Here is a 288358-nt window from a genome sequence, read left to right on the forward strand (position 1 = left end):
TCCCGAAGTAGTTGCCTGGCAATTAGCGGTTGAGCGTAGGAGACAACCAGGAAAGCTAAGAATAATCAGCTGAACCTTTGCTAACGCTACGTATATCCTGGCATAGCCGAGCTAAGCCACTGCAACTTTTTTGTTTCGGGGTCGTATTCAAACACCCAAGTCTTGTCACCTGTGATGACATTGTCCAAAACGTGGGGGTCACTTTCGCACAAGTCCCAAACCTCCTGGCATGTTTCAACTCGGCTCGATTGTAGGTCGTCCATTAACATTTTGCGCAAGATCTTCGCGCACACTTTTCGCATCTGAAAATTATTCGTCAAAATCTCGTGAACGGTACTTTTTGCAATGTTTACTCTCTGTGCCACTAAACGGACACTCAAACGAGGGTCTGAGTACAAAAGATTTCTCGCGCGCGTCACATTTTCGTCGGTGATGGTCGTTGACGGCAGTACAGCGCGGGCTTCATCGCTGACCTCTTCACAACCTTCTAAAAATACCTTGTGCCCCCGGTAAACCTGATGTTCCGACAAACAATTATCACCAAAAGCTGTTTTTATCATAGGAAAAGTTTCCACTGCAGACTTGCCGAGTTTCACACAAAACTCGATGGCAATCCTTTGTTCCAACGAGCACTGCATTACGACTTGCACCGTAAATGAAAATGAGTTGACGAAAAACCTTGTCCTTACTCTCCAGATGGTCGCAGACGACTGAGCGACCGCGCGTGCGTAAGCTAACTTCCCCCTCCACGAATCCAAACTGGTCTTAGCGCACGGCGACGTATAGTCACTTCACAATGGGGCTCTTGCGTTGCCCAGGGGGCGCTGCAAAAATGGTGCTAAAAAGCGCCCTCAATCCGAAACTGGGTAGTACCAAGCTCGGTCGTCTGCTTCGGGAAGCACGTTTACAGTATGGACCCGCCACTTTCGGTTGTGTTGTACCACGGCTTGCAGCGAATATAGGGCGCCGCAGATTTTTGCATGGGTGGCATGCTGCCTAAAGGCAAGAAATTATGCAACGCCGAATACGTGTACGCCGTTCAAGAAATAAGCGGTGAAGTTTTAGCGCGGTGTCAATCGCAAGTGAAGCGAGTCAAGCACGTGCGAAGTTGAACTTCAGGTAAGGTTTCACGCTGCTAGATTCAGGCGCTCAAACGCGAGGAAATGCTTTCTATAAATGAACTCACAGCAGCGATAAGCAGACATGTGTACGGAACTGCTCGAGCGCACGACGGTACGCGCCGCGACGGCAGCGGTCTTTCAGCATGCCGCGGTGTACGAACTGCTCTAGCGCACGATCGTACGCGCCGCGCTGGCAGCGGTCTTTCGACATGCCGCGAAACGGCGGGTCTCCTGCGATCTTTGTTGACTGCATGCCGCTAGACAAGTAGTTATGCCTGCGCTGTAGTAGCGGCCATCTGTCTAGCAATTGATAAATAACTGATGCAATGCATATAAGCTCGCAGTAGCGTACGTACGTGCGAATCGCGCTGCAGCGCGCGCTCGTTCAGTGCTCGCTTGATGTAGCTTTTAATGACAGCGCTCGAACATCGATGTGCTGTAATAAATATTACCTTGCTGTGCTGCCTCAACGTGCTGGCTTGAGGTCAAATATGAGCACATTCAACTCTCTAACCTGTGCTGCTCGTTGTGGGGTAGTGAATTTTCACCGAATCAGCCCGACCATTTGTGGTCATTTGCACACAGCTGGTCACTTCACGACTTCGCATCGGTCGAATTATTAATTGTAGCTGTGGCCGGGTCTCGAATCGTGAATCACCAGCCATGCCTGCTGCTATGTCGGCCTTCCATTTCGCTTACCCAGCGCGACGAACTGCAGTTATCCAGTATGCCCAACGCTCCGCAGCGTGAGGCCTTGAAGGAAAACGGTAGAATCTGATGTTGGGATTCAGGCCTTCTTGTTCATGGCAGCCCACGACGCAGCAGTAACGACGGTGACGCTTTTTCGAGGCTGAACTAGCTCTCGCCGGATCGGCGTCGCCGATGTCTTCTGCTTCCAGCATTACGTCCCGCGGCACACGGAGAGTCCGTTTTCGTAAAACTATAGGCGGCGGCCAGCTCGCAGCCTGGTCGCCATGGTCTGTGAGAAGTGACGAGCGTTTTCGCACTCGAAACAAGGCAGAAAAAAGTGCGAATCGGCGCAAAACGCGGGCTAGAAACGTGCTTCGCCACAGCCAGGACTCAATAGTATCCAAGCTGGTACTACCCAGATGACGTTTTTCGCCGCCACCAGGCGCCGCTACTATACCTCAAACTCCAGCGCAAGACGCCCATATAATCACTGACATTGCTTTTCGGACAAACCCTGTATATGAACACTTCAGCAAATGATCTTTTTCATTAAGCAGGTTGGTCGCGAAAGCGATGACAGCCAATGAGGCAAAAAAAAAAAAAAATAACCGATCACACCCCAAAGGGCAACTAAGTTGATCAGGCGCGAAGGCGCTCGCGCGGACATCGCTGTGCTTGGCAAAAGGGACGTCCCCTCGTTCATTCGACGCCACCGACGGGACGAGTAAGGCACCGCCGGCACCAGGAGGTCCAAGGTGTTCATGAGAAAAAATAACTACGGCAACTTCGCGACACCACACCCGACGGAATGCAACTAAGTTTTTGTGAGCGAGCTAGCTTTACTTCTACATGGCGGATATCACTGGTACTCGCGAAAAATACTTTTGATGATGATGATGAAAATGTATTTATTGGAGGAATACTTTTGAAAAATGCTGGTGGCCATATTTTTTTTGCGACAGGGCCATCCCCCTGTCAGCGAGGGGGCGATGCAGAAATCTGAGGGGGGGGGGGGGGTCAGGACATCCGGACATCCCCCCTGGATCCGCGCCTGGTCGTAACATACAAGCCAGGAGATCTCGTGTAGATTTGGACCCTTATGCGTCTACGAGGCCGCTCAGAAAAATTACTGCGCCGTTACTTTGGGCCCTACATAGTTCTTCATCGCATAAGTCAAGCCAACTACGAAGTTGTCCCAGCAGAATCATCGCACCAATCGCGTAGACCACGCTCCTCCGGCATTGTTCACGTCTCCAGGATGAAGCCCTACCACTCGCGCTGACGCCAGTTCACAAACTTTGTGGTGCGGTGCCTGTGCTCACTTCCGTTGTCTTTTTCATTTCTTTTATTTTCTCCCTGTGGTATTTAACCCGTCACCCACTTTCGTGGCTTAACTTTCACTGTTCTTTCGTGCAGCGGCATCGAGACAATGCCTCTTTTTTTTGGAGGGAGGGGTAATGCCACGCGTTAGTAACGCTAGAGAACGAGGACGAAGAAGTGTTGTTGGATGCTGCGGCCAAAACAGTAAACAGCCGTTCGCTCGGAACTGACTGCCTGCCTTTTCCTCTCGCGACAATAGAAATGTGAGCCCGGCCTGTTACTTACACGTCGTGCTTTGCCGGGCGTAGACTCACTCAATCGTAGTAGCTGGGTCATGAGAGTCTGGGAAGCCTGAAGTCGCAGAGGGCGTGACTCAGCTTCGTAGAGCACTTTCTTGTTCGATGCCGGTTGAGGGACTCCAAGGCAAAGTCGAATAAATTTTCTGATGATGGCTTCTAAGTGCTCGTATTGGCTATCTGAGGGTGGCATCAGACGTAGCTGGTACAGGATCCGACTGGTAACCATTGCTGTATGTAGCCATAGCATCGACGTCGGTTGGTTGCCCCAGCGTATGCCAGCGACTCGCTTGAGCACATGTAGCCTCTGTGACGATGACGCCACAACGTGGTCAACAGCGCTGCGCCAGAGCAGCCTGTGGTCCAAGGTAACACCAAGAAATCGGACGTTGTTGACTTGTCGAATCTGGTATCCGTCCATATTCAGCTTCAAGCGTGTAGATTTTCGTTTCACTCCAGGAAATAGTACGAATGATTTCTCTGCTGATAGTGATAATCCAAGCGTTGCCAAGTGGCCCTCAATGGCATTTACTGCTCCCTGGGCTATTCGCGCGAGGCGCCAATGCTGGTAGCCGGAGACAGCCGCCAAAAATGACAGTGACCCCGCGAAAAAAGATTAACACTCAACAAACAACTGAACTGGGTTCGAACGTGAGTACTAAGTGAAGGAAACACTAAAGGATGACGGTAGAAGTCATATTCGTGAGCATGACTCAACAAAAATGACAGTGACTCAGCGAAAAAAGAATAACACTCAAAAACCCATGGAATGCGTTAGGATGTGGTACTAGTTGAAGGAAAAGGCTAAAGGTTGATAGTCGGAGTTAGAGTCATAAGCATGACTATGGCTTTCGCCCTAAGATCTTAAGCATAGCTAACGGGACTCTTGAGGACTGGTCATTCATGTCATGACATGCGTGTCATGACATGAATTGTGATTATGATTATGAGATGGTTATGAAACACGTACCGCCTACGTCGTGTTGCTCTCATGGTCGTTTCGTTAACTTGTTAGGCTCCCTGCACTTTCCTTAGCATAATATCGATTTCGATTCCCACAGGTTTGTTTAATAATATTGATTCCCATCTGCCGACTTGTTTCTGAAGATGCGGTTTGTTATAAAGCAAGATGATAGTCAATTTAAGATAAAACCTGGGAATAAAAGAAATCAGTCGACACGCCTGACAAATTTTTAATGCCGTAGCGCCGAATTCATTTATGGATGTTAAAATCGGGTTATGCGCGAGAGCGCTAGTAATGCACATCCTTCACGTCAATAAAAAACAGACAAACCGATGTTGGAACATAAGCTCGCCAATTTCAGCACTTCTTCAGAACTTCTAAAAAGCAAAGAATCATCAAGTTTTAACTATTTTTACATCTTTGCGCTAAAATAGCTCGACAGACTTTTGCCAAATAGCCTTGTATGAAAATATGGCCTGCAAACCATACCTAATTTGCGCAACTGAAGCTTAAATAGACGCCAGGAAGTCCTCTTTGACACTAGATATAGATTTCACAATGCGTTTAAAATTGAACTTCAGGCTTAGTAGCTTGCATTTAGCTCCTTACACTTAGCAGGCTACCATACTTTTGTTGTTCCCGTTTGTTCAGTGCAGGCCGGCATTGCACGCCTGCTCCGTAACAGCACTAGTTCCTGCGCGTTCTGGAATTCTACTTTGAATGGAACACTGCAAAAGACGGGAAAAGCGAGTGGAAACATACGCACATGGAGTTCTCTGCGTGTGTTTGTGTTTGCGTGTCTTTGCTACTCGCTTGTTCTATCTTTTGCGCTGTTCCCTTCAAAGATGTTTCCTTTGTGAACATCTTTGTGCAGGCCCAAATAGCACATAAAAAGCGCATGTACTGGGAAAATATTCATATCTAAATCTTGTCGCTTTGATTGTGAGTCACTTCTACTGGGCCTTTATTGCCTGTTTGGTTACTATGTGCAGTGTTTAAGCCAAAGTGCAAACTGTTTTTGTGCCGTCACGTAGCGGGTTCACTTCTTTCATTGTTTTTGACAATGTTTTACATCAGGCATGTTGCTCAAGTGACTGAATGATGACTTTCAAAGTATGTTGAAGCATAAATCGTTCATTTTCAGACATCTAACGCTTGTTATACAGTTGGCACATCGAGTCAACATTTGCAAATTTGACAAAGATGAGGGGAGAATGGAAAATTCCTGTTCTGGTGTCCCTATTGCAAAACCCAATATCCAGTCCCTGTACCATGCCTGATTATGGGCCCAGTATCGCGCACTCGATGCTGGGACGCTGGCAAGGCGCGGCATACCGGGAGGCGCTTGGCGTGGGGTACTGGTGTGAAATTCAGCTCTGGAATATGAAATTCGCGGTGCCTGGCTACCGTATATATGTATATATATTTTCAAATACAGAAAGCAACATAGAGCGTTTTAACGCAATAATAATTAAAAAATATACAGCAACATGATTCGATCATCGTACCGACAGATCCCAAGCTCAGTATCTTACAACTACGCCACGCCAGTACGTGGTGACAGATGCACAATTTGCCATGTCAACACGCAGCCACAGTTTCAGCTGCGCACAGGCATGTCCCGCACAGACATGATAGATGCGCTATCGCCCCGCAACTAAAACTTACGTCTCTATCAGAAAAAAAGTTGTTGTCTCTTCAATGGTGCGCCTAGAAGTGCTGTAACACTCATATGTTATTGCGATTGTTATTGTGACTCCGCAAAAAGTCTTAAATGAACCGCCGACCCTGGATGTTGTACGCGCTGTTACTGCTGATTGTGATAGCCGTTTCTTGTTTTTCGCGCAAGGCAAATGCAACATTTCCTTAGTAAAAAAATGCATTTGAATGGACACGTCTGTGTCGTCACATATCTCCGGCAGAGAAGCGTCGGTTAGTGTGTCTGGCAGCCTTCGGCGACAACACATATACGTATGTTTAAAACACGTCACACCGGCGCTCATCGCTTGTTGTGCCGACACTGTAGATAGGAAAGAATGGTCTGTTTAAAAACACCGATGGGAAAGCTGAAATACAGAGTTATTTATCCTCGTTAGACTTGTTGATTCCTGTGCTCAGATGGGCCGATAGATTGTAGACGGACTCGGCGGGTACGGTAGACCTAACTTTCGGTGGAAGCGAAGGAACTCGGTGCGGGTACCTGATGAATGCGAAATTGTTTGTACTTGAGCATCAGAACCTATGAACTGTTATTTTTAGTACACTATGGAAAGTGGAAGCGCATGAATCGGGTCAGCTTTGCTATGGGTGCGATAATATGAATCAGCGGCAGGCTACCTGGGGTCCGTTCGAACGCGTCAGAACGGCTTTTGGGTTTCGTATCGACTGCACAACACTGCGAGAACTCGCGATCATCTGTTCGGTACAAACTACTAGAAAACTAGGCATTATTTGCGTTTGCATAATTTCGTTCACGAATACAGCTATCCATACAGTCAAAAGGGAAATGCACAAAACGAAGGTGATCTTCAGTGTTGCAGAGGCAAGGGCAGCTCACCACCTTTATTCCGAGCTGCAACACCACCGACACGAAAGAAACATGTATGACCCCAAAGTTTAGCGTTATTTAGGACAGGAGACTAGTACCTGCCTATAAAATTATATCAAGCATTTAATATTCAACAGCGCCTGTACTCGAGCAGTGCGGCACAAACGCTACCAGAACAGTTACCAGTACGAGCCAGCGAACTCCAGCGACAACCAGTGCGTGTACAGCGCACACCAGTGCACCCCAGCTCCATAGCAGTGAAACCAACGTCTCGTCCAGTCTCACCCAGCTCTTATCCCGCGATCTCACCACTCTCTCAGTCACTCCCAGCGTCAGCGTCCCCAGTTCAATCCAATGTCAAAAAACGCGCTGGTTTCACACTGGAAGGTACTGGAAGACGCTTGTTTTTGCAATAGGGGTAGTCCGCTTTTATGATTTATTGGTCCACTATTATGCGTGAAAACTAAATTTTGAATGGACAGAATTATTTAACGCCTGAAGGGAACATTATTTATACTCATTCCTTTCATTATATGGTTTGAGCTTCATTCTTTGGGCTTACTGCCGCTTTCTTGTTACATCTGGTAAATCTTACTATTTACTTTTACTAGACTGTGTGTGTATGTTGACGTGGGTTTGCGTGATTAACGCTGGGAGCAAGTTGGTAAGTGTATGACTGCACCAGATATCATTGTGCAGCCTGTACTACCTGCTTGGTGGTGTATCCTGCTTGGTGGTCCTTAGAGATCTCTTCTAACCCATCTGCACCGCATTGTTTCCCCACAGGTGGGAAGTTTAGCACGTGACCAGAGCAGAGGTGCTCCGAGGTGAGAGCCATGCGCCTGGCCCTGATTCTGCTGATGTTCCTCCTAGCGACGGACGCCGTGTTGCTTCCCATCACCATCAAGATTATTGTGCCCAAGTTCATTAAGCCCTTCCGCCTGGGAATTCCACTAACGGCACTGTTCACCTTCAAGGCGGTCAAGTACGCCAAGGCAAGCTGAACTGACATTCATATGCTGTGCTCTTCGGTTTTGTATGACATGTATTTACTCTTATACAATTTTATGCTCACATAGAGTTATCCATTGATTTAGGTCGGGGTTCTCCTTTGTTATTTGGTCAGTCTTTACACAGCAGTCTGTGTGAAGAGCCATTTTGATCTAAACAAGCATTTTTTCATAGAAGAGCATTCTTAGTAAGGCATGAGGTGAACCTCTGTATGGAAATATTTCACAACTATTTCATTTCTGACAAACCTCTTGATCGCGATAGGAGTTTCGCCGGGACAATACGTTCCCACAGACAGTGTAGCACGCGTAATCAGGATGATTCAAGACATAAATGTTCGTTTGCTTTACTGACTGCTGTTTTACCTGCATTTTTTCTGCACGGGTGGGTTTTGCTGACTGAGTTTTAAGGACGATGGAAACTAAATTTTTGCTTTGCTATTGCGTACAACGAATTCACATACGACGAACGTGTTGAATACTTCAATACCGTCCATAATCAATGCTATGTCATTTATTCGCTACAACAAGACCTTACGAATATCTTGTTGCAGGTGAAGATCTAACATCCTCTAAACTACGCAGTTTCACTCACTCATGTCGTGAAATATGAACCACAAGTCGTGGTATTAGATTTCCTAGCAGGCATATATTACAATAACTTTACACACTGAAAGCGAAAACCTGGTTGTTTCAATGATTTAAAACTTTTAGGAGGACATATTGACATGCTGCTAAAGCAGAATTTCGGAATATGTACAGTTGGTGGCTGTCAACGTCGCAGCGCTGCAACCGGAGCTGAAAAAGTATGATCTGTGAGTGTAATGAAAATGCGTTTTACGAAAGAAATCACATGCGTAAGTGTACAGATTACCGTTGCGGCCACAATGATTTCCTGGTCGAATTTATGTACCAAAAGGGTTGCAATATTTAATGCAGAAAATCGCTTTTTTTTGCTGAAGGGACACCCGCGGAGCACCGACGCGAATAATTTTTAGCATATGGCCGCTCTCCTCGAATGACGCATAACAGCATATGGAAGCGTTTTTCGTCGGGCCTGTTTTTATTCCTTTCGAACAGCCAACATGCCTAAGGGATATCATCAGACCTCATGAATTGTTCCATTCGAAGCACAGTTACATTGTCTAGTGGCAATGGATATGCATAAGTCAACGCGTGAAGAACCACCGGTGGCAATATGGGCCGACTGGTTTGAAATACTTTACGTATATAGCACTGCCATCAAGCCGAGACGGTCACTGGTCTGTAATATTTTTTGTCCCGTCACAGACTGAGGTAATCTAGTAGCCGACTGCAGTGGGATGCGTGAGTTTATTTCTTTAATACTAAAATTGAGTATGGTGGACTTTATGCTTAGTTGCTATAAAGACGGTGGTGTGGGGAAGTGATCAGACAGAATGGAGTGTGCGGAATGTCTGTGTGTAGTATGCAATCGTAAAGAAATGTTAAAGCCATATAATATAAATTGGTTCCTAATATTTGGAGTTCGTGTATGTCTTCGAAATTCTGTAAATCCAGTCACACCCTTTCATCATATTTTGGTAACTACGGGTTTGGAAACGCCGATGACTAACACTGAATTAATGGCATCAGAGGTGCATTGGTCTCCTTTCAGAAATATTGGAATTGGCGATTGAACTTAATGTTCTTTTGTGAACATTCCCAACGCGGTGGCACTGTGTTTTTTTTTTCTTCTTTTTTTAGAGATTGCTTGCGGTCACAAAATATCAAACGAATGGCGCATACCTTCAATAAAGCTACCTTTTGACTTCTAGCTTGCTAAGTACGTTGTGGGGAACACGAAGTATTAGCAAACACTTGAATTCAATTAGCCTTGGAATTCGCTCGGCGACCTGCTGTTCTCGACCCTAACGACTGGGAGACGTACGCATTTTTTAGGTTGCTGATCAAGGCACTGCACGGGTGCTCACACTGCATATTATTTTCAATGGTATGACCCCTACGACAGTAATCAGCGTCAGACGCTGCGCAATACTTATGATTTCTTCGTCAGCTATGTAAGAAAAGACGGCGACAAGACAAGGACAAGTGAACGGTACTCGCCATGTGTTTGTTCGTGTTCTTCTGCCCCGTCTTCTCGGCCATAGCATTAGAATAAACTATGAACAGCCATTAACACAGACCTTTCATCACCCTTGTGAGATTTATTTGCATGATCAACATAGAGAAGCAATACAGCCTCTTCCTACCTTTTTCTTTCCCAACCACCAAGAATCACATCACACATTGGAAGACACAGACTACGTCACGTTCATTGAAGGATGTAGACCTCCGTCAGACAGCTCTGACTGCCGATATCTATGCCTGCAAATTCTGTAGCTGCCTCAGACAATTAATGCCTCCGCCTTCGTTGTCTGTGTTTGCGATTTCTTGGCACCCATTATCCTGCTTTAATGTAGCCGGTTATTTTCTCCCTAGGTTACATTACTTATACGGGTCCATTTAGTTATCGTAACCACTACGGTAATTCAATTACACCTATGTACTCTCCAATAGATATCGCCGTCTTTCAGTCTCTTGTATCACCTTTAATTTTTGTTCTGGGTCTCTCTGCCCTGTGCATGGCGTCTTCTGAAGCTTTTTCCTTATTCTTCAAGTTTCCTTCCACATGTTAGCACTAGTAAAACATATTCATTGGACGCAGTTCGGCTCAAAGGTAATGGTAATTTGCACAATATTATGTGAGAGTACTCTGCGGTGCGCACTCCCACACATTTTTGTTCATTTAAAAATTTGCCTTGCGTCACTCATGCCACCTCGCAACACCCTGTTACTTCCTGTCATAAATACTTGTGTTCTTGCAAACTTCTACAAAGCGACTGCCAATCATCCAAGCTTAATGCTACATCATTGTCCTCAAACGTACCTTAATTTAACGCTTGTTAATTGCAAGTTACTTCTCGCCTTTATTAACACCAATATATCATGTGCAAACCGCAGGTTTATATAAACTCAAATCGGTTTATATTTATTTTTTGCAATAATGCATGTGGTAGGACTGCATAAAAAAGCAGCAGTTTAACAGCTTCAGGAGGCACGTTGCTCTAAAATTCATTTGTTGCCGACGAAACGGTATAAGATGTATTTACATACCATACTAAACCTACATAAATAGCCAGACATGACAGAAATCAAACCAGGGAAAAGAACAACAATGTAACACAAAAGTATCTGTGTATAAACGTACACAAATCAGCATCACATCAGGTTTGTGTATACATTTTGTCAAGCGTACTGCTTGTCAATAAAATGAATATATACCCGTTACCTGACAATCTTTCATGAGAAGAGGAAATGTATAACTTAGGCACTGCTGTTACCTTAGAAGGTGACACTTTGGGATGATACAGCCCTTTCGTTGCGTTGGTAGGTTGTGCGGCACCCTTTTTTGTATATATTGGATAGAATCTATAGGCTTGTTCCTACTTGTTTGAAGCATACTATTAAACCCCTTACTGGATAGTAATATATATATATATATATATATATATATATATATATGGGGGTAATAACCACGTCGTTTCTTTTATACATGCCGGGTATATTTTCTCTGCACTAAAAGAATATGCTGCATATTCTTTTAACACGGCTGTTTCCTGTAATAATTAGCGTTTGTTAAGGTGAAACAGAAAGGAGAATGTACTAAGGCAATTTTACTTACTTGATAGTATCGGTATCTTTACACCTGATAATCCCTATTCAAAAAGCTTGAATACAGAAATACCTAAAATATTTGATTGGCCCTTTGTTGCGGTGAATACAGATTTTCTGGGCATAGCTATGCTTCTGAGGCCGATAATATGCTAAGAAAGAGGAGCGTATGCAGGCTGAAGCCCGTCACTATATATTACGGTACGGTCAAGAATGAGTAGCTTAATTTATGTATTGCTAGAGCGACAATCGAACCTTGCGACAGAAGATGGCGCTCACACCCCGTCGCTCGCACCCCTCTTTTCGTAAATAGAGCCGACTGCTGCACCGGAACATCTTGGCTCCGGGCGTCGTCCTATTTAGCATGTTGGTGCCCAAAGCCGCTTTCTATCGGGAGCTGTCCGACCTATGGGGTTCGAGCAGAATGGACACCCTGTTCCCGACCCAATGGGCGCAACCCTACAACCAAGAGGCACTCGGATACGAACTACCAGTGCAGGATAGCGTTGTGGCCATGGTTCCAATTATCGGTGAGCGGTCTCAGTAGTAATAGCTAAAATTTAAAGCCGAATGCGTGCATGGATTCGCAACATTTAGCCAAGACAAATTATATAGCGATGATGACGAGTAGTGTGATGGAATATCAAGCCGAATATAAAGACAATGACAAAAAAATTCCAATGGATTTGAATTATTGTTTTTATTTAGCAGTATATCCCAATAAGAGATTCCCTCCACAGATTTCAAAGCGACATCGCAGAAATTTTAGCCCCCGGTGATTACCGGTGCTTGAAACAAGCAAAAATATGCAAAATTGAGATTATGTCTGACTGTGCGCATGAAACCTCAATGTTGAAGGCTACCTCAATAAAATAATAACCCAAACTTGTAGCGAAACAATATAGCTAGGGGTGCAAATTAATGTAACTATGTCGCGCATAAGAAGTCATCTCTCAAATAATCAACTACTTGATAACTGTGAAATTTTACTCATGTTGAAGTACTTGGAACCTCTCAAAAATTAATTGTCACTTTTTGTCAAAGGTATTCTTTGGCCTGTTATATACAGATCAATTAGAAAAAAAAGATTGACTATAACGCAGACTACTACTAGCGTTTCGGGAGAAATTCACATATGAACCCAGGTGCTTGCTAACAGTGTACAAGTATATGAACATATTCGACCACCTCTGTGTATTTTAATGTTCCTTCTCATAATAACGCCTCAAGATGTCTGAAAATCAGCGTGCTGATACAACTTTTATTGAATATTATTTCTTTGTATTCGGGCGTCTTAAGAAGTAGTATACTGGAATAAAATTATTATTCCGATATTTCAGACATTCTCAGCCAGCCTCGGCAAACAGTATGTTCGGTAAGCTAAGGAAAGTTATAGAAAAGTCCAGGTTCATTTCAAAGCACCCATTCTTTATGAACATCCCAAAAATTGTTGCCGGAGAACCAGATTTTAGCAGGTAACGATTGTTTGCGGGCTCCTCTTGGATGTCTCTTCATCATCTTCCTCTACCTACGCTGACGAATTTGCCGTACTGATGTCTTCCTGGGGCGGAATCATTACTACGATGTTTGTATTACGATCCCTATTAACATAAGACGAGGACCAGGAATCAGATGGTGTCTGTTTATAAGTACTTGTGTCCCGACCTGCATTTCATGATGGCAAAATATATTTGTTGAGCTGTTGCTTCTTAAACACTTGCTGCAATCCTAAACGGTGACGGTCTTGTAGTATAAGTGGGGTGAGAATTCCTAATACCGAAATAACATGACTCCTAAATAAAATCAACGTTTTCAGGTTTTAAAAACATGTGAGGTTTAGTGTCGCGAAGCTGCACAGTGTGCTATGAAAGACGCTGTATGGCTCCGAGATAATGTTGGCCACCTGGGGTTCTTCAACATGCACCCAAATAATAGTACACGGGCACTATTGTATTCTGCTCTATTCAAAATGCAGCCGAACCGCAAGGAATCGAGCCTGTATCATTGTGCTGAACACCAGGGGGCCACATGGCCATTGCGCCACCACAGCGTGTTTAAGCCTTCAGTAACCAACGCAGTAGACCTTGTAGAATATCTAATAATGCACAGTGTAGCGCAAAAAAGTTGAAGTTTTTAACTCATAAGGTTAAAATGAGCGAGAGTGCTTGTTATAGCTTATACACTTTACTGAGGGTCACAACCGTTCAGGATTCAGACCCTAAATTTGGAAGCAAGAAATTTGAAACGGAAAAATACGTTTTCAATAGAAGTCTTCAAGCACTGTGCGTGACGTGTGGTGTCATTTGACGTTGTGGCTGGTAACGTTGAAGCCACATGCATATTTAAAAGTATTGTTAGTTTGTTTGGTACAAACAGTCCGCGGAAATTACGCATAGTCGAAAGACCGTGTAAGGACCACACATTGTCGAATTTCCCGAGAAAAAGTGTAGCCCTTATAAAAGTACGTATGGTATTCAACCAGATATATTTTCATTGAAGTTTTTATTTGAAATAAAGACACAGTCGTATGAAGAGAACATCTGGCATTCCTACATCCTAATGAGGAAGTAGTGTTATATGGATGACGTAATTATGAATTATAGCAAACCAGCGACATAAACACAGAAAGAAATATGCAGTTCTGAGAGGAGGGATCAAAGAAAGCAAGATCCACTGATGTAGGACGAAATTCGTCAACATGTACAATAATTTAGTGCGATGCCTTCTCGGTTATGTGCCGGCCATTAGCTGCCCTAGTTTCAAGAACTTTCAATTAGGAAGGTCGACAGGCCCTGTTATTATGACGCGTATTTGGGGCATTTAGTCGTAACGTCCTTGCTGCGTCGTAACAGAATTTTGGTCAGGAATAATACACAGCTATAACACCGCGGGCAAGTTACGAATATGTGTCGTAAATACGCCCGGTATTAGAATGGCGCACCCTCTCGACATAGTTGCTGGAATTCAGGCGACTTTTCGGCATGTCATTATTAAAAACGCTGCCCTTTGGGTTACACTGGTATATTGCGATGAAGCTCGACAGATAACAGAATAGCCGATGTCTGAAATTCCTCCTTATGATCTCCGCGCCGTTTTTTGGGGCATTTAGGACATAGCTGACGAACATTACGCGATTTTTTTTTCGAAATCGTTAGCATGCCTCAGTCCAGTCGCGATAATCTTAGTGGTAGTGATGGCAAGGAACGCACTCCTTTCGTTTTCAGAGAGAGATGGAGAAAACATTTATTAAATTAAAAATATCAGAAATGGGTAGCCACATATAAGCCAAGGTATCCAAACATATTCTATTCGATTGCTTTCTAACGGCACCAGTAGTACTTTATCGTGTTAAACTGCGGCGCTGGCGAGTGAGGCTTGCTCTCCATTCCTAGGCTGGTTACGTTTTTGATTAGCACGCTAAGGAACACACGTTGTATTCTCAAAAAATATTGCTTTCTCAATGCCACAAATGAAGCAAACTGGTCATGTCACTGAGAGTTACAGGATTGGGCTTGTAATTTATTTATTTATTTATCTTGCATTTCTACTTTATCCCCAAATAATTACAGTAGGAAACGCTACATTCAGCATTACAACCACACAATCACATTGATAGTGTAGTTGTAATGTTGAACATACCAGTGTAACTCAAAAGACAGCGTTTTTTAAATGATATGCCGGAAAGTAGCCTGAATTTCAACGACTATGGGTTAGCAAAGTCGAGAGGGTATGCCCTCCTAATACCCTGAGCAAGACAGGGGTAATTAGAGATCACAGGGAGAGGCCTTCGTTCTGCAGCGAACATAAATATAGGCTAATGATAATGATGATCATCTTGATAATACGTATCATGGGTCTGTTTCATCTTACAAATATCTCGGTGTTCTTATTTGTAGTAACCTATCATGAAACCATCATGTGAAGTACATCATCGACCAAGCTAACCGATCACTTGGGTACTTTCTAAGGAACTTCTATATGGTACCCCCATCGCTTAAAAAGCTTCTCTACATCACTTACATTCGTCCGTCACTTAAATACGCATCATCTGTCTGGTATCCCGGTGGTACTACGCTGATAAACGAACTTTAGTGTCGAGAACTAAAGAATGCATAATCGTTCCGTTCGCTTCATTTTATCCAATTATGACCGCACAGCCAGTGTTACCATGATGAAGTCACTACTTAACCTTCCAGAACTTACAATTCGGCTTAAAATAGCCCGGCTCACTCATTTTCATAAAATTTACCATCACAACAATCATCTTGGCGATCAGTTCATTAAATCCCCTCCTTTCATTTCATGTAGAATTGACCAGCTCCAAAAGCTGATGTTCCTCGTTATTTGCATGAATTTTTACCTCTAACCACATCCGAATGGAATCAGCTGCCAGAAACAGCTACATCTATCACGGATACAACGCGCTGTAAGGGTTTTTTGAATAACACGCTGAACATTGCTTAATTATTTGTATTTAATTTGCTCTTCTGTTTCAGGTTGTTGTTTTAGGTTCAGATGTTCAAATTACTCTGCTTTATCTTAGTTTCAGCTGTTTCATTTTTGTATTAATTTTCCGATTGTTCATGCTCCTTATGGTTATTGTATCAACAGTTTTTTTTTTCAATTTTAGTGTGTAATATTCCCCTACACTCTGTAATATGCAAACCCTGAGGTCAAAAATAAATAAATACTCTAAAACAACCACTAAAAATGAAAGAAGAGTTATGGCCTATAAATCAAGAGTATATGCACTTCGCTGGAAAAATTCTGCGGCCGCGCACGTAATACACGAACAGACATATATAGGTATGGCGAAGTTAGGCTTTGAAACTTGAATAACTTTTGAGTTCTAACTGCCTGCACACGTGCTTCTTATATGTAGAAATATTGGGCGACGTTGGCTGCGAGTATGCCATGATATAAATTCCTCACATTTTTTTCGTTTATTTCAAACATCTTCGGTCACCGAAGCTTCGAAGAGGGGGGTGGGATTAGAATTGAAATCGCAGGAGAAAGCTGCGAGTCATTAAACAGTAGTTCTTAAGACAAAAAAAGCGCCAACTCCAAGACAATTTTCTTTATGGCATTGCAGCAAACAAAGAAAGCACCGAGTGATTAACAACATACCAAAAAACGAACAAACAAAAAGCGGTATCTAAGATGCATACATATCTCACCTCAGTGTCTGGTCTTTGTGGCTACATGATAAATGTAAGCACAGGGGTGCGGCTACAATAAGAACGCTGGCAGAATAGAAACGGCAAACGTACAGAAAAACCTGTACATGTAACACGCGCCATAGCTGCTTCATGTTCCGTACCGTCTTCTTGGAGTTTATACCAGCTGGAAACATGCAACAATAAAAACGCTTATTACATCAAAATGATTTAGCGGGCCGACTTCACAATAGGAAAAGGCAGCAAAAATGATAATTATTACTTTATTTCGTCTATAATAAATTTCGATGCATCTATCGAATTATATACAAAATATATTACATAAAATGTCAAATTTGTTCCTTCTCTATTGTTAAATCAGCTACTGCTTCGTTTCTTCAATTTAGCTAACATAGTTTCTTAATGAGTGTTCCTATTGCCTACCGATTTAGCATATGTGTTTGTACTCTAATGTCCTTCTGTGATTTTCTGCCGATTTTTCGAGCATTTGGTTTCACAAAAGCCATAGCACATATAATTTCCTTGCAAGCAGTTGTCATGCGGAGCGTAATAGGACTTGTTCGCTGCTGCACGCAGCTTTTAACAGCGGAGCTGTTTATGCTCTTAGTTGCACCGCGTAGCATAGACCAGAAACTGCGCCTCGCGATGACGTCACCGCGCGTTGCCTAGCAACCACTTGGCACAGCTGCGCCTCGCTTCGGCTAGCTTCGGGAACGCTCCTCTGCCGGCGCGCCAGCTACTACGACCACGCACCTGCTCCGTTTTGCCATTACGTCACTTCGCGTCGCCTAGCAACCACCTGGCATAGCTGCTGCCCCGCTTCGCCTACGCCAAGCTCTTCACGCTGCCCTTCCCAGCTAACGCGCACATGCTTCGCCTAGCCACACCGACACAGCGCGCCCGCCGAGGGGTCACGTGACCTCACCAGTACTCCGGCTCCCGCAAAAACCCTGACGTCACTGCGCGCCAACAGGGTTCGCGGCCTGTGTGGGCTTTGTATAGCTGTGCCCGGCAAGTGTGCAGGCGGAGCTTAGTCATGACGTCATCGGGAGATAATAACTCGGAGCCGCCGCGACCGCGGCACAACTCTCCTTGACTCTGTGGCGAGTACATGTAGCCTTGACATCCGGACCAAAGAAGATCCGGACACCCAAAGAAGAAGCCGATCATCTTGAAGCGCGTCACGCGGCCGAGCCGATTCGGAATACTGTGCCTAGCAGAACTCAGCATTTCCTATCCAAACTTAGCCAAGCCTAGTGAAACCTGGAAGAAGCTAGGTTGATAACCAGCTCCGCTGTTTACTCCAGCCTTGCACCTCTAGTGCAAGCTGCCCTCATTTTTTGTTTAGTTCCAATATACCAACATAACTAATATTGTCGCCTCACCTTCTGCAAACAACATATTTATTACAGAATTACTTACGCATACCAGGCAACCACAAAAAATTGCGCCGAAGATGGCCGCCATTTCCGCAAGGGTAGAATCTTTGCTGCGTAGAATAGCTTCTTTTTGATGGTGTTGCGAGTAGCACCGCACTGTTACGTCTCCTGCAATCGCTTTGCCATTGCGATTCGGCCATTTGCATCGTACTGTTTGAAAAATTGAGTCAGCATTATCAATTGAATTCTTAATTGTTTGTTTATTATTGATACAAAAAACAGCGGACGTAAGGGAAATATGGGCAGCTTGCGCTAGTGATGCAAGGCTGGAGTAAACAGCAGAGTTGGTGATCGACCTAGCTTCTCCCAGGTTTTACTAGGCTTGGCTAAGTTTTGCTCGGAAATGCTAAGTGCTGCTAGGCACGGTATTCCGAATTGTCCGTGCGACGCGCTTCAAGAAGAGCGGCTTCGTCATCGGGTGTCCGGATCTTCTTTGGTCTCCCCATGTCAAGGCTACATGGACTCGCCACAGAGTCAACGAGAGTTCTGCCGCCGTCGCGGCGGCTCTGAGCTTTTATCTCCCGATGACGTCACGGCTAAGCTCCGCCTCTACGCTTGCCGGACACAGCTCAACAAAGCCCACACAGGCTGCGAACCATGTTGGAGCCCAATGACGTCACGGTTTTTGGCTCCGCCTACCCGGCGGAGCCAGGATATTTTTGCGGGAGCCGGAGTATTGGTGAGGTCACGTGACCCCTCGGCGGGCGCGCTGTGTCGGTGTGGCTAGGCAAAGCATGTGCGCGGTAGCTGGGAAGGGCGGCGTGAAGAGCTTGGCGAAACGATGGCATGCCTAGGCGAAGCGGGGCAGCAGCTATGGCAGGTGGTTGCTAGGTGACGCGAATTGACGTCCTGGTGGGACGGAGCAGGTGCGTGGTCGTAGCAACTGGCGCGGCGGCAGAGGAGCGTTGCGGAAGCTAGACGAAGCGAGGCGCAGCTGTGCGAAGTGGTTGCTAGGCAACGCGTGGTGACTTCATCGCCAGGCGCTGTTTCTGGTCTATGCTAAGTGGGACAACGAAGAGCTTAACCATCTCCGCTGTTAAAAATTGGAAACGATGGAACAGAGCATTCTTCGGTAGTCAGTTTGGATAGGCAGCACGTCCACTACAGGGAAAAACTTTGTCTGTCCGCTCATAAGCTCTCACGGACTTCCACCATCAACATTTACACTAATGCGCGAGCACATGGCTCACGAAGCCAGCAGTGAGCCCGGAGCGTCGGCCTGTGGGTCGGAGCCATCGATGATGACGATCATGATCATAACGACGACGACCGATTATCGCTAATACGTGTTGTTGTTGGAAATGTCTTATCTACAATAAATGACATTAAATTTGAATTTGTGTGCCGAAAAATAGTCACCTATAGGCTGGGTGAGCTACTAGCGCTGCCATTTATATTTCTACTTACTTGTTACAACATCTAGGCTGATTTATGTTGTGCTGACTTATATTTCGCAGATACTGGTACAGACTTCATCTGTGACACCGAATTGGCGTGTGCAGCTGTTATTGTATGTTTCAGGGGTACAACGGCGACAGTGGCAAGCATATACTAGCGACAGAGCCGTTATTCAGTCAACAAACCAATAAAATTCTTAAGCTCTCGGTGCACCCCATTGTTTGTGCTAAGCGAAGACTTTATTGCCCCCTATCCACGTTGGTGTTCCCGTCCACAAGACAGTCGTTGGGCGAGTTGAATTGCCGTATTGTCAAAAATGATTTGCAAATACTGAATGATGGACCACGTGCATTTGTGTACCGAAGACAAGTGCATTCCTCCATCGACCATGTGGTATCAATGAGAGATGTGCGCCTGGCGTGGGAATGATAAGCTAACCCATGGAAATCAGATCATCTATCTTCTTTGTTGGCATTGGAACACACTTGAGCCGCGTGGCAGCCGTCTACACAATGACAAACTGGAAGAAGTTCCGTAAGCTGATTTCAGAGGCACCATCACATAGTCTGTTAAAACTACTGAGAGACTGTCTACGAAAAGCTAAGATATGACGACGGGGGAGCATAGGTAAACCAAGCTTTGATTTTAATATCTTGAGGCTCATCGCCTGTCCACGTTGCGCATATAGAATGACCCATGGCTCTAGAAGACGCACATACTGGACGTTGTGTAACCGCCTTGATGCAGCCATACGGCTGCACACGAAACAATTTTGCCGCAAGAGCTTGATAGCCCTATGTAGATTATTACATGCTGCAAATTGGTTTGGTAGAGAATGTCGCATAGGAAAGGCTCTCCGCACTTCTGGAGCCTGTAAGAACACAACTGCTAAGTTGAGCATAAGAACTAAAGTTCCTCGATAATTTGAAAGTACTTTGCACTGTGCCGCCGCCGCGCGACCTCCTCGCCTCCTCTACGCCCCATGCGGGTCCCCTCTGCGGGAACCGGTTTTGCGCCCGTTTTTCTGCACGACGATTGGTCTCCCTGCCGTTTCCCTTGAAAACGCGCGGATCTTGCGTTCTGCTAGCGCTTTTCTTTTTCGATGGCACCGTTTTTTTCCTAAGCTCGGCGGGCTGGGCGCAGCGAACGTTGCACGCTGTGTTTTCTGTGGTGTTGTGCTAGCACTACGCCGTGCTGTAGCGCATATAACTGCAGCAGAAGCCTCAAGATGGTGTTGCCGCTTTTGTGATACTACAAGGAAAGCATGCTGCCTTGCGCAAGAATCACTGGCTGCACAACATTGGCCGAAAGAACTTTCATCCGACAAAGAACAGTGTCTTTCTTATTGCTCGTATCAAAGCCTCTTGATCGCATTTTTCGTGATTGTTAGGGTCAGCTGCCTGTTCTACTGAAAATCGAAATAGCCAATTGTAGAGGAGCTTTCTTTCCAGCCTACTTCGATGTTTGCGTCACTCACTTAGATACAATGAATGCAGGCTCTGAAAAAAATAATGGCATGTTCACCCGTGATATTTCGAGTGATGAGCGCTAGCTAGTCCAAATTGCGCGTTTCCAGTCCTTGAATTTGCTTTGCATTGGGCGGCCACGCACGCATGAGTGGGTTTTCTTATGAATACAGGCAGTGTGCAGGTAGTGTTCACATGATTGTGCACACTTTCTCGCACTGAAATTGTCCAATCGTCCAATTCAGTTTAAAGACCAGAGCTCAAAAGCAACATTCAGATTGAGAAGACAAACACAAACATTGAGAAGTCACGCTGAATATATTACCTGCGGTGCACATGCGCGCACAGGCAAGGAAAAAAAAGCCAAACACAGAGGGCTATGCCACAAGCAATATTAGATCAAATGCACAGAGTAAAGCATCTTATCATGTGGCCGAAAAGATGCCTGAAGTATAGAACTCGCCTCAAGGCTCCTTTTACATCAGTAAGCCCCAGTAACACGGGTTTAAGAAGAAACCAACTTCCTCATAAACGTTACCTTCAGCATTCTCGATGCTGTTATCACCATTTTCCAAACTTTTCTACATCACTGGGGCGCGCAACTGGCCAAGAACCATGCGCCTTCATCAAATGCTGTGGTCTGTCAGCGGGAGCCAAACAGAAAAAAGCGTGCCGTGCGCATCGCGCGCAGCCGACGCGCGAGCAGAATCGAAGAGGAAAGCGCCGCGGGAAGGAGAGTGTCGCTACTTTCAAATTATCAAGGGGATATGATAACAACCGGCCAGTCACCGAAAAATTGGACCGAAGCATTAGCAGATCTTTTCATCTCTCCAATGTCTAGTGCCGTTATGAACCGCCACTTTTCTTCGTTTGCATAACACTTTTGCAAACACTTTTCTTGGTTTGGGTAACACCATGGCCGAATTAATCGAAGCCTAGAAAGTCGGTCAGATCGAACGACTGAAACGTACATCGAAAGGAAGGCACGTACACAGACAATTACGTTACCCAACAACAGAGTTTGCCCCACGAGAGCCCCTGTCAATCGCCCCAAACATCAAAGAAAACATTACAGTGGCCCCCATACCTCGGAATATGCACCCCGAACACCATAAAGGCAAGCGCACTGCACGTGCAATGGCACTGCACCGAGCATACGGCAACGACCTCGACACCTACTATACAGACGCCGCGTGCTACCCCGACATTAGAGCCAAAGTGGTAGCGGTGGCCGACTGGAGGGGCGAAGCACTATTATCAGTCATAATACGCACTGACAACTACACGGAAGCGGAAGAATGTGCCATAGCCCTCGCCATCAGCGCTCAACCCCCAGATAAGATCATACATATTCTTACAGATTCCCAGCAAGCATGTCGAAACTACGCACAATGACGGATTTCACCGATCGCTCATAAAATTCTACACAAGAAGCAAAATATTCCACTAGTTCACCTAGTCTGGACACCTGGGCATGCGTCTCTCCCTGGTAATGAGCGAGTTCATGCGACAGCCCGAGGCTTAACCCTCCAGGCACCGGTGGAAGACCAGTCCAACCCAGACAAGGTGGAAACGATACCGCTTACATACACGCATGTACTACAACACACAGACTATCCCGTAGAACATTCCCTCCACCACACATGAAGCTAAACCGTGCAGATGCAGCCGCTTGGCGCCAGCTCCAAACTAATACGTTCCCCAGCCTTGCTCTCCGCCACACTTTTTACCCTAGCCAGTACCCCGACAAATGTACTTTCTGTGGTGGTCACCCAAACTTCTACCATTCTACGTGGGAATGCTCCAAACCACCCGGCTTACCTAGAATACCCAAACCCTCCCCATCCCAGTGGAAAGCCGCTCTTTCCAGCACAGCCTTCGACGACCAGCGATACCTGATCGACCGGGCCAGCCGGATAGCAGCGGCAAATGGGGCCCTGGACTGAGGGCTCCACCCTCTGGGACTTCGTTACAAAAGATCAAATATAGTTTTCTACTACTACTACTACTACTACTACTACTACTACTACTACTACTACTACTACTACTACTACTACTACTACTACTACTTTCTTCTTTGACAAGTCGGAGTACCATAACGTGTTCGTATGGTCCTGCCTGCCAAACAGTTGAGCCAAACTTCACTTTTGTCGCACTGCCCCATGTGAAGACGGTGTCGCATACGAAGGCTTACGAAACATCGATAAGACTTTTTATGAGTCTATATTGGAAAAACATAAAGACTGGCGGCGAACCTGTCTAATCTACAATTATTGTAAATCATGCGTGGTGGTGCCAATTTTAAAGCCCGAGTACCCTCAAGACACTTCCGAGTCCTACCGGCCAATATTACAAACTTCAAATGTCATCACCGTTATGAGACAAATAGTCCTGTTTCGTCAATATTACAGAATGAAGAAGCTGGATTTGCTTCCTCATGCCATGAGGGGCTTGCGTCGCCAGTCGTTCAGCACTGGACAGCGTCGCAGACTTCGCGGCATCGGCCTAAGTTGCTCGCGCAAAAAAGCACTCCCTCTGCATTTCTGGAAGTACAGCAAGCTTTCGACTCGGTACCACATAAAGCGACAATTTTTGCTCTTACGACCGCTGGACTTTCGGGTCACCTGCTACATTTCGTGCGGAATATTCTATAGGAACACAGAATGAAAGTGCGCGTTGTAGCAGCAATAAGTGAATTATGCGCTTTGCAGCGCGGTGTCCCCCAAGGCAGCGTCTCCGTCACTCCTCTCTAACCGCATTTTTTGCGGTGCTCCTAAGTTGTTTGCCTCAGGAATGTGACTTCCCAGGAGGGATAGCAATCTATGCTGAAGACATCGCTCTGTGGATCAGTGGCCACTCGTTTCTTGGCCCTCCTTCACGCAAGATTACAGAGAGTTCTGAATGCGTCTTCATAATACTTGGGAGAAATTATCCTGCAGATTTCATCTGCTAAGCCGGCTGAAATTGCCTACCATATTTAAACACGCTCGTCATACCATGATTCGGCTCTACCTTTGGGAGAGGACGTTAATCTCGGTGCGACATCATTATTTGGGCTTAACAATCGATGATCCCATCTCTCGGCATCCTTCCGGCAAGTTAATAGAACGCAAATTGTATTTCCTTCTCAAGCATGAGGCTGGCTGGACAGCTAAGGGCGCCGGCTGTGACCAGGCGATGGTTTTGCAGGTGTATCAGTCATGTGTACTTTCTGGCGTGATGTACGGATTACCAGTTCTGAACGTGCTTCCCAGCTTGCTGGTTCAACTAGAACGAGATCATCGCATTACCTCCGACTTATGCTTTTGTTGTCTCGTGAAAAGCAATCTGTTGCATTAGTCACTGAAGCAAACTAGACACCTTTTAGGATGCAATAAGACCAAGGCACTGAATAATATATCAAACATCTTCATCGTGCATCGGATGGCTAGCACTTGTTAATCAGCCGATTCAGCACCAGTTCTAGACATAGGGAAAGTAACGGCATTGATTTAGCCATTGCTGGCATGCAGTTCCGAAGCTGCGACTTCAGTTGCACCTCCGGAAAATTTTCAACAAATGTCTATTCACCGTTAATCTTTCAATTCCGGAAACACACTTATCTGAACAGCCTGTTCTAGCTTTTTTAATGCGAATAGCATTCTTTGCCTACTTCAGCCATTTTCGAGCCTATCTATCTATCTATCTATCTATCTATCTATCTATCTATCTATCTATCTATCTATCTATCTATCTATCTATCTATCTATCCATCTATCTATCTAACTCTATTCACTAATCGTGAATATGCCACCCTTGTCATATTCTCATCGTCAGACAGCCGCTACCATGCCTCCAGTGTGTGACCGTCGTTGTAATGCAGTCGCGGTCGTGCCATCACCGTCACTGCAGCTTCGTCGTCTGATTCTCGTCATGTCGTTGTCGTCATGCCGTCGTCGTCATACAGGTTTCGTGATACAGTATGCGTCTCGCCAATCTCATGACATCGTCGTCATGGATTCATTGTCACACCAGTCGCCGGGATGCCGTCGCGGTCCGTCATCATCACTGTAGCTTCAACATCCGACTCTGCGGTCGTGCGATCGTAGTCATACAGCTTTCATCAATCTATCGACGTCATTCCTAGCTCGTCAGTCTATGGTAATCGCGTTGCCATCACTCACTTGTGAGCACGCCACCATTGTCATATGCTATCATAGTCATTTCGCGGTCATCACCTATGCAATATCATGCATCCTTTGTCATACCGTTGTCATACCGTTGTCATCGTGCAGTGTTCGTCGTGTCATCGCCATCATTCCCGCTCCTTCATCTGGTTGTCGCCATACAGTCGTTATCTCATTGCCCTCAAGTCGTCATCGTCATCGTCACGTTGTCGTCCTTATTCCACCGCTATAATTTAGGAATCTACGTCTCATTATCATCAATGCCGCGGTCGTTATATGCCTTTGTCCTTCGATCAATATCATTGCTTAGTCATTTCATCACTGCGTCATTCTCATTCCTCCATGCTGATGCGCGACCTTGGCAAGCGAGTGCCAAAGCAAAGTGGGATGATAACGGAGTACTGGGCATACAATGGAAGCAACGAAACTTTTAAAATTACCATTACACGGGTCAAATAAACGTAGGTTTAGGAATATGGTCTGTCGCTGCATTGTTCGAGTGATATTCGTGTTACCCTAAACAGTCATCGCGAGATGAGTTCTGCCATAATTTTCCCGATTTGTTCAGTGAGGCTTATTCGACATATTTGTACCTTAAAGTGTTTGCGGATACATCTGAACACACCGACAGCCTAGGTGCCGCCGCAGCTTTTTAAGCCCTTTGACTGAAATCCGACGAGCGTTCACCATATTGCTTCCAGCTTCGTGTATATTAGTTGAGCTCAGCGATTGATGTATTGTAATCATGTAATCATGATTGATTTATTGTAATCTTGTAATCACTGAGCGCGGCTCAGCGATTATATGAAATAGGAGTTAAGCACATCGAAGGTTGGCATTCTTGCGGGCTTTCGCGCTGCCCTCCGCCTACTATAGAGAAGTGACGCTGATCGTCCTGTTTTGCGTAAGATCCTTGAGTCTACCAGTTGAATTACACCTCGTGGTGTATCCCTCGTTGGAGAGTTGATCCCGTCCCGCGTGAGTATCGCTGGTTATGAAGAGACCGAGCGAGTCACTTCCATTTGTGCGCACAAGGAATGCGAATTTCCGTAAATTGTGGGTAGGCTTGACGACGCTCATGTGTTTGTTAATCGTCAAAGCCTCCTCAAGGAGCATCACGACTAATGTCTTACGAATGGATCGTTTCCTCGCCATGTGCGTGGTCGTTGATTGCCTTGTAGTGCTATAACAATATTACATAAGTTAAGGGTTGGCTCTGTCCTCTTCTCTTAACGTTTATACCGACAAGGACGTATGGACAGTCCGTCGTGTGCACCTCGTGGTTTCTGCCAAACACTGGAATACCTTACATTAAAGTGTGCTACTTTTATTGGGCAGCGCAAGTCGCTACTAAGGATGATAGGGTGCTTGGCCTGCACTGTACGACCTTCGCAAGTTTCCTGTATCCGAATGGTTCTGCTTCTCGACATGACCACACTCTACTCCCCCTGTTTACGTTCCCATAAGAAACTGACCTGGCTGTGCGTTTGAGTCGCATTCTTTTTCTTTGTGAGGGAATAAACTTTTTTTGCTATTTTGGTTTAGTATTTTTTACGTTATTTGTAATTAGCGCTGCCTGCGTGTTTCCTTCTTTTCTGTTTTGTTATTACTGACGCAACGTACTCATTGTCGTTGTTTCGCTTTAGGCTTTGCGACCTACTAGCTTGATTTTTATTTCCTCGTCACTTCGCTTCTCCCTATTTTCAACTTGTTTGTCAACTCGCTTTTTTTTAAAGAGCAGGCAGGCATTGTGGTCTGCTCCCTCTCTATTTTCCTTTTTGTCCATGGTATATCCGTTTTCATATCGATTATTAATATTTTTCTTATGCCTGTGACAATCCAACCCCAATCTCTTCCATATTTTCCCCAATACCCCTCTTGATTTGCTCGACATCTGGCCAGCTAGAGTTCCCATCAGCTGTGAACCCCAGCGCTTCTGAAAGGTCACCATTTTCTACAGTTCTGGCAGGCGTTACTATGTTCTGAGTGGTCTGAAATAAATTTTATGCAGCAGAAATATGACTTAACCAGTCTGGAACATTTGCTTCTGTATAAAGGGTGTCTCAACTATCATGCGCCAAGATTTAAAAATATGCAAATGCCACGTAGCTCGACAGAACCAAGGTAATGCTATTTGCCGCCGCTTGGAGATCCTCAGATTATTTTTTGCATTTCGCCTAATTGCGTAATTAGTCTTATTTAATTATTCAACTTCTCAAACATTATACTTAGATTAAAACCGTAAATGAGAAAATTCTAGGGCAACATAAAAAATATGAGAGCCATTCCCCTGTCAAGGAAATAGGGGTAAGCTAAGCTTCTGACAAGATGACGATGTCGCAGGCGTTCCGCTTCGTTTTTCCTAAACTCAGGATCAGCGGCTCTTCGCTGACGTTTGGCCTTAACATCGCGCTCCCACAACTCATGGTCCGCGGCTTTTCGCTGACGTTTCGCCTGGGCTTCGGTAACTATCACTCTAAAATCGGCACGTGAACGACGAGCCCTTTCCCGAGCAAGTTCGCGGCACCGTTGCTCAAACGCAGCCTACTCCTCGGCGGAACGCAACTCGCGGGGCCTTCCCATCCGATCACCGAAACTGACCTGAGGCGAGGGAAGCCCGGTGGAGCGCGCGCCAACCCCATTTCCTTCCCCTTCCCTCCTCGCGACACACCAAACGACGCTGATTTGTCGCGCGCATCACGTGATCCGGCGCCAGTGCAGTTTTCTCCGCACCCTACTCTTTGTTTCTTTCTTCTTTCATTCCTTCTTTCGTTTTTTATTTCTTGTCCCTGGCTCATACTCGCATATTCCTGGCTCATACCCGCATAAGCAATGCGGGTATGCGCCACATATGACTTTTTGCATGACTACGCCGCCACAGAAATCGCTAACGCAATATAAGCTTCGCTTGAGAACTACCGCTACAGCTTTCTGTTGCTCAATAGGTGCTACATAAAAGCGTTTTTGCGAGCGTGAGAGAAGCCCGCGTATTCACGCAAAATCACCGCGCGACTGGCCCCTCGATTCACATCGCGTGTATTAGCGGGCTTTCAAGCTCGTAAAAGCGCTTTTATGTAGCACGTACTGAGCAACAGAAAGCTGTATCGGGAATTTTTCATGTTACCGTACAATTTTCTCATTGAGACTTTTCATCTAATTATAATATTTGACAAACTAATGAAATAAATAATACTAATTGGGTATTAGGAGGAATGCAAAAAAATAACTTGAATATCTCCGAGCGACGGCAAACAACATTACCGTGGTTCTGTCCAGCTAAGTGTCACTTGCATATTTTAAAATTTTGGTACATGATAGTTGAGACACCCTGTATATTCTTGCCCTCAAGCAGGAAGCTTGGACCTCAAAGAGCACGGCCTTGACATTTCTATTGTCGTGTTAATTTTCTTCCGTGGTTTCTTGCTTGCCATCTCCGAGGTAGTGCCACAAACAAGCGTAGAATGCCGGCTGAATCGGTCTTCACACCAGAAACCGACGAAGGCGCTGCTGACGTTCCTCCTGTCAAGCGACCTGTTTGTTTGACCGACTGTGGAACGCGTGCGTGCGCATGCGTGTGTTTTGTCCTTTTTTTCATCTGCCTTTCTTTCTAGGTTTGTGCATTGTTTCTTTATCTTTCTGTCTCCCCTTACCCCTTCCCCAGTGCAGGGTAGCTAACTGGATATCTACATTCCGGTTAACCTCCCTGCCTTTGGCATCTCATTTATGTCTCTCTCTCTCTCCCTTGTACTCAGCAAGCAACGCTCCTAGCGCTCTCAGATTCGCGCTAGGTCAGGCGGCTACTGTTGTATTAACAAGGAGGCACAAATGACGGTGTTCGATCTCTGTGGCCGGCGGGATGATTATAAGTAGCCACTTTTGTTCCATCGCGTTTGCAGCTGGCCTTCCTGACGAGCCTGTTCCGGAAAAAACGGGACCTCTCTTCGCCAGCAACGAAGCCGCGCACGGTGACTCTTCGCCACGACGAAGCCGACGCGCACATCGAGCAGCTCTTCGAGGTTCTGGAGGCAAACGATCCCAGTGACTGCTTTAAGCGCGCCATCTGCCAGCTAGAAGCGGCGAAGCACCAGCGGACCTTAAGTGACCTCGAGCAATTCTTCGTCGGACTGTTCGGGTGAGGAACCGTGTATTCTATGAATTATTATTTGCTTTCCGACTATTGCAAGTTCTTCTGCGACTCACGTCTTAGTTGTTGACTAAACTTCTGCAATCAAGGTCGCCACTATTTTAGCACAAAAGCTGAAGAAAACCCCAGTTACAGCGAAAAATAAGTGAACTATAGCGACTGTTGTTTCAGAACTGTAGTACTCAAAGCCATACGCGATAAAGAAATACGTAGTCATATTCAAGCGATGGGGACAAAACTCTAGATTTCGAGGCATTTGCCGCATAAGGTCAACATTTTTTGTCATAACGCATTAGGTGTATTTGGCGCACTGGTTACTAACTTCAGATGCCCTCGTGGCTAGTCTGCAAGCAAAGGCCGTGTTCCCTTTCACTATTTACTAAACAGCCTGAGCAACGGCGACTGAGACAGACGCCACACTAACGCTGCTAACTACTGTCTTTATTAATTGCCTCGGGCAGTAAATAAATTCTATGACGACTCATAGTTCGCCGCATAATGTCAATTTCTCAAAAGAAGTTGCACTTTCGCCCGAAAGATCACGCACTGATTACGATAGTAAGCTCAAGCATAGCACTTGAACTTCTCGGACGGTGTTCTGTCTATACGCAGGTCCGACTAACGCGTACGCGATACACGTGGATGCGTGAAAAATTTCTGGCACGCTTAATAGCTTTAACACGCCGTGTAGGGCCTGTAATGACATCGCACAGGCGCCACTACGCTGCCCGTAAACAGCCGCGTCAGCAAAATTACATCACGTTTTCGTTTTGAACTTTTAACTTAATAGTTTAGGAATATTTAAGATTAAAGGCATGGGCTGTGAATGTTCTGTTTCATAGCATTTGTTTGTGGAGTGCTTTTCTCAAAATTCTGAGGAGTAATTTAGTCAAGAACGTAAGACCCGGTATAAGCCACTTTAGCATGCAGTTGAATAATGTACCAATATAACCTGCATATATGGCAGCGATAAGCATATAGCATACACATAAATAAATATAAGCGGAGACTTACGACAATGGCGACGCCGGCGGCGACGACGTAGGGTTGGTAATATCGATTAACGATTAATCGATTAAAAGTATCCCGCAAAACGATTAATCGTCATCGATGTCCACCTTTCATTTAATCGACGTAATCGATTAGGCTTGTTCGATTATTCGTGTTCGAGAGTTCGAGAGGAGTGGTACGAGAATTTTGAAATCGTACTGGAATGGCGGCCCACGAGCAATGTATGTGCGGCTGGGGTGGAGCGACTGTCGACTGTCTTTCCGAGTCCAGAGTGATGCTGAGCCGAGCGCTTCCTCTCTCTTCCCCCCCCCCCCCCCCCCCCCCGCGCACACGCCACCACGCCGCGCGAAGCCGGAGGCTTGAAATGCGCTCATAATTCAAGGCACACTATATAGCAACCCAGTGATTGATCGTAGTACCACTGCCAGTCCACTAAAAATGTTTCACAGCATGCGCGCTGGCTTAGAGCATGTATTTGCCATAGCGATGGAGTTCTATATTCTCGCTGCCGGTTGTGTGCCATTCAAAGTAGGGGCGCTATAACGTAAAATGATTCCGAATGGTTTTGATTCCAAACTCCTGATGTCAAATTTACGCAACCACCGACGCAAGCATCGGGCAGTGACCCACAGCGTTGTCTGAACAACCGAATCAAACACTCTCCTCGTTTATAGGAGGTCACCTTTTTTCGCTTTCAAAACCAATAACATTGTCTACACTCAGCCGTTTTTCTTATCTAATTGGCTGACAAGAGGCGAGGAGCACGCTCTAGTGGAGAGGGTTTTGATGGGGCCGAGCCAGCACAGTGAAAATAGATGATCGCATGAAGAGGGTGGTGCCGGCTTCTCCGATTGGTCCGCTTCTCCTTACTTAGCTTGCGGTGGCTGGTGGAAAATCGCGGCGGCGTGCAACAGAATGATAAGAATGCCGCTAAAACCGATCCTCAGCAAGGAAGAGTTGGCAGAGCGATGTCATATGCATGCCGAAAGGGCTCGATAACGTTTTACTGCCGCGCAAAAAGGTTTATCATGCGCAAATAAATACATGCTCACCGGCAGGTGCGAGTAGCGAGGGCCTGAGTGATCGGCGGGCAGCCATCTTCCATTCCTTTTGGGACGGGGCAGTCTGTGGCTATTCAGAAAAATTTTCAGTTTTGTTCGGCATATTAATGCATTTTTTTCGCGTACAAGTCACTTTGACGTGATAAGTTTTCGCGGTTTTGTGACGTCACGTGACAGACAAGTGAAGTGGGCGTAGCCAGAAAACATTGGACCAAAAGCAGAGGGCTAATGGGAAAAAGGCGTCGAATCAGGAATGATTATTTTTCTTTTGTGCGGTTTAATCATGCATAATCAGTGTGTACACGTTATATCAGATGGGGAGCTATCGCGGTTTTCCTGACGTCGCGTGAGAGACAGGCGATGTTGGGAGTGGCCCGAAAATGTTTTGACCAATCGTGGAGGCGGATTGCAGAAATTGGAATCAAAAAAGTTTGGAATCATTTTACGTTATAGCGCCCTAGGTGTCGGTTTCACCTAAACATGCCAGCCAATTGGCATTCCTTCGCTCTGTAGAAAGGTTTATGCGGTTTAAAATCCTACACCACTGACTTTCTTTTCCCCTGTGTACATTGCAATTTCTTGCATATTTCGGTCAAAGTTCACCTTTCACTTTTGCCATTTTTCTTAATTCTTCTTTAACTGTACTGTACTGGGATTCAGTAGTGCAATGTACCTTACTAAAGCGAAGCTTTATATGTCTATAGTGGGATACAACTTAAGTCTGCAGTGAAGCCCCGCCCACGCCCTCATAACCGCCAGCCACTGTTCCTCCGCGTGGCTGATAATAGTTCGTACTTCAAAGTTTCCCTGTTACCTAAATAAGGCGGTAGCCACAAAAATCAAATTTTAAACGCGTAATTTTGTACGTTTTCACTTAACTATTATAGTGGAAAGTACGAGTACGACGCGTACAGTCGTATCAAGTATGACGCCATTTTAAAACGTCGCATGACGACGATTTTGTTTGCTTCTGTGATTGGCTGGTGGAGTAACACAACCCCGCGCGGTCCCTCTACCTTTTTTGCCAACTGCTGTTTCTAAATTTGTATCCTACTATAGGCGAAATCGTATATGGCTAGGCGAAATCGCATGTGTACACAAAATTATCATTATCAGCATTGGCTCGAGTGACGTCGTCTTCTTCCGCACCTGGCTCGTTGGCGCCCATCCAGCTGCGCTCGTGCTCGGCGTGCGCTCCTGCCACTGCTCCCGCGTTCGTCGTCGTCGTCTGCTTCCATTGCTGGCTGCGTTGCCGCTAAGCATTCCAGCGTAGAATTTCACTTCTCTTCTTTCGTCGTAATGGGGAGGCCACGTTTACGGCGCTATCAGCCATTTGGCGCTGAGCCGTGCTCCCTCAAGGGCTGCAGAAGATAGCGTCAACCTTTCCCTTTCCACACGAACCACTTACTACTTACTAAGGGGGTATCAGCCAATCATTGTCTTACGTGATGGACAGATTTAATTTTTGACGCAATTTAATTTAGAAGACTCGCAAGCGGCAGTGGTGGGCGAATGCTGCTAACAACGCCGCCGAGCAAATTCGACACATGAACGCAAGCGACAACGGCGAACTGTGGGCATACCGTCAGTGGCATTCTATCCGTCGCAACCGAACGTGTGTGTAACATCATAATTAAGAAATACTTTGATGAACCCTAGGATCCAACCCAGTGATAAATACCGGGGCTGCACGTTTCAGCTTCGCTGGTTAACCATCTTCACGGAGTGGTAGGGCTGCCAAATTTTATCATTCTGGACTAAGTGCCATTTTATAACATATATTGTTTATCTTGTCAAAAGCCACTAGTCTTGAACAAGGTAAAGATTACCTTTATCAAACGTTTATGCACTTGTGTTTCAAACTTGGTTTCACCTCTCAAACATCGAAACAGGACCCTACAAAAGTAGATAACTGCGTTTCAGCCTTTTTAAAAGTGCCCGGCAAAAATTTAGATTAATCGATTAATCGATGAAAAACCCTGCATCGAAAGCGATTAATCGATTAAAGGCTAAAACGATGAACGATTAATCGTTAATCGAATAAAATAATTCATCGACCATCCCTACGCCGACGATGGCCAAAATTCGCTTTGAGTATCCATACATTTGCTATCGCAATAAAACACTAACAGGAAGCGTTATCTCGGCGCCTGCTATCTAGATACATGGGAAAGGAGAAATAGCTTTTCCCGGCAACCACCGCACTTAATTTCAAGACGTTTGCTGCATTTAAATAAAAACGTTAAAATCTAGTCACTGTTCGTTGCGACTTTTATCTTTGAGCTGTCAATTTTTGAATAGTAATTGATGAAAATCGCAAATTTTCAGAAGGCAGAACTATCAAGTTTACAACTCTGGAACTCATCAATGAAAAACGATATGACAATTCGGTAAATTGCACCTAATAGTGCATCTAAAGCGCACAAAATCAATCTGTTATACATCACTCTTCAATAGACCTCTAATTTGAGAATAGAAGTTTTGCAAACCCCTTGTTAGCAATGTAACAAATTCACGTAGGATATAAATTCACATATCAAGGTTGTACGCTTTGGATGCCTTAATAGATGCTGTTTACAGAACTATGGCTATCTGTTCTAGGTGCACAGCTCCAAATTTATGAAATTCGTGCTTCTATTTTTCAACCATAGCAAATTCAGAAAGTTCTATTTGAAACAGTCAGGCCATAAATCGAAATTCGGCTTCCAACTGCGGCTGGAATTTAATTTTCGCTCTCAAATACAAGAAATTTCATTAAAATCCGGCCAAGTGGTTATCTCAGAAAAGCGTTTCTGCGTATTAAATGTACGATTTGTGCCCGAGATAAAGCTTCATCTTAAGGAAACAATATTTCTCATGAGTGTACTTACCATTTCTACAAGACCAGTAGGTCCTAATTATGTATATCTAATGGCTTGCAGGCAACGGCCGAACCTTCCCGACCCATCAAAGTCCAGGCTTTCCAGCTTCCCATTCCAGTACGCCGCATTCATAGGGCACGCATCGCGCAATGCCCGAACGTGTAGCGAGACCTACGGCCGCTGTCGGCTGAGACCGGGAGAGTTGATCGAGATGTACGCCTCTCGGGGACAACCCAAACTTAGTGTCCAAGGTTCCAGTGCTGCGCTGTCGATCCTGCCGGCTAACGCTCCTCTTGGCACAGCAACAAGTGCGCCAAGCGTTCTGGGACACAGGGACAACGCGAAGAAAAACGCAGTGAATGTTGCCGTAGCGTCCTCCGTACCATGGCCTGAGCACGGGTTCTTCGGGATACGACATGCTCAAGAAGATGCTCAAGGATGTTCTAATGGGTCGTAAGTCCTTCAAGCGGCCATCCTCAGCTCAGGAGGACGAGAGTAGGGCACTCATCACAATCCAGTTCTCCGGTCGGTAAATAGCCACGGCGAGACATCTTGAACGAACACGTGGATGCGGTGGTGTGTCAATGCCAAGAAGTGAAAGGTTTACAAACTGCATTGTGGAGCTGGCAAAGGACATGTGCCTTTTCATGAGGTGGACATCACATCCGTGCTGGAGGCCCGCTACCTTGACCTAGTTCTCTTATAGTTCCTCTCAATCGTAGTTACTAACCTATCCGGGTTCTTCTATACTCGGCGATGTGCGCAATTGCGAACACAATTACTTCACAGAACGGCTGCGGACTGTGGAGGTTCAAAATAAGTGATGCAATAGGCTCCATCCTTTTACTGCAACATCAATTATACAGACTTTACAGGCTTCCTAGCACGGTAGCTGCCACCGTGCTATATCTGGTTTGGCGACACTTCCATGGCCGAGCTCGCGGAGTGCTAGCGATTATGGGATGTGCTGCGGGTGCTATGGTGACCATGTGACCGCGAGAGCGAGCAGCTTAGAACTCGGTGTATTGTCGCGCGCAGTGTTGCCGTGAGCCAAGTGTTCGAGGTAACGTGTTCCGAAGACTATCGTTGAGTGCTGCTCAGTGAAATAGCGAAAGGAACGGTATCACGGAATATTGGCTTTGGGACAAGCATGACCGCGAGTGCTAGTGTGGTGTTCTAGTGAACTTAGTTCACGTTTGTCTTTGAGAGGGTGACACCACGCATGTTTAGTTAGTACCTTTGTCGGAGTTGGAGAGCAGTACATTGGGGAAATGTACTGCCTCAGAATGGCGGTGAGGGGTCATGGATAAGAATGACCTTACGCGAGAAATCGAAGCGCAATAGTAGTGTACGAATCAAAATCCACCATCAGGTCAAGTTTCTCTCCAAGTAGTCGTATTTTTCTTTCAGCAATTTCAAATAATAAATGTGTTGGAATTGTGCAATTACAACTTCGTAGTGTCATGCTTGTAGAACAAACGGAACGATGCATTCAAAGCCATTTTCCTTTACACACAGTCAACGTTTCAACAAGAAGGCTTGAGTTTGTTAAGGCAGCAACTGCTCTCCTTAGAATCTTTTACATAGCTCACTATCCTCGCCTTCAATGCGCACGGATAATAATTAGCTTTGTATACGGTGGGGACAGTCGAATTGTTGAAACAAAAATACTGAAAAAATACTGATCATGAATCTAAATCCAAAAACGTTCACTTTTCACTCTCGCATCTCATCCTGCTTGATTGTAACCTAATAATGCAGGCTAAATCGGACACTTTGTCTTCCATGCTTATGCACCGCTTTTTAGTGCACTACAGTTTTGACCATCATTATATGAAGTTGTGATACCCGGCCGCAACTTCCGATTGAAGGACACAGCAAAACAAGCATGATAAAGTTGCGAAACGCCTGATTTTATAGAGGCGTTGGAGCACACGCGCCAGCGAAATATATTGAATAATATACATTGGATAAAAATATCCCTCATTGAGCGCAAACCGTTAGCCTGAAGTGTTTTACTTTTCTGCAGTTTTCTCAAAACTTAAGCGCGTGCACTTAACGTATTATTTTACCATACGTTGCCTGAAAAGGGGCATGCCACCTTTCAAATCAAAACTACATTTCTATTGTGGCGACTCTCCAGAGCGTATATACCGTACAGTACGGTAATCTGAAGCACGCGGATATGGTTTTCACTTTTCTTACTCCACTTATTTGGTGAGCGCGAAATTAGAGCTGCGGCACCAGTTGAAAGCGACATGCTGCTTCGCCTGATTTTTCAATGGGTGCGCGTTCAGGCCGTCAAGGGCAGTATTTATGATTGGTGAAGCTTCATTCCCTTTCAACGAAATAGTGCAAACAGGACAAGGTTATTGGCAAGAAAACACATAAAGAGCTGCCACGCGCGTTGTCCCATCTTCTGCGCTGTTTCGTTCAAATATGTGGCCTTAGTATCAAGATCCAATTCATACCTTACTGAACAGCACGTGATCTCGACGATAGTGAAGCGGTATTCAGACACTACACGCTAAATGATGATTTCTGCATGGCTTCACTTGCTTGTCGATATTTGCTTTGAATAACAAATATGTCTTAATACGTTTTCGTTCATTCTCCTTGCAAACGTAGTGGGTGAAGAAATATTACGTGCTCCAGTTAGGTCACAGGGGAATGGCTGAAGTTTTGTGATTGTTTTCAGGAAGTTGCACATTTTCAAAGTAATTTACGTCATGCGAGCCTTAAGCCGTATCTGTGTTGTCGTGTGTTTAATTCTGTGTTTTTTTGCGCTAAAATTGACTGCCATGCAGAATGATTTTTTTTTCACCTGATAGTGTGGCTAACTTCATCAAAAAAGAATTGAAGTATATGTTTGTGTTTGAGAGTATATTTACATTCCAACTGGCCGAGTTGGAAGGTACCCGTGATAGAACTACGCTAGAAATGAGTCACATTATAAATGAGTCATTATTTGAAACCGGAGGTTCAAGCCAAAAAGATTTAGTTCACTTTGGGCTGAGGAGCAACACACTCCAATACTGTTCCGGTTGATTTCCAGTTTGCAGAACAAAAATACACTATGGCTATTCACGACTCGGTGTGCAGCATCGGTACATGATTCTGAGCTTCTTACGTTGTTTCTACGCTGCACGCAGGCTATTGTAATATCCCAGTCCGAAAATTTTTGTCGTGTAACTGCAAAGATGCACACAGCGGTCCGTATGGGGCAACGGCTGATGTTCTTACATGAATATTAACAAAATAAATCCGACGTCAACTAGGTAAGAGGGCTTGCCCAAACAATCTGGTACACTAAGAAACGGAATCGCTTCATTATCGGACCAACGAAAGTACTCTGTAACCCGTGCACCACAGCAGGCACGGCTCACTATATCACTAGATAAAATAAAAACTTTCGAAATAATTAATGTGCCAATTTTAAATGCGTAAACATTTCTATGCCTATGCAACGAGAAACCTGTGCGTCCGTCATGTAAGACAAATGCAATGGCTCATACCCCCGTAAGGTTGAGGCTACAAGTGCTCAGCAAAGTGAAGTGAACAGGCCATACATTCATTGAAATCATCCATACAACACATAGAACAGCATACGTTTGAATAAAGAGCAAGCTCAAAACAAGCATTCGAACCATAAATAAAGCATTGCAGACCCCCCTCAGCAGTTGTAGTCGTGGTTTTGCAACAGATTCGCTGGACATTTACTTTCGAAGACTGATAACTGTTAAGGATGATAACCGATAAGGGTTGATAAGGGTCGAATGTAGTCCGATAAGGTTGATAACGACCAATAAAACTTGATAAGTGTGTATGCTGTTCGGATCAAGTTTGACCGGATTTATAATGACGCCGCACTGTAAAGATGAGCAAATGGCACAATACTTACGCATACTCAGACAACTCCAGTGGAGTTTCTGCGTGAATTTTTTGCAACCAGGCCTAATTATTTTCTTCTGAACTATGCCTACTTCAATGGTTCAAGTCGCATTGTGACATTTTTCAGAGAGAAGCAGGTATTAATGCCACGAAGTACATTATTATGAGGGATTTTTATTACAGCCTTTGGTATTAGTATGCCCGCAGTTCACCGTTGTCGCTTGCATTCGATGTTTCTAGTCTGCTCGGCGGCGTGGTTTTCAGCATTCGCCCGCCATTGCCGCTTGCGATTCTTGGAAATACAATTGCTTCAAAGCTAAATCTGTCCATTACTTAAGACAACTGAATGGCTCATACTCCCTTCAGGAATGACTTATACCCCCGTAAGCGCGCTCTCCCCATTGCGACGACAGAAGAGAAGTAAAATTCTAAGCTGGAACGATATTAGCGGCAACGCAGCCAGCTGTGGACGAAGACGACGACGAAGGCGGGAGCAGTGGCACGAGTGCGTGCCGAGCACGAGCGCAAACCGAGGGGCGCAAAGGAGCCAGCTGCGGAAGAAGATGACGACGCTCGACCCAATGCTGATGATGATATGTTTTTCGCGTACATGGACGGCACCGAAATCTGTGCCTTATAGCTTCGCTTGAAAAAGCATTCTTATGCTAAAACTGGATTTTTTCAGCCAATCGAGATGTTGTACATATCAGTGGAGTACCCGGCCAGTGGCTAAGAGCACTTATGAACAAGAAGCTTTGTGAACACCGCCCCAGTTTTAATTAGAAAGCCTGATATGCCCCACTACGAGAAAATCCGTCGGCGAGACCGAAAGATGGTACCAAAAATGGCCGAAACCGCGAAAGAGTAAAAACGCGTCAAATAATGGTCGGATTGACGTTACATTTATCAGGGACGTTCCCGTAAGCAAATTATATTAATTAATTGCTTTGAAAAGAAAATTTGGGATATTTTGTCTGGTTGGGAATCGATCCCGGGCCTCGGGGGTGCGAGACGAGCACTCTTCCTCGACGCGAGCCTAGTGCGTGCGTGATTGCACATGTCACCTCGCTGACTGAAGGTGTGCTCTAGTGCGTGCGTAAGTTATTGGCATGCGATGGCGGAGGCAATGGAGAGGAGGTGGCGCCACGTCATGAGTGTGTAAAATGAGCGCGTTCATCGAGTTCCGAATTCTAGAAACAGTGTAATGCTTTCACATTCCCCCAAGTAAGCAGTCTTAAGTATCTTTGCCGATTTGTTTTTCTCTTGTTTTAGATCATTCATATAACAGAAATGCGGAAAATGTCTAAACGCAGTTTAGAAACGTCCCCCTTTTACGAATATTCAGGTTCGGACTAGGCGCCAAATATCCCTGGTGAAGGAACGACTCAATTAGTCTCCATGTGAAAGCTTAGATTAGTGAGAAACTAAGAGAAGCTGCCTCAGGTAAATATTTTTTTCTTACTACTGATATAGGTGAAAAGCAAGATGGGCACATATGAACACAACTAGTCCAAACAAAAATATATAAAATAAGTTGCATGAATCGCGCAAACAACGTATTTAATTCACGACCTAATTATTAATTTCACAAACCCTGCATAGGTATAATAAGTGATTTCAGGAAACACAGGATTGGATTCACAACTCGAATACCAGCAAGAGTGCTTCGCAAACGATTAATACGTTCATATGGGATAGCCTGTTCGCAGGGGGCGCTGCTGTGGAGAGCGCAAAATTGTGCAGGAAAAAAAAAGCATCCGAACATAAGCTGTTGAAACCACACCAATAAATTATAAGTGTACAATTAGCGTTAAAGCATGTATCCTTGATCAACTTCCAATAGTATTTTACGGCAACAACAGATAAAACCTCGAAATTGGTCTGTCTGCCCATGTGTAGATTCGCTTACGCCAATTTCGACTACGTCAGTGAATCGTCATCGACAGGACATCTCATAAACAGCTTCATTCTCGCCATAACAGGAAGAAACAAGCTTTGCGCACCAGCGTCACTGCGATTCAAGCTGTTACACTGGAACAGGACACGCTAAACTCTGACCTGTCGAATAATTTCATGGGTTGGCAGTATCTTGATTTTCAGGTGGGCGGCCTTAAGGCATCGTAAGCAAACTATTCTAATCCCGCATTGTGCAGGGAGTCCAGTACGGCTATGTTATAACATTCATCTGGACGACATTTGCGGAAGTCAGTATGCCGGTCACTCCGGAGGCCAAACTGTCTGAGCAAGAGTAAGTGTCGTGAGCCTGGGTAAGTCCATGGGCACTCTAGGTGGTACACATCAGTGTCTCGTGCCAGGTTCGCACAATTTGGGGAAAAAGCCTCGTCCTTGATGAAGCGCTTCCACTTGCAGGCGAGAGCAGGGTTGAGGCCTACCTGAGCCCACATTCTGCTCAGAGAGAGATTCTTTAGGAAAACAAAAAATTAGTTGTATTGGTATAGGTTGACCATGTTGAAATTTAGCGCAAAAAGAACGGAGCACTGGATAAGAGGATGCCCACACGAGTTGTGAATGTAGCGACGGAGTGTGTGCATATTCTTCTGTGCTCCATTATTTTTTTTTGTGCGCTACAGTGCAAAATGTTTAAAGAGATTCTTGTTGTTGGAAACGAAAAGATGGATAGATGCAGTGCAGTAACAGTCTCTAGGGTGAGGAGGGTCAGGAAAGTTTCCTTGAGGAGAAGGTGTCTCTCGGATTAGGACACATTCGCCTGAGCAAAACTTCAGTCACCCTTGAGAGGTTGTGGGAAGTGTGTATGCACGTCGGGGAATGGGTGCAGGTGTGTCGTGTCGGAGGGAATTTTTGGGAGCGTAGAAGAACGCACAAGAAGTGCTGTCGAAATGTGTTCATGCTGTTGTATTGTGCTGTGTTTGTGTGTAAGGATTTTGCACACGAGACTGACTCAGCGAGTGGTGGTGTCTGTACATGTATTCCGGAGGACAAAACAGCCAGTACTGTAAACAAGGCGGAGGTTGTGATGTGCATCCCTAACAAGTTCTTAAAAATTAAGTGGATTTCCACATTGAGAGCCTACAACTGTGGCTGTAAATAGAGTAGAAAAAAATTTGCCGCGTATCTGCGTGCTTCGCTGCAAATGTCGTCGAAAGACGATAGTCTTCTGCCGGCCGTACTACATGAGTGCTGGTCTGATCCGCGGCCACCCGTGATGCTGTTCTCGTACCATTTCCGTCCTGGCAGGAAGGTTTGTTTGAACAGATTTCATTTTACCGCATTATTTCATCAAGGGGCCATTTATGTTTTGCCCTGCCTCAGACAGCGCTTCCTTTATGTTGAATCGGCCGCAACTGGCTGGCATTGATAAAATTGAGGAGGCGCTGCGTGAGACATGGACGCCGTCTGGCAATACATCGGGAAACATGAGCTTGTGCAGAGGGTTTCCTTCCTCCATGGCAGAGGGCGCTCGTCGGCGCGCAGTCGGGGAACGTCGTTCGTCGGCGCGCATAGCATGGCATTTTCAGCGCAGCTTAAGAAACTAGGGTCTTTAGAGTTACGTATCTATGTATTTTCTATTAAAGAAACACACCTCCTAATACTTACCTAGTGATGTTGCGCCTCAGATATGCGTCATATTTACTTTGTGATCGATAACGTTCACAAGTATGAACAGCCGTACCAGTTTAAGTAGTGTGGGCGGTAAGCAAGTGGTCCAACTTTGGCCGGGTGGCTGAATCGGGTGACAGACAGACAAACAGACAGACAGACAGACCAAATCTTCAGCGTTTAAGTTCCCCAAGAAGGACTATCGTCTTTAAAAGATTCTGAAAGGAATGGGAACTACATATTGTGCTGCCCATTTGGAGGCAGAATTAGCAGAAGTAAATGAGTTCAAAGCACGCGTATTTGCTCCAGTGTCCTGATATTTATTTTTAACGCGACAGCGTTAAGGGCCCCGCGTCGCAGAAAATTCGGCGTCGGCAACCGGCGTCGGCGTGCGATGCGGGTGGCAGAGAAAAACATCCCAAACGACCCCGGCCGCGCAGGCCCTCCACGTGGTGCAAGGTTTTGGTGAACAAAGCTTGAATTTCTGACAGTCTAATCCGTTAGGAAAATGGTAAATTACGACTTTACCATTCGGCGTTGCATTCGCCGTCGGATTGTTTACCAATCGGCGTGGGATTGTAATTTGAATGTACCAGAAAACCTAATTATGCTACTAGGAAACTCAAACAAACCCCTTTTCCAGCATTTCTACCAGACCTACAGCCGCTCGTTGCAATGCGAACAGGTCCCGATAACGCTATCGCGTTCTACTCTTAAGGCTAAGTTTAGGCGTCCTCCAATTTTTTTGTTTGTCGATGCAAGAGAGAAATCTCTGCGATGCTCGGGCTCTCGCCTTTGGGAATCCGGACAATCAGGCCTAGCACTCCGATCTCCCAGATGTTAGCCGCCAAGTTTGCACAAATTCCCCAGGGGACCGTCGGCAAAATGAAGACCTTGATATCCCTTGTGCTTTCACATTTCTTGCAGCATTGATTAGCCAGGTGATCAATGTGCGAGTCAGCCTTCCATTGCGTTGACAGAAAAAGAGATTTCCTAAGATGTTTGCTGCTGTGCGATTGATTTCGTTACAATGACGTTGATTATGGATGCCGTTTATTGCACCGATGCCTGTTCGGGAATGACACAGGTATCGTTTATGGCGGTTTTTGGTGGTATCGTTTATGGCGTGTTTCTGGTGTTCTTTTTGTTTTTGTTTTGTTTTTTGCAGTCAATGGTGTCGACTGCTGCGTAATAAATGTTCTTGGGTCCCCTGTGTGCACCGCCTGTCTCATTTTTCGCTCATTATGGTCGTTCTTACTGCACCTTTGTCGAAATGAAAAAAAAAGGTCTGACAAGGGAAGTTCAGCCAGTAGCCAACATTACGGCGAGAGTACTTCCAGAAGCATTCGACTGAAAACGAGTGTCTTTGTGGAAACCTTCACTCCAGCTATCCCTTGTTCGCCCTCAAAAGTGCTTCAATGCCTGTCTGGCTGCTTTGGTCCAACTTACAAGTAGTCAGCGTCTAGGAAGCTGGCTTATTCTTTAAATAAACGTTTGTGTTTCTTCCATTGCTACTTTATGCATGCGTTGCTTTCTCTGAGCCGCAGAACTAGGTAGCACATCTTTGTGTATATTCTACGGGAACCTATAGCGCCCTTACTCCCTAAATCAGAGCTAGTCTGAGTACAACCCGCCGCAGAGACGTAACCTTAAATGGAAGACCAGATAATTTGACTACGTGGTTCGCTAAGTCTTAAACACTGGAAATTAAATATAGAAAACAAATTGAAAAAGACATGGGACTCTCAAGGAGCACAACGGTCTTAATAAGTGAAGAAAGAAGGGACATCTAAAGCTCTTGCATGAAAATACATAGCAATTAGTATTGTAAAATAAGGAAACGTCCCGCTAACACGCAAACAGTGCAGATGTTATATTACTTACATAGGGGCTCTAGAGATGCGGCACCATTGAGGCCGTGGTCCATCACTTCAGAATAAAAATGCTCATGAAGTGTTTTATACGCTCAGGCCATCACAAATAAAGTGCTCATTTCAATAGCCGACTTGTTGCAGTTTTGAAAATAACGTGAATTTGCAGCGTTATTACACACTTCACATTCACCATGTACCGCTTTCAATTTTTGAGAAGTTAACAGTGTAGCTGATAATTACTTTTTTATTTATGTAGTTAAGATGTTCCACAGCTACCCAGTTACCTAACACTGTGTGCTTGGAGTTGCCAGGGAACTTATGTGATGAAGAAAGCGAATAAAATGAATTGTGTAGTATTGTTCATTTGAGCACAGTCGTGATGTTGGTGATTTCGCAATCCGTATCCATTGTAGGTTCAGAGCACTTTAGTAGACGTAATATAAGAACGACATTAAGTACTTTGCTGCATCGCAACCCTGCTTAACTTGCCACCGTAAGCACTTCATACTCTTCACAAAGAAACCATAGTTTTCGGTGATCACTGCCATATAAGATTCCTACGAGAAGTAAATGTGTAACTGTAGCCAAGGTACAGCCGTTCGCCCTCGCCTGCGAATACAGCTCCTTAGGTCTAAAGCGCAACGCCGCCATGCTTGCACACGCATTACCGACAAGGTGTCCTAGGGTTGTTTAATATGATTCACGGCGCAGGCGACTGCTACGGACGTGAAAACTTGAAGTGCGGCGTTTTAGAACGCCACCAGAATGCTTGACGTATTACGAGATGCTCCATGTTGACCACTCGGAGGAGAGCGACCATGTTGTACACTTCGGGCCGTAATCCCTCAGCATGGGACGCAAACTTATTTTTAAATCTGCGAGATCCAATAGTCGGCACCTGTCTATAGGGTCAGGAATGCTTGTTGAAAGCTAGAGCTCCGAAAACTTGCACCTGTTGTTGATATGAGGCACTGCCTACTAGCCATCATCATAATCATCAGCCTATATTTACGTTCACTGCAGGATGAAGGCCTCTACCTGCGACCTCCAATTACCCGTCTTGCGCTAGCTGATTCCAACTTGCGCCTGCGAATCTCCTAACTTCATCACTCCACCTAGTTTTCTGCCATCCGCGACTGCGCTTTCCTTCTCTTCGTATCCATTCTGTAACTCTAATGGTCCACCGGTTATCCATCCTACGCATTACATGGCCTGCCCAGCTCCACTTTTTTCGCTTAATGTCAACTAGAATGTCGACTATCCCCGTTTCCTTTTTCATCCATACCACTCTCTTCCTGTCTCTTAGTGTTAGGCCTAACATTTGTCGTTCCATCGCTCTTTGTGCGGTCCTTATCTTGTTCTCGTTCTTCTTTGTAAACCTCCAAGTTTCTGCCCCATATGTTAGCACAGGTAAAATGCTGTGATTCTACACTTTTCTTTCCAATGACAGTTGTAAGCTCCCAGCCAGGATGTGCCAATGCCCGCCGTATGCACTCCAACCCAATTTTATTTTTTGCAAATTTCCTTCTCAGGACCATGGTCCCCTGTGAGTAACTGACCTAGATAAACGTACTCCTTTAGAGACTCTAGAGGCTCAATGGTGATCCTGAATTCTTATTCCCTTGCCAGGCTATTGAACCTTCGCCACGCTACTCTTACACTTTCTCGGTTAAGGTCCTGAATCATTTTTCGTAATTCGTCCCCATTGTTGCTGAATAGGACAATGTCATCTGCAAACCGAAGGTTGCTGAGATATTCGCCGTTTATCCTCACTCCTAAGGCTTTCCAGTCTAAGAGCTTGAATACATTTAAGCATGCAGTGAATAGCATTGGATAAATTGCGTCTCCTTGCCTGACCCCTTTTTTGATAGGTAATTTGCTACTTTTCTTGTAGAGAACCAAGGTAGCTGACGAATCCTTGCAGGTATTTGCCAGGTTATTCACGTATGCCTCCTGTACTCCTCGATGTACGCAATGCCTCTCTATGACTGCTGGTATCTTTATTGAATCAAATGCGTTTTCATAATCTATGAAAGCCATATAGAGAGATTGATTGTACTCCGCAAATTTCTCGATTACCTGATTGATGACATGGATAAGATCCATCGTAGAATACCCCTTCCTGAAGCCAGCCTGTTGTCTTGGTTCACTGAAGTCAATTGTTGCCCTGATTCTATTGGATTTTTTATCTTAGTGAATATTTTATACCATACTGTAAGCTAGCTAATCTGTCTCTAACTCTTCTAGTCTGTAACGTCTCCCTTCTTATGGATTAGTATAATGTTGGCGTTCTTCCAGCTCTCTGGTGTACTTGAAGTCGGGAGGCACTGCGCATAAAGAGCCGCAAGTTTTTCAAGCATGGTATCAAGCATGAGCCTTCAGGTAAATAACTATAAAGGTAGCGCAACATTAATGTGGAGGGTCTTTATTATTGTGGCACTTACCATTTCGAAGAGAAATGCGAGCCAGCTATTTAGTGCTCTAACCCGAGGAGCGTCTCACTAACGAAGAAAACAAAATATCCTAGAACTGTAGGTCACGTTGTGGCTGTTAAAATATCTCAAAAATGATGAAATAGAACCCAATTGTTCGACATTCTGTGTCAAGAATAAGTTTTAAGGTTGATGGTCGGTACGATATCAGAAGGCGCGTATAACAAAAACACCCAGAGATGTTTCACCACCACAAATTACGCTTCGTAGAGGCAGCGGAACCTTTGTTAGATATATCTTTCTTCATTTCTCACGGAGAAGATGGCAATGGTGTTATGATGAACCAATAATTTATTTTCGCAGTCGCCCAGGACAGCTAGATACGTATTGAGTACGACGTATACTGTAAGCCTTGAGAGCGAGAATGAGCGCCTATAAGGCGCAGTGATGCATTTCAGCCGGTGATCCATGTGCTCAGCTGCACTTTGTGGCTGAGTTGCTTGAGCAGCGCAGAGACGCCATGGTGGCCATATACTGACATGTCGGCTAAGATCTCTGGAGAACTATGCGGGTGATATTCTTATTCAGCTGGGGTGGATTCTCTACGCTTTAAATGCATCTTAAAATCTTATGGCGCAAAGCATTAGTTGCTTCAGTTCAGGGCCACCAAGGTTAGAGAGTTTAATCTCTAGCGTGATAACAAAATGGCAGTTGGCAATAGATATCGAAAGCTCTCGCGTTCCCACTGCCTTTTCGGTTGGGACACTCGATGCTAGTGAAAACGAGTATTGCATACCTCACACATTAATGTAGCACTAGGATTACCGTGTCATTAGAAAATGGAGAAGTCTTTCTGCCTCGACTCACCATGGCTACATTCAGAACGATGTCACATCCGTCATTCAAATGCTATTGGAGACACCGAAAACACTACTTCACCCGACACCAGCCTGGAGAAAAGCGCCTTGTCGCGTAAATTCATTTTCATACGCGTTTATTTGCACATGTCTAACGTGATTGCGCACAGCTAGAGCTCAGCATTACGCGGTGTAAGGAACGCAGCGACTGCGCGTCCACCGGTTACGTTTGTTCGGTGCATAGAGGAAAGAAACAAAACAGGAGAGGCCCTGACGTCACGTTTTTGAAGCCGGAGGTGCCACCATGTTGGTGTGCCATCAATCTTTGCGCCTCCAATCAGGGGTTCTGCAGCTCGGCAGAGCCGCTGGGCGCGAACTTTGAACTTGCATTGTTACGAGCCGACCCGGAAGTGTGTGCTGCCGACGCGCGTCAAAACGAAGCCTACGAAACTTCTGTAGCCGTTTTAGTGAAGACGACGTGCTTCTGTGTTTTTCCATGGCACGTTGAAGAAGACGACGAAGACCAGCGCCGTGATTGCTTGGCTGTTGTTGGCTGACACACACACTCACAGACCCAAAACACAACTTCAAGCTTACACACCACACTCCAAAGTCAGCTTTTCTCGCGAACAAGAGGTACTGCGAGAAAGACACCGGAGGAAAAGTGTTATCTCACTTTTCAGAGACAGAGAGCAGCAGCGAAAGCTTCAGGAGCGCGGTTGCTATGACAACGTTGACATTTCGGGTACCCGTCCCAGTGCTTCTTTGCGAAAAACAGCACGTGACTTCCGCCACACTTTCTCCAATACGTCCGTGCTGGCCAGAGCCTCACCTGGGTTTGCTTCCTCCATGGTTCGGTGCAACTAGTTTTATGAACCTAACTTCCCTGGCCCGTGCGCGTGGTTATATGCGCTTCTTCTTCCTCTGTTCACAACACACTGACACTCGCGAGAAACGGACGAGATGATCGATGATGACAGCGGCGTCAAATTGTGTTCTAAACTTCTTCGAAGTTGCACTGTTCTTGTTCGCGAAGTTCTCCAGCTGGCGACTATTGAATTGGCTCAACTCATTGCCACTCGCGTAGTAGCTCTTGGGTCAACATTCTGTCACGTGGGCGGCGGCGGTTGCTGCTGGCGTCCCACCAGGCAGGAACAGAAGCCCAGACTTCACGTGACGGCGCGCAGATTACCAGAGGAGCCGTCAGAGGAGTTTCTTTCATTGTCTTCTTGGACCTGCACATGAAGAGCAGGTTGTTCATGTCCGTCTTGTTCTTGATGTAGGTGCCACGATGGCGTCTTCTGGTATATCGGCGCGGTGTATACCGGTAGGTCACGACAGTACCGGTGGAGTTGCGCATGTTTCGTCGTTTTTGGATGTTGTCAAGCTTGTAGTCGTCAGGAATATCTGGCGGACTCTGCGGTGTAGTTGGCGAGAAATAACGCGGTCGGTTGATGAATGTGAGCCCTCTGGTGGAAGACGTCGGCGCTGTCACGTAGGATCGGGTCGTTGACGCTGTGCATATGCTGGTCTCGGTGCTACGGTTTCGAGCACTTCTTTGCCGGTGATGGTCGGTCTCCACGCAGTGGTGGCGGTTGTGCGAGGAGCAAGAGCGATGGCGATTCGGTTTTCTGTTTTGTATTCGATCTACTTTGTCGAGGCTCAATGGCTTGCGCGTTTCGGTTTCGGGCAGCTTTTCGGGCAGCGTTTTGTTTTCGGGCAAGTCGAATTGTCATCGGTTCTGGTCGTGATCTCAGGGCTCGTGTAGGCGCTCGCCCTCTCGTTGTCCAGGATGATCTGACGCTGTACTCTCCCCTCTGTCGGTAGCTTGGGTTGCTGTATGCACAACGTCGGTGGCCTGGCGTTTACGCTGACGATCGCCTGCTTACCGGTGCACTGCCTGCGGTCCTGGCAAAGGGCTGGCGGCAGTCGATAGTGATCGGGAATGAAGGCGAAAACGAACCTGGCTGATGGCGTGGCGAATCATCTCTTGACATTCGAGGGACTCGGTGAATTCCGCTTCGTATTCGTTGTCGTCGATCACGAGCTCTTCGATTCTGGCGTCTATTTCAGTGAGGCCACGGTCTCTTGTTATCAAGTTCGTTCAGGAGCACTTGCAAGTCGGTATGCGTCGGTTCAGTTTCTTGCAAGGCTTGGGTTGCGGCGGCGATGACACGGGTAGCGGTGCTTCGAATGGCGCTTCGCGCTGATGGCGTAGTCGGTCCATGGTCCATTGTGCGGACGGCAATCTCCTTCTCGGGTTTCAGGGCACCATAATGTAAGGAGCGCAGCGACTGTGCGTCCACCGGTTACCGGTTGTTCGGTGTGACTACATTTATAAACCCAGTTTCCCTGGCCCGTGCGCGTGGTTATAGTGCGCTTCTTCTTCCTCGGTTCACAACACGTGGTTTTCTTTGTTACGAAAGACAAAGAGATGTATAGTGGCAAGTGATTGAAAAACAACACAAACTACATTGCACGAAGAAAATTCTAGCTTGAGTGCAATGAATTATCTCCTATGTGACACCATGGTTGTTCTGAGAGAAGTTGATTGATGCGCGGGGCTTATTGTCCTAACGCTACTCTGGAAATATGACAGATGCCGTAATTGAGAGCTGCGGAGTAATTTCCACAACGCCGGCTCCATTACCATGCCCCCAATGCATGGTACACGAGCGTTTTTTTTTTTTTTTTGTATTTCTCCACCATCTAAATGCGGCCACCGCGGCCTGGAATCAAACCCGCCACTTCGTGCTTAGCAGCAGAACGCATGAGCCAGTGCGCCACCACGCCGGGTGCGACATTTTGTCACATGGGAAACTTCGGTGGAGGCCGAGTGAGAGAATCTTCCTCTATTAGGACTAAGTTCACGATAATATAACGGCGTAGAGGAAATCTACACATGGAAGATAAATAATGTACATGTACTTTAGAAAGCCACTTCAGATGCTTCAATAGGATGCAGTGGAATATAGGACACTTTTTACAGAGTGTAATGAAGCACCACTACCTGATAACCACTACATAATGGTCGCAAAACATTTATTATGGACATTCTGTGCCGACAGAAGAAAATCAGGGTGCCAATAAGCGCATATCCCGGAAAAAGTTAGCGGAATAGAACATGGCATGTTGTGATTAAAAAATATCTGCTCTCAGTTGGCGTGTTTCACAAATTCAGTTAAGCATACTATTTAGCTCTCCCCTACTATATATATTGTGGGAAAACGCCTCGGTCCCACGGTCCACGGCCACAGCTCCTGTCTCGGCCGGACGCGCCCAATGGCACCCAGCCGCAGGCTCGAGCGTCCCTCGCACCACTGCTTGCGCGTCCGTCATCTTCCTCGTCCCCATTTGGCTCTTATGTAACTATTCACGTCACCGTTTCCACACTGCCCCTCCCTCTGCGAGGGCGTTGACGGTACTGGCTGGCAACACGGCGGTTGAACCCGGCGGCATCGACGACGGGAATGCCGAGTCGCCATGGGCGAGGACGCTACGCGCGCGCTGAGCACGGCCACGATCACAACGCAAGACACACAACAACAAAGGACACACACACACACACACACACACACACACACCGTTGCTCCGCGTTGCAAAGTCACTCGCTCACTCCGCCACGTCGTCACAGCAAGCGCACCGCAAGGTACAAAGCGAAGAGGAGCAACGAGTGGACGAGTCGGCGGCGGGTGGTGTAGTTGGTCGTCGTCACAACGGGTGCATGCATTCGCTAGCGCCATTCCTTCCTCTAAGGCCAGCGCTTTTCCCCGCAGCTGTGCTGCGAACGCGTTGATGGCACAGGCCCACAGTGTCTGGCGGCAACGGCATGACACCCATCCAGCGGGCGAACCTTGGAGACTGATAATGCACCGAAGGAGGATCGGCGGAGCCGTTAAGGCTGAGTCACCGAGGTCTTCCAAGAACCCGCAGGCCCTAAACCTGACTGGCTTCCATGACGGACTCCTCGCGAAGATTGAGCAGACCAGATGGTGCAACTTCGGGGTTGCGTACTTGCAGGAACCAAAGGCCCTAAACTGTTGTGTTGCGTGGTTCATGCGAAGGAGCAGACATGTTTCCAGGGCCGAAGCGACATTTATTGCCGCATGTTCATCGGTGCGTGGCTGGTCGAGATAAGCCCACGCGCAGGTTGCGGCGCACGCCTTTTATTCGTTTTGCGCGCCTGCGCATTAAGCACTGCGGTGATAGGCCGGACACCACATGTTGAGGTCTTGCAGGAACCTAAAGGCCCTAAACCGTCCCCTGGCGCAGACCTGGGGCGCTATAACGTAAAATGATTCCAAACAATTTTGATTCCAATTTCTGCAATCAGCCTCCACGATTGGTCAAAACATTTTCGGGCCACTCCCAACTTCGCCTGTCTGTCACGCGACGTCACGAAAACCACGATAGCTCCCCATCTGATATAACGTGTACACATTGATTATGCATGAATAAACCGCACAAAAGAAAAATAATCATTCCTCATTCGACGCCTTTTCACCATTAGCCCTCTGCTATTGGTCCAATGTTTTCTGGCTACGCCCACATCGCCTGTCTGTCACGCAACGTCACAAAGCCGCGAAAACCCACCACGTCAAAGTGACGCGTACGCAAGAAAAATGCATTAATATGCCGAACAAAACTGACAATTTTTATGAATAGCCACAGACTGTCCCGTTCCGAAAGGAATAGAAGATGGCTGCCCGCCGATCGCTCAGGCCCTCGCTACTCGCACCTGCCGGTGAGCATGTATTTATTTGCGCATAATAAACCTTTTTTGCTTGGCACTAAACGTTTTCGAGCCCTTTCGACATGCATACGACATCGCTCTGCCAACTCTTCCTTGCTGAGGATCCGTTTTAGCGGCAGTCTTATCCTTCTGTTGCACGCCGCCGCGATTTTCGACCAGCCACCGCAAGCTAAGTAACGCGAAGTGGACTAATCGGAGAAGCCGGCACCACCCTCTTCATGCGGTTATCTATTTTCACTGTGCTGGCTTCACCCCATCGCGACCCTCTCCACTAGAGCGTGCTCCTCTTCTTTTGTCAGCCAGTTAGATAAGAAAAACCGCTGAGTTCAGGCAACGTTATTTGTTTTGAAAGCGAAAAAAGATGACCTCCTATAAACGAGGAGAGTGTTTTATTGGGTTGTTCAGGCAACGCTGCGGGTCACCGCCCGATGCTTGCGTCGGTGGTTACGTAAATTTGACGTCAGGTGTTTGGAATCAAAACAGTTTGGAATCATTTTACGTTGTAGCGCCCCTGGTCTAGTTTTCTTCTCCGACCTCGTTCTCACGAGTGCACACAGCAGGTCGCCGGAAGGTACCGCCGCCCGCTGAATGCCTTGCCACCAGGGACCACACTGCACCGCAGCAGAGAACCAGAGAAACACGCACCGAGGGACGGAACCGCTCTTGAACTGTGTTGACGCGATCGCGTGCATGATTTCACCTGGGCTGGCGATGCACTTACCGAACGGTGGCACCGGGAGCTGCAGCAGCGCGTAGAAGACCCACGCCACCACGAGGACCCACGCCACGCTCTATGACGGCAACGGAGGAGGAACCGGCGGAATCGCACATCATCGAACGCCAGAGGTGCAGCTCGCACCGCGGAAATGGTCACGCGCCATGGCCGGGTTGGAGTCGCTACTAGCCGTGGAACGGGTACCTCCAGCCTTCCCCACGAAGATGCTCCGTCTCGGAACGCGGCTAGGGCCCCACGTTACGGGTGGTGGTGTTGGTGAAAAACTTTTATTTGTACGACAAAACGTACGAGGAGGTATGCTCGGGACGACCCTGAAGAGGCCGCCCCTTACAAACACTAGGTGGAGTCCCTAGTACGGGACCCCAGTGGCAGTAGCCGCCGCCTGGGCGCGCTTAACCAGGGCCTTTTGGGCCCGTAGGTCTGAGCAGCCAAGCAGGGCAGCCTCCCAGTCCTCCCGGGTAGGGTTGGGTAAGGGGGAAAAGGCAGGGTTGGATGGGCAAGCCCACACCATGTGGTAGAGGTCCGAAGACTTCTCCGCACAGTGCGGGCAAGCTCCAGTAAAGGCCGGATCGAAATGTTTAAGAGCCGCCGGGCACAGCATCGTGTTCGTGAAGAGACGGAGCAGGAGACGCTCCTCCTCCTTTTTGAGGCCTCTACACGGGCGGGGGTAGAGTTCGTGGCCGGATTGATAATAAGCTGTAATTTCTGTATACGAGTAGATTGGGTTTGGGGTGGAGTCCTGATCGGCGGGGTCAGAGAAATAAGGAGCCCGGTGAGAAAGCGCGCGGGCGGCAGCATCCGCTGCCTCATTTCCCTCTAATCCCATGTGAGCAGGAGCCCAAACGACGTATCGGGGGTCGGGGTCCCCGGTTCGGCAGCTAGATTGAAGGACGCGATAGGCCAGGAATGGTATCTGACCCTTCTCGTAGTTCCGACAGGCCCCTCGCGAGTCGGTAATGATGGTTTGAGAGCAAGAATCGGATGCAGCCAACGCGATGGCGACTTCCTCCGCATATGTTATGTCTCTAGCGCGAAAGCTAAGGCCGTTAACAGTTTTGCCTTCGTGGACCACCGCGGCCGTAAACCATCCCCCATGGTGTGGGCCGGTGGCATCCACGTAGAAAACGCCGGGTTTGGAATCATAATGGCGCGCCAGGGCCTCCGCCCGAGCCAGGCGTCTGCCATCATGGTGTGTGCATGCCATGTTCCGGGGAAGAGGGCGCACGTGCAGGGCATAGCGCCATTCTTGTGGCGTACGTACGCGCTCTTCCATCTGTCTGAGAGGTTGGAGGTGTAGACGGGCAAGGAGGCGGCGACCCGACAGTGTCTGAGAAAGACGTGTGATTTGGTTGGTAAGATGAGCTTCCTTGAGCTCCCGATACGTATTCACCATCCCCAGGCCCAGAAGGCGCTGGTTAGAGGTGCTGACCGGGTGATCAAGGGCCCGCTTAATTATCTTTCGGAGGATGACCTCAAGGGCGTCCTCCTCATGCTTGCGGAGATGGAGGTATGGAGTCGAATACAAGATTCGACTAGTCACAAATTCATTAGCCAGCCGCTAGGCATCTTTGCATCTGAGACCCCCGCGCTTGTTGGAAACCCGGCGGACCATGCGGCCCACCTGGTCCCCCACCTTCCGCAGCTTCCCTCGTGTTGTGTCGGACCGGCGGTGTTGGTTGATGAAAAGTCCGAGGACTCTAATTTCGTGTTGTTCAGGGATTCGACCATACTCTAGAGAGAGAGCAATTTTGGAGGTGCATTTGGGCGAGGGGCGGAGATGCACGAATTCAGACTTTTGGGGGGAACATTGGAGGCCACAAGCGTGAGCATATCGGATCACTATGGTCGCCGCTTGCTGCAGGTTGGCCTGCATGTCTCCCAAAGAGCTGTGCGTGGCCCAGATGGTGATGTCGTCCGCGTAGAGTGCGTGTTGCACCCCTGGGACAGCCTCCAGCTGGGCAGGCAAGTTCTTCATGGCCAGATTGAACAATAGGGGGAGAGGACAGTGCCCTGTGGTGTACCTCTGAACCCTAGAGTGTATGGGCCATGTTCGGTGTCCTGTATGTGCAAGTATGCGTGTCTCTGTGTTAGAAATTGTAAGACGTACTGAAGAGCGTTACGCCCGCAGTTGGTTTGAGAGAGATGAATTAGTATGATTTCATGAGTGACGTTGTCGAATGCTCCCTTAAGGTCCAAGGCCAGAACCACCTTGTCGTTATGGGGGCATTCGATGGGGTCTAGGACTTCACGATTAAGTTGGAGGAGGACATCCTGTGCGGATCTGTGGGGGCGAAACCCGAACATGGTGTCCGCAAATGTGTTATGGTCTTCCATGAAAGTAGACAACCGGTCCCGCACCATCGTCTCCATTAACTTGCCCACACAAGAGGTGAGAGAGATGGGGTGGAGGTTGTCCGGATTTACGGCTTTGCCAGGTTTAGGAATAAAGGCGACAAGTGCTGTCTTCCAATCGATAGGGATAGGCACTTCTCCCAGCCAGATAGAATTGAAGTATGCCAACACTGAATTGTACGGCGAGTTTGGTAGGTTTGCCAGGAGCTTGACTGTAATTTTGTCCCGTCCGGGTGCAGTGCCACGTTTCATTTTGGCCAGGGCTGCCTTCAGGTCATGGAGCTGGAAAGGTTGATCCAGCTCGGCATTCTCAGAGCCTGCATATGAGTATGCCGTCCCTCGGGTATCCTGGGTAGTGCACAGGTATTGGTCCCTGAGCTTGTGTGCTAGCTGAGTTGTGTTACCAGCAAAGCCCTCGATGGCGCGCTGCAAGTGTTTCTGCGTTTCAGTGCGGGTTTGTGTGGGGTCAATGAGGGCGCGAAAGAGACGCCATGTGTTTCGGCTGGACATTTGTCGCGCAGCCGTATTGCAGCGGCTAACCCAGTTCGAGTCGGCGAGCTGGGCCGCATACTCTGCCGCCTTCTGGGTAAGCTCTGCTATGCGAGATTTTAGTTGCCTATTGTGTTTCTGATGGCGCCATCGGCGGACGAGGCTGTGCCGGGCTTCCCAAAGGTGGAGGAGGTGGTTATCCACATCCGATACCGCCTCTGAGAGTTTGATGTGTGTTTCCGTAGAACGCAAGCTAGAAACCAATTGCTGGGACCAGGCCTGGTAGCCGTGCGTGTGTATGGGAACAGTGTCCTGCCAATTTTGTCTGAATTTCGTCCAATCTGGGATGTGGGCTTGTTTGAAGGGTCGTGCCATGGGGCGTGTGCGAATGGTTGTGTTGATGAGACAATGGTCGCTACCGAGGGTTTCCTCAGTATTGACCCAGTCGGCGAACTGAATGTTGCGTGTGAAGGTCAAATCCGGACAGGTGTCCCTGGTCACGGAGTTGCCAATCCGAGTTGGGTGGACAGGGTCAGTGTGAAGAGTGAGGCCCAGCGTGGACGTAAGCTCCGCCAACTTGCGGCCACGCTTCTCTTCACGGCGGTACCCCCAGACCCGACTGGGGGCGTTGAAGTCGCCCACAATCAGGAGGGGGTCCCGGCCCGCAACTCTCAGCGCACGACTGAAGAGGTCCGCGAATGAGACGTTTTGTAGTTTTGGAGAGCAGTATACGTTGAGGATGACGTTACGGGCGCCAATGTGGGTAAACGCCTTGGTCCCACGGTCCACTGCCGCAGCTCCAGTCTCCGCCGGCCGCGCTGAAGGGCACCCAGCCGCAGAACGCGCGTTTCTCGCACCACTGCTCGCGCGTCCGTCACCTTCCGCGTCCACAGTTGGCTCTTGTGTCACTATTCACGTCATCGTTCCCACAATTATTTATATATATATATATATATATATATATATATATATATATATATTCATTTGGTGTGACCATCGTGCAAGGAGGCTCGCACAGCGATAATTATTCGCGACATGTGCACTTTTCAGGGAATTTCTCATGAGGTGATGAGAGGGAAGGGGGTTACACTTGTTATAATATACAGGAACAGTGCTTCCGCAGCGTTTTCATGGATACTTACTATTTGGTGAGTTTATCGCCTGCAGGCGCATGCTTCAAAATGAAGGATAACTTCTCAAGAACACTCCAATCCTTCGAAGTGTTCACTACACAGAGCCCTGCCCGACTCCTATCAAAACTCCTTGGCACCCAAAATCGTCCAAAAGTATGGGCTAGCCAATTTGACGGTATTTGAGAAGCAATTCTAAGTTGAAACAGAATAGCCAGACACCTGAAACTGAACCTGCTGTTGAGCGCTGTGTGCTTGGCCACCTAGTGCTTTCGACACAAGCCTGTTTCACATGCAAGTGATTGAGCGAACGGAGCGAACAGCGGCGCGGCGCTGCGAAGCTTTTCGCGAGGTTTCGTTTCACATGCATTGGCGCCGCGCATTTTCCACCGCTGCGAATATAGTCCTACGCGCAGGCTTTCCCGACTAGTCCTCCACTGGTCACGTGGCGAGGCGAGCCGTCATTGGTTCGGAAGCGGTGCTGCCGCGCTACCACTCCTGCCGCCGAAATGAAATTCCAACTTGCTCGAACCTCGCCACTCCAGCCGCTAGTGCCGCCGTTGCCGCTCGAAAACGGTTTCTGCGCCGCGGCGGCAGGAATCGCGAGCGTTTTCGCTTGCATGTGAAACAGGCTTTAAGCATTGTTTTGCACAAAAATAAACCACACGGAATATGAATGCACATCATTTTATTGCACATAACAGTGTAGCGACACGACCACCTCCTCGGCTTAGCACTCATAATGTAAACGTGTTTATCAGTACATACAACAATATAGCCACTTCGAACAAATTCCGTGCACTACATGCTACAATACTGTTATGAGATGTGTGCTGCTGCTGCATACATAGGCTTGTTGCATGTGTATTCTTACTTTCGTTATAAATCAATGCATGTGTTATATCATCATCATCAGCAGCTTATATTTATGCCCACTGCAGGACGAAGGCCTCAGTGTTATATACCCGTAACATATGAAAAAAAAAATACTACCTACGAAATCCTACGTGGCTCTTCCTAACTTTGCCAGATATTGAGATCGCAGATGTCGTCGCATGTACTTTCCCGTGTCCGTCTTGGGAATGCTGTCGACGAAGATGACTCCTCCGTGTAAATGTTTGTGGAAGGCGGCTTGTTCTGCGCAGAAAAATAAAAGCCCGCCTTATGCCACCCTTTTGAATGTTCGCGTGTATGTGAGAACAAAAAAATATACCTATTCATTGCTCTAAGCGTTCAACGAGCAAAGCAAGTTGTTTGTTTCGGTTACTATAGTGACGCACGTTTATAGCTGTAGCGCCAAAGCAAACAACCGGCTGCCAAGGCGTGTGTTAATCCGTATAGTGCTGCACTTATGAACGGCTGACGAACTTTTCTAAAAGGAGGCGCTCGGGCGGAGAAATTACCTGCATATACCTTGCAAGGCTAGATCCACCAACAGCCTACAACATCCTCCTTTTCCTTGGTGGCTACGGCGTTCCAATGTAGAACACGTAACCACGGTTTGAATTCCCTAGTACGGAGGCTGGATTTCTAAGGCAGCGATATTCAAGAATGCTCGTTTGCCTAAATTTAGGCGCACATAAAAAAAATCAGAGTGTCGAAATTATTCCGCAGAGCAGCACATGGCGTCTTTCGTTTTCAAATTGTTGCTTGACGACGTTAAACTTTACGAGTCAATCAATCGGTCGATTAGCAGAAACCACATGTAAACAATTAGAATGCGCATGCCACTACCTTTTCTGTCAGGAAAAATAAGAGGATGACATAGTCCGCGTACTCGGGGCACTCTAAAAAAAGTTCTCAAAAGCATTTCTAGGTATGCTCCTAAAGCTGCATCCATATTACACGAGCGATCTACACGTTAATCGACAAGCGACTGCAACAAAGAAAGCTGAAGTGCGTACGGTCTATCAAAAAAGTAATCAGCTCTGTATACAACCCCAAATTTAAACAACCTGTGCGTGACCTATATTTTACCATTGTTGTGGATCTGCGTGTACGTTTTTTGGCGCAGTTTATATGGATCACTATCCATGGTAGAAGCAAAGAGCCTGAGTTTAGTATCAAAGAAAGAATAAATTGATGCCTTGACAATGGACATGGAATTGTTCAGAACAAGATAATAATTCTGATATAGAGAAGAAGAAACAGGGCAGATAAGGATTTGTTTCAGACTCTTAAAGAATTAGGTAATGAAATTGAGTGGTATTGCGACCATCACGCTATAACGACTATGTATTTCCAGGAAAATCAGCTATGGGTTCAATGAGCTTGTGACTAGTCTCTCTTGAGATTGGCGCCCCAGAGGTTTGTAGAATTTATTGGAGAAGAAACTGAAAGGACACTGTGAAAATAATTGCGCATTGACCAAAGAACACCGTGCCAGGATGGTTAGGGAAGCCACAGTGGAATATTTAAAAAACTTTATAAAAAAATGTCGCAGTTTCACACGAAAGGCGAAGCATCAATTGCGATAGCAACTTAGAAGAGAGCTATACGGAGTAAGGATAGTAGTTTTATCAGCTGTACAAACTTGGACATGCAGCAGACCAGCAACGCGCAGAACTGTTGTCGACGCCGTCGCTGTTTTGCCCGCGTTCGCACCGAACGCGCGCATCGTTGGTAACTGTTGCCAGGGCCTCTGGGGGCGGGCGGCTCGGAGGTTTTCGACGAGATCAGAACGGGAAACTCGTCGAGCAGCGTCGGAAGTGTTTATCACCTTCTCGCCTCGCAACGTTTTTATATAAATACGCATTTGGTGCCGCAGCTAAGCGTCGCCTCCCCTCACTTCCGTCCCCCCACGGCCTTTCGCGCGACGGAAGAAGTCCCATTTGCTCTATAAATATGTTGATTATAAAGGAGGAAAGAGACGCTTAATTCTGCAGCCCTTCAGGGAGCACGGCGCAGCACGCGCGTTTGTTCTCCGCCGTGCGTTGGCTCCCCGTGAAAGCGCGCTTCCCTCGCGCCCTTTCACTCGCACACACAGCGTCCGGCGCGCGGCGACGATTTCATCGCCATTGACGTCATACGGAACGTCACGGCGACGGCGACAGCGACACCGACGGCAGAAATCCTCTTTTAGTGTCCATACAATTGCTATCGTAATAAAACTTCAGCACAATGTTAGACTTCTTGAGGCAAGCAGTGCGAAAAATTAATTGCTCAGCAAACTGTTCCCCTCAAGTATATCACAAGACTTCTGCCTGTTCGTAAGTATTTCGCGCAGTCCGTAGTCGTAAGCTTTCCCGACTTGTGATTTTTCTCCTTTCTGAATAATTGACACAAATTGCAGAATTTCTCTTTATATCTTCGTGACCATACTGACGAATTTTAATGATAGAATGGTAGCTTTCACCACCATTTAGTATGCATTAATAGAAAATACATCGATACTTCAAAATTCCTACTTTTCCACGTGAGCTCCCCAAGGGAAAAGCCACGGACATGCATTATTCAAGGACAAGCAGGCCGAATTTTGTAATGACGCTCTACCTGTTTCATACTTTCTTCCTTCATCAATAAATCAGATGCCCTCTCAACGCCGTTGTCATCTTTGCTGGCGTCTAGACTTTTACGCATGATAAGAAGTAATAAGAACGGAAAACGAAACTGTTATAGAAATGAGCTGTCTCTCCCCTGAGCCATTTTCAAACAGCAGTGAGTCTCTTCGCCTTCGCGACGACGTGATGCAACATGTAGCCACTCCATTAATGATGGGATGCCTTATTTCGTAAGGCTTGTTAAGGCTGGGGTCCACATCAGGTGCTAAATTTTATGTTCTTTTAACATCACTTCAGTGTCTAGTTTGGCTGGCTGCTCAATTTGTCGGCGATAAAGTGCACCAAAATAGCGAGTAGCCGGTGGGTGGTTGCTGTAATTGCTGACAAACTTTTGCCATGCATCAGGTTAGGCACTCTTTTCTCTTAGCTTGGCGTCTCACTGCGTGTATTTACCTTTCATTTTGGTCAGTTTATGGTGGCGCTCTCCCTTTTAATCGGCCATAATTTACCAGCGTGTGCACCTATGTATAGTAATATACTTGTCAAACGTAGTTGGCTGTCACTGTAGCACTTAGGATTATTCAGTATTATTTCTTTATTCTAGCCTTTTCACCGACAGTAACCTTCATGCATATAGCTCACAGAAACGTAAGGAAGTGTGCTGTACGTGACTGCTTCTTTTGTGGAATTTGTCGAAGCCTAAAAAAATTCCACTCGGCTTTAATTACATCATAATTTGCGATACATATTCTTAACTACCGAGGTACCGCGCGGATATAGCCTCAGTGCTCATGCCATCGCTAGCCCAAATTAGGTACTCGTAATTTGGGTGAAAAACTGGGTTTGCTAAGTGACGAGACAACATCAGGCCAGTGATAACATAGACGTACAGGCTCTGTGCGATTCGACTGAGGATTAATTACAATGAAGCGAAAACTAAAACACGCACACAGGAAACAGAATAAGCCTGTACATCTGGTTGATACTGAATAAGTGACCTAAATTCGCGTCATTGACTCCCGTTGTGAGTAAATCACTTCTGCGCGCAACAAGTCAGCTCTGTAGCTCGCGCTGAATTTTCAACGTGCATGGAAACCAACTTTCTCAGGTTACTCAGTCGGCTCCTAAATACAACGTGCTCCTAAATGGCGCATACACACTAGTTGAAAGAAACGCCTCCGTGTGTCTGCCTTGCTGCGCTAACGCATCTTTACTTTGTTCATTCAAGGCATGGCCACAGCTGTCGTGTACCCTGTGGCTGTTTGGATGATCTGTTAGGATCGATCTCTTGAGACTACTCGTTTGGTTAGCACAATACTGAAGCAAAATAATAAGCGGGCTGGTTGGTTAACGTAAATTATGAGAACTTCGTAGAAAAACAAAAGGACAAACGACCACATGATAAAGCACTGATTCGCAACTGGGAAAATTATTCAAGAAGCTTCATAAATATTTATTTCATTTACTTATTTAGTAAATACTGCGGACACGAGGTCTATGCAGCGAAGACAAAAATAAACAAACGAAAATAATGAACAATACATGTGAGCACAAAAGGTACTGAAGTGCGAATACAATTGCACAAAGCAGCGTGCGCGATTACTTCTATTTGTGTGTAAGTTAAGATTCTTCAATAAATGTTTTAGGTGATAGTTCTTGTGTTTCTTCCGCCTTTTCGTTGTGCTAAACAAATGCCCATAATGAGTAATACTGAACTGGATTGAATCAACGCTGAGTGTTTCTCTTTGATGTCATCAACCTTCATCGCACCTTTGCCTCGTCCTGTGCAAATTCTAAGTTTGCCTAGAGTGCAATGCAAAGCGTAGACACAGACGAGAAACAACAATGGACAGCATTGCGTTATTGCTTGTCTCTGTCGGTGCTAGCCTTGCGCTGTAAACGTATTTAGAATGACCCACAAACTAGCCCAGACCTTTTGCCTTGCTAAGTTATACCTCCTGTGCAAAGTAGAAGACTAGAGTGCATAAGCTAATGCTGACCTCATACTTTCCTTCCTTCAAGTACCCTACCCTTTTTAATGTGTTGTGCTAAAAGTGTAATAACATCAATACTATGAACAAATTAAAGTGGTAACTATATACCCTGTGAGGACTGTTTCTCACCCGCCACGAGTTGCCTCAGCTCCTCTTCGATGTGTCCATGTGCGGATGATTCGGCCACCACAAAGGCGGTCGGTGCCTCTCCAAAGTCGGGGTGCTCGATCCCCACTACCGCCGAGTCCACAACGAGAGGATGGCGAGACAATAGCGCCTCTATTTCCGCTGGCGCCACCTGCTGGTCGAGACACTTGATCATGTCTTTGACGCGCTCCACCACGTGCAGCTGGCCATTGTTGTCATAGTAGCCAGCGTCACCTGGGCCATCACAAGGAGAGAAGAAAAAAAAATTCGTAGGCTCGATACCTTACATGATGAGCTGTCCCAGCGGTTTCTAATGTGCGACGATTTTTTCGAAGCCTTCCAAGCGTTCTGCAATCGGATATAGCACTGTTTTTAAATGAAGTGGAAATCTTGGCCTCTCTATCGGCATTGTTAAGACATGGTTACAGCGCAAGAACTGGTAGAAGCATTGAATGGTGTAGTTTACTTCTACTGCGTACTCATTGCCGTCATGTATTCAGGAATTTGATGCCGATGCGCGTTGTGACTAAAAATCCTATGAGAATGTGAGCTACTTGATCGCGTTGCAAAACGCCGCAATCACACGTGTTTATGAAAAGAATAACAGTCGAGATCGCAAAGCAACTAAGAAAAGTGCGCTTTCCTAACATGTATTTTTTATTTATCCTTGCTTTTTATGTTGCCCCTAACCATTATTTGCTAAAGATTTTGGAGGGGATTGCTCCAATTCTACAAATTATAGTAGAAAAATATAGCCATAAGCCAATCACTAATTACTAATGATATTTTCATGCATGGTACGATACAGCAAGTAATAAATAGAACTCGGCTCTTTGCGACACGGAAGGCTTCGGTTGGACGTTTATCCGAGGGAGACATGTAGTGGTGTGTACAGGTCATTAGCGATGCCTTCAACAATTGAACAACGGCTATTCTTCCTTTTTCAGCGACAAAATTGACAGGTATTTAGACATTAATGGCTGTTGTTTTGATGTGGACGAAGATGTCACCTTACCATGCTCGCAAATTTATCCGACCTTGGGGTTATTTCACGCGACAGCGAGCACAGCCATCTCCCTTATCAAACAACACCCCAAGCCTTGGCTTCTGTCTGGGATCCTTCTTCAGCACGTGCTAGCTTGTTTTAAGGAATGACGCAAATAAAGACATGGAAAGAAGAGAGACAAGGCGCATGCGCTAACTTTCATTTACTCTGTGTTTATTTGCGCTACTTTTTTCCTTTTGTCGTACCTAAAACACTTATACTCTACGTTCTCACGTTTTAAATATTTCGTGTTTTTATGTTATAGATGTCGCTGTCATTAACTACCAATTCGACTTAAACTACTACGTTAGAAAAGGCTACCCATAAGAGTAAGTAAATAAATAATTGAAATTTGGGTAGTATTCAACCGATTCCACCTTCCAAACGCTTTCTACGGATATCGGTGGTTGTTTCGTTTTTATTACTGTTTTCTTCCAGCTGAAATAAAATCAAGTTTAACAAATATGTTCAATTGTTCCACTAACAGCATACAGCATCACCAACTATAATCTATAATCTTGTATTTGTATACAAGTAACTAGGCTGGAATAACATACTTATGTTCTGGGGGTTTTACGTGCAAAAAGCATGATATGATTATGAGGAACGCCATAAGGGGGAATTCCTGATTAATTTTGATGGCTTAGGATTATTTAACATGCGCGCAATGCATAGTACACGGGCGTTATAGCATTTCATCCTGCGCCCTCGAGCTTAGGAGCGCAACGCGGTAGCCACTACCCCACCTCGGCGGGCAGCCGCGGTGGCATAGTAAACATAAACAAAATTGCCGTCGCAATGTTGGTTTACGTTTTTTTTTTTTTTGTACTCTCTTGTCGGGGCACCCGCCGTGGTTGCTCAATGGTTATGGTGATTGGGCTATGAAGCACGAGGTCGCGGGATCGAAGCCCGGCCACTGCGGCGTCATTTCGATGGGGGCAAAATGCAGAAAAACACCCGTGTACTTAGATTTAGGCGCACGTTAAATAACCCCAGGTGATCTAAATTTATCTGGAGTCCCCCAGGACGGCGTGCCTCGTAATCAGATGGTGGTTTTGGCAAGTAAAACCCAATAATTTTTTTTTACTGTCTTGTTGGGGCAACTCTTCAAAGCATCTTCAGAGCACTCTTGTTCCAAGAACTTGTGGAGCTTACCACTTCGAAACCAGCGATGTTCATCAATCACCTCTGTAGTTGCATCGGGTCTGTTGTGATAACCTCGCATCAAATGCGGTGACCTAAAAACAATCTCTCCTGTTTCACCAGGTCCCAGTGGCTGCCCGGTGTTGCTGTCCACTACCTGCAATATGCAATTGCAATGAAAAGAGTGGACAGTAAAGTGAGTTTCTCATATTCCGCTTTAAACGAGAGTGCGAACAACACGGCAAGCAACCATAACAGAAAGATAGATATTTCCAACATGAACTGGCTCAATTATGCGTACGGTCAGTAACACGTAAGCATACGCTGTTTCCTGCAAGCACGTGGTACTCAGTGATCGCACAAGTATTACAGATCAGCGCACAAAAGTTTAGTTTCGACTTCATCGCTTGTCAGTCTGTCTCACCTGTCGGGACTAGACGGCTGTTGTTTGAGCACAGGTGCTTTAATGTTGTTTGAGATACAGACATTGTTAGCTCAAATGACAACGAATGCACTTATAGTGTTCCTGCAGAAAATAGGCCTCAGTGGTACTCCGTAGATACCTTTATGAGTTGGAGCATTTTGTGCGCGTACATGTGTTATAGCTCATTCACGCTTGCGATCAAGCAGCGAACGACTGACCCAAAAATGTTGGTTATCGAGGAAGGCGACCATTTGCGGCCACATCAGCTTACCATTGTCATTGCACTGAAAACAAAAGTCTACAACCACTGCATTCTACCGGGGCTAAAATATTGGGCCGAAACTTGGAGGTTAACAAAGAAGCTGGAGAACAAGTTAAGGACCGCACAAAGAGCGATGGAACGAGAAATGGTAGGCGTAACGTTAAGAGACAGGAAGAGAGCGGTGTGGATCAAAGAGCGAAACGGGGATCGCCGATATTCTGGTTGACGTATATTAAGAAAAAAAAATGGAGCTGGGCAGGGCCATGTAATGCAGGCAGATAACCGGTGGACCATTAGAGTTACACAATGGCTGCCAAGGGAAGGGAAACGCCGTCGAGCTAGGTTGAAAATTACGTGTGGTGTTTAAATTAGGAAATTTGCAGGTGCAATTTGGAAACAGCTAGTGCAAGATATTGGCAATTGGAGGTCGCTCGGATAGGCCTTCGTCCTGCAGTGCACATAAAAATAGGTTGTTGTTGTTGATGATGATGATCATCATCATCCTCATGCGGCCAGTTGCTTGCTTGGTCGAGCGACGTTTGTGAGTCGCTAGTGTAAATGAGCCGGCAGTGTGTGTGGGTGGGTTTTGTGTTTGTTTTTCTCTCACTCACTTGCTTTCACTTCTCACGAAATGACCTGGAGTATCATGTCAAGCCTGTCGCTAGGCTAACCTCTCCAGTTGTAAGTAATGTTACTTTCGCTATCTACCTCAAATAACCCGAATGGCATAAGGTCGAGTGAGTGCGTCAGAAATTAAAAAACAACGTAACAAAACAACCAAAATAAGAATAAGAGAGACGCATAAATGCGAACACGTAACGAATGCGTTCTTTGAAGGGAGCCTCGAATTTATTTTATATACATTGCAGCATGGGAACAGGTTCGTTTATGAAGTTCGTTAATGTCGGCTGTGCTTAAATTCTAGCGTCAGTGGGCCCTGTTATTTTCCCTTTACATACAAGGGCCCATCTCTGCTGCAGAGAAAAAATAGAAAATATATTCAAATCCAAGGCACACTTTCGAATATACGTGCAGCAAAACTTCCCTAAAGCTGTTCATGAAATGCCATAAATTTGCCAATTTGAATCCTGCGTCATTGGCGTAATAGAGACTGGCGCGTGCATACACGTGCTCTCGTGTGCCCTTGCTACTCAATGTGACAACTTTTATAGGACCTTGTATTTCTTCATTTGTTCTTATTTGTTTTAAATGTACTTCCCGCCTATATCCCTTTTACCCAAAGTGAGGGACGACCAGTGGCCCGTTGTGACTGCATGCCATGGTATCAAAATTGTTATCTTACCTACACGTACGTGGCTATCACCAGAAAGAGGTAGGTGGCGTTGGCACGATAAAAGTAAGCGTGCCATTGTAGCCTAATGTTTGGAAATGTAGGAATAGAAAGGCTAGAAAGGTTCACTTAATTAAAAGAATCGTGCTCCTGATTACCTATGTTTTCTGCAATGAGGATATTTAGGTATAATTTGTTTTATCGGTGAGTATTTCCGTAGAAAATAAGGCCAGCAGCCTGGGTACCTAAAAGGGTGTCAAGATGGTAGTTCTGTCCTGCGTGCGAGTTATTCAGCAAGACAACCGGACCCAGCCTGCAGCCACGGTCAGGAAAGTCCCAGATGATTCGCAAAGAAAGTTTAGCTTGAAAATGTGCGTGATTTCTCGCAGCATGAAATCTGTTGACTACGGATTTTTGTCAAGTTAAAAAAGGTCGGAAGGAATGATTTGAGAAACAAATCAATGGTTATTGCGTTTAAGAATTTCTTGGAAACGAACATCTGCGTCGACAGTTTGGTCCATGCTGAAGGTACAGGAAAGGGCACCCTATTGCAAAACCCAGTATCCAGTGCCTAGTGCCATGCCTGATTATGGGCCCAGTGTCGCGCGCTGGATGCTGGGACGCTGGCAAGGCACGGCATACTGGGAGGTGCTGGGTGCTGGTGCGAAATGCAGCTCTAGAGCGAGAAATACGTGGTTCCTGCTACCTTGTATATTTTTTCAAATACAAAAAGGAACGGAGAGCCTTCTACTGCAATAAAAAAATACAAACAATAAAATTTTTAAAGACTCGAACCCGCCCCCCCCCCTACAGATCCCAATCCCAGTATCCTATACCTACGCCACGCCGATTCGTGAGTATCGATTCATAATTTGCTATGCCAACACGGAGACACAGTTGCAGTATTGCACAGTCGTTTCACAGTCGTTTCCCACAGACATGGTAGATGCGCTATCGCCCCGCAACTAAAACTTACGCCTCTATCAGAACGAAAACGTTGCTGTGCGTATTGCATAGTATGCCTGGAATGCTGCAACACCTATTTGCTTTTGCAATTGGAATATTAACTCCGGAAAAAGCCTTAAATGAACCGCCGACCCGGGACGCTGTACGGGCGGTTACTGCCAATTTTCACAGCAGTTTCTTGTTCTTCGCGCAAAGTTAATCCAACATTTCCATAGCTCGACAATGCATTTCAATTGACACGTATATGTAGTCACATATCTCCATCACAGAAGCGGTCGGTTAATGCGGCTGGCAGCCTTCGGCGACAGCACATATACGTATGTTTATAACACGTCACACCGGCGCTCATCGCTTGTTGTGCCGACACTGTAGATAGGAAAGAATGGTCTGTTTAAAGACACCGATGGGAAAGCTGAACTACAGGGTGATTTATCCTCGTTAGACTTGCTGATTCCTCAGCCCAGACGCGCCGATAGAGTGTAGAGGGACTCAGCGGGTAAGGTAGGCATAACCTTCACTGGAAGTGAACGATCTCTGCGCGGGTAGCTGATGAATGCGAAAATGTTTGTATTTGAGCTTCAGAACCTTTTAACTATTATTTTTAGCACACTAAGGAAAGTGGAAGCGCACAAATCGCCTCAGCTTTGTTGTCGGTGCGATAATATCAATCAGCGGCAGGCTTCCTGAGGTCCGTTCGAACACGTCTTAAAGACAGTTGGGTTTCATGTCGACTGCACAACACTGCTACAACTGGCAGTCATCGCTTGCGTACAAAGTACTGGAAAACGAGGCGTTATCTGCGTTTGCAGTAATTTCCTTCACGAATGCAGCTATCCGCAGAGTCAAAAGAGAAATGCACAAAGCGAAAGTGATCTTCAGTGTCGCATATGCATGTGCATGCAGCGCATGCACCTTGATTCCAAGCTGCAACACCGCCGACCCGAAACAGACATTTATGACCCCAAATTATAGCGCTATTTAGGACAGGAGTCTGTTTTTTGCACAGGACATGCCTATAAAATTGTATCAAGCATTTAATATTCAACAGCCCCTATACTCCGACAGTGCGGCTCAAACGAAACCAGCGCAGTTTCCAGTACGAGCCAGCGAACTCCAGCGCGTGTACAGCGCACACCAGTGCGCCCCAGCGCCATAGCAGTGAAACCAGCGTCTCGTATAGTGTGACCCCGCTCTTGTCCAGCGATCTCACCAGTGTTGCAGTGGCAGTGCACCAGCGTCGCCAGTGCCATCCAGTGTCAAAAAACGCGCTGGTTTCGCACTGGAAGGCACTGGAAGACCCTGGTTTTTGCAATAGGGCATGTACTTATTCGAGAAACAAAGGACCTAATAAAGAAACGACAAAACATCAAAGTGTCCAACTCAAGAGATCAGATAGAATTCGCTGAACTGTCAAAACTGATCAACAAGAAGAAAGTAAGGGATATTCGATATTATAACGTGGGAAAGATTGAGGAAGCCGTAAAATATGGACGCAGCATGAAATCAGTAAGAAGAAAGCATGACATAGGACAAGGCAAGATGTATGCACTGAAAGATAAGCATGGTAATATCATCAGCAATTTAGATGACATAGTAAAAGCAGCGGAAGAATTCTATACTGACCTGTACAGTTCCCAAAACAATCAAGGTACTTTCGTTCGAAATAGTGATCAACCGGATGCAGAAGCTCTTTCTATAACTAGCGATGAAGTTAGAAGGGCCTTTAAAGACATGGCCAGGGGAAAAGCGGCTGGAGAAGATGGAATAACAGTAGATTTAATCAAAGATGGAGGAGATATTATGCTTGAAAAGCTTGCGGCCCTTTATACGAAATGCCTCACAACTTCAAGTGTACCAGAGAGCTGGAAGAATGCCAACATTATACTTATCCATAAGAAGGGAGACGTTAAAGAATTGAATTACCGACCCATTAGCTTGCTTTCAGTATTGTATAAAATATTCACCAAGATAATTTCCAATAGAATCAGGGCAACACTTGACTTCAGCCAACCAAGAGAACAGTCTGGCTTCAGGAAGGAATATTCTACGATGGATCATATCCATGTCATCAATCAGGTAATCGAGAAATCTGCGGAGTACAATCAACCTCTCTATATGGCTTTCATAGAGTATGAAAAGGCATTTGATTCAGTAGAGATACCAGCAGTCATAGAGGCATTGCGTAATCAATGAGTACAGGAGGCATACGTGAATATCATAGCAAATATCTACAAGGATTCCACAGCTGCCTTGGTTCTCCAGAAGAAAAGTAGAAAGTTACCTATCAAGAAAGGGGTCAGGCAAGGAGACACAATCTCTCCAATGCTATTCACTGCATGCTTAGAAGAATTATTTAAGCTCTTAGACTGGGAAGGCTTAGGAGTTAGGATCGACGGCGAATATCTTAGCAACCTTCGGTTTGCAGATGACATTGTCCTATTCAGCAACAATGGAGACGAATTACAACAAATCATTGACGACCTTAATCGAGAAAGTGTAAGAATTGGGTTGAAGATGAATATGCAGAAGACAAAGATAATGTTCAATAGCCTGGCAAAGGAACAAGAATTCAGGATCACCAGTCAGCCTCTACAGTCTGTAAAGGAGTACGTTTATCTAGGTAAATTACTCACATGACACCCTGACCATGAGAAAGAAATTTACAGAAGAATAAAATTGGGTTGGAGTGCATACGGCAGGCATTGCCAAATCCTGACTGGGAGCTTACCACTGTCGTTGAAAAGAAAAGTGTACAATCATTGCATTCTACCGGTGCTAACATATGGGGCAGAAACTTGGAGGTTAACAAAGAAGCTCGAAAACAAGTTAAGGACCGCACAAAGAGCGATGGAACAAAAAATCTTAGGAGTAACGTTAAGAGACAGGAAGAGAGCGGTGTGGATCAGAGAACAAACGGGGATAGACGATATTCTAGTTGAAATTAAGCGGAAGAAATGTAGCTGGGCAGGCCATGTAATGCGTAGGATGGATTACCGGTGGACCATTAGGGTTACAGAATGGATACCAGAAGAAGGGAAGCGCAGTCGAGGTCGGCAGAAAACCAGATGGGATGATGAAGTTAGGAAATTTGCAGGCGCAAGTTGGAATACGCTAGCGCAAGACAAGGGTAATTGGAGATCGCGGGGAGCCAATACAAAAATACTTCCTCACTTTCTTTAGAACTCTTACCAACTTTCTATCAACTTTAGTAACACTCTATGTACTTTTACTTTCTATTAACACATGTTACAAGAAAGTTGGTAGGATCTGTCTTTACTTCGGTTTGAAGAAAGTTTGTTTAAAGAATGTTTAAAGAAAATTGTTAGGCTCTGTTTTAACTTTCGTTTGTAGGAAGTTTGTTCAAAGAATGTTTACAACAAGTTGGTAGGCTCTGTTTTTACTTCGGTTGAAGAAAGCTTGTTTAAAGCAACATTAAAGAAAGTTGATAGGCTCCATTCTTGTTTTCACTTGAAGCAAGTTCGTTTGAAGAAAGTTTAAAGGAAGTTTAAGGAAAGTTGGTAGGCTCTCTCTTTACTTTTGTGTAAAGAAAATTATAACAACTGTATTTGTTTCATTCATGTGCTCATTTAACACCGCAATAAAGAAGCATAACGTGCAATATCGGTAATACAATAATTAGTACGAATAAACTAAGTGTCATACTGACAATTGCTTCCTGCAGTTTAAGAGAAACCGAGGAGACAGAATAATTTTTGTTATTAGGCGTGCATATATAATTAGCAGAAGCTAAGGTAAAATATCTTAGCCTGTCCCAGTGAAATTGTATATAACGCTTTCCTACTTCAAAAAAAAGGTTGTTCTACACTGACTGGTACTCGAACTCGGGACTTCTGCGTGTGAGGCAGAGACGGTACCACTACTCCCATATTACAGTAGCACTAGCAGGAACTGTGCAATACCTAGACTTTCTGACATGTCGCAAGGCCATTTATTTGTTTTCACGACGCTTACCTTTTTTTCGGAATTCGGCTTCTTAAGAAACCTTTCCTTTACGATTTGATGCAAACTATACACAAAACTCTCGCAAATGCAGTACCTGCGGTCACTGTTAAAAGAGCCTTTCTTTTCAAAACTGCGGGTGATTGTTGTCTTGATATTGTCACGTAGTAGTGACGCTGAATTCAACAGTCGTAAAACTGTGTATCACGAAACTAATTCTTTATTGGGCGAACCTGTGCCCACAAAAGCAAGCTACACTCGAAGCACAACGAAAGCGGCGAACACAGTCGGCGATCGTCGAAATCTCATCAGCGGCTAAACGCGTCGTCTTTTATACCTGAGTCATCGAAGGTTCCAGATTAATCCCTGATGCCCGCGGGCCTTCCAAAAAGTTCTAGACAATTCGCGTCGGTTATACAATCAGATAACATAAGCGTCGGTGAAAACAGGCAACGGAAAGAAGCATCGATAACGTTCTAGAAGCTTCCGATGCATGCGCGTCCTGCGCCGAGCGATAACGTTGAACACTTGTTAGCCGGTGGAAAGCGGCCACCGGTGAAAGATAAACATGTATACGTGTCAATATATTGGCGGGATTCGTGCGGCAGCAAGGATTCCGTAAATGCTTGCAAGGCACACAAGTGAATAATTTACGATTGTCAGTTTACTGAGTAGTCAGTTGTGTACCTGGCATGGCCCTATCTGTTTGTTTACACGTGCGTGCAAGCAGTACGCCTGTTGCACTTCAGCCGAAGCTTCAGCTGCTGTAGCACGCCAGCCATCGCCACGTTTTGTAACCTTTATTCCTGACGCTAAGAGGAAATATGGTCTCACCAATTCAAGATGAGGGCACATATTCTCGAAAACATTACACTTGGCGCCATAATTATCGTGTATGTGGGTGGTGATCACGGATATGTGCTCGGTAAGTGTCACATTAGCCCGTAGACCGTCCGTCATTTCAAGCAGACGGAGCCGCACGGGCGGCGCGTGGATTGGCTCATGCTTCAGCTACGACTTCCCTTGAGTGACAAATGCGAATCTCGAAGGCTATGCTCCTGAAGCGATGCGAATCGGGGAGGCAGGTTCCTTTTCATTAACCGCAGTGTGGCGCTGCTGCAGTGTTTGTTCAATAAATCCAATCCAATCAAAGTTGCTGTAGCTAATGGACCACGTTGGCTGTGCGCGAGTGCTTGTTGCAGTGAGGCGGTAGTTGAATTTTATATTAGAAGTACCTAGACAAAATGTGCTTCTTATCGTGTGCATTAACCATCGCACAACCTCTGGACTCGTGAAACACCGTGTGTTCGCCGTGTGTTTCGAGCGATACGCCAGTGTCAACAGTGTCTTACAGCGCCCGTCCGAGCTGCTTTTGTTCCCGCCTGCCTGCGCTCTCTCGTGAAAAGCCTGGTACTGGGGCTTCATCACAGTGTATGGAAGAATTTGTTGTAGGTTGTGCGTTCGTCGTGCTGTAGTTCATCGGCAGCTCTACAGTGTTTGCGCCCGAAAGAGAGTTGGTGCCAAGGTACCTGTGGGACGAAGGAGTGTTTGCTGACTACGTCTTGAAAGGTAAGCAAGTTTGGCGCTTGTGCGCGTTGTTGTAGCTTATGGTTCATGTAATGAGCTTTGTGTAACTAGAGCAGAGCGCATTCTGAGCGTAAGTTGTCCATGCTTTTACAAAGGTGCGTACAAAACGGTCATTGCCTTGTGTGTTGTAGGATATGTTTCTGTAATATGCAATCATTTTATTGTGTGTGCCATTTTCATGATTTCTAGTGGCAAATCACTTGCAATTCACTTTTGGTCATCTGGAGGGCCCTCAGTTTAATGAACTTACCTTTAACTAGCCTCCTCTGAGCTAAATATAACTATGACTTGAGTAACTGCATGATATACTCTGTCAGATTGCCTTTTTAAGATAATCGTTGAGAAGCATGAGGTCTCGAGGTGTTTCTCTTTTTGTCAATTTTATTATGCATTATTGTGAAGCTCACTTCTCACACTATTGCCTGTGCGCCTATATTCTTCCCTCTAATCGGTCACACTTATGTATTGCGTACCGTACTTCATCTCTTAAAATTAGCATACAAAAAGCAAGATTTTCTTTATTAGGTAGCTGCTGAATCCCTAGCCACTGTATGAGCAGGTAATTCCTCAAGCATATAACAAACCAATAACCTTTTATGTGACAAGTTCCATATGCACCCGAAGTGTAGGTTGGCTTCAAGCAGGAAGCTGGTATCCTTTGTATTTTACAGAAATTTGAGGTGGTAACGCAAACTGCTAAATCACAACAATCCGCACAGTGCGGTATAGTTGCAAGCCACCACGACAGTGCAGCTGAACGCAGAGTGTTCATAGTTACATTGGCACTTTTTTGTCTGTGGGCAGTAGTTGCAAGCCACGACAGTGCAGCTGAACGCTGAGCGTTCACCTTTACATTGTTTTTTTTTCAGCGTGTCTCTGCCCTTCTACAGTTGACATTGGATAAAGCTTGTTCTTTGCTGTCACTTATCTGAAATGCAAACAATCCCTTTTACTTTTTCTTTCATATTACTTGTCAGCTGCCTAATACACAAGCTTCCGGTGACATGGTAACAGTGCTGACTACTGCCCAGAACATGTGTGCATCTGTGGTTTGTGGTACCACATGCTCACTACCTCGGATTTACTGAGATGTCACAAGGAAGCTTGCTGCATGCTCAAGCTGCCCGGCACTTGGTGGAAGTATTGAAATAGTCACTTTTTAATATAATAATTTGTTGTGGTTTTACCAAATTGAGTTTTCAAACTGTGAATAATGCACACTAGAGGGTCTATAAAAATGTTTTCTACGTCCTAAAGACATGGTTTAGGCAAAAAGTGCATTACACATGTCATCCTATTATTGAGTTCGGCATATCTCGCGGAAGCCGTTCTAAAAACTTTGACTATCTTTACTGCAACTGATTTACAGGTACTTTACACAAGTGTACGGTTCCTACATGTCACACATGCATATTATGTGCAGCAGTTCTGCTTCAGCAAACTTCAGTCATTTTTTGGGTGGCATTCCAATACCCACCAGGACGTCATCCAAAAAGAAGCTTTGCACCCCAGAGGTGTGAATACCATTCTAAGTATGTGTGGCAAGGCAGTCAGTTGAAATCTTCGTTTTGATTGTGGGTCATTTGAAGTCAAATTCTTGTGTATGACTGCATCATGCTATCTCGTCCAGATACAATTCACAAGGCTAACTATTATTGCATTTTTCCTCCTTCAGGCTTGCAGCAAGAGGGATATCAAGAACACGGGAGATGTCAAGACCGCATTATAGTCACTGCTTGCTTGTGGTTTCTGAGGGCATGTATGAAAGGGTTGGAAAATAAACATCAGTGTTTGGAAAGATTGGTGTGTTTCGCCAACACGTACATACTTTTATATGTACAAGGTTGCATCAGAACAGTACCAGACAATTTTTAAAAATGCTGGAAAAAGTGGATAAATGTCACCAGGATGTTTCTAGGGCGAGTTACAGAAAGTTGGAAACAAGTTTCAAGAACGTTTCTAGAGCAAGCAACAGAAAGTTAGAAGAAAAGTTACAAGGATGTTTCTAGGGCGAACAGCAAAAAGTAGGAAAAAAGTTACTAGGATGTTTCTAGGTCAAGCAACAGAATGCTGGAAAAAAGTTACAAAGATGTTTCTAGGGCGAACAGCAAAAAGTAGGAAAAAAGTTACTAGGATGTTTCTAAGAAGTAAAAAGATGCCCTGCTTTTAATGTTTGAGGATGTTCATTCATCGTTTAAGGAAAGTTTGTAAATAAAATTTTAATTGAGTATCGGTGGCCAATAGTCGACAGGATGTTGGTATGAAGTATTGAGGAAGTTTATAAACGGTTTGAGAACTTTCAATAGACCGTTGGTACGTTTTAGTAACATATGTCTAAAAAAATTTAATTGAAAGTTACTAGAATTTTTTGTAAGGGAGAGGCCTTCGTCCTGCAGTGGACATAAATTTAGGCTGATGATGATGTACTTATTCTAAGGGTGAAAGTGTTTATAAAATGATGACACCACCGCAAAGCGTATTATTCTCATTGAACAATGCGAGATGCGCTTTTCTAGGTTCCTAGCTTTCCTTAGCCCTCTAAGTTAGACAGGCACGTCTAATATCCTCTCCTTGCATCAACAGAAAGCAGACTGTGCAGTACCAGAATTTAATTTACCAACTCATAATGGCTCTTGTCCTACACTTATACTTCCTAACCTATTTCTATGTTTCTTAGGCTCCTAAGAATGAAGCGTAGCTCTGACCGCTACGAAGCGGATCATCCGAAATATTATGAGTGTGAACCTACCGAGGAAATTCTCTTCGCTCATTCGCCATTGTTCGGCAGGGGAGTGGAAATAGTGCTACCGCCGGAATGCGCAAGAAAAATAAAATTGCTCGTAGAAAGGGAAGAAATACCCCTGCACTATTAAGTGCAGTACTCGCGTTAAGTGTAACTGAATAATACGTTTTCCTATCATTATCTCAATTAATTGCTGTGCATGCGGTTTGTACTCAGTACCAACTTTGAATGCCAGCTTGACGGCGGCGCAGTTCTTCAGTAATCATAGATTCGTTTGCTATATCGACCATGTACAAGCCAATGGTGAACCGATCATGGGTGTCATAAATTTGTGTCGCGAATAAGAAGTTAAATTGCTCGTGCGATCATACATCACTTTCCTACCTTGTATTCCACCATCGGCAGTGGATGACCTACGCTGAGGTGGCTGTGGGTGTTCGGCGGAGTGATGCAAGCAAACCCGATGATTTCAGACAAGCCGTAACCATTCCGTAAGCTCGTGAGTTGGAATACCTGCAAGAAATTTGCCCGATTTTCGTCACAACCGACATGTGCGTATAGAAGCTTAGGAAATAAACTCGATGAACAAATTTGCAGACAAGACAGCAGTTCAGTGCAAGAAATCATTTGCATCGACAAGTACGATAACCGGATAATAAAACACCATATTGCCGAATCCAGAAAGAAAAAGATGGAGCAAATTGTAAAGATATAACAAGTGCTCAAATACGCCGCAATAATTTCTTCTGTGTGAAAAAACTGTCCACTGTAGTGAAAACCCCAGTTGCTTCATGCTTGCTACATGTAGGCAACCAACATGAAGCTTTTAACTAAGGATCAAAACATTTTACTATCATCATCAACAACGATGGATTATGGGTAAACACTATAATGAGAACCTCCCGGCTATAATGATGAGTTAATAACTTGAATTTCCACTTTAACGCGACAGCAGTTAAGTGCTCGATATTGGGTTTCTCTTGTCCGTCCTGTCCATCCGTGTGTCACGTTAGTCCGTGCAATCAGTTACCTTGACGACGGCCGTTGTCGTCGTACACGACACACAATGACGATTTCGGTCGTCGCAAGCCCAATTCGCGATAACCAGCCGAGATGGCTAGTGCCTTCATGCACGCTCTCTCCCGCGCGTCTGCTTTCGGAGGCCGTGTAACCAATGTTTCACAGACGAGTTGAAGCAAGCGGCAACACGAAGCTCCCGGAGATCGGCCCTCTTCTTCAGGCCAGCGTTGTGACAGAGAGTGCTCGTGGTCATCGAGTGAGGTCATAGAATGGGTACACGCCACGCTAAGCTATGCTTAGTTATTAAGCGAAAGTTTAGCGCAATTTATACGGCATGTGTTACTTCGAACCTTCGTGTAATGGATTAATAATTTGCTATGGTACTCAATGCTTTTTCTTCGAAGCAAAACTGTCTTTTAATTTCAATACAGCCATAATTAATCAGTATATGCTTGGTTCTCAGGGAAAGTGATGGGTGAAAAGCGTTGATAAGGCTTCGCTGTCCAAACTTTGCTGTCCATTACTGCTTTTGTGTGGACTGAACTAGGGGCACCAAATAACTCTAAGGTAAAGGTGTCGGCTAATATTTAGTTGGGTAAGCTTCTCTGCACCTCAACTGGTCTCTCCACCGTCAATAATTTTCTCAGCCCGCAAAGTACCGAAGTATCCATACCAAGGCGACCTCAACACGTTCACTGAAGTAGTTTTCTTGAATAGCGGCTGCATTGAAACTGTTCATCTTTGCAATTATTTTAACAATAGTGCGCGAGCGTCGACCTGAGAGCCGATCAGCGCCGCCGTACTATGGAGACCATCAGAGAGAGAGAGAGAGTCGAACAGAGTGCACAGGCGCTCCGATCTGTGCACGAACTTTCACGCAGACCGAGAGTATGCGCATGCTGGCAAAGTGCAACGCATTGCAAGTGTCCTCGGTTAGGTTTGCTACCTGCGCCGACAGCTTTGCCTTTTGAATATAAGGTGAAGGTAAACTGCATACAAAAGCAGTAATGCTTGTAGGTTGGACAGCGACTCCCTATCGACGCTCTTCACCCCATCTCTTTCCCAATCAACTGAGCATATGGCAAGGCAATCATGTCTGTGTTGTTTTAAAAGACAGTTTTGCCCGAAAGGCGAAACATTGATAGCTTCAGAAAATTGTTAGACAAGTACACAAAAGTTCGTAGTGGTATACGCCGTATAAATTGCAGTCAACATTCGCCTAATAACGAAATTAAAAGAATCATGGCAAGCTACAGCAGGCAGACGTGAAGGTATCTCAGTTGACGGCCGCGTCAACTTGCTGTCACCACAATCGACGCTTTTCATGCGATGAAAAGCGTCGATCTCGGGAAGGGAAATAATCGTGCGGCCTCTCGTTTTTACTCATCACTGGAACTTGAATATTTGACTGTTATTCAACATTGCAAACATTCCCACATCCCTACCAAAGAGTAAAAAAAAAAAAAACGAGAAATAGTGGGTTGAAGGTAGCAACTCGCCAGACATGCCTGCATTATTCTCTGATACAGGTCCTCGTGGAAGACGGTTCCACACATCAAGATTCTCTTCAGTGATGGCGCCAATCCTGCTTCCAAACTGAACACCAGCTTGCGGAAGGCTGTGGGAAACGCACACAGGGACGTCACCTGGAAGTAAATGCGTGTTTGCAGGATGAGTACTTAATTTGACATGACTTTTCTTTTGCACAGCATAATTTAGTTACCGGTTGCAGTGTTTCAATGTAAGTGTGATTTATTTATGAGTAAACAAATAAATGTGATAAATTAGTTAACACTAAAGCAAGCACAATGCAGTGTCGGCGTTTCTACATGCCCTCCAAGACGCGCTCTCTTCGACAGAACCAACGGACACAGCGAACGTATACTGGAGGCGTTGAAATGATTTTAGGCTAATAAGGCCAAGTTGAACTTAAGTTTTTAGTAGAGCTTGTTTACAGAATAGTGTTGACCTTGTTTCGGTGTTTCTGCTTGTGTAGCTCTAGTAGTGCTATGCATGGGGGAACCATTCAAGGTGTACGCGCAGGAAGTATACCGGGTGCCCCTCTTAACTTGGACCAAGATTAAAAAAAAAAAAAGACCAAGAGCTCCCGAGAAATCGTACCGACTGCATAGTAGCGACAGTCATGTGTACTTACAGCTGCAGTATTTTTTTCATCACGAAGTATTATTAATTATTTGCTTTTGATTAGTGAACTTTTCATTTATTGCTTGAATCGCAAACATGTGAAAACAGAGTTGTAGGGCACCTCAAAAAAGCTCCGAATCAAGCATTTATTTCGTGCTGAAGTGTGCCTGGAGCCCGCAAAATATGAAATAGATGCGCGCTTGCGCACCGCTATTCAAGCGCTGCCAATCGAATAGTCACGGCTGCACGGCTTTACTAGCGGCGGCAGCTCGATACAGGGCTTCACGATATTTGATGCCCGCGGCATCATGAGAACACGCTGTTGACACATTGATAAGCGTAGCGGAGCCGTAGCGTGGGGGGGGGGGGGGGGAGGGGATGTCGCCGCTACATTAATTGAATTTTGAGCATTTACATGCCCAAACGACGATATGATCATGAGGAACGCATAGTAGGGGACTCCGGATTAATTTTGACAACGTGGGGTTCTTTAACTTGCACCCAATGAACGGGAGAAGGGCGTTTTTGCGTTTCGTCCTCATCGAAATGCGGCTGCCGCAGCCGGGATTTGATCCCACACTCTCAGGATTCGCAGCGCACAACGCCATTACGCCACCACGGAGGCTTGCTTCGTAGCTCCGCGTGTGCAATAGCTGAATGGACGAAATAACTTGGCGGCTGTTATTATTGCGATAGCAATTATATGGACACTTTCACCGGATTTCTGCCGTCGGCGTCGCCGTTGTCGTCGCCGTCGCCGTGAGGTTCCGTATAGATAAAATCTTCGCCGCGCGCCGCATGCCCGAGCGGAAGCGTGCGGGGACGCACGCTGTCACGGAGAGCGAACGCACTCAATCTTCCACGCGCAAGCAAGGAAGCGGGAAGCGAGCGCCGGAGGGAGCGGGGGGGGGGGGGGGGGCGCATTTCTACTCTGCCAACAACCGCGCTCGTCGCTCGCTCGCACCGTCTCTTATCTCCACACGGCTCTGACCTTTATGCGCTGAGCATTCGCCGCTCAGTTTCCGTTGAAGCGATAGACCGCACGTACCTTCGCCCGCTGCGGCGTATATGCGCTTGCTGCCAGCGTTTTGACAGTCGTTGTCTGCAGTAATTCAGTGTGATCTATTCATGTTTGTTTGTGCGCGCTCAAACCACAGTTAGTAATAGTCGGGCCGCATTTTCCAAGGCACGCTACAGATGCAATGCTGCCCGGATCGGCAGTGCAGCGCTACAGGTGTGTCCTTTCGCACGCGCTGCCCACGGGCAGCGCTTCTCATCAACACCACCGTTTCACACGCGCCTTCTCGTGGTCATCGAGTCTCTCTTCATGTCGGTCTACTTACGCCGCAGCACACCTGCTTACTTAATCAGCTCATGTTTACTACGATTCATATTGCTACCAAAGCCGCTCACCTTACTTCGTATGACATTGCTGTGTTGCTATCGCATTCATTGCTTCGCCCTTAGGGCGAAACTGTGAAATTTTTTTCGATTACATGGAAAGCTTCAAATATATAAACAGGTAACTTGACTGCTATTGCAATATTCTCAAACTTTTAAACAAAAATTCGTGTTGTAAAGGTATTAATTAAGAAATCCCTGGTGCAATTATTTTGATACACAACCCATTGCCCCTCTACTTTCCAATTATGCGCGCCTGGGCACGCAATTGATCTGCATTGACCTATTTGGAGCACTTTTCATAAGCTATCTTTAAATCGTATTCAAACAAAAAAAATAATGTCACGAAACACAGTGTGCATAATATGAAATCCCGTTCCGGGCGCTAAGTCACAGACTAAAATGCTTAGTTTTTTTTTGTTTTACAAGCTTAGAACATCGGAAATGCGCCTGGAAATATTACTTCCGCAGCGTTTGGTGGTTGTACATCGCACAAAAACGGCTGAGCAGAAATATGCCAACCTTGCCATAATTGCGATGTTGACCTGCTAAAAATAATGGTTTTAATAAACTCAAAGATTTCGGTACACTTAGCGCTGCAGATAATTGATTCTTTTTCAAATTTAGGACATGTGCACACGTTGGCGCAAGCCAATGTTAGCTTCTTGATCTACCACTGAAAGACGGCTACAGGGCCTGCGAAGCATGCAAGCAGCCTTGACATGTTTGGTGGCCATTATCATCACCATCAGCCTAATTTATGTCCCCTGCATGACGAAGGCCTCTCCCTGCGATCTCCATTTACCCCTGTCTTGCGCTAGCTGATTGCAACTTGCGCCCGCCAATTTCCTAACTTCATCACCCCAGCTAGTTTTCTGACGTCCTCGACTGCGCTTCCCTTCTCTTGGTATCAATTCTGTAACTCTAATGGTCCACCGGTAATCCATCCTACGCATTACATGGCCTGCCCAGCTCAATTTTTTCCTGTTAATGTCAACTAGAATATGGGCTATCCCCGTTTCCTCTGTGATCCACACTGCTCTGTTTCTGTTTCTTAACCTTAGGCCTAACATTTTTTGTTCCATTGCTCTTCGTGCGGTCCTCAACAAGTTCTCGGGCTTCTTTGTTAAGCTCCAAGTTTCTGCCCCATACGTTAGCACCGGCAGAATGCAATGATTGTACACTTTTCTTTTCAGCGACAGCGGTAAGTTCCCAGTCAGGATTTGGCAATGCCTGCCCTGTGTACTCCAACCATATGGTTTGGTGGCCACATGTCCCCTGCATTCCCTTGTGACTAACCTAAGACACTAATGACTGCCGATTAAGAAAGTAGAAATGCCATAAGCTCTCTGTAAGATGAAGCCATTGTGACTGAAGTCTTCAATACAGTACGAAAAATTACGCTCCGAGTTTATTTTTTTTATTTTGTTTCTCGTTAAGATGTCAGAAATGCACAATATCGCAGCAAAACTCAAAATTCAGACCAGAAAATTTTTGATACAAAAAAAAAATCTTGCCAATACAGGTAAAATGTCCACCTTTCCTCTCGGACACATGCAGCAGTGACTAGTAATTCTCTTGATTTTACACTACAGGTGGCTTGTAGTTTTTCACACGCAGTCGGATACAGCGTGACATAGCTATTCGAGAATTAGGAGAGATATCTTCCCATAGTCAAGTGCACAGGTGGATATTATACCTGATGCTTGTTTACAACTTCGATGAACTCATTGGCGGAGAGTCCTCCTTGCGATGGCACCATTTTAGCTCCGCAGCTGAGGGCGATCATTGGCAGGATAAATCCGGAAGCATGTGACACAGGATTCCATCCAAGAAATACTTCGTCCTCGTAGAAGAACTCGGCCATTCTGTTCACGCCCAGAGGAAGAGAAGAATGCCAACCGAAATTTAAAGGTACAAGACCCGGCGTAAAAAGGAAAACAAGCTCTTAGATTGTTAAATATATACAAATTTAGGCCACCTAAAGCACCGGCTAATGTGAAGCTCTCTAGTAACAGCAACGCATTCGAAATAGACATTTATTGTATACTTACTCTAAGCGTAAGCCATACGCTATGAAGAATCTAGTCATGGGCACGTAGAGTAGTTTACAAATAAACAACAGCAAAACCAAACCAGATATGAGCTTTTGTAGTTCTCTTAAGCCTGCTAACTCCCAGAAAAAAACATAAAACGAGTAGGGTGATTTCTCTCAATTGCTCAAGTAATTGCGGGAGCGCAAGTGCAAGAAAGCGAATAGTCAGCACGTGGAGAGGTTTGTTAACGCGCTAGATACTCTCTGCCTATTTCTTTATACTCTTTTGTAACCTGTATCATTCAATACCTATAGCATTATCACATGGACAGCAATAGAGTTCACTGTAATATCCTTGATATCACTAATAAATGTCTGAGGACAGAACCCTCTGCCACAAATGAAAAGCGGAGTTATAAAATACCACTCGTTCGAAGTCCCGTGCCATCCAAATTACTGGTATTGATGACAGGGTGACGCCATAACCAAGCAAGCGGGAAATGTTAGCAACATATTGCACATATCCACGTCTTACAACTATTGGTGAACATCAGTCTGAATTTGATAACTTATGCCTACCATGGCACAAAAATATCTCTCATGCTCAGCCATTCTAGCTCTGGTGGACAAACGTACTGCCAAGCTACAGCGCCGTGCACGAGGCTAAATTTAGCTCCGATTGCATAAAGGCCCAGGCAAAGAACGCGAAGACGACACAAGCGTTCACTCGATGATGATGTATGGTGTTTAATGGCGCAAGGGCCAGGTATGGCCAAAGAGCGCCAGGCCAATGTTCATGAGTTGACAATGGAGCAATAAATTGCGAAAGGTAGATGTGTCGTGGCTGTAAAAGGACCTAAAAACAATCGCTGTAACATGCGTAAAATGTATTTGTAATAAAATTATGGCAATGGCTAATGAGGTGCACTCTGATCTCGAAAGAGCAAATTGCAAGATAATGACGATAGACGAAAATATATCAAAGATAAATCTTTTTAAAAAGCACTACTGCCTTGACAGACCCTTTGAAAACGTAAGGGCCTGGAGGCGCGTGCTATGCAAAACTACTATCGCGGCGACATCCTCTGAAGAGAGGACGCGCTACGAAACTATTGGGCAAATAACATGCAGTACAACATCGTTCAGAAAATCCAGAACAGCTTTGGTGTTAAACAGAGGTTCGTCGCCAAGAAACATAGCGGGGTGGAGAGGGAGACGGTACTGGTACGCTAGAGGGAAGTGTCTTTTTCTTTCTCTTTCGGCTTCCCTGCACTCCACGAGCACGTGGAGCACGGTAAGCCTCTCTCCACATCAATCACAGGTTGGCGGGTCATTTCCAGTTAAGAGAAAATTGTGGGTGCCGTATGTATTTCCTATTCTTAGACGAGAGAATAGGACATTAGTTCTTCGTATTTTCGTAACAGGATGCCAGGGGCCAATCTGTGGCTTAACTAAGTGGAGCTTATTGTTCGTTTCGGCATCCCACAAGCGCTGCCAGTGGCTTCGAAGTTTCTTTCTCAAGTAGGGCTTGAGATCTGTGGCAGGGATAGAAGCGGTAGGGTTAAGGGCTCGCGATGTAGTTGATGTGGCCATTTGATCAGCCAGAACATTGCCCTCGATGCCTGTATGGCAAGGCAACCAGCACAAAATATTATGCTGGTTAGACATGTATGCTTTGCACAGAGCAAAATACAGTTCAATGAGTACAGGGTTTTTGTGTCTATGTAGAGTCATGAGGGCTTTTACGACGCTTAGGGAGTCTGTAAATATTATTGATCTTTTGAGTTTTTATTTGCCTATACTCTTCACAGCCGACAAAAGTGCATAGGCCTCAGCATAGGTAAAAATGCTTGTTTCCGGGTGCAGTACATCGCACTCGGAGAACGACGGTCCGACTACTGCATAAGATAGCCCTGCATGTGACTTGGAAGTGTCAGTGTAGAACTGAGTGCAGGACGAGTACTTGAACTGAATTTCCAGAAAATGCATTCGGATATGTGCCTCTGGAGCGTCTTTTGTGACCTCTACAAACGAGGTATCACACTCTATGAGTTGCCACTGCCACGGTGGCACTGGCTTTACTGGGGCCATCAGAGTATTTTCAGGTAGTGGGATATCCATTTCTTCACTAATTTTTCTTGCACGTACTGAGAAGGGATCTCTTGCTGTCGGCCGGTTATCAAAGAGTATGGCACTGGTCATGTCATTTACGGTTGAGAAGGACGGGTGTTCCGAGTTCGAATTAACTTTTAGGAAATAGGTGAGGCTTAGGTATGAACGTTGCATGTCAAGCGACCACATGTCCACCTCTACATACAGGCTTGCCACAGGACTTGTCCTGAAGGCACCAGTGGCTAGGCGGATGCTTAGATGGTGTACATGATCCAGCATCCTTAGGGCGCTTGGCGTAGCGGAATGGTACACTATGGCGCCGTAATCTAGTCTTGTGAGTATGAGGCTCTTATACAGATTCAAAAGACACTTTGTGTCACTACCCCAAGCGGTGCGTGACAACACCTTTAGAATATTTATTGTTTTCATGCACTTGTTTCTTAGATACTGTATGTGTGCCACAAATGTAAGCTTCGTATCTAGAATCACACCTAAAAATTTATGTTCGGTCTTTACGGCCACACGTTGTCCATGCAACTCAATCTCAGGATTGGGGTGCAGACCCCTCTTTCTGGAGAACAGGACGCAGGTAGTCTTTTGTGGGTTAAGGCTAAATCCATTCTCGTCTGCCCACTTAGACACCTTGTTCAGACCAAGCTGAATCTGCCGCTCACAGACTGCGAGATTGTACGAGGCGAAACCTATCTGTACATCATCGACGTATGCAGAATAAAACATGTTTCTTGGGATATACAGACGCAAATAACTCATTTTTTACGATAAAGAGAGTGCAACTGAGCACCCCGCCCTGTGGCAATCCAGCTTCCTGCACAAATGGTCTTGATACAGCGTTTCCTACACAAACACGGAATGTGCGATTTGATAAATAACTTTCTATGATATTTAACATGTTACCGCGTATACCAACGTGTGAGAGGTCTCTAAGTATTCCAAACCGCCACGTGGTATCGTAGGCTTTTTCCATATCAAGGAAGACAGACAGAAAGAACTGTTTATGGACAAAAGCTTCACAAATTTGCGTCTCAATACGTATCAGATGGTCGGCGGTGGTTCGACCCTCTCGAAACCCGCATTGGTACGGGTCAAGCAGTTTGTTTGATTCGAGGAAATGTATTAGTCGGCGGTTTATCATTTTTTCGAACAGTTTGCAGAGACAGCTTGTTAGTTCTATAGGCCGGTAATTTGAAGCAGACAATGGGTCCTTGCCCTGCTTCAGTATAGGAATGACAATGGCCTCTTTCCAGGCAGAGGGGATCTCGCCGGAGGTCCATATAGCATTGTATAGGGAGAGCAGAGTTTTCTTTGTTTCATGGGGAAGGTGTTTCAGCATTTGATAAGCTATGCGGTCAGGGCCTGGGGCAGACTTGTTGCAGCAACTAAGCGATGCATACAGCTCAGCAATGCAGAATGACTGGTTGTATGCCTCGTGTCCGGTACATTTTCTTTCGAGTTTCTGTTTTTCTATTGCAGCCTTGTGTCTTTTAAATGTTTGTGAATAATGGGATGAGCTGGCCACATGTTCAAGATGTGCTCCCAGGCAGTTAGCTTGGTCTCCCAGACTGTTGCCTTGTGTGTTTACCAGCGGGAGTGAATAAGTTTGTAGCCCTTTTATCTAATTAACTCTTACAGACTCTGCCCTCGTCTGTATACGAGTTGATGCCTGATAAAAACTTCTCTCCAACTCTCTCTCCTGGCCTGTCGACGCGTTCTTCTGCCCTGCAATTTTATCTTCTTAAAATTGACAAGATTCTCCAGAGTTGGGGAGTCGCGTAGCAACCCCAACGCTTTGTTCTGTTTCGTACGAGCGTTCCGACATTCGTCGTTCCACCATGGGACACGGCGTTTGCAGGTCGCACCACTTATTTCAGGTATACATTCAGAAGCAGCATCAATTATAAAAGATGTAAGATACTCGACAGCAGCATCAATTCCCAGCGAAGATATGTCATACCACGAGATACTACTTGTAAGACTTTGGAATTTCTCCCAATCTGCCGTATCCAACTTCCAGCGGGGTGCCTGTGGTGGAGATTCTATTTGTAGTGGTGATCTCAGCAGTATCGGGAAGTGGTCACTCCCGTAAGGATTTTTTATAACTTCCCATTTAAGTTCAGGAAGTATAGACGGGGAAGCTACACTGAGATTAATGGAAGAAAACGTTTTTTTTTTTTTGCGAGATTGTAGTAGGTGGGTTCCTTCTTATTCAGGAGACACGCACCAGAGGAGAAAAGAAATTGTTCGATTAGGCGTCCTCGCGCATCGATACGCGTGTCGCTCCACAACCTGCTGTGTGCATTGAAATCGCCAAGAACGAGGTAAGGTTCTGGTAATTCATCTATAAATGACTGAAATTCATGCTTGTGTAAAGGATAATGTGGGGGTATGTAGAGCGAGCAAATGGTTATGAGCTTACCCAGAAGTACAGCACGAACGGCTACCGCCTCAAGTGCCATATTGAGTGGAAGTTCCTGACAGGCTACACTTCTGTCGAGTATTATGGCCACACCACCAGATGATGCTGCAGAATCCTCGCGATCTTTTCGGAAAATAATATTCTGACGTAGGAAGTTAGTGATTTTGGATTTTAGGTGTGTTTCTTGAACACACAGCACCTTTGGAGTAAATTTATTGATAAGTTCTTGGATGTCGTCTAGGTTGTGGAGTAGGGAGTGAGTGAGTGAAATAACTTTATTGAGGTCCAGAGAAGACGCAGGGGACACCCCGCGCCACCCGGCTAGTCTCACGTAGGGACCGGCAAGCCGAGCTTGACGGCCCGATCGTGGGCACTCTGGACGGCCAGGGTTTGGTCTTTGAGTTCGGGGCTGCCCAAAAGCGCAGCCCACCTATCCTCGCTGAAGGCAGAGCCGATGGCTTCACACTCCCACAACACATGGTTAAATGTTGCCGTTAGTCCACAGGCAGGGCAGTCCGCACTGGGATACTTTTCAGGGTATATAGGGTGAAGAACCGCAAGGTTAGGATACGCACGAGCTTGTAAAAGTCGAAGGGTCACCGCCCGCGCCCTGCATAAGGCAGGGTGCGGGAGGGGGAATACCCGTCTTGACAGATAATAATGCTTAGTGATCTCATTATACGTCATCAATGGTTCCCCGCGGGGTAGGGGGACTGCGGAGGCGGCGCGGTCAGTGAGTCCTCGCGCGGCCTCGTGCGCGCTCTCGTTAGGGTTAGAGGGAGAGCCCTCAATCGACCCCAAGTGAGCGGGTAACCAAATGAGAGAATGCGGAGAGATACTTTCCAAGCTTTGGAGAATGCGAAGGGCCTGAGGGGAGACCATCCCGGTTTGGTAGGCCTTAATGGCCGCCTAAGAATCGCTATATATTACCTCTCTGCGACCATCAAGCACAGCCAGCGCGATTGCAACCTGTTCGGCTACAAATGGCTTCGAAGTGCGTACTGTAGCGCACCAAGTGATCTTGGAATTAGAGTCGACGATGGAGACGGCGAACGCCTCTTGTTGGACATATGCCGCGGCATCCACGAAGCTTGCCTTAATGTGGTTGTTACGGACATGTTCGAGTCGAGCTCTACCCCTGGCCCGACGTCTGCCGACGTTGTGTGCGGGGTGCATATTGCGGGGAATGGGCGCGATGTGTAGTTGAGATCTGATGTCGCTGGGAATGCGCACGGCGTCGGGGCAATGGTCGACAGGGTAGAGGTCCATCTCATCGACTATCTTTGCGGCCCGCCGGGGTGCCGGATAGCCTGAGCAGCTGTGAACGCTCTTGCACCTCTATTATTTCTTCGAGCGTGTTGTGCACTCCGAGATTTAACAGGTATTCGGTGTGAGTGCTCACAGGTAAGCCGAGGGCAAGCTTGAAGACCTTTCTGATGAGGGAATTTAACTTGTTCCTCTCTGCAACATGCCAATTATGCATGGCTGCCGAGTATGAAAGGTGGCAGAGCACAAAAGCATGTATAATGCGGATGAGATTGTCCTCCTTGATTCCCCGGTGCCTGTTGGCGATCCTCCGGATGAGGCCGAGAGCACTCTCCGTTTTGGCGATGATCCTTCTGAGTGCGGCACCATTGGCACCGTTAGACTCGATATACATCCCCAATATTCGGAGCGAGTCCACTCTGGGCACCGGGGACCCGTCACCAGTGAAAAGCCGTATTTCGCTTTCGGACGCTGGTTTCCAATCACGATGGCCACCACCTCTGGGTCTTTTCTTGTAGAGAAGTAGCTCAGACTTGGATGGAGAACATCTGAGCCCAGTGGGGCGTAGGAAGCGCTCGGTCGCATCGATGGTGCTCTGCATGGCGTCCTCAACTTGGCCGTCACTCCCACCAGCGCACCAGATGGTGATGTCATTTGCGTAGATGGTATGGTTGATTCCTTGAATCTTGGCGAGCTCCTTGGAAAGCCCGATCATTGCGATGTTGAATAATGTTGGCGAGATGACTGAGCCCTGAGGCGTGCCCCGTGAACCGAGGGTGATTTCTTGCGAGAGGTATCTTTCGATCTTGAGCTTGGCAGTTCTCTGGCTAAGGAATGATCGGACGAAATCGTAGACCCTATTTCGAAGCCCGAGGCCGGTAATAGTCTGGAGAATGAATTCGTGTGAGATATTGTCGAAAGCCTTTTCCAGGTCTATTCCAAGGATTGCTCTGGTATCTCTCGTGCTCCGGTCGATGATCTGATGCTTTATCAGCTTCATGGCGTCCTGTGTCGGTTGTGGAGTAGTCCCCTAATATTCCACTGCATTATGTGTGTTCATGTTGGAGGAAAATAAAAGGTGCTGTGTGTCTCGAGGGAAGTGTACAGCCTATCTTACAGAGCCTTTTCCATGCGCTGTAAATGGTGTCTTGTCTTTTTTGGAGCGTTCTTGGGAGAGTCGCCTCTCCCTAGGCACTCTGTGTGCCGTCTGAGAAGGAGTTGTGTACATTGCCTCTTACGAGGCGTTGGACACTCGCTCTAGCGAGCGATGAGTACGTCGGTTTGGCTTCGCCTCGGAAGACGAAGCCTTTGTCCCGACATGTGAGGAGGTTGACGGTACCTCCTTAGCCTCCGTGCTATCCTGGCTGCTGCCAGAGCTAGCAGAGGCCACTGGTGTGGCCAAGTTCGGTGATGGCAAGGCAGCCTTGGCTGTTCCCACCATAGGGGCGGCTGCCACAGCCGGCGGCTCGCTACGCGCGGGCCGGGCAGGTGGCGGAAGCCGGTCCGATGCTGCCCCCTGACGCGTCGCCTCGGCATATGTTGTGCTGTGGAATGGCAAGCACCTTTTACGTGCTTGTTTGAAGGAGATGTTCTTCCGCACTTTGAGAGTGATAATTTCTTTTTCTTTTTTCCAGTTCGGGAAAGACCGGGAGTAAGCTAGATGCTCACCATCACAGTTTACACAGTGAGGTGTCGCTTCACAGTTGTCTGAGGCATGACCTTGCACTCCACATTTTGCACATGTGAGTTTACCTCGGTAGCTCTGCGAGCCGTGGCCAAATATTTGACATTGAAAGCATCTTCGTGTATTAGGTATGTATGGTCTGACAGCTATCTTTGTGTATCCGGTTTCCATCGTTTGTGGCAGATCGCAAGTTGCAAAGGTCAGGATGAGGTGTTTTGTGGGAATTTCTTTATTGTCTTTTCTGATAACGATGTGCTGTACGTTTATTACGTTCGTTCTTTCGAGCCTTCCAAAAGTTTGGTTTTGGACACGTCGATGAGATCTGCATCAGATACTACTCCACGTGCTGTGTTCATAGACCGATGAGGTGAGACGGTAACCGGTATGTCTCCTAATGCCACAAGCTGGTTCAATTTATTGTGCTGCGCTTTATCACGGATCTCAAGCAGCAGGTCCCCGCTCGCCATTTTGGTAACCTTATAACCTGGTCCAAGGACTTCATTCAGGCCTTTTGCATCAAGAAAAGGGGATATGGTTCGAGCTGGTTATTCAGTTTTCTCACTGTGCACAACTTGGAATCGGGGAAGAATTTCTTTCGGTCTGAATAGGTTTAATATTTCATCGGTGCGCCCCGTCTTGTGAGTTAAAATTAAATTATGGGGTTTTACGTGCCAAAACCAGTTCTGATTATGAGGCACGCCGTAGTGGGGGACTCCGTAAATTTGGACCACCTGGGGTTCTTTACCGTGCACCTAAATCTAAGTACACGGGTGTTTTGATTTAGGTGCACCGTCTTGTGAGGGTGACAATCAAGTAGACGGGGAAATGCAGGCGTTCCCATATTAGTTCGGTTTATTTCGGCGGCAATGGCGGCCACCCACCACAGAGCCCAACTAGGGGACGCTGCAGCACTTAAGGTGTAAGGCTGCAGACGCCAGCCGTGCATTGCTGCTATAACCCAATATAAGATACGCAAGAGAGGGCACATACACAAGGTTAACCCAAGCCACCTAAGAAAATGTAGAAGTAACAGAAGAGAGCAAAAGACAGGACAGCAGACACGGCATATAGAAAAGAAAAAAGTTCGGAGATGGGGATAGGAAAAGGCGACCAGCCGATTTCCGCTGGGTGGGTCAGCCCAGGGGTGCCGTCTACGTGAAGCGGAGGCCAAAGTTGCCTCAGCCGAGGGGACAGAAAAGTCCAAACTCCCGGCATCGGCTCAACCCCCAGGATCCCCTTTTCCCCGGACACGGCTAAGCCGCGCAAAGCTAAACGCGGGAGGGTCCAACCCTCGTGTGCTCGGGTCCGTGGTGCCACCACACACCAAACGCCTGCTGACGCAGACGCCCCTGCGGGGTGAGCGTTCACTCGCCACTAAAGGGCCCATTTCAGAAAAAATAACAATAAGTAATAAAAAGGGCTGCACCAAAGCACAAAAACAATATCTAAATACCCGAGATCCATCTAGCGGATACACTTAGCAAAAGGTAACGTTTTGTGCAAAGAAGTACACTTGAAAAGGCTCACCAACCATCACCAATACCCAAACATTTGATAAGTATGCAATTATTGTTGCAATTGTGAGGAAGAAGATCGGCGCACCGAAAACCCCTACTGCAATCGCGCGGCTCATACCCAGTTCGCTATCTGCCTACGCCCCACCTGCTGCAGCTGCGTTTGTCGCTACTGGTCTACGACCCGAATAAACCCCCTTTACACAATTAGCATTCTTCGGTAACTTAACCGACATTGCGGAATGTTTGTGATAACCTTTTCCACGCCACAATTGTGGTCATTGGGTATGTGGGAGTTGATATATGTAACTCCATATGTGCCCATTCTTGGCCAATCTCCCAGAACGGGTTTGTGCTGCACCCTTAAAACAGAATTCTTTAAAATTGCTCCGTTGCTTTGCGAAACCAGACCAGAGTCACAAGAGTTCTTCAAGCACATAAGCCCGAAGCTGCAGAGCGCTCTGCCACGAACGCGCATGGACAGCGAGGGAACAATTCCCATCGTTCGCACGCACTGACTCCGATGGAGAGCTTTAACGGTATCAGTTTATCCACCTCAGTGTATTACGGAGCTACAACAAAATCTCGTATGGGTTTCTCTGAACGAAAGCTTGAAGAAAAATTCGGTCTGGCCCGGAGATCTAACCCGTGGTATGGCCGGCACGGTCCATCTCAGCTAACCAGGTGGTTAGCATGCTGCAGTGCGAGGCCGAATTAATCGACAACTGAAAGCAAAGGACACTGAACACCGCAAATCATTTTCTGCGGAATCCTGCAAGGTGGAAGCAGGTTCATTAAATGAAAAATTGTCATTCACCTGAATTTAGCCCGACTGTACCACATTTCTCGCGCTAATTCTCAAGCTTAAGTTACACTTCGCTGTCAAATTTCCTGAATTGCCTGTTCTAAGTCGTATGAAGTGTTAATAAAAAAGTGGACAATAACATCTACAATGACACATCGATGGAGTACTATTCACACCTCATCATTAATATTACCGCATCTGGAATGTTTTGAGGGGAGCATGGAAGCCTCCGTCTTGAATGTGCTTACTATTTCTTCTACATAATTTAAATATTTCCAGCGAAATCTACAAAATAATTAATCTAGGATTGCTGCAAAAGCATGTCGATGATGGTTATGATGATCATTATCAGCATCATTATCATGAGCGTAATTTGATGTGCACTGGCTCTTACTGCGATCTCCAATTACCCCTGTCTTGCGCTAGCTGATTCCAACTTGCGCGTGCGAATGGTCTAACTTCAGCACCCCCCTAATGTTCTGCCGTCCTCGACTGCTCTTCCCTTCCCTTGGTATCCATACTGTAACTCTAATGGTTCACCAGTTATCGGCCCTACGCATTACTTAACCTGCCTAGCTCCATCTTTTGCTCTTATTGTGAACTGCCATTTCAGCTATCTCTATATGATCTCTGATCCACACCATTCTATTCGCGTCTCTTAGCGTTACGCCCAATATTTTTTGTTCCATCGCTCTTTGCGGGGTCCCTGGCTTGTTCTCGAGCTTCTTTGTCACCCTCCAAGTTTCTGCTCCGTCTTTTAACACCAATATAATGCAATGATTGTACAATTCGGTTTTCGACGACAGTAGTAAACTGCCAGTCAGGATTTCATAACGCCTGCCGTATGCGCTCAAATCCATTTTTATTCTTCGGTAAATTTCCCTCTCATGATCAGGCTCGCATGTCAGTTATTTACCTTGATGAACTCATTCCTGCACAGGCTCTAGAGGTTGACTGGCGATCATGAATTTTTGTTGCCGTGCCCTTGCCAGGCTATTGAACATTATATTTGTCTTCTGCAAATTAATCTTCAACCCCACTCTTGCACTTTCACTGCTAAGGTCCTCAACGATTTGTTACAATTCGTATCCGGTGTTGCTGAACAGGGCAGTATCATCTGCAAACCTAAGGTGGTTGAGATATTCTCCGCTGATCCTCAGTCCTAAGCCTCATCGGTCTAATAGCTCGAATACTTCTAAGCATGCAGTGAATAGCGTTGAGGCGATTGTGTCTCCTTGTCTGACCCCTTTCTTGATAGGTAATGTTCTACTTTTCCTGTGGAGAAGCAAGGTAGCTGTGGAATCTTTATGGATAGGTTGATGAGGCATGTTCAATAAGCATGTGTAGATAATCGTCCTGCGAGATATTGGACGCCGGCGCCTACTACAGAAGATGAGTATGGAACTGCAACTTTCCCGGTACTTGGTTCAAGTATTCGCGGAGTGCGTACAGCAGACTTAACGATTATTATTATACATGCGCACGAGCATAGGGCGCGGGGGCATCAGGGCGTGCCTACTCGACTAGGAATATTTCATAAGTGTCACTCACCTACTTCACATTAAATGTTTTCGCTTGCCGCCCAACAGCGTTTCGCATCACCTGATATAAATCATTTGCTAGAGTTCCATCCATCTTCGGCCGATTTCCTATTTCATTCACTTTCCGCGCGTAGAGTTAAAAATGTTATTGCTTGCATTTCTTTACAAGATTTTTGCAACCTTCGCGACACCTTCATGAGGGATCAAGAAAGAGTTTTCTGTTTGATTATCAGGCCGCAAAGATTCTGACCTGCCCAACTCAACGGATGCGATGAACGCGTACATGCTGATCTCCACTCCTTTCGGCAGGCCTGTGGTGCCTGACGTGTAGGTGTAGACCACAATGTGCTCACGGGCATCATCGACGAAGGGCTCCTCGAAGGAGCTGCCATCCTCTTTCTCGAAATCTTGAACACAGTGGAAACCGTCGACTCGCTCAATCGAAAATAGGCCCTGCAAAAACAATACAAAAGACAACAAAAATATCAAAATAATGCGCAGATAAATAGATTGTACAAGCAAGGTAACTTAGTCTCTTTGGCCAACATTTAAATTTGATCGTAAACCTATTGTCATTGAGACTCATTTCTCGGGTGCTTGTTCTCAAAACACGTTTTTATTGCAATGGGCACTTCAACCGGATTTCTGCCGTCGGCGTCGCCGTCGCCGTGAGGTTCCGTATAGATAAAATTTTCACCGCGCGCCGTATGCCCGAGCGGAAGCGTTCGGGGACGCGCGCTATCACGGAGAGCGAACGCACTCAATCTCCCACGCGCAAGCAAGGAAGCCGGAAGCCAGCGCCGGAGGGAGCGGGGGGGGGGCCACTTCTACTCTGCCAACAACCGCGCTCGTCGCTCGACCGCACCGTCTCTTATCTCTCCCACGCGCAAGCAAGGAAGCGGGAAGCCAGCGCCGGAGGGAGCGGGGGGGGGGGGGGGCGCACTTCTACTCTGCCAACAACCGCGCTCGTCGCTCGCCGCACCGTCTCTTATCTCCACACGGCTCTGACCTTTATGCACGGTGCGTTCCCCGCTCAGTTTCTGTTGAAGCGATAGACCGCACGTACCTTCGCCCGCTGCAGCGTATGGGCTTGCTGCCAGCGTTTTGACAGTCGTTGTCTGCAGTCATTCAGTGTGATCTATTCATGTTTGTTTGTGCGCGCTCACACCACGCTTGTTCATTCAGTTAGTAATAGTCGGGCCACATTTTCCAACGCACGCTACAGATGTAATGCTGCCCGGATCGGCAGTGCGCGCTACAGGTGTGTCCCTTCGCACGCGCGCTGCCCACGGGAAGCGCTTCTCATCAACACCACCGTTTCACACGAGCCTTCTCGTGCCTTCTCGTGGTCATCGAGTCTCTCTTCATGTCGGTCTACTTACGCCGCAGCACACCTGCTCACTTAATCAGCTCATGTTTACTACAATTCATATTGCTACCAAAGCCGCTCACCTTACTTCGTATGACATTGCTGTGTTGCTATCGCATTCATTGCTTCGCCCAGGGCGAAACTGTGACATTTTTTTCTTCCTTCTTTAGTAACAATGTTTAGGTGGGATGCACCTGCAAGGCGCAGCGCGGCATGTCCTCCTTTTACAATAGTGGAGCCGTTTACGCCGGGCGTAATGTGTCAACCGCGCACAGAAAATGTGGGGCAATCCTGGCGGTAGTGCTGACAGGGTACAGGAGCAATGGCACATACCCCTGTGAACTAGCGAAGCTGAGCCTGCCTAAGTCTAGATAAGCATGGTTGAAACCACTTTAGCTTTGTCAGTCATCGATAGCCAATCAATATCTAATCGATAATCGATCAAGACTCAATAAATGCGGAAAATACTGGGGATGACTTGGTAGTGCTTAGCCTAGCCCAAATACCTGGCCAATATTTTGCGATAGCCAATCGACAGCCAATCAATAGCGAATCCATAATCGACAAATAATAAATTCAACAAAATGCTGGGGATGACTTGGTAGTGCTTAGACTAGCCCTAATACGTGGCAAATACCTTGCGATAGCCAATCGATAACCAATCAATAGCTATTCAATAATCGATCAATAATAAATAACTTTCGGTAAATGCTGTGGATGACTTGGTCATGCTAAGCCTAGCCCAAAAGCCAGGGCTAGCTAGGTGCCCATCAGCGCCGCTGTTTCTTTAGCATTGCGCCTCCAGTGCAAGCTACGTTAATTTTTCTTGTTTAACAATTTATCTTTTACTGCAAAGTTGTTAGTGCCACTACAAGCGATCAAGAACGTTATATGCTGGTTTTGACGGCATTCTGAAGAAAGTAAATTACTCGCGAAATGTATATTTTGAGGTAATGCGGGATATGTTAGTGGAGATACGCAGGAAAATGCCAAAGTGCATAGGTTAAATAGGAAACAACGGAAAACAGAACCTTCCTTTTCGACCTGTTCACCGGTTTTACACGGGTTGACCTTTTTTTTAAGCTTTACGAAACATTCGTTAATGAGCCCAATAATTACGTTCCTTATGCCACATATTGCGATTTACGAATTGCAGCCGATAAGATTGCAAGGGATATCTACTTGGAATGAATTCCCGGAATAACACCACTTGGGTGATATGCACCCTCAAGCTCGCAGTAAAGATCCACTGCTGTTGGACTTACTTTTTAACAAGACGCACCTTCATGCATTGAAGCACAGACGTAACTTGAACGCGCATGTATTTTGTCGCATATGGTTCCAGCCATTCATTCAAGTCTCCTTTATCAAATTACAACCTGGCTGATTTTTCCTTAAAGCGATATTTAATTTATTTTGTCATTACGCGACCTCAGTAAAAAAAAGATGTCACAGTTTCGTCCTAAGGGGGAGCAATGAATGCGATAGCAACACAGCAATGTCATACGAAGTAAGATGAGCGGCTTTGGTAGCAATATGAATTGTAGTAAACATGAGCTGATTAAGTAAGCAGGTGCACTGCGGCGTAAGTAGACCGACATGAAGAGAGACTCGATGACCACGAGAAGGCTCGTGTGAAACGGTGGTGTTGATGAGAAGCGCTTCCCTTGGGCAGAGCGCGTGCGAAGGGACACACCGGTAGCGCTGCACTGCCGATCCGGGCAGCATTACATGTGTAGCGTGCGTTGGAAAATGTGGCCCGACTAATACTAACTGAATGAACAAGCGTGGTGTGAGCGCGCACAAACAAACATGAATAGATCACACTGAATGACTGCAGACAACGACTGTCAAAACGCTGGCAGCAAGCCCATACGCTGCAGCGGGCGAAGGTACGTGCGGTCTATCGATTCAACAGAAACTGAGCGGGGAATGCACAGTGCATAAAGGTCAGAGCCGTGTGGAGATAAGAGACGGTGCGGCGAGCGACGAGCGCGGTTGTTGGCAGAGTAGAAGTGCCCCCCCCGCTCGCTCCGGCGCTGGCTTCCCGCTTCCTTGCTTGCGCGTGGGAGATTGAGTGCGTTCGCCCTCCGTGATAGCGCGCGTCCCCGCACGCTTCCGCTCGGGCTTACGGCGCGGGGTGAAGATTTTATTTATACGGAACCTCACGGCGACGGCGATGGCTACGGCGACGGCAGAAATCCGGTTGAAGTGTCCATATAATTGCTATCGCAATAAAATTCACAAGAATTCACAAGGAATCATCCTACCATACTTCTCTCGTTTCAGTGGAGTATGCACGTGCTCTGAGGACAAAAGTAGGCCGTAGGTGCTTACGGGAGTGTCCACTCTTACCGTTTATTATATTTTTATGTGGCGTGGCTTGACATTGATGCGGGCTGCGCGCCGTATGTCGTAGCTTAGGTAGGTGTACTGACGAGTACACTGACACATTCCACACTGAGTTTACTTGCGTGAAAGAGCTTTATTGAGTGACCAAAAGTGTGAGTGGACGTGACTGAGAAATAGTGTCACGGGCCGATTTTTTCAGCCCGGGCCCGGCTCGGGCCCGATTTGACGTCGGGCTACCCGCCCGAGCGCGACCAAAAGTTTTATGGCGAGACCCGGGCCCGGCCCGGGCCCGGAATTATCTACGTTACCCGCCCGGCCCGGCCCACCACCCCTTTACCTTAGGCCCGAGCCGGCCCGAGCCCTGCCCGAGCCCGGCCCGAGCCCGGCTTGAAACCGGCCCGAACCCGGCCCGAGACCGAAAAAGACCACCGAGTCGCATTAAAAAATAAAATAAAGAAGAGAATGAAAGTAATTTATTCTTAAGGCATAAATACATGTTCATATGCAATTATGAACACTATTTGAGCGGTCTGAACGCCAATACCAGCGCGCGAAGTAGTACGAATGACCCTGCCGAGCAGTTTCGCCAGCACTTTCTAACGGCACGACTTTGATGCGGCCGAATCCACTTGTATCGCCACGCCGCCACAGCATCTTTCACAAAAAATTAAAATAAATTATGGGGTTTTACGTGCCAAAACCAAGATCTCATTATCAGGCACGCCGTAGTGGGGGACTCCGGAAATTTGAACCACCTGGGGTTTTTTAACGTGCCCCTAAACCTAAGTACACGGGTGTTTTCGCATTTCGCCCCCATCGAAATGCGGCCGCCGTGGCGGGGATTCGATCGCGCGGCCTCGTGCTCAGCAGCCCAACACCATAGCCACTGAGCAACCACGGCGGGTAGTATTTTTCCACGTCGGGCGCCTCACTGCAAAGCATGCGCCGCCCCCGCCGCTCGTCCCACTCAACCGTATTCTAGTACACTATAGCTGAAGCGCAGCCACGACCACTGATCTCCACGCCACGACAGGTCCTGAGCGCAGCGCATGGATGGAGTAAATGGAGAAAGAAAGCTTCTCGTTCCTCCATGGTGCAGCGTAATGCGTTGCTGCTAGGCGGCCGGTTGAGAACATGCGTGCAATCATAGATGGACGCAGTGCCATATTTCAGCCGCGTGACGAATTATGTTATCTTACCAGTAATCGTTTTACCAATTCGCCTTTGAAAAATCAGCAAATCGCAAACGCGCTTACACCGCGCGGAAAGCATCTATTGTTTACGTAAGGAATACAATGGCATCCTTTGGTTTGAGGCGACTTCGGTCTTTCTGGACTTTTACATTGTCTTCAAACAGCGCAAAATACGATGGAAGAAGAAAGGGGAAGCACACAGGAGTAGCATTGCTAGCTTCCAGCTGCGCCGGGGAAACAGGTTTTGAGTCGAGACACGCGAGGATAACTCGCTGCATGTTACATGCACACCACCAGAAAGTCCGAGCCCGGCCCGGGACTGCGTCAAAATACCCGAGCCCGGCCCGGGCCCAGGTCAAAAAGCCCATGCCGTGCCCGAGCCCGGCCCGAGCCCGTGAAAAAACTGTTCTACCCGGCCCGACCCGGCCCACGGGCCGGGCCGGGCTCGGGCTTTCGGGTAAGCCCAAGCCCGTGCAGTGCTCTAGTGCCGGGTAACCTGAGTATGCGTGAAAGTCAGTGTCGGTGATTTTGAGTGGACGTGAATGTGAAAGTGAGTCGCGGCTCGTCGAGCGTGAGGGAACATGAGTATGTAGGCGAGTGAGTGGGAGTGGACGTGAGCAGGAGCGTGAGTGGGTGCCGGTAAGTGGGAATGAAAGTGACTGTGAATGATTCTGATGAGTATTGGTGAGTATAAGTATGAACGCGACTGAGTGTCGGTGACTGGGTGTACATATAAGTGTGAGTGAGCATGCAGCCTGAAAAAATATTGCCGAGTGAGGATGAGTGAGCATCCGCATATTCTGCAGACGCTGAGACATGCTCATGACTATGACTTCTACCGTCATCCTTGAGTGTTTCCTTCACTTAGTTCCGACATCCGAACCCATTTCAGTGGTTTTTGAGTATTACTCTTATTTCACTGGGTCATTGTCCTGACCTACATGACATGCATGTTATGACAGTTATGCCATGACCTATCATTCATGTTTGTCACACACTCTTGTCATACTACGCCATTTTTGGTACCCACCAAGTTAACGAAACGACCACGAGAGTAGCAAGACGCATGCGGCTGTTTCATGATCAAAATGACACGCATGTGAAGAAATTAATGTCATGACCCCGATCAATTATGTTGGTCACACACTCTTGTCATACTATGCCAATTTCGGTACATACCAAGGTAACGAAACGACCATGAGAGCACAAAGACCTAGGCGGGAAGATAGATAGATAGATAGATAGATAGATAGATAGATAGATAGATAGATAGATAGATAGATAGATAGATACTGTCGAAGTGGCAAATGTTCCCCAAGAAATGCTTCGCATTTAATATCATTCTAGAAACTTCGCAGCACTTGTTTCGTGCCAAGAAAAGACTTAAAGGGATACGGACACAAAAGTGGGCGGGTGGTTTTTTGCGTCGGAACCAAAATTGAACTGTTGAAAATGACAAATACAACAAGCTGCTCTGAAAAAAAGAACGAGAAACATATTTTTTTTGCAATTTTCTGTTGCACCTTGCCTCCAAGCGGCCGCCGGCAGAAGCTGAAATTTGACGTCACAACACCCACCCGCGCGCGCGCGCGCGGCCGAGGTCGGCCACAGCCGTCGCAGTGTTTTCGCGGGTGTCGGCCCCTTGCAGCGTTTCTTTAACCCCTTCCAGCGATCTTCGCATTGTGGTCCGTCTGAAACATCATCCCCGTCGGCGCTCGACGCAGATGGTTTGTCTTACATGCGCCTTCCCGCGGTCGTCGCTCGGTATTGACGCGTTCGTCGCGGCAGAAGGAAATGCCCAGACATTGCTGTTATAACAGCATCGTCGGCCGTGACACGCCGTCGCAACGTTTCCCAGAGACGAGAAGATGCGTAAACTTTGGATACCTGCCTGTCAGCCATCACGCCCAGCCTGGAGACCTCTAAAAAATGACTATTTGCGCGGACCACTTCGTCGACGATGATTATGTGACCAGCCCGGCTGTGCTGAAAAGCCTCGGCATGTCGCTCACAAGGCAACCCCTAAAGCCTGACGCTGTGCCATCTGTCTCCTCAGGTAAACGCAAGGGAGAAATGATCAGCGGCGCGTTGGAAAAGAGGAGGCGAAAAATTGTCGGTACCTTTTTCGTTCACTTGCAGCCTTCTTGTGCAGTGTGAGGGCGAGGCTGGGGCGAAATGCCCGAAGCTGGGCACGAAGGCAGTAATGTCTTTAAGAATGTTGGCAAAGCATAGTAAAACAGTACAAGGCTAGCGCGCGTCAGCGCGACTCACGAGATCAGTCCTACATGGCAGCGGGGCAGACACCCACAAAGCTCTCCTTCTCCACAGGCTAAAAGCGAGAAAGACTGGGGAGAACGCCAGACAGGTGCTGCCACCTGTCGGGCGGCTGGAGAAGTGGACGTGGGAGTCTCGTAGGTACTGATACCTCACAGCAGTTGCTCACGCCGACGCCATAAACTACTATTCAGTCATCCACGCAGTGCTGAAGTACCCGCAGCTGCCTCGCCTGCGTGCGCTCTTGAAAAAGCAAGTTTACTGAGGAAATTACAAATAATTCTTGCACAAGTGTCTGGTGCAGAGCGAAATTTTCGCGCTACGGTTCGCGAAAACCTGACCGGCACTTCCACGGCCGCCCGCTCTTCTTCGTCGCTTGACGTGGAAGGCTCGTAACCGTAAGCGGTAATATTTCTTGTCAAGTTGGAATGGTCCTCGTCTTCAGATGTGTACTCATCGCTGGTAGAGGCACCAGAACTCGAATCCGTGCTCGCTATGGCGGCGTCGGCGCGCTTCGAATGACCGCGGCCGGCCGGCTGGCTATCCGACGAGGGTGTCGCGACGTCACGCCTTCCAACTCCTGCGGGTCGGGCGGCGAGGCACGCGCTCACAAAAACGCCAAAAATAAAACCATCGGCTCAAAAATTACCTGCCTTCGTCATCGAACTGGTACTTCAAAGTCCCGGGAGAGTCTCTAAGCGTGTCGTGCATTTAGCTTAATTTCTTGAATACTAAAGCTTTGTTCGCGATAATTTTAACGCCACGCCTTTCACGTTTCCGAGCAGTACTAACACTCTAGCTTGACTTGCTATTTGCCTTTAATGTGCCTTTGGTGTCCCTTTAGGTTGAGCAGAGATAGCTGGTTGCATTATGCGCGTTGTCCTAACGCGAGCCTAGTGCTGGAGGTCACGGAATATAAGTTTTGGAAATTGGATAAACTTCAAAATGGATGAAGCGATCCGCAGCCTAAAGACTTCGCTGCCGGAGTTCCCCAATACGCCAGCGTTGCGACGCCAAGTGCTCGTGTTTCTCTGTGCGGGCGTGGCACCGTGCTTTTATTGCGGTAGGAATTACATGTACACTGCATCGCGCGATCAATGCGCAATGCTGTATGCGCGAGTATACGGAGAGCGAACGCACGGCGGAGAGCAAACACGTCCGTCGTGCCAAAGGCCATGAGGGGATGGGAGGGAGGGAGGGAGGGAGGGGGGCGACGCTTGTGCATGGGCACCAACGGCACAAGGGGAACTGGCGACTCAGTCTCACACGCGAAAGGAGGAAAGCGGGAAGACAGCGCGGGAAGGGAGGGGGGGGGCGGCTTCTATTCTGCTCGCAACTGCGTACTTGTACTTTGCCCGGCTGCGGCGGTCGCCCGCACGGTATCTTGACAGCGATCTGCAGACCCGATCATAGCTTTGTATGCGCTGTGCGTTCGCCGCTCAATTTCCGTTGAAGCGGTAGACCGCACGAACATTCGCTCGCTCACGGCAGGGTTTTCACAGCGGTGTTCTGCAGTCGTCAAGTAGGATCTATTCATGTTTGCTTGTGCGCGCTCACACCATGCTTGTTAATTCAGTTAGTAAGTGAATGTGTCCAAGTTTATACAGCCGATAAAACTACTATCCTTACTCAGTATAGCTCTCTACTAATTCGCTATCGCAATTGATGCTTCGCCTTTCGGGCGAAACTGCGACTTCTTTAGTAAACGACTGTGTACTACAATCTAGACGGCCTATAAAATTACAAAGCTTACCTCGTGCCGTTGTTTCATACTTTGCTATTGCTATCCATGCTTCATTTATCGGGCTAAGCTATCATTCCCGATTTTTATATAGGAATATTGTTTTCCTTATCATACTTGTAGCTGTAAGTAAACGTAACACGTGTGGGTATCTTAGTTTTCTTCGGGTCAACGGTATTTTGTTCCTAACAAATTGTTACAGTGATTGATGGTCTCTAACGCAAAAAAAAATCAACATGGGGTTACTAGTTCCACCATGTAATGGAGCAGTGCGGGACAATTTTAAGCACTCAGGGCAGGTGTCTGCTCATCAAAATGAAGTTACACAGGAATTTTCACTTCCTACCCTCCAATGTGTGGTGCCAAAACAACATTTTACTGAGCCCGGGATGTGCCGCAGAACAGCGGAGCTCTACTCCACTTCACCACTACCGTTCAGCACTACCAAAGCTACGGGAAGCAAGCCGCATGTTTGCGCAGGAAAACATAGTTGCATATGTAACGGCCTTTTGGCAGGGTTGAGACATCCGCGCATTTTTGGCACGCGTCACGTAACAGATATAAATAATACGTTTATTCCACTTCGCATGTGCGTCGTATGCCTTTAGGCGATGTATCGGTAAACGCAAGCAACTCTGGTTACAAATCAACATGGTATAGCACACACGTAGAACGGACTTCCCGCGTCATCCCGTACTTGCACTTGCTACTCGTGCACTGCGCCAACAGCAATAAATAAATGGTGAAATCAGTCGTCGGTATTTTCATCTCTCGCTGAGGACAAAGCATCAGGTACGTTTTGTCGTTATTTGCGATATCAGGCATTCCTTTTTTACCACGCCTGCTAAGCCCAATGCGCATAGAATTTTGTAATGGTTCTGGCAATAACGCAATTTTGTTACGAAACCGTTGCTGTTGAAGCGTAAGGACACAAATCTGAAGAAAATGCAAGCGTCAATTTGGAACTTAAAGGCCGCACAACGCATGACGACAACTTCATAGGTTCAAAGCGGAAGGCACTCGCTTCGGGCGGTACCGCCATGTATTCGAGTCCGGCGTTGTCGTTTGCTCGACCATGCGCTCTTTAGTCTGGATGCCCTTCGCACCCGGACGGAGGGCGGAATCCGTGTCCGCCGTGTCATCCGTTGTGTGTGCACAACGGATGACACGGTGTGTGGACAACGGATGACACAACTTAAAAAGCTTATTGCGGACGCCATGTCACAAGTGTGTGCACAGAAGTGGAAATATTATGTTCAGCGTGTCATCAACGAAGTGGACAAGATGAGGGGAATGGACCATATTCTTGACGAATTTATCGACAACCAGCAACCGTTCATTGTCAGCCTCGAGGAGGACACAAGCTCCGATGAGGATACTAGCATGAACGAGGAAGACTTTGGGTGCCAGGGATAGTTGGGAATTAAGGCGCATGCCCTAAAATGTGCGATGCTTTCCTGACAAACATGAAAACTGACCACGTGAATCCGGGTTAAAAAAATATTTTTAAATGATTTCTTCTTAAACTCGCTAAATATCGCCATAGATGCTTTGGAAGGCACAAAGTGAAGCGCACAAGTGTTAGGTTATTCGCAATGAGCACCTTGCGATCTTCAGCAGCACAATAAATTACACCAAGCATGTACTGCGTTTTTTTTTTGCAGAAAATGTCTAACTTGTACAGTTGCTACATAATTAGTAACGTTAAAGTTGCCACACTTCCTCGAATACCCGATGCAGTTGCTTGTTTCATTGTTTTCTAGTGTTTTTGGTTAATAAGTCAGCAACAATAACTGCAATGAGCGTGTATCGACAGCATGGCTGAGCAGACGTCATGGAGGTAAGTGGCGGGTCCACGATTTTCAATAATTTTCTTCGGCGTAGCAAACTGTGAAGATAGCTTCCCATGAACCGCAGGTAATTTAACCCGTACGTAATCACCAATGGCGAAGCTGGGTTCCTTGGCACCGCGATTTTCTTCGGTTTAACACTTCGACTTGATTTGCTTGTTCTTGATGCACCCTCGCGACTCCCGCAGTGCCTTTGAAGGGTCTGTGCTGAAACATTTGTCAGGCAATCCCACAATGTCGAGTCTGGTTCGAGGTTGGCGTGCATGAAGAGGAACAGCGGGCGTAACACCAGTAGTCGCATGAGGCGTACAGCGATATGTTTACAGGTAATCAAGCATCGCTGTTCTTATATCATGGCGTTCAAACAGGGCCAATTTAATATATGACTCTAATACCCCGTTAAATCTTTCAACCAAACAATTAGCTTGCGGGTAATACACAGAAGAGTTGCAATGCGTGATTCCGCGCTCTGTGAGAAACTTATTCAAAATTCGCTGAAGAAATATGTGGTCCATGATCGGATACGATACCACGTGGATCCTTCTCTTTCAGAAAGTTCAAGTAGAAATTTTCTCACTGTAGACGTTGTCGCATCTCATACGAAAGCCACCTCTGGCCACTTGCTGAAATAGTCAATAATTGTAATGGCAAAACAGCAGTCGGCTGAAGTTTGCGTGAAAGGTTCCACAATGTCGATAGCTGGCTTTTCCCCAGGCTTTCTTGGGAAGAGTGGCGGGCTGCATTCGAGCTGCAGATGTACGTGCTGATTTGTCGCATGACTGGCAAGTTACACACATGCGCACAAGTTCTTCTATGTTATTATCCATGCATGGGCCATGAATGGCCGACTATCTAAGACGACATTTGGTGCGACCTATTCCGAGGTGTGACTCATGAGCCAGATCCATAAGAGGGCGTGTCCAAAATTGTAGGCACGACAATCCTGACACCACGGCACAGAATGTCGCTAACGATAGAGAGTTGAGATCGCACGTGAAAGTAAAGTAGCAGCTCTTCTGACAAGGATTTCTTGTCGGGCCAAGAAGTAGTGGTAAACTGCTTAACTTGAGAGATTGCCTGATTGACCGCACATGCTTCTTGAAGTTCCATGCATGGTAACTAATAGGGACATATAAATTCTTCTTCGGGTGCATGCGCGCATGAAACTCTCTAGAGGCAACCGGGAGAGTGCGTCAGAAACGACGTTTTCGCTACCCTTCCTGTACTCCATGATGTAGTTATAGCACAGCAACCGTGATGACCAGAGCGCAATTCCTTCACGAACAGTGACCTGTGCCTTTTCTTGAAAGCAGCGTAACCAAAGCAGCGTGGTCTGTTCGTAAGATGAAAGGTCGGCACCACAGGTAAACGTGTCAGTGCTTGCAGGCCCAGACGTAGTCAAGGGTCTCTACGTTCACCAACTGAGTACTTCCGTTCATGCGGTTGCAGAGTACATGAGGAGAACGCGACAGTTTGCAGTGGTGTTCCGTTTAGAGCACTGCACGGGCCAATTTTTTCAGCCCGGGCCCAGCCCAGGCCCGTTCTTACGTTGGCCTGCCCGCCCGAGCCCAACCAAAAGTTTTATGGCGCGACACGGGCCCGGTACGGGCCCGGAAATAATCTACGTTACCCGCCCGGCCCGGCCCGCCACTCCTTTACCTTAGGCCCGAGCCCGGCGCAAGCGCGGCTCGAAACCGGCCCGAACCCGGCCCGAGACCAAAAAAGATCACCGAGTGGCATTAAAAAATAAAATAAAGAAGAGAATGAAAGGAATTTATTCTTAAGGCATAAATACATGTCATATGCAATATTGAACACCATTTGAGCGGTCTGAACGCACATTCCAGCGCGCGTAGTACGAATGAACCTGCCGAGCAGTATCGCCAGCAGTTCCCAACGCCGCGACTTGATGCGGCCCAATCCACTTCTGTAGCAGCGCCGCCACAGTATTTTTCCACGTCGGGCGCCTCACTGCAAAGCATGCGCAGCCTCAGCCACTCGTCCCATTCAACCGTATTCTAGTACAATATAGCCGAAGCGCAGCCACGACCGGTCGTGAGCGCAGTGCATGAATCGAGTAAATGAGAAAGAAAGATTCGCGTCGCTCAATGGTGCAGCGTAATGCGCTGCTGCTAGGCGGCGGTTGAGAACATGCGTACAATCATGGATGGACGCAGTGCCATATTTCAGCCGCGTAACGAATTATCTTATCTTGCCAGTCATCGTTTTACAAATTCGCCTTTGAAGAATCAGCAAGTCGCGAACGCGCTTGCACCGCGCTGAAAGCATTAATTATATAGATTTAGGTAAGGAATGCAATGGCATCGTTTGGTTTGAGGCGATTTCGGTCTTTCGGGACTTTTACATTCTGTTCAAAGAGCGCAAAATACGACAGAAGAAGAAAAGGGAAGTACACAGCAGTAGCACTGCTAGCTTCCAGCTGTGCCGAGGCAACAGGTTTTTCAGAGTCGAGACACGCGAGGATAACTCGCTGCATGTTACATACGCACCACCAGAAAGTCCGAGCCCGGCCCGGGCCCACGTCAAAATACCCGGGCCCGGCCCGGGCACGGGTGAAAAACCACATACCGTGCCCGAGCCCGCCCGAGCCCGTGAAAAAATGTCACAGTTTCGCCCTAAGGGCGAATCAATGAATGCGATAGCAACACAGCAATGTCATACGAAGTAAGGTGAGCGGCCTTGGTAGCAATATGAATTGTAGTAAACATGAGCTGATTAAGTAAGCAGGTGTGCTGCGGCGTAACGAGGCCGACATGAACCGACCGACACTCGATGACCAGGAGAAGGCGCGTGTGAAACGGTGGTGTTGATGAGAAGCGCTTACCGTGGGCAGCGCGTGCGAAGGGACACACCTGTAGTGCTGCACTGCCGATCCGGGCAGCATTGCATGTGTAGCGTGCGTTGGAAAATGTGGCCCGACTATTACTAACTGAATGAACAAGCGTGGTGTGAGCGCGCACAAACAAACATGAATAGATCACACTGAATGACTGCAGCCAACGACTGTCAAAACGCTGGCAGCGGGCGAAGGTACGTGCGGTCTATCGCTTCAACGGAAACTGAGCGGTGAATGCACGGCGCATAAAGGTCAGAGCCGTGTGGAGATAAGAGAATAGGTAGAATAGGTAGAACGAACGACGAGCGCGGTTGTTGGCAGCGTAGAAGTGCGCCCCCCCCCCCTCCCTCCCGCTCCCTCCGGCGCTGGCTTCCCGCTTCCTTGCGTGCGCGTGGGAGAGATAAGAGACTGTGCGGACGAGCGACGAGCGCGGTTGTTGGCAGAGAAGTGCCCCCCTTCCCCTGCTCCCTCCGGCGCTGGCTTTCCGCTTACTTGCTTGCGCGTGGGAGATTGAATGCGTTCGCTCTCCGTGATAGCGCGCGTCCCCGCACGCTTCCGCTGGGGCATACGGCGCGCGGCGAAGATTTTATCTATACGGAACCTCACGGCGACGGCGACGCCGACGGCAGAAATCCGGTTGAAGTGTCCATATAATTGCTATCGCAATAAAAACTGCCCTAAAAACGGCCCGGCCTGTGGGCCGCGCCGGGCCCGTGCTTTCGGGTAAGCCCGAGCCCGTGCAGTGCTCTAGTTCTGTTATCCTTTTGCAGTACAGCACCTAATTCATATCCTGAGGCATCAGTTGTAACGTACACACGGAACTGAAGATCAAAAGGTGCAGAACTTCACAAGTTATCTGAGTTTTCAGCTGCTCCAAGCCGCTTTGTGCGGCCGCAGTCCAAGTGAAAGGCGCATTTCCTCGAAGCAAAGCACGCATGGGCTTCACAACATCAGAAAAATGCGGGATGAACTATGAGTAGAAGCCTGAAAGTCCCAGCAGCGAGCGAAGTTCATTGATATTTGTAGGTGATGGCGCCTTGGTTATCGCCTCGATAGATGACATCATTTGGAATAACCCTTTGGCGCTGACAACATGACCTACGAAAGTCAACTCTGCGACGTCAAAAACACATTATGATTGAGCCTGAGGCTAGAGAGCCATTTCAAAACAGCGCGCAAATTGACCAAGTGATCCCAGCAGCGTCCATACTGTCAGTCATTGTAAAATAAGACGTATTCGCATCCTTTGAGGATCACATGCATCCTCTTCTGAAACGCTGACGGTCCCAATTCCAATCCGAAGCAAACCCTCTGAAGCGAAATAGCCCTTCTTGCGTTATAAACGTCGTTATATCACGACTTTCTGGACTTAAGTGGTAACTGATGATATACAGAAGCTAAATATAGCTTGGAGAATCGCCGTGTACCATCCAAGCTGTTCAAAAGTTCCTCATTTTGTGGCAGGGGAAAATTGTCCACCACTATAGTTTGTTTGGCTCTCGTACGTCTACGCACATCCGAATCGAGCCATTCTTTTCTCTGGCGACAACAATTGGTGAGACCCACTCTGAAGAGTCGACGCTATCAAAGATGCCGTAAGCTTCTAATTTTTCTACTTCTGCGGAGACTTGCTCACGAATGACGAGTGGTAGTCGTCTCAGCTTGCTGGCCACTTGGTTGAAGAGATGCACGAACTCTGACCTGGTGAGTGAAACCTTTGAAAGTTCCTAGCTGTTTCTCAAGCAAATGCTCGAACTCGGAACGTAATTCAGGAGGTAGCACAGGAGTTTCATCTGTCATTAGCAGACACCTGAGCGGCGACCCTTGAATTTTCATATCGAGAGCCGCGATACCATCTAAACCAAGAACATTGTTCCTCCAGGCACAACATACAGAAGAACAGGAGTGCATCGGCCGTGAAATGTAGCTGGAGCAATGAAACACCCTTTTATAGGAATTGCTGACTTACTCGGGGAATGATCGAGGAGCTGGACGGATGTTGGTGTCAGAGGAAATGCAGTAGCAAAATGACGTTGGTAAAGTTCTTCGGCTAGGATTGAAACCGATGATCCAGTGTCAATAAAGAACGACACGGAAGTTCCTCTAATTTCCAACACTGCATAAATTCCCTTCTTAGGGCTCTAGATGTGACAAACACTTATGTGATCGTCCGGGTCAGCTGTATCTTTGTCGTCTTCCGCGACCTGCTGAACTTTTTTCTGAGCCTTTCGGAGAGACTTGCAGACCTTTTCCAAATGGCCAATCTTTTCACATTTACGACACTTATGTGCCTTAGCTTTGCAGAGAGGGCTATTCGCAAGGTGGTCCAAAGAACCACAACGATAGCATTCTTGCTCTTGCAAAGCTCGACGACTTCCAGTTTGCGTCTTATAGCATATGCGCCTGCCACAGTACTTTTCTCTTCTATCATGCTGTCTTAACGTGATGCACTTGTGCTTCGTGTCGTGCAAGTTCTCTCGCTTCCCTTGTCACTTGATCATGCTGTCTCGCAATGGTAAAGGCCCGAGAAAGCGTAAGAGACTCTTCCTAGTAGAAGACGTTCGCGCTAATATTCGCTAGTAGTTTTTCTATGAGCTGGTCGCGTATCATGTCGTCCGCCAACTCACCGAAATTGCATGCTCCACGAGACGTCGTAGCACGGTGGCGTAATCGACCGCAGTCTAACCCGGGGCTTGCGCACGTCGACGGAAACGGTGACGCGCTGCAGTGACGTTGATAGAGCTCTTGTAGTGGTCTTCAAACATCGCAATGGCGCGGTCGAACTCATCTGGGCCAGGAGACGTCAACGCTCCTCCTGCGGCGCTCGAAGCCAAAAGGCACGGGTTATCCTCCAACGTCAGAGTGAGGAAGATACGTTGTTCTTCCAAGCCCAAGCAGTTGAGCAGAATCGCCTGCCAACGCATGGCAGGTAGGTCGGACGCACCCGACGCCACCATATAGTTCTTGAACGTTTGAATCCATTGCTCCAGTAGGATGACAGGACGTCCAGGTGAGGACAGGAAAGGGGGTGGCGGTTGTAGCCCCGAAATACTCATCGTAGAGGATGATACGCAGCAATCAAAGGCACAGATGAAGGGCAAGCCGGTAGCACATGGGCTGTTAAATCCTCGTCGTCAAATATGTTGTATCGTGCATAATACTCAATGGAGACATTACTCAGTCCCTGACCATTTATTCCATCTTCATCTGCTTTGCTCAGGCAGCTCCAAGCACGCACCTTCTAATGGCTCGGTAGTCGGCAGCGACGCCTTATATAACAGTGCTGAAGGGAACTTTGGAGATGGAGTATAGCAGTAGTCAACCAGCGTGGTGGGTTGGTAGACATATCGTAAATGGTTTTCAATATCATAACTGTCTGTACGGAGCATTTCATACCATGCTTTAGAGTATTTCTGCCATGATACCATGACTGGACAGAGTATGGGATTAGTTTGTGTCATATACTTATTAGCACTATAACTGCTTATTATAGTATGAGCAAATATGGGTCAACTCTGTGGTGATTTATTGCAACCACTTGTAGTAAAATCATTCCTATTATCCTCTGATATTAGATTTAAAGGCGTCATAAGCCCTAGTTCCGTTGCTGTTTCATTCTGTGGCATACTTGCTAACAACTTCGGCCTAATTTCGAAAACCACTACGCTGCTCACTTTTGTGATACATTTTGCAACCGTACCTGGCACATAACTTATGAGATGCTACATCTGGATGACTCGCCACCAAATCGGCTATGCTGCGCTCTGCAGCGGTAGCCAAGCAGCACCGGGTCAGCTTCGTACGCCGAGCAAATATTCAAAATTCTCCGAATAACGAATTGAATAGTGTCCTACTTGGTCGAATATTTTATTTATAGACACGAATATTTTTCGAGTAGTTTTACACTATTTCAGAATGTGAAGTGTGCACAATAAAACAGAAACTTGGAGCAAAAGTAGGATAAATTTTAGTCCTCGAGGGCATAGTATAGGGATACAACATGAAAACTTACATAGTGGAGCAGGTTACGTCGCTTAGGGAGCCACTCTTTCCTAGCTGTACAGCGGTCCTTTACACGGTCCGAAAAGTGCTTTGTGTGCGAAAAAAAAAACTCCAGATTTTTTCAGTAATGCTTCATTTGGGCTTTTATTAAAGAACACTTCATAATGCACAATTGAATGGCAGGAACTTGCTCAAGTTATGAATACTAGGATGTGAGCATTGTTGTGCACTACAAAGTGTATAAAGGAACGTCCGGCGTACGCTCGAATAATCCAGTTTGTCGCCCTAAAAATGCGGATCAACGGCGGATCCATAAGGAGAACACTCTTCCGCAACCGCATTCGGTGAAGCATCGCATTGCCTTGAGAATACAGGGGTTAAAATACGTATAGAGCTGCATATCATACACGCATACCTTCCAGTCATCACATGCGCGAATACAAGAAGAGGTAGCGCCGTAGTGCGATTCGACGGCAATCAATATAGAGCGGCGTAGAGTTCGCTATTAGAACAAGAGAGGGTGTTTAATTAGAAGTAGCTCTAAGCGTGAAATACAGTATATAATAAAAAAATGTCGCAGTTTCGCCCGAAAGGCGAAGCATCGATTGCGATAGCAAATTAGTAGAGAGCTATTCGGGGTAGGGACAGTAGTTTTATCGGCTGCATAAACTTGGACACATTGGCTTACTAACTGAATTAACAATCGTGGTTTCAGCGCGCACAAGCAAACATGAATAGATCACACTGAATGACCGCAGCCAACGACTGTCAGAACGCTGGCTGCAAGCGCAGGTTCGCGCGGTCTATCGCTTTAACGGAAACTGAGCGGCGAATGCACAGCGCATAGAAAGGTCAGAGCCGTGTGGAGATAAGAGATGGTGCGGACGACCGGCATCCCCGGGCAAAGCGGAGAAGTTGTCGTCAGAGGAAAAGCTGCCCCCCCCCCCTCCCCCCTTTTCCCGCTTTGTTTCTTTCGCGTGGGAGATTGAGTGGCAAGATACGCCTTTGGTGCCGGAGCACAGCGCCGCCCCGCCTCCCCCCCCCCCCTCCGGTCTTTTGCGCGATGGTCACGTTTGCTTTCCGCCGAGCGTTCGCTCTCCGTGATAGCGCGGGGGGGGGATTCGCCCTCCGTGACAGCGCGCGTCCCCCGCGCGCGTTCGCTTGCGCATACGGCCCGCGGCGACGATTTTATCAGCCTTGGAATCTATACGGAACCTCACGGCGACGGCGACGACGACGGCGACGCCGATGGCAGAAATGTGTCCATATAACTGCTATCGCAATAAAAGTTAGAGCAGAATGTACATAAACTGCGCAAGAATCGGCCTTCGAAACGTCAAAATCAACAAAAAAATGTCCCAGTTTCGCCCTAAGGGCGAATCAATGAATGCGATAGCAACACAGCAATGTCATACGAAGTAAGGTGAGCGGCCTTGGTAGCAATATGAATTGTAGTAAACATGAGCTGATTAAATAAGCAGGTGTGCTGCGGCGTAAGTAGACCGACATGAAGAGAGACTCGATGACCACGAGAAGGCGCGTGTGAAACGGTGGTGTTGATGAGAAGCGCTTACCGTGGGCAGCGCGTGCGAAGGGACACACCTGTAGTGCTGCACTGCCGATCTCGACAGCATTGCATGTGTAGCGTGCGTTGGAAAATGTGGCCTGACTATTACTAACTGAATGAACAAGCGTGGTGTGAGCGCGCACAAACAAACATGAATAGATCACACTGAATGACTGCAGCCAACGACTGTCGAAACGCTGGCAGCGGGCGAAGGTACGTGCGGTCTATCGCTTCAACGGAAACTGAGCGGCGAATGCACGGCGCATAAAGGTCAGAGCCGTGTGGAGATAAGAGACGGTGCGGTAGAACGAACGACGAGCGCGGTTGTTGGCAGCGTAGAAGTGCGCCCCCCCCCCCTCCCGCTCCCTCCGGCGCTGGCTTCCCGCTTCCTTGCGTGCGCGTGGGAGAGATAAGAGACTGTGCGGACGAGCGATGAGCGCGGTTGTTGGCAGAGAAGTGCCCCCCCCCCCCCCTGCTCCCTCCGGCGCTGGCTTTCCGCTTCCTTGCTTGCGCGTGGGAGATTTAGTGTGTTCGCTCTCCGTGATAGCGCGCGTCCCCGCACGCTTCCGCTGGGGCATACGGCAAGCGGCGAAGATTTTATCTATACGGAACCACACGGCGACGGTGACGGCGACGACGACGGCGACGCCGACGGCAGAAATCCGGTTGAAGTGTCCATATAATTGCTATCGCAATAAAACAATGCACATTTTAGGCAGTGGTTTAATACTACAACTAGAGAAGCAGCTGCTCAAGCTTTCACGGTGGATTTGCGTTAGCGTCTGCCTCACACACTGTGTTCCAATGTTAGGTTCCCGGTGAAAACTTTCTTTAATTTGGTTATCTTTCAATTTTGTCTTATGTGGCTGTGTGTTTGACGGCGTAAACATTTTTGCCGCTTAGATCTGATAATGGCATAAGACAGCAAGCGGCACGCGTCCTCACTAACGCTCGACAACCGGATGTGAAGCACCGTCGGGTCACATGTATTAGTTGCCTTGACGCGCTATATCTACAATAAGTTTACTCCACTGCTTTTGCGTGTGCTCTGTAGCGCATCCCAGATCGGCGCAATAAACTTGCTTAAGCGCGTGACCCGGCGGTTCGATGCGTGTGGCAGTCCGGCAGCAGTGAAGGCACCCTGTTTCGTGTCGTCACGCCTTCTCAACTGTAAGCGGTGAAAATGGTTTCGCCACGACAGAGTTCCATGTTCCCTTTTTTGCAACAGCACAAAGAAAATTATTCAGTTGCTAAGCAACCCAACCATCGTAGCAATCCGAGATTTACGGGCAACGCTAACAAAGCAGCCAACTTGCGATAGCCTATTATAATTATATGAAACGTGTCAATGAGAAAATTGGAGAGCAACATGAGAAAATCCCGATGGAGCTATTTCCTGCTCAATACGTCCTACATAGAAGTGTTTTTCCAAGAGTGAAGGAAGCCCACGAACACACGCAAAGTGCCTAGAGCGGCCAGTCGCGCGGCAATTTTGCGTGTCTTCTTTCACTGCTCGGAAAAACACTTTTATGTAGCACGTATTGAGCAAGGAGATAGCTCTATCGGGAGTTTCTCATGTTGCTCTACAATTTTCACTTTGACACTTTTAATCTAATGATGTATAACTGAGAAGTTGAATAATAACTAAAACTAATTACCTAATAAGGCGGAATGCAAAAAATAATCTCAGTGTCTCCAAGCGACGGCAAGCAACATTACCTTGGTTCTGTCTAGCTACGTAGCATTTGCATATTTTTTATGTTTGGCGCAAGTTAAGTGAAACACCCGGTATATGGACCGAGCGAAAAATGCTTTTAACCGTACGCAGAGCCACGACGTCTTGTACGACGCCGTAACTCATCCTACCAGTGTTAAAGTTTTTATCTCAAAGCTATCTGCACCGGTATGATTGAAACAGTCTTTTCAAGAATCGTCAAGAAATAACTACTTCAAGGCTAAAAAATGACTACGGTACGACCAGGCTCAGCCGCACCTGTTCGCGAACTAAAACTTAAGATGACTTGACGAGCATGCAGTTAAGTGCTTGGAGAAGAATTGTTCTTGCCTTATTTGGTTAGTTAATCATTTTCCTAATTTGTAGATGACTGTATCGACCTTGACATCTTTCAGGCAACGGATCAAATGCGCTTTTCTTGGTGTGAAAGGGGCGCATCAACGCTATGTATAAGCAGATGCGGCAATTCTTATTGCAATGATCAGCACGCGGATCAGTGCGGGCTACACCGAAACAGACAAGTTGCACCAGAACACACACCGAATAAGCGCTGACGTGAGGGAAACATGTATTTAGGCGTTCAACGTGCTTATGGCCCTGCGTCTCCCAACGTGAGACATGGAAAAACCAATGGGAAACGTCGCACGTACCCCCATAAAAACATGGCCGGATACGTCTGACGTACACCCGTGAGCAAACGTATACATGCCGATGGGTTGCGCGATAAAGCCGATTTTTTACTCTGCCTGTGAACGCAATTTCAAATTTAGGACTGCAGTCCAAACCTGGGATTGCGAGCTTTTCAATGTGCCCATTAATTCTAGTTTATACTAGTTAATTACGAAGAAATTCAGTTTTTTCGGCTACCCTGTGGTCCGTATGATTTTGCTCACGAGTTTACCTGTCAAGAAAGTCGGAGGGAGACATCGGAAGTACCTTTAGCCACAGCTTTTATATTAGTGGTGATAACTGCTGTTTATTAATTATGATAAAAAAACCTTGAAAAGTTTCGATATTCGATTTGATTTGCTTCTCGCATTATTCAATTTGTATTCGATTCTGCCTGAAAAATACTATTTGGACACCCCAAGCCGAAGGTACTGGGATCTCAACAGTGCACCCGAGGGATATTTCAGAGGTCTCTGGGCGTCTCTTGTCCATCGAGAAACGGCTTTCTGCTAAAGCATATCCGAGGCCACTGGGAGGCACACGGAAGCTGCCACCAGGCGTCAACCAGCGAAATAGGTTGAAAAGCTCTGCCGGCCGGTTGCTTCGCCATTAATGGGCAGCAAGTCTCAAAACACAATCCTACCCAAGGGCATCACAGCCTCGGCAGTTCCTTGAACGCCCGATGCGAAAATTCTTGCTACGAACGTTTTTGAGAGATGTGTGTCACCCTTTTTCATTTTTTTTTTTCTACCGCAAGCATAGCAGTCTCTACGATCCTCTTCCGAGCAGTGCACCTCTCCAAAGCCAGACACCTGGCCGGGGGGGCTGCTTTCACCTGTCTTATAGCTTGTAATAAATGTTATGAGCGCAAACTGCGACGAGAGGACGAGCGCGGCACTGGAACCAACTCACGTAAAATTTCGCTCTATTACTTTCTTATATATATCAGTGGGTGCCCTTGAGTGGAGATTGAACCACGCAGCCGACTCTCGTAACTTTGCGCTGAGCTACGGCTGTGAACTGACCTCTGTGTACTCTATCATATATGTTCCAAGAATATTGTTGCACGGAGACAAGTAAAACCGAGTTCAACATAAAGTATATATGTGGCGTCACCAATACGTATTGGAAGTCGCGCACAACACGCACTTCTATAGCGCGTCTCGGAGAAAGCTTGGGAGCATCGCTGCTCACTAAAGATATGTTGGTCTTGTCATGTTGTCGGATGCAATATCGGTGCGTGAACACTCAGCACCATGGGCAATAATTTGCCATAATGTCAACAACCAAGTGACCCGTACACTTGCCCTGAGCGCGCGCTCTGGCTTTTCGTCTTCCTGTGATGTCACCGTTAGCGCGACGATGACCAGTCAGTCACCTGATGCGACGAGGAAAACGGGCAGAAAGCACGCTACAAGAGTTAATGGTTACGACACTCTTGATAATGACTGCTTCTCAACCCCTCTAAGTGATATCGATCTAACCACGCTCTTCGACAAACAGACAGACAAACAATGAATTTTAATGAGGTCCTGAGGGACTAGCCGGCGGAGACCGTTGGGGCTCCCGGTTCGCCGCTGGCTTCTCCCATGTCGGAATCGGGAGGCCAAGCCTCTCCGCTCTTTCACGGGCCCTCTGGACGGCCACGGACTGGAGCTTGAGTTCCGTAGTAGAGATGGCCTCGTACCAGTCCTGTTCGCTGGTGAATGACGTATCCCGTAACGCAGGACACTGCCAGAGCATATGAGCTAGAGTGCTAAACTCCTCCCCACAATCCGGGCACTGTGGGTCAATTTCTGCGTTAATCTTGCTTAGGAAACCTCGCGAGGGATATGACAGCGTCTGAAGCATTCTAAGCGTGATCGATTGTGATCTACATAGATTTGTGTGTGGAGGCGGGAAGAGCCTTCCTTCCTCTTTATAGTCGGTGGCGATCTCATGGAAGGTTAATAGGGGATCGCTGTGGCCGAGCTCCTCCGGATCCAATGAAGCCCCACCGCCGTCGCGGCGCCTGAATTCTCGCGCACGGCGGCTCCATGCTCCGTAATATGAGATGGGAGATACTTTGCCCCATGCCTTCCTAGAGCTCCAAAGTCATTATTGTTTATAAAGATGTTTTCACCGTCAACATAGTGGCTGTTTTTCATAGATGGTTATTCGCCGCAATATGTTAACACTCTACGTAGACCTTCCTGAAATGTAGCAGTGGGACAATGAGTAGAGCCTTCCATTTATGCTCTTAGGTATATTGCAGTTATAGACCAGCGACTCATCCGTTCTTACCGGAACTATTCGTCATATGAGCGTTCTTCATGGTTGTTGTCAGAGCTTGGCTTTCGAGCGAAACTCTGCGCTTCGGAGTAAAATAGATCACGCTTTACAAGAAGATGTTGCTTGAATAGTGAATAGTTGGTGTATGTCGATAACTGTCTCGGTAATTGTGTAAAGCAGACTACCACAAGAACACACACACACTTGGATGGGACAGGCGCTTCCCTGTCTGACAATGAATGATTGAGACAAAACCCTCAAGAGTAGATCCCTGAGGGTAGTCTATATAATGAAACTGACTGCCCAAACGTACGAATTTCTTATTTTGTGGCACTTAAAAAAACTGCAATCTTCAATCAATATTTCTCATGGACATTATTAGAGCAACAGCTGGTGTCCTCCGTTTCTTTGAGACTTTCTTGTAGTTTGTGCACAACAACTAGGATGCAATTACACAAGTATGTTTTGATTGATGTTGAACCACTCAGGGCTTGTTTTGGCCATCTAATTCTGTTTGTTTGTGTTGTCGAGAATTTCTCGAGCATTTGTTCCCAGCCGTCCCCCAGTATCTTGAGCGCTGACTCGAACATAAAAGCGTAGTGTTCAACGTGCGTGAATTCACCATTGGAATAAGAATTCAGAATACACAAGAAACGAAAATAGAACGATCATCATGACTATCATTATGATATTCAATCGTTGCGACCCATTACAAAAATACGTAAGACAAAAGCACCCACCACTTGTGAACAAAGTTGTACACAACCTGATTAGATTTCTTGTCATTTTATCGCTTTATGCAATCTTCTACCGAGAATACTGGAATATATTTCTCCTCGTTTGTGACCGTGCTTTAGCGCCTTAAAAGGACCAAATAATTCAGAGGATGTCCTACCGGTGCAGAACTGTAAGGGCGACCAATGCACGGCAATCTGCAAAATGTGGAGCCTGCTTTAAGAAAACTGACCTATAGTGTATGTTCTTATTATGAATATTATGAAATGACTGAGGTCAACGGCAACTATACGGAAGCCTAATTATGATCCGTGTCGAAAAAGCTTAGGCCGCGAAGAGAGGCGATGACTTGTATAACAGAAATCTGCGTAATAGAGTGTCTGCTGTTCATCGTTCTCCCTCCCCTGCACCTTAGCTTTAAAGAGTACTGCACGTTTCTAACGCGTTTGTGCTAGCGTCCCCTTAAGCGGGAGATCCGATGATTCCCTCCGGAGCTTCGCCCACTCATCATCATTCACCTCGTGGATCTGCTGCCATTTTTTTTTGGTCTATCCATGGCAGTCTTAGAATGAACTGAATGGATTACTAAACGGGTCTCCCTTTTATATATGAAAGCGTGGTGACGTCACGAAGTATATATATATATACATATATACGAAACCTGCCGGGCCGCCGCCAGAGGCGTCGACTGCAGTCAACGGACGCCAGGCGCGTTCGGTGCGAACGCTAGGAAACGCCATCGTCGTCGGCAGCAGCTCTATACGCATCGAATGCCTCACTCCTCTCCACCTGGCATCCGCTATGCTGCCCGATGCTATTTTTACACTCTGATTTCCCTGTTTCTCAGCTGTCTCTCCCCCAGCTCGGCAAAGCTATCACACAGCCGGTACGGGGTACGGCGGTTTGTGTTTACGCCACGAAAGTTTCCATCCAACGAGAGGTACACGTACAGCTTCGCTGTATAAGAACGGATTGTATAGGCTAGTTGTCAACAAAATTCCATGTAACAAGAAATCCTGTAGAATATCGGGGCACTCACCTTAAAACGACAAGTCTGGTGAATGTTCAAAATCTTCTCAACGTTTTGTTTCTCTGTCAGGATGAAGGTGGCCCCACTATCTTGAACTTGATACAAAACTTCACCTGCGCACAGATAAAAATAAAAAAGGATGCCGTTTCGCCCGAGAACCAAGCACTGGTTGTGACAGCAAATTATTCTACAACATGAAGGAAGGCTCGTTGTTTCATTGGTCCTTGAAATTGCAGTGTACAGGGTCGACCACATCTAAGGTGAACACCTCATTAGTATTCAACACCTCATAGAAGCTGATGTTCAGCACATGATTCGAAAAATCATTATTGTGTTTATCGACACCATGATTACACATCGTATAACGAACATTTCACTCGTGAAGTAGAATAAACGCTGTAGTTTTCCCGGCTTGAATACTAATGAGGTGTTGTGGTCGACCCTGTACATTCGCTTGCTAATTACGTTACCAAGCATGGTATCACGGTTGCACGCGCAACCAGTAGATCTGGCTCGATGACCACCAACACGTTATGACAACCCTGGCGCGATGAAGAGCGGCATCAGCGGCGAGCGAATTGCCCTTCAGGCTGCCCCCCGCTTAAGCTCAATATCGGCGCAGAAGCACACAGCGCACAAGAAACCATCAGCCCTTGGCGAACGTAACATTTGCACCCACAGCACATGACTTCCAAGATTACCTCCAGTGCTTCTCGCCGTATGGTCACTGACCGTAGCCCCTCCTTCATATCGCACGAGTTTGCACACTGACTTCATTTGGTATACAGCATTCCACAACATCGGTAAATAAACCATCCGCAGAGCCATGATCTGGTCGAACGTGTTTTAAAAACAGTTTTTCAAGTTCATAACATAACAGTAGACAATAAAGCCCACCTTGAATAGGGATTATATCAAATAGTTGTGTTCGGATCTCAGGAGAATAGATAGGCGTACAGAGAGATGTTTAGATTTTATGCATTTCCTAAAAATCTCCTGTGGCAGATAGAATTCTAGTCTTTAAGCTAGAAAACTAATACGATAAAACGTAACGCGATAAAAGCTTTTCGGAGAGACCGACGCGACGAGAAGGGGTCCAGAGAAGGACAAGAGATCCGGGAGAAAAGCAGATGTGCCGGTGGCTGCGGTCATAACGGTCCTTTTGGCATAATTGTGAGTCGGATAGTCGCTCATGAGCTATCTGACGTGCCAGATGGGCTCGCGCCGCAGCATCGCGGGCATACTCCAGTGGTATGTTGTGGAACAGAAGGTAGGAGCGTGTCAAAAGGCAATGCAGGGTGGTGACCATAGAGGATTTAAAACGGCGAAAAACCGGCAGTGTCGTGACGGGAGGAGTGGTACGCGAACGTGACGTATGGCAAAGCGCTGTCCCAGTCCCGATGATCGTAGAGGCGGACATTACTTTCACGAACAGTCGAAATGCATAATTGATTAACCAACTAAAGTTCACTAATGAGATTTTGTAGCGTTAGCTACACTGGCCTAGCCAAGCCCGTTTCGCGCGGCACATCAAGAGCCGTGCTGCGCATGCGCAAGGATCAGTGATGTCACACGGCTTGCGCACCGTAGCCACCGGAGCCGGCACCTCTCGCGCACTCCTCCGCCGACGCGCGCGACTCACCGCCGCCGGTCTGCGCATTCCAGAGGAGTGACGTCGTAGCCGTGGTAGACGCACTGGCGCCGGCGCGCGCTCGCTGTGCAGTCGCCTTCTGACACTGCGCTGGAGCCGCTGCGCTTCTGACTGGCGTTTGCCAGTGTGGTATAGCCATGGAGAAGGAGAGCGCAAATGCTGCTCAACAGCGCAGAAGAACGGAGAAGCTTGACTCATCGGATCCCGAAGTAGTTGCCTGGCAATTAGCGGTTGAGCGTAGGAGACAACCAGGAAAGCTAAGAATAATCAGCTGAACTTTGCTAACGCTACGTATATCCTGGCATAGCCGAGCTAAGCCACTGCAACTTTTTTAATATATATTGTGACGGGGCGTCAAATAGATAAAAGAGGGACAGGATTTATATACAGGGACGGATGACAGAGATGGCCAAGATGGCTGAACACGCGCAGCGTCCCCCGGCGATCGTCGTCTTCTTCCTTAATGCAAGGAGGCGGACCCTAACATTTAACCGCCCTGGCGGGCTGAGCGCCGCCTCGGCGCAGACTAATTATAAGAGGACGTGAAGGAAAAGTACGGCTTCAGTCGGGATACGTGCACGACGTCACGAGATGGCAGGGTATATGGTGAAGAACTGTTCAGTGGGGTGATTTCATAGTTCACGTCACTAAGTTGCCGTAAGACCTTGTAAGGTCCGGTGTAACGCGATAAAAGATTTTCGGAGAGACCGACGCGACGAGAAGGGGTCCAGAGAAGGACAAGAGATCCCGGAGAAAAGCAGAGGTGCCGGTGGCTGCGGTCATAACGGTCCTTTTGGCATAATTGTGAGTCGGATAGTCGCTCATGAGCTATCTGACGTGCCAGATGAGCTCGCGCCGCAGCATCGCGGGCATACTCCGTGGTATGTTGTGGAACAGAAGGTAGGAGCGCGTCAAAAGGCAATGCAGGGTGGTGACCATACAGGATGTAAAACGGCGAAAAACCGGCGGTGTCGTGACGGGAGGAGTTGTACGCGAACGTGACGTATGGCGAAGCGCTGTCCCAGTCCCGATGATCGTCAGACACCTACATCGACAGCATATCGGTTAAGGTGCGGTTCAGCCTTTCGGTGAGCCCGTTGATCTGCGGGTGGTGCGCAGTAGTGAGCTTGTGCTCCACAGAACAGGAAAGAAGGAGACCATTCACAACTTTCGACAAGAAATAGCGGCCTCGGTTTGTGAGCAGTTGCCGAGGAGCACCATGACGAAGGATGACGTCATGCAGGAGGAAATCGGCGACGTCAGTGGCGCAACTAGTCGGCAAAGCTCGCGTGATGGGAAAACGCGTAGCCTAGTCGGTCGCAACTGCAATCCACTTGTTCGTTGAAGCAGATGTAGGAAATGGACCGAGGAGGTCGAGACCGACGCGGTAGAATTGCTCCAGGGGTATGTGAATAGGATGCAGAAGGCCTGCAGGCAACCCTGAGGGCCATTTACGTCGCTGACAAAGGTCACACGCAGCAACGTAGCGTCGAACAGATCGGTTCAGCCCCGGCCAGAAAGACCGGCGCCGCACGCGATCGTATCTCCGGGATACCCCAAGATGGCCAGTGGTCGGCGCATGGTGGAGTTCTTTGAGAACAGCAGTACGAAGATGCTTGGGTAGAACAAGCAGAAGCTCTGGGCCGTCGGGAGTGGTACTACGACGATAAAGAATATCGTCGTGAAGCTCAAACAGACGAAGCGATGGGTCGGGCTTACGAGAATGGAGGCGGCCAATTATGAATCGTAACGTGTCGTCACTTTGCTGTTCAGCGCGTATGTTGGCCAGATCTGCAATAGCCATGACGATGTCACCGGTATCACGTTCGCCGGTGTCGGGAGGGTCGACAGGGTAGCGTGATAAACAGTCAGCATCTTGGTGCATCCGGCCAGATTTGTAGAGCACGTCAAAGGCGTACTCCTGTAGTCGTAACTCCCAGCGCCCAAGCCTTCCTGTAGGATCCTTCAGCGACGAGAGCCAGGAAAGGGCATGGTGGTCCGTGACAACGCAAAACGTTTGGGAAAATAAGGGCGGAATTTTGCCACAGCCCAGACCAAATCCAGGCATTCGCGCTCAGTTATTGAATAATTCCGCTCCGACGACGAGAGAAGGCGGCTGGCGTAGGCAATGACACGGTCCTGGTCGATCTGGCGTTAAGCGAGTACTGCACCTATGCCATGGCCACTAGCATCGGTGCGAACCCTGTAGCATCGGTGCGAACTAGCACCGGTACGCACCTTGTCGGGGTCAGGTTGGACACCGCTAGCACTAACAAGGTGACCGAGAACGGTGATGTGAAGCCGCGCGAAACGACACTTGGAGGAGTTAAGTTGTAGGCCAGCGCGGCGAAACACATCGAGAATGGCTGACAGGCGGGCTAGGTGGTCCTCAAAAGTAGGCGAAAACACAATCACGTCATCTAGATAGCATAAACACGTAGACCACTTATAGCCCCGAAGGAGAGAATCCATAATTCGCTCGAAGGTTGCGGGGACATTACACAATCCAAAAGGCATAACCTTGAATTGGTAAAGTCCATCTAGTGTGACGAATGCAGTCTTTGCACGGTCCATGGCATCAATGGTAATCTGCCAGTATCCGGAGCGTAGGTCGATGGAGGAAAAGTACGTGGTGTCGAGGAGGCAGTCCATAGCGGCATCGATTCGGGGCAGGGGGTAGGCGTCCTTGCGTGTGATGTTGTTCAAGCGTCGGTAGTCAACACAAAAGCGCCAGCTGCCGTCCTTATTTTTTACTAGCACCACAGGGGACGCCCACGGACAGGGAGAAGGTTCAATAACGCCTTTTGTGAGCGTTTTGTAAACTTCGCCTTGGATCACACGACGTTCGGCGAGGGAGACAGGATAGGGACGGCGGCGGATAGGGCCCGCGTTCCATGTGTCAATGCGATGTTGGACAACTGACGTTTGGCTCAGAGAACGATCGTCTAAGTCGAAAATGTCGTGGTAAGACTCCAGGAAGCGGCGAAAGTGAGTAGCTTGATCAGAAGGAAGGTCAGCAGGCATCATTCCGATAAATACATCGCGCGGCGAACTGCTTGTGGTGCAAATGAAGGACGAACTGGAGGGACTGGTGGGATCCAACGCGCAAATTTCGCAGTCTTCGGCAGCTGGGATGGCGGCGAGTGACATGCCTGCATGAATCAGTTGAGGAGAGGCGCTGAAATTTAAAATAGGAATGCGATGTGGTTGCCGGAGACAGTCACGAGGGTGTTAGGCACGGTGACGTTCCTGGCGAGCAGAACGTCTGTTGCCGGTGACAGCACGTAAGTGCCATCAGCGACAGGAGGGCTCGAGACCATAGTGATATACATGGCGGCTTGCGGGGGCATGCGCACATAGTCGAGAGAGCAGAGACGTGCCGAAGGGGTGGTTGGGGCATCGGCTAGGTGAAGTAGTTCGAGCTGCAGAAGGCCAGTTGCAGAGTCAATTAGGGCAGAATGATTTGCGAGAAAGTCCACACCAAGTATAACGTCGTACGGACATTGGTCAAGAACGGCAAATAAAACAGTAGTAGGGTAACTGGCGATTGTGACGCGGACGGTGCACATGCCAAGGATGGTGGGAGTTCCTCCCTCGGCCACTCGTACAACGTGGGAAGCAGCAGGTGGACCACCTTTTTTAGGCGACGGTGAAGAGCAGAGCTCATGGCAGAAATATGAGCCCCGGTGTCGAAAAGTGCAGAAATCGTCACGCCATCAACGGCGACGTCCAACACACAGTGTCAAGTCGCCAGAGTAACTAGAGGGTTTTGTGGCAGAGTCATAGATGCAGAGCTACCTCCAGGCGCTGCATCGTTTATTTTTCCAGAGTGAAGGAGCCACGGTTGCTCGGCGACGGGGCGCGCCGAGGTGGCGGGAGGACGGACGGCGGTACGGTTGCGAACGCGCGACTGGTGACCTCTAGGTGACGGCGAGCGGCTGGACCATGTCGTGGCAGCGTCAGGATTGTAGGGCTGTACCGCAGATAGTGGCTCAAAAGGGCAGCGATCAAGGCGGCGAGCATGGCCAAAGGATGGAGTACGTGGCGGGAACAACCAGCGGTTGTGACAGTAGCGAGAAACGTGCCCGAAACGGCGGCAGTTAAAGCAGATAGGCCGATCGTCTTCAGTTCGCCAATAAGCAGGGTTCCGCGATCATGGAGCGAACCGTGGATACCGAGGGAACGATGTCGGGGCCCCGAAAGCGGATGTAGGGCTAACAACGGCGCAAACAGTGTGAACCCCGAGATTTGTGAGTTCGTTTCGCCCGATGGCTTGGACAAGTGAAACTACCGGTGTGCTCGAGTCGCCGGCGTTAGAGCTGGTAAAGAGGTTAGCGGGAGCCATTGCCTCGATTTCGTGGCGGAAAATCCTCGTCAATTCGGCCGACGGCTGCGAAAGGTTAGATTGCGGCCGCTCTTCACACGAAGACGTTGCAGCGGTGTTGGGGAAGCCGGGCGAATCTATTTGACGCCCCATCACACATTGGTGGAGGTGCTGGGTAGCCGGGCGAATGGTCGTTCAATACGGCGGCTCTTAGCCTACTCGAAGCGCTGACACTCCTCGATCATGGCATCGACGGTTGTACAATTTCTGCACATGAACAAATTGAATGCGACGTCCCCTATCCCTTTCAGGACGTGGCCAACCATTGCCAGACTCTGGCATGTTACTGTCAGCTTTACGGCACAGCGCCAGCATATCCTGTATGTACAACAAATATGATTCCGTGGACGTCTGGGCGTGAGTTGACAGCTGTTGCTCCGGAGCGATTTTTCGACTGGAGGCCTTACTGAACAGGTCACGGAGCTTTTCTTTGAATGCATCCCAGCTCCCAAAGTTGGCCTCGTGATTGTCATACCACAACTTCGCCGTTCCGCTCAGATAAAACACCACATTGGCCAGCATGACTGTCAAGTCCCAGTGTTTGGAATCGCTCACCCGTTCGTATAGCGTGAGCGATTCCTCAAAGTCGATACCCTCGGTGCCGTTGAACGTTCCAGGGTCTCGGGGTTGGACTCCTACAATCGGTGTCCGCGGCGCAGAAGCAGATTCCGGTTGGTGTGCCGTGGTGGTCGCACCGCAGCGCCGACCGCTTCAGAGCTCCGTCGTCTGGCGAGAATACCCAGCACCTTCCACCAATGTGTGATGTGGCGTCAAATAGATAAAAGATGGACATGATTTATATACAGGGACTGTTGAAAGCGATGGCCAAGATGGCTGAACATGCGCAGCATTCCCCGGCGATCGCTGTCTTCTTCCTTAATGCAAAGAGGTGGCCCCTAACAATATCTGTGGAACATTCTAATTGACGAATTGTAACCAGTGAGTTCGCAAGGCGAATTTGCTTGGAACAAATTTTCAATTTGATAGCAGTTTCAAGCTGCTCATTCTCAATGTGTGCGGTAAGCGCAATGGCCATCCCATAATTTTTTTTTCCTCAGCGCAGAAAACGGGCGCCTGTTAGAAAAGGAAAATGGAACAACAGCGCGTACTGCCGCAAGTTTGATAGTGTACATCTCGAAATACGTGTAAGTCTTCTACTCATTTCAAGCGGATGTGCTTTCGAGGCTCACCGCCTACAATTAATAAATTGCAATATGTGCGGTAAGCCATGGCTGCCAACCTGTGCGATTTAAAATTTTTTAAATCCCCGCGAAATATAGAACGGTGACAGTAGGCGGAGGGGATGGGGGAGCGGATAGCATGGCATGCGTTCTTAACAACATACTGAAAATATTCACGAAGTAAATATCGCTGACTGTGTGTGTTCATAAGTGTGAGTGAGCACATGTCCTGAGAAAATAGTCGTAAGTGAGAGTGAGTGAGCATCCGTTTATTCTGCTGACGTATGAGCGCAGGAAACCTGCGGCGCGAGTAGGGTTTAATGTACACTAAAGGCAATTACTAAGTGGACGTGTACTGTTAAAATAGCATTCTAAAAACCTCGCAGAGCTTCTTTCGTTCCAAGAAAATACTTAGTTTACGAGAAGAGTGTGTCTGAATTGTCCGCATACCTGTAGCACAATTAAAATTGCCCGCCCTGAGCGGGGAGGCATGACGTTGCGAACGCCATCACCGCCCTTTACTGCCGTCAGTGAGTGAAATGGCACCCGGCACCCGACAGATGGGGTAAACCCAAACGCAAGGCCACGGAGAAACCGAGACTCAAAACTAGCTCTCCCTCACACCATTACAATATTAGGGCGCCAACAAATTTGTCGAACATGCAAAATGGTGCAAATGAATGTCAGAAAAATTAGGCAGTCAGAAAAATGAAATCACGATGGTGAAATAGATTACGGTAACTATTTAGCGCGAGCTTAATAGAAAATTCGCTTAACCTGTTTGGCTCAGTGTTGTCTTCCATTAAAGAAAGTCGCACTGTCGCCCGAAAGGCGAAGCATTGGTTGCGATAGCAAACTAGTGGACAGCTATACGAAGTAAGCATAGCAGTTTTATTGGCTGTATAAACTTGTAAACATACACATACTAACTAAATTAACAAGCATGGTGTCGCGCGCACACAAGAAAACGTGAACGTATCTCGCACGATGACCGCGGAAACTCGCTGTCAAGAGAGGGAGGGGTTTATATCCGGCGAGGCAGAGAGGTCTGCCTGAGCGATAGCTTGCTCTGGCCTGCTACTCTACACTTCAGAGGAGGGGGGGGGGGGGGCGCGATGAATGATGATGATGATAAGATAAGGAGGTGCGTATATACATGTCCATTTCGTTGGGGTCACTCTAGAGTAGTGCGTCGAGTCCAGTGGCTTGAAGGAAGGCTATAGTCGCTCCGATAACTACAGCTGCGCTGTTGGCGTCAGGCCAAGGACCTAATACAATCTCGTCAGATATTGGGCTTTTAGTAACTCGTTCAATAGTATAAATAAGGCTGTGCCGTTCTCGCGCATACGCTGGGCATAAGCAAAATATATTGTTACGCGAAGGACGAGTCAGTAAGACTACCAACTATTTACAGGTTGTATTTACAACAGTGGTCGCAGCGCTGACCGGTTAGATTCACAGCGCGAGCCCAGCTCCTTCTTCCTCTTCGTTTCTCGAGTGGTGGCGCCCGCGCGCCTTGTTCAAACAACCAAATACCACACGCGTGTAGCATAATCCCCCGGCGGCAGAAGCGACGTCCCGGAGCGTCTAAACGTCATCACTGGGAGGGTGATACTGCGTCAGTCGTGTAACGTGCACGATATCACTGGACTGGGAAGCAGATGGGGCGTCAGGGGCGATCTCGTAGGTGACGGGAGTCACGACACGAAGCACTCGGTAGGGGCCTGTGTAACGAGACAGCAGTTTTTCTGACAGGCCAGCCTGACGCGACGGAGACCATAGAATCCCCAAAGAACCAGGCGGGAAGTGCACGTCGCGATGTCGCTGGTCGTACAAACGCCTTTGACTCTCTTGGGAGTGCAGAATGCGGTCATGGGCAATTTACCTTGCGTGGGCAGCGCGGCCGATGGCATCAAGTGCATATTCACTGGTGGGTGCTGCGTGAACAGGGAGGGTTGTGTCGAGGGGAAGTGCTGGTTCTCGGCCAAACAGAAGGAAAAATAGCGAATAACCGGCTGTGTCGTGGCGCGAGAAATTATACGCAAAGGTGACAAACAGTAGAGCGAGGTCCCAGTCAGTGTGGTCGGAAGACATATACTTCGCGAGCATGTCTTTGAGAGTGCGATTAAGACGCTCCGTGAGGCCATTTGTTTGCGGATGGTATGACGTGGATAGCTTGTGTCTCGTCGCACAGGACTGGAGGATGTCCGCGATAACTTTTGACAGGAATGTCCGGCCACGGTCTGTGAGAAGTTGTCGCGGAGCTCCATGTAATAAAATCACGTCCGTAGAAGAAAATCGGCAACATCTGTGGCGCAGCTTGTAGGCAGCGCTCGGTTGATGGCGTAGCGCGGGGCGTAATCTGTGGCCACAGCGATCCACCTGTTCCCAGATGTAGAAAGAGGAAAAGGACCAAATAAACCTAAACCAACCCGAAAGAATGGTTCCGCGGAAATGTCAATTGGTTGAAGGTACCCAGCAGGGAGCGTCGACGGTGTCTTGCGTCGCTGGCATTTCTCACACGCAGCTACGTATCTTCGAACGGAGCGAGCAATCCCTCGCCAAACTAAGCGTCGGCGGATCCGGTCGTAGGTACGTGACACACCGAGGTGACCGGCAGTGGGGAGGTCGTGAAGTTCGTGGAGAACAGCCGAGCGATCGAAGGTGTTTAGGGATCACAAGGAGTAATGCTGGGCCGTCGGGGTGAACGTTGTGGCGGTAGAGTATGCCATCTTGAAGTGTGAATAAGCGAAGGGAGCTGTCGGCAAGTGACGATTCCAGTCGGTCAATGATGATTCACAAGGACGGGTCACGGCGCTGCTCGTTGGCGACATGGACCAGTGGAAAAACACAGAGAACGCAGGCGTCGGTGTCAGGTTCAGACGTGGAGGTCGGGTCTTGGACTGGGTAGCGAGAGAGGCAGTCTGCGTCCTGGTGTTGGCGTCCCGACTTGTACGTCACTGTGTAGGGATATTCTTCTGGTCGGAGAGCCCAACGACCGAGCCTGCCAGTAGGATCCTTGAACGACGAAAGCCAACACAGAGCATCATGGTCTGTGATTACTGAGAAGGGCTTGCCATATAAATATGGGCGGAACTTTGAAACAGCCCAGACGAGAGCAAGAGATTCGCGCTCGGTAATCGAATAGTTGCGCTCTGCAGTTGTCAGGAGCCGGCTAGCGTAGGCTATAATGCGGTCGTGTCCGTGTTGCCGTTGCGCTAAGACTGCGCCGATCCCATTACCACTGGCATCGGTTCGGACCTCTGTAGGTGCGGACGGGTCAAAGTGGGCCAAGATCGGTGGATTGGTCAGAATCGTAATAAGGCGTGAAAATGCGGCAGCCTGAGGGGAACCCCACGTAAAAGGCACGTCTTTCTTCAGAAGTTCAGTGAGTGCTCGAGCGATTGCTGCGAAATCTTTCACAAACCGTCGTAAATAAGAGCAGAGCCCCACAACACTCCGGACGTCTTTGACAGACTTAGGTACAGGAAAAGCTGGTACTGCTCGAACCTTCTCCGGGTCGAGTTGTACTCCGGAAGCATCGACGAGATGGCCGAGCACTGTAATCTGTCGGCGCCCGAAGTGGCACTTCGATGAGTTTAATTGGAGCCCAGCCTTGCGAAAGACGTCAAGAATAGCTGCAACGCGCTCAAGGTGCGTCTCAAACGTAGAAGAAAACACAAGGACGTCGTCGAGGTAACAAAGGCAAGTTGACCATTTGAAACCTTGAAGCAGAGAGTCCATCATCCGTTCGAACGTGGCGGGGGCATTGCATAAACCAAACGGCATAACCTTAAATTGGTAGAGGCCATCTGGAGTGACGAAAGCGGTCTTTTCTTGGTCCTGCTCATCGACGGAAATCTGCCAATAACCAGATCGAAGGTCAATGGACGAAAAGTATTTGGCACCGTGAATACAGTCAAGAGCGTCGTCAATTCATGGTAATGGGTAAATGTCCTTTTTAGTGATACGGTTTAGGTGGCGGTAATCAACGGAGAAACGCCACGTGCCATATTTGTTTTTGACGAGTGTGGTGACACTGCATACGAGTGCGCCGCGTATGCGTGTCGGAATAAACAGTCGACGAGCTGTGCTCTAGGTGACGAAAGGAAAGAACCCCTCTTCATTGTGCTGGCCGATAATATACACTCTGAGGGACGTCACGTGGTAAAAGTAGCTGGGCGACAACTGCGTGCGCCAAGCTATCTGTCGTGACGTCACACGCCGAACGCAGGCAGGCGATTAACAGCACATCCCTCTTTTTCAAGCACAGGAACATTAGCACATACATGATAGAGAATATATGTTGTGCTAGAAAAAACAAAACGCCAAACCACGTATCGAAGCTCAGTCTTATGGTTTTTTTTTTCACCACACAGGAACATTCGCAGATACATGGTACAGAATATATGCAGTACTAGAAGAAACAAAACAGGAAACCACTACTCATCAAAGCCCAATCGCATGGGTTTCTTAACCACTCTACCAAATCGCGTTACAGTGCTAGTGGGGTCACCATTGGCCACAGCGCGAGTCGGAGGCACCGCTGAATCTGTTGCATTCGAGCAATCTGGGCTATGAGCCAATTGTGCCGCGCTCGGCTGCTCTGCGTTTTCTGGAAATTCTTAAGTTTCCATAGTTTCCGTGTGCGCCCTTCCTATTGCGAGACGATTAAGCATTCTCCTGTTTCGGCGGAGGCCAACACCGTCTTCTGTTCGCACTACATATGACCGCGGTTTCGGTGCTGGTGAGATGACTGTGGCCTTGGATTGCATGTCTGTCACCCAGACCAGGTCACCTGATTCTAGCTTGGGAAGCCGTCTGGCACGATGACGTCGGTTGTAGTAGCGGCATTGCCGCCGCCTGACCTTCTGGTCGCTAGCCACGACTTCTTTCGGGCTGTTTTTTTCCGGATTTCGATGAAGTGGAAGCATTGGGACTCGTCCTCAGTCGCCTACCCATAAGTATTTCCGCAGGACTGACCCCAAGGATGCCGGGCGTCGCGACCTGTAAGCCAACAATGCCAGGTAAGGTTCTTTAGCCTTTAGAAGGAGGTGCTTAACCGTCTGAACCATTCGCTCAACTTCCCCGTTGCCCTGCGGGCGCCTCGGACTCACGGTGACATGGCGAAACCCGTATGACACAGCAAACTGTTCAAACTCAGTAGCCACGAACTGAGGACCGTTGTCGGTCACCACGCACTCAGGGATTCCATGCCTAGCATAAACACTTTTCAGTCTATCAATGACCGTTCTAGACCTCGTGGAGGGAAGAATGGCTACCTCAGGGTAACGTGAAAGATAATCCACGGCGACAAGGTATGCCTGGCCGTTCATTTCGCACAGATCTACTCCCACTCTCTCCCAAGGAAACGATGGTGTTGCGGTTGCTATGATAGGCTCGGCTAGTTGCTGGGCATGTTGTGCGCAAGCAGTGCACTGATTCACGAACTGTGCCAGTTCGGTGCTCAATCCTGGCCACCAGACAGAACCTTTAGCAACACTGCGACAACGCCTGATACCTTGGTGCCCATCATGCAGTCTGCACAGCACTTCATTTCTTAGAGACTGTGGGATTACAAGCCTTGTTCCTTTCAACAAGAGACCATCAATCATGCTAAGGCATGCTCTATCTTGCCAGTACGGTATGAAGAAAGAAGGTTTATTCGGTTTCCTTGGCCAATTGGTTTTACACAGCCTGCGCAGGTGTTTGCAAACGGGATCATTAATTTGACATTCTCTCACTCTAGATAAAAAATTGTCTCCCGTTTCCCAGCCAAGCAAACTCGCCTTAGAGTATGCTGTGATATCTGACACACTCAATCCTTTTTCAGAATCGCTGCGTGCAACAGGGGATCGCGAAAGGGTGTCGGCTGTGACTAGCGATTTGCCGGGAACGTACTGGACACTGTAAAGATAGCGCATTAGGCGTAGCCGGAAGCGTTGAATTCGAGGGGGCATATCGTAAATGGCCATCTGGCCCAGTAACGATACTAAAGGCTTGTGATCAGTTTCAAAGGTAACGTTTAGGCCACGGATGTACTCGTCAAATCTTTCGGCTGCCCACGTCAGTGCTAGCGCTTCTTTTTCTATCTTGGAGTATCGCCGTTCTGTGTTCGTGAGGGATCGAGACGCGAAGGCTATTGGTCTACGGTGACCTTCTTTCTGCGTTTGAAAAAGGACAGCTCCCAGTCCGAAAGAGGATGCGTCCGCTGAAAGGATGGTAGGAAGCGTTGCATCGTACATGGCCATACACTGCGCAGAACAAATTAGCCCTTTCAGCTCGTTCAGCGCTTTTGCTTGGTCACACCCCCAGACACATTCGGTATCTTTGTGCAAAAGTGCACGCAGCGGAGCAGTAGTTCGCGCCAGGTGAGGCAGAAAGTGACCTAGGTGATCGGCCCTACCAAGCAAGCTTCTCAGTTCGGTGACATTTTTCGGTGCGTTTAGTTTCTTAATAGCGCTAACCTTGGCTGGATCAGGCTTAATTCCATTCCCATTCAGAATATGACCAAAAAATTTCACTTTATTAACGCCAAACAGGCACTTTTCTTTGTTCAGAGTCACGTTTGCGCTAGCTAGGCGTGACATAACATCACCTGAACGTTCGTCGTGCTGGGCTTTCGTTTCACCAAACACTAAAATGTCATCCATGACGTTGACAACACCTGGCAGGCCACATAGGATTTCAGACATTCTTTTCTGGAAATACTCTGGAGCAGACGTAATTCCGAATGGTAGTCTGGTAAAACAGTACCTCCCGAATAGAGTCAAGAACGTAGTTAGTTCTTCAGAGTCCCTACTTAGTCGGACTTGATGGAACCCCGAGAAAGCGTCAAGCTTCGAAAACCATTTCGCACCCGCCAGAGAGCCTAATGCTTGATCGACCGTAGGTAGCGTGAAGCGCTCACGAACAACGCACTTATTTAACTTTGTCAGGTCGACGCATACTCTCAGTTCCCCCGACGGTTTCGTTACCAGGACTATTCCTGCGCACCAATCAGTGGGGCCGTCTACTTTTCTAATTATTCCCATGCGAACGAGTCTCTCGATTTCGTGCTTTAGCCTTTCCATGAGCGGAATCAGCACTCACCGCGGAACGGTTATCGCATGTGGAATTGCGCCCGGTTGTGGCCTGATAGTGTATTCCCCTGGGATAGTGCCTAGACTACGACCCATGCGCGGAAAAAGTGTCTCATACCGTTGCTTGTCTGCAGTAAGTGAGTCGGCAAATTTAACGATACCTAAAGCCTCTAAGGCTGGCAGCCCGAGAAAAACATCGCGAAGAGGGCTAACGACATAGCACGTTTGACGGGCAGTCCTCCCTTTCCACGCAATCTCTGCGCCAAATTTGCCTAGAACATTGAGCTTGTTGCCGCCCGCCCCCTGTAGTACCTCGTCTGCGTTATCCAGGTGGGTGGGCAATCCTGGAAATGTAGAAGGTAGAACCGACACTTCTGCACCCGAATCAACTTTAGCAAGGATAGGCACAGAGTTTACGAGAACATGCACATATCGCGCTTTCCGGGCCGCGTCAATTGCGCCAATGAAAGTTTCTCCGGTACCATGTTCGACAGCAGAGACACGTACCTTTCTTCGCGATGACCCAACTTTCTTAAGGCAGGCTTTCGCAAAATGTCCTTTGTTACCACAGTAGTGGCACTTGGAAGCTTTTGCTGGGCCCGTCGACCTAGGGTGCGCGTCGCCGGTGCAGTAGGGGCACCGTTCCCCATTGTGCTGTGGGCGTTTCGGGTGGCCCACGGCGTCCACGATGGCGCCTTGGTCCTGAAGTTCTGGCGGACTCCCGATGTGGACACCTTCCGGTCGAAGGCTCTGCTGCTGCTGTCGCACGGTTTCCTTGAGGCGAGCCTTGGCCAGCGCTGTAGCCAATGTCAGCTGCGGATCCATCTGCAAGGCTTCGGATAGTTGCGCGTCCCGGAGACCGACGACAAACCTGTCACGGATGAGTCTCTTCTTCATATCCCCGAAGTCGCAGCGGTTTGCCAGCACATGAAGTGCGGTTGCGAACTGATCCACCGATTCTTCTGGCCGTTGCTGGCGTCTGTGAAAGCAGGCACTTTCATACACAATGTTCCGCTCTTTGACGAAATGACTGTCGAACTTCTGCTTCACGACATCATAACATTTTGCTTCTTCGTCGGTCAGCCCAAATGTAGCGAATACTTCGCGGGCTTGGCGTCCCATTGTGTAAAGTAGCGTGCGTACCTGGGCCTCTCCTGAAAGTTCGTTGGGAGCTGTGGCGAAGCGGTAGTCATCGAAGTGGTCGATCCACGCTGGCCACTCTGACGTTTTGTCAAAGTCCAGCGGTGGTGGCTGCTGTAGCCCCGGGATTACCCTTGCGGGCTTGTTTGCCATTTTCTGGAAATGCTGCCGCCCACGGCCTCAGCGAGATAGTTGACCACCGCCCACTTCTGACACCATGTGGTGACACTGCATACGAGTGCGCCGCGTATGCGTGTCGGAATAAACAGTCGACGAGCTGTGCTCTAGGTGACGAAAGGAAAGAACCCCTCTTCATTGTGCTGGCCGATAATATAGACTCTGAGGGACGTCACGTGGTAAGAGTAGCTGGGCGACAACTGCGTGCGCCAAGCTATCTGTCGTGACGTCACACGCCGAACACAGGCAGGCGATAACAGCAGCACAACGAGCACGACCGGCGACGCCCAAGGGCTCGACGAGGGCTCAACAATGCCTTTGGAGAGCATCTCATTGACTTCCTGCTGAATAACTTGCCGCTCTGCCGTGGACACGCGATACGGTCGGCGATGAATGGGAACAGCATCACCAGTGTTTATCCAATGCTTAACAAGGGACGTATGACCAAGTGGGCGATTGTCAGTGTCAAATATGTCGTGGTAGGAAAGCAAAAGGCGATATAGGGCGTCTGCTTGGCCAGGGGCGAAGTCCGGAGCGACCATGGGACGTAATGGGCCGTCGAGGTTCAAGGCATCCTGCGGGTAATCAGGAGGATCCGGAGACGCGTCGGTTGCAAAAGCAGTGACGTGGTCGTCTGTCACTGACCGGAGCGTGGCCACCGCTATGCCTTCAGGTAACACTTGCTTCGTCAAGCCAAAATTGACAACGGGGAGACACATCCGATTAGCGGCAAGGGTAACGACGGAGTGTGGCACAGAGATGTCGCGCGCCAGGAGGACATCACGAATAGGGGCGACAACATAGTCGCCATTAGGCACGGTTGCCGTTGAGGCGAATTCGACGAAGGTTAGGGCTTTTGGAGGTAACCGAACTAACGCTGTAGTGCATAGGGTGTTCGGTTGTTCGGGGCGAACGTCGGAAAGAAGAGGAAGCTCGAGGCACAGCGTACCGGTGCAACAGTCGATGAGGGCAGAATGCGTCGTCAGAAAGTCGAGCCCGAAGATTAGGTCATGAGGGCAACTGGTCGGCACGGTGAACAGGACTGGAACTTGGCGGCCAGCAATTCCTACGCGAGCAGTGCACATACCACAGACGGCAACAGTGGCGCCATTGGCGACGCGTACGGCTCGAGTGACGGCAGGCGTAAGAACTTTTTTGAGGCGACGACATAGGTTAGCGCTCATTATGGACACTTGAGCTCCAGTATCAATAAATGCCGTCAACGGGACACCATCTACGTCTACTTCAATTAGGTTCGTGTTCGTGAGGAGCGTCAACGGAGGATTTGGACAGGAAGAACGTGATGCAACAATATGATCAAGTGTTTCTGGCACCTGGTAGTGGTCGCAGTTGGGACCAGGTCACTGCAGCCGATGATATGCATATAACACCTCATGAGTGCAACACCAAGACGAATCCGACTATCATACTCGTTATACTCCTCTTCAGTTTATGAGGCATGCGGAACTTGATTTCTGGGTCCCATTTGTGCAGTCGCCTGTGTCGTCGATCTGGTTTGGTCCAGTGCTGAAGTGTAGAGTTGCGCATATCGCACCGAAGCAGGGCATTCATGTTTGTTCGTGAGAATGCAATGCTTAGTTCAGGTGCATTATTCACAGCTATTTTAGCTTCAGTGGCTGCTTGTTCATTTCCTATCATGCCACAGTGTGCAGGTATCCACTGATGGTGGCATGGTGGCCGCTTTTTGTCGCAATGTAGAGTAAGTTCTGCGATTTCGAGAGCTGAAATATAATAAGGGTCTTGCCTCATAGCACACTCAATGCCTTGAAGAACGGATTTGGCGTCGAAAAATAAAATCCATGTGCGAGGAGGCTCTCCTGCAAGGAGTCGTATTGCCTCGCGGATAACAAGTTCTGCGGCAGTTGAAGTGGACTTGTGGTCTAATTTAAACCATCGAGCGATGGTCATTTGCGGAATGACAAAGGCTGCGGCGGAGGCACATGGGGTAACAGACCCATCAGTATATACGTGTGAAGTACCACCGTATACTGTAGAAATGTGCGATAGAGTAAGTGGCTTAGGGCCAGTGGATGAAACACAGAGACAGAAGAGAGAGAGAAAGACGTTTATTAAATAATAAAAAATAGAAAATTGTACATGTATGAAAAGGCAACCCCAGTGGTTTTTCCGGTGAGGTGCCTAGATTAAGTTAATGGTTTCGCTTCTTATAAGGTAGGTGAGCAAGCTGTCATATATAGCTTTGCGGTGTTGAGGGTCCCTCTAGGGAGGATCCAGTCATTGAGTGTGACGACTGAGCTCTGCAGCCCAGCAAGGCAGATTCTTCGCAGTGAGGATAGGCCAGGACATGTCCATAGCAAGTGGTGTGCTGTGGCTGTCACACCCGTGGTGCAAGTTCCACAGGTGGGGTCAAGCGACTTGTCAAGGTATTGGGCTTTGAACGCAGGCGTGACTACCGTGCCGGTGCGTAGACGGTGGAGTGCCACACGTTCCCGGCGTGGAAGCCCATGGAGGGAGGGGGTCGTGGCCTTCGGGCAGAAGCGCTTGTAGAGCAAGCTGTCTATGCTGTCGGAGCTGCAGGTGAGCATCGACAGCGTCGACATCTTCTGCCGATCGAGCTGTGACGGAAACGGGGCAAAGAGAATGGGGGGTGGGTAAATTTGCTCCCCGCGCGAGCGCGTCCACTCGCTCATTCCCTCCTGAGCCCATATGACTCGGTATCCAATGAATGTGTAGCTCAGTTCCTTTGTGCCGCAGAAGTGTTGCTTCTTCGTGGATGGCGGTTGCCAGCGGGTGTGCGTCAATCTTGCTTAGTTCGCGTACGGTGTCTTGCGAATCCGTGTATACGTGTAGAGAGCGGCGATGCTCAAGGCGGCCATATCTGCCTGCCTGAGCAACCTCTAGAATCGCTTGTAGTTCTGCGCCAGTTGTACTTAATGGTGTGCTATGAGTAGTTGTTGCTGTGTTGCTGCCGTCGCGGTTCGTCCAGGCAGTACTGACATGATTCTGTGAAACAGAATCTGTGTAAATGCATTGAGCTGTACTATCGTTGAGGATGGCTCTGCGGTGATGGTAACGCCTCCGACTTATTTCATTTACTCCCACAATGAAACACATGACTTCCTCGTAAGCCCAGGAATTTGAAGTTTACAAGTGGTTTAGGCAGGACCCACGGAGGTGCTCCAGGAATGCATGGGGAGGAGAATAATGATGGAAGAATGTTCTGATGACGCGATATAGCTCTTGAAAAACTGTAGTTTCGGTGTGTGGCAGGGAGTGCTGATAGGGGATGTTGCCTATGTCGGGTCAACAAGCGTAGGTGCACTCTAAGAGGTTCGTATACATCGATAGGAAAAGCCCGAGCTAACGTAATGGTTCCATTGGTTGAAGTGCAGCGTGGTAGGCTCAATCACGTGCGCAATCCTTGAATTTGGATGCACTGTAGCGTCCGCACACAGCTAGGTCTCATGTTCGAGGACACCGGCATCCTGTATCTTATATAGTCTACAAACAGGGCTTGGTACAATTGAAGAGACGATTCCGACGGGCCTCATCTTGTTCCTGCCACAGCCCGAAGCACAAGAACAAAACTTGTCAGTTTTGACTTCAGTGCAGTCACGTGCCTTGACCAGGATAGTTCATGGTCTATGATTACACCAAAGAACTTGTGGTGTGTTACGTAAGGTATCGCTGTTCCATTAACAACTATCGGCTATTTAGTCATTTGTTTGCGCGTGAATGCAAGCACTGCATATTTTTCAATTGAGAGTGTGAGGCCCTGACGTCGTAAGTACTCGGCTGTGATTGTCACTGCACGTTGCAGATGCGCGCGCAGTTTCGGACGCGTAGCACCAGATACCCATATGAATATATCGTCGGCATATGCGGGAATCTTTACTGTGTTTGGAAGCTCAGACGCAAGTTCAATCGATGCCACATTGAAGAGAGTCGGACTGAGAACTCCTCCTTGGGGAACACTGCGGTGAATATTATATTGACCGGCGTCTCCGGCGTCTCCTCTTGTTGACATATACACGGTACGGCCACTCAGATAACTAACGATCCAAGCATATAGTCGGCCACCGACGACTAAATCTTCTAGCACATCAAGGATCGCATAATGCACAACATTGTCACATATGCCCTTAATGTCAAGGAAAACTGCCCCCACTAATCTGCGTCTACTTTCCTGTTCAACTTAGGAGATCAAGTTGACCACACCGTCAATGGCAGATCGGCCTCTTCTAAACCTATGCATAGATTGGGGAAAGCGGGTATTGCTTTCTAAGAACCACTTTAATCTTGACAGTACCATCCTTTCTATCACTTTGCTGACGCAGCTGACTAAGGCGATCTCGCATGTAGGTGGAAAGTTCATTAGGGCACTTTCCCGGTGTGAGCAATGCAATAATGCGGCTGCATTGCAATTAGCTGTAACATTTGCTGACTTCCAAGAGATGTTATAGTAGCACAACAGGATATGTCGTGCTTCTGTGCCAAGATGACGGAGCTGTAGTAAGCAAGCGCGGCAGCAGCATTGAACGAATTGACCTTCGTCCCGCCGCTCGCATCAATCGTGAACTAGGCCGCGAAACCAGAGCGCAGGGAGGAAGGACTCTGCCCCCGCAGCAGATGGCTTTCAAGATAAGCCGCCCGGGCGGGAGTACGTGGCGTAGTACGCGGCCTCCCATCGCTCACCCGGGAAGTTTGCGGAGCCTTGCGGCCCGGCAGGCGCGCGCGGTTGCTCCGGCGGCGCAGAGTAAACCCACCCCCCTCTTCCCTACCCTCCCATCGGAGCGTTGCGCGCGAATGGAAGAGGGTGCGCTTCCTTCCCGCCTTTGCATGCGCGAGACTTGAGCCGCCATTGCCGGCTCACCCTCGCAAGCTTTCAGTCGCACATAAAGCATACGGCGCGCGGCGACGATTATATATCACCTGTGGACTATTATGGAACCTCACGGCAACGACGACAGCGATGGAGATGGCGATGCCAACACGAGAAATGCGCCTGGAGCATCCATATAATTGATATCGCAATAATAAAGTTTGATAAAACTTCGTCATGACCGATGCCGCGGATGCGGCTTGCGCTCACCAATCGCGCAGGCCAATGCGTCCTCGCGGGTAGTCGCAAAGTGCAGACACCACACACGCGACCTTGACTCCCTCCACTTCCAGTTTAGTCTGCGCTGAGCAAAATACACTTTATGCCTTCATGCGAGCTACCGTAGTTCCGTCCAGTCACCGCATAGCACAAATTTGTCAGGTGTTCTCGGTAGCTTGACGGCGGATCGCCCGCGGACCCAACTCCGCTTCAGGCACGGGATCGTCCGCTGAACCCATGCACGTGATCTCACGCCTGATCACCGATGTGGTACTTTCTGCAGCGACTTGCCGCCCGCCGCACCCTCCGGCTATGCTAAACCAGCACCTGCCGCGCAGCACCGCGTGCTGCTGCGTCGCAGTCGGCGACCAAAGTCGCCAGCGTTGCGGTTTTTTTCTGGCGCCGAGTGTGGGGGGCACGACGATGATAACGGCAGTGTCGGCAGGACTACTAGTGCTATCTAGTAGCTGTTTGCAGAAATTCAACAGCTCACGGCTATGCACGTGACGCTTAGCAACACGTTCATTTTAATGACAAGATCTGCTTTAGCAACTTTCGATCAATTTCAGAAGGTTCTCAACTTGCACGCAGCTTGTGGAAACAGTGCATGATTTGGCAAATTCAACATGTAATGGACACCAAATTGATGCACTTTTTATGGACTTTGAAAAGGCTTTCCACAAGGTTTCGCATAAAAAAAAAACTTTTTAAGCTCGAAAAAGACAACAGAACAGAAAACTGGTAACTTGGCTGAACGCTTATTTGGCAATAGGCATCAATATGTCGTTTTCAAAGATCACTCGTCAGCCGACTTCCAGTTGACTCTGGAGTCCCACAAAATTCAGTGCTTGGGCCATTACTGTTTTTAATATTTATTAACGACATTGTACGCGACATCCCCGGTAACATAAAACTGTTCGCTGATGACTGTGTACTATACTCCACTGTCAAAAATTCTGCCGATCAACTCTTAATAAATGAGGCCTATCAGAAAGTTTCAGCATGGTGCCAAGCCTCGCAAATGTCCATTACCTTTAACAAAAAGCCTTCATGAAAATTATAAAAAAGAAAAACCCTGTTGCCTTCGCCTATACTACTAATAATGTGTACCTCTCTGTAGTTACAGAGTATACGTTTTTAGGTGTTTTGATTAAAAATAACCTTATTTACACTAAACACATCAATCTTGTAACCAGCAATGCATGCCGCACGCGGTCCTTCCTTCGAAGATCTCTTAAGCTCTCTACACCTCAAGTTCGTCTGCTGGAATACAAGACACTATATTACTAACACTTGATTATGCTGGGATTATTTAGGATCTTACAGAAATATTGACCAACTGGAAATACTACAAAAAGCTGTTAGTTTTGTTTTGATAGTTTCGGCCACAAATCGATAATTGATCTATTGTCGCTAGCCAATCTACAAACCTTAAGCCAGAGAAATCGCTGCTCACGCTTGAAGTTTCTTCATCAAATAATTAAATGGCATTATAACATCGACACGACAGAGTTGATTAAATTCACATTTAGATATTCCAATAGACAACGACATGACCTATGAATAACAATATTCACTGCTAGAAGTAACTGTTTTAAATATCCACTGTCTCGGAGAACGGTTACCGAGTGGAATAACTTGCACTAATCATTCTGTGTCGTCACCAACGCTACCATCTATTTTATCTAGTTTAGAGGGACTGCATTGCATATTTTTGTTGCGTTATCAGGTTTGCGTGAAACCTGTATTGTCAGACTGTTTGTGCAAAGTTTGTTGACTGTTCCATTTTGTAAACCACCCGGCTAATATCCCCAGAAAGAGCGATTGCAGTATTATAAATAAATACATAAATAAACAAACAAATAAATAAATTTGGGGATCATGGAATCAGTGTTGAAATGAAGCTTGGAACGAAGTTGATGCACGAAGTTAGTCAGAGCTTTGTACAGAGCAGGAATTATGCGTAACTAATACAAAAATGGTGAATTAAATGAGATGTCTTCTTTCAAACTGCGCGCGTCATAAACCGGAACCGGCAATGTGGCTTTACTCAACAAAGCATGTGGGCCGAACCCAAAGACAGCAAGTCAACAAAAGAGGTGTGCGAATTTTCGCTTTCGGACTTGTCCCCCCAACTGTGCTAAATATGTGGGCCGATCCCAAAGGTCATGCAGTCTAACAAATCACATGATATTGCGCCCAAGAAGACTTGTCTTCTGTCAACCACCGTTGACTCGCCTTTCTTTTATATGTGTGAACGTAACTTTTTAATAGCGGAGCTGTTTAAGCCGAGCGGTAGTCCGCAACGTGCGAACACAAAATGTGGGCCGATCCTGGCAGTTGTGCAGAAAGGATCCTAGTGCAATAGCACCTACCCCTGTCTAAGTCTAGATAAGCATGGTTGGGACTACTTAAGCTTGGTCAGTCATCGATAGCCAATCAATATCTAATCAATAATCGATCAATAATCAGTAAATTCCGGAAAATGCTGGAAATTACTTGGTAGTTCTTAGCCTAGCCTACTTGGCCAATACCTTGCGATAGGCAATCGATAGCTAATCCATAGCGAATCAATTATCGATCAATAATCAACAAATTTTGAAAAAAGCTGGGGATGACTTGGTAGTACTTAGCTTTGCTCAAAAGCCAGGACGAGCTAGGTGCCCATCAACTCCGCTGTCTCTTTAGCATTGCACCACCAGTGCAAGCTACGCAATTTTTTTTCGAACTCTAAAAGGGATCGGGGAGGGGGAGTTACGGGTGTTTCACTGTGGCGGGTTTTCTACGAGTAAATACGGTATATAGGTAGGTGCAACTAAAGTTCTGCTGCGTATCTTTCCTAGTTTTAATCTGAGAGGGGTCAGTGCGAAAGGGCAAGTTGTGCTATAACCCTGTCAGACGTATGGAAATAATTATGTCCCAAACTCAAGAATTCAGGCTATGAGACTAAAGTTGTAACACCGCAACTGAAATACCACAGTGATGATGAAATACCACAGTGAGATTCCTGTTAAGGACGTAGAAATAGATGCCAATTACAAAATTTGTTTGATTCTTTTTCACACACGGTATTTGGCTGAATGTGTGAGGGCAGTGAACACCTGTGTATATATAACGCAGGGGACCTTGATAAAATCTGGCTCCAACTGAAAATAAGCAATACAGTTTCTACACACAGGTTGTACTGTATAGAAATCGAATAGCAAACAGCACTTTCTGACGCCTTATCAATAAAACTGCAAGTGATGTCTCCACAATCATGCGCATGGGCTGCAATTATGCATCTACGCAGTCTACCATGCCGCAAGTAGTGTTAATTGTTCCTTCTCGAAACTGAAGAGCTGCATTACCTCCTTGCTCACTGTACCACTTTGCACTGTTGTGAGGATAGCCTTTCTGAGTTACTTTTCTTTATTGAACTGTGTTATTGTAGCCTTATACGAGGCCTGTGTGTTGAGCTTTTTGCCTCAACCTTTCTTTCTTAGAAATCTAACAAAACCAAGAAAAGAAGGCGAAAGAAACAAGCAAGCAATGCAACATTCGAAGAACATCTCTGGACATAGCGAGGACCATCTCTCTTACGTTCTGTCAGTGACGGTTTGGCCAGCACGACCGCCGCACCAGTGCAACATAGGGCGTATGATGCGAGAAGCGATGCCGCCGAGTTGGACACGTTGACGCAAACACGACATCCCGACGAGACACCGAGCCTCTGGAAGCCGCTGGCGTAGCTTTCCATGAGGGATAGAACTTCGGCGAAGCTGAGCCATTTTCCATCTCGTTCCTGCGTTAAAGTCACTCAATTGCGGAGACCAAACGTGCTGTTAATATCACAACTTATTATCAGACGGCCTGTTGTGGTTGTGGTTTGCATCGGAAGCGATTACCATACAAGGAATGACATGAAAAGTGGTGTCTATATTCAACTTTGTCAAGATTTTGAGGCACTGCAACTAAGGTTCAGCGTGGTTTATTTGGGTTGCAATGCAATTTTGCTTTAGGCGCGACTAAGGCAACAAAATCGAGAGCAATATCTGCCGTTTAATTGGCTGTTTTGACGGGCTACTGAAAATACTGCGTGATTTTTGTAACTTTTGAAGCCAAGCTTTCTTTTCCCGGGCTGCGGCTGAGTCGATCGCTATGTCGCCTAGTATATTTGTAGATGTGTGAGTGAGTGAGTGAAATAACTTTATTGAGGTCCAGAGAAGACGCAGGGGACACCCCGCGCCACCCGGCTAGTCCCACGTAGGGACCGGCAAGCCGAGCTTGACGGCCCGATCGCGGGCACTCTGGACGGCCAGGGTTTGGTCGTTGAGTTCGGGGCTGCCCAAAAGCGCAGCCCACCTATCCTCGCTGAAGGCGGAGCCGATGGCTTCACACTCCCACAACACATGGTTAAATGTTGCCGTTAGTCCACAGGCAGGGCAGTCCGCACTGGGATACCTTTCAGGGTATATAGCGTGAAGAACCGTAAGGTTAGGATACGCACGAGCTTGTAAAAGTCGAAGGGTCACTGCCCGCGCCCTGAATAAGGCAGGGTGAGGGAGGGCGAATACCCGTCTTGACAGATAATAATGCTTAGTGATTTCATTATACGTCATCAATGGTTCATTATACGTGATCAACGGTTCCCCGCGGGGTAGGGGGACTGTGTGTATGCGAAGGTTATAGGAAGCTACCAGATAAGGGGCTTTTACAATCCTTGTGTGCAGATCATGTATGCCGACAATAATTAGATTTTTTAATATGTTACCGTGCTACATAAAACCTGAACATGTGATGTCGGCTCACAGGTATGTCTAAAGCACACTGACGTATGTTAATGGCATAGTGATTTCTATTTAACGGATTTATCGATTTCTTTGGTTTTCTTTGATTTAACCACGCACGAAGTGCAATCAGTTCACGCTCGTTCTTGGCCAATAAGCCGGAATGCGTGTGTTCCCCTACGATTCCTACAGAAACCTGAACTCTTAATGCTGGCTCACAGATACCTCTAACGAACACAAATTTGTTAACAAGATGGTGGTTTATATTTTACACAATATTATTGCGATAGCAATTATATGAACCCTCAAAAGCAGATTTCTGCCATCGGCGTTGCCGTCGTCGTCGCCGTCGCCGTGAGGTTCCGTATGACGTCAATGGAGAGGAAATCGTCGCCGCGCGCCGAACGCTGTATGTGCGAGTGAAAGGGCGCGAGGGGCGCGCGCTTTCACGGGGAGTGAACGCACGCCGGAGAACCAATGCGCGTTCTGCGCAGTGCTCGCTTAACGGCTGCAGAAGTAGGCGTCTCTTTCCTCCTTTACAATCACCATATATGTAGAGCAAACGCGCCTTCTTCCGACGCGCGAGAGGCCGTGGGGGAGGGGGGGAGGGAAGGGAGGCGACGTTTAGCTGCGGAACCAAGTGCCTATTTATATGAGAGGCTCCGGCAACAGTCACCAACGCCGCACGCATTTTGAGCGAACGCGGGCAAAACGCCGACGGCGTCGACAACAGTTCTGCGTGTTGCCGGTGCTGCTGCATGTCCAAGTTTATACAGCTGATAAAGCTAATATCATTACTCCGTATAGCTCTCTACAAATTTGCTATCGCAATTGATGCTTCGCCTTTCAGGTGAAACTGCGACATTTTTTTTATTTACTTTACTTTATTTAGCCATTCGGTATTTGCCATTGGGGCTAAGCCATTTGTCGACTAGTTCTCGATGAATATGGATGGCTTCACTGTCACACAAGAACTGCAAACCCTAAATGGTGCTTGATACGCGTAATACTTTTGTATGCGTGCACCTGTCATCAGCATTCTTCTCTCAACAAGCATCATACATCGCCTTCGTCCTTGGAAAATCTCTGCGTATACTTACGTCTCGCAATGTGCATTAGCCAGAATTGGAATTTGCGTTTCGCCACAGCCTGTAAACGATGCTGGGCGTAAACTTAAATATAGCGTGACAATAATGTCGTCACTTTTCTTGTGGATAGACGTAATGTTCTACGAGATTGATTGTTGCATGAGATGAAAATTGTCACAATTATATCCACAGATACCTCTAACGAACACAAATTTGTTAACAAGATGGTGGTTTATATTTTACACAATATTATTGCGATAGCAATTATATGAACCCTCAAAAGCTAGGTATCTCCGTTGCCTGTATAAGCATTTAATTAAAGGTTCTACTAAAACTTGCTTCGTTTCACAGAGATTCCAACATTTTTGCTGGATCTGCATGTCTTTTTTTCTCTTTTTAGCTTTTAATAGCCGCGGTAGCTTAGTAGCCATGACATTCCGCTGCTGAATGCGAGCTTGCACGACGGACAGGCGCAGGAAATCTCGTGCCGGATAGGATATCACATGACATCTGCGTCGTCAGAACTTTCTGTCCTTGCCCAGTCCCACTTGCCCCGCACACCTGCCAGATGGAAAGGTCGGGCGGCATTTCCGTCTCTTTCGCGGGGTCATCTGTCGTCTGTGTTGCCTAATCAGCGATAAGCCTGTCCGCATGCGCTGAACTGGGCCGGTATTTTGCAGCGATGCCTTTCCAATGCTAATGCCTTTTCGCGCTTTTCGCGCTTGGTCAGTGGTCAGAGCGACGGTCCGCTCACATTATCAACGGGATCAGCCGGCCGTGAGCGGTGGATGATAAGACTCGTATACTCGCAGAATAAAGCATGACGCATCGCTACAAAATATCGGGCCTGGGCCGCGATTTTGTAGCGATGCCTTATGACTTATTCTATACTACTCTTATCATCCACCGCTCACGGCCGGCTGATACCGTTGATAACGCGAGCGGACCGTCGCTCTGATCACTGACAAAGCGCGATAAGCGCGAAAAGGCATTATTACCGGAAAGGCCTCGCTACAAGATACCGGCCCAGGTCTGACTTACTGGACAAGCTATATGGTGTTGAATAGTATTTGCGATCGCATAGACGTGTACTTGTTGGTTTGTTGACGATGAACACACGTGCGATAGTCTGATTTCGCGCCCTACGGGCACCATGAGCGATGGGAAGAAAAGAACGCTGTCACCTCCGGCGTAGGGTACCATACCTGCTGTTTTTTTTTTTGTTTTTTTGGAAGCGCACGTAAGCGTTACACTAAAGAGCGAACATACTGATTCAGCTAGTGCACTCATGCTGTGTGAGTGCAACCACAGTGTCTCTTTCTATACAGCATAAACAGGGGGACTGCGCTGCGTTTCAGACCAACCATGGGATCAACTTGTGGTAAATGGGTATATAAACTGGGAATGTTCCGCTCTTCATGCTGACTTTGGTCATTTGGTATGGGAGTTTTCGGCAGTTTGAACCAGATACTCCATGCAGTGCAATTAAACGCCATGATTCTTTATAAAAGCACATTGGCTTGCGTGCCATCAACTTCCATTCATTACAAAAATCAGGATGGTCGAGGTGCACGCATGGACACACGGCATGGAATTGAACGTTTATCTGCTGCTGTAAAACGTATTTGTATGCTTTATGCAACGTTACCTTACGTACTTTACATGGCTTGACTTTGCATACCAGCCTTCAGCCTGACACAATATTTTTTTTTACTCAACACGCCGCGGTAGGTCAGTGGCTACCCTGTTGTGTGGCTCAATACAAGTTTATTGGTTCAGTTCTCTACCGCGGTGACCGCAATGCGATCTTGATGGAATACTAAAACGCTCGTGTACATAATTAAGGTAAACATTAAAGCACCCTCAAATTTTATCTGTAGCCCAGAACTACAGTGTCCCTCATAACTCCATTGCACCACTCGCCTTTCAACAGGCAAGAAGACTGGGAAGAAGCCGTCAAGAGCGACGACCTTCAAGTCCAGCTTCAGGCTGTCCAAAGGGCCTGCGAAAGGGCTGAAGATCACGGTCTTCAGCCCCCGGTGCAGGTGCGGCCCGCGACTACGACAAAGTAGTCCCTTAGGACAAAATAAAGTTTCTTGTCTGTCTGTCTGTCTGTCCCTCATAACCCCGGCGTTTCTTTGTGTTTCTACATTACCTTCTTTTCTTTCGCTATGTGAATGTATTTTAACGCATCTGCACTCCATCAGTGCGCTCTTATTAGTCGCTATCAAGCCAATTCTAGCTTTATCTTAATAATAATGAGTGATACACTTTTATTTTTACGAGCTACATGAATAGCAGCGAGGGTCTGAATAGCAGTGAGACCATCTGCACTAAGGGTCTTTCAGTCTATCTCTATCACATATTTTAGAAGTGTTAGTAGGTTTCCTATACTCGTAAACCTTCGATATTATTTGGCTTCAAAAACTGAACACCACCGAGGTTCACCGTAGATCCGCCACAGAAGTACACATCTCTGGCTTTGTTGACTTCTAAGAGCATTGCAGACAAAGTACGCGAGAATATAAATGTATGCACTAATTCATGGAAGAAAAACCGTTCAAGTATTGTGAAATGACAAGAATCCTTCGCCCCAAAAAATGTTCAAGGTATAGTTGTTTTTCCTTAGTTTTGTACAGAATCTTGTGGCCACTTTTTCATAGATTTAACTAGTTTATTTCTAATTATGAGTTACATGTAACTATCACTACACATTCTTGAAAAATTGAAATATCCGTGGTCTGGATGGACATCATCAGTGTTGTCCTATATTTACTGCTTGTTTGATGAAAACAAGAATGATATTATGTCAAGAAGAGGGGTAGGATCAGAAAGCACCGCATATGGCGAAGATATTTTACAAGAAAGAAAACAAATGCCAGGTAAAGGGCTTGAAACCTAATTTCTTAATAGAGTCAAATGTGCAATCATCTCTAAACGAATTCGGAGTGCAGCATTAGTGAAAACACAGAATTTCCGTGGACCTGCTCACACTGCCCCGAGCACAGAAACTACGCATTATCGATTAATACGTGGGGCCAACAGAGTGGCGTGGTGTTTGGAGTGCATACATTTAAAACATTTGCTATTCCCTGGTACAAGTGAAAAACATTCGGATATAGCAATGCTGTTCTTTCGTGAGGTGTCTGTTGTCATTGGCTAGTCCATCTTCCCTCTAATACGTCCAGCAACAGGATTTGATGGAATTTGCTCTTGCGGGCAATTTTGGCGTAAAATATTTTTGTGGATACGCGCACCAATTTTTTATCTGTAGTAAGACAGAAATTGTTTGGGGCCATCACTATTAGGGCATTTGTATTGCGTCAATTAGGACTTAATATAATAACTAACACCTTTAAGGAGACCCGCCGTGGTTGCTCAGTGGCTATGGTGTTGGGCTGCTGAGCACGAGGTCGCGGGATTCGAATCCCGGCCATGGCGGCTGCATTTCGATGGGGGCGAAATGCGAAAACACCAGTGTACTTAGATTTAGGTGCACGTTAAAGAACCTCATGTGGTCCCAATTTCCGGAGTCCCCCACTACGGCGTGCCTCATAATCAGATCGTGGTTTTGGCACGTAAAATCCCATAATTATATAACACCTTTAAAGAGGCGTAAAGAGTGTTTCTTTAGGTTTACAGTCGCCGTTAAAGAAAACCCAATAGGGAACCCTTATGCTACAACTAAGATGACTTGAAGGCGAATGCCCGAGCACTGCTAAGTCAGTGATACTACGAGCCCCTTTTTTTTGCTGAAGTAATCTTCACTCCGAGGACATATTTTCCAAGTCATCCTTGTTTCACCAAACTCGGACCGTGACTCAGCACTTATTTTTGCTCAGTCATCGTCACCCGGAACCCATATTATGCAGTCACTTTTTCAAGTCATCTTTTGACTCTCCAAACTCGAACCGTGACTCAGCACTTTTTTGCTGAGTCACTCCTACTTGGAGCCTCAAATCTCACATACATTTGTTTGCAAGTGACTCTCCCACTCCATAACCCCTTGATTCACTCTTGATTCGCCCTATCAGTGCTTGGTTCACCTTCATTCACTCTATCATCTCGGTTTTACCTCCATGGTTTGCTCTATTACTCTAAATTTCTAATTTTCATCACTCTTGATTCATACTATCACCACGTGTTTCACCTTCATTCACTCTTAATTCACTCTCATTTACTCTTCGTTATCTTAGCTCAATGTATCTCATCATTACCTTTCGTTTGACTATTATCACGCGACGAAACCCCTTTAATTCACCATCAATTCACTCTTAATTCACCTCATTCACTTCTCTCTACACAAATTTTTTATCATTATCATTATCATTACCATCATAACCATACTTACACCCATTACTAAAATTATTTCTCGTTTCTTGGCCACTTTTCGAGTTTTTCGGCCCATTATTCCACTTTGTCATGCTAATTATCATAATTATTATAATGACTATCGTCATAATTTATTGGTATTTTATTCCTCATGTAATTACCTATCACTTTATACATAATGTTATGGGGTTTGTAATTACGTTAAGGAATTATCAATGTTTTTACATATTTTCCGATTTCCGATGTATACGAATAATATACCATATTAAAGGGTGTGCGAGAGCATAGGAAGCTTACGTGCCGCTTTATCATGGAAACGCACCACTGCGAACCCTGAAACGGGCTGCAAGGAAATCACGTACCAGTGCTGGCTTATCAGAGCGTTCCAAGAAGCGCCTCTGGACGTGCTGGTAGAAGGACTCGTCTGGAAGCAGCTCTACGGCCGGGTAAGGCGAAGACACTACGTAATCCTTGATGGGCGCCCTAGTCCCATCGGTGCCTCTCCTTTGGGCCAAAGTGTGGCAAACGCTGCCCTGCAGATTACAACGCCAACAGTCAACGCCAACTCCACCAAGTTTACCTTCTAGACGCCGCGATGCCACTTTAGAAACGTCGCTCATTACAAATATCAGCGACGAACTTTTCGAAGCTGCCACAAGTGGGGGTTCTCTCTATGCGCGACAGCGTGACATAGCGGCACAGGCACACTTTTCCAACGTTTTCCCCTTGCAAATCTGCCACGTGATGCTGTTCTTTGACAAGGAACACTTAAGATATCGTTATCTTTTACTCATAGCGATAGTGAATCTTTCCCAGATATGGTTATCTGCAGTCAAAGTAAAAAGGCGTGAGAGGTACCCGCATCCGTGGCTCAGCGGCTAGGGTATTGCGCTGCTAAGCACGAGGTCGCGGGATCGAATCGCGGCCGCGGCGGCCACATTTCGATGGGGGCGAAATAGAAAAACGCCCGTTTCCCGTGCATTGGGCACACTTTAAATGTCCCCTGGTGGTCAAAATAATTCCAGAGTCCCCCACTACGGCGTGCCTCATAATCAAATCGTGGTTTTGATAATTCAATTCAGGCATGATAATTCAATTCACGCATGAGAGGTGATACTTCGGATACTCCGAAGTATCTGGCCGAGTAACCCAGACTTGTTTATCTGTACACCATAGAAGAACAAGATGTAAACGTATGCGCGCCGTCCACTTTCTTTTCAAAGGCGGATGCTTTCCCGCTCTTCATGCATTCGGTCCAAAGCGATAATGCGGCGGCTTGCTTCGTCCCAGAGACACTGATAATGCAGTTTCTTTGACGCTTGCCAGGCGATCATGGCTCGTTGCGTGCGCGTGTGGAAAACCTGACGTAACTCCTTGCAATCGAGCTTTACGTTGTTTTTGCTCGTATGCAATTAGTACTGAGATGCATTTCTCAACGGAAAAAAATGAAAATGCATCTTTCGCTTTTAGGAGTGAAGACCACGTGCCGCTATACGAATTGTTATGTAAAAGAAGGGAAAACACGGGGAATGCGGGAGATGGAAATTCAAGACGATGAGCAACACGAGAACCAGGTGAGAGCAGGAGTCATCGTTTCAACAAGTGGACTTGTCTTCTTCAAGGCGCGCCACTTATCGAAACGTTGGCTCCTGCTCTCACCTTGTTCTCGTGTTGCTCATGTAAAAGAAGGTTGCATTGTTGCGTCTTAAGATTGGCCACTGCACACCCTAATTATGAGGCCATATTAAGTGAATATCTGTTTAGTGGAACTGACTTATTGTCCTTTTTTACGACCAATTTTTATTTGTATAGGAGCTAAGCGCATTTCAAGCCACCATTATCTTTAATTAATTAATTAATTTATTTATTTATTTTTACATACTGCAGCCCTGTTAGGGCTATGGCAGGAGTGGGGAATTATACAGTTGTAGAGCGTACACAAATTGCAAATATAAGCAGCACGAAGCAAGAACAAACAACACAAAAGATAAATCAATAACAGTCAAGCTTGAGCAAGAAATCGTCCAGAGGAAGGGAGCGAATGGCACCAGGCAGAGAGTTCCAATAATCAATGGTTAACGGAAAAAAGCTATATTTAAACGCATCTGTTCTTGACCGATAAGGTACAATATTAAGATGGTGATATCTCCTAGATGAGGAACGTTCCACAAACTTTATGTATTTGCTAAGGCAAGAATTGTTCGATGAGTTAATTAGTGAATGCAATAGTTTTAGGGATTCTATGTTGCGACGGGTGCTGAGAGTTGTTAGATTTAACTCTGAAAGTTTAGAAGACGGAGAAAAGTTGCTGTCATAACGACGGTAGATAAACCGGATAGCTTTTTTCTGGACCATTTCCAATTTCATGGTGTCTGATTTCTTATGCGGATTCCATACCACACAAGCATACTCCATAAGTGGCCGGATAACTGATTTGTAAGCGACTACTTTAGTATTTGAAGGAGCTGTGCGCAAAGTACGCCGTAAGTAGCCCAGCTTCTTAAGTGCTTTGTTGCAAATATAATTTATATGATGAGACCATGACATGTTATTAGTAAAATAAAGACCCAAGTATTTATATTCGGACACTCTTTCCAGTGCGCAACCGTTAAATGCATAAGAAAATGTGGATGGAAACAAACGCCTACAGAATGACATGTACACGGATTTCTTGAAACTTATAGTCATTTGCCAGGTTTTACACCATTGGCAGAAATAGTCAAAAGAATCATTAAGAAGAATATGATCTTTAGGTGAGTTTATAGTTTGATACAGCATGCAGTCGTCCGCGTATAAGCGTATGTTGACAGGTATGCTGGAAGGTAAATCATTAATATACAGCAAAAAGAGTAAAGGTCCCAGGACAGAACCCTGCGGCACACCGGAAGTTACGTCAACAGCGGCAGAGTTGGTGTTCCTGAAACGAACGCTTTGTGAACGGTCACTGAGAAAACTAGTGATCCAGTTAACAAGAGAGGAATTCTTAAATATCGAGTCAAGCTTGCATAAAAGTTTGGAGTGGGTAACTGTATCAAAAGCTTTTGAGAGGTCGATAAAGATAGGATCAATTTGGTAACCTAAATCAAGTGTACTGACAATGTCGTGACTAAATTCTATCAACTGAGTAATAGTACTGTAACCACGCCGAAAACCGTGTTGAAAGTTAGATAAAATATTGTTATTAGCAAGGTAGTCAGAAATATGCCTGTGTAGTATGTGCTCCAACATTTTGCAGGAGTACGATGTTAGAGAGATCGGCCTGTAATTTGACAGACACTGTTTGTCGCCAGATTTATATAACGGAATAACTATTGTTGTTTTCCACGACGAAGGAACTGTGCTAGTTGATAGTGATTTCTTGAATATAAGCGTTAGGTAGCGACAACACCAAAGAGAATAACGACGCAGAAAAGTATTGGGAATCCCATCTGGGCCGCAGCTCTTTTTCATGTCAAGGTTCAAGATCATGTTAAGAACACCTTCCTCAGAGACAAAGGCATCTTCAATAGGAGGATACACTCTACTGCTGTAAGGAGGAATTTCGAGGTTGTCTATCGCGAAAACAGATTGAAAATGCGCGTTAAATGCGGTGGCGATTACCTTAGGATCACTAGAGGACACATTGTTAACCATAAAAGTATTGCTAGAACTTACGTTAGGAAAAATTGCGGTCCAGAATTTTCTAGGGTTACTGTACTTGTACTTTGATTGAGAACTTTGAGTGAGAACTTTGTACTCACTCGCACCCAACGGTTTGTTGGAAATGTGTTGAAAATGATCTCTTGGCGTTGTTAGAACGTAGAAGTTAGGAACCATCCAGGCGTTTTTGTTTTACACGAACCAACCTGATGAAAGGAAATAAATATAAAATAACGCATACAAGTAGGATGGCACTTTATTGTAGCAACGCTGCAAACGATTCAAGTAGCCCAACCTGAGTGGCCCGTAATGTAAGTTAGGCAAGTTTCAGATGTTGCGGAGCCCATGTCTACTGATGGTATGGCCAAAACCCTTTGTTTTCTCAGGGATATCGGGGTGTTCATTTCTAGAGCTCTATGTAACGATCAAAAAAGGAGGAAGACGGACTTTGTAAACGAGAAAAACGAAGGACAGGGCAGAGAAGGAGACGAAGTATCATTCTTTATAACTATTACTGATGGCAGAATAAACGGCCACGGCGGCCGCATTTCGATGGGGGCGAAATGCGAAAACACCCGTGTACTTAGATTTAGGTGTACGTTAAAGAACCCCAGGTGGTCTAAATTTCCGGAGTCCCCCACTACGGCATGCCTCATAATCAGAACTGGTTTTGGCACGTAAAACCCCATAATTTAATTTAATAAACGGAACATTACCTTTTGGCTCAGCTGCACAGTTTAGGACTGTGTGGTTGTTCTTCACGATCGCCCGACGTGAAGACGGTCATCTACTCGCCAGGACAAACCAGGAAGACGGAGACGTTGCCATAGACCTTTCAGAACAGTTCTTGACGGAGTTCTTGACGTTCCTAGCTCACAAGGCTAACATCACTCGTGAAGAAATGGGCTCCAAGGGTTCAGTCAGAGTTATCTACAGGCGACCGAGTTTCAACAGTGGGTCCAGAGATCAAGTAGCCACGACAGTGACAAGCAAAGAGCAAGGAGTTAGCCTAGTTGTGCAACACCTTTTGCGTATGCAGTAGCAGCAAATGCAACAAAGTGAACAGCTGTTGAGGGTTTTAACGTCAGCGTGCAACTCCCCAAGGCATTCAATGCGAGAGATGGTTGTTCTTGTTTTTTTTTTTGACAATACGCAAACGACACGCTCGATGTGGCTTCAGTTTTTTTAATAAACATGCTCACAGAATATATGGAATGATGACTGTTATCGCATCACCAATATGCGTCGTCTTCTCACGGGAAACGCCAGCAAGTGGTTCGATTTGAGGATACCAAGCCATGCATCGGAGTCTTGGGTCGAATAGAAAAAACTGTTTAGTTCGTGCATTTGACCGGAATTCTGTTGAATATTTGGACAAGGCTATTTTTTAAAGCATTGGGAATGAACAGCTGTCGAATACTACTTTGAAAAACCACGACTCTCGCAACTTGCCGACTTGAACCTATCTGAATTATCTGGAAGTCGCGCTAATATTTCATGGGATGTGAAGACGTCTCAGCGAGAAGTTCTTCCTAGACCACACGAGTCCTTAGAGCAACTGTGGCATTCTCTGAGGAATATATCCAGCAATGTATTCTCCCCTACAACCAGACAAGTAACGCGAATGGCCAATCTTCCGCCACAGGCTTAACGTGTGACCAGAGGTGCTCTTGTTGCAACGGTTCTTGTGGCCACGCCCCCGTGCAAGAATCAGCCTTGAATGGACATCACGAGCAAAACGACAGGGAAAATCAAGGCGCTGTATTCTACCCGACAGCGTCGAAAGAAACAGTTCATTTGGAAAAGTCAGCCGAAGGTTTGCTTTTTGCCCGAATGACCATCAACGGAAGGCCAATTGAAGTATTAGTTGACTCCGGGGCGTCGGTCAGCATTCAACCCCCGACAGATTTCTCCGGAAAGACATTCATCGGCAAGGTTATTAACGTGCGCAGCTATGGTGGCAGTGCTCGGATACTTGATAGATGGACTAGGGTATGCGTCGGATACCAAGGCACCAAGATGGATGTCGCGGCACTCATTGTACAGGATGTCGCATACAGTTTTCTCTTGGCTCGTTCTGACATGAACAGGATGAAAATAAACATATCGTGGCGCGACGATGTAGAAGTGGAGCACTCGGCTGAAACAATACATACAGGTGCTGGAGTGAAAGCAAAGCTGGTAAATGCAAGTGAAGAGGTGCCGAACAAGCATCCAGAACTAATATGCGCGGGACAGTATCCACCAGCAGCCAAGGTCCTAATGGTGCCTTTCAAGCTAAGTGACACTACTCTTGCCCTGAAAAGACCATACGGCATGTCCTACGAAAAAAAAGAATTGGCTGAAGCAAGAATTGCAAAGTTTGCTCGACGGTGGGATAATTCGGCCTTCTACATCTTCGTTTGCATCGCCTATTACTATAGCGCCCAAAAATGACGGGACATTTAGAATGTGTACTGACTACAGGCTCGTGAACTGTCAGACGAATTTATTTCTCTACCCAATGCCAAGAATTGATAACATAATCGACGAAACAGGAGGCTGTTTCTGGTTTTCACGCATTGATCTTTGCAAGGCATACTGGCAGGTTCCACTCCAAGAAGAGTTCAAGCCCTTCACAGCTTTTGTCACTCCTTTCAATGTCTTCGAATATAACAGGCTACCGTTTGGGTGGAAGAATTCTGGAGCATTGTTCCAAAAATGATGAATGACGTGCTTCATGGTAACAGGTAACTTCTGCAACGTATACGTGGATGACATATTTTCTTTCTCGAAAACACGTGTGACGCTCGTGAGCGGCGGGTAGTGCGGACGTGTGAAGACCGGCTCCCGCTTCTGAAATGCTTTCGGTGATTTAATTTGTGCCTAGTTCGACGATTTTGATGCCTACGGACACGTAGAGTTGTGGCAATCACGTCGATACCCAATTTTTGTAGGTTGGTGGCCTTTTTGTGATTTTATCGCCCTTTTTCGCCCGGACCACGCCGCTGCGAAGCCAACGCTAACCGCGTTTGAGCTAGCGCGGCGAGGTGCTGCTGCGACGCCCGCCGCGTTTCTCGCCTGTGCGGACACTCTAAGACTGTGCAATCATGGACACTGAAGTGGAAGGGGAGCTCCTGACTCCCGAAGAGTTTTCCAAGGATTCCGGATGGCAAACAGTTGCTGTCAGGCGCTCCGGAGCCAACTCGGCTCCCGTTGGTGGCATTTCAACCGGCGCTAAGCCAAACGACAACTTGTCCGCCAAGGGTCGTCGAGACCGTGGCAGGGCGAAAGCCAAGATTATTCGGGGTGGGAGGATGCCCCAGCTGCCCAAAGAAGACGCGAAGATCATCGTCAGGCCAATGGGAGGTCTGAACATCAGCAAGGTGGGCCCGATAGTTGTGGAACGCGGTCGGCATCGACCCGGCGAAGCGGGACTCGGACACGATGTGCCCGAATTTTCAACAAAACATCATGGTCGTCAGTACCCCCTGCAGAGAGAACGCGATCCGATACGTCAGGGTCGAGTGCATCGCCGTTGGCGGTCAGCAGCACGACGTCAACGCGTATGAAGCGGCGCCCCACTCTACGTGCAAGGGCGTCATCCGCGGCATCGCTCCGTGTGACGGCCCGGAGGAGCTCGACCGCAAGATTGTTAACTCGAAGAACCCGCTGGCCTTGGGGGCCAAACGAATCAAGAGCACGGGCACCGTGGTTGTGGTCTTCGACGGCTACAAGGTGCCAAACTACGTCTCGTATGGCGGTACGCTCGTCAAGTGTACCTTATATCGAAAGCGAGTGGAGGTGTGCTACGCCTGTGGCCACCTGGGACATCGAGCAGACGTCTGCCCCTCTCCAGATGAAGCCGTGTGTAAAGGATGCGGCGTCGCCAACCCCGACGAGCAACACAAGTGCGACCCCAAGTGCAGGCTGTGCGGTGGCGGACACTTCACCGCCGCCAAGGAGTGCAACCAGAGGTACCAGATGCCGTACCTCGTCAGACGCAGGCGCCGGGAGCGATCCCGAGTCAATAGAAGCAAGTCTCCAGCCTTCGTCAAGGTAGAGCGACAGCTCCCGGATATCGCCGATCGCTCCGGGGCCCCCGGAAGCTCCAGATCCAGGAACCCCTCTCCGTCGGTTACCCCTGAGCGTTCCAGGTCCCCGTCCAGAGAGAGATCCAGGTCCAGGGGCAGATCCAGGCGCCGCTCCAGGCGCCGCTCCGGGAGCCGCTCCGTCTCAAGGGCCCGGTCCGGTTCTAGCGTCGGCCAGCAGATGAAGAGGAAGTCGACCCTATCCTGGGCCGATAGGGTTCGTGGCGGCGGCGAAACTGGACCCTCCCGGGGCCCACGCGACCCGCTCCCAGAACAAGCTAGGGACGCCGAGATAGCGCGCCTTCAGAAGGAAAACGCAGACTTAAAAGAAATGGTGAGAAAGATGGCTAGCGAAATGACGGAGATTAAGAAATTGGTAATCAGTCAGAGTACTTTGGTCAAAGCGTCGGCCCCGACCGCCGTCGAAGTACCAGTTCTGGTCAGCGACTCGGCCGGGGCCTCCAAGCGCAGGGCAGTTTCCAGTAAGGAAGAATCAGATTCGCAAACGAATGAGATCAAGGGCATGTTGGCCACGCTCACTACGAGCGTGCAGCAGTTACATCAAGGCTTAGCACAGGTGCAGGTCGCCCTAGGAGACCCGAAGAGAGGCCTAGGCGTGCTGAGCGATCAAATCGACGCTCTCGAGCGTCTGGTGATCCCATGTACTACGTCCACAACTCCGATGCAGGTCGTTGATCCGAACGCGTCGTTGACTATAATCGGGGCTACGAGCACATCGACGCATCAGACTGGGGGGAACTTTTTACGTGCGGCTTTGCTTACAGCAGGTAGTAGGGAAAACGTGTCTATTCATGAATAGTTCGAAAGAAGCGTTCAGAATTTGGCAATGAAACTGCAGGGGATACTCCAATAAGAGGGCTCCATTGCAGCAATATTTTAAATCGCTAGCTAACAAACCACAGGTTATAGCATTACAGGAAACCCTAGTGTCCGCCGCATCCTTTCCAGGTTATCGGGCCGTCTCCGGTCAACCTGGTGGTCGGGGAGTATGCACGTTAGTTGACAAGAAGCTTACGCACTTGTCTCACGACTTGAAGCTGGCGAGTTGCAAGGTCGAATACGTCATGGCGGACGTTCTGCTCAACACGAGACAACGCAACCAGCGGAGAAACAGCGTGTTTATACTCAACATCTACAGCAATCCCAGGGACTCTCGAGAACAGTTCAAGACGATATTTAAGAAGTCCGTCGACCTGGCTGGCACCCATCCCCTGGTAGTCGTCGGGGACTTCAACGCCCCGTACGGACTGTGGGGCTACATCTACGACACGAGCAAGGGCCGGGGTCTGTGGCCGAACGCCAACGAAATGCACCTCACGCTCATCACGGACAAGGCGTTCCCGACCCGAATCGGCAACTCGGTGTGCCGGGACGCCACCCCCGATCTGGCATTCGTGAAGAACATCGCGGAAGCCGAGTGGAGTAACACCGCAATGGAGTTTGGTAGCGACCATTACGTGCTCGAGACCCACTTCGACGTCGCCCGAAGTAAATCTAGAGAGTTCACCATCACAGACTGGGACCATTTTCGCAAGCTCCGCGGCAACGAAAGCGCACCCGTCCCCGAAGACCTGGAAGACTGGTGCAAGAGAATCAAGAGTGGCGCGGAGTCGTCCACCAAGAAGATCGTCACATACCTGGAGGTAGAGAAGATGGACAGCAGGCTAGCCCACCTAATCGAGGTCAAGCAGGCACTGCTCCTCCGATGGAAGGGACAAAGGTTAAACCGAAGATTGAGGAAAAAGATCTCCGAGCTCAACAAAGCCATCGAAGATCACGGTCGGACCCTCGGCAAGCAGCAATGGGACGAGGTCTGCGACTCGATCGACGGGCAGATGCACAACGGCAAGACGTGGTGCATGCTAAAACATCTCCTCGACGAGGGCAGCACCAGATCCAACCAGATACACACGCTCGCCAGAGCCCTGCACGAAGGTACCAGATCCTGTTCTGGGTACGAGCTGGTAGCCAAGCTCATGGGGAAGTACCTGCCCGTAAAGCACGGAGACGAGGAAGTCTGGTTTCCCGACTAGCCTCGGCCCGGCCCGTCCGGAGTTGGACGAAGACTTCACCGTGGCGGAAATCAGGCAAGCCATTTTTGCACTCAACGGCAAGTCTGCCCCGGGTCCCGACGGCATCACCAACAAGATGCTGCGGAACCTTGACGACCGTTCAATCGGATACCTCACCGAGAAGATCAATGGGACATGGAGAAACGGCAGTGTCCCAGAGAACTGGAGGACCGCCAACACCGTCCTGATCCCCAAACCCGGCAAGGCTCCGAACGTGGACAATCTCCGACCCATCTCTCTCACGTCCTGCATCGGGAAGGTGGCGGAGCATGTCGTCCTCAACAGGCTAAGCAGATATCTCGAAGACAACGTCTATACTCACAACATGATTGGTTTCCGCGCCGGCCTCTCGACGCAGGATGCCATGAAGATGATCAAACATCACATCATCGACTGCAGTACCAGGGACACCAGGGCCCTGCTCCGCTCGACTCGACCTCGAGAAAGCGTTTGACAACGTTCTCCACGAATACATCCTGGCTTCCATCGCGGACCTCGAGCTGGGCCCCAGGCTGTATAACTACGTCCGTTCGTTCCTGACGGGGAGGAAAGTGAAGCTGCGGATCGGCGAAGTTGTCTCCGACGAGGCGCTCCTGGGCCCACGGGGCATGCCGCAAGGCTCGGTCATTTCGCCCACGCTCTTCAACATCCGCATGGTAGGCCTCTCGAGGAAGCTGGCCCAAGTTGAAGGTATCAAACACACCATCTACGCCGACGACATCACGATCTGGTGCACCGGTGGCAGCGAAGGGCAAGTGGAAAGCGCCATGCAAGAGGCTGTAGACGTCACAGAGCAGTACCTGCTACCCACCGGACTAAGGTGTTCCCCAACAAAATCCGAGCTTCTGCTTTACAGAAAAGAAAAAGGAGGTAGACCCAAGGGCTGGAAACCGGTCTCCGAAAGTGACATTCCCCTGTTCTCTCGGAGCGGCGACCCCATACCCAGGGTCGACACCATCAGAGTTCTGGGCATGTTCATCGAATCGGGTGGCGGCAATGGCACTGCGTTGCGTAAAATCATTGCGAAGACCGACAACGCTTTTCGCCTCGTGCGAAGGGTGACGAACAGACGTCGTGGCCTCAAGGAGGACAACCTGCTCCGGCTCATCAATGCATTTGTGCTGTGTCACTTCACCTACACGGTGGCCATGCACAACTGGCTCAGAGCCGAGCGGGACAAGCTCAATGCCCTCATTAGAAAAATTGTTAAGAAAGCCCTTGGGCTGCCCGTCAGAATGCATACAGACGACCTCCTCCGGCTCGGCATACACAACACCATGGAGGAGATAGCCGAGGCTCAGGAACGGGCCCAGCTAACTCGGCTATCCACCACGCCGGCCAGCAGGCGGATCCTTGAGGAGATCGGACTCACCCCCACCAAGAACTTGGCTAGCAACGCCTAGATCCCTAGAGAAATAGGGGAGAAGCTCGTCGTCGCCCCGTTGCCCCGCAACGTTCATCCCGTGCATAACGCAGGTCGTCGCAAGGCAAGAGCGTCCACGATATTAAAACAAATCTGCAAGGACAAGATTGAAGCAAGCTTCGTTGATGCCGCCGCGTACCGAGACGGCAAGGCTTTTGCGGTTTCCGTCGTGGACACCTTGGGCAAAGTCATCAACTGTGCGTCAGTTCGGACGACGGAACCCGAGGTGGCCGAGCAGGTTGCCATTGCACTCGCCATGCAAGACGGTCGGAGAGACAGGGTGTATAGCGATTCGAAAGTGGCCGTCAGGGCATTCCAGAAAGGCCGGGTAGCCCGGCAGGTAGTTCAAATTCTGAAATGCGCCAAACAACGCGACAGCTCCACACACTCCATCCTTTGGTTCCCTGCCCACGTCGGGGTGGTCGAGGGGGTTCCTCTGAACCTCAACGAGTCTGCCCACGAGGCTGCGCGTGGCTTTACCGACCGCGCTGCCCTCGGATCGGACGACTCTCCGCTACCACAGGGACTCGCCTATCACGCACAATGAAGTCACTAAATTCTTTTGCTTAGCGAGAAGGGTCTTCCCGCCGCCTCATTCTAAGCTAAGCAGGCCGCAGGCGGTCACGCTCAGACTCCTGCAAACTAACTCCTACCTAAATCCGGTGTCTCTTAACAGCATATATCCTGATATTTATCCGAATTGTTAATGCGCGGCCTCTGGTGAGGCTGCTACTTTGGCTCACATGCTCTGGGAGTGCGAGTCGTTGGGCCCGAAGTTCAGCAAGGAAGAGTGGGACGCACTCTTGCGAAGTCCCCTCTTTGAAGACCAAATCCTGGCCGTCCAGCGCGCCCGTGACCGGGCTGGCAGGCTAGACCTGTCAGTCCCGTCGTGGGATTAGCCGGGTGCGCGTTTTATCGCGTTTTGCTGGACCCAATAAAAGTTTATTCACTCACTCACTCACTCAAAACACGTGACGACCACTGCTAACACTTGTCCAAGGTGTCAAATGCACTAAGCGAAGCCGGACTGAAGATCAACATGAAGAAAAGCGAATTCTTCAAGAATTTAGTGGTATTCTTGGGGAGAATCTTCGACGGACATACAAAGAGCACAAAAGAAGAATCTGTTAAACGCATATTTTAGCTGACAAAATCATATGATGTACACTCGCTCCGCGTGTTCTTCGGCCTGGCAGGACATCTCAGAGCGTTTATCAAGGACTACGCTTTAAAGACGAAGTTCTCTACATTGCTAACGCAAAAGGCTATGTCATTTGTGTGGACGCAGGAGTGTGAGAAAACATATCAGGAACTCGTCAGAATAATTTCATCTGACCCAGTACTCACTATTCCAGATTTTACAAAGCCGTTTGAACTAAAAACTGACGCATCACATTACGAGACATGCGCGGTAATGTACCAAAGGGACGAGAACGAGCCCGCCAGACGATGACTTAAAGCCATTGGTTACTACTCGTACACATTCAACAAGACAGAGATCAACATCCCGCCTACTGAAAAAGAGGCCCTAGCTGTAGTCATGGAACTTAGGTACTTCAGAACATACCTTTAAGGAAGACACTTCAAATTATTCACTGACAATGAACCCTTGGCCTATATACTAAGCCTTTCTGAACCGAAAGGAAGACCGGTGAGGTGGGTCAGCGAAATACAGCAGTTCGCGTTCGGCGTCGCTCACAGGCCAGGAGAGAAGCTGCCTGACGCCGACGCAATGTCAAGGCTACTGATACCTCCGAATGCCGAGAGGCGTGTGAACCAACTTCTTTGGGACGGCCCGGAAAATATGGCTTTCAAGAATGGTAGACTGCACATTCCTAGCACGAGCGTCACAAGAATCTTGCAGCTTTACCACGACTCCCCGATTCTGGTGGCCACGACGGTTTCTGGAGGACATACTGGAAAATCAAGCAAACATTCTCCTGGAGCACAATGAAGCAGGATATATCCGAATATATCAGAACTTGTCACCAATGCCAAATCAGCAAAGCAACATTTAAGCTTCGCGGGAGTGCAATGATCCTAACAAAATATTGAAGCAAGCCTTTTGAAACTGCGCAGCTCAATTTCGCGGAGCTCAAGAAGAAAAAAAAAGGGGGGGGGGAGTGAGAACTACACAAGCATTTCTATTGGCCGTCGGCGAATGCCCGAGAATGGTTGCGTGTAGGGCAGGAAAAGAAGATGCTAACAGCGTCATATCGCTACTCAGTCATGAAATGTTCAAAAGTGTCAAAGTGATTGTGGGTCACATTGATCCTGCTTTCAGAAGCGAGCTTTTGATACAATGGACTGAACAACGAAATATAGAACTTAGTTTTGCTGCTCCATATCATCCTGAAGCCAACGGGTGGGCCGAGATAGCGATAAGAGATATCAAGCTGTTTATCACACTCTATCCGGAATTCCAAGGTGGTTGGAAGTGTGCTCTTGAAGCGTCTGTTAATCACCATAGCCACTCTCATACAACTGCTTTGGGATGCAGTCCATATTTCGCTTAGCATGGGAAATAGAAGTGGCTTCAGCTGATCACCTCCTGCGTCTTACAAACATGTTAACACTCCAAGAACGCAAGAAAGCGGTAGAAGAGAACGTGAAAAATAAGGTCGCCAGGAAGCGTAACTACGACCTCGCTCACTCAACAAAGGTACCTGATATCAAAGTAGGAGGTTGTATTCTCGTTCGAAGAGGTTTGCAAGGCTGAAAAGCTGCTTTCACGGGTCCCTATATCGTGCTGAAGACAGACAGCCAACAAGTAGTCCTGAAATCAATTTGTTACAGTGGACCACAAAACGCGACTGAGATAGCACCAGTCGGCAACGTGATCCCTTATCAACCCAGGAGGGTTGACGATCAAGGGGGGGGGGGCTGTGTAACGACCATAAAAGGAGGAAAACGGACTTCGTCAACAAAAAGAAAGAGGACAGGGCAGAGAAGAAGACGAAGTATCATTCTCTATGACTGTTAGTGATGGCAGAATAAACTAAACATAACTCTCTGTAGAGAACAGAACAACAATAAACAAGCAAATCTCAGCCCTGCTTAGAGACAACAATACTATTGCTTACAGTATGTCACTGAAATATATGGCGCTAACACGCGGTCAGAAAATTTCATTATGAGAACAACTGTAACTCGTCCACTCTAAACGCGATCACTTGTTAACAGGCACAGATTCTCATTCATAAGGTAGCCGGCACTGTGTTCTTTGGAGTAAAATGACTAAGCGTGGCACTTCAATGCTTTTGTATATGTGGCTGTCGACAGTAGGCGGTACTCACTTTCCATTATAAGATAATTCCACCATTTTTCGCGGAAACTTAAGCCCGCTTATGTGCGACGCCAGTACACATGAACCAGTTTGTCGTCAAGGCCCCTATTCGCCTAGTTTGTCTAAAAAAATGGGCGTGGTGTGACAAGACGGAGATATGGAAAAACCGTGAAAGCTCCGCAGAGCTGCATCTTATCTCGTAGCAGACGACGGCAGTTTATCAGCCCGCCACCGAGTGACATCTACCATGAGAGTTTTTTTTTTTTTTTTTTTACTGTAAGTGAAGACTTATTCTCTGTTTTAGAGCCTGCATAGGGCCCACATAGACTCGTTCAACGATTTTTCTATCAAATATAAATAATTTTCACCCTTTCATGCTTGTCCGCCAGGTGGAATGCTAAGGGAGGAGCTGAGGGTTATATTAAGAACAACGCTAGAAGTGCGCACCCCAGCCGAGTACAACGTATAACAAGCCCTGACTACCGTAGGTGTGAATAAAAACTTTCGTTATTTACGCAGCGCTTTGATTGTGGGCTACCCTGTTGCTACCCACCTTACTTGGCATGTTCACGTGATTTGTATTCGTGAACTCATATCCGAAAACGGCTGGCTATTATTAGCTTTGTCACGACAATAACGAACTACCGGTCACATCACTTATCTCTACCGATAAGTGTGTCACATTCGAAAAAATTCGGGGTAGCTTGCGCCTGTGGCGCAAGGCTAAACACACAGTGGAGCTGATCGGTATCGTTCGTTCTCGGCTTCTCTCACGTGGGGATCTTCTCGGAGCCGACGCTTTCTCTCCCGTTCCCTAGCATTCTCTCGCTGCACGTACTCGGGGTCTCCGGCTCACCGTCGTCGTTTTGCAGCGGCTTTTTCGGTTAACCGTGCTGGGTCCAATGGGCGTCGACGCTGGCAGTCTCGCTTAGCGGCGCGCCGCGATTCTTGGCAAGCGGCTTTTTCCTCGACAGTGCGAACCTTCCTTGGTCTCCCCATGTCTACGTCTGGCGCGCCGCCGCGGCGCACCGTCTTTCATCCGGAACGTAGGAGCTCATGCACAATTTTCAGTGACGTCACATCTGACTCGCGGCGCATGCGCAGTAGTGCGCAGCTGGTGGCGAAGTCGTAGGGGAAGTGAGGAGAAAGCTAGGCACAGTGTACGGGCGGCGAGCGCAGACGCACCGAGATGACGTCACGGCACATGCGCAGCAGCGCACAGCTGGCGGGAGCTCGGCAGCACAGTGTACTAGAAGGGGGCAGTGGGCTTACGATCCGGCGGAGGCTATGCGATGCGGCGGCTCCACGAATGTCGCCAATATGAGCTTCTCCGATAGCCCAAGCGGCGGCGCTGGTGTCGGTTTCAATGGAACGTGGGTGTGAGTAGAGTGTACTAGAATATGGTCGAGTGGGACGAGCGGCTGGGGCGGCGCATGCTTTGCAGTGAGGCGCCCGACGTGGAAAAATACTGGGGCGGCGCTGCGCTCGAAGTGGATTGGGCCGCATCAAGGTCGCGCCGTTGGAAACTGCTTGCGATACTGCTCGGCAGGGTCATTCGTACTACTTCGCGCGCTGGTATTTGCGTTCAGACCGATCAAATGGTGTTCATAATTGCATATGACATGTATTTATGCCTTAAGAATAAATCGCTTTTCTTTCTCTCATGTATTTATTTTTTATTATTTTCTAATGCCGCTCGGTGATTACGCGTGCATTGCGGCCGCAGTGTCGGCTTTCATTCTACTATGTTATTGTACCTTTACCTTTGGAGAAAAAATATTTTACTCGTTCTTCAAGCAGCATGTATCTCTCGTGTGTATTGTTGCGCATATAGTTTTCCATCAGTAGGTCTCGTGGAACGCAGACGGAAAAACACATATAACCTTCCTGCTTGCCGCTTCAAACAAGTAAACAGCATATATCTGCCCCATCCGGCGCTTTGTACTCAGATTTACGGGAAGCATTGTTAAAGATAAAAAAAACAGTACCATTCGCGAAACATTCCATTCAAGTTTCCGCCTTCCTCGCGTTGCGGAGTAATTAATAGGTACGAGGTCATTTATGGCGGTAGGACCTCGAGCGCCGAAAACGGTTTTAGTTAGCGATTCTATATGCTAACCTTTGGCCGCAAGCCGTACATGGAATTTTTTTTCCAGTCGATACTTCAAAAAAGAAAAAAGAAAAAAAAAAGCCTGCGCGGTAGCCTAATTAGTGCCTATATCGTGGGATATGGCGTTGCGCTGCTAAACTGGAGCTCGCGGGTTCAATCCAGGTGGGAACGAAATGGAAAAATACTCGTGTACTTCTATTTAGGTGCGTGTTAATGAACCCCTGGTGGCAAAAACTAAACCGGGTGCCTCATAATCATATCGTGGTATTGCCACGTAAAACCGAAGAATTTGCTTATATTAAAAAAAGAAAAAAAAGCAGATGGCGGAGTTCTTCAGCTTATTTGTGGGGGTGTAAACAACATAAATTATTCTTGAGTCTGATTTCCGAGAAAAAACATGTTACGCTTATCCTAAATTTCATGCATAAATGTAATGCCGTTCCCAAATGTATGACCGCTCAACTCTGCAGCTTATATATTATAAACGGCTGCGTTCAGTTATTCGGTGCACTATCATAACAACCATAATGAAACAAACGGCACACACACACACACACACACACACTATATATATTATATATATATATATATATATATATATATATATGTGTGTGTGTGTGTGTGTGTGTGTGTGTGCGTGCGTGTGGTGTGTGTGGTGTGTGTTTGTGTGTGTGTGTGTGTGTGTGTGTGTGTGTTTGTGTGTGTGTGTGTCATTGATATACTGTCCGACACCGCATAGTCATTTCCGTTCGAATATAACGCATAACAGCACTATTGAAATCTCAAATGTCAGTGACTGCATGCAAGTGAGGACTGTTATTCCGAATGATTTTGCTGCCGGAGAGTCGTGGCTGTTGCGCAGAGGCGCAGTTCCTGAGAGAATTAACGCACGGGTGTTAATAAGTCCTGCTTAACAATTTCCTAGCTCTCATTCAATATAAACACCCTGTTTAGGGGCAGCCTGTAAATCTGCTAGCTTGATTCCGACAAGGAACTTTTTGACAGTCTCACCATGTTTGCAACCCATTAAAACTGGGTGCCCCATGTGGTACGTACTTCTTCAATGAACGCAACACATCTGCACATATCTGTGAGACATGCCGTTCCTTTAATTGTTTCATTATGGTCGTTATGATAGTGCACCGGATACGAAGCTGTTCAGTTATATATATATATATATATATATATATATATATGTTGAAAGAAAGGTCAGTCCACCGACCGAAACTGTTGGGTAAATAATAAACCTAAGATAACCGCGAAGTTGTGCTTCTGATTTTCCTAAATACGCTTGGCCTATTGAAACATCCAGTTACTACTATATATATATATATATATATATATATATATATGTGTGTGTGTGTGTGTGTGTGTGTGTGTGATGGGTTTGCCTGCTATGAATATTATTGCTGCGAATGGGAGTTTTATATCCAGTATTCACTAATAAGTGTGTTTGTTACTGCAAACACGTGCGCTTATTCCGGTCGGGAGTTCGTACTTATTAGATTATTGCATTTAGAATATCTTTTTATTTTTCCCTTACATATATATATATATATATATATATATATATATATATATATAGCGTAAATATACAGTCTATGTACCCTTTGATTTATTTTACCTAGAAATAAATTGGTTATTCTTTGCGGCACGCAGCTAATAAACCTGGTTTATTTCACTCTAATATTGTTCTCTTCGATCATTGTCCCTGATCAATATCCACCAACAAGAAGCGCCTGTAAAATGACACGATATCACCAATAAAATTTTCTTACGTAGCCTTCATGGTGCGGAGATACCATTTACTTTTAGAAGACAGTGGTAAAAACAGCAGTTCACCTGGCTAAAACTACATTTGGCACCGGCCGTCAAGAGTCATGGGCGCACCGAAGCAACTAAACCATTAAAAAAATTTACTGCACAGACGTACTGCGAGAAAAACTGGGCGTCCGCCAGCGTCCGCGTAGCGAACGCTGGCGGACGCCCAGTTTTTCTCGCAGTACGTTTTTCTCGTTTTTTTCTCGTAGTTTTTCTCGCAGTTTTTCTCGCAGCGTCCGCGTAGCGAACGCTGGCGGGCGCTACGCGGACGCAGTCTGCTGCTACTCGCGGTCTGCTACTCGCGGCGATACGCGGTCTGCTGCTACTCGCTAGCAGACGACGCGCTTGACAACGACAGCAAAATTATAGATGTAGTGTTGTATAATCCATGCCTCAAATATATATGTTTGGAAAAATGGTGTAAACATAAATTTGCAGTTGAAATAAAACGCTATTTTAAGAGCGTACTATGCGCAATCGGCTTCCGCGCCCGCAGCGAAAGTACAGTGTATTAGACTAGTACACTGTAGCGAAAGTACGTTGAATATGCCGCGGAGCGCGTCTCCGCCCCAATCCAGTTCGCTCGTAGCGCCCTCACACTATTTTTCCACACGCGGCATCTCAACGGCAGAGCGCCGTTCGGCCCACTCGACCATTGTCTAGTGCACTCTAGGTGCGATCAACGTTTATAGAACTTCTTTCAGTTTTTAAACTCGTCGCTGTTGCGTGGCGCCACCGCAAGCAGCGGCGGCGAGTGGCGCTGTAGTCGCACCAGGCTCTAGCAAGTTTCATAAGGCGTGGGCAAACAGGTGGAGGCGTGCGTCGTGTCTGGTCGTATGGTATGGTATGGTAAAACTTTATTATTGTCCCTCGGAACGCGCGTCAGCACGTAGCGGGCCGCTCCCACGTCTGCACAGAAAGGCCGAGCCTCTCTGCTGCGTCACGGGCCCGATGGACAGCCCATAGCTGTGCTTCAAGATCGGGGCTGCTTAGGGCAGCCTCCCATTTAGTCGACGTGACATCGTCGCCGTCGTGTAACGCGGGGCACCGCCAGAGCATATGTTCCAAGTCAGCTAGGTCTGAGCATAGCTCGCAAGCATTGGTCGATTGTATGTCTGGGTATATTCTGTGTAACAGTGCGGGGTTAGGGTATGCCCCGACCTGGAGTAATCTGAGTGTCAAGGCCTGTGGTCTGTTTAGTTTCCTATGTGGCGGAGGATATCGTCTCCGTCCCATGTAAAAATGTTTGGTAAGTTCGTTATATGAGGAGGGAGGGTCCCGATTGTCCATAACCTCAGCGTCGTGCCACCCGGTAGCTACGCGGTCAACGACTCCTCGCGCAGCTCTGTGGGCCGACTCGTTGAGGTTGGGCGGGGCGCCCTTGATCTGCACATGTGTGCAGGGAACCAGAGTGTGCGACTTGATGTCCTTGTCCCGTAGAATGCGCACGACCTGCTCCGAAACGGTGCCCTTGGCGAAAGCTCGTACAGCCGTCCGCGAGTCGCTGTAGATCGTGGTCCTTTTGTCGTCCAGCAGGGTCAGGGGTGTCTGGTCGTGTCGTGTGGATTTTTGCAGTACACAGGCAGAGAGCGCACACGTGCTTCCCAACCTACGAAGACCTTTCAGTTTTCTCTGCTGGCCAGGAAAACGGTCAGTCAAAGGGCAACTTTTATAGAACCTGCGTAAAGCTACTCTTTTTGTCGTCGCAAGCGGTCACAAGGTGCGTTTAATCAGTGTGCAACGTTGACTCTTGTCGCCTTGCACTTGACGCGAGCCTGCGCCAACCGAGAGCTCCCATTACAAGTGCCGAAAAGTCCTGAGATATATTAACTGCGCGACTGCCTAAAGGGGGAAATTATTGGTTGGCTAGGCAATTCAATATTTGCGCGCGGATAGTCGCAACTGCAAGTGAGCCGCCGCCTTCGCTCGTATTCTGTCGTCTGCTACATAGAGCCTGTTGCTGCGGTCGCGCCACCTGTACCGGAAGTCGTTCTTGCGCCGCTTCGGGAGTACAGCGGAGGCGGAGAGTTTTGCAACTGAAGCAGGTTCTATAAACGTTGGGTGCGACGGCGCAGCTGCCCAGTGCCCGCCCAGTGCCCGATCATATTAGTTGAACTTGCTGAGCTGCGTTGTTTTTTCTGTGGACGTCGTCGCGTGGGTTTTTTTTTTCCGGCAGTGTTTTTTTCGCACATAGCCTGCAAGAGATTAGTATGCCTTGCAGTAATTGAGCCATGCCGCGGCATCGACAAAACCACTGTTACGCGCATGGGTGCGAAACAGGCTATGTTTATGTGAAGGATGGGCCGAAGTTGTCGTTGTTTGGCGCCCCGAAGGATAAAAATAGGCGGAAAGAGTGGGAAAAGAACCTCCACAGAGCTGAAAAGCCCGTGGACGACACGAGCGCAGTATGCCAGCTCCATTTCAAGCCACGTTTTGTTCTCAACTCCAACGCAGTTCCGGATCACTGTGAATTGCTTTTTCTTTTTATGGTCTAGTTAGGTAAGTTAGCGAAGGAAACTGGGAGGAAGGTACACTGGCCTCCCTACTGGAAGTTGACTCTCCCGAAGCATCAGGTGAGAGAAATCAGTGCATGTCAAACTGCAGCTAGCGCTACTGCCATCAGAGGCCACACAAAACGTTGTACCCCAGCATTGCACGGACCTGCAGGGTTTCAAACGAATCGAAACCAGCACGTGGCCAGAAGCAACTCGAGGCTCACTTACCCCATTGCGGGCTATGTTGCGCGGAAGTGTATTGTCAATTCCAGCACAAAATGCAAAGAATGCATAAAGCTGCTTACTATGACGCCACCAGGCAAAAGTTTTCAACTCGTCCGGCTAACAAACTTCTGTGACCGAGGAGGCCTCCTTTATCCCTCCTGCCAGCTGTACGGCTTCGTGAAAAAGCTAGAGGATCTTTTCACAGAATGCTTCTGTCAGAGTGAGCTACACTCTGACAGCGTTATGGATATGCTGGCAGTTGTTAAGAGTAAGCTTTCCCTCGAAGTGGGCTGCAATGTGCACGCTCTTAGCCTCAACAGCTAAAATAATTAGTTTTAGATTGTCACACGTCTGCATTTTTATGTGAAAGGAATTAACTGTGACAAGGCAGGAAAGCGGCAGAGGGCCAAGCAGCTGAAGTTGAGCCGTTGCACATGAGTTGAAGTGCATGAAACCGCGGCCGAGGCTTGCTGTACTTCTTGCAAATAAAAGCTTTGTGTCGGCAACAGCCCTGTTAACTTCATTTTGCTTACCCTTGTATAACTGTACATAAGCATAGCCCTGAGCCTTTGTCAAGTGAACTAGTTATCACTTTTTGTTCAGGCCTCCCTCCATTTCTTTATGGAAAAAATAAACCTGATTTGATTTAACAAATGTGTGCTGGCGTAATGATGGTATAATAATAAACGCAGAAGGCTACTGTGAAGCATGGAACAACTAAAGTGGAAAAATCAAATATTTAAGCCATACATACAAATTCATTTTGGCTAAGCAAAGGCACAAACCTGGTTAGCATGCATGATTTTTTTTCTTTTTTTTGAGCTCAGCTGCTTAGTATGCGCGGCACTGTTTTCTGTCTGACGAAATTTTACATTACGTCGACACTGGCATGAAACCATTTTTACATTTTTTACGATTGCCCGATAATTCGGAAAATTCGAAGGCCCCTTCCTCATTAGCAAAATCAGTCAGCGACGACCTCTTTGCAAAAAAGGTCTAAGAGTTAGGATACGCAGCAAATTGCCCAAGAGCCTTCCTTGTCCACAAGGTACTATTATGGCAAATATCATGTCGCCTAAACAAATATAGTGCTTGCTAAAGATATGTAAAGACACTCAAGTATGCCAAAATTAAAAACAAATAAGAGTGTGAACTGCTTCGAACTGAAACCGACAGAAACGCAAGGAAAATCAAAGCTTCTGCAAGCAAAGCTTCCATTGAAGATGCCAGTGGCGCCACCTCTTGGATGCGACGCTGACTGCGTCAGAGGAGCGGCTGAGTGAGCCCACTGCCCCCCTCTAGTACACTGTAGCTCGGCGGAGCTGTGTCTGTGTCGGGCGAAGCGAGCGCGCACCTGCGCATGCGGTTACTAGGCAACGCGACGTGACGTCATAGCTCGGCGCAGTTTTTCGCGGGCGACTAACCGAGTTACGGATAGCTTAAACAGCTTCGTTGTTAAAACAAATAATGACGCTATTTCCGTTTGACGACTTTTTTGTAGTTAATTTGTTAATTTGCACATAAATAGCTCGTTTATTCCAGCGAAAGAAAACAATCGAAGACATAGATAGCTGTAATACACCGGTACACGCTTTATTCGCGACTCCAGCAATTCATGCGACACCTATCAGCGAGCACAGAACCCTCGCACGGAGGTCGGAGCCGACGCGAGCTGTGATCGGGTGCGCTTCTAGAACGATGGAGCCACCATCTGCGAAACTCCGCACGGCCGAGGAATTCTGCAGCGCTTTGCAGTTTTGCGGCGCCGATGAGCCACATGGATTGCGAATCTTCGCATAGCAAAGCTGCGACGACGGAAATAGCTGTGTTCTCGACATCCTGATCGAGGAAGTTATGAACAGCGGAGCTGTTTACGCCGGCCGTTAGTCCGTTAGTCGTCAACAATAATTATGGGCCGATCCTGACGGTCGTGCACAAAGGGTCCAAGTACCCCTGTGAACGACCGAAGCGGAAGCTGGCTAAGTCTAGCTAAGCATGGTTCGGGCTACTTAAGCACTAACGTCGATAGCCAATCGATAGTCAATCAACAGATAATCAATCAATAATGAATAAATTACGGAAAATGCTGGGGATTCCGACTTCCGACGGGGATTATGACTAACGAGTATCCTGAGAATGACAGCCTTCGTTTCCTAGACCTCAAGCTAACGTGCAAGCAGCATCACGTTTGTTGGGAGTATGCTCCTCGCTCAAAGATGGGCCTTCTCCCGTTCAGCTCGGCCCACAGCAAGCTCATCAAGAGAGGTGTTGCCTCAGCCGCGCTGGAAAACGCTCTCCAGCGCTCCTGCTATCACCGGGTGCACACCAGCTTCTGTCCCCAAGTGGAGAGGCTGCTCAGTGCAGAATACCCGCGTCCACTTCCCACCGGCGTCGCGGAAAAACTTCTTGAAAAGTGTGCAAAAATGTCGCCCCTGAAGCAGCCAAACGGCGGCAGAAGCAGGTATGCCATCATACCCTACATTCATGGCGTCTCCCACAGCATAAAGAGAATCGCGCAGCGGGCAGGTGTTCGTGTAGTTTTGTCCGCGCCTAACAAGCTAGGTCGACTTTCCCGCCAGGTCAACCAGGAGAAACACAGACAACCTGCGTGTAAAAAGAACCATGCCACACCATTCGTCCAGTGCAAAGCAGGCGTGGTGTACGAGGTGCCTCTCCCCTGTGGTCGCTCCTACATTGGACAGACTGGTCGTTGCCTAAACGATCGCTTAAGAGAGCATGCCTACAGTCTTCGCTCCGGTACTGGCAGCAACTTGGCCTTGCACTCCAGTGTTTGTGATCTGTGCCGTAATCCGGGACTTGACTTTTCGCAGTGCATGGTCCGCAAACGCTACCATGACGCGTGTGCCCGAGAAATCTTTGAGGCTGCTGCCATTGCAAGGAATGGTGCGTCTTGCGTCAGCACTCCGTCTGTGGCCTTGTCTGAGGCAGAACTATAGCATATCTCCGGAACCGTTATAATTCGCGGGAAATCTAAATCTAATCACTGTCTATTTTTTGCCCATGCGCAGTGATATACCCTTCTTCTCATTCTTTTTTCTTTTTGGTTATATGTGTTCCTTTCTGAATAAAGAATTCAGTCGTCAGTCAGCGCTGGTGTGTGTCTCCCTTCTTGTCTTCTTGTCGTGTTTTTTCGCGCTGTTTCCCTTTCGAAGAAGAAATAAACTTTATTAAAAGAGCCGGCAGTTTGGTTTTGGTTGCCTCAGGTGGCGGCTCGAAGCCCTTGGACTCCGGCGGCATTTTGGCTTGCCGCACGGCCCAGAGGAGTTCTTCCAGCTCCGGACTTTTCAGGGCCACCTCCCAGCGGCGGCTACGCCGACGGAGAAAGTCCCCGGTGGCCTCCGCAGCCGGGGCGACGGCGGGAAAGAGCGAGCTCGAGGCTTCCTGTAATCTGGTAACGCCTGCCGTTATGGGCGCCAGCACTCATTGATGTACGTCAGGAGTCACGAGATTGACTGGTCGTCTAGGTTACGGAGAGTCTTGTTGGTAACCCTATCAGGGCCGGGTGCCCATCGGATGTTGAGTTCGAACAGGACTGTCCGAATTTCTGCTTTGCTAAATTCCGCGTCTAGTTTCTCGTTTGCGACGCCGTCGTATTCGGGATGTTGCACGCTTTCGCCCGTGTGTTAGTAACGGTAATGTATTGCATTGAGGAAGTAATCGCCTTTACAATCTCTTTCTAGTCTACGAGTATTGTGGCCTTGAGCGGCCGAGTCTCTTCGGGATATAAGAGGTGCCGAAAGAGGCGCCAAGCACTCGTCCTGCTCAACTGCCTCTCGAGGCCGTTGCACGTGTCTTCCCACCGTGCCTTACATACTCGAAGCCCGTGTTCTTCGATGTCTCTGTCTAAATGTGCTATGCGTTTGCGCGATGCCCTGTTATGTTTCTGGCGTTTACACCTCTTTAGGAGTAGTTAGTTTTCGGTGGAGTCGTACCGCTGTTCGAGTTCAGGCTGTTGCTGGTCCGTAGCTCCTGATAGCACCCGTGTTGATTCGGCCCCTGAGCCCTCAATCTTCCGTTCGTTGTCAGGTTACACGCTGCATACAAGGCTCGCAACAACTCCTCCGTATGTACAGGTTTATTTACATATGCACATTTCGCCAACAGCTTGCGAAGTCATCGACTACAGCTCTCTCATCACTCTCTCCCAATATAGCGCCGAATTCCTCGTTTTAAGCTCCTCCACCCCTCGTCAGCGTAGGGCCGGAGCACTCTAACAATCACAAACAGTTTTACAAGCATACATCTGTCACGACCGAATAGTTAGCTCGAATCAGCCCAACAGTTTTCGTTCAGTCACTCCTATTGGTTCATTTCACTCTTTCCCGTTTTCCTCTGGCCACTCCTTACATTGTAGCTTCACTTCAAAGCAAACACAAACAAACCAATATAAACAAACCAGCAACAACAAACAGATACAAAAAAGTACACCAACAAAAGTCAGGAAAGGAATCTTCCTTCAATTTTGAATCCGCTTGTTAGGCGGACCATGCACTCGAGCAAGCTGCAAACTAGAGGACGCGACGTGTAATTTCTTGAACACAGGCGGCGGCCTGCTGTATGTGACGAAGACCACCTGCGAAACATGACTCCCATCTGGCCATTAGCCTCACAAGGAGCGCTGCCGGCGCATGCCTTTTTATCCTTCGTCCAGCTTACCCGACACCGTGGGGGGGAGGGGGAGGGGGGGGGCGACAACAGTGACGATCGGCAAGTGCAGCGTTTGTCGGCACCCGTTTGCCGAGTTCGACGGTTTGAAACATCCTGCACGTGTGATCCACGATCATCGGCTCAGCGACGCCTGCCTGCCCGCTCTAAACGGCCTATCTTGTTGGCCGTTAGCGCGTGCACTCCCCGGACGACCTACACACATATTGAAACGTTTCTGTAATGTCCTCCTTTGTCCGTTTACATGCACACAGAAAAAAAGATCCATGTAAAGGTCGTCGAACGGAACATCTCCCCACCAAGACTGCTGTGGGGACACCTGATGTACACACGGCATTGACACAATGTTCGGCGACCGTACAGCTAATCCGCAATCATGCAGACTGTTAAGCATCATCAAGACAACTACAGGTCAACTACAGCTGTATTAATAGTATCCACAAGCAACAGGTAAGAGGGAGTCAAAAAAAGAAACTATTCATGCCCGGAGTAGCAAAACAAAGATACTACACACGCATAAGCGAAACAAAAACTTTTCACAAGAACAGTAGAACATGAGTGCATGCTCACAGCCTGGGTTCCATCTCGCTCGTCCAGTGACCCACCATGTCGTCACTGACACATATTCTCCATGGGTAAAAAAACAAAAAACAACCGAAGCTGCGGTTGTTCATGAAGTTGAGAATGTATACAACCGATACTCCGCTGTGATGCCGTGGACTGCGTACTGCATTGTAACCTCGACAGAGCATCCGCATATTTGCGTAGCGTCCGTTTAATGTGAGAGAATCCCAACTCACACTTTTACAGGGCCAACCTCCACAGTGTGAGGCACGCTGCCCCTGCGCCCTCTGAGACTCGGCAGTCAATAGAAACTCCTCTGCCCATGTCTGGAACACCCATCTAAGGTAACTTGCTTAAGGCTTTCTTTACTGAGCCAAACGCCCACTCCGCGTCCTGATTCAACGGTATAAGGTAATGCACGTCCTCGTTCGCCAGGTCGCTTAACGGACACACCATTTTGTAGTAAGACGGAATATACCTGCGATAGTGGCTGAACATCGCAAGCATGCTTCGCAAGTCTTTCTTAGTCTTTCGATATTTTAGCTGCGCTATTGTGCTTATTTGTTTCGGATCCGGCGAGTGTGTAATGGGCTGTACATGCTCCCACGCTTCCGCTAGCGACCCGTCACTCCTTTGCTGTCCTGCAAAATTAGGATCGGCAGCAGTCGCTGGCTCCACGCATACAGAAATCTCTTCCCCACTTTGACTTTCTTCCGATTTCACTGCAAACGCAGTATTTTCATCCCTGTGATGCCATGTTATTTCGGCCTCCGCCTGTACTATTCTCGCCGCAAGATCGGCTGCATGTTTGCCCACCTGCTTTAAGGCATCGTACACGTCTGGCGTTGGCAAGGCGTCCACGTCATCAGCCAACTCGTCAGTCATAACACATAGTATGGAAAAGCACGGGTTGGACTCTAAATTGTTCGCAGCTAACGCCAACGGTACATACCCCATCTCTGCTGAGACCGAGTGTCCGAATGCGCCTTGCAGGATAACCGTTCCACTGTTTTCCATACATACTGCTTTGGCGACAAAGCTCTTTCTAAGGCCAGTTAGAGCGGCCCCAGAATCCAAACAAGCTCGAAAATGCAGGCTACCACACATAAGGGATGGAAATTTATCTAGATAGATAACTGCATTGTCAATGCCAGGAAATCGGAAGAAAGTCGAGTGCACCGCATCTCCGGCGTGAGTGATCTTGCAGTATTTAGATAATTTGTTATTGTAAGCATTACTCATTACTTGTATCCCCGTTCAGCATGGATTCACCCCTTTTATCGTGCGAACACACTAAAGCACTTCTCAAGCACAATTCATCTGCATTTTCTTTGTTTCATTTTAAAATCCATAGCCTCCGCAAACACCATGATGACCTTAGCGCTTTCCTTTGAATCATTGATCACACGTTTTCATTCATATGCTTATCAGAGAGATGGTTGACGTCATATGATGGCACTTTATACGGAATCCCTGGCTACATTTCAGAATATTGCCATCGCGAGGGTAATCGTGGTGGCGGTTCAGCCATTCTTGTTAATTCTGGATTGCCTTATCGGTGCCGGTCTGACTTGTCGTTTGGCACCCCACTTTGTGAATCCATATGTATTGAAATTGACCGTAATGTTTTGCGAATGAATAATCGTAACACCATCATTGCATCACATTTACCGCTCACCTTCCTCATCAAATGCATAATATTGCTCAGAATTTGAAGTAATGCTGAACAAAATAATCGAAAAGAGCAAGAACATAGTAATCTGTGGTGACATCAATATTAACATTGCTGACCTCAACAACCATTCCCGTTCTGAATACGTACGCTGCTTTCTTAGTTGCGGATTTTCATCATTAATACACACTCCAACTAGATATGATCCAAATGGTTCTAATACTTTGATCGATCATATTTAGTTAGTTTGACTACCGACTATACTACAGCAGGAGTGTTAGATTATGCTATTACAGATCATTATCCTGTATTTCTATGCTTTGGCTCCAAACACATTCACCACATTAGAAACAACGTGCGTACTGATTTTGACTGCAAAAAATTTGTTGATAGCATTCGAAAGACTAACTGGAACAATGTATATCAGGAAGACAACGCAGAAACAGCGTTTGATTCTTTTTCAGCAAAGATAAGTGCAATTATCAGTCAGTGTTCTTCTGAAAATACAATCAAGAATTGGTTTCGTACACCTAGGAATCCTTGCATCACTAAAGCACTAATGCGTTCGATAATTAAAAAAGAAATTCGTAGGAAGCTCAAAGCAGAACCATTCAATTATTCTCTAAGATATCGGCTAAGAACTTATTCTAACATACTGGGAACTGTCCTGAAACACGCCAAACGCGAGTACTAGCAAAATAAAATTAAGAACAACAGTAACAATACCAAATATAAATGGCAAATAATTAAGGAATTTCTTAACGCCAATGAACCTCAATCACACCCAACCAACATAATTTTAATAAAAATGGATACACTGATCCTAATGACATAGCTAACGCTTTCAGCTCTCATTTCAGTGCCCCTGTAGATACAGATAACACTGTCAGAACACGTACTACCCAGTCTTCCGCTCAGTCCTCACTCTTTTTTCTATACCCCACACTACCAGAAGAAGTTAACAGTATTATCATCACTAAAGACTACCGGCCCAGGGCTTGATCAAATTTACCCTTCCCAAATTAAACTTGTATCGAACGAACTTTCGCCAATCCTGGCCGATTTAGTTTAACTTTTTTAGCAGCTGTACTTCCGCAAAGCCTGAAAGCAGGAAAAGTAATGCCCATAATTAAGAAAGGTGACCGCGAATGCATAAACAACTATCACCCAATTTGCATTTTACCATTCTTTAGTAAAGTAATTGAAAACTAATCTGCAACCATTTAACGACATACTTATCGAAATTTAACTTATTATTTGGTGATCAATTTGGTTTCCGACAAAGCCTCTCTACTGAAGTCGCACGATTCGCTTTTACGGACAGAGTTTAGCTAGTAATAGGTCAGGGCCTACTCTTTGGAGCTGTGATTACTGATTTCACGAAGGCATTTGATACAATTATTTACCACATCCTCACTCATAAACTTGACGGTTACGACATATCTGGGCCACCTTTGCAACTGATTCAAAGCTATCTTACTAACCGGACGCAGGTTGTTCAGGTAAATGATTGTCTCTCAACACCAAAAATAACTAACATAAGTATTCCCCAGGGGTCAATTTTGGGGCCCCTTTTGTTCTTGCTATTCATTAACGATTTACCGCTGAGATTGAAACACACTAACTCCCTTCTTTATGCTGACGATACCCAATGTTTACCAAACATCCAAACATAAGAATGCACTTACGCTGCAACATTTACAAAATGTCGACTTAAACAACGTTCACTTATGGTGCGTAACAAACGTATTGCGCATCAATCCATCGAAGACAAAATTCATGGTGTTTCGTTCCCCTCAGGTATCGCCACTGATTCCATCCCCAGCGGTGACACTTAATGGTCACCTCATTCATGCATCGAAGTCTACGGAATTTCTTGGAGTCATCTTGGATAAACATCTAAAATTCCGTGAGCATGCTCAGTGCCTGATTCACAAAATTTCTTTCGGCATTCATGTGATCATCAAAACACGGTTTTACTTCAAAACAGACATCCTTCTTTTCTTATATTATGCATTTATTCATAGTCATCTGTCATATACGGCCTATCTTCACGGGGAAATACGTACTGGTCGCATCTTGGACAACTTGAACGCTTGCAAAAGCAAGCCTTAACACTCATCACATTCAACCAATTTTTGCATCCGTCAGCCCCCATTTTCATAACGTGAATATTTTACCTCTGCGCAAACTTGTTAGTTATAAAATGCTGATCATCATGTATCGTCCTATAAATCATGAATTATGTATTCCCATGTACATTACAAACAGATGCACATCCTGTGGCGAGGTTGCCACACTTAATCACATGTTATGGGAATGTCAGGACATAACAAACAATTCGGGCAGTGCCGACACCTCCGTGTTTTCCACCGCCAGCCTCCGCTCGCGTTGGAAGACCACACTGCTCAGCTCGAACCTGACAGTACAGCTCTGGGCCGTCCAGCGAGCCGAGGAAGCCACTTCGAGACAAGGTCTCGGAACCGCGTCTGCGGCGGGTGCCCAGACCCACTAAAAATACGCCGGACTCAAATCTTATCGATTTGATAATAAAGTTTACGCACTTCTTCTTCTTCTTCTTCTTCTTCTTCTTCTTCTTCCCAGTTTTAGTGCTTGTAGTCTTCTGAATACCAATAACACCAGGTTTTCCACTATCGATAATCTGCTTTTACCTAAAGTACGAACTAACTACGGCCGAATGACAGCAAGATTTTCATGTATATCACTTTGGAACATGTTACCGCATGATTTAAAAACATGTACGATGTACTCATTTTGTAGATGTCCTAAAATTTATTTATTAAGTAATTCATCGGTTTGATATCCTTGATTTCATTCTTTTGAGCTCTTTGTTTTAAACAACCTGTAATTATTCGTATTCGTTGCCATAATCTTTATGTACATATTTTATCATGTATCTTTATTCTGCTAATCCGCCATTGTCTCCTGTATAATGTATTCATCCCCTTCCAACGTTCTGCTACGAGGTCCCCCCGACTGTTTTTTACTTTGGGACCTCCAATTGTACTTACCCTGTATAATTGTATTTTGTAAACTACGCAAATAAATTGTTCAAATTGTACAAGGTCTATGCCGAATAGGTTCCACGCCTTGCCAGCATCGTTTTCTCTGTGCTCATCTCTTGGCGTCTGCTCGAACCTAGCCGTAGCCGTCAACACTTATATAGTTCACTACTGGACAACTTCTTCGGTTTAGTTGTTGGGAAGTTCCATTGCACATGGTCAAATTCACCCGACTCTGGCATTGGGGACAGAACAGCCCTGAGCTCCTCCGCATAACGCCCCAATTTTGTACTATCACCACTCACCCTAACCTCGGTGCGTTGTCCCTGCAATTTAGCTTTTCTAATTCGATTTGAAACTTAGCAGCTTCAATATCCAGCTCTTTTTCCTTCATTGTCATGCTAGCTTCATCGCTTCCAGTGGTTCGCGGAGTGCGGTGGTCATCCGAGGTTGGTGCGCCTCCCTGATTCCCGAATTCTGACTTTACTCCCGAAACAAGATGTACTCGAATTTCTGAATTTCCCTCGGCGACCGATACCCCACCTGCCCGTAAAGCCAGGGCCCATGTAGTGACAGACATGATGGCCCCCGAGACACCACAAGAGGCGCACCTGAATATGCGGTGCCATGTATATCCTGCAGTAGTCCTGTTGCTCCATAGTACCCGACTACGTTGACCAGTCGCTGAGCAGGTACTGCGTCAGGGAGAGTTCAAGGTACTGTCACACTGCACCACCCGACGGGCAGCTGAGTAGCTGGCACGGAATCCTTTGTACGTTCGCTGGACGCCGCCGCTCAGCCTTGCTCTCTTGGGTGTCGCCTCGACGATGCGGATTCTCTTCAGTGCTTCTTCCTCCATACGAGCTCTCAATGACAGAACTTCGCTCTTGCGAGTAAAAGAAAGATTTGCTGCTTGTTGAGCCGCAGCTCCCGCAACTTCTCACTTCGACGTCGTCCCGCCCACTTTTAGAGCCGCAGCTCCCGGAACCTCTCACTTGGATGGCGTTCCGCTCACTTGTAGCCGTAGCTTTCGGAACTTCTCACTAAGATACTGTTCCGCTTACTCCAGAGCTTGCATAAGAGGAGTGTCGCTCACCGAGTAGCAGAAAGTTGCCTTGACGATCCTGTCCGACTGCGCCAGTTAGTTTTCGGTGGGGTCGTACCTCTGTTCGAGTTCAAGCCATTGCTGGTCCGTAGCTCCTGATGGATCCCTTGTTGATGCGGCCCCCTAGCCCTCAATCTTCCGTTCATTGTCAGGCTACACGTTGCAAACAAGGCTCGCAACAACTCCTCCGTATGTACAGGTTTATTAAATGCGAAGCATTTCTTGGCGAACATTTGCCACTTTTACAATATCTATCTAACCACCTTCGTCCTTGTACTCTCATGGTCGTTTCCTTAACTTGGTGTGCACCGAAATTGGCATAGTATGACAAGAGTGCATGGCGAACATAAATGATAGGTAATGACATGAATATCATGACATGAATATCATGACATATGTTTGTCATATAGGTCATGAAACAGCCGCCTTTGTCTTTGTGCTTTCATGGTCGTTTCGTTAACTTGGTACGTAAGTGGAATGGGTTCAGACATGGGTACTAAGTGAAGGAAACACTAAAGGATGATGGTAGAAGTCATAGTCATGAGCATGATTCAGCAAAATTGACAATGACTCAGCGAAAAATTATTAACACTCACAAACCACTGGAATGGGTTCGAACGTGCGCACTAAGTGAAGGAAACACCAAAGGATGATGATAGAAGTCATAGTCAAGAGCATGACTAAGCCTAACTGACAATGACTCCGCGAAAATCATTAACACTCAAAGACCACTAAAATGCGTTCGGACATGAGTACTAATTGAAGGAAACACTAAAGGATGATGGTAGAAGTCATAGTCATGAGCATGACTCAGCAAAATTGACAATGACTAAGCGACAAATTATTGACACTCAAGAACCACTGGAATGATATCGGACGTGCGCACTAAGTGAAGTAAACATCAAAGGATGATGATAGAAGTCATAGCCATGTGCAGGACTAAGCAAAAATGACAATGACTCAGCAACAAAATATTAACACTCAAAAACCAATGCAACGGGTTCCAATATGGTTCTAAATGAAGGAAAAGGCTAAAGGTTGATGATCAAAATCATAGTCATGAGCATGACTGAGACATTTGCCTTAACGTCTCTTAGGCATATCTAAAGGAACTCCTGAGGACGCATGACACATGTCATGGCATGCGTGCCATGTAGGTCATGAAATAGCCGCCTACGTCCTGATGCTCTCATAGTGGTTTCATTAAATTGTTAGCCTCCCCGCACAGTGCTTCGCATAAAATCGATTCCCACAGGACGTGGGATCTGCCGGCTTTCATGTGCAGCTCCCTCATGTTGAGGTAACGCAGGCTGCGCGGTCTGAGTAAATAGAAATGCGCGCCCAACCACGACTTGCCTTTCCGGCTGTACCACAACAAAAGCACATGCAGTCGCTGCTGCACAACAAAAACACACGTGGCCTCAAGCCGACAACACGCCATCGTAGCCACGCCAATACGCCCAATGTTGACATATTTGACGCTGACTTCGCTAAATTGAGGTCAGACGACCTCAAGAGGAAATTTCCTCTTTAGGGAGCGCGTTTTCGCGTTTAAGCTCGGTAATCATCGATTGTAATGGTCCTAGGCATTGTTGTAACGCTCGCTCTGTCGCGCGGTCGACGACCGCCGAACGGACGGACGGAAATACCGGCGAGCATTTTCAATCCGGACCGCGAGCGGCGGAGGCCAGACTAGGCGAGGGTGGCACGTTTTTATGACGCGCGCGTCAAGTGATACGCCGTCCGCTGCGAAAATTCCTCCTCCGTCCGGTCGTGTGAATGCACCATAAAATGATCACGTCCGGTTTCGTCTCGCGGCTGCGTATGAACTGCTGGATATTACCCCGCTTCCTCCTGTAGCCATGGCAGTTCCACTGCCAGATAGTGTACTGTTGTTTGTGGGTATTAGTGTGTTTCTTTGCGTGTGTAGCCGTGGTGATGCTTCTGCTTAATTTCACCCGTCGCCATCGAGGCGACTTAGTTGGTGCTGCGGTGGCATCTCTACGTCCGTCAGCGTATTTTGCTGCTGCGGATTCTGTTGTTGCTGTCTAGCGAACGGCTTGCTCATCGTTCTAATAGATGTGCCCGCAGCTGGCGGGAGCCTCGCTTCTATGTCGTCTATGCTCGCCGAGTGCGCGGAGAACAGCTGTGTATTTTGCTCAGAGAGTTTAGCTATCGCGTTATTGAACATTTCATTCATCTGTGCCGTTTGTGTTGCAAAACGTTCATCGAGGCTCTTGTCCATACTATCCACTCGTTTCTGTAATTTGTCGTGACGGCCGCATCGCTGTTTGTTCTCGCCTCTTGCGGGATCTAGTGCGAACCTTTTCGCGGTACACGGGCGGTCCTCGCGTTCGTCCGCCGTCTCCACCGAACTGCTCGGACCGTGTCGGAGTCGGCGATCGAGGCGCCGGCGGCGGCGGTAGCGTCATTTGTTGTAGCTGCGGTTGGTGCGGTCGTGGAGCCTCGCCTTTCAATTTGGAAACTTCCTCTTTAGGGAGCGCGTTTTCGCGTTTAAGCTCGGTAATCATCGATTGTAATGGTCCTAGGCATTGTTGTAGCGCTCGCTCTGTCGCGCGGTCAAGCTCGTTCTCACCGCCGCGGGCGGCCCGCCGGAGCGGCGCCACCGCCGGGAGAAGCGGCTACAGCCGCCTATCTCACCTGTTGTCCGGTGCTCCGGTGACCTTGTTGCGGCTTCCGCCACGGCTGCTGTTGCTGACTTTGTTGATTGACGTGGCCGACAGCTGCGGCACCCGGACCAGCGCAACCGCGCGTCATCGACGTCATCGAGCGGGATCGGGATATCCTCGCGCCGTGGCTAGGCGAGCGACCTCTTCAGTTGTCGTTACCTGAAGGATGGTCTATCTCTGGATAATCCGCCTTTTGAACCGAGTGCGCATGCGCTGTAGCCTAGCGGCGAGCGCCGAAAACGTTTTGTACGGCGTCGGTGGTTCGTGCAGCTGACGACGCACGCGTATGCAGCATAGCCGTCGAGCACGCGAACTCATTATTGTCGGCGCTGTGCCGGTCGATGACGCGGTATTTGCGCTGTGTTTCGGTAGAAACTACAGCTGTTCACAGCAATATTCGGTTAACGTCCGGTACATCACAATATATGCCGACACGACACCGATGTCGGTCAGAAGTCGACCTCACGCCGGCGCCAACGATCGGCCGGCTGTAGTTGTAATACTGTGCCAGTGGGAGACCTATGTTGTCATACAAGTATATGACGAAGAAGCGACCGACGACGCGACCGACAACGCGACCGACGACAGCGAGTGATCGTAGTGTGATAAGCTTTCGTACCGACGACGCCGACAAAACCAGAGTGCTGATCGCCGTGCGAGCGGCCGCCGAATGAGAACATCGCACCGACAACGTGAATATCGTCGCAAATGCGCTCGTGTATGTATGTATTGACGCTCAAATTGAGTCGAAACGTGCTTCCGATGCTCATATGAACGATTTCCAGCCCTTTACAGCCCTCCTCATCAAGTTTGAGGCGGTGTCGACCTCGTTCAGGCAGCTTCATTAGGCCTAACACAGCCTACGAGTTCATCCGCTACCGGCGGACCTGAAATATAGGATAAGCAAGTACGACGAAGGAAACTGCTCATATAGTTCGGTCCTGACCTTACCGACTTGAAGTGAACCACTCTTAGTATAGTACGATGCACACACAGTGAGTGGGAAGCGGCGACACGGCGCAGTGCTAATACCGCGATACAGGCACCGTTCTTGAACGAAGGCTGTCGGTCGCAGTCGCCGGTGCTTCCATGAACGAAGTGCAACTACGGAGAGTGGTAGACCTGCGTGTATTTTCATGCTGCCAGATTTAGTAGTTACCGAAAGCACAGTTTGCCTCTTATGCTAAACAGGCAACAAGTGATGGCCCTTTCGATACTGCATCGTAAGCAACAACACCGCTCGTTGCCACGCGAGTACGGCAGGCATCGGCCTTTTCGCGTGCCAGTGCGGCTAGTTGGTCGTTGTCACCGTTTTCGATGTGCCCGGGACGTTCATGCCTTCTCGTCTCAGTGTGATCGCTTCTGATATGTGCATGAGAAGTGTTCATGTATGCTTTGAACATTTCCTCATTATTTTGTGTGAGTGGTGCACGGTTTCTACTGTACTTGACGCGAACAGCGATAGGTGGCCGTACGCGTGCCCATGTAAACAAATGCGCCGTTCTTGCGTTGCATAAATACTCTGGGCGCATTGTCGCTCCTTCAAAGAGCTATGGCCACTGTGGTCAAGACTCAGCTATAAAAGCAGTTTTTATCATCCTATTGTGAGGGCGATGCTCCAACTCTATAACGCACTCTTCCTGGGTCTCCTATGCTATAGCTTACCTGTACTGAGTGGGACCGGTAAGACCAACGTCCGTGCCCTCCAGTCTGTGCAAGCTCAAGCTCTGAGAATATGTCTTGGCCTTCCCAGGTGTGCATCCACGGCAGCAACAATAGCCGTCGCGCATGATCACCCCATCAATACGTACATTCAAGTCGACGCTTTAAGGATGCACATCAGGCACTCAGCCCGACTTCCATCGCATAATCTCGCCTCCCTTTCTGCCGCTAGACCTCGTTCAGCGTTTAGCAGGATTATTGCCGCCAGCCATGGAACTTTATCGTCGAACTTCACGCCTGCAGCACGACGATCTCTACCACTGTGGTGCCTGCATCCAATCCAAGCCCTTCTTGTAATTCCTGGTATCAAAAAGAAAACGGAGATGTCGTCATTCGTCCTCAAACAAACCATGCTTTCATTCATGCATGAAAAGCACAGAGAACGCACCCACGTTTACACGGATGGTTCTGTCTCCTCCAAAAGTTCAGCTGGAGCTGTGGTAATTCCCGTGAAATCTGTCACCGTCCAATTCAAGACGTCTCACATTACATCATCGACGGCTGCAGAACTCGCAGCTATCCGTGCTGCTCTGGAATTTATTGGTCCCAAATCGTCATAGTCATGGTCCATCTTTGGTGACTCGAAGGCAGCTCTCCAGTGGCTGCTGTCCCCTTTCAACCACGAACCTAACGCACAATTAGTCGCAGACATCCGACTACTTCACCATCACGCAACCGACAAGGGGCACAACATCATCTACCAGTGGATACCGGGTCACTGCGGAATTTCGGGAAATCACAGTGCGGATGACGCTGCCCGATCGGACCACGATGGTGCTCCTATTGTGTCGATACCACTGTCTAGAACAGACGCAGCCACAAAACTTCGTTCCCTCGCACGCGAGCTTACGCAGACTCTGTGGAACACCAGTGACTTCAGCAACGCACGCCTCCACAGATTGGATCCACGTCTGCAACTCCCTCTTACACCAGGGTTACCACGAGCAGAAGCAACAGTTCTGTGCCGCCTGTGGCTCGGCGTGGCATTCACGAACGCCTATTCCTTCCGCATTGGAATGGCTGACAGCCCTGCTTGCGACAACTGTGGCTGCGAGGAGACAATCAAGCACCTCCTCTGTGACTGTCTCCGCTACAATGTGGCAAGAAAAGTGCTCGCAACTGCGCTTGAAAAACTGGACAATCGCCCCCTCACAGAGGGAAAAGGTTTAGGACACTGGTCTAGACGTGCTTCGGCACTCAAGGCCTTAAAGGCTCTGCTGAAGTTCTTAAGGGCTTGTGAATTGTGCGACCGGCTTTGAACGTTGTAGCGCGTAGGGTCGCGTTATTGTGTGAATTTTCTTACTTCAATTTTTTTTCTTCTATCACCTCTTATTCCCTTTACCCCTTTCAAACCCAGTACAGGGTAGCAAGCCGGCATTTACACTGGCTAACCTCCTTGTCTTTCTTTTCCTTTCTTTCTCTCTCTCTCTTTATCATCCTATTAGCGTATACGTTCAGTGCAGGTCTAACAGTGCCAAACGCATCAACTCTGCTGCTATATATACGATACGGCTAACCTCCGCCGAGCGGAATCGACCCCAGCTTAAACTTGATATGGGCGGCGGGCGTGTGCTCACGTTCGAGTATTTCAACTTCCGAAGCTTGTTTGGACTCATACTCGGTACGAATAAATATGAATAACAGGAATACAAGCGTAGGCGCTGTGTCAGTCGCGTTACGGTGCGATGTATTCGTTCAGAAGCACATCGCACGGTGACATGGTTTTGTCGGCGTAGCTGCACGAAATCCCGTCATCATATTTCGACGACTTGCGGTTGTAAGTCGTACCAGAGTCATCGCTGGCCTAGGCGTCCTTTCCGACAAGCGGCCACTCACACGAAACGAAAATTACAACGACTGACAAATGCACAAACCCATTTCAGCTCGCTTCTTGCAGCGTGCCTCTGCGTCCCGCGGGGCCCCGACGCCGTACATATTGTTTCTCGCGGAGCCTGCTAAGGTGGCGCCACAGGGCAATGCAAAAGGGGATTGCAGTAGTAGCTTCCATTGCCACTACTGCTGCTGCTGCTGTTGTAACCGCTTTCGTATGCTGCGGCCGCTTCCTCTTCTCCTCGTCTGTTTCGGCTCTATAGTTGGCGACGCTTGACTATGTATGGGGTCTTGTATATCGCCTTACACCTGCGGTCTCCCGTGAGGTGACCCTCGCCCCACAGTTGACACCGCTGCTCGCACCGATGATCAGGCAACGGATTGTTGCGTCCGCATCCACGGCAAATCTCGACGTTGGGGTTGAGGCACACGCCGGCGCTGTGTCCCAGCCTCCTGCACTCGTAACACACGTCAATCTGCTTCCTGTAGAAGGAGCATTTGACGAGCCGTGGTATACGTATCTCGGTACGTGGAATCCGTCGAACAAGACATTTATGTTGTTCGTGGAGCCCATGCACTTGACATGCAGGACGCCGGGGTGGTGCTGCGTCACTAGGTTATTGACGATGTCCGCCGGGTTATTATTCTTGGAAATGTACCTAATCACGCCCTTGGAAGCGTTCTCCGCGGCGGCTCGATAGGCGTTCGCCTCGAACTCTCGGTCTCCAATGTGAAGCTTGGTAATGACTTTGTAACGTCTGTCTCTGTCTTCGGACGGCGTGCTGATGACCACGACTTTCTGTTTAACGTTGAGGTAGATACTACCTTCCCTGGCGGCTTCCCTATAGACCCGTCGCGTTACGGAGGCAGCAGTAAATGCGATCTGTTCCATAATCGGTCGCTTTGAAACCGCCGAGGGGCGTACGACGATTCGTCGCACGCCCCGCGGTAACTCTGGCATACTTCATGATTCCTGTTCTCTTCCCTGGCTCTTCTCTCCAGCTGCTCGATATTCGGTGGTTTCACGCATGTGTCTGGGCACATGATATTTGCACTGAGTACCACAAATAATTGCATCATGCTTAAGTTTCCGGAAGTGGAGCGCAAAAGACATCGCTGCTTTCTGACCTTATCACAAAACTCGATTTCACAAAAAGTCACGCAAAACATGTTTCTCGCGCCGCGGAGCGGCAAGAAGCAAGGCGCAGAGAGTGGCGCGCTCCGAGCGCTGTCAGTGCAAATTAACCCTTTAAGGCGCAGTGATTCCAAATGGACTAATCAATTTTGTAGCTCAGTGGGCAGCCCCGGATTAAAAGAAAGGTTGTTCTTACGCCTCAACTCATATTGAGCACTTGCTCTACATATGCTGGCAAGCTGGTGGACTCAAGGAAGTGCTGCAACCTCTGGACGAAAAAATTAAAGAATTGCTTGCACTGTTCCCGCCATTCGCTGAGATCCCCTCTTCTTTTCCCCGTGCAGAGGTACGACATTATTTTATTTTTGTCTTGAACATTTGGACTTTGACTATTAGGTGGTATGGTATCCCTTCGCAGTAAATTTATTTGGAGAAAAGTATTTGCGGGTACCGGAGAACTTTGCGAATCTTGATGATTCCCAATGGAATCATTGGGACGTAGCGGCCCGGACTACTCGCGCGATACATTTCAATTGACTAAATTGACTCATTGACTAAATTACGTGTTTGTTCGCGCTCAAACGGCGTTTTCATGCCATACTTGGCCATGTTTTGGGCGCGTGCTACCTGATGGATCATTATCGCGTCAGGAGCCTGCATTGTTGGTGGAGCCTTGCTCTGATTTTTGTGATTTTATGCTGTTGATATGAGCTTATGCCGTGTAGATAAACTTTTTGGGGGAAATCCCTCCGTAATACGGAAATATTTTCTTTCTGAACAGATGGCGACAATCAGCACATGCGAGTTTTCGGGAAAAAGAAAGAAGTCCTGAAGCTTGCGCTGATCCCTCGCGGTGACGTTGATTCGTTCAATGAATAAAAGTCATCGCGAAAACAAGAAAAAATAGAGAAGAATGTGCTCTTACTCCCGCATTCGGTGCGAGAAGTGTGGCACATACCTCTGCTTCAACAAAGAAAAGAATTGCTTCAAAGAGTTTCATCTAAAATAGACTTTTCACGTATTGCTTGAAACAACGCATCTCAAGTCCACCAAGTCCCACTGATTCCATTTGGAATCGTTAAATAAGTTTTGATTGAAAAGTTTGAGCACAAATTTCTTAATTTTTCAACTACTACGATCAAGCAGATCTCAAACTATGAAGACCAATTTTTTACATTGAACAGAATTAATTAATTTGGGCCTGAAAGGGTTAAGTGTTTTCGTCACGATATGACATCATCACTCGGGCGATTCGACGGAGACTGCAGAAGTGACACCTTGCGCTCTCACGCGTTCCGGTGCGCGCGCGGTTGAAGCGAGCGAACGAGCAGCCTGGCAAGTAAGACAGGACGCGCGTGCGCAGTACGCGTTCTCGATCTTCGGCCCGCAGCCGTCAGAAGGCGCAGCCATGCAGTTTAGTCGCCGCTCCAGTGGTCTCTAATATTTTGCACTCGACTGTACGAAGACAGCGGGGAGTAATCAGTCATGGTCTGGCCCGGCACCTGGTGTATGTTTATTGTAGTTCATAAGCAGATCCCGCACCAGTAAGCAGTAAGCAGACTTCGGTTTCTTCAGCAGATCAGTAAGAGACCACGCACTATATGCGTGTTTATTGTAGTAAGCAGATCCTTGGGTTTCTTATTTACCATTTATGCTATCTACGAGAGAAACAATGCGCCAACTACTGCAATAACCACGGCTAAGCGAAGCAGTAGTCACTTTACGGGAATACTGAATGTAAAATAGATAACAGGGTCACAAAAGTATAGTAGGAAATTTTTGTCACAGATACCTAGTGCATGCTCGCGAAAAATGCAAAGCTTGAGTTTACCTTCGCTCACTCTCTGGACTGAAAAGAGCGCACAGAGTTCGCGCCCTCATCGAAAGAAAATGGGCTGAGGCAAGAACAAAAAAGTGCGCGCTGGCTGCGCATTTATGCGTATTCACAGCGGCAACAGCTGATCGATCAAGTAGGTGTGCGCCGGCTGGCCATGTTAAACGTGCCAAACTGAGTAGGTAGTGAATTTTCAGCAATCGTGGCGATGCCAGCGTGACGTATGCGACTGACAACGACCGCTTTCGCGCACGCTCGAAACGCTGGACTGTCTATCCGCGCCTCAACGGTGAATCAATGCAGCACAAACGTGCTTGTACTTTTCCGACAATCACGAGTACTTCGGTTCCACGACCAATCGGTTCAAGAATACATCGGTGATTTCAATCAGAATCTCCTGCGGGTCCGCCGTCACGCCAGAGGAGGAGGAGGAGGCGAGAAGGCAGCGATTTTAACCGGAATTGCGTCTGCTTAGCTACCCACAATTTTGCACATGCAGTGCGACCCTTATTACCCACTGCGCCTCTCTTAGATTGGCTAAAATGATGTGCTCGGCGTGACATACCCGCTTGCATTCCACAATACAGCGCAAACCAGCCTCATGCAGTGTACCATAATGATCAAACACAGTGGTTGCTGGGCCGCGGGGACCTCGGTGCATCCGCCATGTTGCACAGTGTAGCCAGACGCGGCCAGATTTCGCAGCGCCCCCTGCAGTTCATTTTAGTTGCGAATACATACATTTCAACTTCATACAACTTCATGGGTGTAGTGATGGGTGAAGTCAAGGGCGACTTCAATGCAAAAGGGGGGGAAAAGCACGCTGGTGCGCAAGCAATTCGCAACTATGGCATCGATTCTAGGGTCACTAGAGGAGATATGGTGGTAGAGTTCGCGGAAGGGAATAAGCTCCGAATATAGAATGCCTTCTTCAGGAGGCGCAGAAACAGGAAATGGACCTGGAGAAGCCCTAATGAAGAAACAAGGAATGAAAGAAACTTCATACTCTCTGCCGATCCCAGCATAGTGCAGGAAGTAGAAGTGTTAGGTACGGTAAAGTGCAGTGACCATAGCTTACAAAGGTCTAGGATTTCTCTCAATTTGAAAAGTCAAAAAGTAAAATTCGTCAAGAAGAAACAGGCCAACCTAGACGTAGTAAGGGTAAAAGCAGACTGATTCAGGCGGGTGCTCGACAACAAATAGGCAGCTTTAGAACAGGAAGATGAAGACAACATAGAGGTAATGAATGAAACCGTAACTAGGCTGATCTCAGAAGCAGCAAATGAAGTGGGAGGTAAGCCACCCAAGCAACCAGTAAGTAAGCTCTCCCAAGTAACAAAGGACCTAATAAAGAAGCGACAGAACATGAAAGTGTCAAGATCGAGAGACCAAATAGCAGAACTGTCAAAACTTATCGCCAAGAAGAAAGTAAGGGATATTCAAAATTAAAACGTGGAAAAGATTGAGGAAGCAGTAAAATATCCACGCAGCAAAAAATCAGTGAGAAGAAAGTTTGGCATAGGACAAGGCAAGGTGTATGTACTGAAAGATAAGCAGGGTAATATCATCGTTAATGTCGATGACATAGTAAAATCAGCGAAATAATTCTATACTGACCTGTACAGTACCTAGAGCAGCCAATCTACTTTCATTCGAAGTAGTGATGAACAGAATACAGAGGCTCCTTCTATAACTAGCGCTGAAATTAGAAGGGCCTTGCAAGACATGATCAGGGGAAAGCTGCTGGAGGAGATGGAATAATATTCGAATGAATCAAAAATGGAGGAGATATAATGCTTGAAAAGCTTGCAAGCTTGCGGCCCTTTATACGCAATGCCTCCCGACTTCAACTGTACCAAAGAGCTGGAAGAATGCCAGCATTATACTAATCCTTAAGAAGGGAGAAGTTAAAGAATTGAAGAATTATAGACCCATTAGCTTGCATTCAGTATTGCATAAAATATTCACCAAGATCATTTTTTATAGAATCAGGACTATAATTGACTTCAGCCAACCGAGAGAACAGACTGCCTTCAGGAAGGGATATTTTACGATATGGATCATATACATGTCATCAATCAGGCAATCGAGAAATCTGCGGAGTACAATCAACCTCTCTACATGGCTTTCATAGATTATGAAAAGGCATTTGCTTGAGTACAGATACCAGCAGTCATAGAGACATTGCGTAATCAAGGAGTACAGGAGACATATGTGAATATCTTGGCAAATATCTACACAGATTCCACAGATACCTTGATTCTCCGCAAGAAAAATAGTGAGTTACCTATCAACAAAGGGGTCGGGAAAGGAGAGATTATTTCTCCAATGCTATTCAGTTCCGGCTTCGAAGAAGTATTCAAGCTCTTAGACTCGGAAGGCTTAGGAGTGAGGATCAACGGCGAATATCTCAGCAACCTTCGGTTTGCAGATGACATTGTCCTATTCAGCAACAATGGAGACGAATTACAACAAATGATTGAGGACCTTAATCGAGAAAGTGTAAGAATTGGGTTGAAGATGAATATGCAGAAGACAAAGATAATGTTCAATAGCCTGGCAAGGGAACAAGAATTCAGGATCGCCAGTCAGCCTCTAGAGTCTGTAAAGAAGTACGTTTATCTAGGTCAATTACTCACAGGGGACCCTGATCACGAGAAAGAAATTTACAGAAGAATAAAATTGGGTTGGAGTACATACGGGAGGCATTACCAAATCCTGACTGGGAGCTTACCACTGTCGTTGAAGAGAAAAGTGTACAATCATTGCATTCTACCGGTGCTAGCATATGGGGCAGAAACTTGGAGGTTAACAAAGAAGCTCGAGAACAAGTTAAGGACCGCACAAAGAGCGATGGAACGAAAAATCTTAGGACTAACGTTAAGAGACAGGAAGAGAGCGGTGTGGATCAGACAACAAACGGGGATAGCCGATATTCTAGTTGACATTAAGCGGAAGAAATGGAGCTGGGCAGGCCATGTAATGCGTAGGATGGATAACCGGTGGACCATTAGGGTTACAGAATGGATACCAAGAGAAGGGAAGTGCAGTCGAGGTCGGCAGAAAACCAGATGGGATGATGAAGTTAGGAAATTTGCAGGCGCAAGTTGGAATACGTTAGCGCAAGACAGGGGTAATTGGAGATCGCAGGGAGAGGCCTTCGTCCTGCAGTGGACATTAAATATAGGCTCATGATGATGATGATGATGATGATGATGACGTTAAATAAACGGGGCTTCAGGAATACGGCGTGTCGCTGCATTTCTCAAATTCTAATCGCATTACCGTTGCAGTCATTGTGAGATTAGGTCTGCCGTAATTCTATTTTCATGAAAGTGTGCGCGACACGCGGTGACAACTGGTGACCTTCGGTCGCACCGGCATCGGTTTCCTGCCTTAGAAGCCTCCTTTTATCCAAAACAAAATTCCTAAAAGGTCCGATAAGTACGCAAAATCATTTCAATTTGCCTCCGGTAGGCTGTCGCGACCACTCATCTATCGTTGCTACGGCTCGATGCCTGTCATCATGTTTCTCGTGGTTTTCGCTAAGTTGCGCTATACAACATATGTGCAAAGGGCGGATCCAGTAGCACGGGGGGTGTTGGGGCAGGTGCGTTGTACAGTAGAATTCCTTGATGGGCTAGTTTCTGAACGTACATGATGGAAGCAGAAAAAAAGTTACAAATAAGTTACGCGTATCTCACGCACTTTGTAAATGAATATTATGCAGCGCATTTTCCAGGTAGATAGGTATCAAGCATCCTTTTATGCCTCTAGTGCGCCTCTAGATGGTAGAACAGTTTCATGTAAAGGGGGCAATTTCGCATATAACTTATCAAAGCGCTGATCTGGCCAAGCTGGAATTGTGAGGCCATAGTAGCTTTCCGCACTGCGCCTGCAGCACACACGGTAACAAAAACATGCAAAAGAAATATACACAGATCGTTGTCTTCCTATTTATTTTTATTTACGATTATGCACACATATAAATTGGCACGTGGCATTGACGGTCAGTAACACAGTAACAAAACTGTGAATGGCAAAACTAACTTTTTAGTGGGTGAATCTGTGCCCACAAAAACAGGCTACACTCAAGCACACTGATAGTGGCGAACACAGTCGGCGATCGTCGAACATCTAATCAGCAGGTCAAGTGCGTCGGCTTGGTGACTCGTCGAAGGTTCTAGTGTAATCACTGGTGCCCGCGCGGTTTCGAGAAACTACTGCACAATTCGTGTCGCACATGCAATTTGATTATACAAGGTTCTAGAATAGTTGATTTTTGGGCTAGTTGGTTCTGCATAACTGAACAAGTAACTCAGCGCAATGAAAAAGACAGACACAAGAAAGGGAGAAACAAGGACAAGCCCTTGTCCTTGTTTCTCCCTTTCTTGTGTCTGTCTTTTTCATTGCGCTGAGTTACTTGTTCAGTTATACAAGGTTCGTTGAGGAGATACACAACACATAAAATCAACGATAGCGCTCGCGGAACTTCTAAATCATGTAGGCGCATCTTGCGCTGCGCGATAACGTTTATCATTTGTTAGCCGGTGAAAGCGGTCACCGAAAAAAAAAATAAACAAGCACACCTGGAAGCAAAGAATTCACCGACCAAAGATCTGACGATGTGAGGTACTAGCCATACGTCAACGCGGCGCAGCCGTGATCCACCGACCTTGACGTGTTGCTGGACGGCCACGCAGTCACCGCGTTAGTAGACACAGGAGCCCACTACTCCATCATAAGTGGACACTTCAGCGCCTAGTAGAAGAAAGTTAAAACTGCGTGGGAAGGCCACCAAATTTGGACCGCTAGAGGGCACCCAATAATGACGACTGGAATCTGCATGGTAAAAATTACCGTTCAGGACCAAACCTATCCTGCCACCTTCGTTATCCTCCCACAGTGTTCACGAGACATAATTCTTTGCATGGACTTCCTGAAACAACACGGCGCAATCATCGACCTGAAGTCCAAGTCGATAACGGTATCCGAAGACGAAGCGATACCGCAGGAGAGCTCTTCTAGTCATCAAACCTTGAGTTTGCTCGATGATCAAGTGAGAATCCCGCCTCCTCCAGCATTGTCATTTCCGTCATTATGTCATCGTTTATGGCAACAAACGTTTAACGTTTGTTAGCATGTGAAAGCGGTCACCAAAGAAAGATAAAAAGTACACGTGTCAAGATACAATCACTGTCTTATCTAGACAACGGACCTCAAATCAACCAGACGATAAGAGGAATCTGTGTCTGGTGCTACTGTGTGTCAAGAAAACGTCAAGGCGGCGGTTGACGACGATCACAGTTTCACGGCGACGATGACCGCGACGATGATAGCATGACCAGCGATCCATCGTTTAGTACTACGGCGAAGAAGCGTTCTAAGCTGTTTTGTTACGACATGGCCGGGATGATTATCCCGAAGGCGGTGCAATGTAACATGGGATCTGAAAGCACTATAGCCACCACAGGAAAGGAGTGAGACAGTGGACTGGTCCCGAAATTGGCAGCATCTCACATACCGCCTCAAAGTACTAGCTGCCAAAAGACAAGTAGAATAGTGGGCACTGGTGCCCTCTCGCTGTGATAACCGGCTACTGGATACGCTGCGTGCCGCACGTGAAGTTCAATAGTAAGTTTGACAATAATTCACACCTTCCATTCCTGCCGCTCTGACCTTCATGAAAATGGCTCACGCCCACTTTTTGTATTACGATAGCGTGCCTTTTGGCATACAAATATTTACAAATATAGATACACGCCGGCTTCCCCCAAGAAGTCCAGCAGGGTGGGGCCCTGAGATCCAACTACCTACATCTGGCGGCCGACCTAGGGGTGGTTAATACCGAAGCAGGTACTTCTGCCGGAGGGCGTGTAGAGAGGGGCAAGTCAGGAGGTGCCCAACGTCTACCTCGCCGACATGAGCGGGACATAAGGGCTGGAGTCTGTGACATGGTACTGTGTAGGCCACGACCAGATTACCGCAGAGGTAAGGGCGACACGGAGGCGTAACCTTCTTAGCAAGACCTCTTCCCAGCGGGCTAAGCCGCCAGGGAGGTCGGTGCCACACGATGGGAGAAGGGCTCCCCTGAGGCACAGAAGGTTTTCTTTTTCTGCGAGGAGCCTTGTCTCCGGAGAGGTGGGGGCCGATTGAAATGGACGAGGAGTTTTGTTGCGACTTGCTTCATCTACCAAGGCTTGTGTGGGACGTGCATTTCGACGTAACCAATGCACACGTACTGTAACGGAGAAGTGCTCAACTTTGTTCTGAATCTCCTGTGCCAAAACGTCGTAATACAGAACCCACCGCAGATTACGGATGGCAGCTGAGGAATCAGTTATGATGTTAATGCGCCTAATAGATGGCAAAAGGTGTGTAGAAATGATTAATATTTGCTCTCGCTTTTCTAAGCAACTTCTTGCTGCGCGACGTGACGCACACGCCACTCACCTGAAAGTGATAGTTGGGGCGACAGGTATGTACGCGTTTATAGACTATAGTAGGATACATCTTAAAAAAAGCAGCAGCTGGCAAAAAAGACACATGGGCCGAGCGTGGTTGTGTTACTCCGCCAGCCAATCACAGAAGCAAACAAAATCCTCGTTATGCGACCTTTTCAAATGGCGTCGTACTTAATACGACTGTACTCGCGGTACTTGTACGTTCCACTATAATCGACGAGAGAGAAAGTATAAAATAATGCGCGTATAATGCGCGTTAATTGTGGTTACCGACTTATTTAGGTAACAGGGGAAGTTTGAAGTACGAACTATTTGCAGCGTCGCGGCGGAACAATGGCTGGCTGTTATGAGGGCGTGGGCAGGGCTTCACTGCAGACTTAAGTTGTATCCGACTATCAACGGCGAATATATCACCAACCTTTGGTTTGCAGAGGACATCGTTCTATTCAGCAACAATGGGGGCGAAAACAGCAAATGATTGAGGACCTTAACCAAGAAAGTGTAAGAGTAGGGTTTAAGATTAATATGCAGAAGACAAACATAATGTTCAATAGCCTGGCAAGAGAACAAGAATTCAGGATCGCCAGTCAGCCTCTAGAGTCTGTAAAGGAGTATGTTTATCTAGGTCAATTACTCACAGGGGACCCTGATCATGAAAAAGAAATTTATCGAAGAATAAAATTGGGCTGGAGTGCATACGGCAGGAATTACCAAATCCTGATGGGAGATTACCACTGTTGTTGAAAAGAAATGTGTGCAATCATTGCATTCGACCGGTGCTAACATATGGGGCAGAAACTAGGAGGTTAACAAAGAAGCTCGAGAACAAGTTAAGGACCGCACAAAGAGCGATGGAACGAAAAATGTTAGGCCTAACGTTGAGAGACAGGAAGAGAGCGGTGTGGAACAGAGAACAAGCGGGGATAGCAGATATTCTAGTTGACATTCAGCGGAAAAAGTGCAACTGGGCAGGCCATGTAATGCGTAGGATGGATAACCAGTGGACCATTCGAGTTACAGATTGTATACCAAGAGAAGGGAAGCGCAGTTGAGGACGGCAGAAAACTAGGTGTAGTGATGAAGTTAGGAAATTCGCAGGCGCAAGTTGGAATCAGCTAACACAAGACAGGGGTAATTGGAGATCGCGGGGAGAGGCCTTCGTCCTGCAGTGGACATGAATATATACTGCTGCTGGTGATGACGATGATAATAAGTAGTGAATCGGACTACTTCGTGGGGATGGGGTCCCACCATGAGGATGTAAATTTCTTATTGAAGTGACTCCAAACGAGCCTAGGCAGGAGCGCACCACAATGTGCCTCGTATGTAAAAAGCCAGGCTTTGCATTAAGAGGAGGCGGCATGACTGAGCACTGTATTCTCAACTGAAAATGAAAGGGAACATTTTATCGCTTCATGAACGCTGATCCACCTTGACGGATTCCGCAGAACTGATTTGCTATTCTCAACTGTACGTCTTAAATATGCTGACACCTACACCTAAAGGGAAGCCACGCACACACCACGTTTGGATGGAGCATCGAGAGGGCAAGTATAAAATGTCAGATGAGAACATCACATTCATTTTGATTCATTGCGAACGACCGAGAGCTGAGCCTGTGTTCACCTTATCTTTGATGAAAAATCTTTCGAATAATTTTTGGGAAATTTGACTTCGCCTCTTATATACGATGTTTACTTCTAAGAGAATATTCCACGTGCACGCCTTGCAGTGACCACACAAATACGTGCCAGTTTCAATATATAGCAATCGTTATTCTTGCCGTCTTAATCTATCGTTGGCGCATCTGCCTTTCGGTCCCACTTTAGTACGTTATACCTAAACTCAGCGGGGCTTTTCTGTTGCACTTATAGTGCATTAAACGAACTTTGCGAATTTCTGTTTAAAATCGGGGTTACTGGCATTAGCTGCGGCAGTGTTACATCGCACAAGCGAGCAACATTGCAAGACACTGGAGAGGTGACTGGTCTGTCATTACACAAGGTGATGTTCTTCAGCTTCTAAAAAAACAGCGCACGCTACCGGAATTCGCTGTAATTTGCACTTAGGAACCAGTTTAACGTAAAAGCTTTTTGTGCATATACTGGTCCTGGTCAGTCGAAAATAGCACCACGAGTGATTGCCACGACGTGCGAAGAAATGCATTGAAAAAATATTGTAACCGTGATGCGAGTGCAACTTTACAGTTGACGTTTTCAAGTTCGTTATGCACCATGGTTAGCCCTGTAGATTTATAACAGCTGTGTCGGAAACGTTCCTCCAGAAATTAAAAAAAGTGTTTGCTGAAACTGTCTAGTGTGGCGTTTTTATTCTTTATCCTTCCGCCTAGGCAATGTCCATGTATGTATTGTACGAAAGCCCAAGGTGATGGTACACATTTCTAGCGCACAAGGACACACATTTCTAGTGCACAAGGTTAATTAGGTTGCTGATAAACGCGGTGGCACAATAACTTCAAGATAGGCTATCCAGACGCAATCGTGGAATATTTCATACCGAGGGCGTGGTGGCCTACATAACCTGTCCGAGTGTGTGCACACTTAGCAAATGCGACTGCCGCGAAATCCTTTCTTTCTCTTCTTTTCAGGGCTGCGAGGCCCTGAGAGCATCAGCTTGTACCATCTACCTCTTCATTAACTCCCCTTCTACTTAGTTCCGATTACTCTTAGGGAGACACAGACCAATAAAAAGGTAACCACCGGCTAGAGCCGAATTCCTGAATGACATGCTCCTGGCTTGTAAAACAAACTGAAACGAACATAATTTTATAGCACTCAAACAGATGCACTACAGGTTTCTCTTTACTATTTTGAGGCACTGAATTTGTTAAATAGAATAAAATGGAGAGTAGATAGCCATGTGAAAGAATGGCCACGCCCGCAACTACCCACTGCTGCCGTTTTCAACTAGCAAAAAATGCAGCACGCCCTAATATTTAGTAACCTTTGTCACAGCATGTCATCGCTTGCCACCTTGGTCTGCATTCGCGGATGTTTCCAAGGTAAATAAGTCAAAAACGTGCAAGCATATCAATGACTGCAACATTATAAAAGGCCGCCTTGCTGTCAGGCGGTACTAGGGGCACCCCTTGTGCAAACGTTCTTATAGCGCCTATTTTACTTTCGCCGCAGCGGTCGGGGGCGTGACCTAAATTTTCCCAGAATTCAAGGAAGCTACACACCCGATGCATACCAATGAGCTCGAACACTGCCTGTGACGCTGCTTGGGCGTCTTTCACAATATGAAAAAATATCTTTTCTGGACAAGATATACAGGCGTCAGAACTCCTCCAGAGTATAGTTGAGCACTCTTCGATGTTCCAAGAGCGGTCTTCTGTTAACGCATCTGTTACAACAGAGAGGCGCTAACCACATCTGCGATCGCATTATAAGAGCTAAATCGACCTCTGCTTTGAAATGATGTTACTTACACCTATAAGGAATCAAAGCCAGCACGATGTGACGTCGTTATGCAAAATAATTTTAAGCTCACAGCAGTTTTCTTTTGTTGCTCGACAAATCGCTAAACATTGGCATGTTCACTTGCTCAGTAAGTGCAGTGAGACCTACGGCACCAAGCACGACATTTGCCCAGCAAACCGTGTGCTAAATAAGAGAACGGGTCCACCCCAAAAGAAACGGCACTTACCATGCTACACTGTCACAAGCAGTACTCGGTTTCCCGGCTGGCACTGCCACAGCTAGACCGCTACTTGTGTGTGACGACAGCAGCACGTCAATTGAAGTCTGAGGCTCGGCGCAAAAAGGATATCTCGGGTCCACCGGCTTAGCGTACTCCAACGAGGTTTCGCAAGTAGCAATGAAATTGTTTCCGTTCCGTCCGGTAGTCCTTGGCGTCGCTCACACGCTGCTACGGGAGAGCAAGATATGATCAGTCATTACGAGTTACCATTCTGGCTGACCGCCGGAGCGTTGCGCAGCCGCGCAAACAGTGGCTCTGCCAGTCAATACACGCGTGGTCGGACAACCTCAGAGGTAAAATATCGAGCGTCTGCTTCGGATAATTCCAAACAGTGGCACAAAGGCAGGTCGAATTCAATGACCTACATGGCGAGTGCACCGACGTCCAGCTGAAATCCGAAAGCGCTTCCGACTTTGGTTTGCCGAGACGTTTCCGGATAACCGATGCTTCCGGCAGCGATGAGAGAGGGATGAGAGGAGATGAGAGAGAGAGAGAGATGATGGCAGCGATGAGAGAGGAAAACAGGTTTAGTGTAATCTGGTGCCTATTTAGAGTAGGCCTCGAGGAAAACTATACAAGTAGTACTGTAGGACTTTTTCTTCTTTTGGCAAACACGGTACGGCAACAGTTTAGGCGGGAAGCGCTCTATGTAAAACCTACTCTGCCTAATGGCACAGCTCTAAGGCGACACGACCACGCTGCTTTCATCAACCGAGGATGAAGTGGTTAAAAGGAGAGGAGAATTTCGAAAACAAATATGTTTGAACAGCAGTATTCCTAACGAACTCATTAATATGGTCCAACATATTCACAAATTTATGAGGAACAGCCAGGAGTGTGTTTGCTAATATTCTCCTTAAGTTCAAAAATTCTATTTTACAGTACTTCAAACAGTATATAAAAGCGGGGAGACGTCTAATGGATCTCCAAACGAGATATTTTTTGGCGTATGGAACAATCATCTGCAGTGTAGATCTATCAAAGGCCAATTTTCTTGCGGAAGAACCCTAGAAAAAGATATCCCTAAATTTATGAATCACATTATAGCAGCTATAGCGAACCAGAAATCAATTCAACTTCTTTGCCGAACTAAGTAAAAAAAAGAAGGGGGGGGGGAGGAACTCATATTATTAAGACAGAACAGTATCAACGTTCTAAGTGTCATTAGATATCCTGACAGTGACAACTTTGGTACGTCAAAATGATAAAACGATCACATTCAAAGGGAGGGAAAATAGCGTTGTGCCTTAACTAAAAACTATACCTTCCCCAAAACTGCACGGAATTGTTCCGATGAATTCCAAAGCATGAAGTAAAAAAGAACACACTAAGCATGAAAAAAGTTTTCCGCACTCTTAATGGCAGCACTCTGGCCACTCGTTGATTATTACCGGCACAGGTCTCGGGTGACCAAGCCAAGAATGATAAAGAAAACATATAAGTGATGCTCCTTTCAAGCGCGTGGCAGTTGCGCAAAGATTGCGTCGTTAATTACACGAGACAGCCTAGAAGGAAATGCATGTCGGAGCGGCCTTTCTTTCTGGAGTCGATTCTTATCAGCAGGATGAGACCCGAAGCAGTGCTATGTCCATTAGCTGCTTTGCGAATGACTTTCGTGAATCATTATGAACCCTATTTGATAGTAGCGGCACGGGTTACAGTATAAATGTATTGACAACTATTGCAAGCATTTGTAAATCCTAGTGACGTGAAAAGGACAAAAGGTCACATCGCACCTGTTTAGGAGCAATAGGCCGGCTGCTGCCACCATTAGACATTACGAGGCCAAATAAGGAGCAGGGGTAACACACAACCTGTGCGACACATTCCACAGGCTTCACTACGATGACCTACATGCGTTCATGGCAGCGCCGCGATGTAATTAATCTAGGCCTATACACGCATGCTGCCATGTCAGAGTGGCTGAGCATACCAGTGCTCTTTGTGTGTTTGTGTGCGATTTTTCTTGAGATAATAATATTATTTTGACTGTTAGTAATAATTCAATATAATTATAATGACAATACTAATAATGATAATTTTGTTTACAGTATTTTTGCCATACATTTTTGCTAAATGGCGCCAAGTAAGGAAATCTGCGTTCTGTGCATGCGACCTTCTTTCGGGAAGCAGGAGAACTTTAGATGCTGTTTGTGTAATATTCGTGCGCACGTAAAATGCATCACATTGACCGACGAGTAACTGCAGGCGTCCAAGTCCGTTTAGATATCTATTTGTGTGCGATCCTTGTGTGAATGCTGACAGAAATACGGCATGACTTAATAGTGCTGCCACTATGCCGTTCGCTTCCCCTATCTCCCCGGCAGGGACCGATTCACCTAGACGGTCGGCCTACCTCACTGCACCACCTTCTACGCGCTACGTGAGGAAAATGACCGACTTCGGAGGGAGGTACACTCTCTCCGTGGACAACTCGCCTCTGCTTGCCAGCCTGAAGCTTCCCTACATGTGGATTTACGCCTCTAAAGGGTACTGGTTTGGGCTAGTCGGTAACAATGATAAATCTTATTTGAGCCACACTATGAAACGGCAGATACAAGCGCAAATTTTCAACTGGTTTTAATGGTAGGAAGTCGAGTGGTTTTATATATATTCATAAGTGTGACGTAACGTGAAAGACATCATAAAATATGCACGTGTAATCAATACACACGTGCATTCGCAATAGTAAGATAGCCAGATAAATTCTAAATAACATGTGACAGCCAAGACATACACATCGATGGCCTACGTATCGGTTTTCAGCCGTTGTTCAGTGACTGCAAGGTTGTAGCCAGGCACAATAATCAGATGGCACGAGAAATTTCATGCCTTGGGAAAAACTGCGTCAGTGAGGCTTTGTTGGCACAATCACAAAGAAAGCTTAGTTATCTTAACGGGGCCAAATTTTGCAAAAGCTGAGCTATAGATACGCAGGCCATCGATATGTGTGTCTTGGGTCTGTTAGATAATTTTCAGAATTTATTTGCCTATCTTGATATTGCGAATGCACAAGCGCAAGTCTGTTTTGTTGACTATACATTAATATTCTGCGATGTCTTTGATGTTTCGTCACACTTTTGTTTGTATAAGACCACTCGACTTCCTAGCATTGACACCAGATGAAAATTTGCGCTTGTGTCTGTCATTTCCTAGTCATCTTTTCAAGCGGGGCGCAAATAACATTTATCGCCTCTAAAGGTCGTGTGCGTGGCGGAGGCAGCGAGTACGTCTAAGCCTGTTCAGAATCAAGTTCAGAATGCCGTCACGATCAACGATGCCAAAGGCGGCAGCGCTACACGCCGCAGGCGCGCCAAAAAAAAAAAAAAACAATGCCGTGCTCCTCTCCGGGCCTTTCCGGTAGGTCCCATCGGTCATGACGTCACCAAAGTGCATCTGGTGTTGTAAACAGGGGCGACTATGTCGATTGGTTGAGCAAGAACCTACGACTTCCGGTTAGTTAATTACATCCCGCAACGCAAGCGCCAAGTCGCTCACGTTCCAGCACAGTCGTACTTTGCGGTCTCATTAGCTGCGCGAACAGAGTGCCACAGTGTTGCCCTTTCTAGACGTGCGCGCACCACAGGGTCCATAGCGGCCCGCTTCGCATGAGCACGGGCCGGCACGGCAACAACAGCGCGTAGCCGAGAACCGCGTAGCCGAGAAGCGCGAAGTCGCGGCTAAAAGGCCCATCCACGTTACCGGCACCGTAACTCGCTGCACGCCTTTTGCCATTCGCGGGCCGCCGTACGACGGCGGTTTTGCTCGCGAACGGCGAGATTTCCTTGGCGTAGAGAGGATGGGACCGGGACCCATCTGTGCGGCCGACACACCACTGCTATCGGCGCCGATATAGTCGCTAGGCCTTCTCCGGTTCACTTCAATGCTAAAGCGGACGGCTCTGCGGAATGAATCGCCGATGCTCACAAGCTGCAATATTCTCTTGCCATGATTGTCGCTGTTCGCAATAATTGTACAGAAAGAAGAAAATACGCTTATATTAGTGGCGCCGTCGGCTGCGATGCGAGCACAGATGATCCGGTCGTCTTCCGTATCACTGTAAAAAAAATTGCTTTGGTTTTACGGTAAATCTGCTGGTAATTTGTGACCGAACACTTTCCGTAAGTAAAGAACGGTCATTTCCGTAGAACGGACAACCGTAAAAATAGAGACCGTATTACAAAATACGAGTGCTTACATATTCAGAAAACGGAAGACTGTACGCTGAATCGTATGGTTCGACCGTTAATGTACAGGTGCTTTCCGTATTCAGAAAACGGAAGGCGCTGTATGTTGAATCTGTAGTATACGGTCCAACCGTTGAAATACAGGTGTTTTTGTATCCAGGAAACGAAAGACTCCGTATGCTGAATTTGTACTATACGGTCCAACCGTTAAAATACAGGTGTTTCCGTATCCAGAAAACGAAAGACTCTGTATGCTGAATCTGTACTATACGGTCCAATCGTTCAAATACAGGTGTTTCCTGTATTACGTTTTACACAGCATATTGATTGTTTAGAGAATGTACTATCGCGGACAGATGTGCCCAAAATGTGCGAATGTCGACCGAATTTTATTGGTGCACTTTCTGCTGGGATCAGCCACGCTAACATTTGCATTCGGAAAGTGGTCTGCAACGCAGATGATAGCGGCTGATAGTGCAGAGATGCAATTTGGTCGACACTCGCACGTCCTGGGCACTTTTGTCCCCGATAGTACATATCCTTTAATGCAAATGTCATGAATGCAGCTCATCGCAGAAGCAGCAGGTCGCTATGGAGAAAACTGCCTGGCCAACACATTGAAATAGCTCAAAAGATCACACACTTTGCCTTTTGTGATATGAATGAATTGCACGACATATATACAAATAAGTGCAAGATTTTATTCGTCAAGTACTTTAGATCTCAGAAGCAATATTATTTTCTTCGACCACTCGTGTTGCACTGTGTCCTGGTGAAAGCTGTTCCCACATGCCTTGCAAGGATAAACTTGCTGCTGTTAGGAGAAACAAATAATATTGGTGAATTTCCATCCTAAACGAAGTGGCAACAAAAGACAATCACAGAACACAACAAAGCGGTAACTGAAGTATTAAAAAACCATGAACGTGGTTCAACATTGTCAGAACAAGGGATGTTGCTGTAGCCAACATTTCGACAGATACGTGTCATCAGGGCAGCAACTGTTTTCCTTGGCAGCAGTTTTGGATGTGCATAGCTCACTCACCCCTACCCTCATCTGGTTCGTATAGTAGGCCAAGAGAAACCAGTGTTAAAATAAAGGTAGGAAGGGTGTGTTTCGCAGTGATTGTGATGGAGTGTGTAGGGGCACTGCTGTAAGTGGTTACAATGAGTAATGATGACCTAAACAGAAAACTATCTGTAGACCTAGTAGACCTATTCTTCCCAGAAATCAACATAGGGATTAAAATAAACTGTTTGGACATTTGGCAAAAAAGCAATCAAGAATTAGGCAAAATAAACTTTGTAACATGATGTGTCTGGTTAAGATCAGTGGAAATGGCAAATGAAGGTACGTTATCAATAAACATTTCATCAAGATCCAACAAAGAAAAAAAGATATTGGTCAAATATTAAATAAGTAAGGACACCAAATTAAACTGGGTATGACCATAAATAGTAAAGAACAGCCTGTGAAAAAAAATGGGACGGGAAATGATAACAAGGTGCAAGATAGAGAAAAGTTTAGCGCTGTTTACTGTATGTTCATGCCACTACTGACGACTTGAAATTTCAGTCTTCCTCCTGAAGCTGTATTACTTGGATAAGATGGGTCACTTTGCCGACAAGTCTACGTTCAGATTCTGTTCAAATCTTCAACGTAATTTTATGGAATAAAATGGTATGGACAGTCCTGCTGGATCGGCATTCATTCAGCAGTACCATCCACAGGTATTAGCTTAAAATTTATTGGTCTCACTGGACCTTAGCTCTTGGGAAATCATTAGCTGTTTTTTTATCACAGATGCCTTCAAGTTATATCGGTTGGCAGGAGTGCTAGCAAACAACATTATACTTGTTGCCGCAGTCAAAAGTGATACTTGGTAACAATGAGTAGAAGAAGCAAACACAATTCTACAATACTCATTCAAGTCAACCGAAAAAGCTGCTAAAATGAATGTACCCTGGCCCCCAATACACAGTAATTACACATCACATTGATGCTCATCGTGTCGATCATGCTATTAGAACACTAGGCATCAAGTGAGAAGAATAAGGAGATCAAAAAAATTAAATAATGGAGTTTTACGCGCCAAAACCACGATCTGATTATGAGGCACGGCATAGTGGGAGATTCCGGAAATTTGGACCACCTGGAATCTTTAACGTGCACCTAAATCGAAGTACACGGGTGTTTTCGCATTTCACCCCCATCTAAAATAAGGGGATCAGAGGGCACATCCTTTTTTTTTCGAACATTAAATGTGCTTCGCATTAATGTTGCCTTCCAACTCCGAAAGGAGCAGTTTGCGAGATGGTGACCGATACATAAGAAAACTCATGACATTCTGTGCAGCAGAACATCACGCGCAAATACCATTTTTCCTGCAAAATGACATCCTGTAGTCAAACCTTGTGCACATGTGCCAACCTTACAATTTGAAAAACACCACAGTGGAAGACACAAAGTGTTAACCTTGCTGAAGAATACTAAAATTATTTGATTATTCATTCAAGATTCGCAGACTTTGCTCTCTACAGGTGCTGTAAACAGGCACCCTGATTTTGCAGTTGTACCAACAATGATCTGTAGAGCAGATGAGGAGAAATAGTTATGAAGTTTACGCAGGAGTATACGCCGCAAATGACATCCCACTTCACATTTTAATCTGGTGGAGGATGCGTACTCCAAAATTGAAGAAACTAGTGTACCCTAAAGATTGCTGTGGCCGATGCCTGTGCACAAGCAGGTACACATAACATGGCATTTGCAATTATATTTCCACAAGCTAGTTACTGCAAGCTACTGCCAGTGTACTGGTCCACAGCTGTAATACATTTAGGGCAATTTAAAACTCTCTACTGAATTTATCTCATATGACAGAATTGGAATGCAATATCTTCCAAATAAGTGATGCTCTATGTGCCGTCCCATACAATGAAACACTTTTGAAAAACCTGAATAGCCACCTGGGCCGTGACGAGAGGTGAAGTGTATTCTGTGTAAACTAGCACAGCTGCATAGTGTAAAGCTCTGGAGAGTGCATTTAGTAACAGCTGTGAAGCTTTTTAGGGGCGAAGCTCCTTAGGGCGTGGGTCTGTCCTTCCTCCGATGTAGTATGTAGCCACCTGTAGTTTATGAAGTGTTCACTAGATGGCGTTCCAGTTCCGCTTCCACTTCCGGTTCCACTTTGCGCGCGTTCGGTGCGAACGCGGGCAAAACGCCGACGGCGTCGACAACAGTTCTGCGCGTTGCTGGTGCTGCTGCATGTCCAAGTTTATACAGCTGATAAAACTACCTTGAGTCGACCCCATGGCTTCTTTCGCATACTGCTCAGGGTGCCCCTACGGGAAGATGGTGTAATTTTCTCTCTCGTTCCCGATGCGCGCTCTCTTTATCTCTTGTCCGTAGCTGTGGTTTACCCGCATGATCCCCCGGTGCTTCGCCTACTGATCATCATTCACTTCGTGGATATGCTGTGATTTTTTTTCTTTTTTTAAACTGCACACAGTAAAAACCTCCCTGCAGTTTTGAAAAACTCTTTATTTAAAAATTTTTCTGCGCGCAAACAAACAAGGACGAAGAACCATTTGCTTAAGAACCCACAGATCTGCTCAATCCAATCAACAGGGCACATCAATAGCGCATATAACAACACGTGTGATAAAAATGCCACGGATCAGCGCGACCCCGTCAACATAAAATCAGCAATGCACATAAAACGAATACTTAAGATGAAACTATGTTAAAGTTAAGATGACAGGAGGGAATTCTTTTTATCTAGCAATGAAACTGAAGGATGACTGATGCATTTTTACTTTAGTTTTGCAATCCAGTGCACTTCCCCAATTTCTCTCGCACTTTGATTTAGTTGCCTAAACAATGTGCCGGTGCTTCTAAGACAAGGTGAGCACGCATGTTCTTGACAATGCATGGCAAAATGCATGGACAATACTAGGGCCACCTTTCAGACTGGACAAGTGTTCCCTTAGTCTTGTGTTAATGGTTCTTGCAGTCTGCCCTACGTACACATGACCACATGTCATAGGAACCTGATACTCAACATTCTTTGCACAATCAAGAAATTGGTTCTTATGCGGATGTTTAATACTACATTCTTTCTTTGCATCGCCCTTACTTTCGAACTTACTTTCTACTCTAGAACACACATTACCTCTCTTGTTTTTAGCAGAAAACACCACTTTTACTTCGTAACTCCCAGCCACCTTTTTAAGTCTGTGTGAAAGGCCATGCACATATGGAATCACTGAAACCTTGGAAGCTAATTCTTTCTGCTTTTGATTTTTTGTGCATAGTTCTTTATCCTGTTTAAGTTTTTTCATTAGTCTAGCGCATGACGCCAGCATCACAGCGAGCAGGTACCCGGCCTCTCTCAACTGATCAACTTGCCCAAGAAAGGCAATGTTTACAGTGCAGTAACACGACATCAACAATGCTGACTGGCAACATGAAATGACTGTGCCATTCCTTACAAGCCTGGAATTGCTTGAGGCATAGTTCATGTAGCTTGCTAACAAGAAACTGTAGCTTCTTATCTAACAGTACTTGCAAAGTAAAATTTAAGCCCTTGCCTAGACAGTCAAAGGCTTCTACTACTATTGAAGGCTTGACTTTAACTTCGGAAGTACCGGTAGATAACAAGCTACAGTTCCTTTATGTCAAATTAGAAATTCTACCAGAACATGTGTGTTGGTCATTCACACCCCAAGCTAGAAAACCGCTATTGAACTATGCCTCAAACCATTCCAGGCTTGTGAAGAATGGCATAGTCATTTCATGTTGCCGGTCAGCATTGTTGAAGTCATGTTACCGCACAGTAAACGCTGCCTTTCTTGAGCAAGTTGATCGGTTGAGAGAGGCCGGGTGCCTGCTCGCTGTGATGCTGGCGTCATGTGCTAGACTAATGAAAAACTTAAACAGGATAAAGAACTATGCACAAAAAATCAAAGGCAGAAAGAATTAGCTTCCAAGGTTTCAGTGATTCCGTATGTGCATGGCCTTTCACACAGACTTAAAAAGGTGGCTGGGAGTTACGAAGTAAAAGTGGTGCTTTCGGCTAAAAACAAGAGGTAGTGTGCGTTCTAGGATAAAAAGTAAGTTCGAAAGTAAGGGCGATGCAAAGAAAGAATGCAGTATTAAAAATCCGCGTGAAAACCAATTTCTTCCTTGCGCGCAGAAAGTTGTGTATCAGGTTCCTATGACATGTGGTCATGTGTACGTAGTGCAGACTGCAAGATGCATTAACACGAGACTATGGGAACACTTGTCCAGTCTGAAAGGTGGCCCTAGTAAACATTTGGCTATGCTTTGTCAAGAACATGCATGCTCACCTTGACTTAAAAGCACCGGCATATTGTTTAGGCATCGAAATCAAATCGCGAGAGAAATTGTGGAAGCGCACTGGATTTCAAAACTAAAGGAAAAATGCATCAGTCATCCTTCTGTTTCACTGCTAGATTCGCTCCTGTCTTTTCATCTTAAGTGCTTGTTTCATGCGCATTGCTGTTTTTATGTTGACCGGGTCGCGCTTATCCGTGGCATTTTTATCACATGTGTTGTTATATACGCTATTGATGTGTTCTGTTGACTGGATAGCACAGATCTGTGGGTTCCTAAGTAAATGGTTCTTCGAAAATAAAACCAGTTGTTAGAACGCAATCGTGCTTGTGTTGCTCCTTTTCTTCGTCCTTGTTTGTTTATGCACAAAACATTTTTTTAAATGAATCTGTTCCACTTAGGCCGACTCGCAGTTTTGCTTCCTTTTTTAAAGGTAATGACACGTATGGCTATCACATACATGTACAGTATGACCTTCATTCCCAAACAAAGTGAACAGCACTACCCTATGTGTCAGGTGCCTTGTTTAACACATTCTCCCAAACATTATTAGCGCGGGATGCTGAGGTTGGCAGGGAAACTGATTTATGGAGCAATATAAAGTATTAAGTACTCAGATCTCAATGTTTTCTCTGCTGTTTAAGCATCGTTGGGCCTTATAGTAAGAAAATACGGAATACAACATGCATAATTCACGACGCAACCCCTTTGGAAGTATTTAGTAGTCTGAATTATTATGGATTGCATATTTAGATTTGAAGAAGGATTTCATTCCCCTGCAAGAATTTTATCATCCCAATATATTCTTGCATTTGGTGCTATATTTACTTTTATTTCAGTTAGAATGTAGATGCATCGACAGCGATATCGCTTGACATGTCTTCGATTGACTGTTTCTCCAACTTAAGCAAACTCATATTCTGAAATGACCTTGTAGATGATACCAAGAACTTGCTCAGCAGGAGTATGTCTAACTTTCACGAGATCTGAGGCTCTTGAACGCATATCTAAGAAAGCTTGGGGTGCATGCTGCTCTCTCATTTAATCAGCAAGTTTCTGGAAATGTATAAGATTTCTTGTGATGAATGTAAATTTGCTTGCACGGGAGAAACATGGAACTTGAACAGGTGAATTATGCAGCATAAGAATGATCTCAGCAAGAAGCAGGCAGCAAGAAGCATTGTCGCTCAACACGCATAAACCGTCAATTAAACGAAGTATTGGGATGATTTAAAATTCTGGTAGTGGAATGAAATCTGTTCTCTAATCTATATCTAAACTCCTTGATTATTCGGCCTACTACCACTACCTTTGCCAGAAACATTCATAGACATTATCCTACCTATGCCAAATTATTCCGACCAATATTCAAGCCTTCATAAGCTGTTTTTTTTTTCACTGCCAATTCTCTGAGGGAGAAGAGGTGTCCTATTTCTCTGTACCTATTTCTTGTTCATTGTTCACTCTCAAACTGCATTAAGCTTGAGCAGGTTCTATGCTTAAAGCTGTGATTCCCTTTCCCTCTGCCATCTTTGACCCACCTGGTTAGCTAAGTAGGTGGAAAAACTGCAGAAGAAAGGTGGTGGCGCTGAGTTGGACTTGTGCCCCAAGGAACCTTTGCACGGTGGCTCGAGGAGCAACTGCTTGTGGCATGGAGTGGCTCAAGCCGTTATGAGTTCACTTTGTAAAACCCTGCTGGTTACTGCTGGCCCGTCTTTGCCGGAACAGGAATGAACGTAGGCAGTCTGCGGTCTCGGTTTCTTCCTTGAGCGCCATGGCCATGTAAAGAAACCTTGTCTCGGCAGGCTGCATAAAAAAGGATAATTCTCTGAGCTAAGTTTTTTTTCCTAAAAGAAACCATTTAAGTTGTATTTGTAACTTTGCAACACTTTCCGGGTAATGCCAGCTGTACTTCATTGCACAATACCACAATCATGACTGAGCTGTGGCCATTCTGAATGCAGCTTGCAACACGTGACAAGACCATATATACAAATGCAACCAAAATAGTAAACATTTGTTGTAGCTTCTGCATATGGCACTATTTGACTGAGACATTTGTAACACTCTTCTCAGCTCATTAAACTTATTTCTAGTTATTTTACTTTTCATGAGGAAATTGCCATGAGCTTCTCTTGTAAAGTAAGTAAACATTCCTGCTTCAGTTTATTCTTCAAATTCTTGCATCACGAATGGATATCGGGAACCCATTAACACCACAGGCAGAACTCCATATGTTTAAAAACATTATAAATGAAAGTACAATATCACAATTTTCATAATCGTGTCATGCTAGTATTATTGGTGGCTATGGCTGCTTCAAGCAATTATTTTTCATTAAGGTGGAAACAGTTATCAAATCAAATTGTTTGCAGCAAGGGTGTACAATCCACAAAATCAATCAAAAAGGTCACGTTGTGTTCACTATTCAAACGTTTAGTATAGGTTACATACAACAGCTAATAAAGAATGCAAACTCTCAACTGAAGAAGAAACCAGTTTTTGAATATGGAGCAAAATGCCACCAGCTCATGTGGAGTACACCCTTACTATGTACTCCAAGCGAAGAATGTTGTTACAGCAATGCTTGAACACTATATGAATGTAACAATCAACAACATAAGTTTATACAGTCATCCAAACAAGAACACGTCATTTTCACATATGAAATTCATATAAATAGATCTCTCTTGATGCCAGCCTCTGGAACGCTGAACCTTGCTGCATGCTTTAGAGAAATTATAGTAGTAGCACTTTACTCAAAAGTTATTTAGGGCTGCAGTGTTGCAGAACACACCTACAAATGCCGCATTTCATGTGTAACAACTTGGTTGATTTGCTTTAACAACCTACCAAGAGCAAATTAAAATTATTTCTTCCTGTTTAGCATTTTTGCCTGCTAGACCACAATCGAATGTCATAAATATATTAACTTGGAGAAACAAATCTGGCTTATATGGGGCGTCCCAGCTATTACACACAAAGGTTTGAAAATATGCGAATGCTACGTATCTGGACACAACCAAGGTAACGTTTGCCATCACCTGGAGATACTCACTTTTTGCATTCTGCCTAATTGCATAATTAAGTGTAAATTATTTCATCAACTTATCAAATATTATAATTACATGAAATACGTACTACATGAAAGTTTTTCCGAGCGTGAAAGCCATGAATACACGCAAAGAGCCTGGAGCGGCCATTCGTGCGGCAATTTTATGTGTATTCGCGAGCTTCTTTCCCGCTCGGAAGAACACTTTTATGTAGCACTTCTTGCACAACAGGATGCTGTATTGGGAGTTGTTCATGGTGTTCTACAATTTCCTCATTTACACTTTTCATCTGATTAGAGTAATTGAGAGGTTGATTAATTAAGACTAATGATCTAATTAGGCGGAATGCAAAGAATATTCTCAGTATCTCCAAGCAATAGCAAACATAATAATAACTTGGTTTTGTCCAGCTACGTGGCATCTTTATTTTTAAAAATATTTATGCATCATAGTTGGGACACTCCGTATATTAACACCTTCACATATTGCCACAGCTGCGTGTTGTAACATTCAAAGGGTGCTTGTCCACCAGCACTCCAATGTCACTAACAGTGATCACCTACACAGCTAAGTGGATCGCCATGATGCAGGTTGGTAGTAAACTGCTGAGAGAAACAAATCCACTCACTTTGAAGGCAACAATATTGCGGTAACTTGAGAGACATGGCCTCATGGCAGGCAGCAGATCTCTTCTCAGCTCCAGCAGGACACCAGCAACTAGTCTTTCAGTAAAAGAAAATATTGTATCAGTAATGTTATATGTTACCTTGTTTTTGCTAAGCATCAGCACAATCATCTGATTTTAATGCATATCTACTTTCTGCTTAAGCAGTTCAACTGAAGTATTCATGAAATACAGTCTATGTTGATTGCATTTGCTTCTCTGGCATGTACAATTTTTTTGCAACTGAGACATTTACAGCTAGCTACACGACACGAACGCTTGGACTGCACAGACATCATTAGAAGCAAAACGTCTTGCTGCACCACAAGCAGTTGCACCAAGGAAAAACACAGCAGAGCTAACAATTTTTTTTGGTAACTACAGTGAAAATGCATGCAAGCAAGGAGTCAACTATCGCACGTATAGTGCCAGTACAAGCGTCAATACAAATTATGTGCGCAACTGAATGCACTCTTATTGTAATTTTTTAACGCGCATGAGCAATAGGTTATACGCGCCACACGAAAATTTTCGATCGTGCTACCATGGAGATCGATGTGAAATTATATGTGATCCTTTTTCCCATTCACGCGCCACTAACTATGACGCGGTTTACTGGCCTTTTGAAAAAAAAAATAGTTCTGTTCGCGACGCCAGCTTACCACACATCATCTAAACAGCTACGCTATGCAAACCGAACAAATAGAATTACAACGGGCTAACCTCATACGTACGCGTACGCGCAGCGTGCGTACACTGTTGAACATCCGTTGAGGGCAGGCTATCCCGTATCCAAGCGCATAAGTGCACCCGTACACAGGACTTCTTCGATGCCGCAGCGTGCAGAGTTTTGTAGACGAAGGGACACATTGCGTTCAAACATCCCCGCGCTATGACGGCACTTAACGAGCACAGAAGCCTGACCATCCATCGCGTCTGTTCTTCGCTCACGATGCGTCAATCTCTGTTCCCTAGGGCCTTGCTCCACTCTTGAGTGCAAATCAAGACATATTTACGGTAAACTAACAAACTGTACAACATAAAACGATAAAAGCCGGCTTGGCCGGCTGGCTACACAATGCAGCTTCGTCAACCGCTCGTCTTCTCACATCCTCCGAGATCGGAAGCGCCGCAGGTGGTTCCACCTGGTGCTGGGAGCGCGGAGAACAAAACAAAATCGGTTTCGCTTTCCCATTTATGCAGTAGTTGTTGGAAGAGTAAAATGATTGCTTGACAAATAATTGAACTCTGGAAGAGGAGATCCTTTTCTCTGCCACAGGGTAGTGCATTGTATACAAAGAGATAGAGAAAGCAAGGAGAGGAAAGGCAGAGAAGTCAACCAGACGAGAGTCCGGTGAGCGTTGCAATGCCGTGCTAGAGTGTAATGCGATGCGTCAATAAGCTCTAGTAGAGTGTTAATTTGGACTGGCTGGTGCATGTAATGAACGGGCAAATAATGGGTTGTGGCATTACTTTTACCCATGGATAAAGCTAATTTAATAAATGGTGTTACATGTTGGGTTAAAAAAGAAATAAAGGTTGAATCATTATGCCAACTCGGGACAGGGCGTTTTTTTCTTTTTCTTTCTTTCTTTCTTTCCTTCTGACAGTACACGCAGTGCTATATCCCTCATCTTCGATCACCTTCCCGTAGTTTGCACATGTATTGGTGCCTGTTCGATGTCGCAGCGTGCAAAGTTTTCTAGCCGAGTGAAACACATTCCGCGCAAGTATACCCACGCTATGACGGCACATGACGAGCACACAAACATACACTACACAGCGACAAATTCGGAACTCTGCTCATGCAAACATGCCGAGAGTCAAGCAGCCTAACCATCCATCGTTTCTGTTCTTCACTCACAATGCGTCCATCTGTTTTTGCAGCAGAATTCCGTACAAGAAAGTGTGCGCTCGCCGGTCTTGTTTCAAGATGAAGCGCAAAATGATATATGATGATATATATTAATGACATAGCATTAAATATTCATTCCACAGTTCGCCTTTTCGCCGATGATTGTGTGATTTACAGAGAGATATATGGCTAGCCCTAACGACATTATAACACTGCAATCTGACCTTAATAAACTAACGGAATGGTGCTGCAAATGGCAGATGCAAATTAACACAGAAAAGACCAATCACCTGAACTTCACTTCCGTTCCAAAGTCTCAAACTAATACTTATATAATAAACAATAGCATAGTAAACTCGGTTACATCGGTTAAATACCTCGGTGTCTACATAAATTCTAGCTTAACATGGACTGACCATATAAAATATATCACAACTAAAGCGCAAAAGAAACTTGGCTTTCTGAAGCGACGCTTGCATCTGGCCGACAGGGACACCAGGCTTCAAGCGTACACTTTCTTCGTGCGTCCCTCCCTGGAATATGCATCAGTCATTTGGCATCCCTACCAGATCGCCCTTACCAATCTACTCGAAGCCGCCCAGAATAAAGCAGTGCGATTCATCATGTCATCCTACTCCCGATTTCAAAGCGTTTCATCTTTGAAGCAAACACTCAACATGCCGCCACTCGCAATGCGCCGAAAATTCGCCAGATTATGCTTTTTTCACACACTGTATCACAGCAACACATCATTTGCCCGGTCACACATTTTACCGCCACCTCATACTTCACATCGCATCGATCATGCCTACAAAGTTAACCCTATCTTCGCCCGGACGGAAAAGTACAAGAATTCGCTGTTAACCTTATCAATAAAAGAATGGAATGAGTTACCCTCCAGAATTGCCACGATGACACAGTCTTCTTTATTTCATTCAGCATTACTAACGTATTTACAATCCTAGCACTTTTAGTAACATTTTTCTCTCCCAGAGCACTTATTCGCTTTCGCTATTTTGTTCTTGCTTCGTTGAGTGTGAATTTTGTAAGAATATTTACCTTGTTAATATGTTTCACGACTTGCTGTACACCAAAGTGCTGTATTTACCACCTGCGATGCTCCTTCATTTGTGAAAATTGTTTTCTGCTTTAAGTTCCCTCCCCCCCCCCCCCTATGTAATGCCCCTGTGGGCCCTTAGGTTATCTAAATAAATAAATAAGAATAAATGCTTGCGATTACATCTTACCGCAAGAATTGACAACACTGTCCACAATTGAACAGTGCAGATTATGCGTAATGGGGCTGTGTCAATGAATGGCAGTTGACAGAGATGAGATATTTTGCAAATAATATGGGGCGATTGAAACCAAATACTGTACAGTTCAGTAAAACCCTTCCACTCCTGAGTTAATTCTTTCTCTCAGTCTAAAATTTCATCTAGCCGCAGTACTTGGATTTATAGGCCGCCAGTTCTCTTCGAGGCCATGTACGGCCACCGCTCTTCGTTCACTAAAAGTTATATTCCCTATATATATATATATATATATATATATATATATATATATATATATATAGTGCTGACACCAGATAAACCAAATAAACGTCAGTACAAACACAGGTGCCATTCGCGTTGCCGTTGCAATAAAATATTATTAGAGGAAACTTTGTGAGTACAAACGCCCACGCAGACAGCGTGTATAGTTTTCCTTGAAAAAATACGGATGATCGCATAACATAAATACGGAATTCTGTCTGTTTCGTACAGAACAGTGTAGTCACCGTATTATTACGGAAAAAATGTCCGTAAAACTTCAAACGGGCAGCACTTTCCGTATTTTAACGGAAATTTTGCTGTATTTCTGAAAATGAGATATTTTCCGTATTTTTACTGCAATTCTTCCGTATAATGACGGAAATATTCCGTATATTGACGGAAATTTTTTACAGTATAGGTAGCCGTGCATTGCAGCTGAGCTCGACAAGTATCGGAGCTCTCGTTCATGTTTAACGTTTGAGAGTGGATATCGTTTTTCATAATGTGTACAATTTACGCATCCCTTTAACTTGCGGAAATTATTTTGCTTGGAACAGAAGCTGCAGCCGATGTCTGCACGCCGGTGGCGGTGGCGCGCAGCGTTGCGGTCGTCGCTTGGCCCGTCGGTAGTGCAGTGGGCGGTGTGCCGGCTGAGCTGCCGCCTACTTTGGACACCTATGGCGCGGCAGATGTTCTACGGCACTGAAGGCCGGGTCGCCGTCGCTATGTTTGCCGGAAGCGTGGACGTGCCTTAACCAGAAGTGTAGAGTGTTTTGAAAAGTGCATTGGTGAGGACGTAGTCACGGGACATCTGGAGGAGCACTCGGCGAGGAGGAGAGACCAGCCGACGAACGGAGCGTAGCGAAGGAAAGAGCGAAACGAGCGAGGGCGGTGTTTCGATCATCAAACGCGTGTAACTCCGCTATTACGGCACCATTACGACACAGTAAAGTCGTGAAACAACTTTACTGTGTCGCATGTGGTTGCGTGTCGCATTTACCAACGCCTATTCGTTCCTAATAGGGATGACCAACAGTGCGGCGTGCAATTTGTGCGGGTGCGATGAGACTCTCGAGCACCTTCCGTGTCAATGTCCATCTTTTGACACTCAACGACGTATTCTCCAAGCTAAACTCAACCGGTTAGCTAACAGAACGCTCTCGGAAGAAAAGATTCTTGGGCTATGGCCTATGCATTCTTTCATGCAAAAGGCCACAAGAGCCCTTCTGCAGTTCGTGAAGAGTACTGGATTGTACGAACACTTGTAACAGCGGAGATTCTTCTTTGACTGCCTCTGCGAATGACTGACTCCAATTTTGTTTGCTTTTCTCTCCTTATCTATTCTTCCCCTTTCCCCCTCCCCAACTGTAGGGTAGCGAACCGGGCACGTCCTTGGTTAACCTCCCTACCTTTCCCTCTTCGTATCTCTCTCTCTCTCTTACGGCTTCGTGTTCGTTGTAGACTCGCGCACAGCTGCAGCACCACAACTAAATTTCGACCTTTGGTTGGTTTACGGGCCCTTTGAGCAGCTGAAGGCAAAACACGATATGTATGCGTCGTTGTACGTCTCAGTGATTCTTCTCTACGGACAAGGTTCAAGCCGTTTAGGGGTAGGCTCCAAGACAGCATGACTTTGTGCGAAGGCCAGCAAGAAGAGGGTGCGGTGTAAGACGGGACAAAATGAACTGACGTATCGATGACGCAGCAGACGTATCCATCTTCTACGAAAATGTACGAGGCCTACGCACAAAGTGAAAAACTTTTTTTAAGGATTTTTTCTTCTCCTCATTCTCTAATAGCCTTAAGTGAAACTTGACTTTACCTGGAATGGTATCTACTGTCTTTTTTCCTGCGTATTATAAAGTGTTTCCTAGTGATCGACACTATTCCTCCTGCAAAAAGAAAAGTGGTGGCGTCCTTATCGCTCTTGATAGCGCGATTGAATATGTCCGTTGCTTGGATATAGAGGGCGATCATGAAGCTGTTTGAATAGACATACGCTGTTCAGGTTGTGAACGGCTGTTGCGTAGTGTATTCTATGTAGCACCTTGCAGCATTTGGTCTTATCCGGCCATCAATTTAAGGCCCTTTGTGTTAGTAATTATTGAAAATTTTATTGCACTTCATATTTCCCGGAAAAATAATACTGTCGGCCAAAAACGCCATTCCTTGGCTGACTTTATCTATTTTATTTCTGTGCAGTCACTAAACTTAACTGATAACTGCTGTGGCAACGTTCTGTATCTCTTCTTATGAAACTTGATACTGTTTCCGTCACGTGTAGCAACGTTCACCTGGTTGCGCCGGACAAGTTCCACCCTCCTTTAATTATTTATCTCTGGTAGCACATACACGCAGCATCCGTTCCGATAACAACACAAAGCGCAGCTTCAACTTTTCCCATGGAAACTAAAGTTGGCTTGTACCATCATCTTGGAAACGCTGACTGATCGTTCGTAAATAGGACCGCTGACGTTGATGAATCGGTTAATATGTTTAGGAAAGTAATCAAAAATTGCATGTGCATATTCATACCTACAAGAACGCTCAAAAAAGTCAATGTTCCCACATTCGTTTTCTAAACAACTAACAGCGGCTCTAAAACTGAAAGACTGATACTGAAATCTGGGCAGACAGGTTAGATAAGTGGAAACATGAATTAGGAAGCTTTCGTTGTCTTTGCAAATTTGATACTAACAATGGTCATTACGACCACATTGAACGTGTTCAAACCAGCATGACACGTAATTCAAAATATTTCTGGAGCTACTGGCGCTATCACTCTTTTAAATAGAGCATCTTGTTGATGAAAATGGCACTGTTATCTAAGACACAGCTGATGCCTTTGCAGAACATTTCTGTTCTGTATCTGGTGCAAAAAATGGTTCTACCTCAAGTACCCTTCCTTCTCAGTCTGGTATGTCGTGTCGGCTACCAGTCAATGAATACCTTGTGTTCAAGTGTATAAAGTGCCTCAAATCTCCCCTTTCTTGCGGCGCTAATAGTATCCCTCCCGCGCTGTGCTTAAGATGTATGGAAGCATACTTTCCCTTGTTTTCACAAACGTCTTCAACTGTTCCCTAACCTCTAGTACATTTCCTAGCGCTTGAAAAGTTGCACGGGTAGTGTCTATAAGCAGATTGGTTGTTATAAGTGCAGTTACTAAGTACCGGCCTATATCTGTCCTCTGCGATGCGTCAAAGTGTTGAAATCTGTATTGCAGTTGCTGCTGTGTGCTATATAGTTTTATAAGCACATTCTATTAGGTGAATAGGATGGTTTTGTATCAGGGTTCTTTACAAGAACGAACTTGGTCCCCTTTATGACCCATGCTTCTAGTGTGGCGCATAGACATAGACCAAAGCAAAGTATTCCATGTAGTTTGCCATCAGCTTCTTCTTACAAAGAAAAGTTCCCGCTATAGGACATACCTTATTCCATCACTGCCCTGGTATCAAATTACGTAAGCAATAGATCGTGCTTGGTTGGCATGAATAGACAGAGTTTTGTTAACCATGAATCCACTTGCAGAGTTTCTTAAGGATCGGTTCTTAGCCTCCTTTTCTTCCGAAAATGAATTTTCGTTCAGAAATGAATTTTCGTCAGTATTTAACCCTCTTCATTTCTTCTATGCGCTCACGACTTCAAGCTATTTACGACTGTGAACAATGTTCATGATTGCATTGACCTCCAAAACGACGTAGTTTTCACTCTCAGACTAATGCCGCAAGAATAAGCTACTCTAAAATGCTGCCAAAACTATGATATTCAGTTATATGCGAAAAAGCCGGTAGATGTTAATCTTCTTTCGCAGATCCCTTGTAATTTTTGCTAAGTCATGCTCATGAAAAAGACTTCTACCATTATCCTTTAGTGTTTCCTTCACTTAGTACCCACGTCAGAACCTAGTTCAGTGGCTTATGAGTGTTAATCTTTTTCGCTGAGTCATTTGTCATTTTTGCTGAGTCATGCTCATGAATATGACTTCTACCACCATCCTTTAGTGTTTCCTTCACTTAGTACCCACGTCGAACTCATTCCAGTGTTTATGAGTGCGAATCTTTTTTTTTTCGCTTAGTCATTGTCATTTTTGCTGAGCCATGCTCATGACTATGATTTCTACTATCATCCTTTAGTGTTTACTTCAATTTGTGCCAACGTATGAACCCATTCCAGTGGTTTTTGAGCGCTAACCTTTTTCGCTAAGTGATGGTCATTTTTTTAGTGGTGCTCATGACTATGACTTCTACCAGCATCCTTTAGTGTTTCCTTGAATTGGTACCCACATCCGAACCCATTTTAATGGTTCTTGAGTGTTATTCTTTTTGGCTGGGCCATTCTTATGACCTACATGACAGGCATGTCATGACGTTTATGTTATGACCTATCACTTATGTTCGTCATACACTCCTGTCATATTATGCCAATTTTGGTACCGACCAAGTTAATGAATTGACCATGAGAGCACCAAGCCGTACGCAGCTGTTTCATGACCTACATGACACGCATCTAAATAGTGATGAACCGGATACAGAGGCTCCTTCTATAACTAGTGATGAAGTTAGAAGGGCCTTGAAAGAAATGACCAGGGGAAAAGCTGCTGGAAAAAATGGAATAACAGTAGATTTAATCAAAGATGGAGGAGATGTTATGCTTGCAAAGCTTGCGGCCCTTTATACGCAATGCCTCACAACTTCAACTGTACCAGAGAGCTAGAAGAATGCCAACATTATACTGATCCATAAGAAGGCAGACGTTAAAGAATTGAAAAATTATGGACCCATTAGCTTGTTTTCAGTATTGTATAAATATTCACCAAGATAATTTCCAATAGAATCAGGGCAACGCTTGACTTCAGCCAACCAAGAGAACAGGCTGGCTTCAGGAAGGGATATTCTACAATGGATCATATCCATGTCATCAATCAGCTAATCGAGAAATCTGCTGAGTACAATCAACCTCTCTATATGGCTTTCATAGATTATGAAAAGGCTTTTGATTCAGTAGAGATACCAGCAGTAATAGAGGCATTGTGCAATCGAGGGGTACAGGAGGCATACGTGAATATCGTAGCAATTATCTACAATGATTCCACAGCTACGTTGGTTCTCCACAAGAAAAGTAGAAAGTTACTTATCAAGAAAGGGGTGAGGCAAGGAGACACAATCTCTCCAATGCTAATCACTGCATGCTTAGAATTATTCAAGCTCTTAGACTGGGAAGGCTTAGGAGTGAGGATGAACGGCGAATATGTAAGCAACCTTCGGTTTGCAGATGACATTTTCCTATGCAGCAACGATAGAGACGAATTACAACAAATGATTGCGGACCTTAATCGAGAAAGTGTAAGAATTGGGTTGAAGATGAAGATGCAGCAGACAAAGATAATGTTCAATAGGCTGGCAAGGGAACACGGATTCAGGATCGCCAGTCAGCCTCTAGAGTCTGCAAAGGAGTACGTTTATCTAGGTCAACAATTACTCACAGGGGACCCTGATCATGAGAAAAAAATTTGCAGAAGAATAAAATTGGGTTGGAGTGCATAGGGCAGGCATTGCCAAATCCTGACTGGGAGCTTACCACTGTCATTGAAAAGAAAAGTGTACAATCATTGCATTCTACCGGTGCTAGCATATGGGGCACAAACTTGGAGTTTAACAAAGAAGCTCGAGAACAAGTTAAGGACCGCACAAAGAGCGATGGAATGAAAAACGTTAGGCCTAACGTTAAGCGACAGGAAGAGACCGGTGTGGATCAGAGAAGAAACGGGGATAGCCGATATTCTAGTTGACAATAAGCGGAAGAAATGGAGCTGGGCAGGCCATCTAATGCGTAGGATGGATAACCGGTGGACCATTAGGGCTACAGAATGGATACCAAGAGAAGGGAAGCGCAGTCGAAGACGGCAGAAAACCAGGTGTGATGATGAAGTTAGGAAATTTGCAGGCGCAAGTTGGAATACGCTAGCGCAAGACAGGGGTAATTGGAGATCGCAGGAAGAGGCCTTCGTCCTGCAGTGGACTTCACTATAGGCTGATGATGATGACACGCATGCCATGACATTCATGCCGTGACTTATCATCTATGTTCGACATAAACTCTTGTCATAGTATGCCAATTTTAGTACATACCAAGTTAACGAAACGACCATGAGAGCACAAAGACGTAGGCGGCTAGATAGATAGATACTGTCAAAGTAGCAAATGTTCGTCAAGAAATGCTTCGCATTTAAAACGCACCATATGTAGTTTTCATACACCCTTTGGGATACTCCACTAGCCAGGGTCAATCAAACGAATGATCTGGGTTTCGAATTCGACAAAACGCTAAGCTTCTCTTCACAAGCTAAACATGCGAAAGAACGGCCCCTTCGTCCTATTGGAATTGTTGATCGCATATCGCGTAACGCCCATTCCCCTATTGACTTTCTGAAATTGTATTCTACTATGCGCCTTTCTCTTAATGTCAACTAGAATATCCGCTATCACCGTTTGCTCTCTGATGCACACGGCTCTCTTCCTGTCTCTTAACGTTAGACCTAACATATTTCGTTCCATCGCTCTTTGTGCGGTCCTTAACTTGTTCTCAAGCTTCTTTGTTAACCTCCACGTTTCAGCCCCATATCTTAGCATCGGTAGAATGCAATGATTGTACACTTTTCTTTTTAACGATAGTGGTAAGCTTCCAGTCAGGATTTGACAATGCCTGCCGTATGCACTCCAACCCAATTTTATTCTTCTGTAGATTTCTTTCTTATAATCAGGGTCCCCTCTGAGTAACTGACTTAGATAAACGTACTCCTTTACAGACTCCAGAGGCTGACTGGCGATCCTGAATTCTTGTTCCCTTGCCAGGCTATTGAGGATTATGTTTGTCTTCTGCATATTATTATTCAACCCCACTCTTACACTGTCTCGGGTAAGGTCCTCAATCATTTGCTGTGGTTCGTACACATTGTTGCTGAATAGGACAATGTAAATGTCAATAGGACAGCATTGGAGAGATTGTGTCTCCTTGCCTGACCCCTTTCTTGAAAGGTATCTTTCTATTTTTCTTGTGGAGAACCACAGTTGCTGTGCAATCCGTGTAGATATTTGCCAAGATATTCACGTATGCCTCCTGTACTCCTTGATTACGCAATGCCTCTTTGACTGCTGGTATCTCTACTGAATCAAATGCTTTTTCATAATCTATGAAAGCCATATAGAGAGGTTGATGGTGCTCCGCAGATTTCTCTATTACCTGATTTATGACATGGATATGATTCATCGTAGAGTATCCCTTCCTCAAGCCAGCCTGTTCTCTTGGTTGACTGATGTCAAGTATTGCCCTGTGTGACAGCAGAGTGATGTGACTGAATTGGCTCCCTGGTGCGCATGTCTTCCGCGTTTAAACCCAGCGCACGTGCGCCGATAGGCGATGCGCCTGCATAAACCCTTGTTTTTTGTGCAATAAAGCAATCTTGCAAAAGCTACTGCTGCGTCCACATCAGTAATTACAGTGGCGAAAAGGCACGGTTGTGCCCGTGCGGGGAAGGCGTTGCCGGCAATTTGGCTTTCGGCGTTCAGATCGGCGAATTTCATCTAAATGGTAACTCTTCATGGGAGGATTACGTCGAGCGTATAGAGCTATGCTGCGATGCTAACAAGCTCATGGAAGACGCCGACAAGAGGGCAGTATTGCTGAGCTGCTGTGGGCAGGATACCTACTCCCTGATAGCTACCCTCGTAAAGCCTCTCCGACCAAACCACCGAACGCTGACTACCAGTTCATCGTAAAAGCCGTGAAGAACCACATCAACCCGAGGCCATCCGAGCTGTATTCAAGGTACGTGTTCTCAAAGCGACATCAGCTCGACGGTAAATCTGTCGAAGACTATGTTACAGATTTACGTAAGCTAGTCGAGAACTGCGGGTTCAACGAGAACCAGCTTCCTCTTGACGCAATGCTGAGGAACCGGTTGGTTTTTGTAATCTCCGACAGCATGGTGCAGCAACGTTTGTTGGCCGAGAAAGACCTTACCTTTAAGATGGCCTACGATCTAGCAGTCACGGTAGACGCTGCTGCAAAACGTCAAATAATTATGGGCGGCCTCCATCAGGACGTCCCAGATTTGACAGCTAAAGCGGACAGGCAACGCATGAAGCAGCATAAGAATGGACAAGATGAAAAAAATTCAGGCGAGCATTTTGAACGGCAGTGTTTCCGGTGCTTGGGCAACCACGCTGCATACCGTTGCAGGTTTAAAACAGCAGTATGCTGCAACTGTACCCTGAAAGGACACTTGTCCAAAGCCTGCCGGAAGAAACAAAGAGGTCAAGTTAACCACCAGTTGGAAAATATGCCAAAATCAGTGCAAACTGAGTATAATGACATGCTAAATATTTGCCAAGTTACTAGCGAACGTTGCGCCAAGTTTATGGTGGCAGTAAGTATAGGCGGTGAAATAATGCTCATAGAAGTCAACGCATGAGGAGCTAGATAGATTATCAGTCAAAATACGTTCAGCGAACTGAAAGTGGCAAGGCACATTAAGCTTGATGAAGCGGACACCAAGCTCGTAACTTGGACTAAGGAAGGATTGGACGTCGTCGGAAAAGCCACACTTCCGGTCAAATTCAAAGAACAAGACTTCAAGCTGCCGATACTCGTTGAAAGAACCGAAGGTAGCACGCTTTTGGGTTGTGATTGGTTCAAGGTCTTGAACATTATTGTCACTGGGCTTCGCAGCATCGAACAAAATGCAGAAGCTCGTATCAAAAATTTTCCGGATGTTCTTGGCGAAACATTTCCAGGCGCCGCTCTGCTACCACTACACATCGAGCTGAAGCAGGACGACTGGCCCAAGTTTCTAAAGTACCGCAGCATTCCGTTCGCACTCAAGGATGACGCTATCACAACTGGAAAAAGTGGAACGTCAAGGCATTCTGCAACCGACGCTGTACTCCGAATGGGCCACCCCTGTGGTCATCGTCCGTAAAAAGGAGGGGTCATTAAGAATATGCGGTGACTATCGAAGTACATTCAACCAAGCGGTAAGGAACAACGTTTATTATTTACCTACTAGCAAGGAACCTTTCGCAAAGTTGGGGAAAGGCAATATTTTTTCTAACATTGACTTGAAGAAAGCGTACAAGCAACTTGCAGTTGAAGACGCTTCAGCAGAAGTGCTCACGATAAATACAGTAAAGGGCCTGTAGAAAGTGCGACGGTTGCCGTTCGGTGTGTCGGTGGCACCCAGATTATTTCAAAGAGCAATAGACACATTGCTTGTAGGTCTATGCCAGGTAGCTGCATAGCTCGACGACATCCCTGTGGCCAGCGAAAGGTCAAAAGAGCACCACGAAGTCCTCATGGAAGCTCGCAACCGACTGACAAAAGCAGGACTGCGTATACAAGACGCCAAGTGTCAGTTCTTCAAAGAGAGCCTGGAGTACTTGGGACACCGGATAGACGCAAATGGCATCTACGCATCAAAGGCTAAAGTCGAGGCGATTCACAAAGCACCTGTACCAAAGAATAAGAAGGAGCTGCAAGCTTTTTGAGATATGGTGAATTTCTACAATCGCTTCCTAAAGGGTCGGTCCGAAACTGCCGAAGTGCTCTACCGCCTACTAGACAGCGACAATACATGGAAGTGGGGTGAGGAGCAGCAACTTGCTGTCGAAAGACTAAAGACGTTGCTGACGTTCGAGTCACCTTTAGTGCACTTCAATCCTGATGCACCCTTAATTCTGTCTTGTGACGCATCGCCCGTGGCTGTGGTAGCTGTATTAGCTCACAGCGATGCTCAAGCACGCGAGCAACCGGTTGCTTATGCGTCAAGAACACTCACTAAGGCGGAAAGTAATTACGCCCAGATTGACCGCGAGGCTCTAGCTGTTGTCTATGGTGTCGGTCAATTGCACCAGTACCTCTGTGGGCGAGAATTCCGCATCTTGACAGATCATAAGCCACTACTCGGCATCTTTCAACGAAACAAGCAGATTCCCATTATTTTGGCACCGCGCATGTTGCGGGGGTCTGTTTTTATCTGCTTACGGACACAAACTGGAGTATAGGACGCAAGATCACGCAAACGCTGACTGTCTAAGCACGCTACCGATACCCGGTGACCGGAGGACCATCGAGCCTCCTGGCGACGTCCTTTTGATGGAAGCAGTGGAGTACCCTCCTGTGAGCACAGCAGACGTCGTATCAGCCACTCTGCGTGATCCTTGCCTGTCGCGTGTGAAGAAATGGATCGCAATTGGGTGGCCAGAACAAGGTGTGCCACCAGAATATGCCACCTATCAGGTGAGGCGCGAAGCGTTGTCCCTTCACCGTGACTGCCTTCTGTGAGGTAACAGGGTCATACTGACAGAAGAACTGAGAGAAAACGTCCTCACCATTCTGCATGCAAATCACCCTGGCATAATGGCCATGAAAGCTCTGGCAAGGTCATACGTGTGGTGCCCGAAGTTCGATGCCCAGTTTGAAGATTTTGTTCGTCATTGCAAACTCTGTCAAGAGAACAGGCAAAGCGAACCTAAAACGCCTGTTCATTTCTGGACGATACCCGAAAGCCCATGCAGTAGAATTCGCATAGATTTTGCCGGGCCGGTTATTGGCGTTTTCTTTCTTGTTGTCGTGGACGCGCTATCAAACTGGGCCGAGATCGGGATAATGCCATCGCTCCACTCCTCAGCTGATATCGAAAAACTGCGAACATTGTTTGCTTCATATGGATTGCCGGAGTTAGTTGTTTCTGATAACGGCCAGCACAGCCTTCTCGAGCAACGAAATGCAATCTTTCATGAACAAAAAAAGTGTCGCAGTTTCGCCCGAAAGGCGAAGCATCAATGGCGATAGCAAATTAGTAGAGAGCAATTGGGAGTAGGGATAGTAGAGATGGGTCGCTCAGGAGCGAGCCGGATCTTGTGAGCGGCTCTTTTTAAAGAGCGAGTGAGCGGTCGTTCAGTAAAAATGAGCGGCGGTTCTTTTGGAGAAAGGAAGCCGGTTCTCTCGCGTTCAGAGAGCCGTGCCGATGCGTTCCGTCAGAGCCGGGTCTTCTGCTGGGTGCGACTTCCGCGCCATCTATTAGCGGTACGAGAAAGCAACTGCCCTCCCGCCCTTCCTCGCAAGAGTCGACATCTATTAGCGGTACGAGAAAGCAACCGCCCTCCCGCCCTTCCTCGCAAGAGTCGCCTTCACCCCCTCGCCTTCGGCTGAGAACGAAAGAACCGCCGCTCACTGACTGAACCACCGCTCCCTCGCTCTTCAAAACAGCGGATCAAAAGATCCGGCTCGCTCCTGAGCGCTCAGGAGCCAGCCGCTCTTTTCGCCACGGCTCCCTCCCTCTTCAAAAGATCCCTCCCTCTTCAAAAGATCCTCAAAAGTTATATCGCCCATACCTCGTAATATGCACCCAGAACACAATCAGGAGTGACGTGCAGACAGAGCTAAACATCTACAAAAACGCTACGACCACGCCGCAGATGTAGCCTACCTAGACACCGCAGAATACCCCCACCAGAACGCCATGGCTGTCGCCGTAGTCGCGGGCTCGCAGTACCGCCTCGCCGCGGCCGTATCAATACTCACCACTCAACCCGAAGAAGGAGAGGAAACGGCCATCGCCTTCGCTTATGCCTCTACCAATGTACACTACATCATCAGCGATTCAAAAACGGCCATTCGCAACTACACAAGAGGACTCATAGCACCCCAAGCACAGAAAATGCTCTCCGACACTACCGCCTCAAGGCAACGCCGCGTACAGATCATCTGGGCCCCTGGTCATTCGGGTCTGGCTGGAAACGAATCCGCCCATGATGCCGCCCGAGCTCTCGCACACCAGGCGCATCATCCGTCTCCTGCGGCTTCCGGTCCTGATGAGCCCTTAGTTCTGCACCGCGGAAACGCGCGCGACCGCATGGTCACATTCAGAGAAATCCTCCTCCACTACTGCAGAGAGCGATTACGCTACCCACCAGCACACAAAACACTCAATAAATCACAATCCACCTCTTGGCGACTACTTCAGACACGAACTTTCCCAAACCCCGTGCTATACCACCGAATTTACCCCGATGCATACTCCCCACTCTGCAAAGCCTGCGAGGCCCGCGCTGACCTCGATCACATCATCTGGGCATGCCCGAAAGCTACACCCACCAACACTCACCGCACTAACACTACACACATCATAACTACGGCCGAGCAGTGGGAGACTTTGCTGCTCAGCTTGGACCCATGAGCAGCTCTGGGCCGTCCGGATGGCCGAAGACGCCGCCAGAAAACAAGGGCTGGCCGCCGTCTGAGGAAGGGGAGGCCTGGGGGTTAGTCTCCCAACCCCCGCCGCCCCCAGACCCCATCATGGACAAAATAAAGTTGTATCTCTCTCTCTCAAAAGATCCGGCTCGCTCCTGAGCGCTCAGGAGCGAGCCGCTCTTTTCGCCTCGGCTCCCTCGCTCTTCAAAAGACCCGGCCGCTCTTTTGAAGAGCGAGGGAGCCGTGGTTCAGTAAGTGAGCGGCGGTTCTTTCGGAGTGAGGAAGCCGGTTCTCTCTCTTTGAATGAGCCGTGCCGAACCGTTCCGTCAGAGCTGGGTCTTGTGCTGGGTTTCGATGTTTTTCGATTTCTGACCGACGAATGGGGGCCGGTGTGGGCCGACTCGCGCTACTGGTACTCGTTCGCAGTGTGTGGTGTGCGCAGCAGTCCCCTTGGTTTTTTGTGCGTCTTATGGTGTGGCACCCGATGCCACCGAGGGGAGAAGTAAAGAAGTGTTAATTGGCAAAGGATGGTACCGTTCGTTGCCTGCTGCTGTTCGAACGATGTCGCACGACTCTCGCCGATCGCACATCGTGCGCTGGTCCAATAACACTTCGAAGATGGTCTTCCGTGTCTTTAAAGGGCCCCTAAACCATCTCAAATATTTTTTGAACATTTCAAGTAAACACTCATCGAGTTCACAATGCCGTCACGATCAACGATGACAAAGGCTGCAGCGCTACGCGCTGCGGGAGTGCCACAAAAAAAAAAAAAAAAATGCCGTTCTCCCCTCGACTTTCCGGTATCCCCAGTGGTCGTCACGATGTCAGCAGGGGGAATCGGGTGATGTCAACTGCGGAAACGATGTCCGTTGATTGAACAAGAACCTACGACTTCCGGTTAGTCTGCTAGCAGGTACGCGCGCTTTCTGCTCTTCCTCGTCATGTTGCTCGTTTGTGCGCCCTTGCGAATCGGTAATTACAGCCCGCAACGCAAGTGCCAAATCGCTCGCGTTCCAACACAGTCGTGCTTAGCGGTCTGATTAGCTGCGCGAACAGAGTGCGACAGTGTTGGCCTTTCCAGACGTGCGCGCAACACAGGGTCTATAGCGGTACGCTTTGCATAACACGGGCCGGCACCGCAGCAACAGCGGGTAGCCGAGAAGCGCTGAGTCCACGTTACCGGCACGGTAACTCATCGCACGCCGTCTGCCATTCGCGGGCCGCCATTCGACAGCGTTTGTTGCTCGCAAACGGCGAGATTTCGTTGCCGTACGTAGAGAGGATGAGACCGGGACTCATTTGTGCGGCAGATTCACCACCGCTGATCGCTCGACGGCGTCGATATCGTCGCTAGGCCTTTTCTGGTTCCCTTCAAAGCTAAAACGGACGGCGCTTTGAAATGGAAATTCCGACGCTCACAAGCCGCAATATTTTCTTATCATTGTTATCGCTCTTCGCAATACTTGTTTCACAAAGAAGAAAAATACGCTGATATTAGCGGCGCCGTCGGCTGCGATGCCAGCACAGCCGAGCCCGTCGTCTCCCGGCTGCAGCTGATGTTTTCGTTGCCGGTGGCGGAGGCGCGCAGGTTCGCGGTCGTCGATTGGGCCATTGATAGTGCAGCGGGTGGGGCGCCGGCCGAACTGCGTTTACTTTGGACACCTCTTGCGCGGCACACGTTCTACGGCACTGGCGGACGGCTCCCGGTTGGTATATGTGCCGCTAGCGGGGACGTGACCGCAAGTATATAGTGTTTTGAGAAGCGCGTTGGCGATGACGTATGTCACGTGACCTTTCGAGAAGCACTCGGCGAGGAGGGGAGACCAGCCGATGAGGAGAGTAGCGAAGGAAAGAGCGAAACGAGCGAGGGCTGTATTTCGGTCATCAAACGCGTGTAACTCCGCTATTACGGCACCATTTCGAAAAATTCCCGTGGCTACGTGTTCGTTGTATACACTCGTGCACAACTGCAACACCAGAACTAAATTTTGACCTCTCGGTGGTTTAGGGGCCCTTTAACGACAAGAGGTGAACGTACAGTTTACGCCCTGGTCTTCATTTGTGCTAATGAGTGTAGTCAGGAAAATGTCGCCCATGACATCCACTTCAGTGCATTTTCTGAGCGTGTATCATTAGCACGTCAATAAAACGACGCCAATGATCTGTTGTGTTGTAAAAGAACTTCATTTCTTTTTTTTTCTTTTTGTCCTGGTGTATGATGGCATGATCGCCAGTATCGCGCGTGCACTCAAGAAAAAAAAAACGAAATGTACGTGCGGCAGTTTTGTGGATCTTTCGTATGATTTTTGTATTGTACTTCAAGAAATGATTTCTACATTCATTTTGCGTGGCGTTACAGCTTACTCATATTATAGTGAACGTACGTATGTGAATAAATGAATAAAGTTGAAACATAATGTACAATCATTTTGTGTTGCTAGTTTGACAAAAGTTGATTTTAAAGTACCCTCAAAAACGGTCAAGCTTCTGTAATGACGATGAAGTTACATATTTTTTTCTGAAAAAGTACGTCGCATTCTGCCTGTCACAGTATCATAAGCATTTTATCCCCAATATCAGAAAAGAAAGCTTCATTAAAACAAAAAATTCACGCTTCTATTACATTGTTACGAAGAGTTGTGAAGAAATGGTTTTATTTTACAGGAGATGGGCAATGATCGGAGCGTGATCGTAGCGCAGTCCGGCCTCTCGAGCTCTTCGTTCTCTTCGTCTTCTCTCTCTTTGAGCCTGCCTTTCATATCCGTTACATTTCCCCGCAAGCAGACGAAGCCCGTGGGGCGAGTCAGGATGGACAAGCAGGGTAGAAAGGCTTCAGGCGAGCAATGTGAGTCAGCTGAGTTCTGCTTGATCGCCGACCATTGCACAGGAGGCGAGCTATTACGTAAGTGAGCTCGCTCAGGCGGTCCACAACTACAAATGGGCCTGAATATTGTGACAAGAGCTTCTGGCACAATCCACGCTTGCGTTGCGGTGTCCAAAGAAGGACCAAGTCAACTTTTTCGAACGATACTTGTACGTGACGGTCGTCGTATCGCTCTTTCGAACGACTTTGCGAGGCCAGAGTACGAAGACGAGCTATTCGACGGGCTTCTTCGGCGAGACACAGTCTTCGATACAGAATCGTCATTGTGCAGAACGAAGGGTAAGAAAGTGTCCAGAGGGCTTCGCGGTAACCTTGCATACAGGAGATAAAATGGGCTATAGTTCATGGTTTCGTGTTTTGCCGTGTTATATGCGTAAGTGATGAAGGGTAGCACGTCGTCCCAGTTCTTGTGACTGGAGGAGACGTACATGGCAAGCATGTTGGTCAGCGTTCCGTTTGTCCTTTCAACGAGGCCATTGGTCTGTGGATGATACGGCGTGGAATGCCGGAACTGTGAAGTGCACAAACGAAGTAACTCTTCAATGGCATCAGCAGTGAACTGGCGACCGCGGTCGCTGATGATGACACGTGGTGGGCCATGACGAAGGACCACGGAACGCAGCAGGAAGGACCGCCACGCAAGCAGCGGTGGAAGAGGGTATGGCTGCAGTTTCGGCATACCGTGTAAGGATGGTCGACGCAGACAATTATCCAACGGTTCTTGTTGTTGGATTACGGGAATGGACCCAAAACGTCAATGCCTACTTGCTCGAACGGCGTACTAGGCGGTGTCAATGGCCGAAGGGGACCCGGGGCTGCGGTGGTCGGTCGCATGTGACGTTGGCACGTTTCACAACTAGCGACAAAGCGCTTGGTTGTTTCGTACATCTTGGGCCAGTAAAAGCGCTCCTACGTGCGGTGTAGCGTTCGTACGAAGCCGAAATGTCTGGATGTCACATCGTCATGCATGGCGCGTAGAACGTCGGAGCAGAGACTCTCGGGGACAGCAAGCAGAAAATGCGCTCCATGCCCAGAGTAATTAGTTTTGTAGAGCAACTCATCCCGGACAGTAAAGCGGCCACTGCCTTGAGAAGTACGGGCGGCAACAAAAAGCGGATCGAGGGTAAGATCATTCCATTGTTCTCGCTGAAAATCTGCCGCATCAGGAACGTACAAGTAACAGCAGCGAGGCAGTCGTCGAAATTCTCAGCATCGCAGTCGGTAGTTGAAAGATGAATCCTAGAGAGGCAGTCTGCGTCAGCGTGACGACGGCCACTCTTGTACGACACCACAAAGTCGTATTCCTGGAGGCGCAGTGCCCAATGTGCGAGGCGACCAGAGGGATCACGCAAACCGACCAGCCAGCATAAAGAATGATGGTCGGTGATAATCTTGAATGGTCTACCGTAAAGATAACACCGAAACTTCTGTACAGCGAAAACAGCTGCCAGGCATTCTTGTTCCGTCACCGTATAATTGCGTTCAGATTTGCTCAGGCAACGGCTGGCATATGCGACAACATGTTCTGCGCCACTATGACGTTGTACAAGCACCGCGCCTATCCCGATTCCACTAGCATCAGTGTGAACTTCAGTCAGGCAAGATGGATCGAAGTGACGCAAGAGGGGTGCTGACGTTAGTATAAACTTCAGTTGAGAGAATGAAGCGTCACACTCTGGTGTCCAATGGAAGGCCGCATCTTGTCGCAAAATACTTGTCAATGGGTAAACGATGTCGGCAAACCGGGGAACAAAACGACAGAAATACGAACATAGGCCAATGAATGAGGGAAGTTCTTGTGCTGACTGTGGTGGCTTGAAGGCGCTCACCGCTTCAATCTTACGAGGATCGGGTCTGACGGCATCCTTGTCGACTAAGTGTCCCAGGACCAGTGTTTGGCGTTCGCCAAACCTACATTTTTTAAAGTTCAGAACCAGTCCAGCTTTTTCGATGCAGTGGAGAACAAGGCTGACGCGTTCGTTGTGTTCTTCAAACGTGCGGCCAAATATTACAACATCATCGAGGTAACACATGTATATCTCCCACTTTAGACCACGTAGTACTGTGTCCATGAATCTTTCGAAGGTGTCAGGAGCATTGCAAAGGCCAAAAGGCATAACATTAAATTCGAATAGGCCATCTGGAGTCAAGAAAGTGGTCTTTTCCTTGTCGGCAGGGTCCATAGGTATTTGCCAATACCCCGATCGCAGATCAAGTGTTGAGAAGTACGAAGCAGCGTGCAAGCAATCAATGACGTCATCGATTCGTGGGAGCGGACAGACATCCTTCTTTGTCACTGCGTTTAGACGTCTGTAATCTACGCAGAATCTCCAGGAGCCATCTTTTTTCCTGGCCAGGATTACTGGGGCTGCCCATGCGATAGTCGACTCTTGAACGACACCTTTGTTCATCATCTCCTTGACTTGCTCTGCAATAACTTTGCGCTCGGAAGATGACACTCGGTAGGGCTTCTGGCGGATGGGGTGGGCTGAGCCGGTATCTATTCGGTGACGAGCGCGAGACGACGGTAAATGAAGGGGTGCATCTCCATGCGTGAAGAGTCGATTGCAGCCACATGCCTGGCAAGGACCTGTACCAGTGCTTGCCGTTCCGATGTACAGAGAGCCTTGCTGATCATGCCAAGCATTAACTCTTCAGAATGGCGATTATCGCAAGGAGAGCAAGCTGTAGAGACTAGAGCAGTGCACGGGCCGATTTTTGTGGCCCGGGCCCGAGCCCGATCAAAACTTTTATGGCGAGACCCGGGCCCGGACCGGGCCCGGAAATAATCTACGTTACCCGCCCGGCCCGGCCCGCCACCCCTTTACCTTAAGCCCGAGCCCGGCCCGAGCCCGACTCGAAACCGGCCCGAACCCATCCCGAGGCCGAAAAATACATGTTTTTTCAGAGTTAAGAAGCCCGAGAATAACTCGCAGACAGCCCGAGCCCGGCCCGGGCCCGCGTCAAAAAACCCGAGCCCGGCCCGGGCCCGGGTCAAAAAGCACACACCGTGCCCGAGCCCGGCCCGAGCCCGTGAAAAAACTCCTCTACCCGGCCCGGCCCGGCCCACGGGCCGGGGCGGGCCCGGGCTTTCGGGTAAGCCCGAGCCCGTGCAGTGCTCTAGTAGAGACATCCATAGTTGTAGCACACGGGAGGGTTGCGGTTGACAGCATCTTCCTCGAAGCGAATGCTAGCCTGCTGCGGGCCGCGAGAAAGTTCGTTCTCATGTGAATAATGTGTCTCTGCTGCTCGCTGAAATCCGTTATATCGGTTATAAGCCACGTCGTGGTAGTAGGGTCGGTGCTGTTTTTGGCGCGGCCTCACAGAAGTCGCAGGGCCTCGGGAGTAAAAACGCGGCTGTTCTCGTTGTGGCTGAGCGTCATAAGTGGGGCCTCTGTCGTAGAGACGTGGCTGCTGTCGGGGCGCGAGTTCATAATCCTCAATGCCCCTTGCCGCAGTATACGGGGAGAAGGATGCCACGTTTGGCTCGAAATCTGGTGGTAAGCGGAAGCTATGAGTGCCTGGGTGTGTCACTTGCGCGTGCAGTCTGAGTTCTTCCCGAACTATTTGTCGGATCGTTGATGCAAGATCGAGGGGCTGGTTGCTCTCTACGCTTGCAACTGTCGTCACATTGGCTAGCCTGCCAAACTTCGGCGTGATGCGCCTCGTCTTCAGATGCTCGAAAGTGCGACAGTGCCGAATGATGTCGGCGACGGAAGCCAGGGTGTCTTTTGCGATGAGGAAACTGTAAACATCCTCAGCAATTCCTTTTAGGATGTGCCCGAATTTGTCTTCCTCAGCCATTCCAGAATCTACCATCCTACACAGTGTTATTACTGCCTCAATGTAGGTCGTACAGGTTTCGCCTGGCAGTTGCGCGCGTTGCAGTAGCGTCTCTTCTGCCCTTTTCTTTTTCGTCGCGGAGTGGCCGAATCGCTCTTTGATTTCAGAAACAAATCTGCCCCATGTCGTTAACGTTTCCTCGTGATTGTCGAACCACATCAACGCAGTATCCGTTAGAAAGAACACGACGTTCGATAGCTGAGAAGCGCTGTTCCACTTGCTGGCGGCACTCACCCGGTGAGAATGGATGAGCCATTCCTCGACGTCTCCTTCCGGTTTTCCGGCGAAGGGACGCGCATATCTCAGTTGCTGAACGGAACTGGTCGGCGCAGCAGTTGGAATAGGCCATTTTTCGTCTGCGTCGTAGGACATGTTCAACTCCGGTGTATTCGGTGGGAGTCCAGCAAGGCGACGGCTCCGTCGAAGAACTTATGGTTCAGCCTCCGTCTTCGGGTGTCGATTACCCAGCACCTTCCACCATAACTGTTACGAAGAGTTGTGAAGAAATGGTTTTATTAAAGACGATAGTCTTTCTTGGGGAACTTAAACGCTCAAAATTTGGTCTGTCTGTCTGTCTGTCTGTCTGTCTGTCTGTCTGTCTGTCTGTCTGTCTGTCTGTCTGTCTGTCTGTCTGTCTGTCTGTCTGTCTGTCGTCTGTCTGTCTGTCTGTCTGTCTGTCTGTCTGTCTGTCTGTCTGTCTGTCTGTCTGTCTGTCTGTCTGTCTGTCTGTCTGTCTGTCTGTCTGTCTGTTCTGTCTGTCTGTCTGTCTGTCTGTCTGTCTTCTGTCTGTCTGTCTGTCTGTCTGTCTGTCTGTCTGTCTGTCTGTTTGTTTGTTTGTTTGTTTGTTTGTTTGTTTGTTTGTTTGTTTGTTTGTTTGTTTGTTTGTTTGTCTGTCTGTCTGTCTGTCACCCGATTCAGCCACCCGGCCAAAGTTGGACCACTTGCTTACCGCCCACACTACTTAAAATTGTACGGCTGTTCATACTTGTGAACGTTATCGATCACAAAGTAAATATTACGCATATCTGAGGCGCAACATCACTAGGTAAGTATTAGGATGTGTGTTCCTTTAATAGAAAATACATAGATACGTAACTCTAAAGATCCTAGTTTCATAAGCTGCGCTGAAAATTCCATGCTATGCGCGCCGACGAACGACGTTCCCCGACTGCGCGCCGACGATCGCCCTCTGCCATGGAGGAAGGAAACCCTCTGCACAAGCTCATGTTTCCCGATGTATTGCCAGATGGCGTCCATGTCTCACGCAGCGCCTCCTCAATTTAATCAATGCCAGCCAGATGCGGCCGATTCAACATAAAGGAAGCGCTGTCTGAGGCAGGGCAAAACATAAATGGCCGCTTGATGAAATAATGCGGTAAAATGAAATCTGTTCAAACAAACCTTCATGCCAGGACGGAAATGGTACGAGAACAGCATCACGGGTGGCCGCGGATCAGACCAGCACTCATGTAGTACGGCCGGCAGAAGACTATCGTCTTTCGACGACATTTTTTTACAGGAGATGGGCGATGATCGGAGCGTGATCGTAGCGCAGTCCGGCCTCTCGAGCTCTTCGTTCTCTTCGTTTTCTCTTCTCTCTTTTTGTGCCTGCCTTTCGCATCCGTTACAATATGTAAAAATATTCTCTAAACATAGCTAAAAATACCAATACCACGGTTATTAAATAATGCATATATCGGTTTGTTTTCAAAGCCATAACTATATAATATGCATAACACAGGTTACACGTTTAAGTGAACCGGTGAGCCGTTCAATTGAACCGGTTCATTTCAGTGAGCTGAGCCGTTCCGAGCCACTCACTGAAGTGAGCCGTTTTGCCCATTTCTAAGGGATAGTAGTTTTATCGGCTACGCAAACTTGGACAAATTCGCTTACTAACTGAATTAACAAGCGTGGTGTGAGTGCGCACAAGCAAACATGAATAGATCACACTGAATGACCGCAGACAACGACTGTCAAAACGCTGGCAGCAAGCGCAGCCGCCGCAGCGGGCGAAGGTTACGGAAACTGACCGGCGAATGCACAGCGCATACAAAGGTCAGAGCCGTGTGGAGATCGCTTTTAAGAGACGGTGCGGGCGACCGCCAGAGCCGGGCAAAGTACAAGTGCATTTGTTGGCAGAGTAGAAGCTTGCCACCCCCTCCCTCCCGCGCTGCCTTCCCGCTTTCTTGCTTTCGCGTGGAAGATTGAGTGGCCTGTTCCCCTTGCGCCCGGTTGCAAGATAAGCATTTGGTACCGCCGCACAGCGTCGCCTCGCCTCCCTCCCTGCCATACCCCACGGACTTTCGCGCGACGGCCGCGTTTGCTTTCCGCCGTGCGTACGCTGTCCGAGATAGCGCGCGTTCCCCGCGTGCTTTCACTCGCGCATACGGCGCGTGGCGACGATTTGATCGCCTTGGACTTTATACGGAGACTCACGGCGACGCCGATGCCGACGGCGGAAATCCTGTTGAAGTGTCCATATAATTGCTATCGAAATAAAATGGCTAGCGATACATGTAGAAAGCGCCATACCATCCCGCAAGCAACGGAAGGGCTGAGCGCATGGTCCGCGAGTTAAACTGTGCGCTCCGAAAGCAGAACCAGGCCACAGTGGCCTGTAAAGTATCTCATTTTTTATTCAAGCAGCATTTATTCGGATTTCATGCTGCGTCCATATTTTACTGCTTCCTCAATCTTTTCCACGTTATAATTTCGGATATTCCTTACTTTCTTCTCGTTGATCAGTTTCGACAGTTCAGCGAATTCTATGTGATCTCTCGAGTTTGACACTTTAGTGTTTTGCTGTTTCTTTATTAGGTCCTTCGTTATTTGGGAGAGCTTACCTACTGGTTGCCTTGGTGCCTTACCTCTCAATTCAATTGCTGCTTCTGAGATCAGCCCCGTTGCGGTTTCATTCATTACCTAAATATTTTCTTCATTTTCCTGTTCTAAAGCGGCATATTTGTTTGCGAGCACCAGCCTGAATTGGCCTGTTTTTACCCTTACTGCGTCTAGGTTGGCCTGTTTCTTCTTGACTAATTTTATTTTTCAAATTGTGCTAAATTGTGTTAATGAGCATCATGATATTACGAATTTATACGAAGACAAAACAAGCATGTGACTTTGCTTATTGGCACGCATTCGTTTCAGGCTTTTTTAGGAAGTGCTTCAGCACTTATGAAGAATTAGAAAGACGAGACGGTGAACTTAAGCAGCTTTATAACAAAATATTTCTGCTGGACACAGACAGAAAAAAAAACGAACAGGAACAAGAATTCAGAAGCCAAGTAAAAATACTTTATGAGGGCCTGTGTTTGTTTGCCGAGCCATCGGTGAAGCACATGGTATGCTGTCCCAATCTTTAATGAAGCAAGAACAGACTAACGTGGCACTTTGCACGCTCTAGAGATTATTTTGATTCCGCGACACGGCATGCTCGCGCGATTTCTCCTGTCGCCGCAGTCACTGTCACCACTTGTACCCTAACTAGACAGAATAATTATCAGTATTTATTTAACTTTATGAAGTAAAACAATTGAATAAACTTATTTATATAGAGAGGCCGACTGCTACATCTGTAATCTCGTCACAGTAGCCCCTTTCCGATCGTAATCTTCATTCTTTTCTTTAAAGCAAAGTATTAAGTAATTGGCAACACTTTTCCGCGCTGTAGTGACCATCGAAGCATTTTGGCGTTTACGCATTTGACTTTTACAGAGCAATGTTACGCTATGTGTCCCGTATTTTAGGCAAAATTTCAATCTCATAAAGCTTCATTTTTTATTGCGATAGCAATTATATGGACACTCCAAAGCATATTTCTGCCGTCGGCGTCGCCGTCGCCGTTGCCGTGAGGTTCCGTATGACGTCAGTGGAGATGAAATCGTCGCCGCGCGCCGCCGAACGCTGTATGTGCGAGTGAAAGGGCGCGAGGGACGCGCTCTTTCACAGGGAGTGAACCCATGGCGGAAAACAAACGCGCGTTCTGCGCCGTGCTTCGGGCTGCAGAAGTAGGCGTCTCTTTCCTCCTTTACAATCACCATATATGTAGAGCAAACGCGCCTTCTTCCGACGCGCTAAAGGCGGTGGGTGGGGGGGGGGGGAGGGGGAGGGAAGGGAGGTGACCTTTAGCTGCGGCACCAAGTGCCTATTTATATCAGAGGCTCCGGCACCAGTCAGCAACGCCGCACGCATTTTGTGCGAACGCGGGCAAAACGCCGACGGCGTCGACATTAGTTGTGCGTGTTGCCGGTGCTGCTGCATGTCCAAGTTTATACAGCTGATAAAGCTATTATCATTTACTCCGTACAGCTCTCTACAAATTTGCTATCGCAATTGATGCTTCGCTTTTCAGGTGAAACGGCGACCACTTTTTTTATATCGCAATACATCTATTCTCGCAGAGATATCTTCGCCTCTTTTAGTGTGATCCTTCTAGAAGACGAGCATGGCAAATAGAAGGGCGCATTACTGCATAGTGCACACGCTGAAAAGCACAATCTGTAGCAAATAACTGAAGTGTCTGGCCAAGGAAAATATCTCTGAGAAAAGCTAAAGGCACCTTCGTCGCGAGAAAGCACTACCAGCACTGCTCCAACGTCCATGTACATGGCGCAAACCCTAAGGGGTTGCACCTATGGCAGAGGACTTGTTAGAATTTTGACATTTCATACACTTCCATTGCCCTTACAGGGCCCCTAACAAGGTGTGGCAATATTGAGCTGACAAGCGCAGTTCATACAATGCGCGCTAACGATAGTGTCTGCTAAGTATTAAATCGTTATGCGCCGCGGAAAGAGTTGGAATTTCAACGAAAACGCAGTTTGGCCCTTCTTGTCGCGGGCGCCGTGCTCAAAGTCGGAGAGTTGACGTATATGCGCAATTGCGCCTACGTACATGTGTGTGCGGTGACGTCACTCTCAGTGACACGTGACTCCGGAATTATCAAGGCAACAGCAGTTATTTGTTTGAGACGTTGCTTCAGTAGACGAATTAAAGCTGAGTGAAATAATCAAACCTAGAAACCGAATGTCTGCGGCTTACTCGCGGTTTTAAAAATTGCAAGCTCGTTATAGGACTCATATTAGTAACGTCGTTAAGTCTGAACACATGTGCAGGGTAGCAAACCGGACCTGGGTCTGGTTAACCTCCCTGCTTTTCCTCTCTTCTATTTTTTTCTCTCTCTCTCTTTCTCTCTCTGAACACGTGATCTTGATGATGTCGCCTTCCCAGAAAATAAAAACAAATAGAGTGAAGCAATTTTTTATTTCATCAAAAATTATTTACGGCGACTTGGCATCGGCAACGTCCACCAAATTATAAGTCCTATTGTGGACTGTTTCTGGGCAAATAAACGATCCTTCAAAATCAATCGGCTTATATGAATACGACATACAAATGCCTAATAGCAAGAAGCGAAAACCGGCGTCACAGTGTCTAAAGAAAAAAATGTGGTTGATCCCTCTTATATAGGAATCGGTATAGAACACGAAAGTGAAACGTGTCTTCACAGAAGTAGTGTAATGTTTATTCCACATTGATATATAATGTCTATTGGTGTTTTGTGGCTAAAGCGCCCTTAGGCGTTGATGCACCCACGCTGACGCCTGGTGGCACGTCTCCTCCATCACGACTACCAACGTCGATGACCATGAGCAACCGTCGTGCATATGGAAGCTGCACTACGCTGCACACGCTAGCACAACGCGAAAGACGAAGCACGTAACTGACACACTAATACAACGCGCAAGACAAAGCACGTAACTGAATCGTCACCGAGTCAAATCAGCGCGTACAGCACGTCGTAATTGCAGCCTCCGCGATCAACTTCAGAAACATTTTCAGAGCTAATTGCGGAGGCCACGCTCCGCTGTGCTGAGTACGGTGAACGCCACCTAGTAGTGCTTCTGCGAGAACGCGTTGGTAGTGCTTCTTGATGCCAGCGTCCCTTCGAATGCTGGCATCGAGGCGTCGTAGTGCTGAGACCACCGAAGCGTTCACTGTCGGTGCGCGTTAGTGTCATAATGCAGTACTTCTCTTTTCTGCTCGTAGGCGGCGGCACCGCCCCGAGCAAGAGCGCGGGTACACGGAGGAGTGTTAGATATATAAGGCGCGTCTGTGTAGCTCTCTGCAAATGCGTTTGTGGCGCAATGGGTTAAACGCTCGGCGATCTATCGTCGCGGACCGAGAGGTCGTGGGTTCGATTTCCAAATTTTGCATGTTTGTGGAACTTTTTCTTCTGGTTTCTTTCTTTGTATTATGTTCGTGTATGTTCGTGTGCGCTAGCGCAAGGCAGGGGTAATTGGAGATCGCAGGGAGAGGCCTTCGTCCTGCAGTGGACATAAATATAGGCTGATGATGATGATGATGATGATGATGTTCGTGTGACGTATTTCCGTGACGGAAATACGTCAGTGAAGTCTTGGTGGACCCCGGCATAAAACACTTTCGTGTTAAAAAGGCTGTAGGCTTACCAACAATAACTGTTAAAATATCGATGGAAAGAAATGACCCTGTCAGAAGTAGAGAAAGAGCGCTGGTGCCTTTAAATGTATATTTTCTAAATCGTTTCTAACTCATCCTTCATTGAACGTCTACCTTTTCTATCATAGTTCATTATTTTCGAATGCACCCCTGTGGCTTATGACAACGGCATTCTGCTTGGGATGAATTCCCGGGCACGGCGGCAGCATCCGTATTATGCGAACGCGTTGGCAGGCTGTCAATTGTGTGCATGTTCTAATGTCCCCGCAGAATAAAACATTTCCGCAACCGACACTATGACATGTGTCATAGCCCGTCCGCTATTTTGGGGTAATAAAACCCCGTGAATCAATCATCCTTTGAGAGAGGGCACATATTCTGCGTTTGTAGCGGGAAACAACATGCTCCACGCTCGGCTCGTTAGTCCCCGTGTTGCTCGCTTGAGTGATCATCAGTGCGTCGCCCCATACTAGTCGATGTGTTTGTGGCTGCCAAGCAGATCAGTTATGCATCATAAATTAAAAGGACTGGCAGAAGCTACGCATGGGAAAAATGGGATGAAAGATGATTTGCAGAATCCTTGAGGGGACCTCAAGGCAGCATCCACATTCGATGTAGTCGTGCAAGAACTGAGGATGCTACTACACGGGCTTGCAACTCTAACGCTTTGATAGACCCTGTGTAAAGAAATATTGTGCAGCCATAAACACCAGCGTCTCAATACCGGGATACTTCCTTCGAATAATATTTGCTCTTAATATGCAATAGAAACGAAACAAAACAATAAACATGCAGGTCCAACACAATACTAGTAATTGAAGTGATGCGAAGATTAAGTTGGAGAAGTAGTCACCCCTTGGCCTACACTATAAAAAAAAGTTTACTACCTTTGGGTTGTCTGTTGTCCCCAAACAAAATTCGGCATCTGCCTTGCTGGTGTTTCCTTTCTTGAAAACTCAGCGCTCGCTACTTTCCAGCCGAGAATGCTGTGTCACGCTGATAACGCGCAAGCCTTTCGTGACTAGGAAGTACCGAGCTCGCAGCGTTGAAGAAAGGAAATGCGCACACGACAGATGGCGATTGCTGTTTGAGCATAAGATGCGACCCAAAGAGTGTAAACTTTTGTTTTTGAGTGTATTGCCCTTAGCTTTGTGTAACGATGACGAAGGTCATTTATTTATGTTTGTCGACGGAAGGGTGTTGATACCAGTTGCACGGCCGCTGGATAAAAAAAAATCACAGCATATCCACGGGGTGAATGATGATGAGTGGGGCGAAGCTCCAGGGGATCATTCGGGTAAACCACAGCTACGGACTAGAGATAAAGAGAGCGCGCGTCGGGAACGAACGCCCTTGCGCAATGCAGCGCCCCTAGCTACGGACGAGAAAGAGAGCGCGCGTCGAGAACGAACGCCCTTGTGCAATGCAGCGCCCATAGCTACGGACAAGAAAGAAAGAGAGCGCGCGTCGTGAACGAACGCCCTTGTGCACCGCAGCGCCCCTAGCTACGGACAAGAAAGAAAGAGAACACGCGTCGGGAACGAACGCCCTTGCGCAATGCAGCGCCCCTAGCTACGGACGAGAAAGAGAGCGCGCGTCGAGAACGAACGCCCTTGTGCAATGCAGCACCCCTAGCTACGGACAAGAAAGAAAGAGAGCGTGCGTCGTGAACGAACGCCCTTGTGCACCGCAGCGCCCCTAGCTACGGACAAGAAAGAAAGAGAACACGCGTCGGGAACGAACGCCCTTGCGCAATGCAGCGCCCCTAGCTACGGACGAGAAAGAGAGCGCGCGTCGAGAACGAACGCCCTTGTGCAATGCAGCACCCCTAGCTACGGACAAGAAAGAAAGAGAGCGTGCGTCGTGAACGAACGCCCTTGTGCACCGCAGCGCCCCTAGCTACGGACAAGAAAGAAAGAGAACACGCGTCGGGAACGAACGCCCTTGCGCAATGCAGCGCCCCTAGCTACGGACGAGAAAGAGAGCGCGCGTCGAGAACGAACGCCCTTGTGCAATGCAGCACCCCTAGCTACGGACAAGAAAGAAAGAGAGCGTGCGTCGTGAACGAACGCCCTTGTGCACCGCAGCGCCCCTAGCTACGGACAAGAAAGAAAGAGAACACGCGTCGGGAACGAACGCCCTTGCGCAATGCAGCGCCCCTAGCTACGGACGAGAAAGAGAGCGCGCGTCGAGAACGAACGCCCTTGTGCAATGCAGCACCCCTAGCTACGGACAAGAAAGAAAGAGAGCGTGCGTCGTGAACGAACGCCCTTGTGCACCGCAGCGCCCCTAGCTACGGACAAGAAAGAAAGAGAACACGCGTCGGGAACGAACGCCCTTGTGCACCGCAGCGCCCCTAGCTACGGACAAGAAAGAAAGAGAACACGCGTCGGGAACGAACGCCCTTGCGCAATGCAGCGCCCCTAGCTACGGACGAGAAAGAGAGCGCGCGTCGAGAACGAACGCCCTTGTGCAATGCAGCACCCCTAGCTACGGACAAGAAAGAAAGAGAGCGTGCGTCGTGAACGAACGCCCTTGTGCACCGCAGCGCCCCTAGCTACGGACAAGAAAGAAAGAGAACACGCGTCGGGAACGAACGCCCTTGCGCAATGCAGCGCCCCTAGCTACGGACGAGAAAGAGAGCGCGCGTCGAGAACGAACGCCCTTGTGCAATGCAGCACCCCTAGCTACGGACAAGAAAGAAAGAGAGCGTGCGTCGTGAACGAACGCCCTTGTGCACCGCAGCGCCCCTAGCTACGGACAAGAAAGAAAGAGAACACGCGTCGGGAACGAACGCCCTTGCGCAATGCAGCGCCCCTAGCTACGGACAAGAAATAAAGAGAACACGCGTCGGGAACGAACGCCCTTGCGCAATGCAGCGCCCCTAGCTACGGACGAGAAAGAGAGCGCGCGTCGAGAACGAACGCCCTTGTGCAATGCAGCGCCCCTAGCTACGGACAAGAAAGAAAGAGAGCGCGCGTCGTGAACGAACGCCCTTGTGCACCGCAGCGCCCCTAGCTACGGACAAGAAAGAAAGAGAACACGCGTCGGGAACGAACGCCCTTGCGCAATGCAGCGCCCCTAGCTACGGACGAGAAAGAGAGCGCGCGTCGAGAACGAACGCCCTTGTGCAATGCAGTGCCCCTAGCTACGGACAAGAAAGAAAGAGAGCGCGCGTCGTGAACGAACGCCCTTGTGCACCGCAGCGCCCCTAGCTACGGACAAGAAAGAAAGAGAACACGCGTCGGGAACGAACGCCCTTGCGCAATGCAGCGCCCCTAGCTACGGACGAGAAAGAGAGCGCGCGTCGAGAACGAACGCCCTTGTGCAATGCAGTGCCCATAGCTACGGACAAGAAAGAAAGAGAGCGCGCGTCGTGAACGAACGCCCTTGTGCACCGCAGCGCCCCTAGCTACGGACAAGAAAGAAAGAGAACACGCGTCGGGAACGAACGCCCTTGCGCAATGCAGCGCCCCTAGCTACGGACGAGAAAGAGAGCGCGCGTCGAGAACGAACGCCCTTGTGCAATGCAGCGCCCCTAGCTACGGACAAGAAAGAAAGAGAGCGTGCGTCGTGAACGAACGCCCTTGTGCACCGCAGCGCCCCTAGCTACGGACAAGAAAGAAAGAGCGCGTGTCGGGAACGAGAGAAAGAGAACACGCGTCGGGAACGAACGCCCTTGTGCAATGCACCGCCCCTAGCTACGGACGAGAAAGAGAGCGCGCGTCGGGAACGCATGCCCTTGTGCACCGCAGCGCCCATAGCTACGGACAAGAAAGAAAGAGAGCGCGCGTCGTGAACGAACGCCCTTGTGCACCGCAGCGCCCCTAGCTACGGACAAGAAAGAAAGAGAACACGCGTCGGGAACGAACGCCCTTGCGCAATGCAGCGCCCCTAGCTACGGACAAGAAAGAAAGAGCGCGTGTCGGGAACGAGAGAAAGAGAACACGCGTCGGGAACGAACGCCCTTGCGCAATGCAGCGCCCCTAGCTACGGACGAGAAAGAGAGCGCGCGTCGAGAACGAACGCCCTTGTGCAATGCAGTGCCCATAGCTACGGACAAGAAAGAAAGAGAGCGCGCGTCGTGAACGAACGCCCTTGTGCACCGCAGCGCCCCTAGCTACGGACAAGAAAGAAAGAGAACACGCGTCGGGAACGAACGCCCTTGCGCAATGCAGCGCCCCTAGCTACGGACGAGAAAGAGAGCGCGCGTCGACAACGAACGCCCTTGTGCAATGCAGCGCCCCTAGCTACGGACAAGAAAGAAAGAGAGCGTGCGTCGTGAACGAACGCCCTTGTGCACCGCAGCGCCCCTAGCTACGGACAAGAAAGAAAGAGCGCGTGTCGGGAACGAGAGAAAGAGAACACGCGTCGGGAACGAACGCCCTTGTGCAATGCACCGCCCCTAGCTACGGACGAGAAAGAGAGCGCGCGTCGGGAACGCACGCCCTTGTGCACCGCAGCGCCCCTAGCTACGGACAAGAAAGAAAGAGAATACGCGTCGGGAACGAACGCCCTTGTGCAATGCAGCGCCCCTAGCTACGGACAAGAAAGAAAGAGCGCGTGTCGGGAACGAGAGAAAGAGAACACGCGTCGGGAACGAACGCCCTTGTGCAATGCACCGCCCTTAGCTACGGACGAGAAAGAGAGCGCGCATCGGGAACGCACGCCCTTGTGCACCGCAGCGCCCCTAGCTACGGACAAGAAAGAAAGAGAACACGTGTCGGGAACGAACGCCCTTGTGCAATGCAGCGCCCCTAGCTACGGACAAGAAAGAAAGAGAGCGCGCGTCGGGAACGAGAGAAAGAGAACGCGCGTCGGGAACGAACGCCCTTGTGCACCGCAGCGCCCCTAGCTACGGACAAGAAAGAAAGAGAGCGCGCGTCGGGAACGAGAGAAAGAGAACACACGTCGGGAGCGAACGCCCTTGTGCAATGCAGCGCCCCTCCTATCCTGGTGTACGTCGACGGTTCGGTGGTACCGGACACCGGCTCTGCCACGGCGGCCTGCACGGCACCAGCCCTGCAGAAGAGCAGGCAGTGTCGACTGCCCAGACACGCCAGCTCGACTGCAGCGGAGGTGGCAGGCCTCCACCTGGCCGTCGACCTACTCTCCGAGGAGCTTCCTGGGGTACCAGCGGCCATCCTCTGCGACTCCAAGGCAGCCCTCCTCGGCCTGCAGAGGCCAGAAAGCGCCAGCCTTGGAGTCGCACTGCTGTCTACCCGGCTGACAGCGCTGCAGGACGCAGGCCACCCGGTGTCGCTGCACTGGATCCCCGCCCACGTAGGGATCCCGGGCAACGAGGCAGCCGACACCCTGGCGAAGGACGCCCATCACACCACTGTGCCCCTCAGTCGGGCCGTGACGGAGGGCGACTTCACAGGACTGAGGCTGCGGCGACACCTGGCGACCCACCACCCAGACAAACGGGTGGCACTGGGATGCCCCCACGACCACTCCCCCAGCGAGGCCTGGCTCGCAGGGAGACCTCGCTCCTTCTCCGGCTCCGCATCGGCTGCAGCTGGACGGCAGCACGCAGCTACCGACTGGGACGAGCGACGTCCCCGGCCTGCAGCTCCTGCGGGGAGCCGGAGACGATCGAACATCTCCTGCTGGCCTGCCCGGCGTACCTCCAGCAGCGGGGCCCACTCCTGCAGGAGTTCCGCCGCCTGGGCCTCCCCTCTGGCAAGGAGGAAGATCTCCTCTTCCCCGGCCGACACCACCTTTCTGCACTTCGAGGCGTCGTGGAGTTCCTTGACTCGTCAGGGCTCTCCGCACGCCTCTAAGGACATTTCTACAAGCGGGAAGGCCTCACTGCCTCGCACCCCACCCCGGGCCTGACCGGCCTGGCACAACACCCCTGCAGACTCTGCAGCACACCAAGGCCTTCCATCTCGTCCTGATACGTGCCGCCTATGCCTGCCGGTTTTGCTTCGCCCAGCCATGGCGACTCCACTCTATCCCTTCTTTCGCTCCCACTTACCCCTCCCCGTTGGCGCTGAGCCGTGCTCCCTCAAGGGCTGCAGAAGATAGCGCCAACCTTTCCCTTTCCCTCAAGAACCACTTATCATCATGCAGCGCCCCTAGCTACGGACAAGGAAGAAAGAGAGCGCGCGTCGGGAACGAGAGAAAGAACACGCGTCGGGAACGAACGCCCTTGTGCAATGCAGCGCCCCTAGCTACGGACGAGAAAGATAGCGCGCGTCGGGAACGAACGCCCTTGTGCACCGCAGCGCCCCTAGCTACGGACGAGAAAAAAAGAGAGCGCGCGTCGGGAACGAGAGAAAGAGAACACGCGTCGGGAACGAACGCCCTTGTGCACCGCAGCGCACCTAGCTACGGACGAGAGAGAAAAACGCCGGAAGCGTTCTCCGGAAGCCGCAAGCTGGCTTCCGGAACCGGAAGCGGAACCGAAAGTGGAAGCGGAAGTCGGCTTCCGGTTATACTATACATATACATATATATGTACATATGCGTATACATGCATATACGTACACACAACGCCATCTATTGAGCAATTCATAAACTAGAGGTGGCTACATACTACTACTACACAGGAGGGAACGACCCACACCCTAAGGAGCTTCGCCCCTAAAACAGGTGCGGGCTGCTGCGTCGCGTCGCCGTCAATGGGTGAGCGCGTCTCGGCAAAGTTGACAGTTGCGGCCGCTGTTTTTGGTGAGGGCGCCACTGCTACAGTACACAAGACAACCAGGGGTCATCAGACCCCATGTAAATAGACAACCAGGGGTCATCAGAAAGAAAGTGAGAGAAATAGAGACCGTGAATTGGATGCAAAGAATGGAAACGAAAAGGACAATGGAGATTTACAAGAATGAGAAGAAAGAAATTAGAAGGGAAAATCTGTACGATAACACAAAGGGCAGTGCCTTGCTATTTGAGGCTCGAGCCGGTTGCCTAAGGACGAAAACATATCGGAACAAATATTCGGAACTAGATGAGACATGTGTATGCTGCAGTAAAGATCCAGAGACCACTCAGCACATCCTAATGGAATGCGACGGGATCCACCCAGCGAGAACCGTAGGTAACGTGCAACTCCCAGAAGCGCTTGGGTTTAAAGTGGAAGGAAACATAAACAGATCAGCCGTAGAGATCAGCAAGAGACGATTAGAGTATTGGTGGAAAAAAAGCAGGGAAAAGATCGATACGACCTGATCTCTTAAAATCATAGGCAGCGGTACAAGCTAAATTTTTGAAAAAGGTATACAAAAATGCGAGATAAAGAGCATGTGTAGTATACCTGATTAAATCAAGCAGGCTAGGTGACTATTTGTCGCCACCCCGTTTCAAAGGGGATGCCAATAAATCATCATCATCATCATCACAAGGCAGACGCCGGTTCGTGCAGCGTTACTAGATTACATCTTTCTAGTAACGTTGGGTTCGTGCTACAATGTGGTTGCCGCAGGATTTATCCGTGTTGGTGTGCTTTTTCGTGCGCATTCTCGTGTGCGTTTTTTGTGTGATCGTGTGTGTGAGCAGCTTGCCTTAAGTTTTCTGTGCTTGACTACGGTGTTTGGAGTGCGCGTGTGTGGCAGACGGTTTTTTCTAGCGGTGTAATGCCGCGAAGCTGTTGTGTGCCGCTGTGCAACTGGAACGCGAGAAGAGACGCTACTGTGAAGTACCACGAATTCCCTTGCGATCTACAGCGTCGGGAAGCCTGAATGAAGAATATTTCTCGCCAAGGGCCGTCAGGGAAAGGAAGCAAGTGGGATCCAAGCGACAGCTCGCTGGTATGTTCACCTGCACCTTTGTTCAGCGCGTCATGAAGGCAGACGATGTCAGAAAAAGCAGCAATTAAGTTATGCCACCTTCTGACATCAGCCTTGCTTCCACATATGACTCACTGTGGACAATTCATATGTGAATGAAATGACCACGGTCAAACTGAGGAGCTTTTTCAAAGTTTCTTTAAAACGTACGTTGCTGAGGCATCTTATACCGAATTGGGCTGGGAATGCAAATGCAACTGTAGATCGAGTTTTGACGCTGTCGCATAAACAAGGAAGGTTTTCCGCCTGTGAATAAGCTCTTCGATATGCACAATAAATTTGCAGTAAATGTGTTAAGGTCATCGCACTTCGCACTCATTTCGCACTTCTGTCGCCTACCCATACAGTTATAAATTTTCCACACGCTCATGTACATTCATGTGTGGTTTCGAATTCGTGACTTAATAACGTCAGGCACGTAGCGAACACTTTTCTCTTGGGGGAAGGAGGTTGCACGAGAGGGTTAACAAGGTGAGTTTCATGCCAAGCGCGGGGGCGAGGGGAGCTGTTGGGAGAGACATGCGCATCATAAAACGGGCAAAATGTAAGATGAGCACAGCGTAAAAAAAACACCCTCCTTAGTGCCTGCATCACTGACTGCTTCGTTTTGATAAAACACGTAAATCCACTCCCGATTATTCGTAACAGAGCACTTCTTTTTATTTCAGGTGAGTCGAGCGGGCAGCTTTCATGGAGAGCATTGAGACCCACTCTACAAAAGATTGGCACTCCTAGGGCACACTTTTCACATATGTGAAGCAATCGGCACTTCTAATAACGACTTCAATAATCAACCTGTAATGTGCAACTATAAAACGCGTTATTTACGGCCTCATTAGAGTCACTGTCGCGCGTACCAACGCGGCTGTGGAAGCGCTTCTCCGTGAATGGCTGCACCCGAGCAGTGGCGCCAGAGCGGGCGCGTGGAGAACTAGGCCCGAGACGCCGTTTCAGCGCGACGCAACGGGCCGCACCTGTTTTTTATCCAGCGGCCGTGCCAGTTGTATGCACAGGAAAGTGTCACACATATGTAAATATTTGTTAGGTTTCCGTGTTCCTTGTGCGACAGTGGCACATGACCATTCTGAGGGACTGACCAGGAATTGCCCCGTACCCAGTTTCAGATACCCAGTTATCGAAGTGGTCCGTTGGGGCCTTGTTTAGGGCATATACCCAGTAGCACCTACTGAGTGACCCAAGTTGTCTACTTGGCAGGACAGCACGCGAAAATGTGGAGGAAGAAGCAAAGAAACATTCGCTCTAAAATCATTTCGGAGTGCCCGCAAGTAATTTGAGATGGCTCTTCGCCTGTACGGAGCCACCTGTCTTAAGTACAGCGTAAATCGTGTATCAGTGCCAAAAGATACGGCTTTGGGCCCCTGCAGTACTTCGCAGGGTGGTGGTGGGCAACAATGTACACCTTTATTCAGCGCCACAAAAAGAAGAAAATAGTACAACATACGTAAAAAATGTGGCGCCGTCACTGTTCTGTGTAACTTAACCCCATCGGTCAGGCTCGCCCCTAATTCTCGACGGACTCGACGTAGAACCTCAGACAATCAATCAAATATTCTGGCATGTTTGCAAATGGCAGATATTTCCTTAAATGTAAAAGGCCTAGCTATGAAACAAGAAATACAGAAATGGGGAATATTCCCTATTCTCGTAATAATGCCTTTCAAGTTATTCATTGTACTCATCCACGAATTTTAAATCATTAAAATAACAAAGGAATAGATGTGTCTCATTTAAGTGTGGCAGATTGGGCGGCTCTTTGTGTTGTAGAAACTATGTAGTTATTTATTTAGGTGCAACAGACTTGGTTGCTCTAGCTAAAATTAGCTAGTGTATAATCTAAGTGTAGACGATTAAAGCGGCTTTCTTCGTTGTGTAAGATGTTCTTCAGTTTTTTTTATGCCTTCATCTATATTCAAAGCAACGAGTAACTTGACGACACAGTGCTGTGAGTTCATGCTGTCACCCTTCAAGCCGTCATTTGAACGACTTTTCCCTGCGCCTCCGGTTATGCTGTCCTGTGACGAAGCAAATAAAGCAATCGCTCAATCAATCAGTCAATCAATATAGCCGGAAAAATTTTATACCAAAGAGATGCCATAAGCAATTACGCTCATTGGCCATAAGTAATTATTAGCCATAAGCATTTACGATGCCATAGAGATGTTGTTTCTGTAGCGGAGCTGTGGGAGCGCGTTCATTACGCGTAAGTGAGGGTGGTCAATCAGTTTCTTGCGTCAATGCGGAGAACAATTTGGAGGCGTAAAGCAGTTGCTTACTCAGTTTTTGGTGAAGCTGATAGCCATGTTTTCCCAGACAATAAGACTAACAAGAAGCTCTGCAAAGACGTGACCTTGAATACTATGAACTTGATCGTTATTCGTTTAAAGGCAACCATAACGGCAACCGAGCAGTTCAAATATAAAGCGGAGCCTTAACTTTCAGACAAATGTACTTTGCTTTACTCCACGGAGTGCATCGTGACTGCTTGCGCATTTAATATTTAATTTCTTCTATTGATTACCTAGGTGGCGTAATGTGATGCTTTTATTTCTGTACCCAGTCGAAAAATCCACAAGTCAGTATTAAAATTTTTAACCACCACTGGCTTCCACATTATGAATTCTGAGCAGGAAGTTCCATGCTAAAAATATTTCTAGGCATGATATCCCGAAGCTGCAAGCTGGTCTATGAATGACTTCCTAGTGGATGACTCTGTATTAGCTTTTGCATCTATGGATTTAATTAACATTCAAGGTAAGCGCTGTAGAAGAGCGTTTTCTCATACCGGCCCAAGAACGTTTGACCGCCACGACTAAGAAGCGATCCCGCGCTCATTCTTTGCTACGGAACGGCGCAGTCAGTGAGTCACGACGGCGACTGCAGGCCTCATTTTTAATTCCGCGCCACCGCGCAGTATTGTAAATGTTACGGGATGCAGAAATGATTGTATAGCGATCTTTGGATGAGACGTACAGGAAGAACCAAAGGCGTTTTTGGAACTGCTTAGGGAGAGAGAGAAATACAATAAACTTTATACGAAAGAGCACACGAGCGTATGTAGCTCCTCCGCTCAAAAAAGGGTGGTTCCCACAGTTCAGAAGTCCAGCGACCAGGTTGTGCTCGTCTGTCGAGTCGGAGCTGGACAGCGCTGCCTCCCATTGTCGTGTGGCGCGGTGTGTTATGGATCTGAGATCTGATGTGCTTGCGCTTCATTGATGAACTTAATGTAGAAATAAATGACTGAATGTGTGTTGCTTAGTGGCGCAAGGGCCAGATATGGCCAAAGAGCGCCATGCCAGTGCTTGTGAGTTTGCAGTGGAGCGATGAAATCTGACAAGCAGAAGAGGCGTGGCTGTAAAGGAGCCTAAAATAGTCGCTGTAAAGTGCGTAAATATACATGTACTAAAATAATGGCAATGACTAACGAGGTGTACAATGAAAATTAAGAATACATTCACAGCGAATGACACGATATTTAAAATATTTAAGTTGCAGAAATTGACAAGAAGCACTACGGCCTAGACAGAGCCCTTAAACCAAAAGGGCCTGGAGGCATGTGCTACAAAAAAACTACTATCACAGTGGCATCCTCTGAGAAAAGGATGCGCTACGAACTTGTTGGCCTCATAACACGCAGGACCACATCGTTCAAGAAATTGACGACTGCTTTGGCATTAAAAAGCGGTTCTTCACCAAGAAACATAATGGGATGAAGAGGGACATGATATCGGTACGCTTGTGGAAAATATTTCTTTATCTCTGTTTAGGCTTCCCGACACTCCAGGAGTACGTGGAGGACGGTCAGCCTCTCACCACATCTTCCAAAGGTTGGTGGTTCGTGACAAGTCAGCAAGAAACTGTGGGTAGCATATGTATCTCCTAATCTGAGGCGACAGAATAGGACATCAGTTCGTCGTGTTTTCGTTACAGGGGGCCAGAAACTTAACTGTGGTTTGATCAAGTGAAGCTTACGATTTGTTTCAGCGTCCCACAAGCACTGCCAGTGGCCTCGCAGTTTCCTTCGCAAAAAAGGCTTGACATCTGTGGAAGGAATAGCAGCGGCAGGATTAATAGCTTGCAATGGGGTTGATGTGGCCAACTGGTCTGCTAGAACATTGCCCTCGATGCCTCTATGGCCAGGCACCCAGCATATAATCACATGCTGGTTAGATATATACGCTTTACACAGAACGGAATAGAGCCCGGTAAGTACAGGATTTTTGTGTTTACAGAGTGACATCAATGCTTTTACGACGCTTAGGGAATCCGTAAATTTAATTGCCTTTTGAAGTTTTGATTTCCTAATATGCTTCACGTCCGACAACAGTGCATGGGCCTCAGCCGTAAAGATACTCATTTCCGGGTGGAGTACGCCGGATTTCGAGAAGGATGGGCCGACGGCTGCATAAGACACCCCGGCATGTGACTTGGGAGCGTCTGTGTAAAACTCTGTACACGAATACTTGGACTGGAGTTCTTAGAAATGTATTTTAATGTGTGCCTCTGGCGCGTGTTTAGTGACGTCTACAAAACGATGTATTGCATTCTATTTGTTGCCACTGCCACGGTGGTGGCAGTGACAACAATGGAGCCATAGGACGATAATGAAGCAGTGGAACACCGATTTCCTCACTGAGGTTCCTCACATGCAAAGAGAGCGGCTTTCTCGCTGCAGGTCGATTATGGAAGTGTGTGGCAGCAGTCACGTCATTTATAGTTGAATAAGAAGGATGTTCAATGTTCGCTTGTACTTTCAGAAAATATGTGAAACTGTTGTATGACCGCTGCAGATGAAGCGACCACTGATTCGACTCTACGTACAGGCTTTGGATTGGACTTGTCCTAAAAGGACCAGTCGCGAGATGGATACCCAGGTAGTGGACGGGGTCTAGGATTTTTAATGCACTTGGCATTGCATGTAGAAATGAACATAGAGGCCTCTCCTACTACGTTGATAATCGCTTTTGTATTTTAGTACAAAAGAACGTCAATCATTTTAATCACATTGTTCATTTCCATTGCTTGTTCAATTCGCGCCAGCGGTCCTTGAGTTCTTATCAGATGAAGTCCTAGAGGAAGTTCAGCTGGAAATTAGTTTTTACATTTCATGAGCGGTCAACACAATATGAGCGCATAAATACAGTACAGTGATTAAAATAGGATTTTCCTTTTGATAGCAGAAAAGAACGATTTGCAGAAAGTGTAGAAGAATTCGTCCATGCACTGTCTGCTCCTATCTTATGGGTATTTTCCACCAGTAAAGTAGCTTGTCTATATACGCGATGGTAATCAACAAAAGTCTAACACCAAAAGTGCAATATATTTAGCCAATCTGTGAACTGTCTCCAGTTACCTCTTATAAAAATGGCAGACAAATATCCAACGAACTTTTCTAGAGTGCAAATTTTTGACAATTTATTCGCCTCTCAACGAGAGGCACGCGCACATAACGTAATCTACAAACAATATCTATAATCTTCTTTTTGTGAGTACACCGTCCATCTATTGCGGTTGTTTAGGCAATGGCTATGCCGTAGACGTGGAAACTGTACTCAAAAGGCAGGTACAGATCAACTTCCTCCAGCTGGATCTCCTCAAAGCCGGCCTGCTTGAAAATGCGACCACTGTCTCTGTTCATGTAGCAGCCGGCGGTCATATACTGGGCGAGTGGTGCCAACAGGTCCTGCATAAACCTAGCGAACGTGCCCTTTTTGTGGCCAACGTGTTCGGCGAAGAGAAGACGGCCTCCCTGCGAATGAAAAATATTGATAGGTAAGAAATAGCACCGGCACAATATTTAAGACAGCTTGGCGAGCACTCCATCACAGGGTAAAGTGTGTCACAAGAACACATAACTGATCTACTAGTTACAAGAACTACTCTCTCTAGTATTGCTAGTAGACTTAACATTTCGTCTGTGCTGATGGTTCCCTGCTTTTTATCTTACTTCATCACTTTGGGACACGTTAGATCTCGCTACACGCTACTCGTAGTGGGAGTGGAGATTCGTCAGTTCCTCTCACATGACGCGGCACATTATTTATGTTTATTTCCGCGTCTGCCTGAATGACGGTCCTATCCTTGGGAAACAAGTCACTGACCTCACATTTGTGAAGGTCGTACTTTTTTAAGGCTGAGTCAACGGCTATATTGCGGTGGTTCAATATTATTTGCAAATACGTCGGTGGTGAAAACAACTAAAAAGAACACGAGGCGTCGGTTACACCGTAGTGATTATTCTCTAGAAAAAAAGACGGGTTTCCGGAAGAGTCGCGCACGTGGGAAAGAAAAAAAAAGCAGGTAACACTGATACAAGGGGGGGTAATTCGAGAGGTCATTCTGATTGCCATTTTTGTGCGTCTGGCTATAAATCTGGCTATAAAAAAATCACAGGGTGGTTACGAGAATGTATGAGAATGTTTAAGCGTGTAGCTGTGGCGAGGGCTAAGCCTTTTTGCTCCCAATCTCGAGCTCGTAGAATAACTTGGGGTAATGAAGGTCCTGCTTCCTGCATGACATTTCAGGGTAAATGATGTTTTATAGAGTTCAGGTTTGAAATACTACGCTCCTCTCCAATGCCCGCGTGCTTGCTGACTTGGTAAGCATACACTCGCGCCTCCGGACTAGCAGCCACCACGGCTCGCGTATCGGGAAAGGTGAGGCGTGACGTCGTTGCGCCAAATCTTCCTCAATACTTCGGTGCCATCGGTGGTTTCTGCCACCCGCGATGCGGGGAGGACTACGCCATGTGGTGGTGGTACAGGGAAGCGAGATTTGCCTCACGTGACCATACTTTCCTCTTTCACTGACAAAAGCAAACCTGGCATATCGCATGCATTTCCACCATTTGAAGCACTTTCTATTCGCACCGATATCCAAAGATCGTGGCGCACTGCCCAGGTTTGCGTGCGGATGGCGCCGACAGCGCTTAACACAAGAATCAATCAACTGAAAAAAGGTAATGCTTTAAAGGTTGCAAGACAAGGACGTACTGGCGACAAACTGATACAAGCCGCACTGTGCTATTAGGGAGAAAGGCTCATGTCATACGAGTACGAAGACTGAATGAACCTTGAAGCACGATTCTAAATTAATTGAAGTTTACGGACGACATGTGTTTGGTGCGGGTCCCTCATATCTCAAGCCTATTCGGGTTTTGATCTCACTAGTGACTTGTATACGATTAGATAGGGGATATGAAGAAATACCTAGGCTTGTAGCCCGCTTTCTCGTAACATGGCAATGGACATTAGAAACCCCTGTTGTGCCCCACAATCACTCGTACACCGCTGGCTTGGGCGGCCCAATTCCATGGCTTCAACGTATTTGCAAACGGGACATCACAGACAAAACCGTCAATTGAAAAGTGCCCCAAACGACAGAAAAGCAAATAAGTATACATGTACCATGAGAAGGAACCCGACGCTAGACATCAAAGCAAGATGCCAGGAATGCATCCAAGAAGCTTGAGTCTTGTCAGAAAAGTACTGCGCTATTCTAACAGCCCTATTGCAGGGCCCTACGTGGTCGTCAGAAGAGCCAGACGCCAAAAAATATTTAAGACCACATACTAAGAGGGTATCGCACTTGTATCGCCCCCTACACTGAGGGCGATACAAGTGCGATCGGGAACATTCCATATCACCCCAGGAGGGCTGAAAGTGAAGGGCGGGGAGGATGTACAATGCATCAATGAAGAAGCATAGAAGATCTAGGGAGACTCCAGAAAAAACCTTTATATACAATAAATCTGCAGCAGCCGGCTTTGCGCGCATTCCCAGCTGCTTGGCTGCTCCAAAAGGTAACTGATGCAGTTACCTTTAGGATCGTCATGCCCAGTTTAGGAGCCTACTTAATTTATGTTAAGTTAGCGTTATATAGTATTTGACAGACTTTCTTCTATTAAGCCTAGTATGTTATCTTTCAATGAATGGTACATGTAGAGCTGCTTTTACCTTTCGCAGCACACGCCTGCATTCGCTGATGATTTTCTTGCCATCGATGGCCGTGCAAAGCACGTACGTGATCACTACGGCGTCGAAGTGGCCATCCGGCAGCATGTTCATGTCTTCACCGTGTCCACGAATAGTACGCACCAGTTCAACCTGAAAAAAAAAGTATATTTTTATAGAAGAGCCTGTACATCATGCACAAACTTATTTACTGCTTTTAGATTTCTTTAAGGCTATATCACTACAACAGTTCGGAAGGTGAGGGGGAGGGTTGCCACATGCATTTATTTCGGGACCGACCCAAGTACGCCTTGAGCAGACAGCATACAGCATTGGCTCATTGCATAGTAAACTTGGGTACAGCGCCAACGGATCAGATTGTAACAGACCAATTTTATCTGTGTGATGCTATGGCAGTGGATCTTCACAATCTTTACGGGGTTGAACATTATTTGGACCACATTATCGAACGCTGAGAGTGTCGGTCCTATGAAGTAAATCGAAAATGATGAAATCATGCAGAACAAGCATACCGTGAATTCAAGAAGCAAGATAACTCTCAGCCTGAACTGTTAACCGCAAATGCCGTCACAACATAGTGTGAGCCGTGAAACCGAAGGGAAGGCGAAGGATAGCCCACCGTCACAATACAGAACTTTCAAGGGTTAATTACGAGGAAACGTTGGAGTGTATATGGTGTACATGCAGTACCTGCAATGACCAAGACAGGCAGGAGGCGATGATTTCACATAATATGTGATAAAGCATGGCAGAAGTATTGCGCACTAAACACATTCAAGCCAGTTTTACTTTAAAGCTGTGTCCTAATGCACGCGAGAAACACGGAAGGATGCTTTGCTAATCAAATTAGAACAAAGAGGCAAAAAAAAGAAACGTCGAATAAGCAAGGAGCATTTACCAGACACTGCGCAGAAGTGCTGTTTACCTCCTCCATGTAAATGAAAGTACATAAATCGTGTATGTTTCCAGTAGTAAAGTGGTCGCGCTTCGGTGCGAAAAAAATAAAGTTGCCGTTTCAACTGAATGGTGAAGCACTGCCAGCAATAGCAAAGTATTAGACAACTACAAGACGTAAGGTTCGTAGTTTTATCGAACGTATAAATTGCTATAAACATTCACCTACTAATTAAATTAAGGAGAAGATTGTCCCACGTTCCCAGGTGAACATCAAAAGATCTCACTCGATAAACGCGAACACTTGCTGTTACAAAGTTAGCGTGAGGAAGAGCGCCGAGGTCGGGGAGGAAACGTTTCGGAATAGCCTGCCCCGTTCCGAAAGGAATAGAGGACTTCTGCCCACGGGCCGCTCGGGCACTGGCTTCTCGAACCTGCCGGGTAAAATAAATTTATTGGCGTACAATATTTTTTTCGTGGCATTGTAACGCGCTCGAGCTATTTCGGCACCTTTACGACATCGCCGTGCCAACTCTCCTTCGGTGAGGATCCTTTTTACCGGAATCCTTAACCTACTATTGCACGGCGCCGCGATTTCCGACCGGCCCCCGCAAGCTAAGCAAGCGGAAGGGGGCCAATCGTAGGCGCCGACATCACCCTCCTCATCCGGTCACAAAATAACTCGGAACGCCGGACCGGTGGCCGCTCGCCGGCGGAGCACACCCGCGGAAAAATACAGCCATGGTCTGCGCGTGTGCGGCATCCCTAGCAAGCAAGCCTCGCTCCCTAGTGCATCTAGATAAGTGTTACCTTGCGTCAAAAAAACTTGCGGTTTGTCCCTCTTAGCGCTGCGACAACACACCTGGGAGGAGTGGAGGGCGGAGCCTGTAGGCTACAGTGTGCTCGCGCGCTATGCAGCGTACTCTCTAAACGCACCCGTAATCCTTGTGGCGTATTTTTGTCGGAATCTGCATTCATGCTCATGCTGAATCATGCTTTCTGGATAGTTTGGGTGGATGATATTCATGAGCGTTTATAACTGAGTGGTGACCAGTGAGTTCACCATGCTCTACTTTTAATTATACCTAATGTCTTGCATACCTGAGTTAATTATTTCGCCTAAAGAAACTATGAATTCATAGCTTATCTTTCATGTGGGCACAGGCTCGCCTATAACAGTACTGGAATGCACTTTTGAACCTGGTTATCGTGTTGCGCGGTGTATTTCAGTCCTTGTTCATTTATATTGGAGCAAGCATTCAGTTTTTTGTTCAGTGTGGTGTTACGTTGCTAATCAAGGGGGTGTTCAGCTGTGGATTCCATATCGATTGCTAAGACGACTTTAACAGCCAAAGCTTTAATGCATTGACGTCATTTCATTTGCGATTGTTTGCTTATTTCGGTAAATAATTAGATAAGTAATAATTGGTCGTAATTCCCTTTAATTATTTTTCTTACTTGCTGTTACCGAGTTTTGAATTGATCCTAATTAGTATGTACTACTCCTTGGAACTCCTAATTAGTCTTAATTTGACATTACCAGTCCTATCACGGAGTCTTGAATTGATGTTAAGTAGTTTATATTACTGTTCACGACCGTAATTCGTAATTATTCGTAATTACTCTTAGTTACATAGTAATAACTTTAGCACGCTTTAATAAAGGTGTCGTATAATGTCTGTGTATCGGTAGTATTAATTCCCTAACTACTTTTAATTAGTCTATGGGACTCTTGAATTACCCTTAATTACTTTCAACTACTTGGTAATTAATGCACTTTTACATGCTTTATTTGACGGTAGTGGTGTAGTACGCCGCTTTCTGATTTTTGCTACCGCAAGCGTTGTCGACGATGGTCACATTCCATGACTAATGAGCCAGTTACGCTCACGCACGAGCGCTAATGCTCCATCGCATGCACACGCGCGCACACAGCGTTTTAGAGACCGCATCCGCACAGCCCTCCTGTGGCAACGCTAAAAGGCACCCAACGCTGTTCTTTTGCAGCAAGGCAACGCTTATTTAGATGCACTGAGGAGCGAGGCGAGCTTGCTAGGAAGACCGCGCATGCGCAGGCCCTGGCACTACTTTTTCACCGGTGCGCTCCGCCGACGAGCGGCCACCGGTCCGGCGTTCCGAGTTATTTTGTGGGCACCTGTACTTTTACTGTGCCAGGTCAGCCCAACCGTAACCGTCTCCACCTTTTTATGCTCCTTTCCTTTTGTCACCCAATTTTGTAAGAAAAACCTGTCAAAAGAATTGTGGGGTTTTACGTGCCAAAACCACGGTCTGATTATGAGGCACGCCGTAGTGGGGGACTCCGGAAATTTGGACCACCTGGGGTTCTTTAACATGCACCTAAATCTATGTACACGGGTGTTTTCGCACTTCGCCCCCATCTAAATGCGGCCGCCGTGGCCGGGATTCGATCTCGCGACCTCGTGCTCAGCAGCCCAACACCATAGCCACTGAGCAACTACGACGGGTAAGAAAAACCTGTCAAGGTAGGTGATGTTATTCGCTTTTAAAGCAAACAAACGTGAGCTCCTATAAACGAGGAGAGCGTTTGATTGGGCGGTTGAAACAACGCTGCGGGTTACCACCCGGTGCTTGCGTCGTTGGTTACGAATGTGTGACGTCAGGACATTGAAAAAAAGAGGATTGAAATAGTCTCCGAGTTATACAGCCCCTACAACATTGGACACGCCGGTGGATGGTGTGCGTTAAGCCACATCCTTACTTGCTCACCCTCGCGCGCCTTCCCTCGCACCCACTGCTTACAGTGAGGTACGCGATCTTATTCCATTTAAACTTCATAAGGAACATCACGCGGTGCCGATTCCAACGATGACAGCAAAACTTTACCTGCAGTGTTCGTATAATTCATACCGAAAGGAAATATCACAACCCTTCAATGATACAAGCCATCACTATTCGCGAATTTGCCTGGTTATAGAAATGATACACTTGAAGGCACATATTTGTTGCAGTGAGCATACTCAGGTAGCGTTTCTTCAATTTCGTAATTAACGTAGAGGACAAAGCCCTTAATTAGCACATCTGTATGGGCAGTGGGGTAGTACAGACAGCTCTGCATATCAGCCAATTCCTCAAGCATGTGTTGTCTCTATAGCTGCACCAGAGCCGGTGTGGAAGGAGACTGTTATCATCCTCTCCCACAGCACCACCGAAGGAAGAAGGTGGCGAGGGAAGGGAAGCAATGTCCTCGCCTAGTGCTCCACCATAGCTTGTAAACTTTCAGGCGCTGCGAAGTTCTTGCTCGACAGCACAGGTATCTCGGGCAGCAATGTGCTTGTGAGAAACGTTTATTATATTGCAAATTGAATGCACGAGCAGTGAAACTGGGGCTAGCTCCGTTTCCCATTGGTGCTAGGGCTCCTCATTCCAAATTACCTGCAATAATAGTTTACGTTCGGCGACAAAAACGCATCCCCAACTTGGTTCCGCGGGAGCACGCCCGCCTCATAGTTGCGCCTGTGCACCGGTGGTGAAAGTCCGACCAGCGACCGACCACTAACCACAGAAACGTGGAGAAAGAGACAAAGAAGGCTGTTTTCCCTAAAACGTACACTCTATGGTATCAAAGTACTATGAGCAAAGATGACAGAAGAAATTTTGTAAGTCTAGAGAGGGTGAGAGCAGGAACGAGAGAGAGAGAGAGAGAGTCGCACAGATGAAACAGGCACTATTTCTGTTTCCTGCAAGGAGCACAGCTAAGCGGTTGTAGGCCTAGTACACGGCGCGCAAGGCAGACGCAATGAACCCTTTTGATAAATCCGCCACCTGACGGTGTGCTTTTCGAAAGTTTCGATTCACACATAAAAATCGCCATGTTTCGGGCATATGGTTACGTGTTCATAGGTGCACCCGTGGATCCATGGTAGCAGCTGCTTCAGCCTCTCAGTCTCCGGAGCAAGCTAAGTAGTGTCGTGCCCGGCTTTTTCAATAAGGTAAGTTTGGGCATGCTGGTGTTTCATTCCTGCATCTAGCGCTCAACGCAAGATAGGGACAGACTGAAAAACAGAGTAGCACCTGTCTTCGTCGGTTTTTCACTCTGTCCCTGTCTTGTGTTGTGCGCTGGATGCAGAAATGCTTTTTCAATGCAGTGCGACTTATTTCGGCATCGCACTGAGCGACGTCGGCTACACGTGGACGGATTCGAATCTGATGGAGGAACAATTTGACTCGGCTGCCATGGTTGTTGGGCTCCGATCTCAGCCTGCTGTCATGCACATTGAGTACGAGGAAAAAGCTCGTCGGAGCTACCAGCTGCTGACTGAATAATACGTCATAACGTAGAGTATGAGATACTGATACTACCAAGAAATGGGACTACCAACGGTCGCTTCTTTACCTTTCTCAATATGCGCGTAAAAGTAGTCGTCGTTGTAGTCATTTTGTTTACATCACGTTAGTGGTTGTCAGCAGATGAAGAGGTAGTCTTGTACTACTTTCTTTGCGCTTACTCAACTGAGTAAACGTGACGACCAGAAGCAACACACAGCTGTGTTGCTTCCCAAACTAGTGTCATACTCACAGCTCTGTGAGTATGACACTAAAAATCTTAAGAGCCGCACAATTACGCAGGCCCATTTACTAAAGACGTACTTCCATCTGTGCTAGCCGGACCAGATAATCTCCGCGTATTCACAGTTTTGCTGTAGTTCTGCAGCGTTCTCTTTCGTAATGTAACTATTGAGTAAGACCAAGAAACATTAGCAGCTTGGATAGGATCTGTCCGCTTACAAGACTGTCGAGGGTGCTTTTCTTAAATATGCAGGCCCGTCCACGAAAGCTTAGACACTGTGAACCTGAACTTTAGCTCACGCCTGTATCAGAAGACGACATACGAATGATGGGATCCTACCGCACTTAGCAAGGTAAAGTATCGCTATCATTGTGGGCCGGCGATACCTCGGTGGGATGGTGTTTATGCATACTGAGCGTAACGTTTCCAGATGGTGCTGATAAAAGGCGTCATATTTTTGTAGCTAGGCAAATCGAAGGGACATTGTGAACAGTATGTTATTACTTTTCTTTTTTTTCTTTATCCGTGCTGCTTCTTCAGCGCACACGCTTGTGGCTATATACGTAGCTCAGGTGCCGCAGAAAAAAGTGTCCTTAGTACACAAATATGTTTATTAAGCGACGCTTTATAGACTCACAAGTGTCGGTGGTGGTGGTGGTGTAACGCTGAAAATTGGGCTGGTCCTGGCGATAGTGCGGAAAGGGTCCAAGCTCAATGGCACATACCAGGGGTATGTGCATACCAGGGGTATGCTATTGCAGAAAGGTCCCAGTTCAATGGAACATACCAGGGACAAGAAAGGAAGGAAGGAATGAAGGAAGGAATAAAGCAAAAACAGAGAAACCACGTGTTGGCACACCCACATTGGATATGCTACACGCGTGATCACGGATCATGTGACACGCGGATCACGCGACGTGCGCGCGACCAATCAGGTTTGTTTCGTGTGTCGCGAGAGGGACATGGAAGGAAAGCGGGTTGGCACGCGCTCCTCCGGGCTTCCATCACCTCAAATCAGTTTCGGCGAACAGATGAGAAGGCCACGCGTGGTGCGTTCTGCAAAGGAACAAGCAGCGTTTGACGAACGCTGGCGTGAACTCGCTCGGGAAAGGGCTCGTCTTCGACGTGCCGATTCTAGCGTGAGGGATTCCCTAGCCGAGGCTAGCCGTCAGCGAAAAGCCGACGATCCCGGGGCGAGGGCTTCTGAAGCCGAGGCCCGCCGTCAGCGACGAGCAGAGAATCCCGAGGCGACGGCTTCCGAACGTCACCTTGATGAAGGTCAGATAAACACACGACAAGCTTGGCTTACCCCCATTATCTCGACAGGGGAAGGGCTGGTGATTTTTTTTTAGAATCTCCGCAGCATGCCTGCCGGGTCTGGCACTTCCACGACTCAGTGGCATTGACACATGGTAACCACGTAAACTAGGTGCGCTTGTTTACAGCAGACTTTTTCAAATGTCTGTCGCTTACCTTTCCGTTGTAGTCGCGGTAGTTTCGCTGGTGGTGCAACGGGACACAACACGTTTTAATCACTGTTGTTAACACGTTCGCGGTATTGACCCTTTTCGCGGACCAGTTTGCTCTAGAGGAACGAGATGGCGCTTCGGCACGCCATACGTTGCCTCAGCGAAGCGAATGCGCACGAATACGAAACCATTACTGCGTCTACCCTCCTACTGTGCGATCAGCTGTCGAAAATGCAACTGGGTGTGCGCTAATGCACTGTGCCCAATTCATACTGCAAAATGTGTAACGATAAAGGGAAGACGTGTGCGGTAGTTCGCTGCAAAAATAGTGGTTCACATATTAATGAATGGAATCAACCTGTGTCGCAGCTGCTGCATAAGGACTGCCTGCGTTGGCGCCCTTCGCGCATGGCTTTCCTCAAGGATAAAGAAATATAATTCATCCACCTGCGCTGTATAGCTAACCTCCAAAGAAAGGACTTCAATTCCGGAACGTCGGCACTTGGGAGTGAGCACCGCTCGCTACAAAATGAAGTAGTGCTACTTACTGGCATTGTAAGTTTCCCGCACGTTATCTACACACATCCACCCTTACTCGCACGAAAACTTACGCCCACCCTATCGCCAACGTGTGAGTGAATAGGCGCACACTTGAATCAATGTGCCGGAGCATGAGTGACGGCGACTACACCGACAAGACACGAATGCTGGAAGTTGAATGTTTCGTGACGGTCCACAGAGTAAGCAAGGAACTAGCGATAATACGTCTTTGCTACGGGATACCACAAAGTACAGAACATATAAATTCCAAGCTTTGTGCGCAGCAAGAACAAATTTATCGCAGCAGAGCATACCCGCGAGTGATTATGCTGAAAATAAACAATCAGATAGTGGCCACACCGAGGAACTTTACTGAGTCAGAAATATGATGAGCCGCTGGTTCAAAATGTTTGCCAAATAAAGAACGCAGAGCACACTGATCCCGATTTAATTCATAAGCGGAAAGTTTGGACAGCTTGGAATACATTTCTAGCCCCGCTTTTAGTACAAGCGCCGTATACGCTGCTCGCGCCGTTTGGACAAGGCGTAATGAGCTCTGAAAGCACTTACATGTCCTCGAAAGCTGTGGCCAAAGCTTCGTGTCGTGAACGCAGTCACCGTCTACGATACGCGTCGAAACAGAGGTTTGCTGCGCTGCGCCGGCGTCACGCGCTTGCATTGTAAACGCGGAGGCAACGGAGGCGGCTGAGGCAAGCAATGGATGTGTCACCCCGTGATCAAACATGGCAGTGCCCACGGGACCGCCGCGAAAAGGGTCAATAATTCGCAGCGCCTGAGGTGGCAGCGGCGCTAAATAAACGTCACGCAAAGTCGTGTTGGAAGTCGCAGGCGGTGTCGTTTTCCACGGCGAACTATAAACATGGTGGCTTGTCGTGGTCCGTATGGGCAGTGCTAGAGGCGCCATTTTACGAAAATTGTCTATTTGAATAATTCGGCAGCATGCTTAAACAGGTTTTCGTTACTTTCACTTGAGAAACACTCTAGTCGTTAAGCTGGTCCATAACTTACGTTCTGACGCCCTGAAGCGCTTTTCCAGAGCAGTTAATGGAGCCCGGTCCAGATATTCGAAGGGGTCTGTTTCTACGTTATTCTAGATGTTCTGCTGGTACACCACGTAAAGAACAACAGGAAGTTTGTGTAATCGCACACATTTCAATTTATGGTAGCACTTAATCAGAACAGGCATGGACGTACCTTTTTGTTAGCATCCAGGTTCTTTTGAAAACCTTCGTCGAAGCTCACGTTCGGCTCCAACCTCCAGTACTCTACGTTGCGACGCACATAGGGCAGGTTCGGTCCGTAAGCGGCCCCCACTTCGAGAACACGAACTACATGGCGTTCTCTCAGAGCGCTGTCGTGGGACACGAGGTCGTCGAGTCCGGTCATCACGACGCGCCGCACAGAGCCGTAGTCGTTGTACCACAGGCGCTGAATCATCATGTAGACGAAGGCGAAAAACATTTCGCGGACACGTTGGCTTAACACGAGCACTGGCAGGATGAGTACGCCAAACGCTCCCATAACGAGTAGGTAAGTGTGACCAAGGAATATTCGGATCCATGCCAGCGTGACAGTTGCCCACGAAGGAAGCACACTCGGGGGATCCTTTATGCGCAAGTCCAGCGTTGTCGTGGTAACTGTTGACACAGCGTTCGAGGTTATTGTTCGAACTCTAGACATCCTTTTGTTGTGGTTGCACTTCCTGGGCTTGGATGTGGTCCTCGCTCAGCTTGTGACCACGGCGTGTGGGCGTCAGTGATGGTGCACTTGCTTCGGCGCAGGTCGTCGATGCCTTAGTTTCGGTACTGGGTGGGCCGCTAAATCTTGCAGCGGCCGTTGAGTCCTGATTTCGGTGTTCCCTCTCCTTAATGAACCATGCCTATGCGTATATCTTGTTGCGTCTACTATGACTGGGTGGCTGAAACTGCTTCAGTCTACGATGTTACCGTTGTTCACTGCAAAGAAAGAAAGATACGTGTAGAGGAAGGAAAGAAAACTGTGCTTCGCTGGGGAGCTTAAGTGGAGATTTGGGGGGGGGGGGGGGGGAGACGTGCATACTGACCTTCTTTCGTTTTTTTTATGCGCACACTTCAGTCATATTAAATCATGCATGTTACGTTGTCCGAGAGTCCCGTAATTGCTGAGCTATCTAGATGTAAAGGAGCACCGGAAAATAGGTCGCGACACTGATCTGTAACTATAGTATTGAAGAAAAACGCCTGGAGATAGCCAGAAGGAATCCCGCAGAGGCTGCAGCTTAGAGACTATGCTTGGTGAAGCACTCTACCCATCATCGGTCCTTCGCTTAATAAACCTCCTTTATAGTTGGTGGACGTGCTGCGTTCCCTTCAACTCTACTATCCTGGAGCTAAGCACCCGGACCCTACCGTCCACCATGCCAGACGCCGGCCAGTCGACGCTGCCGTCACTGCCCGTTCTCTGCGCTGGCACTATTCCCCAGCGGGATCCCACCATCTTCACCGTTCATCCATTGCGGAAATTCTGCTATTGACCTGTTTTTGTGCTCTATGTAATGTTGGAATTTTCACGTATTGTATTAATTGTTGAAGTGCTGCTTTTGACCCACCCTGTAACGGCCGATAGGCCAACAGTATCAGTCAATTTTTAAAAATCTTCACCTTCACGTTGAATATTGGCTTGCGTCCTACGAGAGGGTGAGCGCTCATAACAAATCGGCCGACTCGACCAAGCTAACCAACGTTGTTTTCTATCCCCCCCACCAGCAAGGGTGTGGCGAATCTCTGGTTCACGAAGCATCAGGGGAATTTCTGAACGTGGTCTACCCTCAGGACAGAATTGACAGAAGTATTTAACCGTCCCGCCATCCCCAAACTCCGAGCGAAGCAGCGTTTGAGAACACGAGCTCAGGACACGGGCGAAACATCTACAAGTTACGTAGAGGACGTTGTCGATCTGTGCAAACGCGTCAACGCCACCATGTCGGAAGCGCACCGAATTAAGCACATCATGAAAGACATTGATGATGATGCCTTCCAAACGCTACTGGCCAAGTACCCGAACACTGTTAACGACGTTATTACACTCTATCAGAGTTACGACGAGCTACGCAAGCAGCGAGCTTGGACGAGGCCTCCTCCAGTGACCGGTGCGTCGATCTCCAGCCTGGCCATTGTTTCCGACCAAGCGTCGCTGATCACGCAGAGGCAGAACAAGGCTTTTGTCCGCGAAGACGTCGCATGACAGCTGTCCCTGGTACCCTTCACACAGATACTTGCCAGTCCGTCGCCTTGTGCCCATCTACTCTGCATAACGTCATTCAAAGTGAAGTCGCCGACGCATTGCTGTCTGCTCCCCAGCAGCTGCTTGTGGACGCTCCGCTTACTTATGCTGTGGTAGCTGCCAGGCAACGCCAAGAGCCGTGCGCTGCCTTCCTACTCCCGTCTCCTGGGTCGGCCCAGCTGTTGCCAACCCGTGGCGCACGCACGGCAATCGGCCTATATGCTTTTCATGCAAGTATTTCGGACACATCGCAAGGTACGCCGCCGTTTGCAAACTGTTGACAGGGATCTACGGCCGCTATGCTACCCGGTCGAGTCCAATGCACATTACATTCCATCCGACCCACCGCCAACTCGTATTCAGACTGATCGTCTTGGATTCGACCATCGCTGCTCGCCATCCCCGCGTCGCCGATCGCTTTCACCTATGCGCCGGCAGCCCATATCTAACAACGAGGGAAACTAGAAGACGCAATACCCGAAGCAAGAACTGCGCAAGTTTATAAATACACAAATCCACGTTCCTTGCCTGCTAATGGTATTGACGTCTTTGTCGAAGCTGTCGCTACAGTCGCTCTTGTTGATACCGGCGCAGCTGTTATGGGTGCCAGAATTTGCCAATCACTTGGTAAGGTCAAGATACCTCTTCCTAGATTGTCACTTCGGATTGCAAGTGCTCAACTTATCAAACCAACCGCAGCGTGTACAGCCTGTGTGATGATTTAATACGTTATGACACTATAGAGTTTCCGGTTCTCGCGTGGTGCTCCCACGCAATTATTCTAGGATGACATTTTCTTTGTTGTAAAAATGCTGTGATGGTTTGTGCTCGTGCTGAGGCGGAATTCACGTAACTCAGTGGCCTCGCTTTAATTGATCCTCATTTTTTCCGCTAATATTGTCGTCAAGGGAGACACCAATATACCGCCATGCTCGTCAGCACTCTTACCAGTCTTATGTGGTGCTATCTCCGATGGAACAGTTTTCTTCAAGCCGCCCGACCTCTTTGTATCCCGAAAAGCCCTTCTTCTGCCTACTCTCGACCTTGCCGCCGGTTTCAGCACAATGCTCGCTTATATGTAACCTGCTTTCATCCCCGCTCACATTTCTTCATCACGAACACATTGGCCACGTCGAGACCATCGATTCTGTGCAGAATGTTTCCATCCTCGACGAGGCGTCCTCTACGTCCGTCCTTTACCTGAGCACCCTCTCTACTCCTGACCAAACATCTACGAATGTCTTCAGCCCATTCATCATCAGGTATCCGACACCTTCGCAGCGATCCCAGCTTCTTAGAATTCTTCAGCACTTCCGAACTTCGTTCTGCTTCGCACAGGCATCCCTATAGACCGAACATCAATAGTCGAGCACCACATCGACACTGGCCCCCACTCACCGCTGCGCCAAAGTCTGTATCGCGTATCCGCTACGAAAAGTCGCATCATAGCAAACCAGGTCGACGACATGCTCCATTGAGGGGTGATTATATCTCCACAGAGTAGCGCTCGTCTTTCCTTTCCTCTCGCCTCTCACTGTTGTCTTTTATTTCAAGTTTCGCGCTACTAAGTATCATGTTCACAGAGCCATGAGCTCCTCCCGAAAGACAGTTTCATACGTTTCTGTGTAGATTTCCAGCGCCTAAAATGATCACGCTGTTTACCCACTGGCACGCATTCGTGATGCTGTGGACTACTTACAAGGCGCCGAGTTCTTCTTTTCATTGGACTTGCGGTCAGGCTATTGTCAGGTCACGATGGCGTACGCCCATCGACCAAAAACTGGCTTTGTTAAGCCAGATGCCCTGTATGAGTTCACCGTCATGACTTTCGGACATTGCAACGTGCCTGCACCATTCGAAAGGAGGATGGATAACATTTTGCGTGGCCTTAAATGGGCAATCTGTCTATGATATCTTGACGACATCGTGGTGTTCACCCCTGATTGCGCAACACACACACGCCGCCTTCAGCACGCAATGAATTGCTTGACCAACGCCGGTCTGCAGCATAATCTCAAAAAATGTCGCTTGGCTGCACACAAGTTGACGATCCTCGGCCACGTCGTGTCCAAGGTTCTTCCGGATGCGGAAAAATTACGGGCCGTCTCTGCGTTTCCTAAGCCCGCTGCAATGACAGAACTTCAGCGTTTCATCAGCTAGTGCTCTTATTTCAGGCACTTCGCTAGAAATATTGCATCGATCGTAGAACACCTCACACAACTGTTTCGTGGTGCCAGAGAACTCTCATCGTGGTCCGCTGCCTGCGACCATGAGTTCACCACCTTGCGCTGTCTTCTCGCGACGCGACCTATTCTTCGCCCTTTGACCATGAGGCTGTTACTTAATTATATACCGATGCAACTGGTGTAGGCCTTGTTATCCTGGCCACGCAGAATACGTCGTGGCTTACGCGAGCTGCACGCTGAGCAAGGTGGAGGGCAACTACAGCGGCGCGGAAAACGATTGCTGGGTCATCGTCTGGGTGCTTGGAAAGTTTCGCCCTAATTCATTTGGCCGCTCTTTTGACGTAGTGACCGACCACCATTCGCTGTGTTGGCTTTCGAAATTAAAAGACCTATCTGGCCACCTTGCTTGCTGCGGCCTGTGAATCCAGGAGTACGACATACGCATGGTGTACCGTTCAGGGTGCAAGCATTCCGACGCTGACGCCCTTTCCCCCTGACAGCGCTCGCTAGAGGTCCCTGTGAGCGCACGTTGTTATCTATTGACTATGACATTATTGCTGCCGAACAGCACAATGACCACTGGCAAGCACAATGATTACAACGACCTTCTCTCGGATACAGCAACAGTTCCGGCCTCTCGAACACTGCGGCGCCAAGTTCCGCATGCGATCCGTGATCAGCTCCTGTACCGCGGCAACTATGACCCAGAGGTATGTACGTGGTGGCTCGTCGGCTCGAAATTCTTGACATGAGAGATCTATTCCTCTTTCCATTCGGACCCCCAGTTTGACCACTCCGACGCTTTCAAGACGTACGAACGACTTCGGCATCGATACTATTGCCGGGGGATGCACACATTCGTTCGAAACTTCGACTGCTTTTGCCGTGAATATCACCAACGCAAATCTCCACCGCACCTCTAGGCCGGTGAACTCTAACCCCTGCCATGCCCATCTCGACACTTTCATTGTGTTGGTGTCGATCTAATGGGCCACTTCTCTTAACTACGTCGGGCATCCGGTGGATCATAGCTGCCGTCGACCACTTAAAGGGATGCCTATGAGGTTTAACATTGGAAGATTTACGGGGGTTTGGAAGGCTGACACCCTATGGCACGCACACACACACACACTATGACACACACGCTATGCAGAGACTGCGGCCGTCCCAGCGGCTACAGCGCAGGAAATCGCCACTTTTATAGGGCGCCGTTTTGAGCTTCGTCATGGAGGCACTTGCGAACCTCTAAGCGACCGAAGGCGCTCCTTCCTGTCTGAAGTCGCCCAAAAATTGCTTGCTGAATGCGCTATTGTCCCCTGCACATGCACCGCCTTTCACCCGCAGACCAATGGTACAACGAAACGCCTTAATCGAACACTTGGTGACATGCTCGCCATATACATCGAATCCAACCACATCAACTGAGAGTTAATTTCTCCATTCATCACCTACACCAACAATGCCGCAATGCAGCAACTACCGGTTTCTCCCCCTTCTATATTCGTAACGCCGTCTTCCGTTTCATACAATCGATATCATATTGCCCTGCCAACCAGACCCATCCGAATGCCTGCCAATCTTGGACGCCACCAGAGAAGTCGAATGACCCCCCGCTTCACTTCTGACGATCAGAATCGTCAAAAATGAAAACACGATGCCCGTAAGACGACTCTAACACCGGGAACCCTCGTTTGGCTGTCCGTACCGAACCACAGACCAGGACTCGCTTCAAAACATCTTCCTGAATACGACGGGCCACACCGTGTATTGCACCGAACTTCTCCCGTAAACTACCTCAAAGAGCCACTCGCATCGCCGTCTGGCATGAATCGTCGTAATTGCGAAGTCGTCCACGACCAGCGGCTACAAGCCGTTTCATGATTCTGCTGTTTCATCTTTAGACTAATTCGCCAGGATGGCTCCTTCTTCCGATGGGGCCATTGTAATGAAGAACGCCTGGACGTAGGCAGCAAGAATGTCAACAGCATCGCGTGCCGCAGTGGCTCGAGCTTAGAGACTGCTCGGTGAAGTGCTCTACCCATCATCGGCCCTGCTTCTAATAAACCTCCTCCGTAATAAAATAGCTGGAAGTGCAGCGAGTGTCGTGTGTTCATGTCTCTCCATTTTGTCCTGGTCAGTGCGCTGCTTCAGCAATACGGTGTGATGATTAATCACCAACTCGACCAACATTCCACGTTACTCCTGTATAATATATATATGTATATATATATATATATATATATATATATATATATATATATATATATATATATATATATATATATATATATATATATATAAGAAATCATTCAAAAAAGGAACGAAAGACAAACGTTAGACCACATCTTTTTGCGGACATTTCGGTCGGAGGACCGGCCTCCAACGATGGCCGGTGCTCCGGCCGACACGTCAGCGACGAGATATGTCATAACGTTCATATATATATATATATATATACGTTAAGATGTGAGCGATGCGTGTGAATTGCATGCGCGTGCATATATATATATATATATATATATATATATATATATATATATCTTAAGACAACGGTTAGGCTGCAGGTCTTTCTGTTTATTTCAGTGAGCGAGCCACCCACTATTAGGGTCCCGAGTGGTGGTGATGAGCATGTACAGGTGCGGACGATGAAATGCACACGCAGCGCTCACATCTTAATATATATATATATATATATATATATATATATATATATATATATATAAAGACGAACGTTATGACATATCTCTTCGCTGACGTTTCGGCCGGAGCACCGGCCATCGTTGGAGGCCGGTCCTCCGACCGAAACGTCCGCAAAAAGATGTGGTCTAACGTTTGTCTTTCGTTATATATATATATATATATATATATATATATATATATATATATATACTTTGTCGGATGCTTCTTCATTAAGATATTGGTTACCACTCCAACGCGTCATGCTGACCCATCGCACATTTCGGAATCTGTGAGAAGCGCGAAATAAACGCTATAAAACTGCTGAATTTCTGCAACGCGTTTCCCAGCCTTGTCATTAGACATCCACGCAAGGAAAACCAGCAAGAGGCCGAAAGGCCCATCACGCCACTCACGTGATCCACGCTATACCGCGGATCACACGACATCTTGAATCGGCACACTTTTCATCTCGCCGTTTCTAGGGTCACCACTGTACTATTGCTGACTCGGCAAGAAGACGACGACCGAGCAGGCGCGCCAAACCTCCAGAAAGAAGGCATACAAACGTCTGCTTTAATAATGCTTTAACCATAGTTATTGCGTTAGGAGTCTTCTGCTAGAAATGACCTCGCATAAACCTTTACAGGCCGTGTAATTATCTGTGCTAAGTCCGTATACTTAGCACATCAAAACCAGCTGCTCTTTTAGATAATACACACTTTCTAAATATTACATGATAGAAGCTGTCACAATTCTCGCCCGTCAGTTGGGTTGCTCAGAGGCGGGTATTACTTACACGAGAAACCAAAGTGGATTATCCAGTGTAATAAATTAAAATACACTCACTAAATATTTAACTAATTGCTTTACGTCACATATAATGCTGTTTGCGGGTTCTATCCGGAGAGCTTACAAAACGTCCTATCTTGAAAGAAATTCTCAGGACGAGAGTAGTTTTGAGAAATACATCTTCAAAGTCTGCAATGAAGTATATTGTCATTTTCAGTAATGTTTTTACTGCAATGCAAGTAATCAAGAAAAGAGTGCATATTTACTTAAAGTTTGACGGCCCATATCTCGAAATTAGTGCCTTAATTTGTTAAACTTCATACGCCTTGCAACTTGACGGGCTGTAATTAGTAAATTTGAATATATCCGAAAAAGCAATCAGTCAAACTTTAATAAGTGACATCTTATTATTTAGTTAATTAGTAATTTAACTTCACGTATACGTAATATCCGCGTCTGTCAAAAATGCAACCTAAATACTAGACTCGTTCTATTTGCCACAGGTGATTCGAAACCAAAATATGGCCTTTTATAGGACACTTGATATTCCAATGTCATGTACTAAATTAGGAAGTCCAGAACCGTTTATATCTCTCATGAAAGCTCGTTACTAGCGTCGTATTTTAGTAGCCTCAATCACATCAGTACTTATTCCACGTTACGTACAAAAATGTCTCATTCGCTAAGCAGAAATTATGAAATGTCATTTGCCTACTTGTATAAGGTGGTTGCTCAAGTTACAGGTCACTTAACATGTATACGCTGCCTTCGTGCTTCAATTTGTAACATGTCTTGGCTTATCAAACTGCTTCAGCAACTATATCGCATCAGTAGGTATATATTGTGCAGCAGCGCAATTACCGTAACGTGAAATAGACGAGAAAAGCTAGGTAGAATAAATCAGCACGGCAAAAATACTTTTTTTTTCACAAATGTAAGCTAGAACGTCCTAAGATGCATCTCGCATCGAAAACATGGCGGTAACCCAAAGGAAACTTTCAAAGCATTTCAACAACAAAAATTTGCTAAAATCTATACGTCACTGACTACTCAAACAGCACACTGTACGAAAAATGGCAAAGTAATGGAAATTGCGCAAGGGTGGAGCTTAACGTCTGCGAATTTCAACGTAGGCTCGGAGGAGCGCTGCAGTAGAGCGGCCCTAAATAATTACACTGCATGGGCTTTTTTAACGTACATACAAAGCATGCGACTTTAACATTTTTGGATTCCGCTCCAATCAGAATGTGGCCGCCAGGGCCGGTTTGAACCTGGGACCTTGTGCTCATCAGCGCAATGATATAGCCGCGGAGCCACAACGGCTAGCAAAAATGTATCGCGAGATATTCTCACCTGAACTGATCGCCCGTCGTGAGTATTATTACCCAGAGCCTTTAGGAACAGTGGCGCTCGTCCAGGCTTGATTGACACTGGCGCTTACTTAACGCTGGCTTTCGAGAAACAAGAATGAACGCGTCATTCAGAGGAAGCATTTGAGGGGCCGAGCGTCTGCCGCGAGATACCTTCGTAATGTAGTTTGTCGTGCCCAACCGTGAGTAACGGAATGCTTAGTGTTTACAAGACCAGCCACACAACAAGGAAAAAGTCGCGTTACATCATTTTCCGGCTTGTGGGCGGAAAGCGGGAATCCGCTTAGCGGGGCCATTCAATAAAAATATGAATGCATTTCCTTGACCGTTTTTCTTGCCATCGGGCACTCGGGCCTCACCGCCAAAATATTGAATAGCGCATTCATTTTCGAAGTAGCACAAAGACAAGGGAACACGCACACACACCCTTACACAGATATGTATATATTCATAATTGCAATGACGCCTCTTTCGTCCGCGTCTTTTATAACTTTGTCTTCCCTACCAATGAGGTTCCCTAACGCTTTCCTTCTTCTTTAGTGAGGTTGCTGCGGAAGGGCTTGTCTTTGTAACTTCCTACATTACAGCCTGCTTTATATATATATATATATATATATATATATATATATATATATAATGGAGGAAATTACAAAAAATTCCTTCCGCAGAGACCTCACTGAAGATGAAGCAATGCTTTAAGAAACCTCATGGGTAGGGAAGACAAAGTTATAAAAGACGCGGATGAACGAGGCATCATTGTAATTATGAATACCCCGGACTAAACAAATTTTAGTGGAAGAGAGATTAGTAATCTCGTTCCACGGAGAGGAAGAGTTATCCAAGTTAATCTCCCTGTTCCATGCAGTCCATCCCAAGATCTCATTCTCCCATGCATATTCGGCTTCCGCAATCACCTTTCTAGATGTTACTGCAACGTGCACAACAACAAGCTTACCACATCCGTTTACAGAAAACCAACCGATAAGAACCAATACTTACATTTTCATAGTAACCATTTAAAACATTTTAATACAGCAATCCCGTGCAGCCAAGGCCTTGGCTTCAAGCGGATATGCACTAAAAAGAGGACTTTGCATCGAACTGTGAACAACTGCGTTATCCTCCCTCTGTTAGCAGCGACACCATTAATAGGCAGACAACCCTGACCATCATGCGCTCATCAAGAGCAAACCAGTCCCCCAGATTCACAGAATAACCTGCCCTCGCATATGCATCATCAACTCCGGAAACATCACGCCACAGTATTACAGAGCGGGAAAATGCGCCCAATTGTTCCTGAACCTCCGCGGGTAGTCTACAGAGGGCCCACGAAGCCCCTAAATGTTGTCACGTTCTCCAAAATTCACTCAGCTAACTTCAAAAGCTGCGCACCATGCGGAAAACTTTTATGCGAACTCTGCACCATGATGAGTACCTCTGATTTTGCCAAGAGCACCGCTTCTTAATTTTCATTCAAAGTTCAAGCGGACTACAACTGCCAAACTTTTAACATTGTACACCTAGAATGTACCATTTGCCGCGTGCAATACGTATAACAAATTGAAACCCTCTTTAGACTGTGCTTTAATACTCACAAATCACTTGAAAAATCTATTCGCAATGCACGCGGAGAGGTGATCGAGAGGTGATCGCGACAGCGGATCCATGACGGCCGGCACAGATATTATCAGAATCCAAAAAAACTTCTTGGGCAAGATGGTGCTGAGATTTCCTAGGTATACTTGACTGTGGCGCGAACACATGGCGCTTCACTGTCCCCTCTTTTCTGTCCCCTTTTCAGGAATTGTATTTCGCACCACAGTCAAGTATATCTAGGAAATTATCAGAATCGCCGACCGAGCGTCCGTGTCGTAGCACGCGGCGCTTATTCTCGTTCGCTGCGAAAAAAGGCAGCGATGGCGCTAACTTTTTATGCAGCAGCTGCCTTTAGCAGACATGATGTATCACCTTCAAACGTGCGAAAAATAGGGTCCATGCCTAATAGAAGGCGAGCAAGTTTTGAACGAGGGCTATCCAATTTGTTACGGCGTCTGTCAAGACATGCAGCGCTCAAACTGATACATACATACAACGGCTGTTTGTACGGGCGTCGCATGTTCAAGGGAAAACTCATATGAATTGGAATTTATTTTTGACAAAGGTAGTCGCAGCAATACGCCTCAGATTTTTGTTGTTTTGTCGGAATGACGAGGTGAATAAAAAGGGAATGAGTGACCCACGAATACCGCATGAAAAAAATGAAAGAAAAGAAATTGCTTGTGATAACGCGATTCCATTGGCGGCTACGTGCAGTACGTCGTCGCGGTGTACCCCTTGCAAGATGACGGCCTGCCGTCATTTTGACTCTCAAATGCTTTGAAATAAAGCCGTCAAGATAGTTTTCGTCATTTACCGCAATATTTTGATGGCGTATAGGTAAGTTTACTCACGATAGATAAGGTGTTGACCACCACACATGGTGTCTGTGGTATGTCTGTGGCGTAACTGAGAGAAAGAGATAGAGAGAGGCTTTCTAATGAATCCTAGAGAGATTTGCCTGGCGACATGTCTACCATGCTACTCCGGATGGGCATGCCGTAAAATGAAATTATGGACAGTCACTAAAGTCGCTGTTTAAAGAGTACAGCCTGAGTGCGAGATTCGACTACTCGAGACTATGTTGTCGGTGCATATAAATTATGTTCTAGAATTTCTCATTTGTCGGCAATATCGGCTGTAGAAACACTTGTAATGGCGTGAGCGACCGTTTAACGTAAGTTACTCTGCGTTATTTTCTTCGTGCTTGTGATAATATTATCCGTCATACTTTGAATCCAACAGCTTTCTTTTATATCGAGAGATCTATTCAGTAAAACAGCTAAATGTTATGCGCAATTTATTAGCAGATCTGTGTGACTTAGAGACATTGATGATAAGACTACATTCATACGGGCCTATGTTATGATTTCTTTCTTTATTACGTAGGAGCGGCATCAGCTAACGGACACTATTAAGGGGCTGGAAATGATGTGCTATAGGAGTTGGTCTGCTGAGGTATGCCTCATCTGCCGCACCAAGAATCGACACACTCGTTAAATGGTGCCTTCGATGACCTAACGAAAAGGCGATCAAACAAAGTTTTGAGCTTTTAACGCGCCTGACTGCCGCAAAACGTTTAATTAAACTCCTTAGAAATTCGAACCGATGTCAATATAACTTGCGGCACACAAATTGCAATATGGCTTTTGAAAACTGGCTTCAGTGCCCGAGGACTGAAAGCATAAAATAAAGGAACGACCGAGTAACGCGGCCGCACTCAGGCTCACGAAGGCTAACTCAGCCTCAGTGACTCAACTTAGCTATAACTACTGGTTCATTGAGGCGTGGTCATTTTCAGGCTCATGGGTGGGTCTCGTTGATCCGAATGCGACAACTAATCAGATAGCCGATTTACGCGCTATGTAATTTAACTCATAACGCACTCAGACTCTCATGTTGTCTGTGCCCGAGTTTGTGCGAGGCAGCTGATTGACGCGTTCAGTGCACAACAAAAAAAAAAAAAGAAAATGATGTTTAAGTCACTGAGTGCGTCAACAAGAAAACACATGTCTCGCTTTGTGCACAATTTTTGTGGTGGCTGGCAACAAAATACCGCAAATATGAAGACAGCACAAACTTACCTTTTCGACAATGTCGTTCGACTGATCGGGAGTCGGCGTGTGCTCATCGGAGACTCAGGCGCCCCAATGGCTGTAGCGAATATAGTGGGGCAATAAATACTTGCTCGTCGTCAGCTTTCCTTCTCTCCCCTGACGTCCTTGAGCCTCAACACTCACTAGAAAAGTAAGGAATTGCCGTAGCTTGTGTCGCTGATTGTTATGGACGTTGTAAACTGTGCGTCAAACTCAACATTTCGCTCACGGTCGTGGCTTGTATCATTAGAAAGGAAAGCAGACAGACCATTGATTTTGTACAGGATCTTACCGTGGAAAATATCGTCGCTGTACTTGGCTTCGAATCATTGACAAATCAGTGTCTGATTTGATTTGTAGCCGAGTAGAAATCCGGGAGAATTCATGGACGTTGATGACGCAGAGCGGCAACTGAAGCAGGCGAGCTGAAAATGTGAACGGTCCTGTTGATACGAAATTGGCAGCCCTTCGTTGATAATACTACCAGCGGGAAACTTGAAAACAACTCTGTCAGCAACAGGAGCCTACATCTATTCTACTCCAGCGATTTCTTTCGCCACGGACATTATTGAGGAAGAACACTCATGATCAAGCGCACACCGTATTCCGCCCCCCCCCCCCCCCACTTCCTCTCGCACACGCTCTTTGCTATAATAACCGTATTTATAACCTAACAGGGTCACTTTCGTGTTCGTAGTTTCGTCGATGTTGGTATTATTTGGCACGTAAAAAAAAAACCGGTCGTCAACAAGCACGCCAAGCAGCTTTTCGCCACAAATGGTCAGCGCTAGTAAACCTTGGACGTCACAGTCAGCCTTGGAAGCGGCCCAATGCACATGCAACATAGTGCTGCTGAGAACCTAATGATTTTGGACGCTGAGAGGAACCGGCAAAGTGAAAAACACAATAGTTCATTCTGACCGGTGATAAGCGATGCAATTGCGCAATACGTTGTAGACATCCGAAATTGAGTTCGCACGTTTACATAAGTCCGAACTATTGCGCGGCCGGCATGCTCGATCACGTAGCGAATCAGCTTACGAGCGTGGCTACCGTGCCGTGAAAGCGTGTTTGTTTTGTTTGCATGTCAGACAAGCTGGAAATGTTTTTTTTTTCAGTGTGACAATGTGACCTCTAGAGTCTAATTATTATGTCCGGCTTGGTTCTATAGCGTCAGTACGTGGTGCGTACGGTGTACTTTGGTGACTAGCTTTTTGTAGAAAGCCTACTCTGTGTAAGAACATAAAAATTGTTTTTTAGGACTCTAATTTTTTTTTCACAGGGACATAAAGCACAATTGTATTCCTTGAACTGGATTATTCGAAGAGGTGCACGCTAATGCTACAAGAAATTTGAAATTATATCCAAATAATTTGGAAAATATGAAATACTACGTTTGGAACCCAGTTTTTTTCTTAGTTTTTTTGTTGCGGCGCATATTGTAATCTACGAATAATAGGCGGTGAGCTATCGAGGTATAACTATTTCGCATAAATTCTGAGGACCGTACCGGTTTCTCGCGTAATTCGCCATCGAACTTGCAACAAACTTCACCGCTCTCCCACTAACTTTTTTTTCGGAATAGAACGTGTTCCCTGATGTAACTGGATTGAAATTGAAAAGTTCAACTGCGTTACTGTCACGGATAGACAGACAGAATTCGGCGTGATGCTGCTGAGCTACGGGAACGCTCCTTGCATTCCGATGGGCACGGAACGCATATTAGGTTTAGGTTGCGGATAAAGAACAACATGCGATCAAAATAATCTGTAGACACCACCACTCCGTCCTATAGAACAGCCGGTGCATGCGTAGCTCTTGGGAAGTTAATCCCAGCAACCTAATTTTTGCTAGTCCTATTTCTTATGAATATATCCTCCCTCAATTGTTTCTATTCACACTACATTTTTTTTTTCAGTTTTCTTTACGAAACTTCCATTAGTGCTGTATACACGTTCATTATGGTCCTATAGGTACTTTTAGCACTGGTAACCATTAAGTTAACCTATAATTGCAATAATCCTATGATATAAAGGTTATTCGGTTTTGATATTTGTGTGTTTGTTAATTTCCATTGTGCCTAGAAGTTACATGCGTCGAAGCAGCTATTTTAAAGGTTACTGCAATGCCAAGTTTATTTCAACCTTTAGATTGTAACCTATAAAACGTTGTAATTGTTGGTTTAGCGGACCTATATTATGTATTATCATCATACCGTATTGGTGAAGCAGCGCACTGACCAGGACAAAGTGAAGAGACACAAAAATACACATTGTGGCGTACGAAGTTGTTGCATAAATTATCCCTATGGTTAAATATGGTGGAATGGCCCCTGCTTCTACAGAAGGCATTTTACGCAGTGGTATAAAACCTAGACGTGTATACCAGCACAGAAACTAAAAGCGGATGCGGTATAGGGATTACATGTATATTTGTACCCAATAATATTTTTTTCATTTGCCTGTGTGTGCATTATTCCTTTAGTTGCGCTTGTTTCATCTTCTCCTGAACGGCGACACCCACTGACCGCAGTCGCACACTGAAGGGCACGCACGGGCGCACGCTGAAGTACTGTAAACCCTCGACGACCGACAGAATGAAAGCGACGAGCAGGTTGAATAACTATTCTGTAGGGCGAGAAAGATGGTTTGTAATAAGACTTACTGTACACTGCAATGAAATGTATTGCCGTCGCGTTTGTTTTTGTATTTTTTGCGTTTTTAACGCATAAAAGGGCGCGCTTCCTAAATTTAATCAAATGTCGTGTTCATTAACAGAATTCTGTCCGCTCACCAACACGCGAAAAAGACACAGCTACATTCACATAACAGCAGGCGACAACCACTCCAGTAAGGTCTCGTAGAGAAATGAACATGCGCTGACGGTATGAGGTCATAATGGCCGGCCGGCTCGATGAGCAGGACAAAAATATACGTATACAAACGAACCACAACATCTTTAAAATGATATAGAACATTGATATCTTGATATATAGTTCTGTAACACTTAGACGGAAGTGCAGTTAGATTATTATTTTTGCGCTGCGCTAGATGCCTTGCGTAATCAAACGCGCTTCAGCTTCAGCCAAAAATGAGTGCAGTCATATCTCCTCTGCGTTGCGCAGCTCGAGATGCATGCCGTGAAGAGTATCGCCGGTGTGGCAGTGCTGCCAATACTAAGAAAGTTTCCATAAATATAGGTATGTTATAAGTTGCTTAGGGAAATATGGAAATGTGTCCAAATCTAGAGAAATTTCGCGCCAGGACATTGAGGCGGTAAAACTGCGGACGTAATAGCGTTTTTTGACATTAGTCACTTGAAAATTAACTTCTAATTACCATGCACACTGTTAGTTTTGATCGAACAGCAGCGCTGTAAATGCATCTCACCCAGTAAACGATAGTCTGTGGATGCCCTGGGACCTGTAACGAAGTACTGTTACTGCGAGTGTGCCATTCGTACCGCTACAGCTGGGCTATTGATGTCTGTGCACTCTAGATAAAATAATAATTTGTAACAAGTGAAACAAGCGCATACTGGGACACCAAACAAAGCACCAGGGGCAAATCGGGGCGCCACCGGGGAAACCTAGCGCCGAGCACAACAGTGCGATTGTGCCGCTAAACAGACTGCGCACGCGTTTACGAAAATAAACCAGGGATGTTACCATATGACGGGGAACCATAAATATATGCTGAGAAACCTTGGACAGGGTACCAATGGTCATGTGCTTGGGCGAGTATTGCTTTGAAGGAAATATAAAAATTGGCCCTGCAACTTCGTGCTTCGCTGGTAATGACTCGCAAGCGCGTAAGTGTGGTGCTGCTACGTCACTACACGGCATTAAAAAATTTACTCATACAGTCCACATTTGTGTCGAGAAAGGGCGCACTGTTCTGACACTCTTAAATTCTGCAAGCGCGGTCCATTATCCATCTTTTTATTGCGATATGGACACTTCAACCGGATTTCTGCCGTCGGCGTCGCCGTCGTCGCGTCGCCGTCGCCGTCAGGTTCCCTATTGATAAAATCTTCGCCGCGCGCCGTATGCCCGAGCAGAAGCGTGCGGGGACTCGCGCTATCACGGAGAGCGAACGCACTCAATCTCCCACGCGCAAGCAAGGAAGCGGGAAGCCAGCGCCGGAGGCAGCTGGAAGGGGGGGGGGCGCACTTTTACTCTGCCAGCAACCGCGCTCGTCGCTCGCTCGCACCGTCTCTCATCTCCACACGGCTCTGACCTTTATGCGCCGTGCATTCGCCGCTCAGTTTCCGTCGAAGCGATAGACCGCACGTACCTTCGCCCGCTGCTTGCTGCCAGCGTTTTGACAGTCGTTGTCTGCAGTAATTCAGTGTGATCTATTCATGTTTGTTTGTGCGCGCTCACACCACGCTTGTTCATTCAGTTAGTAATAGTCGGGCGACATTTTCCAACGCACGCTACACATGCATTTATCTTTCTTTATTTAGAAAATACTGCAGGCCTTAAAGGTGCCCTTGCAGGTGGGGCTGAAGTACAAAAAAAACTAGACAATGGAAAAGCACGTGACTAGCAAAACAAAAACACCAAGAATTAATTACAATGGGATGATTGTAGCAAAATAAATAAATAACAACGTCAGAAAGACGGCACCAATACAAGACAAAGAACCAAACATTTTTCAACTGTTGCATGTTCAGCTGCCGCCACATTCAATGCTTTCAGTGTTAATAAGAAGCAATATAGGCAAGTTATTTCATTTGGTTATTGTGCGAGGAAACAAGGAATATTTAAAAGTGTTGGTCCTGGGAAAATGCGGAGTTAATGATTTGGCATGCCGGTGCCTTGTCAATCGCCCTGTTAGGGTTGCATGTATTGCTGTGGATTAAGTGAGAGCAGATTATTCTGAATCCGATAGAGGAACTTAATCCTTTGAATTTTCCTTTGCAATTTTATTGTTTCTGTGTTATTCATATTGTAACGTAGGAATACGCAGACGAAAAACTATATACAAGTATATTTACAAGCAAATGCACCGCATTTGGCCAAGAGGCAACAGCCCGCACCAGCCTCTAATCTTCATCGTCGTCTTCACACTGCTCGCCCCTTCGTCAAGGCAAATACTGTTCCGTAGCACTACCCCCGGCGGCAAAAGCACCGTCCCGGAGCAATTAAAGGCCGGACTCGGAAGCAGTATAGTAGGTCTTGAGCCTACTGACGTGGAGGACATCACTGGATGCCAGAGTAGATGGCGAGGTCGAACTGACAGGTTCAATTTCGTACGTCACAGGCGTCACCTGGCGCAGCACGCGGTAGGGCCCTGTGTATCGCGAAAGGAGCTTCTCTGAAAGCCCGACGTGACGAGAGGGCGACCACAGGAGCACGAGCAAACCAGGCGAAAACAGTACGTCGCGGTGGCAGGCGTTGTACTGACGCTGCTGAGTGGTTTGCGAGGCCGTCAGTCGAGTACGGGCAAGCGGGCGTGCATGGTCGGCGAGGGCGATGGCGTCGCGCGCATACTCGCTTGTTGAGATCGCAGCAGGAGGAAGTGCCGTATCAAGGGGCAAGGTCAATTCGCGACCGTACAGTAGATAAAATGGAGAAAAGCGCGCGGTGTCGTGCCGGGAAGATTTATATGCAAATGTGGCGTAAGGAAGGGCAATGCCCCAGTCGTGGTGATCCTTGGAAACGTCCTTGGACAGCATATCGTTAAAGGTACAGTTTAACCGCTCCGTCAGGCCGTTGATTTGAGTATGGTATGAGGTAGTCAGCTTGTGTTGAGTGGAGCAGGAACGCACAATGTCGGCGATAACTTTCGACAGGAAGTTACGACCATGGTCAGTGAGCAGCTGTCGCGGGGCGCCATGAAGCAATATAATGTCACGCAAGAAAAAGTCCTCGACGTCAGTGGCACAACTAGTATACGGAGAGCCCGCGTGATAGCGTATCGGGTGGCGTAATCAGTTGCGACGGCTGCCCATTTGTTCCCAGAGGATGATGTGGGAAAGGGGCCGAGGAGGTCTAATCCAACACTATAGAACGGTTCCACAGGGACGGTGATCGGCTGGAGATGACCGGCTGGTAGCACCTGAGGTCTTTTCCGACGCTGGCAGGGATCACAGGCAGCAACATAGCGTCGGACGGAGCGAGCGAGACCGGGCCAATAGAAGCGGCGGCGGACGCGCTCGTACGTTCGGGTTACCCCAAGATGTCCTGCAGTGGGTGGGCCATGCATCTCAAAGAGCACAGTCCGTCGTAGATGTTTGGCACGACATGAAGAAGATCAGATCCGTCAGGGAGCAAGTTCCTTCGGTACAGAATGCCGCCCTGGAGGACATATCGGCGAACGGAGGTGTCGGTAGGAGTAGAGCGCAGACGCTCGATGAGTGCTCGCAGCCATAGATCCCGGTACTGCTCATCGGCGATGCTAGCGAAGGCAGACACAGAGCAAATACCGTTCACGGTACTACTGTCGGCGTCGTCAGGCTCATCTACTGGGTAGCGAGACATGCAGTCAGCGTCCTTGTGTATTCGTCCAGATTTGTAGGTGACAGAATACGAATATTCTTGGTGGCGTAAGGCCCAGCTACCAAGTCTGCCTGTAGGATCTTTCAGTGAGCATAACCAGCAAAGCGCGTGGTGGTCGGTGACAACGGAAAAGGGCCGGCCATATAAGTATGGGCGGAACTTCGCAACCGTCCAAACTAGTGCCAGACACTCACGCTCAGTGATGAAATAGTAGCGCTGCGAGGGTGAAAGCAGCCTGCTGGCGTAAGCGACAACACGGTCGTTGCCACTCTGGCGTTGTGCCAGTACTGCGCCAATTCCGTGGCCGCTGGCATCAGTACGGACTTCGGTAGGCGCAGAAGGATCGAAATGGGCGAGAACCGGGAGGCGTTGTGAGAAGGTCGATTAGATGCCAGAACGCAGCGGCCTCATTATCGCCCCACTGGAAAGGGGCGTCATTTTCAAAAACTCGGTTAGTGGTCGTGCTATGGCCACGAAATTTTTCACGAAACGGCGAAAGTACGAACAAAGGCCGATGAAGCTGCGCACATCTTTGACACACTTCGGAACAGAGAAGTATGTAACAGCATGGATCTTGCCTGGGTCCGGTTGCACTCCATTTGCATCAACGAGATGTCCAAAGACGGTTATCTGGCGACGGCCGAATTGGCACTTCGATGCCTTGAGTTGCAGACCGGCTCGACGAAAAACGTCCAGGACTGCTGAGAGGCACTCGAGGTGCGCAGCGAACGTTGTGGAGAATACTATAACGTCGTCCAAATAGCGCAGGTTCGTGGACCATTTGAAGCCGTGAAGAAGGGCTCATCATGCGTTCAAAATTGGCAGGAGCATTACATAAACCGAACTGCATCCCTTTGAATTGATAAAGACCGTCGGGCG

General features: G+C 47.4%; 3 protein-coding genes across 4 annotated transcripts; all 3 read right to left on the minus strand.

Moving 5' to 3' along the window:
• Nucleotides 1-57361: 57361 nt before the first annotated feature.
• On the minus strand, nt 57362-76032 carry LOC125947805 (uncharacterized). The gene is made up of 4 exons (XM_049673185.1): nt 75905-76032; nt 64300-64444; nt 62082-62333; nt 57362-57595 (listed from the first exon to the last, which is right to left on the minus strand). Exons 1-4 carry the CDS (start codon nt 75917-75919, stop codon nt 57462-57464), a joined length of 546 nt encoding a protein of 181 aa, XP_049529142.1. The 5' UTR covers nt 75920-76032; the 3' UTR covers nt 57362-57461.
• A 1322-nt stretch (nt 76033-77354) lies between these two features.
• LOC119461744 (uncharacterized) lies at nt 77355-201881 on the minus strand. Its single transcript, XM_049672994.1, has 8 exons — nt 201566-201881; nt 150372-150542; nt 143403-143604; nt 119132-119235; nt 93728-93930; nt 81786-81954; nt 78040-78186; nt 77355-77504 (listed from the first exon to the last, which is right to left on the minus strand). Exons 1-8 carry the CDS (start codon nt 201566-201568, stop codon nt 77355-77357), a joined length of 1149 nt encoding a protein of 382 aa, XP_049528951.1. The 5' UTR covers nt 201569-201881.
• A 54239-nt stretch (nt 201882-256120) lies between these two features.
• On the minus strand, nt 256121-281398 carry LOC119461745 (thiol S-methyltransferase METTL7B). Of its 2 annotated transcripts, none has more exons than XM_037723120.2 (4): nt 280963-281398; nt 268192-268952; nt 259507-259656; nt 256121-257300 (listed from the first exon to the last, which is right to left on the minus strand). In XM_037723120.2, exons 2-4 carry the CDS (start codon nt 268675-268677, stop codon nt 257067-257069), a joined length of 870 nt encoding a protein of 289 aa, XP_037579048.1. In that variant the 5' UTR covers nt 268678-268952; nt 280963-281398; the 3' UTR covers nt 256121-257066. The 2 variants fall into 2 exon arrangements, with proteins under 2 accessions (XP_037579048.1, XP_049528062.1); XM_049672105.1 differs by lacking the exon at nt 280963-281398 and adding an exon at nt 277266-277379.
• Nucleotides 281399-288358: the final 6960 nt, after the last annotated feature.

This window comes from Dermacentor silvarum, chromosome 8, assembly GCF_013339745.2.
Source record: "Dermacentor silvarum isolate Dsil-2018 chromosome 8, BIME_Dsil_1.4, whole genome shotgun sequence".
Taxonomy (NCBI): Eukaryota; Metazoa; Arthropoda; class Arachnida; order Ixodida; family Ixodidae; genus Dermacentor; species Dermacentor silvarum.

Bases quoted from the DNA above. Each gene is read 5' to 3' on its own strand.
- LOC119461744 (XM_049672994.1), bottom strand. The intron at 143,605-150,371 runs GTACGTGATTTC...ACTTTAACGCAG, and splicing joins GCTCTGATAAGCCAGCACTG to GAACGAGATGGAAAATGGCT. The intron at 93,931-119,131 runs GTGAGTGCCCCG...TTGTTTTTGCAG, and splicing joins ACCAGACTTGTCGTTTTAAG to GGCCTATTTTCGATTGAGCG.
- LOC119461745 (XM_037723120.2), bottom strand. From the start codon at position 268,677: ATGTCTAGAGTTCGAACAATAACCTCGAACGCTGTGTCAACAGTTACC. The intron at 259,657-268,191 runs GTACGTCCATGC...TTTTTTTTTCAG, and splicing joins ACCTGGATGCTAACAAAAAG to GTTGAACTGGTGCGTACTAT. The intron at 257,301-259,506 runs GTAAAAGCAGCT...TTTCATTCGCAG, and splicing joins GCAGGCGTGTGCTGCGAAAG to GGAGGCCGTCTTCTCTTCGC.
- LOC125947805 (XM_049673185.1), bottom strand. The intron at 62,334-64,299 runs GTAAGCTCCACA...GTGATGGCCCAG, and splicing joins ACATCGCTGGTTTCGAAGTG to GTGACGCTGGCTACTATGAC. The intron at 57,596-62,081 runs GTGAGAAACAGT...TTTTCTGCGCAG, and splicing joins GCTGAGGCAACTCGTGGCGG to AACAAGCCGCCTTCCACAAA.